Genomic DNA, 279,903 nt, shown 5'->3' on the forward strand with positions numbered 1-279,903 from the left:
GCTAACCACTACACCACCATGCCACCCCATATTGTTTCTGTTAAGTGGATTTATGTTAATTTTGTATATATTATATTTATTTACATACCACCTTTCTTAGCTGTCAGGTACTTGGCAGGTAAGGGTTTTGCACCTTAAATTTTTGCACCTTTGGGACCAGCACAAAAGAAATTTTGTTGTGCCTTAAAAATGACAATAAAGTACTTGAACTAGTGGTTAGAACTGTTGCCTCGCAGCAAGAAGGTTCTGGGTTCAAGCCCAGTGGCCAACGAGGGCCTTTCTGTGTGGAGTTTGCATGTTCTCCCCATGTATGTGTGGGTTTTCTCCGGGAGCTCCGGTTTCCCCGACAGTCCAAAGACATGCAGGTTAGGCTAATTGGTGGCTCTAAATTGACCGTAGGTGTGAATGTGAGTGTGAATGGTTGTTTGTTTCTATGTGTCAGCCCTGTGATGACCAGGGTGTACACTGCCTCTCGTTGGACTCTATAATTAGCTGGAATAGGCTCCAGTTTGCCTGTGACCCTGTAGAGAATAAGTGACTACAGATCATGGATGGAAAACTTCCAGGATAAACTAGTGTTAAAACAGGAAAAAAAAGTGCTGTGCAGGACTGACAAACAGTGCATCATTTACTTTTTTTTTCAATTAAAAGGCAGATTATTAATAATACAAGTAATTTTCTATGTGTACTGGAGAGGATCAGACCGTCCACTTGTATTGTAAATGATCGACTTCACAGCCCTGTGATGCAAACAACCAGACACGGCCCCTCAGAGCAAATAGACCAATGAGTAAATTGAGTTGTTTGGATTTTTGGAACTGTACACATTCTGCCCGTGTGTCTTCTGACCTGTTGTGTGCCTCACATAACATAATAAAACAGAATGAAAAAAAATACAGAAGGTAAAATATTGCCTTTCCTTCCTGCTAAGAATAAATCAGTTATATCAAATATTGTTTGTGTTTTAGGCTATTTTGTAGGGGGAATAAAAGACATGTCATGTTTCATGTGTTCAGGACTACTCAGAAAGGTTTGGCCAAAAATAACATTTACATAGTGTTTCCCGTTCTCCAGATGTAGTTGATCACTTAAATAACATTTGGCATCTGAATTTTGCTTGTTTAATTTTGCACTGGAGCTCCAGTAAGACAAAGTTTACAGCTGTCTAAATCATTATACACTCCTCAGCATTCATAAGGCATTGTTTTTTTAGTACCCTTATAAAAAATAAAATCACAAAAACTTCATATGTGAAGAACTGCCATCTAACAGTTGTAAAAAGCATGTCGTACTGTGTATGGTTGTGTGTGAGAAACCAGTAAAATTTGATTTTGAATACTGACACTTGACTTATTTTGCACATTTTTGACATGTGGTACATTTGTTTTTATATTATACTACTTTTTTCCCCAAATGATCTATTTGGTTTCACATGTTCATTTTTCCCATATAAAGCGTGTAGTTTTATTTTTCATTTCGCACGTACAGTACGATGACCTGTTATTTATATGATGTCACATGTTTGCTTGGTTTAACCAGGCCTCAATAACTTCAAAACAAATTGGCTGGTAAATATTACAGACTTGAACATGATACGATTTGTCAGTGAAGATTTCAGAGGGGAAAAGCTCTGTGGCTCTAATAAATTGCAAAAAAAAAAATTCTTGTATACATTTAAATAATGAACCTAACGGTTTAATTGATGCTCATACACAGAATAGTCTATTGATAGAGATGTTTGTTCGGCATGCTTGCAATTGGTTTTGTCCAATTTGCTTGCTACATGTTTTGGCTAGTTTCAGTTAAATCCTTGAAACTTATCTTCACTCGCACATCTGCTTTCTGTTTTCCTTAGACTATCCTGATCAGTGATGTAATTCATCATAACCCATCAAAACTACCCTGTAACACGCAGACAACTCGACTTCTTGAATCCCATCTTCCAATCATTTAGCGACAACACACTCTTAAATATGGCTATATACTCGTGCTTGTCTTTCAGTAATCTGAGAACCATCTCTGAACAGCTGTATCTGATATCCGTGAGGTAGAATCTCCTAGCTGACAGAGGACGACATTTCTAGATCATATTTTATCAGTTCACCTTTTTCAGCCTATTGGCAACACGGTGGTGTAGTGGTTAGCACTGCTGCCTCACAGTAAGAAGGTTCTGGGTTCAAGCCCGGTAGCCAACGGGGGATCTTTGTGTTTGCATGTTCTCCCCGTGTCTGCGTGGGTTTCCTCTGGGTGCTCTGGTTTCCCCCACAGTCCAAAGACAATGCAGGTTAGGTTAATTGGTGGTTCTAAATTGACCGTGAGTGTGAATGGTTGTTTGTCTCTATGTGTCAGCCCTGCAATGATCTACCAACTTGTCCAGGGTGTACCCTGCCTCTCACCCATAGTCAGCTGGGATAGACTCCAGCTCGCCTGCGACCCTGCACAGGATAAGTGGCTACGGATAATGGATGGATGGAAAAACTTTCTTCAGTACAGACAAATCTCATCTCATCTCATTATCTCTAGCCGCTTTATCCTGTTCTGCAGGGTCGCAGGCAAGCTGGAGCCTATCCCAGCTGACTACAGGCGAAAGGCGGGGTACACCCTGGACAAGTCGCCAGGTCATCACAGGGCTGACACATAGACACAGACAACTATTCACACTCACATTCACACCTACGGTCAATTTAGAGTCACCAGTTAACCTAACCTGCATGTCTTTGGACTGTGGGGGAAACCGGAGCACCCGGAGGAAACCCACGTGGACACGGGGAGAACGTGCAAACTCCGCACAGAAAAGCCCTCGCCGGCCACGGGGCTCGAACCCGGACCTTCTTGCTGTGAGGCGACAGCGCTAACCACTACACCACTGTGCCGCCCCTACAGACAAATCAGTCTATTAAAAATAATGAATAATTAATTAGGGTGTGACGATTGTCTGTACCCTTCCCCCCATTTTTACAGATAACAGTGTACCTAAACTCTACCTTTCCTTGTTACTTGTCTTTTGTTATATCTACATTAGGTGGAAACATGGATATAGCATACCTTTAAAAATATTTTAAGGGACATAAATGGACCTTTAAGCTTTAAATATCTTTATATGCACATTTCTATGTAAAAGATACATCTTAATTTACAAAAGGTGTATATATTTTATTGGGGGCAGCCATGGCCTGAAGGTTAGAGAAGCACCTAAAGGGTTGCTGGTTTGATTCCTGGAACCAGCAGGAATAACGTCAGGGAAGTTGAGTGAATAAACAGCACCTTCTCCTCCCTCTGTATCATGGCTGAAGTGCTCTTGAGCAAGGCACCTAACCCCCAACTGCTCCTCGGGTGCTGTAGCATAGCTGCCCACTGCTCTGGGTATGTGTGTGTGCTCATTGCTGACATGTGTTCACTGCTTCCGATGGGTTAAATGCAGAGGAGAAATTTTGCTGTGCTTGAGGGTATGTGTGACAAAAATAAAGGCTTCTTCTTCTTTATATTATAAAAGATATATTACACATCAACACTCCAGCAATACAGAAGACTATGGTTTAAATTTTTTTTTTCTGTGAGTGTAGGCTATACGAGTACAAATATGCTATACAAATATATTTGATGATAAATTTGACTAGTGATATTTAATAGTCATCCCTGACCAACATCCCTGAGACCAGATGTGGTGCTAACATCTGCATCTTCCAAGCAGGTCCTCTTACTGGAGCTGACAGTCCCTTGGGAGGATCGCATGGAAGAGGCCAATGAGCACAAGTGGCTCAAGTATCAGGAACTCATTGAGGAGTGCTGGAAGAGGGGCTGGAAAGCTTGCTGTGAGCCAGTCGAGGTGGGGTGCAGAGGCTTTGTTGCGCATTCCCTGTGCAAGATCTACACCCTGCTTGGCATTATAGGAGCAGCAAAGAGGAGAGCCATCAAGTCCACCTCAGAGGCTGCGGAAAGAGCCTCGAGGTGGATTTGGATTAAAAGGTTCAAGAAGTGGGCCAATAATGCTGGGATACAAGTCGGGGCCCGATCAACTCTGACTGGGTCACCTGAAGGAGGGTGTCTGATGTTGTGAGACCCGAAACACCTGAGGATCTCAGGAAACATCACTGACGACGTTTCCAGCACATCTACAGATGTATCTATACACAATAGTCAGTTGACACATGCGTCAGTTTCCTGAGATATCATGAGTGTTGATAATAACTTAATAATGAGACGGAAGCTGAAGTGAACTACGGAAATGTAAAAAAAAAAAAAAACAGTGTAAAAATCAGATGTCACGACCTTTGAATGTGTGTGGGTCTTCTTCTTTTGGCTGCTCCCGATTAGGGGTCGCCACAGCGGACCTTTCGTCTCCATTGCTACCTGTCTTCCGCATCCTTCTCTACCACACCCGTCACTTTCATGTCCTCTCAACATATCCATGTATCTCCTCTTTGGCCTTCCTCATTTTCGTATGCCTGGCAGCTCCATCCTCAACATTCTCCTTCCAAAATGCTCTCTATCTCTTCGCAGGATATGCCCATACCATCTCAGTCTCATCTCTCTTAGCTTAATTCCCAAGCTCTCCACATGTGCTGTCCCTCTGATGTGCTCGTTCATTATCCTGTCCAACTTTGTCACTCCCATCGCAAACCTTAACATCCTCAACTCCGCCACCTCCAACTTTGCCTCCTGTCTCTTCGTTAAGGGTACGGCCTCCAACCCATACATCACAGCTGGTCTCACTACTGTCTTATACATCTTACCTTTCACTTTTGCTGGGACTTTCCTATCACAAATGACTCCTGAAATCCTTCTCCAACTGCTCCACCCTGCCTGCACTCTCTTTCTCACCTCACTATCGCAGCCCCCATTTTCCTGCACAGTTGACCCCAGGTACTCGAATTCACCAACTTTCTTTACATCTAGTCCTTGCATCTTCACTACACTCTCATCCCCATTCTCATTGATGCACATGTATTCTGTTTTGCTACTGCTCACCTTCATTCCTCTTTGTTCCAATGCATACCTCCATCTCTCCAAACCCGGCTCAACCTCCTTTCTACTTTCACCACATATCACAATATCATCCTCAAACATCATGTTCCATGGTGACTCTAGCCTCACTTCGTCCATCAAGCTATCCATCGCTATGGCAAACAAGAAAGGACTCAAAGCAGATCCTTGATGGAGTCCCACTTTCACCTTGAACCATTCAGTCATTCCAACTGCACATCTCATTACTGTTTCACTGTTCTCATACATGTCTTGCATCACTCGAATATACTTCTCATTCACTCCACTCTTTCTCATCCAATACCATAACTCATCTCTCGGCACTCTATCGTATGCCTTCACCAGGTCTACAAACACACAATGTAGCTTTCTCTGGCCTTCCCTGTACTTCTCCATTAACATTCTTAAAGCAAAAATTGCATCCGACGTGCCCTTCCTTGGCATAAACCCGTACTGCTGTTCACAGATTGCTTCCGCTCTTCTCAACCTCGCCTCCAATACCCTTTCCCATAACTTCATGGTTTGGCTCATCAGTTTCATCCCTCTGTAATTACTGCAGCTCTGTACATCTCCCTTATTCTTGTATATTGGGACTAGCACACTCTTTCTCCATTCATCTGGCACCTTCTCATTCTCTAGGATCTTATTAAACAATCTCATTAGGAACTCCACAGCCGTCTCACCCAAACATCTCCAAGCCTCAATCGGGATACCATCTGGTCCGACTGCTTTCCCAGTCTTCATTCTTTTCATGGCTGCCCTCACCTCATCCTTACTAACCAACTCTGCTTCCTGATTTGCTGTCTCCAACAAATCTGACCTTTTCTCTCTTGGATTCTCTTCATTTAATAAATCCTCAAAGTACTCTTTCCACCTTCTTAATACACTCTCTTTGTTTGTCAGCACATTTCCATTTCCATCTTTCATCACTCTTACCTGCTGTACATCCCTTGCTTCCCTGTTTCTCTGCCTAGCTAGTCTGTACAGGTCTTTCTCTCCTTCTTTGGTCTCCAGTCTTTCGTACAACTCCTGGTATGCATCTGCTTTTGCCTTTGCTACCGCTCTTTTTGCCTTCTGTCTCGTCTCTCTGTATAACCGCCTGCTTTCCTCGTCTCTCTGATCATCCCAGTTCTTCTTTGCTAGCCTCTTCTTTTTTATAATTTCCTGCACTTCTTTGTTCCACCACCCTGTCTCCTTGTCTTCCTTCCTCCTTCCCGCTGACGATCCTAGCACCTTCCTTGCTGCCTGTCTACCTAGTATAGCAGTAGTATTCCAATCTTCTGGCAGACTTCCATTACCACTCAATGCTCGTCTCATTTCTTCCCTAAACTCCTTCTGATGTTCAACCTCTTTTTAGTTTCCTCCACTTAATCTTCAGCTCCACTATTTGACCTTCCTCTTTTTCACTTTCAGGCTCATCCTGCACATGACCACTCGATGTTATCTAGCTACACTCTCCCCTGCCATCACTTTATAGTCTCCAATCTCCTTCAGGTTACCCCTTCTGCAGAGTATGTAGGCCACCTGTGTAGATCTTCCTCCACTCTTAAATGTCACCCTGTGCTGCTCTTTCTTCTCGGAGTATGTATTGACTACTGCCAAATTCATCCTCTTTGAAAAATCAACCACCATTTGCCTTTCTCTCTCTTACACCATATCTGCCCATCATGTCCTCATCTCCTCTGTTTCCCTTGCCAACATGTCTGTTGAAATCTGCTCCTATCAGCACGTGCTCCTCCCTCAGTATACTTTCTACCCCTTCATCCATCTTTTACCAGAAAGACTCTTTCTCTTCATTCTCACATCCAACCTGTGGGGCGTACGCACACACATTACCACTCCTTGAATCTCCAACTTCATGCCTATCACTCTATCTGATACCCTCTTCACATCAATTACACTGTTGACCAACTCTCCCCTCAAAACAATACCAACACCATTTCTCTTTCCATCGACTCCATAATAAAACAACTTGCATCCACCGCCAATGTTCTTGGCCTTGCTTCCCTTCCGTCTCGTCTCCTGCACACACACAATGTCCAACTTCCTTCTTTCCATCATACCTGCTAACTCTCTCGCTCTGCCAGTCAATGTTTCCACATTCAGTGTTCCTACCCTCAATTCTAAGCTCCTTCCTTCCCTTCCATTTTTCACGCTCTCTCCTAACACGCCTCCCCCCTCTCTTTCTCCTTCTCCGTTTTGGCGCAACAGTAGCATACTTTCCACCAGCACCCTGTTGACCAACAGTACCAGAGGCGGTCGTTGTTAACCCGGGCCCCGACAGATCCGGTATGGTATTTCTCTTTTCAATCCGCATGTTAGATTTGGCACAGTTTTACACTGGATGCCCTTCCTGACGCAACCCTCTCCATTTATCCGGGCTTGGGACCGGCCCCAAGAGTACGCTTATGCACGCCCAGTGGCTATTTCTTGTGAAGTTAGATAGAACCTCCCCAACTTATCTGTGCCAATGTCCCTTAAGCCTGAGGTTTTCCTTGGGCTTATATTTTCAAGGGAGATTGGCACAGATATAGTCCGGGAGCCAAAGGCCCAAATTTGGTTGAACCTGGCTTCGTCGGTTAAAGTTTTTTTTTTTTGCTGTTTGTTGTTGTCCAAGGCAGTGGCGGTTCTAGACCAAAATTACTAGGGGGGCCGAGGTGGGGCCAGTGTTTTTTCAGGGGGGCACATATGAGCAAAACATGGCAATATTTAAGCGTTCAAAATGTTTTGTTTAGTTTATTTAAAACCAAAACAAAATACATTGAGCATAAATACAATGAGAAACATTCTGTCTCAATAGCCTAAACATAAATTGTGCTCAGTAAATCTTAAAACCATGTTTCTCTTTTTTGTAAAATAAGATTTCTATTTTTGCATACAATGAACCTTTTCTTCAGACGTGGCTCACTGGAGTGTTGTCCAAGCACTTGCTGATATCTGGAGAAAGATGAATACAGTAAACATGAGAGTGCGACTGAGAACAACATTTATTTATCATTATTCATTTATTAATTTATTATTATATCTATTATTTGTATTTTATATTTATTAATTATTATTCAGACTTCACACTTTCAGGGTAGGCTATATGAATTGTAGGTCGACACTGCTCACACACATACATTTGTTCAACATCACAAACCTGATGGTGCTGTACTTGATATGCATGGTGAATCTGGTTGTCCCAATGACTCGTTGGGTTGTCCCTCATTCTGTCCCTCAATCTGATCCTGAATGTCTTCATCCTCACTCTCAGATTGCCTTTCAGATGCCTCACTTTCCACCTCTCCAACCACCACCTCTGGCTCTCTCTCCACCTCTGTCTCTCTCTCCTCTTTCATAATCTTCATCTTCCTTACTCTCTCTATGTTGCTTTTTGCCAACAGGGGCAAAAAAGGACATAATGTCCTTCTTGCTCCTTTCCATGATGATAGCCTACAGTAGGTCTATACTAAAAAGTAAACGGAGAGGAATGTAGCCTCTACATATCAAAAGGCCATTAAAGTTTTACAAGTAGGTTAAACACTGTCGGTTATTTTACCCATTTCCCAAAAATATTAAGTTACGCTACTTATTGCTGTGCAACGCACTTTTAAGAAAGCGCAATAAAACGGATTTATTATTGTAGTGAACAACAACAGTAAAACACGGATATGTGCAAACACTGACGTTACGAAACTGAATAATTTTCCTTACCTTCGCCTCTTTGCAGTAGGTAGCCTAGTCCTTGCAGGGCTGCAGCTGTTATCTCTCACGTCCGAAGTTTACAATTCGCGCTGCTGCGGGTCTTTCTGCTGCAGGTAACAGTGTGCGTGTAGCGCTTTAAGGAGTCCGTGTAGAACACTCCGTCATGTCAGTTCCGATCTTCGAGCCAGCGCATGTCAAAATTAATAAATCTTGTTACCTGTTCAGCACAGGGGCCACAACAGGGGCCAGGAGCAATTTTACAGGGGCACTGGCCCCCCCTGGCCCCCGTTTAAAACCGCCTATGGTCCAAGGTCTACTCATTAAGATAAGAGAGGGTGCCCGGTGATATCCCTTGGGCAATTCCGGATATTGGCCCTTTATTGTTGGATGTGCTGCAGTCATAGCCTAAATTCTGACATTTTGACATTCTTCACTTTATGTTCACCAAAGTCTATATATCATACTTATTTTTGTGTTTGTTAACATAATAGGATGAGTTTAAGGCCTGGGGGTGGGGGGGTGTGGCCATGCAATTGGGGGCGGGGCTTATACCAAAAAGCCCTTTCTTACTCTATTACTTTGGTTGTTAATGCGAGCCTTAAATTATTAGGCATACACTCCATTGTCATCCTTGTGTTTACTTCTGCAGGGGCATATGAGGGACACAATTAGCTAATTCAAGCCAACTTGTGTAGCTATCTTGCTAACTCTGTCAATCACACTGCCCCCAAAAGATCACAGCACGCATAAGCTAAGCAGAGAAACTATTTGACTGTAATCATGAAAGAGCAGTGACATGTACTCACTGCTCACCAGTGAACTAGACCCATAGTTTCACAACACTGGCTAGCACACCCAACTCTCACCTAGTAAATGCTAGTCACTGATTTTTTTAAGCTAATACATTAAGCTAATAGATTGCTTATTTTAACGATATTGACTGTTGAAATAGTAATGTCCCTGGTTCCCTAGTAAAATTCAGGGCATTGTCCCCGATTATCATCTCAAAAGTCTGTTAACCTTACCCTCACCCCCACTCCAAACCACACTGCTTGTGGACTGAGAGTCATGTGCACTAGCCAGTCCACTGACTAGCACGACTTTTAAAACGTTGGGCAGTAAGGTTTCCTTAAGCTAATACATTAAGCTAATAGATTGCTTATTTTTACGATATTGACTGTTGAAATAGTAATGTTCCTGGTTCCCTAGTAAAATTCAGGGCATTGTCCCCGATTCACCCCCACTCCAAACCACACTGCTCTTCCACTGACTAGCACGACTTTTAAAACGTTGGGGAGTAAGGTTTACTTAACATTCTCCTCTGTACTAGCTGGCATCCAGTACATAAGCATATTTTTACAGACACTAAGCAATGGCAAAGGGTTTAGAGGGGTTTTTTTTTCATCTAAACTCTTAGTTCTTTCCTTAAATAGTTTTTGTGTTTTGTGTGTGTGTTTGCATACTGTATGTAATTATTTTACATAATTATTGCTCATTAGTGTGTGTGCATGTGTATGTGTGTGTGTGTGCATGCATGCATGCATGCACGTACATGCTTTATGTACTGTAGTTCTTGTATCAAAATTGTTAATTTTGCAAATTTATGAAAGGGTCAATTACACGTTTGACTAATTTGAATGACAGTAAAGCGTGAATACTGTACAGCCAATTTGGTTAATTGAAAATCAGTATCTTTTGCTATTCTTGTGTGTGTGTGCGCATGCTGTATATGCCATTTTGCATGCTTGATATATTGCATACTGTAGTTTTACATAGTGGATCACTGGTGTGAGTGTATATGCATGCTGTATATAGTTATATTGCATGCTGTATATAGTTCTTTTACATAGTGGATCACTGGTGTGAATGTATATGCATGCTGTATATATTTCTATTTCATACTGTATATACAGTAGTTCTTTTACATAGTGGATCACTGGTGTGAGTGTATGCATGCTGTATATAGTTCTATTGCATGCTGTAGTTCTTTTACATAGTGGATCATTGGTGTGAGTGTATACATGCTGTATATAGTTCGTTTACATAGTGGATCATTGGTGTGAGTGTATGCATGCTGTATATAGTTCTTTTACATAGTTATTGGTCATTAGTGTGTGTGTGTGTGTGCATGCTGTATATAGTTCTTTTGCATGCTGTATAGTTCTTACATAGATATTGATCATTATTTTGTATTAACTGTAGAGTTTATGTAATACTTGTATAAAAATCGCTAATTTGGAAAAGTTATGAAAGGGTTAATTAATCCACATTTGATGTATTTGAATGACAAATATAGAGAAAAATGTGAATACCTATCAGATACAGCCAACTTGGTGCATTTAATATCAGTATTTACACTGATATTATTTTTTTGTATTTTCTTCCATTATTTGGGCATATAGGGCATTAAAGGGTTAATATATTAAATTGCCCAAGGGATATCACCGGGCACCCTCTTAAATCTTGAAGAGCTACCTCAAATCTATAAGATAAAGCAAAAAAAAAAAACTTTAACCAAAAATTCCGGGTCCGACCCCCTGGCTCCCGGACTAATAGGTTGGGGAGGTGATCTCTAACTTCACAAGAATGGTAGATATGAACTCCTAACTTTCTTGTTCACAAGAAAATCGACACAGATTTGGCACAGTTATACACCGGATGCCCTTCCTGATGCAACCCTCTCCATTTATTCAGGCTTGGGACCGGCCCCAAGAGTACGCTTATGCATGCCCAGTGGCTATTTCTTGTGAAGTTAGATAGAACCTCCCCAACCTATCTGTGCCAATGTCCCTTAAACATACAAACCTGAGGTTTTCCTGGGGCTTGTATTTTCAAGGGAGATTGGCACAGATAGGTTGGGGAGGTGATCTCTAACTTCACAAGAATGTTAGATATGAACTCTTAACTTTCTTGTTCACAAGAAAATTGACACAGATTTAGCACAGTTATACACCGGATGCATGGCGGCACGGTGGTGTAGTGGTTAGCACTGTTGCCTCACAGCAAGAAGGTCCAGGTTTGAGCCCCGTGGCCGGCGAGGGCCTTTCTGTGCGGAGTTTGCATGTTCTCCCCGTGTCCGCGTGGGTTTCCTCCGTGTGCTCCGTTTTCCCCCACAGTCCAAAGACATGCAGGTTAGGTTAACTGGTGGCTCTAAATTGACCGTGAGTGTGAATGTGAGTGTGAATGGTTGTCTGTGTCTATGTGTCAGCCCTGTGATGACCTGGAGGCTTGTCCAGGGTGTACCCCGCCTTTCGCCCGTAGTCAGCTGGGATAGGCTCCAGCTTGCCTGCGACCCTGTAGAACAGGATAAAGCGGCTAGAGATAATGAGGTTGGGGAGGTTATATCTAACTTCACAAGAAACTGTGAACTTAGATATAACTTCACAATTTATAGGTGGGGTGGCATGGTGGTGTAGTGGTTAGCGCTGTTGCCTCACAGCAAGAAGGTCCGGGTTCGAGCCCCGTGGCCGGCGAGGGCCTTTCTGTGCGGAGTTTGCATGTTCTCCCTGTGTCCGCGTGGGTTTCCTCCGGGTGCTCCGGTTTCCCCCACAGTCCAAAGACATGCAGGTTAGGTTAACTGGTGGCTCTAAATTGACCGTGAGTGTGAATGTGAGTGTGAATGGTTGTCTGTGTCTATGTGTCAGCCCTGTGATGACCTGGAGGCTTGTCCAGGGTGTACCCCGCCTTTCGCCCGTAGTCAGCTGGGATAGGCTCCAGCTTGCCTGCGACCCTGTAGAACAGGATAAAGCGGCTAGAGATAATGAGGTTGGGGAGGTTATATCTAACTTCACAAGAAACTGTGAACTTAGATATAACTTCACAATTTATAGGTGGGGTGGCATGGTGGTGTAGTGGTTAGCGCTGTTGCCTCACAGCAAGAAGGTCCGGGTTCGAGCCCCGTGGCCGGCGAGGGCCTTTCTGTGCGGAGTTTGCATGTTCTCCCTGTGTCCGCGTGGGTTTCCTCCGGGTGCTCCGGTTTCCCCCACAGTCCAAAGACATGCAGGTTAGGTTAACTGGTGACTCTAAATTGAGCGTAGGTGTGAATGTGAGTGTGAATGGTTGTCTGTGTCTATGTGTCAGCCCTGTGATGACCTGGCGACTTGTCCAGGGTGTACCCCGCCTTTCGCCCGTAGTCAGCTGGGATAGGCTCCAGCTTGCCTGCGACCCTGTAGAACAGGATAAAGCGGCTAGAGATAATGAGATGGGATGAGAAACACCTATGCATATAACTGTTCCTTTGACACACTGCATGGTGAACTGTGGGACTTGATGGGACACTGTAGTGATGCCAAATGGCACGTGTTTATGGCCGGTGAGTTCATACGGTTAAACACCCCTTCCCTCCCACTACGCTCCCCCCTCTCCCCCTGTCTGTTTCTCGGACTTTCTCTCCCTAAGCAAAGAGAGCCCTTCAGTCCATTAACCGGAGAAGCACACCGCAGAGAGAGAGAGAGAGAGAGAGAGAGAGAGCAGAGATGTTGCCGCTCTCGCACGCGCCCGTCGCCGCTCTCACCGTTCTGCTCGCGCTTCAGCAGTCGGAAGGATTCTGGCTCTTTAACGTCATCTTTCCGCCGAACGCCGCAGCTCGCGAGGGGAGCAACAGCACGCCGCCTCTGGTCATCGGTAAGATCCCGACAGATAAACGGCAGCGCACGTGCGTCTAACCGCCAGCCGATTCGAATGTACTGATAAAGACTTCAAAGCATTTCGAGACTTCAAAGCATTTCAAGACATCAAAGTCTGTCTCTGTGTTAAAGCGGCTTAGACTCACAGCCCTGTAAATATTAATGCAAATCATTCCTCAGGTATTTATGGACAGAAACCCACAGTATAATTTATTTACATAGAGATAGTATTAAATTAAATTAAATTAAATTAAATGTTAATAAGTTTATTTCTTCGAATCCCTGTAGAATTAACGCCACTAGTGTTGAATTAATATCTGATGTACTGAATTAACACTCAATGTTTGTGTTTTTACTCTTACTAGTTAATAGTTCAAGTGCTGCTTGAACTTTGACAGTATTACACTACCGTTCAAAAGTTGGGGGTCACTTTGAAATGTCCTTATTTTTGAAAGAAAAGCACTGTTCTTTTCAACGAAGGTCACTTTAAACTAATCAGAAATCCACTCTATACATTGCTAATGTGGTAAATGACTATTCTAGCTGCAAATGTCTGGTTTTTGGTGCGATATCTCCATAGGTGTATAGAGGCCCATTTCCAGCAACTATAATTATATATAATTATAATCTTTTACAGTCTGCATGCTTCAAATTTTACTTAACTTTTATTCTATTTTATTCTGCTGGTTTTTTTCCCCCTATTTGAACTTCTACTTCATTTTATTATTTTATTTCTACTATTGTTTAATTCTTATTTTATTTCTTCCCATTTATTTTATGTAATTTTATTCTCTATTGTTTACTGTTTTGCTTTTACTTCTGTAAAGCACATTGAACTGCCACTGTGTATGAAATGTGCTATATAAATAAACTTGCCTTGCCTTGCTGTTGGAAAGCTCTCCATGTTAGCTGAGCACTTACCACCATTATGTGAATAATTAGGCAACAGTACTTTGACTAAAGCAGATTATTACCTTTGCCACCTTTGTTGGAGTAGGTTTTGTTTTCACCTCCATTTGTTTGTTTGTTTATTTGCCTTTTAACAACGTAACTCAAAAAGCAGTGAATAGATTTTGATAACATTTGGAGGAAAGGTGGGCCATGGGCCAAGGAATAATTGATTAGGTTTTGATGCAAATCCGGATATGTACACTACCTTTCAAAAGTTTGGGGTCACTTTGAAATGCCCTTATTTTTGAAAGAAAAGCACTGTTCTTTTCAACGAAGATCACTTTAAACTAATCAGAAATACACTCTATACATTGCTAATGTGGTAAATGACTATTCTAGCTGCAAATGTCTGTTTTTTGGTGCAATATCTCCATAGGTGTATAGAGGCCCATTTCCAGCAACTCTCACTCCAGTGTTCTAATGGTACAATGTGTTTGCTCATTGCCTCAGAAGGCTAATGGATGATTAGAAAACCCTTGTACAATCATGTTAGCACAGCTGAAAACAGTTGAGCTCTTTAGAGAAGCTATAAAACTGACCTTCCTTTGAGCAGATTGAGTTTCTGGAGCATCACATTTGTGGGGTCGATTAAATGCTCAAAATGGCCAGAAAAACGTCTTGACTATATTTTCTATTCATTTTACAACTTATGGTGGTAAATAAAAGTGTGACTTTTCGTGGAAAACACAAAATTGTCTCGGTGACCCCAAACTTTTGAACGGTAGTGTATATCAGCCGAACAAGAGCAGTGATTGATTAACCCTTACAATATTAAATGAAACTTTACCCAAAGTATTTAACCCCTACAGCACTGGATGACCTTTTGTAGTGTTAATTTAACACCATTAGTGACTCATTAACCCTTAAAATATTGAATTAAACCTTACCCAAAGTATTTAACCCCTCCAGTGGCGCATGTATTTTTATAGTGTTAAATTAAAACCATTAGTGACTAATTAACCCTTAAAATGTTGAATTAGTATCTGCAGTCTTAAATTAATCCTCACCCAAAGTATTTAACCTCTGCAGCACTGGATGAACTTTTATAGAGTTAATTTAGCACCATTAGTGTTAAATTAACACCATCAGTGACCAATTAACCCTTAAAATATTGATTTAGCATCTGCAGTATTAAATTAATCTTCACACAAAGTATTTAACCCCTACAGCACTGGATGACCTTTTGTAGTGTTAATTTAACACCATTAGTGACTCATTAACCCTTACAATGTTGAATTAAACCTTACAGTATTAAATTAAACCTTAACCAAAGTATTTAACCCCTGCACTGCTGCATGTACTTTTGTGTTAAATTAACCCCATCAGTGACTAATTAACCCTTAAAATCTGCAGTATTAAATTAATCCTCATGCAAAGTATTTAACCCCTAGTACATCACTGGATGAACTTTTATAGTGTTAATTTAACACCATGAGTGACTCATTAACCCTTACAATGTTGAATGAACATCTGCAGGATTGATTTAACCATCACCCAAAGTATTTAACCCCTACAGTGCTGTATGTATATTTATAGTGTAAAATTAATACAATTAGTGTTAATTAACTGGGTGAACTTTTATAGTATTAATTTAACATCATTAGTGACACATTAACCCTTAAAATACTGAATTAAACCTTGCAGTATTAAACCTTACCCTATGTATTTAACCCTTGCAGCACTGGACGACCCTTTGTAGTGTTAATTTAACACCATGAGTGACTTTACAGTGTTGAATGAACATCTGCAGTATTTATTTAACCATCACCCAAAGTATTTAACCCCTAGAGCACTGGATGACCTTTTATAGTGCTAATTTAACACCATGAGTGACTTTACAGTGTTGAGTGAACATCTGCGGTATTGATTTAACCATCACCCAAAGTATTTAACTCCTGCACTGCTGCATGTACTTTTATAGTGTTAAATTAACACCATCAGTGACTAATTCACCCTTAAAATATTGAATTAGTATCTGCAGTATTAAATTAATCCTCACCCAAAGTATTTAACCCCTACAGCACTGGATGAACTTTTATAGAGTTAATTTAGCACCATTAGTGTTAAATTAACACCATCAGTGACCAATTAACCCTTAAAATATTGATTTAGCATCTGCAGTATTAAATTAATCTTCACACAAAGTATTTAACCCCTACAGCACTGGATGAACTTTTGTAGTGTTAATTTAACAACATTAGTCACTCATTAACCCTTACAATGTTGAATTAAACCTTACAGTATTAAATTAAACCTTAACCAAAGTATTTAACCCCTGCACTGCTGCATGTACTTTTACTGTGTTAAATTAACCCCATCAGTGACTGACTAACCCTTAAAATATTGATTTAGCATCTGCAGTATTAAATTAACCCTCACCCAAAGTATTTAACCCCTACATCGCTGGATGAACTTTTATTGTGTTAATTTAACACCATTAGTGACTCATTAACCCTTACAATGTTGAGTGAATATCTGCAATATTGATTTAACCATTACCCAAAGTATTTAACCCTTACAATGCTGCATGTATTTTTATAGTGTAAAATTAACACCATTAGTGTTAATTTTGTGGATGACCTTTTGAAGTGTTAATTTAACACCTTGAGTGACTCATTAACCCTTAAAATATTGAATTAAACCTTGTAGTATTAAATTAAACCTTACCATAAGTATTTAACCCCTGCAGTGCTGCATGAACTTTTATCATGTTAATTATATAGTGGATGAACTTTTATAGTGTTCGCACCATTGGTGACTCATTAACCCTTACAATGTTGAATTAACCCTTGCGGTATTAAATTAAACCTTACCCAAAGTATTTAACTCCCACAGTGCCCCATGTACTTTTATAGTGTTAAATTAACATTATCATTAATTCATTAACCCTTAAAACATTGAATTTACATCTGCACTATTAAATTAAACCTCACCCAAAGTATTTAACTCCTTCAGCACTGGATGAACTTTTATAGAGTTAAATGAAAACCATTAGTGACTAATTAACCCCTACAATGTTGAATTAACACTCCATTTACTTAAGCCCTACAGTGCTAATTGTACTTTTACAGTGTTAAATTAACCCCTACAGTGTTGAGTGTTGAACACCCAGCATATTTAATTCTTATAGTGTTGCTTGTATGTTTACAGTGTTAAATGAACACCAGCAATAATATATTAGCATGCAGTATTGAATTAACCCTTACAATATTGAATTAACATCCCTACAATGCTGCATGAACCTTTACAGTGTTAAATTAGCACGAGATGTAATTAGTTAACTCCTAAACTGTTGAATTAACTCTCAGTGTTGAATTAACACCCACTATATTTAACTCTTACAGTGTTGAAAAAACTTTGTGTTAAATGAAGACCAACAATAATGAATTAAGTGCAGTAACATCTGCAGTAATGAAGTAACCCTTGCCATGTTGAATGAACATGCAGAATATTTAACTCCTAAAGAGTTGTGTGAACCTTTACAGTGGCAACACCTTTAATTAAGGGGGTATTTAATTAAATGTTAGAATACTGAATTACAATCTGCAGTATTGAACTAACCATCACAATGTTGAATTAACACCCAAAGTATTTAACCCCTACAGTGCTGCATAAACCCACCAATTGGTTCAATTTACACAACCAATAATGCATTAACCCTTACACTGCGTGTAACTCTTGTAATGTTATGTGAACATTATGTGAAGAGTTTAAAATAAGCAGTAAAAATTAACATCTGCAGTGTTGAATTAGCTCTTATATTGATGTATTGACACTCAAAGTATATTACATTACATTACAGGGATTTAGCAGATGCTCATATCCAGAGCGACGTACAATACGTGAGGTTCAGGAAGTGCTGACCTTCTAGAAGAGAAAGTTCTAGTGCCAAATGAACAAGTGCCAGAATAACACTTAGTGTGATATTCTGTTGAAGTAACAGCAAGCAGCAAACAGCCAAGGAAAACAATTCAACCATACAGATGAGCTGACAAAATACAACCGAATAGAGAAAAATATGTGAACCCTATGGAGCTGTATGACATATATTGATTTATTGATTGATTGATTGATTGATTGCTTTATTCTGAACAATAAAGATATAAAAATTTAAATAAAAAATACAATAATCAAAACATCATCATAAACAAACAGAATAGCGTAGCCACAAGGCAATAACATAACAATGTTCAGAAAGGATTAGGAAGAAGTAATAACTTATCCAATCCTAACCCTCTATACCACCGCTAATCAAATGTCACTTTCCACCATATAGGTTTAAATTAACACCAGCATCAATGAATTGACATCTGAATTAATAACTATTGATTTAACCCTTACCTCCCACAATATTTAACTCCAATAGTGTTGTGTACATTTTTGCAGCATTAACACAAGCAGTAATGAATTGAAGCTAGATGGCCTTTTGCCTGGATTGCCTGGATTGGCCAGACTTCAAATGTTTCCATCGCTGGCCACAATGCGCCTCCATTCTCATCCATGTTGTCCCGAGATTGTTGTTCAACTCGTCTTTCCATCGTTTTGGAGGTCGCCCGCGTGGTCTTTTCCAATTCCTTGGATACCACTCGACAATTGCGCGAGTCCATCGGTTGTCTTTGAGTCTGGCGACATGGCCTGCCCAGTTGAGCTTCTGTGTCTGGTATTCTGCGATCACATCGTTCACCCTGCTTCTCTCTCGTATCACCTCGTTTCTGATGTGCTCCCTCAGTGAGATTCCCAGCATCCACCTTTCCATGGCCCTTTGGGTTGTACTCAGTCTTTGCTCCTCTTTGCGTGTGGTGGCCCAAGTCTCGCTTCCGTATCGCATCACGGGTAAGACTGTACTATTAAACAGTTTTGCACGTGTGAGCTTGGAGATTCTTGCTGTCAGCACTTCTTTAATGGAGGCAAACGCCTTCCATCCTGCTCGGATCCTTTGGGAGATTTCTGTACCCTGATCGCGTTTCATGTTTACTGTTTGTCCGAAGTATGTATACTCTTCCACCTCTTCGATTTCAGCGCTTCCCACAATCACTGTTCCGCGTGCTACATTGTCAGACCGCATGTACTTGGTTTTGGTGCGGTTCATCTTGAGGCCAACGGTTGTACTATGTTTGTCCAGCTCGTTCAGCATATTCTGAAGTTGACCTGTATTGGATGCAATGAGAGCGATATCGTCTGCGAATCTGAGGTGTGTTAGTATCTCTCCGTTAATGTTTATACCTCCATCCCCATCGGCCTTTAGGATGATGGATTCAAGACACGCGATGAAGAATTTTGGAGAGATGGTGTCCCCTTGTTTGACACCTTTTCCAACTGGGACTGTCACGGGCGATGATAGTACTTTGATATCTGTTGTACATCCAGAGTTGGCTTCTTTCAGCACATTTATGTACTGAGGCTCAACTCCTTGCGTGTGTAGAGATTTCAGCACTGCATTTATCTCAACGCTATCAAAGGCTTTTTCGTAATCCACGAAAGCGATGCACAGGGGCAAGTTGTATTCCCTCGCACGTTCCAAAAGTTGGGTGAGGGTAAATATATGGTCAATCGTGCTGTATTTCCTACAAAAGCTGGCCTGCTGTCTCGGCTGTTGGGTTAAGATGGCCTTTTGATTTCATAAAATGGGCGAAATTTAGTTCCCTCTGAAATTTGGTCATTGTGATATGTTTATTTATGTAATATCTCAAAAAAAAAACCCCAGGCCATTCTGTGAATGGAAAGTTATTTAATTTGAGGGGATTCCTGAGTAAATAATGTGCATGAAATCGCTCGCTTCGCGCAGTCAAGCAGACAGGGGAAGTCCGTATGCACATGCGCAGATTTACCTTCTTCTTTTGGGTTTTACAGCAGCTGGCATCCACAGTGTTGCATTACTGCCATCTACAGGTTTACCTTTGACCGTGCACTGACAGTTCCATCATTCTGTCGCTAAATGAACAGCTGATCACACCGAGGTGCTCGCTGACCGCCGATATTTATTAGTTTGATCCTGCGTTTCCTTTCCTTTGTATATAACATACGGTCTTTTCTCCTCGCTTTCCGTTACTGTAGTCGGTCTTTCACGTTTCATTCGCACACTCACGTCCTCCATTTTCCTCTCCTGTTTAAAATTTGTACCCCACAATGCCTTGCATGAACGCAGAAAGCCAATCACGTGATGCATGATGTAGTATCTTGTATTGAGTCATGGTGAAGCAGGAAAAAATAGCAGAGAATTTAGGGCCACATGGCCCTAAATTCATTAATTGTTCTATTTAAAAAAAAAAAAACTAATAAAATTGGAAGTCTGTGATTCAAATTCAGTAGCTTTCGGTCCATTAAACAAAAATAATCAGGTGTCGGGGAAAATTCTTTTTATGACCTACACTTGAAAATCTGAAAGGCAGTCTACCTTTAACAGGGAAAGTGTTGAATTAACCTAAAAGGATTTATCTCCTACAGTGTTATATGAACTTTTACAGTTTTAAAATAACATGAGCAGTGATTAACTCTTACAGTGTTGAATTAACTTATCAATTCTTTAATAAAGCTTTACAATTCAGAACTAAAATCAGGATTGTTGAATTAACTATTACACAGTTGAATTAACTCTGCTCGACTTAAACTGATACCCATAGAGTTGAACTGTCTCTTACAATGTTTAACGGACTCTTACAGTGTAAATAAAATACCTAAAATGTTGAATTCATTCTTGATGTTGAATTAAAACATGTAGTATTTCATTATCTTATTATCTTAGTGTTATTTTGCATGTCTTTGAATAACCATGTACGGTATTTAATCAGCTCCATCAGTGTGAGATTCACTCTTTATGTACTGTTGACCACCAACAGTTAGTGTTTAAATACATCTAGCTGAGCATGAGTCATCTCTGTAAACAGTTCTTTCAATGCTACAGGAATGTTGCAAAATTCAACACTGAGATTTTACACTCACTCCTTTGACCTTTGTCACATTGCTGTGATTTTAGTGCCAGGGAATATCGGCAACCGCCTCGAAGCTAAAATAGACAAACCTACGCTAGTGCACTGGCTCTGCTACAAGAAGACGGAGGACTGGTTTCCTCTGTGGATCGACCTCAACATGTTCATGCCCATCGGCATCGACTGCTGGATTGACAATATAAGGTGAGGACACACTTTATAAAACGGAATAAAAGTGAATAAAGTCAGTCATTTCACAGTTGTTATACACAAATACAATGGGACAAAACATGAAGCCTCCAGGAATAAATTCAGTAATCAGTAATGGAGTGGTGTGCTGTGATGTAGCCTGATACAAAATGGAGTTACAGTTATCACTCTGACTTTGATTCATTTTCTATAATACCACATTCTTCTTCTTATTATTATTATTATTTTGGCTGCTCCCGATTAGGGGTCGCCACAGCGGCTCTTTCGTCTCCATTGCTCCCTGTCTTCCGCATCTTTCTCTACCACACCTGCCACTTTCATGTCCTCTCTCACCACATCCATGTATCTCCTCTTTGGCCTTCCTCGTTTTCGTGTGCCTGGCAGCTCCATCCTCAACATTCTCCTTCCAACATGCTCTGCATCTCTTCTCAGGATGTGCCCGTACCATCTCAGTCTCATCTCTCTTAGCTTAATTCCCAAGCTCTCCACATGTGCTGTCCCTCTGATGTGCTCGTTCCTTATCCTGTCCAACCTCCCATCGCAAACCTTAACATCCTCAACTCCGCCACCTCCAACTTTGCCTCCTGTCTCTTCGTTAAGGGTACGGTCTCCAATCCATACATCACAGCTGGTCTCACTACTGTCTTATACATCTTACCTTTCACTTTTGCTGGGACTTTCCTATCACAAATGACTCCCGAAATCCTTCTCCAACTGCTCCGCCCTGCCTGCACTCTCTTTCTCACCTCGCTATCGCAGCCCCCATTTTCCTGCACAGTTGACCCCAGGTACTTGAATTCACCCACTTTCTTTACGTCTACTCCTTGCATCTTCACTACACTCTCATCCCCATTCTCACTGATGCACATGTATTCTGTTTTGCTACTGCTCACCTTCATTCCTCTTCGTTCCAATGCATACCTCCTTCTCTCCAAACCCAACTCAACCTCCTTTCTACTTTCACCACATATCACAATATCATCCTCAAACATCATGTTCCATGGTGACTCTAGCCTCACTTCATCCGTCAAGCTATCCATCACTATGGCAAACAAGAAAGGACTCAAAGCAGATCCTTGATGAAGTCCCACCTTCACCTTGAACCATTCAACTGCACACCTTGCTGCTGTTTCACTGTTCTCATACATGTCTTGCACCACTCTAATATACTTCTCATTCACTCCACTCTTTCTCATACAATACCATAACTCATCTCTCGGCACTCTATCGTATGCCTTCTCCAGGTCTACATACACACAATGTAGCTTTCTCTGGCCTTCCCTGTACTTCTCCATTAACATTCTTAAAGCAAAAATTGCATCTGACGTGCTCTTCCTTGGCATAAACCCGTACTGCTGTTCACAGATTGCTTCCGCTCTTCTCAATCTCGCCTCCAATACCCTTTCCCATAACTTCATGGTGTGGCTCATCAGTTTTATTCCTCTGTAATTACTGCAGCTCTGTACATCTCCCTTATTCTTGTATATTGGGACTAGTACACTCTTTCTCCATTCATTTGGCATCTTCTCATTCTCTAGGATCTTATTAAACAATCTCATTAGGAACTCCACAGCCGTCTCACCCAAACATCTCCAAGCCTCAATCGGGATACCATCTGGTCCGACTGCTTTCCCAGTCTTCATTCTTTTCATGGCTGCCCTCACTTCATCCTTACTAACCAACTCTGCTTCCTGATTTGCTGTCTCCAATGAATCTGACCTTTTCGATTCTCCTCATTTAATAAATCCTCAAAGTACTCTTTCCACCTTCTTAATACACTCTCTTTGTCAGCACATTTCCAGCTTTCATCACTCTTACCTGCTGTACGTCCCTTGCTTTCCTGTTTCTCTGCCTAGCTAGTCTGTACAGGTCTTTCTCTCCTTCTTTGGTCTCCAGTCTTTTATACAACTCCTGGTATGCATCTGCTTTCTCCTTCACTACCACTCTTTTTGCCTTCTGTCTCGTGTCTCTGTATAACTGCCTGCTTTCCTCGTCTCTCTGATCATCCCAATTCTTCTTTGCTAGCCTCTTCTCTTTTATAATTTCCTGCACTTCTTTGTTCCACCACCCTGTCTCCTTGTCTTCCTTCCTCCTTCCCGCTGACGATCCTAGCACCTTCCTTGCTGCCTGTCTACCTAGTATAGCAGTAGTATTCCAATCTTCTGGCAGACTTCCATTACCACTCAATGCTCGTCTCATTTCTTCCCTAAACTCCTTCTGATGTTCAACCTCTTTTAGTTTCCACCACTTAATCTTCAGCTCCACTATTTGACCTTCCTCTTTTTCACTTTCAGGCTCATCCTGCACACGACCACTCGATGTTATCTAGCTACTGTACACTCTCCCCTGCCATCACTTTATAGTCTCCAATCTCCTTCAGGTTACCCCTTCTGCAGAGTATGTAGGCCACCTGTGTAGATCTTCCTCCACTCTTAAACGTCACCCTGTGCTGCTCTTTCTTCTCGGAGTATGTATTGACTATTACCAAATTCATCCTCTTTGAAAAATCAACCACCATTTGCCCTTCCACATTTCTCTCTCTTACACCATATCTGCCCATCACGTCCTCATCTCCTCTGTTTCCCTCGCCAACATGTCTGTTGAAATCTGCTCCTATCAGCACGCGCTCCTCCCTCAGTATACTTTCTACCCCTTCATCCATCTTTTCCCAGAAAGACTCTTTCTCTTCATTCTCACATCCAACCTGTGGGGCGTACGCACACACATTACCACTCCTTGAATCTCCAACTTCATGCCTATCACTCTATCTGATACCCTCTTCACATCAATTACACTGTTGACCAACTCTCCCCTCAAAACAATACCAACACCATTTCTCTTTCCATCGACTCCATAATAAAACAACTTGCATCCATCTCTAATGTTCTTGGCCTTGCTTCCTTTCCATCTTGTCTCCTGCACACACAAAATGTCCAACTTCCTTCTTTCCATCATACCTGCTAACTCTCACTCTGCCAGTCAGTGTTCCCACATTCAGTGTTCCTACCCTCAATTCTAAGCTCCTTCCTTCCCTTCCATTTTTCACGCTCTCTCCTAACACGCCTCCCCCCTCTCTTTCTCCTTCTCCGTTTTGGCGCAACAGTAGCACACTTTCCACTGGCACCCTGTTGACCAACAGTACCACAGGCGGTCGTTGTTAACCCGGGCCCCGACCGATCCGGTATGGTATTTCTCTTTTCAATCCGCATGTTAGATTTGGCACAGGTTTACGCCAGATGCCCTTCCTGACGCAACCCTCTCCAATTTATCCGGGCTTGGGACTGGCACCAAGAGTACGCTTATGTACCCCCAGTGGCTGGATTCTATAATACCACATTCTGAAGGGTTTTATTCCTCTTAGACTACAGCAAGTTATTAACAATTACAAATTTAATTAATTTAATGTCGAATGTCAGTGAAACAAGTTAGATTCTGTTATTACTTACATGATAGTAACTATAAATGGTTGTTTCCTAACATCCTCTCTTTTTCTTTTTGTCTCTTGATGTTAATAAGACATGCAGCTTGTCATGTTATAATGAAACTCCAAAGGGCGAAGTCCTGAAGACTTTCATGTGGTGGAAAACTGTTACAAAGCACTAACACTGGAGACACTTTCCATGAATGTGAAATAAATATGTACTTTATGGTGAAAAGCTATGGGGGAAGCCATGGCCTAAAGGTTAGCGAAGCAGCTTTAAGGTTGCTGGTTCAATTCCCTGGACCAGCAGGAATGGCTAAAGTGCCTTTGAGCAAGGCACCTGTTCCCCAGGCTGCTTTGGTTATGTTGTACATCACTCTGGATAAATACCATTAACATAATATATATCAATAATTATACAACTGTAATATTTTAGATCTGTTTTTATTAGGTTCAGATTAGAGTATATAGGGAATCCAATGTACAGATCCATGTTATAAAGCTGTTATGATAGGATCAGTAATGTATTAGAACGAGCATATAGACCCCTTCGCATGTTTGTAAACAAACCGACCGTTGCCAGGATGCGTGCGCAGCCTGGACCCAGAAACAATGGCGCTGCCCATAGACCGGCATTATGAGCTGTCAGATTATGCCAAACAATTGTCGTTACAAGATCGAGAATGCTACATAAATAAGTTAACTCTAACAAGTGGACATCGCCTACCGGATCCGCATTTAATTACAGAGTGGACGGACGATGTTAGTAAGTTCCCTGGTATACAATGGCCAGATATATACTCGTACCTTATTGACAAGACTTCAGTGTACACCCACGAAAAACTTTGTGCCTACAAGTCTTTAGACGCATATGATTGTTATATGCGGGCATGTACAACTTGATTAACAATGGGACATTCATATTCATTTTGTTTTAATCAAATTATGCCGGTGGTGTGATGGCAATGTGGCTTTAGCTACAACAGCAAATACCAACGCTAAACAGCAATTTGCAGGAGGTAATGGCATGAAAGGAATGATAGTGTAAAGAGTGCAGCTAAGAGAAATCAGAGCTGTGTAAAAAGCGAGAGGCAGAGAGCAGAAATGAAACTGAACGGGGCGGGAGCTAGGTTAGAGCAGTCAACGTAAGTTGGCATTTAGAGTGAGGGCACACAATTTTACCTTTCCATCCTTGCTTTAAAATTGTGATTTTCGGCATACACAAATAATGATGGCACAAAATCTGGACTGCTTGAGTCAAGCGAGACCTCTCCTACAAACAAAATTGCATGCTAAGCTAAGTTAACATGCTAACAATATTCATTACATTGTGTAACTATGACCCAGCTAATCAGGCAAACGTTACCAAAGTATTTTGCTACATCAATAAACGAAGACTAGAAAGAATAAAAAAGAAAGATTTAATAAATAGCCTGATCTTACCTGTGATGAAGTGGGCGCTGCAAACCCGCGCATTTTTGATGGTGCTTTCATCCCAGTCTACACGTTTGATGGCTTGTAGCCATAGACGTCGGCGATTTTTTTGGAATGGGTGAGATCCTGCTGGAATTCTGTACATTTTAACCCCATCACTGCTACGATTCTGACACCCGAAAACACAACAACTAGGCATTTCTGAGTCTTTTTTAGGTCCAGGCTGCGTGCGCAATTTCCACTTACGTATGAATGACGTTTACTGCGAAGGGGTCTATTAATACACGCAACTGCGATTTGAATTACAGCCAAAACTACTGTCAAAACTACTTGCTGTTGTAGAAAATGAATCAGCATCTTTTAACCAATCTGCATTGAGAAATTCAGCAGCATTGTAGTATACAGTGGGGCAAAAAAGTATTTAGTCAGCCACCAATTGTGCAAGTTCTCCCACTTAAAAAGATGAGAGAGGCCTGTAATTTTCATCATAGGTACACTTCAATTATGAGAGACAGAATGGGGGGAAAGAATCCAGGAAATCACATTGTAGGATTTTTAATGAATTAATTGGTAAATTCCTCGGTAAAATAAGTATTTGGTCACCTACAAACAAGCAAGATTTCTGGCTCTCACAGACTTGTAACTTCTTCTTTAAGAGGCTCCTCTGTCCTCCACTCGTTACCTGTATTAATGGCACCTCTTTGAACTCGTTATCAGTGTAAAAGACACCTGTCCACAACCTCAAACAGTCACGCTCCAAACTCCACTATGGCCAAAACCAAAGAGCTGTCAAAGGACACCAGAAACAAAATTGTAGACCTGTACCAGGCTGGGAAGACTGAATCTGCAATAGGTAAGCAGCTTGGTGTGAAGAAATCAACTGTGGGAGCAATTATTAGAAAATGGAAGACATACAAGACCACTGATAATCTCCCTCGATCTGGGGCTCCACGGAAGATTTCACCCCGTGGGGTCAAAATGATCGCAAGAACGGTGAGCAAAAATCCCAGAACCACACAGGGGGACCTAGTGAATGACCTGCAGAGAGCTGGGATCAAAGTAACAAAGGCTACCATCAGTAACACACTACGCCACCAGGGACTCAAATCCTGCAGTGCCAGACGTGTCCCCCTGCTTAAGCCAGTACATGTCCAGGCCCGTCTGAAGTTTGCTAGAGAGCATTTGGATGATCTAGAAGAGGATTGGGAGAATGTCATATGGTCAGATGAAACCAAAATAGAACTTTTTGGTAAAAACTCAACTTGTTGTGTTTGGAGGAGACATAATGCTGAGTTGCATCCAAAGAACACCATACCTACTGTGAAGCATGGGGGTGGAAACATCATGCTTTGGGGCTGTTTTTCTGAAAAGGGACCATGACGACTGATCCGTGTAAAGGAAATAATGAATGGGGCCATGTATCGTGAGATTTTGAGTGAAAACCTCCTTCCATCAGCAAGGGTATTGAAGATGAAACGTGGCTGGGTCTTTCAGCATGACAATGATCCCAAACACACCGCCCGGGCAACGAAGGAGTGGCTTCGTAAGAAGCATTTCAAGGTCCTGGAGTGGCCTAGCCAGTCTCCAGATCTCAACCCCATAGAAAATCTTTGGAGGGAGTTGAAAGTCCGTGTTGCCCAGCAACAGCCCCAAAACATCACTGCTCTAGAGGAGATCTGCATGGAGGAATGGGCCAAAATACCAGCAACAGTGTGTGAAAACCTTGTGAAGACTTACAGAAAACATTTGACCTCTGTCATTGCCAACAAAGGGTCTATAACAAAGTATTGAGATGAACTTTTGTTATTGACCAAATACTTATTTTCCACCATAATTTGCAAATAAATTCTTTAAAAATCAGACAATGTGATTTTCTGGATTTTTTTTTTCTCATTTTGTCTCTCATAGTTGAAGTGTACCTATGATGAAAATTACAGGCCTCTCTCATCTTTTTAAGTGGGAGAACTTGCACAATTGGTGACTGACTATATGCTTTTTTGCCCCACTGTAAATTACTATAAATATCTACTTATTATAAAATGAATTGATTTCTCCAAAAAGCACCTAGCCAAATGTTTATATTCAATAACATATCCTTCTTTTGAATTATATAAAACACACTATGTATGTTTACATGTGTTTGATCAATTTACCAACATCTGTTGTCAGAGATAAGGTTTTGTACGGTGACCAAGAAATAAACTCTGTAAATTTACCCTATTAGGTTCTTAAACTGGCGGCACGGTGGTGTAGTGGTTAGCGCTATCGACTCACAGCAAGAAGGTCCGGGTTCGAGCCCCGTGGCCGGCGAGGGCCTTTCTGTGTGGAGTTTGCATGTTCTCCCCGTGTCCGCGTGGGTTTCCTCCGGGTGCTCCGGTTTCCCCCACAGTCCAAAGACATGCAGGTTAGGTTAACTGGTGACTCTAAATTGACTGTAGGTGTGAATGTGAGTGTGAATGGTTGTCTGTGTCTATGTGTCAGCCCTGTGATGACCTGGCGACTTGTCCAGGGTGTACCCTGCCTTTCACCCGTAGTCAGCTGGGATAGGCTCCAGCTTGCCTGCGACCCTGTAGAAGGATAAAGCGGCTAGAGATAATGAGATGATATATATATATATATATATATATAATATTCGGATTTCCATCAAAATCTAATCAATTGTTCCTTCGCCCATGGCTCACCTTTCCTCCAAATTTCATCCAAATCCATTCACTACTTTTTGAGTTATGTTGGGAACAGGCAAACAAATCCTGGATCCACATACACTACCGTTCAAAAGTTTGGGGTCACCCAGACAATTTTGTGTTTTTCCATGAAAAGTCACACTTTTATTTACCACCATAAGTTGTAAAATGAATAGAAAATATAGTCAAGACATTTTTCTGGCCATTTTGAGCATTTAATCGACCCCACAAATGTGATGCTCCAGAAACTCAATCTGCTCAAAGGAAGGTCAGTTTTATAGCTTCTCTAAAGAGCTCAACTGTTTTCAGCTGTGCTAACATGATTGTACAAGGGTTTTCTAATCATCCATTAGCCTTCTGAGGCAATGAGCAAACACATTGTACCATTAGAACACTGGAGTGAGACTTGCTGGAAATGGGCCTCTATACACCTATGGAGATATTGCACCAAAAACCAGACATTTGCAGCTAGAATAGTCATTTACCACATTAGCAATGTATAGAGTGGATTTCTGATTAGTTTAAAGTGATCTTCATTAAAAAGAACAGTGCTTTTCTTTCAAAAATAAGGAAATTTCAAAGTGACCCCAAACTTTTGAACGGTAGTGTACATATCCGGATTTGCATCAAAACCTAATCAATTATTCCTTGGCCCATGGCCCACCTTTCCTCTAAATTTTATCAAAATCTATTCACTGCTTTTTGAGTTACGTTGTTAAAAGGCAAATAAACAAACAAACAAATGGAGGTGAAAACAAAACCTACTCCAACAAAGGTGGCAAAGGTAATGATCTGCTTTAGTCAAAGTACTGTTGCCTAATTATTCACATAATGGTGGTAAGTGCTCAGCTAACATGGAGAGCTTTCCAACAGCAAGACAAGGCAAGGCAAGTTTATTTATATAGCACATTTCATACACAGTGGCAGTTCAATGTGCTTTACAGAAGTAAAAGCAAAACAGTAAACAATAGAGAATAAAATTACATAAAATAAATGGGAAGAAATAAAATAAGAATTAAACAATAGTAGAAATAAAATAATAAAATGAAGTAGAAGTTCAAATAGGGGGAGAAAAAAAACCCAGCAGAATAAAATAGAATAAAAGTGTAGCGCGGATAATGTGTGGGTGGAGCACAGAGGACGGCAGGACAACGTTTAGATGCAGAGACGGCTTATTTATTTTCCCAAACTTTTCAGTCTCAACAGCGTACGCCAAAACACACACACATAAACACACTCTGCATCCGATCCCGGGTTGCGCTCCTTCTGCTCTCTCTCAGCCTCCTTAAATAGGGAGCGGTTACTGGGAAAACACACACACAAACAGGTTAATTATCCTCAGGTGTCGCGATTCTGCCACTCACCTTCCCCGGCTCCACCCTCCTGTCACAGACCGGCGCTTGACCACGCCCCCGCTGCCACATACCCCCACCGCCCGACTCAGGCCGGGCGCTTGTCCGGCCCGCAGCTGACTCCCCCCCCTTGACGGGAGAGGAAGTCTGCCACGACCATCTGCGCCCCCGGCCTGTGGACCACCTTGAAGTTGAAGGGTTGGAGTGCCAGATACCAACGGGTGATCCGCGCGTTGGCATCCTTCATGCGGTGGAGCCACTGGAGCGGCGCGTGGTCCGAACAGAGAGTGAAAGAGCGCCCCAGCAGGTAGTAATGGAGGGCGAGGACCGCCCACTTAATCGCCAGGCACTCTTTTTCAATTGTGCTGTAGCGCCCCTCACGCACTGACAGCTTCCGGCTGATGTACAGGACCGGGCGGTCCTCCCCCTCCACCTGCTGGGACAAAACGGCCCCCAGCCCTCTGTCCGACGCATCGGTCTGCAACACAAAAGGGAGAGAGAAGTCAGGGGAGTGTAAAAGTGGCCCCCCACACAGAGCAGCCTTTACCTCAGAGAAAGCCCGCTGGCACTGCTCCGTCCACTGGACCGGATCTGGCACCCCCTTTTTAGTGAGGTCAGTCAGCGGGCTGGTGACGTCCGAATAATTAGGTATAAACCTACGATAGTAGCCAGCCAGCCCCAGGAACTGCCTCACCCCCTTTTTGGTCTTGGGCCTCGGGCAGGCCGCAATCGCTGCTGTCTTATTAATTTGGGGACGCACCTGCCCGTTGCCCAAGTGGAAGCCCAGATACCGTACTTCCACCCGCCCAATTGCACACTTCTTCGGGTTGGCAGTGAGCCCCGCCCGCCTCAGCGACCTAAGGACGGCCCTCAGGTGTTGATTGGCAGCGGCACCTACATTACTATAAATGATGATATCATCTAGGTAAGCGGCCGCATAGGTGGCGTGGGCCTGGAGGACCCGGTCCATCAGCCGCTGAAGCGGGCGCCCCAAACAGCCCAAAAGGAAGTGTGACGAACTGGTGTAAGCCGAACGGTGTGGAAAAGGCCGTTTTTTCCCGGGATAATGGAGTCAAGGGGATCTGCCAATATCCCTTCGTCAAATCCAGTGTCGAGTAAAAGCGAGCCGTGCCTAGTCGATCGAGCAGCTCATCAATACGAGGCATTGGGTACGCATCAAATTTAGACACCGCGTTGACTTTCCTATAGTCCACACAGAACTGGACCGAGCCGTCGGCCTTGGGAACCAAGACCACCGGGCTGCTCCAGTCACTGTGGGACTCCTCGACGATGCCCATTTCGAGCATGGCCTGAATTCTTCCCAAACCACCTTTTTTTTGTGTTCGGGTAATCTATAAGGACGGCTCCGCACTACCACCCCCGGGGGCGTCTCTATGTGGTGTTCTATGAGGTTAGTGCGACCGGGCAGGGGCAAGAACACATCCGAAAACTCGGCCTGCAACTGGGCGACCTCCGTGAGTTGGGTCGGGGAGAGGTGGTCTCCACAGGGGACCGGAAAGGTACGTGATGCCAATGACCCTTTTTGGACCTCCGGCCCCAGCTCCGCCTTCTCTGGAACTACCGACACCAACGCCACGGGGACCTCCTCGTTCCAGAGTTTCAGCAGATTGAGGTGGTAGATCTGTAGCGCCCCCTCCCTGTCCGTTCGCCTAACCTCATAGTCGACGTCCCCGACTCGCCGTGTGACCTCAAAGGGTCCTTGCCACGTGGCGATTAATTTGGAGCTCGACGTGGGCAACAGGACGAGTACCTTATCTCCCGGAGTGAACTCTCTAAGGCGCGTGCCCTTGTTGTACAGGCGGGCTTGCCGTTCCTGGGCCTGCCGCAAATTCTCCTGAGTTAGGTGGGTGAGCGTGTGGAGTTTTGCGCGCAGATCCATAACGTTCTGAATTTCGTTTTTGCTCGGTGAAGGTCCCTCCTCCCAATTTTCCCGCAGTACATCTAAGATGCCGCGTGGCTTACGCCCATATAATAATTCAAACGGGGAGAACCCCGTGGAGGCTTGGGGGACCTCTCGCACTGCAAACAACAAGGGTTCGAGCCACTTATCCCAGTTACGTGCGTCCTCACTTACGAATTTTTTGATAATATTCTTGAGGGTGCGGTTGAACCGTTCAACTAAACCGTCCGTCTGTGGGTGATAAACGCTGGTGCGGATCGGCTTAATACCCAGTAGCCCATACAGTTCGCTCAGTGTTTGTGACATAAACGAGGTGCCTTGGTCAGTCAGAATCTCTTTCGGGATTCCAACCCGGGAGATGACGTGGAAGAGGGCCTCCGCAATACTGCGTGCTGAGATATTGCGAAGAGGCACCGCTTCTGGGTATCGCGTTGCATAGTCCACCAGAACCAATATAAAGCGGTACCCTCGTGTTGACCGATCTAATGGCCCGACGAGATCCATCCCAATTCTTTCGAACGGGGTCTCGATTAATGGTAGAGGGCGCAAGGGCGCTTTTGGAATGGCCGCTGGATTTACTAACTGGCATTCGCGGCACGCCGTACACCACTTACGGACTTCGCCGCGAATCCCCGGCCAATAGAATCGGGCCATTATCCGGGCGAGTGTCTTATCCTGCCCAAGGTGTCCAGCCATGGGATTAAAGTGAGCCGCCTGAAATACCAATTCCCGGCGGCTCTTTGGAATTAGCAATTGGGTGACTCGCTCTTTCGTCTGAGTGTCCTGCGTCACTCGGTATAACCTATCCTTCAAAATGGAAAAATAGGGGAAGGACGGGGTGGCGTCCGGCTGGAGCGTCTGACCATCGTTTACTCTCACTTGGTCAAACGCGTGTCGCAGAGTCTCGTCTCGCGATTGTTCCAGTGGGAAATCGGCGAGGGATTCCCCAATAGAAAGAGGAGGGGCCTGTGGCTCCTCACTCTGTCGCGGAGATGACGTAGACGGCTCTGCGACCGCAGCTCCAGCCAAAGCGACACCGGGACCCTCCCTTGTTAACCGGCAGGACCCACTCTTTATTAGGCGTGCCATTAAACCCCGAAATCCCGGCCAATCAGTCCCCAAGATCAAAGAGTGGGTAAGGCGAGGATTAACCGCCGCCTTCACTATCGATTTCTCCCCTCTGAAATGTATGTGGACCGACACCAACGGGTAGCTGTGAATATCCCCGTGCACACACAACACCTTCACCCCTTGTGCTCCCCCCAATGCCTCGTCTTGCACCAGGCTTTGACGAATCGAGGTCTGATTGCAACCTGAATCCACCAACGCCTGATACGTAGCCCCTTGTACACTTACCGGTATGCGATACGCTCCGGCCCGATCGAGGGCAGCCTCTGGTGCGTCGGGGATCCGCACCACCGCCCCCACTTCCATCGCTGCACACTGCTGCTGCAGGTGGCCCGGTTCCCCGCAGCGCCAGCAAACCGGCCCGGGCCTTCCCTCTGCAGCTGTGTTCTGGGGCTCACTCACCTGAGGGGGGGGAGAGATAGACACAGAAGGGAGAAACGGGAGGGCACCACGGGTGCGGCGGGCCGGCTGGGGTGGAGCCGGCCCCCGCCTCCGCGGTGGGGGAATGGGGCGAGGACGGGACACGGGAGGAGGGGGGGGAGAAAGAGAGAGAGAAGAGGAGAAAGAAGATGCTGTCGTCCGCTGTCCTGCTGCCGGAACAGCCACCAGATGATCCTCCGCCAGTCCCACGGCCTGATCCAGCGACGCCGGGTGGTGGCACTGGACCCACTCCGCGGTTCCAGCTGGTAAGCGGGCGATGAACTGTTCCAGCGCCACCTGGTCGATGATTCCCTCGGCGTCGCGATCTTCGGCCCTCAGCCACCGCCAGCAGGCGTCCCGGAGCTGCTGGCCGAACGCGAACGGGCTGCCGACTTCCTCCATCCGCAGCGCGCGGAAGCGCTGGTGCTGCTGCTCCGGCGTGCGCCCCACGCGCTGGAGGACAGCCCGGCGAAGGTCGGCGTAGGCCAGCCTGCGATCGGCGGGGAGCTGTAGTGCGGCCAGCTGCGCCTCTCCCGTCAGGAGGGGGAGGAGGCGCGCCGTGCGCTGCTCCATCGGCCACCCCGAGGCTTCGGCGACCTGCTCGAACAATGTGATGAAAGCCTCGGGGTCGTCCTGCGGGCCCATCTTGGTCACGGTGAGGGGAGACGGGCCCGCGGCCGGGGCGCTGGTGGACCCCGCCGACGCGAGGAGATGCCGGAACGCCTCTCGATCTTCCTGCTGGGCCAGCACCAGGGCTTCGAAGCGGCGCTCCTGCTCCTTTCGGAGCGTGACAAGTGCCTGCTGCTGGCTCTGCTGAGCCGTGGCGAGGGCGTGGACCAAGTCCGCGAACGGGGAGGATTCCATGGGGCTGCTGTGTTGGTGCTCCACCTTTTCCCGGGTTTCGGCACCACTGTAGCGCGGATAATGTGTGGGTGGAGCACAGAGGACGGCAGGACAACGTTTAGATGCAGAGACGGCTTATTTATTTTCCCAAACATTTCAGTCTCAACAGCGTACGCCAAAACACACACACACAAACACACTCTGCATCCGATCCCGGGTTGCGCTCCTTCTGCTCTCTCTCAGCCTCCTTAAATAGGGAGCGGTTACTGGGAAAACACACACACAAACAGGTTAATTATCCTCAGGTGTCGCGATTCTGCCACTCACCTTCCCCGGCTCCACCCTCCTGTCACAGACCGGCGCTTGACCATGCCCCCGCTGCCACAAAAAGTTAAGTAAAATTTGAAACATGCAGAGACTGTAAAAGTAAAGATTATAAAACATGTAAAAAAGACAATATTAATTATTTAACAGAAAGCATCTGAAAACAGCTTGGTCTTTAACCTAGATTTGAAGCTGCCAACAGCAGGAGCATTTTTAATGTCCTCTGGCAGTTGGTTCCATAGCTGCACTGCATAGTAGCTAAAAGCTGCTTCACCACACTTTGTTTTAACAACAGGTTTTAATAGTAAATTTTTCTGTTGCGATCTGGTAGATCTGATTGGGTTAGGCCACTGCAACATATCAGAGAGGTAATTGGGCCCTGTACCATTTAGAGATTTGTACACCAGCAGCAATGCTTTAAAGTCAATTCTGTAGCTTACTGGAAGCCAGTGAAGGGACCTTAGAATTGGAGTAATGTGCTCTGTTCTTTTTGTTCGTGTGAGAACCCTAGCCGCTGCATTTTGAACCAGCTGAAGTCGTTTGATGGTCTTTTTTGGCAGGCCTGTGAAAAGGCCATTGCAGTAATCAACCCTACTAGAGATGAAGGCATGTATCAGTTTTTCCAGATCATTTTTTGACATAAGTCCTCTTAGTTTGGAAATGTTTTTTAGGTGATAAAATGCCGTTTTAGTGATTGCTTTCATGTGACTGTCAAAGTTTAGCTGGCGGTCAATGAAAACACCAAGATTTTTAACCATTTCTTTAGTTTTAATCCCTTTTGTGTCAAGAATAGTGGTAATCCTAAGTCTTTCATCTTTTTTTCCAAATAGAATTACTTCTGTTTTATCTGTGTTCAGGTGAAGAAAATTTTGTGACATCCAGTTGTTGATTTGATTGATACACTGGTAGAGACATTCAAGGGGGGCATAATCATTAGGTGATAAAGCAAAATAAATTTGGGTGTCATCTGCATAGCAGTGATACAAAATTGAATTGTTATTGATAATTTGCCCAAGTGGGAGCATATAAAGGTTGAAAAGTAATGGTCCAAGAATCGACCCCTGGGGGACACCACAGGTCAAGGACATTGACGTTGAGGAACAATTTCCCATGGTAACAAAGAAGCTTCTATCTTTTAAGTATGAATTTAACCAATTGATAACTTTACCAGTCAACCCAACCCAGTGTTCAAGTCGATATAGCAGTATGTTGTGATCAACAGTATCAAAAGCTGCACTGAGGTCCAGTAATACCAGGACCGATGTTTTGCCTGCATCAGTATTAAGACGTATGTCATTTATAACTTTAATCAGCGCTGTTTCAGTGCTATGATTGGCACGAAATCCTGACTGAAAATTATCAAAATGGCTGTTTGATATCAAGAAGGCAGTTAATTGATTGAAGACAATTTTTTGAAGGATTTTCCCGATGAATGGTAAATTTGATATTGGCCTGTAGTTATTTAATACTGAAGGATCCAGATTATTTTTTTTAAGTAGGGGATTTACAACGGCTTTTTTCAGGGACACAGGAACAACGCCAGTCTCTAGGGATGTATTTATAATTTGAAGCACATCTGTAATTATAAGATGAAGAACAGACTTAAAAAAGTTGGTGGGCAGAATGTCCAATTCAGATGTTGAGGAACTGAGATTTTGTACAGTTTTTTCAAGAGTCTCATAATCAATTAAACAAAATTCTGACATTGTGTTGAAGTTATCTATCTGTGTCATTGGTGATTGCAGTTTTTCAATTTTTTGCAACTGAGATATATTATGAGCAATATTCTGCCGTATTTTATCAATTTTACCTTTGAAGAAGGATGCCAACTCATTGCATTTATTAACTGAGAGAAGTTCAGGTGCTAATTGTGGTGGGGGATTAGTTAGCTTCTCTACTGTTAAAAATAACACACGGGCATTGTTCATATTCCTGTTGATGATATTGGAGAAGAAAGACTGTCTTGCTTTACGAATTTCATAATTATAATTACCAAGCATCTCTTTATGGATTTGATAATGGATGTGAAGTTTAGATTTGCGCCATTTTCTTTCAGTCTTTCTACATTCTCTCTTTAGCAGTTTAACAGCCGGGTACTGCTTCCATGGTGCTTTCTGCTTATCATTGACTCTTTTGATTTTGAATGGAGCAATATCATCCATAATTTGGGTCATATTTAAATTTAAATAGTATGCAATCTTTGCATACTATTAGGGAAATCCATGTGGGTGGGAGACAGAGATGATGCAGTGAAGTCAGAAGAGCGAGAAATTGGTGAGTTCTTTGTATGGCAGTTTATCTCTGATTTTTGACAGTCTGTCTTTGAATCTTGGCAGTCTGGCAGGTCAGATGTCTGTGTGTCCTTGATGACGACTTGCAAAGATGATTGTTTTGGCTTTGCAGAGGTATTGTTTTTTGTAACTATGTCAGTCTGCGACATCTTATCAACTGTTTTCCTCAATGCTGGCTGAGAAAAGATTGCAAGTCTGTAATGGTCTACTAAGACTTTGGCCCCAATCCAGCTGAGTTCAGTGCTATTTGGCTTGAAGAATTCTCTGCGATTCCAGAAAAGGTTAAAATTGTCTATGAAGTTCATACCAAATGAAAAACAAGTTTTTCCAAGCCAGGTGTTAAGACTGAAGAGTCGAGAAAATGCAAAGCTTCCTCTCGCTGGGAGTGGGCCACTAATAAAAGATTGTATTCCAGTCTTATAGAGATCAGAAAAAAGTTTTCTGAAATCATCTTGGACAGCAACAGCAATTAACTTTTTGTTTTTGGCACGTTCTCCAGCGTCAAGAATGTCATCGAACGGATTCTAGTTGTCAACATTTCACACATCCTTTCTTGTGTTGTAGGATAGTGTACAATCGAACAACTCGCAGGACGTCCAACTCTCCTGGTGTGGAAATCCGAGTCCCTGGATTCGGTCAGACGTATACTATAGAGTTCTTGGATAACAACAATCTGGCAGGTGACTGCTCTGATACCAATATCACTCATTTACAATCATTGAACTGGAACTCATTAGATAAATTAATCAATTTGAAAATGTGGCTGTAGATCAATGACATGGTAAAAATTTTAATTCACACAATTTTCCAACTGCCAAAGATGTCGTCGAGCCTCCACAACGTGATTAGTGTATATCATTTGCTTCTTTAGTTTCGTACTACAACTACAAATCTAATATTGCTAACATGCACTAGAAGTCTATCTTAGCTAAAATATTTTCTCCAAACCAATGCCCAGGTCCAGGGGTGGAAAATATTTGAGTAATTGTACTTCATTACTATACATAATTATTGTTTTTGACATGTGTTATTAAAATCGAACACTGGTGCACTTACTTAATTACATTTCGAAGGAAAAAAATGTAAGTTTACTCCTTACATTTTATTTAGACCTTTAAAGTACTCAAGAAATCTCAAAGGCCATTTCTTGTCTCATTTAGCCAATAAGTGTTACGCTATCAAATGGGCTCAGTTTAGTATCCAGTCGTTTCAACATAGCATTGAATCATTGTTCATCAATCTAAAAAAACAAAACAAAACTCAAGAATCATAGCAGCTAGTCATTGTCCATAACCTTTTCACACTACACAATGTAGTTAGGGCTATAGATATCCATGTGCATTTGAAGATCGATAATCAACCAGACTACAGTGTGGACATTGAGGGTGAGCACCCTGACCCTATCAGTCCTTATCAGTAAAATGTTTCAGTTTTCTGGATGAAGCAAAGACTTGTATAGAATGAGGCGTCTACCAGTGTTGTAGTCGAGTCACTAAACCTCGAGTCCGAGTCCAGTCTCGAGTCCCCAGTGTTCAAGTCCAAATCATGAAAGAAAATTTCGAGTCGAGTCTGAGAACAAGACTCCAACCGCACCATTTAACGGTGGCTGTTGCTGCCTTTATGTGAAAGTGTCTCTGCTACTGTGTTAGACTAACGTTACTGCTGTACTGCCCCATTTTGGTTAATAGGCTACAGATAAAAAGCTTGTTCATCGCTCAGCAAGCCCCACCCACTATCAGCAAGGTAAAGAACATGAGAGAGGGTTAACACTAGCTAGTTCATCGGTCAGCAAGCCCCGCTTCAACAGAGCAACGAACACAGCGCGTCACTTCCTTCTCTGGGTGTGGTCTTACCAAATGACAATTGAAGTTCAAGGTTGTCCCCATCATCTCCTCGATAGTTCTTCTACATATGGAACACATAGCAGTGCATTTTTTCCCACTGCACAAGAAGTCTGTATAAGCAAAGTGGCCAATCCTAGGGGAGTTATCTCCAGGCATTTTAGCGCTGTGAATGTGCATCTCTTGCACGAAATTAGTATAAAAATGAATGTAGATATACAACCCCTATTCCAAAAAAGTTGGGACAAAGTACAAATTGTAAATAAAAATGGAATGCAATAATTTACAAATCTCAAAAACTGATATTGTATTCACAACAGAACATAGACAACATATCAAATGTCGAAAGTGAGACATTTTGAAATTTCATGCCAAATATTGGCTCATTTGAAATTTCATGACAGCAACACTTCTCAAAAAAGTTGGGACGGGGGCAATAAGAGGCTGGAAAAGTTAAAGGTACAAAAAAGGAACAGCTGGAGGACCAAATTGCAACTCATTAGGTCAATTAGCAATAGGTCATTAACATGACTGGGTATAAAAAGAGCATCTTGGAGTGGCAGTGGCTCTCAGAATTAAAGATGGGAAGAGACTCACCAATCCCCCTAATTCTGCGCCGACAAATAGTGGAGCAATATCAGAAAGGAGTTCGACAGTGTAAAATTGCAAAGAGTTTGAACATATCATCATCTACAGTGCATAATATCATCAAAAGATTCAGAGAACCTGGAAGAATCTCTGTGCGTAAGGGTCAAGGCCGGAAAACCATACTGGGTGCCCATGATCTTCGGGCCCTTAGACGGCACTGCATCACATACAGGCATGCTTCTGTATTGGAAATCACAAAATGGGCTCAGGAATATTTCCAGAGAACATTATCTGTGAACGCAATTCACCGTGCCATCTGCCGTTGCCAGCTAAAACTCTATAGTTCAAAGAAGAAGCCGTATCTAAACATGATCCAGAAGTGCAGACGTCTTCTCTGGGCCAAGGCTCATTTAAAATGGACTGTGGCAAAGTGGAAAACTGTTCTGTGGTCAGACGAATCAAAATTTGAAGTTCTTTATGGAAATCAGGGACGCCGTGTCATTCGGACTAAAGAGGAGAAGGACGACCCAAGTTGTTATCAGCGCTCAGTTCAGAAGCCTGCATCTCTGATGGTATGGGGTTGCATTAGTGCGTGTGGCATGGGCAGCTTACACATCTGGAAAGACACCATCCATGCTGAAAGGTATATCCAGGTTCTAGAGCAACATATGCTCCCATCCCGACGACTCTTTTTCAGGGAAGACCTTGCATTTTCCAACATGACAATGCCAAACCACATACTGCATCAATTACAGCATCATGGCTGCGTAGAAGAAGGGTCCGGGTACTGAACTGGCCAGCCTGCAGTCCAGATCTTTCACCCATAGAAAACATTTGGCGCATCATAAAACGGAAGATACGACAAAAAAGACCTAAGACAGTCGAGCAACTAGAATCCTACATTAGACAAGAATGGGCTAACATTCCTATCCCTAAACTTGAGCAACTTGTCTCCTCAGTCCCCAGACGTTTACAGACTGTTGTAAAGAGAAAAGGGGATGTCTCACAGTGGTAAACATGGCCTTGTCCCAACTTTTTTGAGATGTGTTGTTGTCATGAAGTTTAAAATCACCTAATTTTTCTCTTTAAATGATACATTTTCTCAGTTTAAACATTTGATATGTCATCTATGTTCTATTCTGAATAAAATATGGAATTTTGAAACTTCCACATCATTGCATTCCATTTTTATTTACAATTTGTAATTTGTCCCAACTTTTTTGGAATCGGGGTTTTAAATATTTTATGCCAAATTATTATGGCATGTTACAAAAAATAAAGAAAAAATCCAAGTCCTCGTCTCCAATTTACGAGTCTGAATGCAGATAATGTACGAGTCCGAGTCCAAGTCTGAGTCATCAGTGCTCAAGTCCAAGTCAAGTCACGAGTCCTTAAAATCAGGGCACAAGTCAGAGTCGCGTACTACAAGCCTGATGTCTACTTTGCCTAGAAAGCATGAGCTCCATCTGATTTGAAAAAGTGTGTTGAGGTAAGTTAACTAATGTGTGAACTGGCTATAATTATCTAAGTTAACCTGTTGTTTTTTTCCCCTAATGCCAGGTTAGACTATCATTGATTCCTGTAGTGAACCTAATTAGCTCGGCAGCAAGTCAAAGTTTAGCTAATGGTAAATACTGCAAACTTAAATGGGAAAGTGTGTCGTTGCTTTACAACTAAAATCATTTTAACAGCTTTAGATAAGTAATAAAAGATACTTTTCATATGAAAACATAATGTTAACTTAATTTCGTCAATTAAAAACATTTACTTTTTTTATGCTTGAGTACTTTTAAAGGTAACAACTCTTACTTTCACTTGAGTATATTTCTAGCTGGATACCTCCATTTTTAATCCAGTAAGATTTTGACATATTATTATACTTTCACTTCACTATAATTTCTCATTATTTTGTCCACTCCGGCCCAAATCTTGATAATTTGTTAGATACATAATGGCATTTCTAAATGTGTGTATGAGATTGGCAAAGAACTGCTTTCATGTAGACATGTCTGGTAAACATTTTTGGTGAGTTAGACTTCCATTGCACCAAACACAGTGAATACCAAACATGTCTAGGCTGACTGATTACCTTTAAGGTAAGAGAATATCTATGTAAAATAGATTTTTATCAAAACCAACTTTTTGAGGTTGGTGAACTGTGAAAGTTCATTCTGAATTACATTCATCATTGATGGCAGAATTTAAGTTAAACTGAACAAGTCCAGTCCTGTTTCATTTCCTGTTCAGCTTTGAAATTCTCCCCCTTTCTCGTCCTTCCCGTCTGACATACTTCTGTTTGCAGGTTATTTTTACACCATGGTTGAACATTTGGTCAGCATTGGATATGTGCGCAACAAGACTGTTCGAGCCGCAACGTATGACTGGAGGATTGCCCCGAGTGAGTTAAACGTCTTTCTCTCTCTGAAGTTCACATCATGGTGATGAGAAATTTCACAGTGCAATTATCCAAAAACACTCAGACTGTGTCCTAAATCGCTCCCTACTCACTATATAGGGCACTATATAGTGGGGACGGCAGTACGGTGGTGTAGTGGTTAGCACTATCGCCTCACAGCAAGAAGGTTCTGGGTTCAAATCCAGCAGCTGACGAGGGCCTTTCTTTGTGGAGTTTGCATGTTTCCCCCGGGTCTGCGTGGGTTTCCTCCCACAGTCCAAAGATATGCATGCATCCATCCATCCATCCATCCATCCATCCATCCATTATCTGTAGCCACTTATCCTGTCCTACAGGGTCGCAGGCATGCTGGAGCCTATCCCAGCTGATTATGGGCGAGAGGCGGGGTACACCTTGGACAAGTCGCCAGGTCATTGCAGGGCTGACACATAGACACAGACAACCATTCACACTCACATTCACACCTACGGTCAATTTAGAGCCACCAGTTAACCTAACCTGCATGTCTTTGGACTGTGGGGGAAACCGGAGCACCCGGAGGAATGGTTGTTTGTGTCTCTGTGTGTGTCAGCTCTGCGACTTGTCCAGGGTGTACCCTGCCTCTCGCCCATGGTCAGCTGGGATAGGATCCAGCTTGCCCTGCGACCACGCACGGGATAAGCAGTTACAGATAAAACAAACATATAATGGGGACGCCATTTTGTAGTGCTGTCCGAAACCTTAGTGACTATTGTATTATTTACACCTCATATAGTGCACTCAAAGTATCCCACGATGCATCACGAAAAGTAGTGTACTAACCAAAGCAATATATCCCATCATGCATTGCAGTCACGCTGAAAGAAATCAAATTAAAAGTCTCAAATTTGATTTAATAAAAGGTAGCGGCAAAAAAGAAAGTATTCAGCCTTGATTAAAAATAGCTGAAAGATGCAGGTACTTTGTATTGATTAATGTGGGAAATACACTCAGTATAATATGGATTTATCACAAAAATAATTTTGAAAACCCATCAGCCGACTGATCTGGCACGTTTTAATTGTACGACAATAACGACGTAATTACCAGCACGACGGACGAGTGTCCGAAAGTGTTTTTTCATTTTACCAATGAGCTCACTATATAGTCCTCTATATAATAATTCCCTATATAGGGAGTAGTGAATGAGTGAGCAATTTCGGACACAGGGTCACTCTAGTATTTTGTGTTTAATTATCTAGTGACCCTTTGAACTGCTAGGTCCAAATTTATAGTTCCTCATTTTCATAACTACATAGCTTTTCTATTCATTTTGCTGTACAACCCTGATTCCAAAAAAGTTGGGACAAAGTACAAATTGTAAATAAAAACGGAATGCAATGATGTGGAAGCTTCAAAATTCCATATTTTATTCAGAATAGAACATAGATGACATATCAAATGTTTAAACTGAGAAAATGTGTCACTTAAAGAGAAAAATTAGGTGATTTTAAATTTCATGACAACAACACATCTCAAAAAAGTTGGGACAAGGCCATGTTTACCACTGTGAGACATCCCCTTTTCTCTTTACAACAGTCTGTAAACGTCTGGGGACTGAGGAGACAAGTTGCTCAAGTTTAGGGATAGGAATGTTAACCCATTCTTGTCTAATGTAGGATTCTAGTTGCTCGACTGTCTTAGGTCTTTTTTGTCGTATCTTCCGTTTTATGATGCGCCAAATGTTTTCTATGGGTGAAAGATCTGGACTGCAGGCTGGCCAGTTCAGTACCCGGACCCTTCTTCTACGCAGCCATGATGCTGTAATTGATGCAGTATGTGGTTTGGCATTGTCATGTTGGAAAATGCAAGGTCTTCCCTGAAAGAGACGTCATCTGGATGGGAGCATATGTTGCTCTAGAACCTGGATATACCTTTCAGCATTGATGGTGTCTTTCCAGATGTGTAAGCTGCCCATGCCACACGCACTAATGCAACCCCATACCATCAGAGATGCAGGCTTCTGAACTGAGCGCTGATAACAACTCGGGTCGTCCTTCTCCTCTTTAGTCCGAATGACACGGCGTCCCTGATTTCCATAAAGAACTTCAAATTATGATTCGTCTGACCACAGAACAGTTTTCCACTTTGCCACAGTCCATTTTAAATGAGCCTTGGCCCAGAGAAGACGTCTGCACTTCTGGATCATGTTTAGATACGGCTTCTTCTTTGAACTATAGAGTTTTAGCTGGCAACGGCGGATGGCACGGTGAATTGTGTTCACAGATAATGTTCTCTGGAAATATTCCTGAGCCCAGTTTGTGATTTCCAATACAGAAGCATGCCTGTATGTGATGCAGTGCCGTCTAAGGGCCCGAAGATCACGGGCACCCAGTATGGTTTTCCGGCCTTGACCCTTACGCACAGAGATTCTTCCAGATTCTCTGAATCTTTTGATGATATTATGCACTGTAGATGATGATATGTTCAAACTCTTTGCAATTTTACACTGTCGAACTCCTTTCTGATATTGCTCCACTATTTGTCGGCGCAGAATTAGGGGGATTGGTGATCCTCTTCCCATCTTTACTTCTGAGAGCCGCTGCCACTCCAAGATGCTCTTTTTATACCCAGTCATGTTAATGACCTATTGCCAATTGACCTAATGAGTTGCAATTTGGTCCTCCAGCTGTTCCTTTTTTGTACCTTTAACTTTTCCAGCCTCTTATTGCCCCATCCCAACTTTTCTGAGATGTGTTGCTGTCATGAAATTTCAAATGAGCCAATATTTGGCATGAAATTTCAAAATGTCTCACTTTCGACATTTGATATGTTGTCTATGTTCTATTGTGAATACAATATCAGTTTTTGAGATTTGTAAATTATTGCATTCCGTTTTTATTTACAATTTGTACTTTGTCCCAACTTTTTTGGAATCGGGGTTGTAGTTCCTGAATAATCCATAGGAGTTACTGAACAATATGCTATAAGATGGTGGCATTCCCGCTTTATATACAGTACCAATCAAAAGTTTGGACACACCTTTTAATTCAATGGTTTTGCTTTATTTTTATGAATTAAAAGTCACTTCATGTCTTAAAGTAATGATGGATGTCATTTCTCTTTACTTAGTTGAGCAGTTCTTGACATAATATGGATTACTACAGTTGTGGAATAGGGCTCATCTCATCATCTCTAGCCGCTTTATCCTTCTACAGGGTCGCAGGCAAGCTGGAGCCTATCCCAGCTGACTACGGGCGAGAGGCGGGGTACACCCTGGACAAGTCGCCAGGTCATCACAGGGCTGACACATAGACACAGACAACCATTCACACTCACATTCACACCTACGGTCAATTTAGAGTCACCAGTTAACCTAACCTGCATGTCTTTGGACTGTGGGGGAAACCGGAGCACCCGGAGGAAACCCACGCGGACACGGGGAGAACATGCAAACTCCGCACAGAAAGGCCCTCGCCAGCCACGGGGATCGAACCCGGACCTTCTTGCTGTGAGGCGACAGCGCTAACCACTACACCACCGTGCCAGGAATAGGGCTATTTACTGTATTTTTATTATTTACTATTGACTGTTTGATCTCAAACGCATTAAGAAGGCAAGAAATTAATCCACTAATTAACTTTTGACAAGGCACCTGTTAATTAAAAAGCGTTCCAGGTGACTCCCTCATGAAGCTGGTTAAGATAATGCCAATAGTGTACAAAGCGTCATCAAGGTAAACGCTGGATACTTTGAAGAATCTAAAATATGAATCATATTTTGTGTTTTTTTAACACTTTTTTTGTTTACTGCATAATTCCATATATGTTCTGTATGTTATTTCATGGGCGGCACGGTGGTGTAGTGGTTAGCGCTGTCGCCTCACAGCAAGAAGGTCCTGGGTTCGAGCCCCGGGGCCGGCGAGGGCCTTTCTGTGTGGAGTTTGCATGTTGTCCGCGTGGGTTTCCTCCGGGTGCTCCGGTTTCCCCCACAGTCCAAAGACATGCAGGTTAGGTTAACTGGTGACTCTAAATTGACCATAGGTGTGAATGTGAGTGTGAATGGTTGTCTGTGTCTATGTGTCAGCCCTGTGATGACCTGGCGACTTGTCCAGGGTGTACCCCGCCTTTCGCCCGTAGTCAGCTGGGATAGGCTCCAGCTTGCCTGCGACCCTGTAGAAGGATAAAGCAGCTAGAGATAATGAGATGTTATTTCATAGTTGTGATGTCTTCAGTATTGTTCTACAATATAGAAAATAGACAAAATACAGAAAAACCTATGAATGAGTAGGGGTGTACAAACTTTTCACTGGTACTGTAGCTCCAGGATCTCTAGTTCATTCCATAGCTTAGGTTACCCAATGTCTGGATTATGAGACCACATGAGCATTTATAATCCTGGAATTCTGCAATCCACTGTAACCCTGACCAGGATAAAGCAATTACTGAAGACGAATGAATGAATGAATGAATATTATCCTGGTCGCAGCCATGGTGGATTTAGAGCATTATCCTGGGAACACTGGCCATAAGGCAGGATTAAATAATAATAAAATAATAAGAAGAAGATGAAGAAGAAGGAGAAGAAGGAGTTTAATTTATATAGTGTCTTTCACAAACACAAGGACGCTTTACAGAGTAGGGAGAAAAAATATAAACTCACCAAGTGAACTCAAATCAAACACTACATGATAACAGAGTGCGACAGACACAGAGTGATAACATTAAGAGAAAATGTGAGCTTTAATATGAGTCTTAAAGCTAGACGGCCTTTCAGTTTCATAAAATCGTTGAAATTTAGTTCCCTCTGAAATTTGGTCACTGTGATATATGTTTATTTCTGTAATATCTCACAAAATATCAGGCCATTCTGTGGCTGGGAAGTTATTTAATTTGAGGGGATTAAAGCAAATAATGTGCATGAAATCGCTCGCTTCGCTCAGTCAAGCAGACAGAAGAAGTCCATGTGCATATGCGCAGGTTTACCTTCTTCTTCTTTTGGGTTTTACAGCAGCTGGCATCCACAGTGTTGCATTACTGCCATCTACAGGTTTACCTTTGACCGTGCACTGACAGTTCCATCATTCTGTAGCTAAACGATCAACTGATCACACCGGGGTGCTCGCTGACCGCCGATATTTATTAATTTGGTCCTGCATTTCCTTTCCTTCACATATAACATACAGTCTTTTCTTCTCGCTTTCCATTACTGTAGTCGGTCTTTCACGTTTCATTCACACACTCACGTCCTCCATTTTTCTCTCCTGTTTCAAATTTGTACCCCACAATGCCTTGCGCGAACAGGGAAAGCCCACCATGTCATGCATGACGTAGTATCTTGAATTGGGTCATGGTGAAGCAGGAAAAAATAGCAGAGAATTTAGGGCCACATGATCCTAAATTCATTAATTGTTCTCTCATCTCATCTCATTATCTCTAGCCGCTTTATCCTTCTTCAGGGTCGCAGGCAAGCTGGAGCCTATCCCAGCTGACTACGGGCGAAAGGCGGGGTACACCCTGGACAAGTCGCCAGGTCATCACAGGGCTGACACATAGACACAGACAACCATTCACACTCACATTCACACCTACGGTCAATTTAGAGTCACCAGTTAACCTAACCTGCATGTCTTTGGACTGTGGGGGAAACTGGAGCACCCGGAGGAAACCCACATGGACACGGGAAGAACATGCAAACTCCGCACAGAAAGGCCCTCGCCGGCCCCGGGGCTCGAACCCGGACCTTCTTGCTGTGAGGCGACAGCGCTAACCACTACACCACCGTGCCGCCCATTAATTGTTCTATTTTTTTAAAAAACTAATACAGGAAGCCTGTGATTTGAATTCAGTAGTTTTCAGTTCACTAAACAAAAATAATTAGGTGTCGGGGAAAATTCTTTTTATGACCTACACTTGAAAAATCTGAAAGGCAGTCTACCTTTAAAAGTGCCCTTCCACCAAAAACGTTTAATACTGGCTCTTTTTGAAATACCATAGTTCACTCCGAGTTGCATATGCATGCTGCATGTGAAAATGTCATTCTACTCCCATTCCCTGTATTAGCTTATGAAAGAAAATAGTCGGAAAAACGAGCGGATCAGAAAAAGCCATACGAAGTGATGTCACTTCGAAAATTAGTATTCATGGCCTCGCCCACCTTGGCTTGCGACCGCCCATGGGAAGAAAGCGCGAGGAGAGAGACGTAATTCGCCCCGAGGCGCGGTGCGGTGGTCCGCATCAGTTTCATTTCTAATGGCGGCTCCAGCCCGACTTTGCACGCTCGTAACTCGGGCAGGGGAGGTCCCAGCCTCCCCAGACTTGGCAGCCAGCAGCCTCTGCCCTCTCCCGAACGAAAGAGTGCTCCCTGGGTGGGCTAGCTCCGCGCCTCGGGACGTAATTCAGCTAACCCTAACCCTAGGTCCCAGCCTCCCCAGACTTGGCAGCCAGCGACCCCTGCCCTCTCCCGAACGAACCAGCGCTGCCAGGGCCCGTCAGCTCCCAGCCAGGGGATGTTATTCCCCCCACACCCCCCGAGGCGAGCTCCGTTCCGTGCCTCGTGCCTTGATGAGAGCCGCTGCCGCAGGGAGTATTCAATTAAATAAATAAATAAATGAATGAATGAATCAATGAATGAACAAATAAATGACTCCCTCCCAGTCACGCGCGCACGTGCACACACACACAAGTGTTCTGGTTGGGGAGAGAGCTCCCTTCCTCTGCTCTCCCTCTCCTCTTATAGGGCGCGGCCACTGGGGAAGACACACAAACACACATTAATTCCCGTCAGGTGCAGTGATTCTGCCACTTACCTTCCCTGACTCCGCCCTCCATTCACAGACCGCCGCTCGGCCACGCCCCCGCTGCCACATCTACATTGTTATTGGTCAGAACATCAATGTCGAGACCATAATAGCCAATCGAAACAGTTTTTACAAACACACCCACATCCGCTTGTTTTGACCCACTGGAGGTAGCGTCACAGTGCTGTTAGCCAATCAGAGGTAACACGTTTACATGTCATGAATATTAATGAGAAAGAGCTGAAATCCTGTCGTTCTCCCGCCACCCACTCCTCCACCAAACTAGAACAGCCTGAAACAGGAGAACCACAGCATTTTTTTCACCAAAACTGGCTCACAGGGCATTCATTCATACTAGAGACCACCGCACAAGTAATGAAAAAAACGATGCAAGGGGACCTTTAAATACTGTGATGGAAGAAATTTCCATGAGGCTTTTGAGACGTGTGTTCCAGAGTTTTGGAAGAAAACCTAGATTTGGGAATCAGTAATAAACTAGAATCAGTTGGACTTAACCTGCAGGAAGTGGTACAAGGATGTAACAGGTCTTGTAGGTAGGTGGAAGAAAGGCCATGAAGGGCCTTAAAAGTATAAAGCAGGAGTTTGTACTCCCTGGAATACACCCTGGATGGGAAGCCAGTCCATCACTGAGCATCACACACATTTACATACAGTCACACCGTCATTTACACCTATGGACAAATTAGCATAGCCAGTCCAACTACACACATTTTTTTTTTAAAGATTTTTTTTGGGCTTTTTTTCATCGGATAGGACAGTGTAGAGACAGGAAATGAGCGGGAGAGAGAGAGACAGGGAGGGATCGGGAAATGACCTCGGGCCGGAATTGAACCCGGGTCCCTGGATTTATGGTATGGCGCCTTATCCACGATGCCCCCAAACTACACACATTTTTGGAAGGTGGGAGAAAAGAGGAGAACCCAGAGGAAGCCCAGACAGACACGAGGAGAATATGTGAAACTCAGCACAGTAGTCTGGGAGCCAGGGGGTCGGACCCGGAATTTTTGGTTAAAGTTTTTTTTTTTTGCTTTATCTTATAGATTTGAGGTAGCTCTTCAAGATTTAAGAGGGTGCCCGGTGATATCCCTTGGGCAATTTAATATATTAACCCTTTAATGCCCTATATGCCCAAATAATGGAAGAAAATACAAAAAAAATAATATCAGTGTAAATACTGATATTAAATGCACCAAGTTGGCTGTATCTGATAGGTATTCACATTTTTCTCTATATTTGTCATTCAAATACATCAAATGTGGATTAATTAACCCTTTCATAACTTTTCCAAATTAGCGATTTTTATACAAGTATTACATAAACTCTACAGTTAATACAAAATAATGATCAATATCTATGTAAGAACTATACAGCATGCAAAAGAACTATATACAGCATGCACACACACACACTAATGACCAATAACTATGTAAAAGAACTATATACAGCATGCATACACTCACACCAATGATCCACTATGTAAACGAACTATATACAGCATGTATACACTCACACCAGTGATCCACTATGTAAAAGAACTACAGCATGCAATAGAACTATATACAGCATGCATACACTCACACCAGTGATCCACTATGTAAAAGAACTACTGTATATACAGCATGAAATACAACCCCGCTTCCAAAAAAGTTGGGACAAAGTACAAATTGTAAATAAAAACGGAATGCAATAATTTACAAATCTCAAAAACTGATATTGTATTCACAATAGAACATAGACAACATATCAGATGTCGAAAGTGAGACATTTTGAAATTTCATGCCAAATATTGGCTCATTTGAAATTTCATGACAGCAACACATCTCAAAAAAGTTGGGACAGGGGCAATAAGAGGCTGGAAAAGTTAAAGGTACAAAAAAGGAACAGCTGGAGGACCAAATTGCAACTCATTAGGTCAATTGGCAATAGGTCATTAACATGACTGGGTATAAAAAGAGCATCTTGGAGTGGCAAGTAAAGATGGGAAGAGGATCACCAATCCCCCTAATTCTGCGCCGACAAATAGTGGAGCAATATCAGAAAGGAGTTCGACAGTGTAAAATTGCAAAGAGTTTGAACATATCATCATCTACAATGCATAATATCATCAAAAGATTCAGAGAATCTGGAGGCCGGAAAACCATACTGGGTGCCCGTGATCTTTGGGCCCTTAGACGGCACTGCATCACATACAGGCATGCTTCTGTATTGGAAATCACAAAATGGGCTCAGGAATATTTCCAGAGAACATTATCTGTGAACACAATTCACCGTGCCATCCGCCGTTGCCAGCTAAAACGCTATAGTTCAAAGAAGAAGCCGTATCTAAACATGATCCAGAAGCGCAGACGTCTTCTCTGGGCCAAGGCTCATTTAAAATGGACTGTGGCAAAGTGGAAAACTGTTCTGTGGTCAGACGAATCAAAATTTGAAGTTCTTTATGGAAATCAGGGACGCCGTGTCATTCGGACTAAAGAGGAGAAGGACGACCCGAGTTGTTATCAGCGCTCAGTTCAGAAGCCTGCATCTCTGATGGTATGGGGTTGCATTAGTGCGTGTGGCATGGGCAGCTTACACATCTGGAAAGACACCATCAATGCTGAAAGGTATATCCAGGTTCTAGAGCAACATATGCTCCCATCCAGACGACGTCTCTTTCAGGGAAGACCTTGCATTTTCCAACATGACAATGCCAAACCACATACTGCATCAATTACAGCATCATGGCTGCGTAGAAGAAGGGTCCGGGTACTGAACTGGCCAGCCTGCAGTCCAGATCTTTCACCCATAGAAAACATTTGGCGCATCATAAAACGGAAGATACAACAAAAAAGACCTAAGACAGTTGGGCAACTAGAATCCTACATTAGACAAGAATGGGTTAACATTCCTATCCCTAAACTTGAGCAACTTGTCTCCTCAGTCCCCAGACGTTTACAGACTGTTGTAAAGAGAAAAGGGGATGTCTCACAGTGGGAAACATGGCCTTGTCCCAACTTTTTTGAGATGTGTTGTTGTCATGAAATTTAAAATCACCTAATTTTTCTCTTTAAATGATACATTTTCTCAGTTTAAACATTTGATATGTCATCTATGTTCTATTCTGAATAAAATATGGAATTTTGAAACTTCCACATCATTGCATTCCATTTTTATTTACAATTTGTACTTTGTCCCAACTTTTTTGGAATCGGGGTTGTAGAAATATATACAGCATGCATATATATTCACACCAGTGATCCACTATGTAAAAGAACTATATACAGCATGCATATACACTCACACCAGTGATCCACTATGTAAAACTACAGTATGCAATATATCAAGCATGCAAAATGGCATATACAGCATGCGCACACACACACAAGAATAGCAAAAGATACTGATTTTCAATTAACCAAATTGGCTGTACAGTATTCACGCTTTACTGTCATTCAAATTAGTCAAACGTGTAATTGACCCTTTCATAAATTTGCAAAATTAACAATTTTGATACAAGAACTACAGTACATAAAGCATGTACGTGCATGCATGCATGCACACGCACACACATACACATGCACACACACTAATGAGCAATAATTATGTAAAATAATTACATACAGTATGCAAACACACACACAAAACACAAAAACTATTTAAGGAAAGAACTAAGAGTTTAGATGAAAAAAAAACCCTCTAAACCCTTTGCCATTGCTTAGTGTCTGTAAAAATATGCTTATGTACTGGATGCCAGCTAGTACAGAGGAGAATGTTAAGTAAACCTTACTCCCCAACGTTTTAAAAGTCGTGCTAGTCAGTGGAAGAGCAGTGTGGTTTGGAGTGGGGGTGAATCGGGGACAATGCCCTGAATTTTACTAGGGAACCAGGAACATTACTATTTCAACAGTCAATATCGTAAAAATAAGCAATCTATTAGCTTAATGTATTAGCTTAAGGAAACCTTACTGCCCAACGTTTTAAAAGTCGTGCTAGTCAGTGGACTGGCTAGTGCACATGACTCTCAGTCCACAAGCAGTGTGGTTTGGAGTGGGGGTGAGGGTAAGGTTAACAGACTTTTGAGATGATAATCGGGGACAATGCCCTGAATTTTACTAGGGAACCAGGGACATTACTATTTCAACAGTCAATATCGTTAAAATAAGCAATCTATTAGCTTAATGTATTAGCTTAAAAAAATCAGTGACTAGCATTTACTAGGTGAGAGTTGGGTGTGCTAGCCAGTGTTGTGAAACTATGGGTCTAGTTCACTGGTGAGCAGTGAGTACATGTCACTGCTCTTTCATGATTACAGTCAAATAGTTTCTCTGCTTAGCTTATGCGTGCTGTGATCTTTTGGGGCAGTGTGATTGACAGAGTTAGCAAGATAGCTACACAAGTTGGCTTGAATTAGCTAATTGTGTCCCTCATATGCCCCTGCAGAAGTAAACACAAGGATGACAATGGAGTGTATGCCTAATAATTTAAGGCTCGCATTAACAACCAAAGTAATAGAGTAATAAAGGGCTTTTTGGTATAAGCCCCGCCCCCCAATTGCATGGCCACACCCCCAACCATGGCTGGAACCCCACCCCCAGGCCTTAAACTCATCCTATTATGTTAACAAACACAAAAATAAGTATGATATATAGACTTTGGTGAACATAAAGTGAAGAATGTCAAAATGTCAGAATTTAGGCTATGACTGCAGCACATCCAACAATAAAGGGCCAATATCCGGAATTGCCCAAGGGATATCACCGGGCACCCTCTCTTATCTTAATGAGTAGACCTTGGACAACAACAAACAGCAAAAAAAAAAAACTTTAACCGACGAAGCCAGGTTCAGCCAAATTTGGGCCTTTGGCTCCCGGACTACAGACAGTAACTTGAGCAAAGGTTCAAACCAGAGACCGTGGAGCTTTGAGGCAGTAATGCAACCTACTGCACCAACATGCCATCAGCTGGGAGTTTACAGGGTCAATGGTCATGGAAACTGGACTTGTAGTTTGTTTGTCCAATCAATTAATCGGTTCAACAGATTAAGAGCACAGACATCAATAACAGTTATAAATAGACACTTGTTCTGGGGACTTCATTAGTCATGTTGATGATGAACTGATGAAGAACCTCAGATGAAACTAAAGATCTTCATCATCCAGTCAAGGCCCCCAAATGAGTGGCACTGACAGTCGCACTGACATTCTCAGTGATCTTGCTAACTAAACTCTTTGGTGTGTTCCAGATGAGCAGGAGGAGTATTTCGCACGCCTGAAGAGCCTTGTGGAGGAGATGCACGATGAGTACAAGCAACCCGTCCACCTCCTGGGCCACAGCATGGGTGGCCTGTACATCCTCTACTTCCTCAACCAGCAAAGCCAGGATTGGAAAGATCGCTACGTCAAGAGCTTCATCTCACTGGGAACACCGTGGGGTGGAGCTGTGAAGCCCCTCAGAGTTTTAGCATCAGGTAACCAAAACAGGCCATTATTGTTGTTGTTGTTGTTGTTGTTATTATTAACTGTAATTTAGATAATAGGTGGAGAGGTTTGTTCTGTTATTGCACCCAACACACCTGAGTGGTAAAGATGAGGAATGTGTTAGGAATTGCTATAATTGGCATCTACTGGATTAACGAGCTTATGCTAGTGTTTACCAGTAGTGAACCGTTAGTATTATAGCTGGGACTTCAGCTCAGCCAAAACGTAGCCAGACACCAAAAAAAGCAACAGGGTAAAGGATTTTGTAAGGGATTAGCAGCAGGTTGCCAGGTCGCTCCATTGTGTGTAGTTGTCGATGTTGATTTTAAAAGTAACTAAGTTAAGTCTGAGTGAAAAATATTGTAGCATGCGGCGTGGAAGAAGAGTCTGGAGACAGAAATCTTAGTTTCTCAGTCGTTAGCCTGTGCTACTTGCTCTCAGTAGCACCAGCTTGACTGCTTTATTAGCATTCGCTAACACTACTGATGAACGCTACACCGGCTGGAAGGTGACTTCACTGCTGCGCTGACTCGTGGTTAAGCTCACGTTGGCCTTCGAGAAGGCCGAGGGCGGTAACTTTTTGGTCCCTCCCGCTATAAATCAAAATCTGATTGGTTAATTCATCTGTCACTTCCTACATAAACATACACTGCCATGGCCTTCTGTCCCGGCAATGAGTGAGCCAGCTCTAGACTCTTCTCAGCCTAGAGACAATAAAGAAAAAAACTCTCATTGGATAACTCGATTTTAGTGTTTTCAGGACAGTAACCCTTTCATTTCTGGAGCAAATTTGATAGAAAATGAGGCCAAATTAAAATTAGAAGATAATAATTATTATGAAAAATGAAAGAAATGAAATATAACATTTGAAGTGCTGATATGTTTGGCTTCTCTGAAGGCTGAGAAGTCCCTGACGGTTCCCCTCTGGTGTTTACTAATTATATTTTGTCTGCTTTTGGGTGACAGTCCACAAGAACGCTGTGTTTGCTGTAACAAGGCCAATTTGAATTTTTCTGAATCTATCCATCATCCATCCATCTACAGTATTTATACATTTATATCCCTGCCTGCTGTCTGTCTGTCAGGCTGTCTGACTATTCATCTTTGTGTGTGTGTGTTTGTCAGTGGACAAATTGCCTAATAGTTGCCTAACCCTTATCATTTTCTTTTGCAATTAGCTTTTTTCTGTTTTTATCTTATCTTTTTGATGTCCTCTTTATGCCTGATTTCAGAAACTGTTAACTCTGTAAACATTGCCATTCGGCCATGTATCTAGCAAATTTATCCATATATCTAGTCATTTGTCTCACTTTCCATCTTTGATTCTGACAGGTGGACAGTGACAGGTTAAAAATATCATCAAATCGGTAGAAATAAGGGGATACTGGGGATGGTTGTAACAATGGGTTAAGACCAATTTATACTTCTGCATCAAATCTAGGCTATAGGGTACAGCGTAGAGCCCTGCACTCCCACGGGAGTCCTGCGGGACCTGACGCAAAGCAGTGCGGCGCGGGACAAATTTTGAAAGCTCATTGCGGGCGCGGGCGGGAGGGGGAGTGCACAATGCGGGAGCAGGCGGGAGAGGTGATAAGCTGCAGTCCCGCTAACTAAAAACGTGTTTAAAATAAAATTTATAAATTATTAATTTATGTCTATCATATATAATTTGTGCTGGATATTTTATTTGGCATTAATAAAAACATTTTAAGATGCCTAAATTTGCGGATGTGGTCTAATCTCGCGTACGTTTCCGATTCCTTTCTGCTCTTCCGTGTTTGAGATCTCCGATCATGGCAGAAGAGCAGAGCTCCTCTAGTGAAGCTCACAGTGCTTCAGAAGTAAGTGCTGCTTTAAAAAGAGGCACATTTACCATTAAAAAGTCAAGAGTCCTGAAATCAGACATTTGGGAAGTCGTTCTCACTCGTGGTTGGTTGTTTGGGAAACGCACCCCTGAACGTGAACTGTAGATATTTATGCTCAAATCCACTCAAAGTAGGGGGCGGGGCACCATCACGCTGTGTCTTTAAATTATATTAATTTCTTATAGGCCTACTTGTATTTCCTAGAATGTAAATGTGAGGAGTGACATATACAGTGGTGCTTGAAAGTTTGTGAACCCTTTAGAATTTTCTATATTTCTGCATAAATATGACCCAAAACATCATCAGATTTTCACACAAGTCCTAAAAGTAGATAAAGAGAACCCAGTTAAACAAATCAGACAAAAATATGATACTTGGTCTTTTATTTATTGAGGAAAATGATCCAATATTACATATCTGTGAGTGGCAAAAGTATGTGAACCTCTAGGATTAGCAGTTAATTTGAAGGTGAAATTAGAGTCCGGTGTTTTCAATCAATGGGATGACAAATCAGGTGTGAGTGGGCCCCCTGTTTTATTTAAAGAACAGGGATCTATCAAAGTCTGATCTTCACAACACATGTTTGTGGAAGTGTATCATGGCACGAACAAAGGAGATTTCTGAGGACCTCAGAAAAAGCGTTGTTGATGCTCATCAGGCTGGAAAAGGTTATAAAACCATCTCTAAAGAGTTTGGACTCCACCAATCAACAGTCAGACAGACTGTGTACAAATGGAGGAAATTCAAGACCATTGTTACCCTCCCAAGGAGTGGTCGACCAACAAAGATCACTCCAAGAGCAAGGCGTGTAATAGTTGGCGAGGTCACAAAGGACCCCAGGGTAACTTCTAAGCAACTGAAGGCCTCTCTCACATTGGCTAATGTTAATGTTCATGAGTCCACCATCAGGAGAACACTGAACGACAATGGTGTGCATGACAGGGTTGCAAAGAGAAAGCCACTGCTCTCCAAAAAACTTGCTGCTTGTCTGCAGTTTGCTAAAGATCACATGGACAAGCCAGAAGGCTATTGGAAAAATGTTTTGTGGACGGATGAGACCAAAATAGAACAATTTGGTTTAAATGAGAAGCGTTAAGTTTGGAGAAAGGAAAACACTGCATTCCAGCATAACAACCTTATCCCATCTGTGAAACATGGTGGTGGTAGTGTCATGTTTTGGGCCTGTTTTGCTGCATCTGGGCCAGAACGGCTTGCCATCATTGATGGAACAATGAATTCTGAATTATACCAGGGAATTCTAAAGGAAAATGTCAGGACATCTGTCCACGAACTGAATTTCAAGAGAAGGTGGGTCATGCAGCAAGACAACAACCCTAAGCACACAAGTCGTTCTACCAAAGAATGGTTAAAGAAGAATAAAGTTCATGTTTTGGAATGGCCAAGTCAAAGTCCTGACCTTAATCCAATCAAAATGTTGTGGAAGGACCTGAAGCGAGCAGTTCATGTGAGGAAACCCACCAACATCCCAGAGTTGAAGCTGTTCTGTATGGAGGAATGGGCTAAAATTCCTCCAAGCCGGTGTGCAGGACTGATCAACAGATACTGGAAACATTTAGTTGCAGTTATTGCTGCACAAGGGGGTCACACCAGATACTGAAAGCAAAGGTTCACATACTTTTGCCACTCACAGATATGTAATATTGGATCATTTTCCTCAATAAATAAATGACCAAGTATAATATTTTTGTCTCATTTGTTTAACTGGGTTCTCTTTATCTACTTTTAGGACTTGTGTGAAAATCTGATGATGTTTTGGGTCATATTTTTGCAGAAATATAGAAAATTCTAAAGGGTTCACAAACTTTTAAGCACCACTGTAAGCTATGTGCAATGTACAATATTCCTAATATCCACTGTAGATTTTGGTAGGTGTGTTGAGTATCTCTGTAAAGCCTCAGCTGCGCATGCCGCCTGGCAACGCGCACCCTCGCTACGTGTGCTAGGTGAAGGATCGGTCAGTGGAGAGCTCAGCTAAGCTCAGCATGTTTAATTCCCCAAGCCAATGACAAGAACTTTCATGAGAAATAACGCGAACGACATGAGAAATAACGCGAACGAGCACCCGGAGGAAACCCACGCGGACACGGGGAGAACATGCAAACTCCGCACAGAAAGGCCCTCTTTGGCCACGGGGCTCGAACCCGGACCTTCTTGCTGTGAGGCAACAGCGCTAACCACTACACCACTGTGCCACCCACAAAGTATCATTACATAGGTCATCTATTATGCAGGACTTTGGTAGCTTATCCTGGGACTTCTGGGATTTCTGGTTAAGCCAAGTAAAAAGGAACCAGAAATTCTGGAGCCGAGTTAAACCATAAGGTTTAGCCCACAGTAGATATCTACGGGTAAGAATAAGAATCAAGCCAGACTCTGAGACTGATTTTAATGTTTTTGATTTTTCCATCTCTCTTCAGGCGACAACGATGGCATCCCGCTGGTTTCTTCCATCAAGATCCGTGAGGAGCAGCGCATGACCACAACAAACTCATGGATGATCCCATCCGAGGAGGCATGGCCTGAGGATCATGTCTTTATCTCCACGCCATCCTTCAACTACACCCACCAGGACTACCGCCGCTTCTTCAGTGACATCAACTTTGAGGACGGTTGGTACATGTGGGAGGACACGAAGAACCTCACGGCGGGCCTCCCCACCCCCGGAGTCGAGGTCCACTGTTTCTATGGGGTTGGACTTCTCACACCTGTCACCTACATCTATGACGAGCAGTTCCCGAACAGTGATCCCGTGGACTTTCTGTACGAGGATGGGGATGACACAGTGGACAGCCGCAGCATGAGCAGGTGCAAGCGCTGGATAGGCGAACAGGAGCAACCAGTGTATGTGACCGAATTCAGCGGCATGGCTCACCTCGACATCGTCTTCAACCTAGACGTCCTCGATGCCATTCAGGAGATCCTGGAGGGGAGGGTTCAGAAGGACAAGACTATCCGTACTATTTTGGTCAAACAATCTCAGCAACGTAAACTTATCAACCAGAGCCCTTAAATGAAGCTCAGTTTGTAGCTTGAAAATGCATAGTGGTTAACTTTAAAGCTGCCTAAGAGAGTTGATGTTCATTAGGATGTACGTCTGAGGCAAAGGAGGTCCTTTACTATGTGTACTTTTGTGTATATATTCACAAACATAATCAGGAGATATGAAATGCCTTTTCAGTTTGTATAAAATATACAGATTCAAAAGATCACATGTATAATTTGAATGATGATATATTTAAATTATATAAATTATGATATGTGTAAATTCCAAATAATGATATATTAAAGGTAGACTGCCTTTCAGATTTTTCAAGGGTAGGTCATAAAAAGAATTTTCCCCGACACCTAATTATTTTTGTTTAGTGGACCGAAAGCTACTGAATTCGAATCACAGACTTCCAATTTTATTAGTTTTTTTTAAACAGAACAATTAATGAATTTAGAGCCATGTGGCCCTAAATTCTCTGCTATTTTTTCGTGCTTCACCATGACCCAATTCAAGATACTATGTCATGCATGACGTGGTGGGCTTTCCCTGTTCGCGCAAGGCATTGTGGGATACAAATTTGAAACAGGAGAGAAAAATGGAGGATGTGAGTGTGCGAATGAAACGTGAAAGACCGACTACAGTAACAGAAAGCGAGAAGAAAAGACATTATGTTGTGAAGGAAAGGAAACGCAGGACCAAATTAATAAATATCGGCGGTCAGCGAGCACCTCGGTGTGATCAGCTGTTCGTTTAGTGACAGAATGATGGAACTGTCAGGGCACGCTCAAAGGTAAACCTGTAGATGGCAGTAATGCAACACTGTGGATTGGATGCCAGCTGTTGTAAAACCCAAAAGAAGAAAGAGAAGGTAAACCTGCGCATGCGCACATGGACTTCCTCTGTCTGCTTGACTGCATGAAGCGAGCGATTTCATGCACATTATTTGTTAGTGAATCCCCTCAATTTAAATAGCTTCCCAGCCGCAGAATGGCCTGGTTTGTTGTTGTTGTTTTTTTAAGATATTACAGAAATAAACATATATCACAATGACCAAATTTCAGAGGGAACTAAATTTCACTGATTTTATGAAATCGAAAGGCCGTCTAGCTTTAAAAATATCATCGCTTGGAAGCACTCACATGTCCATCTGTCATCTCTTGTCTTTCTTTCAGCCTTGGTTTTCTCATCTCATTATCTCTAGCCGCTTTATCCTTCTACAGGGTCGCAGGCAAGCTGGAGCCTATCCCAGCTGACTACGGGCGAAAGGCGGGGTACACCCTGGACAAGTCGTCAGGTCATCACAGGGCTGACACATAGACACAGACAACCATTCACACTCACATTCACACCTACGGTCAATTTAGAGTCACCAGTTAACCTAACCTGCATGTCTTTGGACTGTGGGGGAAACCGGAGCACCCGGAGGAAACCCACGCGGACACGGGGAGAACATGCAAACTCCACACAGAAAGGCCCTCGCCGGCCCCGGGGCTCAAACCCAGGACCTTCTTGCTGTGAGGCGACAGCGCTAACCACTATACCACCGTGCCGCTCAGCCTTGGTTTTATTTTGCTAAATATAACTGACTGTCACCACCTGCCTGCCTGCTGGACAAAAACACTACTGGGCAATTTAAAGATCAATTTATAGTTTGTACAGTTCAATGCCTATTTTACAACATCTATTTTACAATCAGTACTTCGCTATTCCTAGTATTAGAATATACATGTTTTTATTTTTAGCAGCACTAATTACTAGTACACAACTCAACAATCTGTACATTTTTTGTACTGGAGACTTAAATTTATCCACTCACACAAATAGAAAGCACATTTATGACAAAGAATGAATTAACTGAGAATGCATGTTATTGTTTGATTCGGTTGTATTTATAAAGAAATTTTGAAAGCGAGCACATTTTCATGCGTCTCCTTCATGCAGCTCTTTCAAGTACAGTGGTGCATGAAAGTTTGTGAACCCTTTAGAATTTTCTATATTTCTGCATAAATATGACCTAAAACATCATCAGATTTTCACACAAGTCCTAAAAGTAGATAAAGAGAACCCAGTTAAACAAATGAGACAAAAATATTATACTTGGTCATTTATTTATTGAGGAAAATGATCCAATATTACATACCTGTGAGTGGCAAAAGTATGTGAACCTCGAGGATTAGCAGTTAATTTGAAGGTGAAATTAGAGTCAGGTGTTTTCAATCAATGGAATGACAATCAGGTGTGAGTGGGCCCCCTGTTTTATTTAAAGAACAGGGATCTATCAAAGTCTGATCTTCACAGCACATGTTTGTGGAAGTGTATCATGGCACGAACAAAGGAGATTTCTGAGGACCTCAGAAAAAGCGCTGTTGATGCTCATTAGGGTGGAAAAGGTTACAAAACCATCTCTAAAGAGTTTGGACTCCACCAATCCACAGTCAGACAGATTGTGTACAAATGGAGGGAATTCAAAACCATTATTACCCTCCCCAGGAGTGGTCGATCAACAAAGATCACTCCAAGAGCAAGGCGTGTAATAGTCGGCAAGGTCACAAAGGACCCCAGGGTAACTTCTAAGCAACTGAAGACCTCTCTCACATTGGCTAATGTTCATGAGTCCACCATCAGAAGAACACTGAACAATGATGGTGTGCATGGTAGGGTTGCAAGGAGAAAGCCACTGCTCTCCAAAAAGAACATTGCCGCTCATCCGCAGTTTGCTAAAGATCACATGGACAAGCCAGAAGGCTATTGGAAAAATGTTTTGTGGACGGATGAGACCAAAATAGAACTTTTTGTTTGAAATGAGAAGTGTTATGTTTGGAGAAAGGAAAACACTGAATTCCAGCATAAGAACCTTATCCCATCTGTGAAACATGGTGGTGGTAGTATCATGGTTTGGGCCTGTTTTGCTGCATCTGGGCCAGGACAGCTTGCCATCATTGATGGAACAATGAATTCTGAATTATACCAGCGAATTCTAAAGGAAAATGTCAGGACATCAGTCCATGAACTGAATCTCAAGAGAAGGTGGGTCATGCAGCAAGACAACGACCCTAAGCACACAAGTCATTCTACCAAAGAATGGTTAAAGAAGAATAAAGTGAATGTTTTGGAATGGCCAAGTCAAAGTCCTGACCTTAATCCAATTGAAATGTTGTGGAAGGACCTGAAGCGAGCAGTTCATGTGAGGAAACCCACCAACATCCCAGAGTTGAAGCTGTTCTGTACGGAGGAATGGGCTAAGATTCCTCCAAGCTGGTGTGCGGGACTGATCAACAGTTACCGGAAATGTTTATTTGCAGTTATTGCTGCACAAGGGGGTCACACCAGATACTGAAAGCAAAGGTTCACATACTTTTGCCACTCACAGATATGTAATATTAGATCATTTTCCTCAATAAATAAATGACCAAGTATAATATTTTTGTCTCATTTGTTTAACTGGGCTCTCTTTATCTACTTTTAGGACTTGTGTGAAAATCTGATGATGTTTTAGGTCATATTTATGCAGAAATATAGAAAATTCTAAAGGGTTCACAAACTTTCAAGCACCACTGTATCGTGGTCACATTTATACATTTGCTTCATCAACGCGGATGAGCAGAGACTGCAGCATAAATATCGAGTCTCACCAGTGCTGTTATCACTCCATGAACAGCTGATGTGTTGTTCTTGTAGTGTTCAAGCGACCCTTAACCTGATCTGAGGGATCAAAGTCTGGTGTACATCAGCAGAAAAGTCAACTTTCCAAGAACATTCTTGGTATTGGACACATTTGGAAAAGCAGATTGGATGATTGAAGGACGACTAAAAAAATAAACATATCATTTTATAATAATGACTAGTACAAAAGGTAAATACATGGGGCAAACTTGTATGAGTGTTCTAGGAGTTTTCCTGAATGCAATGAAAATAATCTCATCTCATCTCATTATCTCTAGCCGCTTTATCCTTCTACAGGGTCGCAGGCAAGCTGGAGCCTATCCCAGCTGACTACGGGCGAAAGGCGGGGTACACCCTGGACAAGTCGCCAGGTCATCACAGGGCTGACACATAGACACAGACAACCATTCACACTCACATTCATACCTACGGTCAATTTAGAGTCACCAGTTAACCTAACCTGCATGTCTTTGGACTGTGGGGGAAACCGGAGCACCCGGAGGAAACCCACGCGGACACGGGGAGAACATGCAAACTCCACACAGAAAGGCCCTCGCCGGCCCCGGGGCTCGAACCCAGGACCTTCTTGCTGTGAGGCGACAGCGCTAACCACTACACCACCGTGCCGCCCCGCAATGAAAATAATATATTTTTTAAAAATATAATTCATCATGGGGCAGCATGGTGGTGTAGCATTTAGTACTGTCGCCTCACAGCAAGAAGGTTCTGGGTTTGAGCCCAGTGGCTGACGGGGGACTTTCTATATGGGTTTTGTATGTTCTCCCCGTGTCTGCATGGGTCTCTTCCAGGTGTTCCGGTTTCCCCCACAGTCCAAAGACATGCAGGTGAGGCTAAAGCTCTAAATTGACCATAGTTGTGAGTGTGAATGGTTGTTTGTCAGCCCTGTGATGGTCTGGTAACTTGTCCAGGGTGTACCCTGCCTCTCGCCCATAGTCAGCTGGGATAGACTCCTGCGACCCTGCACAGGACAAGTGGTTATGGAATTATGGATAATTCATCATCAGATCCAAAGCACTTTTTCAGTTTAATATTCTTTCATCAACATGTTGGTCCACTTCAACTTTTCAATCCCAACAATGCCATTAGACTCCCTGCTAAGAGGCACACCAGCGAGAGTTAGCCCTTGCTTCATATCAGCCCAAAGACAGCGATGCAGCAGCACTTTAATCCTTCAGTCTGTCTATCTTTCTCACATCTAACATTCTTCATCTCAGCTCAAACAGATCAGCTTCCAAAGCTTCAACATTCATGGTATTACTACCATCAAGCTTGTTTCATAGGTTACTAATTAGCTGAGCTGAGTCTCTGCCATTATTCAGCACAACTGTGTCATATTCATTTCATCTCATCATCTCTAGCCACTTTATCCTGTTCTACAGGGTCGCAGGCAAGCTGGAGCCTATCCCAGCTGACTACGGGTGAAAGGCGGGGTACACCCTGGACAAGTCGTCAGGTCATCACAGGGCTGACACATAGACACAGACAACCATTCACACTCACATTCACACCTACGGTCAATTTAGAGTCACCAGTTAACCTAACCTGCATGTCTTTGGACTGAGGGGGAAACCGGAGCACCCGGAGGAAACCCATGCGGACACGGGGAGAACATGCAAACTCCGCACAGAAAGGCCCTTGCCGGCCACGGGGCTCGAACCCGGACCTTCTTGCTGTGAGGCGACAGCGCTAACCACTACACCACCGTGCCGCCCTGTGTCATATTCATGTTCCAGCGTATTCTAGAACATTTATTGTCTCCACTAAGTCTACATTTGTCACTAATTTAACACTAAACGTTGCTGGAAAATGGTGAGTGGAAGCTCTTTGCGTTTTTGCTTTTAGGATTGAGCAGAAAAACCTGACTAGTATCACTTTCTTTAAGATATGAAACTGGACAATTGAAAAAAAGAGAAGCTTCAACTGTCCAGTTTCATATCTTAAAGAAAGTGATACTAGTCAGGTTTTTCTGCTAGCTCCGAAATGCAAAGAGCTTCCACTCACCATTGTCCAGCAACATTTAATGAAAAATGGTGAGCAAATGCTTTTTTGCATTTTTGCTTTTAGGAGCTAGCAGAAAAACCTGACTATTGCTTCAGTTTCCTGTTATTGGCTGACAGGAGTGGAATCCATCATGGTCTTCAACTGTTATAGCCCATCCACCTCACGGTTTGACTTATTGTGCATTTTTGAGATACTTAGAAAAGTATATGCAGTATAGGTGTAAAGGGCAGCATGATAGTTAGCACTGTTGCCTCACAGCAAGAAGGTTCTGGGTTCGAGCCCAGTGGCCGGCAGGGGCCTTTCTGTGTGGTGTTTGCATGTTCTCCCCGTGTCCGCATGGGTTTCCTCTGGGTGTTCTGGTTTCCCCCACAGTCCAAAGACATGCAGGTTAGGTTAACTGGCTACAGGCTTGTAGTACTCAAGTCCAGGACTCGGACTCAACTCTGGCTCATAACTTGACTTAGACTTGAGTACTGATGATTCAGACTCATGCATTAACTGCATTCGGACTCGTAAATAGGGGATGAAGACTCAGATTTTTTGTTTATTTTTTGTAACATGCCATAATAATTTGGCATAAGATATTTATATCTACATTAATTTTTGTACTAATTCTGTGCAAGAGTGTCACCTCTGCGTGCCTTGGCATGTGCATCAGACAGACTCTTGGGCGCACTCTGGACAGCGCACACGTCAAGCTGACTCTCACGCACATACCGTAAAGGACTCACACCTGCACAGGATTAAGGCGCAATCAGTGTGAAAACACACTTACTTTGCGAAGTATTGAGTTGCGTTGCTGACACATTACTGAGCCTTATTTCCTTATTTGATTTCCTGTTTCTCATCTTTGATTCTGCCGAGTCTACGATAGCTTGCTTGTGCCTCACTCGATCTATTGCCTGTTTCACTGTTTAATGATTTTGCCTGCCATTCTGGATTGTTTACCTGTCTTCACTTGTATTAATAAACACACCTTCTGCACTTACATCTGTCTCCCAACCATCTCTGACAGACTCCCTGACAAAGAGAAGCACATTCACCTGTTCATACGTCACGTTTAGGAACAAACTAACGTTAATGGCGCTCAAACAGCCACCGTCAAATGGTGTGGTTGGAGTCTTGGACTTGACTCGGACTTGACTCAAAATTTTCTTTATTGACTTGGACTTGACTTGGACTTGAATACTGGGGACTCAAGACTGGACTCAGACTCAAGGTTTAGTGACTCGACTACAACACTGACTGGCTATTCTAAATTGCCCATAGGTGTGAATGTGTGAGTGTGCAGAAAGGAACTGGCCACCCTACTGCTGCAATTCTGGCCAAGTCAACCAAGCATGGTGCGCCTCAAGCCCAGATCGGGTTTGGCAACGATGACAATAGGTGTAAAGAGTGGTTATTGGAGTTGCTTTCCTGTCAGCACTGCCATTCTCCTCTGACCTCTCTCATCAATGAGGCCTTTCCGCCTGCTGAACGTTGGCTTGCTCACTGGATTTTTTTTAACCATCTTGCATGAACTCTAGAGACTGTCATGCATAAATCCCATGAGAGCAATAGTTTCTGAACTAATCAAACCAGCCTGTCTGGCCACAGTTAAAGTCACTAAGATCATCCAGAGATCACACAGAGAAAATCACTGCATCACTGAAAGCATTTTCATCGTATATGTTCCTTAATGGGTGGCACAGTGGTGAGCACTGCTGCCTCATAGCAAGGAGGTTCTGGGTCCAAACCTCATGGCCGACAGGGTGGAGTTTGCATGTTCTCCCCATGTCTGCATGGGTTTCCTCCGGGTGCTCCAGTTTCCCCCAAGTAAACTGACTACTCTAAATCGTGAATGGTTGAGAGGAGAAAACATCTATAATAATCCAGGAGAAGGCAATGGGAAACCACTACTGTAATTCTTCCCTAGAAACTTTGATGGCTGAAGCCATCAGAGCGGCCATGTCACTGCAGTGATATGCCAAAAAGTGAGATTCATTAATGATGGTGAATAAAGAAGATCTCATCTCATTCTCATCTCATTATCTCCAGCCACTTTATCCTGTTCTACAGGGTCGCAGGCAAGCTGGAGCCTATCCCAGCTGAATACAGGCGAAAGGCGGGGTACATGCTGGACAAGTCACCAGGTCATCACAGGGCTGACACATAGACACAGGCAACCATTCACACTCACATTCACACCTATGGTCAATTTAGAGTCACCAGTTAACCTAACCTGCATGTCTTTGGACTGTGGGGGAAAACGGAGCACCCGGAGGAAACCCACGCGGACACAGGGAGAACATACAAACTCCGCACAGACAGGCCCTCGGCAGCCACGGGGCTCAAACCTGGACCTTCTTGCTGTGAGGTGACAGCGCTAACCACTACACCACCGTGCCGCCCCATAAAGAAGATCTAATGATGCCTAATAAGTATTTGAAATACAATGATAACACGTCTCGTCTCATCTCGTCTTCTTCCGCTTATCCGGGGCCGGGTCGCAGAGGCAGTAGTCTGAGCATGGAAGCCCAAACTTCCCTTTCCCCAGACACCTTGGCCAGCTCCTTGGGAAGAACACCGAGGCGTTCCCAGGCCAGCCGAGAGACATAGTCCCTCCAGTGTGTCCTGGGTCTTCCCCGGGGCCTCCTCCCGGGGGGACATGCCTGGAACACCTCCCCAGGGAGGTGTCCAGGAGGCATCCGAAAGAGATGCCCGAGCCACCTCAGCTGATTCCTCTCGATGTGGAGGAGCAGCGGCTCTACTCCGAGCTCCTCCCGAGTGATTGTACTTCTCTCCCTATCTCTAAGGGAGCGCCCAGCCACCCTGCAAAGGAAACTCATTTCGGCTGCTTGTATCCACGATCTTGTTCTTTCGGTCATTACCCAAAGCTCATGACCATAGGTGAGAGTCGGAACGTAGATTGAACGGTAAATCGAGAGCTTCGCCTTTTGGCTCAGCTCCTTCATCACGACGGACCGGTAAAGTGACCGCATCACTGCGGAGGCTGCACCGATCCGCCTGTCAATCTCACGCTCTATCCTTCCCTCACTCGTGAACAAGATCCCGAGATACTTAAACTCCTCCACTTGAGGCAGGACTTCTCCACCAACCTGGAGAGGGCAAGCCACCCTTTTCCAGTCGAGAACCATGGCCTCTGACTTGGAGGTGCTGATTCTCATCCCAGCCGCTTCACACTCGACTGTAAACCGCCCCAGTGCATGCTGAAGGTCCTGGTTTGAAGAAGCCAACAGGACAACATCATCTGCGAAAAGCAGAGACAAAATCCTGTGATTCCCAAACAGGATTCCTTCTGGCCCCTGGCTGCGCCTAGAAATTCTGTCCATAAAGATTATGAACAGAACCGGTGACAAAGGGCAGCCCTGCCGGAGTCCAACATGCACTGGGAACAGGTCTGACTTACTGCCGGCAATGCGAACCAGACTCCTGTTCCGTTCGTACAGGGACCGGACAGCCCTTAGCAAAGAGCCCCGAACCCCATACTCCCGAAGCACCCCCCACAGAATACCATGAGGGACACGGTCGAATGCCTTCTCCAGATCCACAAAGCACATGTGGACTGGTTGGGCAAACTCACATGAACCCTTGAGCACCCTATGAAGGGTATAGAGCTGGTCCAGTGTTCCATGACCAGGACGAAAACCGCAGTGTTCCTCCTGGATCCGAGGTTCGACTAATAGCCGAATTCTCCTCTCCAGTACCCTGGAGTAAACCTTCCCTGGGAGGCTGAAAAATGTGATTCCCCTACAATTGGACCACACGCTCCGGTCCCCTTTCTTAAAAAGAGGGACCACCACCCCAGTCTACCACTCCAGAGGCACTGTCCCCGACTGCCACGCGATGTTGCAGAGGCGTGTCAGCCAAGACAGCCCCACAACATCCAGAGACTTGAGATACTAGGGGCGGATCTCATCCACCCCCGGTGCCTTGCCACCGAGGAGCTTGCTAACCACCTCAGTGACTTTGGCTTGGGTAATGGATGAGTCCACCTTTGAGTCATCAGCCTCCGCTTCCTCAATGGAAGACGTGACAGTGGGATTGAGGAGATCCTCGAAGTATTCCTTCCACCGCCCGACAATGTCCCCAGTCGAGGTCAACAGCTCCCCACCCGCACTGTAAACAGTGTTGGCAGAGTACTGCTTCCCCCTCCTGAGGCACCGGACGGTTTGCCAGAATTTCTTCGAGGCCAACCGATTGTCCTCCTCCATGGCCTCACCGAATGATAACACAATTATGCTAAATTCATTGGAATTATATATATTTTGTGTGCAAACTCAGCACGATGTACAACCCCGATTCCAAAAAAGTTGGGACAAAGTACAAATTGTAAATAAAAACGGAATGCAATGATGTGGAAGTTTCAAAATTCCATATTTTATTCAGAATAGAACATAGATGACATATCAAATGTTTAAACTGAGAAAATATATATAATTTAAAGAGAAAAATTAGGTGATTTTAAATTTCATGACAACAACACATCTCAAAGTTGGGACAAGGCCATGTTTATCACTGTGAGACATTCCCTTTTCTCTTTACAACAGTCTGTAAATGTCTGGGGACTGAGGAGACAAGTTGCTCAAGTTTAGGGATAGGAATGTTAACCCATTCTTGTCTAATGTAGGATTCTAGTTGCTCAACTGTCTTAGGTCTTTTTTGTCGTATCTTCCGTTTTATGATGCGCCAAATGTTTTCTATGGGTGAAAGATCTGGACTGCAGGCTGGCCAGTTCAGTACCCGGACCCTTCTTCTACGCAACCATGATGCTGTAATTGATGCAGTATGTGGTTTGGCATTGTCATGTTGGAAAATGCAAGGTCTTCCCTGAAAGAGACATCGTCTGGATGGGAGCATATGTTGCTCTAGAACCTGGATATACCTTTCAGCATTGATGGTGTCTTTCCAGATGTGTAAGCTGCCCATGCCACATGCACTAATGCAACCCCATACCATCAGAGATGCAGGCTTCTGAACTGAGCGCTGATAACAACTTGGGTCGTCCTTCTCCTCTTTAGTCCAAATGACACGGCTTCCCTGATTTCCATAAAGAACTTCAAATTTTGATTTGTCTGACCACAGAACAGTTTTCCACTTTGCCACAGTCCATTTTAAATGAGCCTTGGCCCAGAGAAGATGTCTGCGCTTCTGGATCATGTTTCGATACGGCTTCTTCTTTGAACTATAGAGTTTTAGCTGGCAACGGCGGATGGCACGGTGAATTGCCACAGTCCATTTTAAATGAGCCTTGGCCCAGAGAAGATGTCTGCGCTTCTGGATCATGTTTCGATACGGCTTCTTCTTTGAACTATAGAGTTTTAGCTGGCAACGGCGGATGGCACGGTGAATTGCGTTCACAGATAATGTTCTCTGGAAATATTCCTGAGCCCATTTTGTGATTTCCAATACAGAAGCATGCCTGTATGTGATGCAGTGTCGTCTAAGGGCCCGAAGATCACGGGCACCCAGTATGATTTTCCGGCCTTGACCCTTATGTACAGAGATTCTTCCAGATTCTCTGAATCTTTTGATGATATTATGCACAGTAGATGATGATATGTTCAAACTCTTTGCAATTTTACACTGTCGAACTCCTTTCTGATATTGCTCCACTATTTGTTGGCGCAGAATTAGGGGGATTGGCGATCCTCTTCCCATCTTTACTTCTGAGAGCCGCTGCCACTCCAAGATGCTCTTTTTATACCCAGTCATGTTAATGACCTATTGCCAATTGACCTGATGAGTTGCAATTTGGTCCTCCAGCTGTTCCTTTTTTGTACCTTTAACTTTTCCAGCCTCTTATTGCCCCTGTCCCAACTTTTTTGAGATGTGTTGCTGTCATGAAATTTCAAATGAGCCAATATTTGGCATGAAATTTCAAAATGTCTCACTTTCGACATTTGATATGTTGTCTATGTTCTATTGGGAATACAATATCAGTTTTTGAGATTTGTAATTTATTGCTTTCTGTTTTTATTTACAATTTGTACTTTGTCCCAACTTTTTTGGAATTGGGCCCTTACGAAAATCTACCATGGTTTACTATGGTTTTACCATGGTTTTGATGTAGTAACCATGATTCTACCATGGTATCTCATGGTGATTCTAAGTACTATGAACCAACCATAGTATTACTATGGTTTATCCATGGTAGTAACCATGGTTCTACTATGGTATTTCATGGTGATTCTAAGTACTATGAACCAACCATAGCATTACTGTGGTTTATCCATAGTACTGCAGTAGCTGTGGTAGCATCATAGTTGTATGTGTAATAGGTCATAGTAACTATGAAATTCGTTTAAAAAGGGATAGTATGGTTTTTAAAAGGATGCACTAACTGTAGTATTACCATGCTTTCGTCCAACAGTCAATGCTGTAAAACCATACTATCCCTTTTAAACTAATTTCGTAGTTACTATGACCTATTACACATACAACTATGATGCTACCACAGCTACTGCAGTACTATGGATAAACCACAGTAATGCTATGGTTGGTTCATAGTACTTAGAATCACCATGAAATACCATAGTAGATCCATGGTTACTACCATGGATGAACCATAGTAATACTATGGTTGGTTCATAGTACTTAGAATAACCATGAGATACCATGGTAGAATCATGGTTACTACATCAAAACCATGGTAAAACCATAGTAAACCATGGTAGATTTTCGTAAGGGGGATCTCGATTAACAGCCCAGATACATTAACATTTACCATAGTGAAACCATGGTTAAATCATGGTTAAACCATAGTCATGAACAATGGTTTTCATGGTTACCCAAAAAACCATGAAAACCATGAATAACTATAAACCATGGTAAAACCATGGTTAGTTTTCATAGTAAAACCATGGTTAATTTTCGTAAGGGGGGTTGTAATAGGCTCAGACCAATCCTCAAAAGCTTCTGTAGTAAACATTCTCCTGCATTTTTTTTTTTATAAAGCTTATCATACTGACTGTTCTCTGTTAGCAGGCTAATCACTGTGCCATTTCCATGAACATAATATTGAATATTATAGAGGTTTGTGTGATGCCAGGATCAGATTACATGATATTTTTGTCTTTCATGATGGTCACCATGTCAGATTAGGCAGATCAGAGTGCCATAAATTCCAAAGGTGGACAAAGGACCCAACTTCATTATTTAAGTCAAAGTACAGATCCCACTGGTCAAATGTTACTCGGATACAAGTGAAAGTTGTCCAGTCAAATTTTTACTTAAGTTAAAGTACTGAAGTATTTGGTTTTAAAAATACTTCAGTATTAAAAGTACATTTTCTGTCAACGCATCGTTGTATTATTGCCACAACGCTTACAAAACCTAACGCCGTTACCAAAGACAGAAATGTGAATTCACAAAATAAACGCATGCTGTGCCGCCATGGTGGTTTAACGTTAAGCTAGCTAGTCAGTGACGCCCCACCTGACATGCTAGCAAACTCTTTTCAAACTCGAAATCATATTGGGTAGCTAACGCTACTAGAAAAGAAACATTTCTACATTCTGGTTATTTGGCAAGATTATGCTGAAACATATTTCTGAAAGAACTTCAGATAAGTTAACATTATTAATGTTAGTGTAACTCTGTTTCTACATGCTAACTAACAGTGTCCAAGTTAACTAGCTATGTGTTAACGTTAGTCGTGGACAAGGCTACAGCAACTTGGCGGGCAAATCCATAGAAATTCATTTGACTGACCAGACTGCACAGCTATTTCAACGTTATCGCTAGCTCTTAAAGCACAGACAGCTTCACTGCAAGCTTTCTCTTGGAATAAAACATTTACATGCCTCAATATGCTCCCGCAGGTTGGACCGCGAGTTTTTGTACGTCGTAATGTGGTTCGTTTTCGGCAAACAAAGCAAACATTTAAAACAAAACGCATCTTTAATCCTTTCAGAAAACTGAAACATGGGTTCTAGGTATGGCCATGGGTGCGTGCGTTCCCCCAGAAGAACCGCCTGCTTCCATTCTGCCATCAACTGATCGAGTACAAATAATGCTGTTGAGAAATCACTGAGCTTGATTTTATACAGTCTATGGACGTGATGTGACCCTAGTGATTACTGATAGGCTGTCTCAGTGTCACCTGCGAAAAAACCATCACGTTTTAGAAAAGAAAAGAAAAAACATCCACTTTCAAAGCTGCTTCATAGTAACGAGTAACGAGGACCTTGATAGAAATGTAGTGGAGTGAAAAGTACGATATTTGTCTTTCAAATGTAGTGAAATTAAAGTCATAAGTTTCCAAAAAAACACTCAAGTAAAGTACAGATACTCAAAAAGTGTACTTAAGTACAGTATTCAAGTAAATGTACTTCGTTACTGTCCACCTCTGATAAATTCTTGCTCAGGAAACTGGAAACACTACAAGTTTTACCCCGACCAATCTTTGTTCACATCCTTGCATGTTGTTGGGGAAGAAGGTCAGGAAATGGTTACTCATGGCCAAAAAAAAAAGGAACATCAAGGAACATGTCATGGGAGTTGTCAAACTAGGTGAGAAAATATAAACAATTTCGACATGTTAGATTTTTCGTCGGGGTGTCATGGCGCGTCCCAGACAGCGCGTTGCTGTTCTTTGATTATGTCACAATAGCCCGGGCCTGTTTGTTGATCCCAACTTTCATATTTGGGCCCAACACTTTCGATTTGTCGGCTACAACAAAATTGTATCAAAATCAGGCTGAATTTGTGTAATCTGATCCCAACATTCAATGCAGTAGTCCATCCTGAAAGGTGATGTAATGGTGCATAATGTCGTTCTTTCAACGACAGCAGAGACACCAGGAACCTGTGGCGGGGGATTCAGACCATCACAGACTACAAGCCCTCGCCACAGACCTGTGACAACTCCACGTCTCTGCTGAATCAGTTGAACGACTTCTTCGCTCGCTTTGAGGCAGACAACAGCACCATGGCACAGAAGACCCCACCATCTCCCGGCGACCAGGTGTTGACACTGTCCCCAGACAGCATGAGGAGAGCTCTCAGGACGACAAATGCACAGAAAGCCCCGGGTCCTGATCACATTCCTGGTCATGTCCTGAGAGACTGTGCCGAGGAGCTCACAGATGTCTTTACAGACATCTTCAACATCTCGTTGAGCCAGGCTGTTGTCCCCACGTGCCTCAAAACCACCACCATCATCCCGGTCCCAAAGAAGCTGTCTCCCTCCTGCTTCAATGACTACCGCCCTGTCGCACTCACTCCCATCCTCATGAAGTGCTTCGAGCGGCTAGTCATGAGGCATATCAAGTCTGCCCTCCCCCCTACCCTGGATCCTTTCCAGTTTGCATATCAGTCCAACCGTTCGACCGATGACGCCATCTCCACTGCCCTCCACTCAGCCCTCACCCACCTGGAGACAAAAGACTCATATGTCAGAATGCTGTTCATAGACTTTAGCTCAGCATTCAACACAATCATTCCTCAGCAGCTCATTGACAAACTGGACCAGCTGGGACTCAACACCTCCCTGTGCAACTGGCTGCTGGACTTCCTGACGGGGAGACCACAGACTGTACGGGTCGGCAGCAACTCCTCCAGCACCATCACACTGAACACGGGGGCCCCCCAAGGATGTGTGCTAAGCCCCCTCCTCTTCACTCTGCTGACCCACGACTGCACACCAACATCCAGCTCAAATCTCTTCATTAAGTTTGCGGATGACATGACTGTGGTGGGTCTCATCAACAATGGCGATGAGACAATCTACAGGAGTGAGGTGAGCCGCTTGGCCATGTGGTGCAAGGACAACAATCTCCGTCTGAACGTCGAGAAGACGAAGGAGATTGTTGTGGACTTCAGGAGAGAGCACACCCAGCATGCTCCACTATCTATCGACGGTGCTGCAGTGGAGAGGGTGAGCAGCACCAAGTTTCTGGGTGTGCACATCTCTGAAGACCTGTCCTGGAGCAACAACACCACATCACTGGCCAAAAAAGCCCAACAGTGTCTGTACTTCCTCCGCAAACTGAGGAGAGCAAGAGCCCCGGCCCCCATCATGCACACTTTCTACAGAGGCACCATCGAGAACATCCTGACCAGCTGCATCACCGTGTGGTACGGCGCCTGCACCGTGTCCTGCTGCAAGTCTCTGCAGCGCATCGTGAGAGCAGCTGAGAGGATCATTGGTGTCTCTCTCCCTTCTCTTATGGATATTTATAACTCCCACCTCACCTGCAAAGCCATCAGGATTGCAGGTGACCCCACCCACCCATCTCACAGCCTCTTCAGCCTGCTGCCGTCGGGGAGGAGACTGCGGAGTCTCCAGGCCAAAACCAGCAGGCTCAAGAACAGTTTCTTTCACCAGGCGGTCAGGAGGCTCAACTCCCTCCCTGTTCTGCCCCTCCTCCCCCCCTGCCCCCTGCCACAGATTCTGCTCACACACACCCCTTCAGCATCTGACATGTCATCCTCACAGTTTCCCCCCCCAAAACACACACACACACACACACACACACACACACACACACACACACACACACACACACACACACATATGCATCACATCGTTCATTAACACACTGAACTCAGGGACTGCACATTTCACTTTACCTCACTCATTTGCACTATTCCGCACTACCTCATCTTAACAGCTGCTAGTTTGTTTATACTGCTTATTTCATGTTTCATGTTTACCTGCTGTACCTCAAGTGCCCTTGACTGTTTGGTTATTTGAACCAATTTATGTGTGTGTGTGTGTGTGTGTGTGTGTGTGTGTGTATATGAATGTTTAGTCTACGTCTAGTTCATATCTAGAGTGTTTATACTGTTTATACTGTCTGAGTGTTTAGTCTATGTCTTGTTCTTATCTAGTGCTTATACTGTTTATTTATACTGTTTATATTGTTTGAGTGTTTAGTCTATGTCTAGTTCCTATCTAGAGTGTTTATACTGTTTATATTGTTGTTTGTGGCGGCACGGTGGTGTAGTGGTTAGCGCTGTCGCCTCACAGCAAGAAGGTCCGGGTTCGAGCCACGTGGCTGGCGAGGGCCTTTCTGTGTGGAGTTTGCATGTTCTCCCCGTGTCCGTGTGGGTTTCCTCCGGGTGCTCCGGTTTCCCCCACAGTCCAAAGACATGCAGGTTAGGTTAACTGGTGACTCTAAATTGACCGTAGGTGTGAATGGTTGTCTGTGTCAGCCCTGTGATGACCTGGCGACTTGTCCAGGGTGTACCCCGCCTTTCGCCCGTAGTCAGCTGGGATAGGCTCCAGCTTGCCTGCAACCCTGTAGAACAGGATAAAGCGGCTAGAGATAATGAGATGAGATGAGATATTGTTGTTTGTTTGTTTTTTCAATTATCCTCCTAAGGCCCAAGCTGTTTTTTTAACATGCATTTTTTATTTCTCTTTGCTATTTGGGCTTATTAGAACCTGATTAGAATAAAAATTAAGCATCATCTTTTGATAAGATGTACTTTTAGAGAAAAAGTATGTCCACATATGTGGATTCTTGTTCCGAATTTCTAAAAAGTGCTGTCCACGCATGTGACTGCTAAGCCCTAGGAGGTTATTCTATTTTTATTCTATTTTTATTTATTGCATTGCCTGTTTGCACCATGGGTCAGAGAGGACTGATATTTCATCTGTGCTGTATGTCGAGAATGTATAGCATATTTGACAATAAAGTTGACTTGACTTGACTTCTTCTTTCATAAAGTAGTGTAGTCTAAACCAGTGACATAATGCTTCATCACCCATTTCTGTTGCCCTGTCATGCATAGATAGCTTCGCCAATCACATCATCATCATCCAATCATATAGCTACAACACACTCTTGAAGATGAATATATACTCATGTTTGTCCTACAATAAACTGAGAAACATTTCTGAACAGCTGTATCTGTGTCAGGTGACTGTTTGTTCCCGGATATCTGTAAGGCAGAATCTATTAGGCGGCAGAGGTCTACACTCCTAGATCATACTTTATCAATTCAACCTCCTTCAGTACAGACAGATCAAAACCTATCAATACCGTCTACTGATTTTAGTTCTAAAAAAACGCATTACAAAATAATCAGCGAACATTGTTGGATTTGCTCTTCTGACCTCACTTCAGCTATTTTCAGTACAGGGGATACAAATACAGTACATCGAGTCAAATCGTCATATTAAGTGAAGCCATATGAATGGTACAATAACGTGAGCTTGAATTTAAATTGTATTGCTCTATTGCACCGTTGCGTTGGTTCTCCAGCCAGTCAGAAGTGAGGTTACATATTACAACAAATTGCACCAGTATTTGTAAAAACCAAACACGTGAACAATGAAAACTGAAGAAAAAGCGACTTGCTCTGATAACAAGTTCAAGGTCACTTGGTCATCGGATCGTTCGGCATCAAAGCAGAAGCTTTTATTTATCACATGTACACTCAAGGCGGCACGGTGGTGTAGTGGTTAGCGCTGTCGCCTCACAGCAAGAAGGTCCTGGGTTCGAGCCCCGGGGCTGGCGAGGGCCTTTCTGTGCGGAGTTTGCATGTTCTCCCCGTGTCCGCGTGGGTTTCCTCCGGGTGCTCCGGTTTCCCCCACAGTCCAAAGACATGCAGGTTAGGTTAACTGGTGACTCTAAATTGACCGTAGGTGTGAATGTGAGTGTGAATGGTTGTCTGTGTCTATGTGTCAGCCCTGTGATGACCTGGCAACTTGTCCAGGGTGTACCCCGCCTTTCGCCCGTAGTCAGCTGGGATAGGCTCCAGCTTGCCTGCGACCCTGTAGAAGGATAAAGCGGCTAGAGATAATGAGATGAGATGAGATGTACACTCAAGCACAGTGAAATTCCTCCTGCATTTAACCCATCTGAAGCAGTGAACCAATGCATGCACACACAAATGAGCAATGAGCACACACACACATACACAGAGCAGTGGGCAGCTATGCTACAGTGCCTGGGGAGCAGTTGGGGGTTAGTGCTCAAGGGCAATACAGAGGACGGGGAAAGTGCTGTGCATTCACTCAATTCCCCTCACATTCTTCCTGCTCATCCTGGGAATCAAACCGGCAAACCTTTGGGCCCAAGGCTGCTTCTCTAACGGTCAGGCCCAAGCATTGAGGCAAGGTGAGAACAAGAACAACAGCTTTATTCGTCACATGTACACTTGTGCATTTAACCCATCTGAGGAAGTGAACACACACATGCACACACACATACCCAGAGGAGTGGGCAGCCATGGTAACAGCGCCCGGGGAGCAGTTGGGGGGCACCTCAGCCTAAGGCCGCCCAAGACATGTTAACCTAACCTGCATGTCTTTGGACTGTCGGGGAAACCGGAGCACCCGGAGGAAACCCACGCGGACACGGGGACAACATGCAAACTCCGCACAGAAAGGTCCTCGTCGGCTGCTGGGCTCGAACCCAGAACCTTCTTGCTGTGAGGCGACAGTGCTAACCACTACATCACCCATGAGAAGCATGCATTTTGTGAAGTATGTCAGTCTGATTTCTCAATCAATTTTTTTCAAACTCAGAATGCAGCAGAATGCACTATTTTTTCTTTCTTTTTTTTTGTTTTTTAAATTTCCAGGACACCCTTCCCCCTGGAAAGGCATGACTGCATTGTGCAATCTGATCTACCACTTGTTCATTCTCAGGGGGTGTTCAAGGTTCAGGTATGTCTCTGCTTCACCTTTAAAGCACTTTACAGAAAATAATCTGCTGCTAAGTGAATAAATGTCGGCTAAATATGAATCCATCCATCCATGATCTGTAGCCGCTTACAGGGTCGCAGGCAAGCTGGAGCCTATCCCAGCTGACTACGGGCGAAAGGCGGGGTACACCCTGGACAAGTCGCCAGGTCATCACAGGGCTGACACATAGACTACGTTCAGACTGCACCCTGAAACGACCCATATCCGATTTTTTTGCCCATATGCGACCTGTATCCGATTTGTTATTGACAATCTGAACGACACAGATCCGATTTTTTTCACATGCGACCCAGGCCGCTTGGATATGTGGTCCTAATTCCGATGCATATCCATTATTTTCACATGCGACTGCAGTCTGACCGGACAGGTCGCATTCATGCGACCTACACGTCATCAACAAGAGACAAACGTCACTATTCTGCGTTGGCTAATCCCGCCTCTTTGGTGGAAACTTGAAGAGTGCGCTTTTTTTTGTTTACGTATTACGTAGATGTGCTTATTACGTGTCAATTTGCGCATGCGGGACACTTTTGGGTCGTTTTCCGTTCATATTGGAGATCGCATACAAGTCTCATATAACTGGTAATGTGAACGGCCTAACAAAAAAATCGAATTTCACAACAAATCGGATATGGGTCGTTTCAGGTTGCAGTCTGAACGTAGTGATAGACACAGACAACCATTCACACTCACATTCACACCTACGGTCAATTTAGAGTCACCAGTTAACCTAACCTGCATGTCTTTAGACTGTGGGGGAAACCGGAGCACCCGGAGGAAACTCATGCGGACACGTGGAGAACATGCAAACTCCATACAGAAAGGCCCTTGTCGGCCACGGGGCTTGAACCCAGAACCTTCTTGCTGTGAGGCAACAGTGCTAACCACTACATCACTCATGAGAAGCATGCATTTTGTGAAGTATGTCAATCTGATTTCTCGATCAATTTTTTTCAAACTCAAAATGCAGCAGAATGCACTATTTTTTTTCTCTTTCTTTTTTGTTTTTTAAATTTCCAGGACACCCTTCCCCCTGGAAAGGCATGACTGCATTGCGCAATCTGATCTACCACTTGTTCATTCTCAGGGGGTGTTCAAGGTTCAGGTATGTCTCTCATCTCATCTCATCTCATCTCATCTCATCTCATTATCTCTATCCGCTTTATCCTGTTCTACAGGGTCGCAGGCAAGCTGGAGCCTATCCCAGCTGACTACGGGTGAAAGGCGGGGTACACCCTGGACAAGCCGCCAGGTCATCACAGGGCTGACACATAGACACAGACAACTATTCACGCTCACATTCACACCTACGGTCAATTTAGCGTCACCAGTTAACCTAACCTGCATGCACCGGCGCGGGAACCGGGGGTGCGGGGGGTGCGGCAGCACCCCCTGGTGGTGGACCCTCAAAACTGACATGAACATAAAACAAAACTTGCGTGAAAATATATTTATTTATTTGTTTTCATTTGGCTCTGCTGATTTTATATGTCATGTTTTAGATGTAGGATGATGAGGGCTACATTTTAGTTATTTAAAAAAGGATTTAATTAAAACTTATAACTTAATATGTAGCCTAGTGGACCATCAGAATTTTTTTTGTCGTGACGTTGACGTTCAGCTTTTCAGCGCGCGAAATTACAACAGGAAGCGAGTACGAGTCGACCGTCTGTAGAGAAGAGTAAGAGTTAGTTAGTTAGTTAGTTAGTTAGTTAGTTAGTTAGTTAGTTAGTTAGTTAGTTAGTTAGTTAGTTGATACTTAATAGTTACTATGTCTCAGAAGAGAACCGTGTGGATTTAAGTGGAATAATTGCGAGAAGTCATATGATCAAGACAGCGTTTTAAGGTAAGGCCATTTTGCCCGCTGTGTCGTGTTCACTTGAGCCTATTTGGTATGCCTTGAACAAGTGCAGGTGTTGCTAGCATCGTGCTTTGAAGTTGACTCAGATGTAACTACAGTCTTAAAAAATGTTCGTTTAAAACGGTGTGTCCATGCTCATCATGTTTTACTTTTACTTTTCTTAATGGAGAGTGTGAAATACCGCTGCATCACTTTTATGAGTGATTTTTGCAATAGAACACTAAGTTAGTGTCACTAACCCATAGTAGTAGGATGAGTGGGTTCATGGATTTCGGTCTGTTGATTGAGAGAACCATGGTGTTTGTGTTGTTCCAGCGAGAGTGTTGTTCTGTTTCATGTGTGTGTGTGTGTGTGTGCGTGCGACTAACTACTGTATTTGAAATGCACACTCGCTTGACTGGATCTGGGTATGTAAGGCTGTAATCGGGTGGAATCCGCGTCTCCTTCAGTTTATCTAGAGCAGATGTAAAACCTGCGACTGTTAAACCACAGCTGTGCGCTTCTGCTTCTAAAATAACCTCATCTCATCTCATTATCTCTAGCCACTTTATCCTTCTACAGGGTCGCAGGCAAGCTGGAGCCTATCCCAGCTGACTACGGGCGAAAGGCGGGGTACACCCTGGACAAGTCGCCAGGTCATCACAGGACTGACACATAGACACAGACAACCATTCACACTCACATTCACACCTACGGTCAATTTAGAGTCACCAGTTAACCTAACCTGCATGTCTTTGGACTGTGGGGGAAACCGGAGCACCCGGAGGAAACCCACGCAGACACGGGGAGAACATGCAAACTCCGCACAGAAAGGCCCTCGCCGGCCCCGGGGCTCGAACCCGGACCTTCTTGCTGTGAGGCGACAGCGCTAACCACTACACCACCGTGCCGCCCTCTAAAATAACCTGTCCTTCGTAATCGTGTTAACTGAGAATTGTCATTGACAGACAGGCTTCAGATTCTTCCGTCATCACTCAAAAAAAAAAACGTTGTTTTTACGGATTAGGCCTATAAGTAGTAGACAGTTTAACGAAATATTGCAATTGCAAGCTTAAAAGGATTTCGGACGCCTGATTGGTTAAAATGCAGGAAATTGCATCTAAGAAATACAAAATTTTCTGGAGGAGGACCCCCAGACCCCCCTTCAAAAAAATGTCCCAGGTCACGTCACAGCACCCCCTGCCGACAATGTCTTCCCGCGCCGCTGCCTGCATGTCTTTGGACTGTGGGGGAAACCGGAGCTCATCTCATTATCTCTAGCCGCTTTATCCTTCTACAGGGTCGCAGGCAAGCTGGAGCCTATCCCAGCTGACTACGGGCGAGAGGCGGGGTACACCCTGGACAAGTCGCCAGGTCATCACAGGGCTGACACATAGACACAGACAACCATTCACACTCACATTCACACCTACGGTCAATTTAGAGTCACCAGTTAACCTAACCGGCGGCACGGTGGTGTAGTGGTTAGCGCTGTCGCCTCACAGCAAGAAGGTCCTGGGTTCGAGCCCCGGGGCCGGCGAGGGCCTTTCTGTGCAGAGTTTGCATGTTCTCCCCGTGTCCGCGTGGGTTTCCTCCGGGTGCTCCGGTTTCCCCCACAGTCCAAAGACATGCAGGTTAGGTTAACTGGTGACTCTAAATTGACCGTAGGTGTGAATGTGAGTGTGAATGGTTGTCTGTGTCTATGTGTCAGCCCTGTGATGACCTGGTGACTTGTCCAGGGTGTACCCCGCCTTTCGCCCGTAGTCAGCTGGGATAGGCTCCAGCTTGCCTGCGACCCTGTAGAAGGATAAAGCGGCTAGAGATAATGAGATGAGATGAGATGAGATGGAGTTAACCTAACCTGCATGTCTTTGGACTGTGGGGGAAACCGGAGCACCCGGAGGAAACCCACGCGGACATGGGGAGAACATGCAAACTCCGCACAGAAAGGCCCTCATCGGCTGCTGGGCTCGAACCCAGGATTTTCTTGCTGTGAGGCGACAGTGCTAACCACTACATCACCTAAATATGAATCGATTCTGCGATCTCATAGCTCCGCCCACTGTTATCGATGTCATCGGTGAGCGACAGCACAGCCTGGCTGACTGAGCTCGCCTTTAAAAGGCTCACAGCGCGCAGTCACAGTGTCGGTGTTTGATAATTTTGCACTTGTTTCTCACTTTGCTGGCGGTTTTAGCTTTTGTCATGGCTTTATTCGGTTTCAGAATGATTTAGTTTCTTTTGCAGAGGCGTCGTTTTTCCGTGTAGCCCTTCAATGATTCGTTGGAAGATGACTTGTTGTCGCCAGCTCGGCTTGTTTATCCGCTTGTTGTTTTTAGCTTCATTCGTCCAGAGCAGAAGTTTAAAGTGTTCCGATGGGAAGCTGTGCTCGGACCGGCCTCCTGTGGTTCTGAGTAAGTTTAATGCATTTACAAAACGGGTATTTTTCCATCACACTTAAAACTTAATGGTCCTTTTTGGTCTTGTTTACTGATGATGACTTGTTGACGTGTTTACTGTAGTAGCGCGTGACTGGACAGGTGGTGACCAGAACCAGAATCATGTTTGTTGACACACACAAGAAACTCGGTTCTGGCAGTTGGTGTCTCTCTAGTGATCCAGATATATACAATGCAATCTCTACATGTCCTTCATTTAAGTCTAAACACTTCTGCAAGCGATTATTTCCATAAGAGAATTCCTTCTTTGCATTCCATCTACAACCCCGATTCCAAAAAAGTTGGGACAAAGTACAAATTGTAAATAAAAACGGAATGCAATGATGTGGAAGTTTCAAAATTCCATATTTTATTCAGAATAGAACATAGATGACATATCAAATGTTTAAACTGAGAAAATATATATAATTTAAAGAGAAAAATTAGGTGACTTTAAATTTCATAACACCTCAGTTAGGACAAGGCCACGTTTCCCACTGTGAGACATCCCCTTTTCTCTTTACAACAGTCTGTAAACGTCTGGGGACTGAGGAGACAAGTTGCTCAAGTTTAGGGATAGGAATGTTAACCCATTCTTGCCTAATGTAGGATTCTAGTTGCTCAACTGTCTTAGGTCTTTTTTTTTTTTTTTTGTCGTATCTTCCGTTTTATGATGCGCCAAATGTTTTCTATGGGTGAAAGATCTGGACTGCAGGCTGGCCAGTTCAGTACCCGGACCCTTCTTCTACGCAGCCATGATGCTGTAATTGATGCAGTATGTGGTTTGGCATTGCCATGTTGGAAAATGCAAGGTCTTCCCTGAAAGAGACGTCGTCCGGATGGGAGCATATGTTGCTCTAGAACCTGGATATACCTTTCAGCATTGATGGTGTCTTTCCAGATGTGTAAGCTGCCCATGCCACACGCACTAATGCAACCCCATACCATCAGAGATGCAGGCTTCTGAACTGAGCGCTGATAACAACTTGGGTCGTCCTTCTCCTCTTTAGTCCGAATGACACGGCGTCCCTGATTTCCATAAAGAACTTCAAATTTTGATTCGTCTGACCACAGAACAGTTTTCCACTTTGCCACAGTCCATTTTAAATGAGCCTTGGCCCACAGAAGACGTCTGCGCTTCTGGATCATGTTTCGATACGGCTTCTTTGAACTATAGAGTTTTAGCTGGCAATGGCGGATGGCACGGTGAATTGTGTTCACAGATGATGTTCTCTGGAAATATTCCTGAGCCCATTGTGATTTCCGATACAGAAGCATGCCTGTATGTGATGCAGTGCCGTCTAAGGGCCCGAAGATCACGGGCACCCAGTATGGTTTTCCGGCCTTGACCCTTACGCACAGAGATTCTTCCAGATTCTCTGAATCTTTTGATGATATTATGCACTGTAGATGATGATATGTTCAAACTCTGCAATTTTACACTGTCGAACTCCTTTCTGATATTGCTCCACTATTTGTCTGCGCAGAATTAGGGGGATTGGCGATCCTCTTCCCATCTTTACTTCTGAGAGCCGCTGCCACTCCAAGATGCTCTTTTTATACCCAGTCATGTTAATGACCTATTGCCAATTGACCTAATGAGTTGCAATTTGGTCCTCCAGCTGTTCCTTTTTTGTACCTTTAACTTTTCCAGCCTCTTATTGCCCCTGTCCCAACTTTTTTGAGATGTGTTGCTGTCATGAAATTTCAAATGAGCCAATATTTGGCATGAAATTTCAAAATGTCTCACTTTCGACATTTGATATGTTGTCCATGTTCTGTTGTGAATACAATATCAGTTTTTGAGATTTGTAAATTATTGCATTCCATTTTTATTTGCAATTTGTACTTTGTCCCAACTTTTTTGGAATCGGGGTTATCTGTTGCCGCTTATCCTGTTCTACAGGGGTCACAAGCGAGCTGGAGCCTATCCCAGTGGACTATGGGCGAGAGGCGGGGTACACCCTGGCTCGACAATTTGCCAGGTCATCGCAGGGCTGACACCGAGACAAACAACCATTCACATTCACACCTATGGTCAATTTGGAGCCACCAATTCAATGGGGGCTGCGATAGTGAGGTGAGAGAGTGCAGGCAGGGTGGAGAAGGATTTCGGGAGTCATTTATGTTAGGAAAGTCCCAGCAAAAGTGAAGGGTAAGATGTATAAGACAGTAGTGAGACCAGCTGTGATGTATGGATTGGAAACCGTACCCTTAACGAAGAGACAGGAGGCAAAGTTGGAGGTGGTGGAGTTGGGGATGTTAAGGTTTGCGATGGGAGGTTGGACAGGATAAGGAACGAGCACATCAGAGGGACAGCACATGTGGAGAGCTTGGGAATTAAGCTAAGAGAGATGAAACTGAGATGGTATGGGCACATCCTGAGAAGAGGTGCGGAGCATGTTGGAAGGAGAATGTTGAGGATGGAGCTGCCAGGCAAATAAAAATGAGGAGATGCATGGATGTGGTGAGCGAGGACATGAAAGTGGTAGAGAAGGATGTGGAAGACAGGGAGCAATGGAGATGAAAGATCTGCTGTGGTGACCCCTAATTGGGAGCAGCCAAAAGAAGAATTAGCCTAACCTGCATGTCTTTGGACTGTCGGGAAAACCGGAGCACACCCACGCAGACATGGGAAGAACATGCAAACTCCACACAAAGGCCCTCGTCGGCCGCTGAGCTCGAACACAGGACCACCTTGCTGTGAGGTGACTGTGCTAACCATCGCACCACAGTGCTACCCCTCTTTGTATTTCTTTTTTTTTTTAACTTCTTTTGAAATTATAACATCTGTTGTAGAACTTCTTGACTTTCCCTCATGTGTGTTACACACTGTCTAAAAATCTGTATTATGCAATATCTATATGCATAAAAATATCTAATATACAATATATCTAACAATTATTCCACGAAATCGAGTTGTACATGAGCCGATAGCTGAAGAGGTGCATAGCGCTGAGTCGGCTATAAGCCATGTATGATGAGATTGAGTGAGTGGAATAACTGTTGTCTTCTATCCACATTCACTGGATTTTGAGAAACGGAGCTTTTTTTTTTTTTTTTTTTTTTTTTTGCAGATTTGATAAAACCGGCGGCACGGTGGTGTAGTGGTTAGCGCTGTCGCCTCACAGCAAGAAGGTCCTGGGTTCGAGCCCCATGGCCGGCGAGGGCCTTTCTGTGCGGAGTTTGCATGTTCTCCCCGTGTCCGCGTGGGTTTCCTCCGGGTGCTCCAGTTTCCCCCACAGTCCAAAGACATGCAGGTTAGGTTAACTGGTGACTCTAAATTGACCGTAGGTGTGAATGTGAGTGTGAATGGTTGTCTGTGTCAGCCCTGTGATGACCTGGCGACTTGTCCAGGGTGTACCCCGCCTTTCGCCCGTAGTCAGCTGGGATAGGCTCCAGCTTGCCTGCGACCCTGTAGAAGGATAAAGCGGCTAGAGATAATGAGAATGAGATTTGATAAAACCTTTTTTTATACAAAACATCCGAGAATCATTTCCGCTTAGAATGTAAACAAGGTGGCGAAATGATGGTAGCAAGTTGTGAAATGTTATTAGTTTCATTCCATATTTTGTTGTCGAGTTTTGCTTTCAAGTAGAGTTTTTATTTTGTCCTGGGTCCAGCAACGCGTGCCGCCATTTTGTTTTTCTCTACTCGCAGTATATGAGCGGATAGCCTGGTAGTAGAGTAGCCAATCAGTGTGTGGTTGCTCATGTCCAGTGAATGTGGATAGAATTGTATACAATATGTATATTATGCATGTCTATCGATAACATGCCTCCTATAGATGGAGCGCATTATAAATATGTATGGTATAAACAGCCATGGCCTGAAGGTTAGCGAAGCAGCCTTGGGCCCAAAGGGTCACCACTCTTCTGTCCCTCTGTATCATAGCTGAAGTTGTGAAGGCACCTAAGCCCCAACTGTGCCCTGGGTGCTGTAGCGTAGCTGCTCACTGCTCTGGGTATGTGCGCGCGCTCATTGCTCACGTATGCGTGCATACGTTTATTCACTGCATCAGGTGGGTTAAATGCAGAGGAGGAATTTCACTGTGCTTGTGTACATGTGACCAAGATTACTTCTAAACAGTACACCATGTACAGATGCTATGCAGGATATTTAGAGTAGTATAATGGCGAGGCTGGATCAGGTCAAATATTTATGACGTTGATGGAACGGGGAAAGAAGCTGCTCTTATGTCTGGTGGTTGTGGTTCGCAGTGCTCTTTAGTGCCTGTAGGAAGGGAGGAGTTGGAAAAGGTTGTGATTAGGATGCGAGGAGTCCTTAATGATTTTCTCTGCTTGCGTCGTCGTTTGAAATGTACAAATCCTCGAGGCTGGATAGGGGAGCACCGAAAATCCTTTCTGCTGACCTTCCTGTTCGCTGCAGTCTGTTCCTGTCCTGTCTGTGGCTGCACTGAACCAGACTGTGATGGATGTGCAAATCAACCATGTAGTGTGGAATTAAGTTAATCTAAAGATTTTGTCAAATGTATTTGTCTATTGAGATTGGAGTGCTTGTGAGACCTTGTCAAAAGTTCAGTCATGAAATAGTGTAAATTATTAGTAATATTTGCAGCTAAAACAGCTGTTCTAGTCTGGTTTGTGTTGGCGTGTGAATTGATGTAACCTACAAACTAGGACAATTTCACTGGTTTAAATGTGGACTGTGTGACACAAACATCCTGAAATTGGGGGAATAGGATGTCCTATCGACTGTAGAAGCCTGACGGAGTTAATTATTTTCCTCCAGTTGCCTTGTGCCCGTGTGGAGATTCATATGACCTCCAGTCACATGAAGGTGGCAGGAAAACACACACACACACACACACACACGTACGTGCTCTTTCTCTACTGTTGCACATTAGTGTTACTTTACGTCCTTTCTGTAATGGGTTCAGAATTGGACAAACAAATAATACATATAAGGATAGAGCTTAAAAGTTTGCAAAAATTAAAGAAAAGCAAGGAGTCATAAAGAAATATTAAAAGATGTTGGTACAGGAATTGCTGAACAACGGCATAAATAAAACAAGCTGCAACTCAATAGATTTATCATGATCACAAATATTAGGTTTATTTCAAAGGGATAAACTTGTATGAATAAACACTTTAAATTTTATCTATAATTACACTTTTTTTTTTTTTTTTTTAAAAAACACGTCTGACAATTGCTCAAATAATTAACTTGTTTTCGTTAAATTGGCTTCCTCAATTTGTTCACCTGCCAGCCATCCCTGATGTGACAATACAGGGGAGCGAAAGATCTACTTCCTCTAATACCCCTTTTCCGCCAAATCAGTTCCGGGGCTGGTTCAGGGCTGGTGCTGGTTCACAACTTGTTCAACTTGCAAGCCAGCTGAGAACCAGTTTGCTTTTCCATAGCTCACGGTGCTAAGGGAAGCCACGTCAGTTACGTCACTACGTTTGCATAAACCTTGGCACGAATATCGAAGCAAAAACAACACGGAAGAAGCAGCAGCAACAATAATAATAATGGAGGACTTCACGTTTGTACAGCTGCTGCTTCTCGTCGCTTAAAAATGGCGATCTTTCGTGGTCTTGTTGTTGGCCTTAACAACTCCGTCCCCCCCGCTGACGTAAGCGGTTCTTTCCTCTGGCCCAGCAGAGAGTTGGTGCTAGCCTGGGACTGGTTTTTCTGGCCCCAGAGCCAGTTCTTTGTCAGTGGAAACAGAAAACTTGGTTCCAAACTAAGCACTGGCCCCGAACCAGCCCTGGAACTGCTTTGGTGGAAAAGGGGCATAACACATGTGAACCCAACTTCTGCTACCATTGCAGAGTCACTAAGCAGTGGAAACAACAGGGACAGGGAAGTGCTATCCACCCCATACCTGTCAACTTTGAGGTTTGAAAAAAAGGGATATTTCCCAGATTTTTAACTCAAAATAAGGGAAAATTTCGGAAAGTCATACCCTTCACCAAAAATGGGTGTGTAGTTGAATGGGGGGCAATTTTCTGTCTAGTATTTGTGATTTCCTGTACTCTGGTGCATGTTGGTGATAGCCAAGACCCAAACTCAATATGCTTATGGTTTATAGAGTGCATTTGTGAATAAATTACACATTTTATTTATTTGCTTTCAGTGGTACCAGTTATTTCCCAAATTAAGGGCTAAAATGCGTATCTTATGTTAAAATAAGAGGTTATTATATAACCAGTCAATAAATTAAATTCCATTGCAATTTATTATGGTTTTACCATAGTCATGGCCTCGGAACACTAGATGGATAGATAGATGACCAAGAGTGATTTAAAATGGGTAAGTTTCAGATAGAAAATAAAATAGACAATGAGTGGATAAAACAGTTAATACACCAATTAGTTTACACTAGGCTATTTATGAGGTCTTAGCCAGGACATACTTAATGTAAACCTGTGTAGCTTACCTTTGATTATTTGGGAGGCTTTCGTTTTCCCCATGGAAAATTTCTTTGCGATGGAAGAGTCTGGGAACATTCCAGCCACACACTTGTTGAAATCATCAAAGAAAGAGAGGCTAATGTTTTTCTTAGCTGTTAGCATCGCCATCTTCACCTCAGACCTAATCAGTGTTGCCAGATACTGCTGACGTTTTCCAGCCCAAAATATGTTCAAAACCTGCCAAAATGCACTTGAAACCGCCCAATCTGGCAACACTGGACCTAATCACTTGTTCAGCCTCGCCTCTGGACGTAGTTATGTAATTACTGATGCCTGAGAGGGCGGGGACGTGAATTCATGGCCCGACTTCCTGCTGTAAATTCCTGTCAGAGGCGCGTCATGAATTCTGGACCTACCGACGTTTATATAATGTGAAAATACAGGATATTTTTGGGAAAATAAAAAAACGGGAAGACAGCGGGAAATAAGGGATTTCCCGGGAAAAATGGGAGGGTTGACAGGTATGATCCACCCTCTTCTGTATACATTTGCTCACAGATGCCCACTAGGCATGCAACAATTCATGATTCAATTCAGTTCATGATATTGGGTTTGCGACCAAGTTTTCCCATATTTTTGAAAATTTAACTGATTTTATTACCGAAAAAAGCAACATTTATCTTTACTAACTTCAATATTCCTTGTGTTAAAATAAAACGACCCCTTTTTTTCCATTTTCTTAACAATTTGTTACCCACATTTGTAAATGTTGCAGTAGAATATAATGGCCTATTAACGAAGTATTGCTTTAATTTATTGTCCTTTTCTTAATTATTTAAGTTTTATGACATTTGTACTTAAAAAAAAAAAAGCTTTTAGTGGTCTCTAAAGAGCTCTGATTTCTTGCTAAATCTGTTAATTGTGCAGCAGTGCTCTTTCTCATCAACTAGATCCTCTTTTGTGCACGTTTGTGGCATTAGAGCTATGTTTCGTCTGTCTACGGTGAAGTCACACGCATTCCTATTGTACATTATTGCGCGCTCTGCTGTGAAACAATTACATCTAGGAAGAACTAGGATTGTTCAGCCATATAGTGGTGGGTATGTGGGGTGTCTTTTGTGCGTCTCACTTGTCTCAAAACAGAAGCGCGTGTTCTGCATTATTCACAAGTTAAAATATAGCTTAACCAAATGGCTGTGAAGCAGGTTTGCGGTTTTTGAAAAGGAAAGGGCAGCAATGATGAGGCTTACAAATTAAACTGTAATAGGTTGTTTTAACCAAAAGTCAATGGCGATATCTTGAACGCTTTATCTAATGTTCAGCAAGAACACAAGTCACTGTTTGAATATGTGCTGATATCAGGGTGAGTCAGAGAGTTTATCCTAAAGCTTCGTTTCACATCTGTTGCCTCAGCACACAGAGAACCAATAACCTGACCTTCAGAAACAAGCCGAAGAAATTTAAGTGGTAATATTCCCTTTTACAGTGTCTTGCAAAAGTATTCATCCCCCTTGGTGTTTGTCCCGTTTTGTCGCATTACAAGCTGGAATTAAAATGGCTTTTTGGAGGGTTAGCACCATTTGATTTACACAACATGCCTACAACTTTAAAGGTGCAAACTGTTTTATTGTGATCCAACCAATTCATGTCATAAGTCACATAATTGGTTAACTAAGATCCACCTGTGTGTAAACAAAGTGTCACATGGCCTGTCACCAAATCAACCTGTTCTGGAAGGACCCTGACTCTGTTACACTACTAAGCAAGCAACATGAAAACCAAGGAGCCTCCAAACAGGTCAGAGACAAAGTTGTGAAGTATAGATCAGGGTTGGGTTATAAACAAATATCCCATGGAGCACCATTAAATCCATTATAGCAAAATGGAAAGAATATGGCACCGTTAAACCTGACGAGAAGGCCACCCACCAAAACTCCCAGACCGGGCAAGGAGGGCATTAATCAGAGATTCAACAAAGACACCAAAGATAACACTGAAGGAGCTGCAAAGATCCACAGCGGAGATGGGAATATCTGTCCATAGGACCACTTTAAGCCGTACACTCCACAGAGTGGGGCTTTATGGAAGAGTGGCCAGAAAGTCATTGCTTAAAACATATTTGGAGTTTGCCCAACAGGATGTGGCAGACTCCCCAAACACATGGAGGAAGAGTCTCTGGTCAAATAAGACTAAAATTGAACTTTTTGGCCATCATGGGAAATGCCATGTGTGGTACAAACCAAACACCCTGAGAGTTCTATTCCTACAGTGAAGCATGGTGGTGGTGGCATCATGATGTGGGGATATTTGTCATCTGCAGGGACAGGAAAGCTGGTCAGGACTGAAGGAAAGATGGATGGCACTAAATACAGGGCAATTCTGGAGGAAAACCTGTTTGAGTCGGCCAGAGGTTTGAGACTGGGACGAAGGTTCACGTTCTAGCAGGACAATGACCATAAACATACTGGTAAAGCTACACTGGAGTGATTTTAAAGGGAAACATTTTTTTTAAAGTGTTTTAGAATGGCCTAATCAAAGCCCAGAACTCAATCCGATTGAGAATCTGTGGCATAACTTGAAGATTGCTGTACAACAACACAATCCATCTAACTTGAAGGAGTTGGAGCAGTTTTGCCTTGAGGAATGGGCAAAAATCCCAGTGGCTAGATGTGCTAAGCTAATAGAGACATACCCCAAGAGACTTGCAGCTGTAATTGCAGCAAAAGGTGGCTCTATAAAGTATTGACTATGGGAGGGGATACTTGTACACACTCCAGATTTCTGTGTGGGTTTTTTTTTTTTTTTTTTAATTTTTATTTTTGTAATTATTATAAATCCCTCACTGGCCGACAGGGATTGTCGTGGCGATGTCCAGCCGCCTGTCCCAGGAAGGATTCTCACCTTCTGAAATAAACCGTTTTTTTTTTTTTTTGGGGAGGAGTTTCACAGAACTTGGCAGGATTCTTTGTTACATGTCGGTAATGCGCATGTTACAATTTCGTAAAGTTGGGCCGCATCTTAGCAGAATTACAGCCCTGGATTAACAAGGTTATAATTTGACAATTTCATAAATTTTTTTTTTTTTTTTTTTCTTCCTTCTGAAATCAACTCCTCTCTCAATTTGTGGAGGAATTTCTCCAAACTTGGCAAAAGGCTTTCTCAGTTATACACACATTGAAATTTCGTTTAATTTGGGCATATTTTACAAGTTATGCCCTTGATTATTAACAAACTTGTACTTTGGCAATTTCATCAAGGTGTGCTTGCTTTCTGAAATCAACTTCCTTCCCAATTTTTATTATCCCCTGTTGGCCGAAAAGCCCGAAGGGCGATTGTCATGGCTCTGTCTATCAACTCTCAATTTTTGGAGTAATTTTGTTCAATTCAGCTGCATTTTACCAGAGTTATGGCACAGTTGCCAGAGGGGGATATTGTGCTCTTAGAGCACTCTTTGTTTAATTTGCACAGCGTCCCAACATTTTTGGAGTAAGTTGTAAAACCTGCAGTTTTCATTTAACGAACAGCCCTGCTGGATTCCTCTCTGAATGGCTTTAACTGGCTTTTTTTTTTTTCTTCCCCTTCCCCGTACAGTTCCAGGTGATCTCGGGAACCAGCTGGAGGCTAAGCTGGATAAACCCAGCGTCGTTCACTACATCTGTTACAAGAAGACGGACGAGTACTTCACGCTGTGGCTGAACCTGGAGCTGTTGGTGCCTGTGGCCATCGACTGCTGGATCGATAATATGAGGTGAGAAGCAGGGATGGGAATTGTTTACTGATGCCCTTATTGGTTCTGCTTATCCTTACAATTTTGTATTGATTTCCTGGTCAATTTTCTGTGCGTTTTTGAAAAAAAGTAGGCCGATACAGGTTTTCCACGTCAGTGTAGCTGTTATTCTCTGAGTCTGAACACATTTGGACTGCTTCTTCCTCTCCACCATGACTTCCTTTTGCAAGTCTTGACGCAATGAGTTTTTGCAATCCACAACTGTCTTTAGAAAAACAAGCCAGCACTGATGAAAGGAATTGATGATCGTAGAGGCATACAATTCTGATGGATCAGACAGCTTGGAAGCTGTTCTCATCTGAAACTGGTTCTTGAGTTGCATCCCATGTGAGACGCATCATGTGCATCAGTCTCATGATGTTTTGTAGCAAAGCTGCAGCGTACAGATCTTGTTTTGAGCGTGTGACGTCGTCAGGCGTCCACTACGCCCTCAGCTTTTCATCACACCCTGTTAAACATCCCATTCCAGATTAGTCCCCTCTTTAGTGTCCTTTCTGGGAAGGCTTTCCACTAGATGTTCGAGTGTGGCTGTAGGGATCTTTCAGCCACAGTGGTATTATTGAGATCGGGCACGTTCATCCCAAAGGTGTTCTGTCGGGGTGGGGTTGAGGTCAGGGCTCTGTGTATGATGCTAAAGTTGTTACACACCATCCTTGGCTAATCATATCTTTATCATGGTCATGCTGTGGGCTATGTTTGGGCCTCTTGGTTCCATTCAAGGGGAATTGCAGTGCTACAGCATACAAAAGATGATCTATACAATTGTGCGCTTCCATTTTTGCGACAATAGTTTGGGGAAGAACCTCATAGATGTGATCAGGTGTCCACAAACTTGGTGTATGTGCTTAGTTTATACGTCTAAGTAAATTTATGTTGCGTTCCATTAAGAACTCTGAATTTTTGATCTAACAAAGATGATGCCCCTTCAATGTAGAATGCCTGCTCATAATCATGTCTCCTAAACCCTGAGTTTAGCAAGTGATGTCCAATCAGCATGGCTGCCTGCCTTTAAGTTTCGGGAAGTCGGAGACACTAACTGACTGTCTCTGCTAGCAGGTTCTTGCGTGACTCAACTTCTCTGCTGAAGTTGTGACTCATGCCCACATTAGTAACTTCACACGCTTCTCACATTTTCTTTGGTTTGTCATCTGATGCATCTAGAAATGTAGAAGGAAGCATGGAGTTTTTTTGCACTTCACTGACTAGGTCATGCACTTTCTGTTGCAAGGCAACATGATTTCTGTACTCAGATTTTGGTTTCTCGCAAGGCAAGTTTATTTATATAGCACATTTCATACACAGTGGCAGTTCAATGTGCTTTACAGAAGTAAAAGCAAAACGGTAAACAATGGAGAATAAAATTACATAAAATAAATGGGAAGAAATATAATAAACAATAGTAGAAATAAAATAATAAAATGAAGTAGAAGTTCAAATAGGGGGGAAAAAAACCCAGCAGAATAAAATAGAATAAAAGTTAAGTAAAATTTGAAACATGCAGAGACTGTAAAAGTAAAGATTTTAAAACATGTAAAGAAGACAATATTAATTATTTAACAGAAAGCATCTGAAAACAGCTTGGTCTTTAACCTAGATTTGAAGCTGCCAACAGCAGGAGCATTTTTAATGTCCTCTGGGAGTTGGTTCCATAGCTGCACTGCATAGTAGCTAAAAGCTGCTTCACCATACTTTGTTTTAACAACAGGTTTTAATAGTAAATTTTTCTGTTGCGATCTGGTAGATCTGATTGGGTTAGGCCGCTGCAACATATCAGAGAGGTAATTGGGCCCTGTACCATTTTAGAGATTTGTACACCAGCAGCAATGCTTTAAAGTCAATTCTGTAGCTTACTGGAAACCAGTGAAGGGACCTTAGAATTGGAGTAATGTGCTCTGTTCTTTTTGTTCGTGTGAGAACCCTCGCCGCTGCATTTTGAATCACCTGAAGTCGTTTGATGGTCTTTTTTGGCAGGCCTGTGAAAAGGCCATTGCAGTAATCAACCCTACTAGAGATGAAGGCATGTATCAGTTTTTCCAGATCATGTTTTGACATAAGTCCTCTTAGTTTGGAAATGTGTTTTAGGTGATAAAATGCCGTTTTAGTGATTGCTTTCATGTGACTGTCAAAGTTTAGCTCGCTGTCAATGAAAACACCAAGATTTTTAACCATTTCTTTAGTTTTAATCCCTTTTGTGTCAAGAATAGTGGTAATCCTGAGTCTTTCATCTTTTTTTCCCAAATAGAATTACTTCTGTTTTATCTGTGTTCAGCTGAAGAAAATTGTGACATCCAGTTGTTGATTTGATCGATACACTGGTAGACATTCAAGGGGGGCATAATCATTAGGTGATAAAGCAAAATAAATTTGGGTGTCATCTGCATAGCAGTGATACAAAATTGAATTGTTATTGATAATTTGCCCAAGTGGGAGCATATAAAGGTTGAAAAGTAATGGTCCAAGAATCGACCCCTGGGGGACACCACAGGTCAAGGACATTGACGTTGAGGAACAATTTCCCATGGTAACAAAAGCTTCTATCTTTTAAGTATGAATTTAACCAATTGATAACTTTACCAGTCAACCCAACCCAGTGTTCAAGTCGATATAGCAGTATGTTGTGATCAACAGTATCAAAAGCTGCACTGAGGTCCAGTAATACCAGGACCGATGTTTTGCCTGCATCAGTATTAAGACGCATGTCATTTATAACTTTAATCAGCGCTGTTTCAGTGCTATGATTGGCACGAAATCCTGACTGAAAATTATCAATACGGCTGTTTGATATCAAGAAGGCAGTTAATTGATTGAAGACAATTTTTTGAAGGATTTTCCCGATGAATGGTAAATTTGATATTGGCCTGTAGTTATTTAATACTGAAGGATCCAGATTATTTTTAAGTAGGGGCTTTACAACGGCTTTTTTCAGGGACACAGGAACAACGCCAGTCTCTAGGGATGTATTTATAATTTGAAGCACATCTGTAATTATAAGATGAAGAACAGACTTAAAAAAGTTGGTGGGCAGAATGTCCAATTCAGATGTTGAGGAACTGAGATTTTGTACAGTTTTTTCAAGAGTCTCATAATCAATTAAACAAAATTCTGACATTGTGTTGAAGTTATCTATCTGTGTCATTGGTGATTGCAGTTTTTCAATTTTTTGCAACTGAGATATATTATGAGCAATATTCTGCCGTATTTTATCAATTTTACCTTTGAAGAAGGATGCAAACTCATTGCATTTATTAACTGAGAGAAGTTCAGGTGCTAATTGTGGTGGGGGATTTGTTAGCTTCTCTACTGTTGAAAATAGCACACGGGCATTGTTCATATTCCTGTTGATGTTGGAGAAGAAAGACTGCCTTGCTTTACGAATTTCATAATTATATTTACAAAGCATCTCTTTATGGATTTGATAATGGATGTGAAGTTTAGATTTGCGCCATTTTCTTTCAGTCTTTCTACATTCTCTCTTTAGCAGTTTAACAGCCGGGTACTGCTTCCATGGTGCTTTCTGCTTATCATTGACTCTTTTGATTTTGAATGGAGCAATATCATCCATTATTTGGGTCATATTTAAATTAAACATTTCCAGTAAATCATCTACAGAGTCTGACATTTTGGTTGAGTTCTGAGAGAGAGCTTGCTCAAAGAGAGCACATGTGTTGTCTTTTATGACTCTCCTACCCATAGTCGTTGAGCTGTTCTGAATGTGAGGAGACATAGAAACATCAGAGAAAACACAAAAATGATCAGATAAGGCCAGGTCAACAACAGTAGTAGAAACAGTAAGACCCTTTGTGATGACGAGGTCAAGGGTATGACCACGAGAGTGGGTTGGCCACTGTACATGTTGTACTAGGTTGAAGTTGTCAAGAAGTGCAAGGAGTTCTCTGGCATAAGTGTTTTCAGTATTATCTACATGCAAGTTAAAATCCCCAGATATAATAAGACAATCAAACTCTAAGCAAATGACTGACAACAGTTCACCAAACTCTTCCAGAAAAACTTTGGCTGAATGTCTCAGGCCTGTAAATAGTTAATATGTTAGGAGAGGTGGTAACAAGTGCACATAAGTGTTCAAAGGATGTAAAATCACCAAGTGAGGATTGCTTACATTGAAAAGAGACTTTGAATATATTTGCGATCCCTCCACCTTTCCCTTGTCGGGTAACATTCAAAAAATTAAAATTTGGGGGAGCTGCTTCAATAAGGGTGGTAGCACTATTTGCTTGATCCAGCCAAGTTTCAGTTAGAAGCAAAAAATCAAGTTTGTGTTTGCAGATAAGATCATTAATTAAAAATAACTTGTTTGAAAGTGATCTAACGTTCAGAAGAGCTAGCTTTACAGAAAGTCTAGAAGTAATATCTGCTTGTGCACTCTGTTGTTTTAAAACAGGAAGGAGATTAGATTGGTTTACCCCCTGGGTTAAATGTGCTCTGTTTTTCTATTTCTTATCAACACAGGAATAGAGAATGGCATAGGCATATTGGAACTGAGTAACTAGCAATGGCTAAAAATGTGAGGTTTAGTAGCCGTGGGGTGGGTTTTATTTAATAAACTTTTCCTCCTTTCACTGCTGAATAATTGGGATGTAAAGCTATGAGGAAGCTATTGCCTAATGGTTCGAGAAGCAGCTTTAGGACCAAAAGGTCATCAGTTTGATTCCCTGGATCAGGAGGAATGGCTGAAGTGCTCTTGAGCAAGGCACCTAACCCCTAACTACTGCTGCTCCCCAGGCTGCTCTGGGTATGTTGTATGTCACTCTGGATAAGAGTGTCTGCTAAATGGCATTAACGTAACGTAGAGTCACTGATTTGACAGAACTGGATTACTTGAACGCCTTAAAATTGGGATATCAGGACTACTAATACTTCCCCTTTGTAAGCTGTAGCACAATCTTGAATCCATTGTGCTTGTGCACGTTTTATTTTACACCTTTTGGGTGAATATTTCTTGTTTAGTACTGTGAACTAACTGTTTGTACATATAGTAGGGGAGTCCTCTCTATATTTCTCACTTTGTGCATCAGGCTGATCTACAATCGCACTACTCAAACTACTGAAGCACCTCCAGGCGTGGACATCCGAGTGCCCGGCTTTGGCCAGACGTTTGGCTTGGAGTACCTTGACCCGAGCAAACGCAGCGTGGGTGAGTAACGGCTTTGCTTTCAGCAGTGGCACAGGCAAGCAGGAGCCATTTGTGGACAGCTTCAGCATGCTTTTTTTAAATTTAATCTCATGAAAGTGAAATGTTGAGAGGATCTGAAAGCTACTGCTGCCTTTTCAGTTCACTGCAAGAAGCACCGTGAAAACTAACACATGCACCCTGATGTGCTGAGAACTTCTGCACTCCTCCTCATGCTTGTATGTGTGTTTTTGAAATCCATTACAGGAATCTACTTCTTTACTATAGTGCAAGCCCTGGTGGATTGGGGTTACACCAGAGACGAAGATGTCCGAGGGGCACCTTACGACTGGAGAAAGGCTCCCAGTATGTAATTATATCATCTCTCTTCTTCCCCCCCCCCCCCCCCCCCCTTTTCTTTTGGTTATGTTTCATGATGTCTTGTATCTTAGATCTGCAGAGCATCATGGGTGGAATTATAGTCCCTAGCAAATTAGAAATCTGATTTGGTGCCTAATTACCAGCAAGTCTAATAAATTTTGGCCAAAACCAAGAACTAGTAATGGATACAAGCCATTAACATTTATGATAAAATTATAATGTTGCCTCCAAGCTGGGAGATGTATATTTATTTTTCTTTTGTTGAATATTTTGCTATCAAAATAATATCCAGTGCTGTACAAAAGTCTTGGGCACATGTAAGGAAATGCTGTAGACCAGTAAGCTATAATAAATTAAATGAAGTCAGTATTTGGTGTGAGACGACCCTTTGCTTAAAAAAAAAAAAAATAGTCTCAGGTACAGTGAATGCAGTTTTCATAAGGAAATGAGCTTAGGGTGCATCAGTTGCCCTCACTTTCATAAAATCTGATGCATTGTTGTTCGGGTGTTCCTTTTCACCAATAAAGACATCCTGTAAAATTTTTTGACCATATTCAAAAGTCTAATGGTGGCACCATGAGGTTCATTTTTTTTTTTTTTGCCAAAAAACGCTTATTTTATGTTTTCGCGTAAGGTTTGAATCACAATGTTGGACTCCATTTATTGATTTCTTGTGACCCAGAGATCATGTTAAGAACCTTTGCAAGGGATTGAGAAGCATTAATGTGATTCATAATACATTTGTATTGTTTAAAAGTAGTTGAACAATGATTCAGTGAACAGCTAAAACTCAAACTGTGCTTGATAATAGATTTAGAATATGTACTAAAAATGTGTATCTAAGATATTTGGTATACTCTATAAGGTGCCATAATGTTTCATGAAAAGTGATCGAAATTTTGTCATAAAATAGCAGCTTTTTCCATAACTTTGAGCTCCTGGTGCCACCATTAAACTTTTTTTTTTTTTTTTTTTTTTTAATTTTGTCAATATTTCACCCAGTGTGTTTTCTTACCAAAAGGAACATAAAAACAAAAATGCATCATGATCGGAGGAACTTTTCATTTTTAGGGGGAAACTGATGCACACTACTGTAGGTTTTACTGAGCATCTTGCAGAACCAGCTACAGTTCTTCTGGACACTCTGACGGTCCCTTTTTTTAAAATTATTTTAATCTGAAAAGTGGTCTCTCATGCTGCTCGGAGACAAACTATTTTTTCCTCTAACGTTTAATTTTGCGCTGGAAAACGAATGTTTTGGACTGTAAATTTGTTTTTGTACTGACTTGATAATGTAGAGGTCATAAAATAGAAATCTATAACCAAGTTTGTATGGGGGGACGGGGTACCTAAGCCTTTTGCGCAGTACTGTAGATGTAGACATTCCTTTGGGGAGATACAGTGGCGCAGCAGGTAGCATTGCGTCACAGCTTCAGGGACTCTGGTTCGATCCTGAGCTCAAATTGCTATGCAGAGTTTCCAACGTGTCCGTTGTTCTTGGGATGGGCCCTGGATGCACAGCAACACTAAGATAGTGAGGACTGAAGATGAGAAAATGAATGTATTACATTCAGATGTCTTTACTCTACTCAACTTTATTTATATAGCACTTTAAAACAACTGTAGTTGAAAACGAGGTGCTGTACATAAGACATAAAGCAATTAAAAGCAATTAGAAACAATAAATAAAAGCAAACCATAAAAACACTAAAACGAGCAGAGTCTCATGTGGAGTTAAAAGCCAAGGAGTAAAAATGGGTTTTAAAAATGGACAGTGAGGAAGCTTGCCTAATGTGCAATGGTAGCTCATTCCATAATTTTGGAGCAGCAATGGAGAAAGCTCTGTCCCCTCTGAGCTTCCGTTTGGACCTCGGTACCTCCAGGAGCAGCAAGTCAGCTGACCTGAGGCACCGAGCAGGAGCGTAGGGTTGAAGGAGCTCAGAGAGGTAAGGGGGGGGGGCAAGACCATTTAAAGACTTAAAAACAAATAAAAGAATCTTAAAATGGACTCTAAAGTGCACAGGCAGCCAGTGGAGGGAGGCCAGGATGGGAGTTATGCGCTCCCTTTTACGTGCTCCAGTTAGGAGGTGAGCGGCTGCATTTTGCACCAGCTGGAGACGTGCAAGGGAGGACTGGCTAACTCCAAAATAAAGTGCATTACAGTAATCCAGCCAAGATGTTATGAAGGCGTGGATTACTGTCTCGGTGTGTTTGTGCAAGGAAAGGCTTCACCTTTTGCCAGCTGCCTAATTTGAAAGAAGCTACAGTAGACTTCACTATGGAACTAATTTGCCGATCCAATTTAAAATCACTGTCCATCTTAAAACCCAAGTTTGTGACTGTTGGCTTTACATAGTCTGCCAAAGGGCCCAAATCAACGGGCAAGGGTTCACAAGAGCCGCTGGGGCCAAACACCATCACTTCTGTTTTTTTTCATTAAAATTTTAAAAGTTCAAGGCCATCCAGGCCTTGATGTCTTCGAGACGTGACAGAAGTGGTGTGAGGGAGAAAGCTTTTTTTTTTTTTTTTTTTTTTTTCCTTTATGGCACAAATGTACATCTAGAATTTAAAAAAAAAAAAATCTGGGTAATGGAGAAAAAAAAAAAGCAAGAACTGTGTACTGCTATTGTTTGTTTGCTCTGACTATAGCTGTAAAATTAGATGTCTTAAAGGATATGGGACATGAAACAAGCATGCTATATCAGTTTCTTTCCATTAAAAATATGAATTAATTGCATCAACAAATACAAAATTATCTATTAAATTCAGCAAAATCGTTATATTCGTGATTATGTGGCATTTCTGCTCGACTTCCGATATGCATTTTTTGCAACCGGAAGAGCCGCTGTCACGTGATCATACGTCACAAAAACTTTCGGGCACAGCACAAGCGGGTAGATGAATGGAGAAGTGGATGACAAGAAAATTGTTTTTATAGTCTTTAAAGTACATTGGACATCATGGTGTATTGTGCTGCTTATGGTTGCAATAATTCCAATGGGAAATGCCCTGGAGTAAGTCTTTTTGCATTCCCCAAGGACCCGAAGCTGAGGAAAGTGTGGGCTCACCTGCGCATGCGCAGTAGGCTTCGCGCATGCGCAGTAGGCTTGGTAGGACAAATCCAAGAGGTAGGATAACTTTACAGAACACCTGTTGAGAAAACTTTGCACCTACTGTTTCCCACAAACTGTGTTCGGACCATTTCACTGAGGATTCTTTCAACATTAATACTCAGGTACTGAGCGATATTAATTAATGAAACAGGAAGTATAAGGATGAGAAAAAAACAGTTTAAATCGGGAAGCTGCGCACATTTGTGCCAGGCTGCACAAATGTGCGCAGCTTCCCGATTTAAACTTTTTTTTTTTTTTTTTCTCATCCTTATACTTCATGTTTCATGAATTAATATCGTTTTTTTTTTTTTTAAATCGGATCTGTGCGATTCAGCCGTGAAAAAGGCAGCATCTGCCGAAAGGCGCGCTGTTTGCATCCCTGCACGGAGGCCAGGGGACAGGGCAGGAATATTTTTGTTGATGAGTGATCCGGTGCGATTTCGCGACACCCCCACCCCCCCCACCCCACCCCCACCCCGTTGAAGACCTCTGCGCTAAGCGACTGAAAGCCGAGGTAAGGATTAGTATTATAATTTTGGGTGTATCAATTATTGATTATCATAATTCTGACTCGTTTCGCCATTTTGAATGTTCATCTCGGACTCTGGAAGCATTGTATCTCAGTCAATCTCGAAAAATATCAGCAAAAAAGAAACTAGCTTGCAACGGACTTTAGCTAGATCTATGATGAACTTTCAATGTATGATACAAAAATAATACTTTCAACAGATCATTAGCCTTTGAGCAGAATTGTTTTTAACTTACCAGGAAGTGTTATCGAGCCGACCGCTTTCAGTTTCATGGGGATTGAATGAACTCTCACTCTCAGAATCATCTGACCCGTCAGAGTAAAGACAAGATCCATGTTCATGTGAATTTCCAGCTATCGGTTCGAATTGATAGGGTCTAACTTCACATCTCTGTGAAACATCGGGAATATCACTGTCGATGGTGTCCATTTCGGTAACCTGTTTACATTAGATTCCCAAGCGCTGGCTCCTTGGAAAGTTTTTGTTACGTCATGGGTCATGTGACCACCTAGCTCATTAACGAATCCTTGTTTTACGCTGATGTATAAAAAAAAAAAAACTTGAATAATGTGATGTTTTTCACATTTTTGACACCCTGCAGTGATTTAGATGGCATTTCTTATGTCCTTTATACATAATTATGCCCAGAAAAAAATCCATGTCCCATATCCTTTTAATATAGGTGCTTTTGCATATTACATCAAAGGGTTAAACAATTTTTTAAATTTTTTTTATTTATTTATTTTTTTAAAAGATGCTTTAGCACCCCAAGCAAAAATACAGCTGTATTCTCAGGCGTTTACTCATGTTTTATTGTTATTTAATAAATCTGTAATTGGGCTCTTCATTATTCCAGATGAGAACAAGGAGTACTTCCTGAAGCTGCAGCTGATGATTGAAGAGATGGCGCAGAAGTACGGTGGTCCGGTGGTCCTCATCGCTCACAGCATGGGCAACATGTACACACTCTACTTCCTCAACCAGCAGCCACAGGCCTGGAAGGATAAATACATCAAAGCGTTTGTGTGCCTGGGCCCTCCATGGGCTGGCGTAGCCAAGACACTGCGCGTTATGGCCAGTGGTAAAAAAAAATAATCACTTTCTGTATATTAGAGCTGTCCAGTGTTCTGCAGTTTAGTTTCAAACTTTGTACCAAGTTCTGTAAAAGGGTCTCCAGAAACCTGTTTTTCCTCCAAAAGCACCATTAAAAAATGCTTCATGGCTTGTCAGTTGAAAATCCCAGTCCGTGACATTTGCAACAAGATGAGGTGATAAGGGTTTGAATACCTTTTTCGTAATAAAACACCTTTTGCTGTATGAATACTGTAAACAAGAGCAGTGATATTGCACCCAACAATGAGGAAAGTGAGTACTTGAAGGAGAACTGAAGTCATCTTTAAACTTGCTTTATTTCTTTCTTTCTTTCTTTCTTTCTTTCTTAATGTGTTGTTCAATTACATTTTAGTAACCCTTATATCGTAACTCGTATTGGCAACTAATTGCAATTAAATATGATACTTATCGGCCTATTCGGTTTTTAGCCGTGTTGAATTTAGTTTGTTTGGTCCACGGCAGGCGTCGCTTATCCACACGATCTTCACGAGGCTTGTGCGAGACTTCGAAACGTGAAGTGTCCGTGCCGCCATTTTTGAAAACTGTTTTCCAAACGAAGTATTGCACAAAAACAAGTTTAAATGATTATGTATTTCTCTCTTCCCCCCCCAAACTTTCCTGATTTGCTATTTAAAAACTACTTCCGGCTTGATTACATCAGCATTCGAAAGAGGGCGCGCGTGTTTTTTTGACAACGTTGGCAGATGTTGGTCGCTTTGATTTCCGCTGTACGTTTTACTTCCGTCCTACGAGGTCTCGCACAGGTCTCAACCAATCTCATTTACGGCCATTGCTTTGACATATGGACTGATGAGTCAACTTGCTATAGCAGTGACAAAATGGCTATCAAAATTGCGTTCCTATATTTAATAAAATGAGAAATAGAATTTTGATGAGGGCGGCACAGTGGTGTAGTGGTTAGTGCTGTCGCCCCACAGCGAGAAGGTCCGGGTTCGAGCCCCGTGGCCGGCGAGGGCCTTTCTGTGCGGAGTTTGCATGTTCTCCCCGTGTCCGCGTAGGTTTCCTCCGGGTGCTCCGGTTTCCCCCACAGTCCAAAGACATGCAGGTTAGGTTAACTGGTGACTCTAAATTGACCGTAGGTGTGAGTGTGAATGGTTGTCTGTGTCAGCCCTGTGATGACCTGGCGACTTGTCCAGGGTGTACCCTGCCTTTCGCCCGTAGTCAGCTGGGATAGGCTCCAGCTTGCCTGCGACCCTGCAGAACAGGATAAAGCGGCTACAGATGAGAATTTTGATGATAAATTTGCCTTCAGTTCTCCTTTTAAAGAAAGTTAGTTAGATTTTGAAAGTATCCAATCGAAAAATCCCACCCACTGCTTCCAAAACACGCGAACGCTCCTTGCTGCTGGAGGAGTCGTCCATGACTGAGGGTGTTATCATATCCAGCTCCCTCATGTCTTGGTCATGTGTAACGAAATGCCTAACTTATTTTTTTTAAAGAGATTTTTTTGGGGGCTTTTTTCACCTTTATTGGATAGGACAGTGTAGAGACAGGAAATGAGCAGGGGAGAGAAAGACTGGGAGGGATTGGGAAATGACCTCGGGTTGGAATCGAACCCAGGTCCCCGGATATATGGTATGGCGCCTTATCCACCTGAGCCAGAAATATAACCAAAAATACTTTGAAAATAAATCCCCTATGCTAGCTTTAACTGTTAAGTTATGCTACATATTTAATTCAACACCTTTTTACTCAGTTTAATATTTATTCTTAGTAACTGAATATAATCTGAACTAGACAGTATATTTTACAAATAACATGGTATAATAGAAATGACCAATATTTGTTGTTCCACAAAATTGAGTCGTACGTGAGCTGATAGCCGACGAGATGCGTAGCACCAAGTCGGCTATAAGCCATGTACGATGAGATTGAGTGGAATAACTGTTTTAAGCTGGGCATACACTGCGCGATTATTTTTTATTTATTTTTTTCTTCAATCGCAGTATTCAGCTGCTGCTCACACTGTACGAGTGAATCGCAGAGGTAAACAGCGCGCAGCTTACGATTCCTGTTCTCACACTATACAATCCGATGCTCGGATTTCAAGCAGGTTTGATTTTCATCCGATTGATCGGGAGGAGGTCGTGAGGTGTTAATCGCTTGTCGTTACCCCATGTATACTACATGATCCGAGACGCACGATTGAGCCAAAACTCGGCCCGATCTCCAAAATAATCGCACGAGTGAAAATCGGGCCAAAAATCGCAGTGTATGCCCAGCATTATTCTATCCACATTCACTGGATTTTGAGAAACTGAGCCTTTTTATTTTTTGCAAACTTTGATAACTTTTTATACATAACATCCGACAGTTTCCGCTTGGAATGTGAACTGGCAAAACGGCAATAGCAATTTATGAAAAATGCTATAGTTTTTGAAAAATAAAAATGTTCTTGCCTTTTTTTTGGGGGGGTTGTTTTTCAAGTAGTTTTAACTTCATCCTCTGGCAGAGCGTGTTGCTGAACCATTTTGTTTTTCCTCTACTCTCTACTCGCGGTATATGAGCTGATAGCCTAGTAGTAGAGTAGCCAATCGAAACACACAATTGCGTAAATCCAGTGAATGTAGCTAGAATAAAAATTGATGTACAGTTTTAATATGAATGAGACTTTGTTAATTTTTTTTATTTTTTATTTTTTTGCTTTAATTGTCCTGCTCTTGTTCAGGTGACAATAACCGTATCCCAGTGATCAGCCCTCTGAAGATCCGCACCCAACAGCGAACGGCCGTGTCCACGGCATGGCTCTTGCCTTACGCGCACACGTGGCCGAATGACACGCCGATCGTCTCTACACCCAGCGCCAACTACACCGTGAACGATTATGAGCATTTCTTCAAAGACCTTGGTTTTGAGGATGGCTGGGCCATGCGCCAGGATACGGAGTCGTTGGTTCAGGCTCTACAGGCCCCTGGGGTTCCTGTGCACTGTCTGTACGGTACAGGCATCGCCACTGCGCAGGCGTATCGCTACAGCACGTTCCCAGACGCCGAGCCCGAGGTGGTGAATGGCGAGGGAGACGGTACAGTGAACATGCTGAGCGCCGTACAATGTAAACGCTGGATCGCTGAGCAGAAGCAGCCTGTGCATCTGGTGGAGCTGCCAGGGAACGAGCACGTGGCCATGCTGCTAAACTTCACCACCGTTATGTACATTAAAACCGTACTGTCCTCACCCTGATGCGCACAACACTTTCACCTCCACGTTTTTAATTTGCAGAAATGACCTATCGCACCTGACTGAAGGACTGCAGTTCTGCTTTTATAATGTCATCCCCCCCCCCCCCCCCCCCCGAGGTTAACTACTACTACTACTGTTTTTAAAATCTATGGTTTTCCTTAGAAAAGCCCTTGGCTTTACTGACTGCCACTTTAAGAGAAATGAGTGGGGTCATGTTCCTAACTGAAAATGCCACACTTCTGCTTTTTATAACACATCCTTGCCCTTTGGCGCCGAACCATTTCTTGATTTTCTGATTTTGAAGGTGTCCGGTGGTTGTGGTTACCTGTATCTTGTAGAGTAGTTAGATGGAGACGTTCATCTGTTTTGGGAGAGTCCTCTCTAATGAGGATCTGTATGTTCGTTCTTGGGCATAATCGGAAAAGTGCAATTTTGGATTGTTAAAAATCCTGTATTTTTAATTTGTATGTAAATGTATTGATTATTTAATGTTCTAGACCAAATGTTCTGTGCCACTTTAAACTACCTTTCTTCTGCTGATACTACTGCGGCTGTGTTTTTTTTTTTTATTTTTTTTTTTTATTTTTTATTTTTTTTTTTATTAAAGAACCATTAAGACTGTTGGACTGAACCACTTCATGTTTATTCGAGTTGAATGTATTGCCGCTTTTCCACTACCAACGCGGCTGAGTAGGGCTGAGCTGAGTGGGGCTGTTGGAGTTGCATTTCGACTACAACCGCGCTGAACCGTGCTGGCTGGAAGTGGGTGGACACATTGGGTGGAGTTAGCGAAAGTGGGTGGACATCACGTGATGTCGTTAGGGCATGTGTGGGCATGTGAGGACACTCCTCACCAATCAGTGCACAGGGGAGTGTCTCCTCACACCCCTAGCCCCACTCGGCTCGGTTTGGCTCGCTTCAGCCTCACTCCAAAACCATGCGAGTTTTGGGTGCTGAGTAGGGCTGAAGCGAGCCGAGTCGTGCTGCTCGGAGGTAGTCGAAACGCAAGCCGTGTTGGGCTGAAGTGAGCTGAAAAAGGGTAGTGGAAAAGGGCCATATGACTCAAGTCGAAGACAGATGGCCAATAATGTGGGGGGAGGGGTGGGAGTCTCGTCTCATCTCATCTCACTATCTCTAGCCGCTTTATCCTGTTCTACAGGATCGCAGGCAAGCTGGAGCCTATCCCAGCTGACTACGGGCGAAAGGCGGGGTACACCCTGGACAAGTCGCCAGGTCATCACAGGGCTGACACATAGACACAGACAACCATTCACACTCACATTCACACCTACGGTCAATTTAGAGTCACCAGTTAACCTAATCTGCATGTCTTTTGGACTGTGGGGGGGAAAACCACGGGGAGAACACGCAAATTCCGCACAGAAAGGCCCTTGCCGGCCACAGGGCTTGAACCCGGACCTTCTTGCTGTGAGGCGACAGCGCTAACCACTACAGGGGTGGGAGTCATTTTAGTTAAAGTTTTATGGATAAATTGAGTCTAAAATGTACATCAAGCATTATTGTTGGTGCCAGTTTGTCATAATTTTCATTATTGCTCAACTGATTCAACAAGTTTCTTTTGTGGAAAAATAACAAGGTTTATCTCCGATGCGAAATGTACCCTGAATTTTAGAATGACCCAAATAAGAAAATATGTGGCTTAAAAATGCCATACTTCTCCTAGGTATAAACTTTTCAGTGGGCGCGTGCACCATTATATATGTAAATAGCCTTTATATATCTGAAGAGATTCATAAGCCTTTGTGTTCAATTTGGGTGGGTTTTACTCCTTTTGCTGTACTACTGTAAAACCTGTTTATTTCAAATGTGTCCTTACTGCATTTGTTGCAAGTCATGTGTGTTTTTATCCAAGTACTTGCTTAATTGTTGGTATAAGAATCAAACAAAAGGATTTTTTTTTTTTTTTAAATTTCTGTAGCCATTGGTCATATTTCTGCTCTTATTCTGATAAAGGGGTGGGTTCTGGAGGTCAAACAAAACAAGAACTCATGTTAGATATGCACTTTTTTTTTTTTTTTTAAATTTTTGCATGCTTTGTAACGTTTTATTTTTGGTGGGTTAAAGGGATGTGGGAACTCTGAGTGAGCAGCTTCAGTCAGGTGCTGCTCTAGAAAGCCATTTCCTCGGTTCTGTGACTGACTGATTACTGTAAGCCCTTACAAAACAGTATTCATTTTAGTTATAAAGAGAAAATGCTCTTGTGCCTTTTTAAACTTATCACGAGTGTTCGTTCAACCAGTGTAGAATACAATATGGGTTTTACAGCTAACCTGTCTTGTCTCATTGACTCCTTTTTCTCAGGTGTTGTACATACAAACAAGGCCTTGGTGGCTCAGCAGTTAAAGCTGTACAGAAGCTCTACGAAAGCTTCCATCGTTAAGGCCCTCAGTCAGGTTCCTTCAACTTTAAGCTGGAAAGGTCAATTAGAAGTTGCTTTGGATGAAAGGGTCTTCCAAATCAGTAAATATAACCAATACAGTTGGAGTTGACTAATAGGGTTCAGTGACATTTAAACAAGGTGTAGAATAGCTAATGGGATGGTAGGCGTGACCTTGGCCTCGACTGGCTGTCGCTATGAGGAACATCTAAACCCAATAGACAGGCTATAATTTTTGGAGGCAGTACCAGAAATCTCTGGTGTTTGAGTCAACCTCTGCAGCTGAGGTTAATATGGTGGTTAGAAACCCACGATCATGGTGAAGCTGCAGGAGTGGATGAGATTTAGCCAAAGATGTTTAAGGTACTGAAAAGGTTTGGGGTGGTCATGTGATTAACACCCATCTTCTATGATGCAGCAGTGCCTTCAGACTGGGAAAACTGGGATGGTGGGCCTGCTCCCCCAACCGAAGAGTGTATGCTGACCAATTCAAAATTCAACTTTTTTTTTGGTCCGTAAGTGTCCATATAAAATAAATAACGGCATGAAGATCTTTTCATGTTGAAGAAAATTTTCACTGGTTTGCTTGGCTTGTGAATGTGTTCACCACTTGCAGATGAACTTCATGTCTTTTGCATAACTATGTAGTATCTATGTATAATCTCACCTCTGGAAGGTGAAAATAAAAAATTGAAGTATAGTGAACTCTTGAGCTCATCCTTTTGAGTGGATTTTGTGGTGTTTTAGTTTAGTTTGTTCACGTTAAACAGTTAAATTGAACCTGTAATTTGTAAGAAGGAACAAATCCTCACCTCAGTGTCAGATGTTGTGAAAAGTGAGGTTTTCACTGTTCGTAGTACAGGAAATGGCCATTTCCTCTACATTTAGTTTGAAACCAATATAATCTGTTTCACAAACTACAACCCCTGGCAAAAAGTATGGCATCACCAGTCTTGGATGAGCACTCATTCACACGTTTTATTCTGTAGAACAAACTGATCACAAACATGATACAATAATAAAGTCATTCCAAAGTGCACCTTCTTGGCCTTCAGAAACTAAAAGAAATGAAGAAAAAGCATTGTGGAAGTCAGTAATTGTTACTTTTATAGACCAAGCACAGGGAAAAAAATATGGAATCATGAAAGACAGACAAAAGAACATTCAAAACACCTCACTAGTACTTAGTTGCACCACCTCTGGCTTTTATAACGGCTTGCAGTCTCTTAGGCATGGACTTGATGAGTGACAAACAGTATTCTTCATCAATCTGGTGCCAACTCTCTTTGATTGCAGTTGCCAGATCAGCTTTGCAGGCCGGAGCCTTGTCGTGGACCATTTTTTTCAATTTCCACCACAAGTTTTCTATTGGGTTGAGATCTGGACTATTTGCAGGCCATGACATTGACTGGATGTGTCTTTCACCAAGGAATGCTTTCACAGTTTTTGCTCTATGGCACGATGCATTGTCATCTTGGAAAATTATTTCATCATCCCCAAACATCTTTTCAATTGAAGGGATAAGAAAACTGTCCAAAATGTCAATGTAAACCTGTGCATTTATTGAAGAAGTAACCACAGCCATCTCCCCAGTGCCTGACATGCAGCCCCATATCATCAAGGATTGTGGAAATTTGGATGTTTTCTTCAGGCAGTCCTCTTCATAAATCTCACTGGAACGGCACCAAACAAAAGTTCCAGCATCATCACCTTGTCCAATGCAGATTCGTGATTCATCACTGAAGATAACTTTCATCCAGTCATCCACAGTCCATGATTGCTTCTCCTTAGCCCATTGTAGTCTTGTTCTTTTCTGTTTAGGTGTCAATGATGGTTTTCTTTTAGCGTTCCTATATGAAAATCCCATTTCCTTTAGGCGATTTCTCACGGTTCGGTCACATACTTGTACATTGACTCCAGTTTCCTCCCATTTATGCTTCGTTTTGTTGTACTTTTTCGGTTTTCAAGACATATGGCCTTAAGTTTTTTGTCTTGACGCTTTGATGTCTTCCTTGGTCTACCAGTATGCTTGGCTTTAAAAACCTTCCCATGCTGTTTGTACTTGGTCCATATCTTAGATACAGCTGACTGTGAACAGCCCACGTCTTTGGCAACCATGCGTGAAGAGTTACCTTCTTTAAGAAGTTTGACAATCCTCTCTCTTGTTTCAAGAGACATCTCTCTTGTTGGAGCCATGATTCTTGCCAATCCACTTGGTCCAGCAGCACTCCAAGGTGTGATAACTGCGCTGTTTCTAACTGCAGACTAACGAGCAGATCTAATCTCCTGTGAAGGACGGCCCCATGAGGACAGTTGAGGGTTATACCTGTTAAAACTGTTAATATTATAGTCAGGCTGTCTGTTGTTGCCCAAATGAGGATGGGTTCCCTTTTGAGTCTGGTTCCTCTCGAGGTTTCTTCCTCATGTCGTCTGAGGGAGTTTTTCCTTGCCACCGTCGCCACAGGCTTGCTCATTGGGGATAGGTTAGGGATAAAATTAGCTCATGTTTTAAGTCGTTCAAATTCTGTAAAGCTGCTTTGCGACAATGTTTATTGTTAAAAGCGCTATACTAATAAACTTGATTTGATTTTGATTTAATCTGAGGCAGGTGTCAATTTAGGGAAAGGAAATTGACTGGGTGAGTCCTTATTTTCTACCTGAAAATTGAGTGATTCCATATTTTTTTCCTCAGAATTGAGTGATTCCATATTTTTTTCCCTGTGCTTGGTCTATAAAAGTAACATTTGCTGACTATCACAATGTATTTTCTTCGTTTATTTTAGTGTTTCTGAAGGCCAAGAAGTTGCACTTTGGAATGACTTTATTATTGTATCATGTTTGTGATCTCAGTTCGTTCTACAGAATAAAACGTCTGAATGAGTGCTCATCCAAGACTGGTGATTCCATACTTTTTGCCAGGGGTTGTATGGTGAACGAACTCATGTACGATTGATGCGATAAATATGATTTTAAGCTGATGTAATGTCCATGCCTCTATCCCTGAGACTGAATTAGAGGGAAAAAAAGCCTCGTTCTCTCAGACTGATGCACAGCTGGAGAAAGGAGAAACACTTTGAGGAATGTGATCTAATGAACTTCATTTCTCAATCATAGTACACGTAATAAAGCAGCATGAGACCCTACTGACGTTGGAATCTGTGTAATAGACATGATCAATCACAAAGGAGCTTTACAGAAATCAATCCAGAGATAGGAAGATAAATGAAGAGGAACCAGACTCCGCCTCTTCTTTGTGACATCAGATCGTGGGATTATGAATCCTTACTGTATACTGTACAGATGTAGAATGGACAAAGTCAAATGCTCAGTGTGTTGAAGGGATGTTCAGGAGGAGGAGACTGGGTGTAGGAGTCCTGGGATGAGTATGAGAGTCTTTATGATGACCGCAGCAGTTATTGGGTACAAACTGACACTGGAGTAGTTTTTAGGGTGTCTATGTGGGATCCACAGTATAGGAAATATCAAGGACCAGTTGAACCATTCAGCTTTTTCACCCAGCGACACTGAATGCTACTACTTTACAAAATACACTTCCCGGCCCCTTTATTAGGCACAGCCATACATGCAGTTTTATAATCAGCCAGTCCTTTCACGGCAACACAATGCATCAAATTATGCAGCTACAAATCAAGAGCTTCAGTTAATGTTCACTTCAAACATCAGAATGGGAAAAACCGTGATCTCAAAGTGCGACTTTCACTGTGGCGGGGTGTTGGTTTGAGGCAGATGGACTGGTTTGAGTATTTCAGAAACTGCTGATCACTTGGGGTTTTTACAGAATGGTGGAAAAAACAAAACGCTGAGCGGGCGGAAATAAACACCTTGTAGGTCAGAGGAAAACAGCCAGATTGGTTCGAGCTTCTTTTGCCAGGAAGGATATAGTAACTCGTAGCAACTCTTTACAACCGTGGTGAGCAGAAAAGCACATTGGGTTCCACTCCTGCAGCCAAGAACCGGAATCTTAGAATCAAGAACAAGTTCCTATTAAAGTACAGTATATTGAAACCAGGTGCTTTAAAAAAAAAAAAAAAAAATATATATATATATATATATATATATATATATATATATATATATATATATATATATATACACTGCTCACAAAAATTAAAGGAACACTCTTTTTATTGGGCCTGGCATGAAATCAGTTAAACCTGTCTGATAATTTTCTGGTTGGTTAAGCAGCTGAGGGCATCGTTAATCACTTTCAGCTGTATTGGTGTTCATGGAATTAACAACAGGTGCACCACAGTGGCAACAATCAGAAAACCCTCAAAACAGGACTGGTTTTACATGTGGAGGTCATTTCAAGTTTCTCCCTCTTGATCTTTTTTGGCTGATTTTTCACTCGTGCTGGTTTTGGCTTGAGTAATTATCTCTACTGGCAGTATGAGACGATTCCTTAACCCTACAGAAGTTGCACAGGTTGTCCAACTTCTCCAGGATGGCACATCCACACGTGCTGCAGCAAGAAGGTTTAATGTGTCTCCCAGCACAATCTCCAGAACATGGAGGAGATTTCAGGAGACTGGTGGTTATTCTCGGAGAGCTGGACAGGGCCGTAGAAGGTCCTCAAGCCATCAGCAAGACCGATACCTGCTCCTTTGTGCAAGACGGAACAGGCTGAGCACTGCTCGTGCCCTACAGAATGACCTCCAGAGGGCCACTGGTGTGAATGTCTCTACCCAAACAATCAGGAACAGACTTCATGAAGGTGGCCTGAGGGCCCGACGTCCTGTAGTGGGCCCTGTGCTCACTGCCCAGCACCGTGGAGCTCGACTGGCATTTGCTGAAGAACACCAGAATTGGCAAGTCCGCCACTGGCGCCCTGTACTTTTCACAGACGAGAGCAGGTTCACCCTGGGCACCTGTGATAGACGTGAAAGAGTCTGGAGAAGACAAGGAGAACGTTATGCTGCCTGCAACGTCGTTCAACATGACAGGTTTGGTGGTGGGTCAGTGATAGTCTGGGGGGGCATATCCATGGAGGGACGCACAGACCTCTACTGCCTAGGAAATGGTTCTCTGACTGCCATAAGGTATCGAGATGAAATCCTTCAACCCATTGTCAGACCCTACGCTGGTGCAGTAGGTCCTGGTTTCCTCCTAATGCACGACAATGCACGGCCTCATGTGGCAAGAGTATGCAGGCAGTACCTGGAGGATGAAGGAATTGAAACAATTGAATGGCCTTCATGATCCCCTGACTTAAACCCAATAGAACATGTGTGGGACATTATGTTTCGGTCCATTAGGCGCCGCCAAGTTGCTCCTCAGACTGTAGAACAGCTCAGGGATGCCCTCACACAGATCTGGGAGGAAATGCCACAAGACACCATCCGTCGTCTCATTAGGAGCATGCCGCGACGTTGTCAAGCATGCATACAAGCTCGTGGGGGCCACACAAGATACTGAAAAGCATTTTGAGTTGCAGAAATTAAGTTTTTGAAAAAATGGACTAGCCTGCCACATCTTCATTTCACTCTGATTTTAGGGTGTCTACACAATTGAGCCCTCTGTAGGCTGAAAACTTTTATTTCCATTAAAAGACTTTGCATCCTTTTGTTCCTAAGACATTGCCCTGTCGATATTTGTATAGATATCCAACTTCATATTGAGATCTGATGTATCTAATGTGTTTCTTTAAAGTGCTCCTTTAATTTTTGTGAGCAGTGTATATATATATATATATAGGGCGGCACGGTGGTGTAGTAGTTAGCGCTGTCGCCTCACAGCAAGAAGGTCCGGGTTCGAGCCCCGTGGCTGGCGAGGGCCTTTCTTTGCGGAGTTTGCATGTTCTCCCCGTGTCCGCGTGGGTTTCCTCCGGGTGCTCCGGTTTCCCCCACAGTCCAAAGACATGCAGGTTAGGTTAACTGGTGACTCTAAATTGACCGTAGGTGTGAATGTGAGTGTGAATGGTTGTCTGTGTCTATGTGTCAGCCCTGTGATGACCTGGCGACTTGTCCAGGGTGTACCCCGCCTTTCGCCCGTAGTCAGCTGGGATAGGCTCCAGCTTGCCTGCGACCCTGTAGAAGGATAAAGCGGCTACAGATGAGATGAGATGAATTTCTCTGATTTAATTCAGTATCCTAGTAAGGAGAATTTTTTTATTTTTTAAATAAAACACTTTCACACCATCAGGAAGGCTAATCTGACTTCTGATTGTCTGGAGTGTCTGAAGGCCTCAATAAAAATCCTCCTAACTATCGTCTGTCATTGCAGCGGGACCAGAAATAACTTGTTCCCCGTTTTGCAGCGGAGCTCGTTGCAGTTCAGCCGTAACTGGAAAGGTCCATCTTCGTGGCTGTCTAAGAGACTCTGTAGAGAGAAAAAAATAAACAGGTCGAGGTTATAACAGTTTAATAACCTGGGTGAAAGCCAGCTAGTGGAATTACTCAAGTAACTACACTATATGAAAAACCCGACACAGTCAAGGTCCATATGTTTAATAAGCGACAGATGCTTGTTTAGCTGCTCACGTTCTTCCCCCTCCTCTCTCTCCCCCCTTCCTCTCTTCCCCATATCTTAGTCTTTTTATATGTAAATACTTTATTTTAATTTATCTAGAAGTTTCTCTATTTCTTTTCTCTGTTTATCTGTAATGATGCTGCTGGAATCTTAATTTCCCTGAGGGAACCCTCCCAAAGGGATCAATAAAGTTTAATCTAACATTAGAAAGGGTGCTCAAGTGGTTAAAGTTTAAACGGTTCATATGTAAACTAGGGGCGGCACGGTGGTGTAGTGGTTAGCGCTGTCACCTCACAGCAAGAAGGTCCTGGGTTTGAGCCCCGGGGCCGGCGAGGGCCTTTCTGTGCGGAGTTTGCATGTTCTCCCCGTGTCCGCGTGGGTTTCCTCCGGGTGCTCCGGTTTCCCCCACAGTCCAAAGACATGCAGGTTAGGTTAACTGGTGACTCTAAATTGACCGTAGGTGTGAATGTGAGTGTGAATGGTTGTCTGTGTCTATGTGTCAGCCCTGTGATGACCTGGCGACTTGTCCAGGGTGTACCCCGCCTTTCGCCCGTAGTCAGCTGGGATAGGCTCCAGCTTGCCTGCGACCCTGTAGAAGGATAAAGCGGCTAGAGAGAATGAGATGAGAATGAGATATGTAAACTATATCATGTGAAGAGCATCTGGTAATTATCAGATAAAACAAAAACACTGAGTCATTCTTAAAAGTGGCAATAAGAGATAACAAGCATGTTTATCTTGTGTAAGGCCACATGCAGCTTTAATTACAACCTGTTAACCCTAGACACTTCCGCTTCATCATTGTAAAACACTGCTGCACCTTTGTGAGGTTTTAGTTTTTAATCCCTCGCTGGCCAAAAGGCCCGAAGGCAGATTATGTCGTGGCGATGTCCGTCCGTCCCGGGAAGGGCGCTCACCTTCTGAAATCAACTCCTCTCACAATTTTTGGAGGAATTTCACGAAACTTGGCAGGATTCTTTGTTATATGTCGGTATTACGCATATTGCAATTTCGTTCAATTCAGTCACATTTTAAAATCAAACAGTAAAATTGATTTCCATATAAAATAACTACATCATGAAGAATTAAAGCCCCTCCTTCACAGATGAGTGAAAATATTGAATACATCTCTTTTTGATAACTTGGCATTTTTAACCCAAGCAATGATGACTGAATTGATTATTCACTTAAATATGAATAATATGATACAGTTTGGGTATTTGATACGGCGAAATAGGACACAATGGAAAAATCAAAAACACACCGGAAAGATGAGAATAACGGCGCTGGTAAAAGAACAGCGACTGTACCGGCTGAAGGTTGCGCTGGTCTCTGCTGCGGTGCGCGAGCAACAGGACATCACTACCGCACCGGACGGAGAGCGAGACGGGGGCGGGGCAAAATGACTGGCCATAGATTCGATCAAAAGTTCGATCTAAATTGACCATGGTTGCAAAATATTGGCCAAAAATATGCAAACACTACGAAATATGAAAGTAAGATGAAAAAGAAACATTCTATTGCCTTATACTGCAAGACTAAAACAAAATAAAACTGTCAAAACTCACCTTTTCAGTGATAACGTCCGAACAGATCACTCGCGTAACAGAAAGACCGCAAATGGAAGCACGATCAACTTCTAATGGCCCTTTTCCACTACCCTTTTTCAGCTCACTTCAGCCCGACACGGCTCGCGTTTCGACTACCTTAGAGCAGCACGACTCAGCTCGCTTCAGCCCTACTCAGCACCCAAAACTCGCATGCTTTTGGGGTAGGGCTGAAGCGAGCCAAACCGAGCCGAGTGGGGCTAGGGGCGTGAGGAGACACTCCCCTGTGCACTGATTGGTGAGGAGGAGTGTCCTCACATGCCCACACACGCCCCGCGAGCACGCTGGGATCTGTAAACACCGTAAACCCGGAAGAAGAAGAATAATTACGAATTACGAGAATTTCTGAAGCCTTATGCGCCTCGCCTCATCTATACGCTCTTGCCAGTATCTGTTGGTGTTGTCGGTAACAACAAGCCACAGCACCAAGACCAGCAACACTAACGACTCCATGTCCTCCATGTTTATTGTTTACTATCCGGGTTGTGAGACTACCGCTTAAAAGCTCACTGATGTCACTGTTTGCGCCGCCTAACGACATCACGTGACGTCCACCCACTTTCGCTAACTCCACCCAATGTGTCCACCCACTTCCAGCCAGCACGGTTCAGCGCGGTTGTAGTCGAAATGCAACTCCAACAGCCCCGCTCAGCTCGACTCAGCACCGCACGGCTCAGCCCAACTCAGCCGCGTTGGTAGTGGAAAAGCGGCATAACTGTTGGAGTGGAAAATTCCATTCTACACATGCAAATTGTTAATGTGTGTCCTTCCCCGCACACAAATAACACGCTACGGTAAAAAATAGACCACAACTCATTTTATAGCTCAGAAATTCATACAAGACCAGCTACCATCGTAACGTATTCTAGACCTAACTTTCAGCTTTCGTTTTAAAAAACAAAATCGCAGATTTATAACTAAATGTTTATATGGCGTAGTGATTTTAAGTTACTACTTTTGGTGAGGTCATGACCTTGACCCTGAGGCTTTCCGTTTAGATCAAAACACACGATCGTATTGGTTTTGGGTTTGCGGAAAATGGAGTTACAACGGTGATCAAATATTTTGCATGATGTTTTATTACGGTTATGATTATTCTGTGAGTGCACCAATCCTTAGGTGTATAAAGTTACAACTTAAAATACAATTAGTGATAACTGTAGACTTTTCAGTGGACTACAACCTTTTTAAGGGAATGCGATGTAGTCAACCGTTTATCATGTCTCAGATCAAGCCGCCATTTTTCCACAAATTTGCAGAATTTTTGCCAAATTCTGAATAGAGTATTCACATCAAAGATTTAGTTTTATCTGTATTATTTCTTTCATCATTTTATTTCAAATTAAAACCAACATCACCATTCAAAACCGTATAGTTTATGACTGAGTATATTTAGTGGGGGACCCCCACAGTACCCAGTTTCTGAGACAGACCCATATACACTCAGCACTGCACTGTACCTGCAACTCTGATAAACAAGCACACTGCACTTTTTCACTGAGGTCACCAACACACCAAGCCAGACTCAAGTGAAACGATGGCTCCTAGACGACAAATAATAATAAGTAAGCAAGTGAAAGCAGACATTGACGTCAAAAAACACGCTGTTTTGTGAATGACTGACTGTGCAGACCTCATAAAAAGTGCTAAGGTTGAACTCTTCCATGACCTCGTCCACTCTTTTCACAACCTCAAGAAGCTGCGTGTGACCTGTAGAGATTTCCATGCCAAGAAAAGTCCTGTAGAGGATGAGATGTCACAATAATTGAAATGTATTTTTCATCAGGGTCTGAAATCTGACTCACCAGTTTCAAGTATAAAGGTGGTACAAAGTTTATGTAGCTGCAGGGAAAGTTATTCTGGTTGCGCAAGATACAAACCCACATGTTTAGAGTGACATCACTGTAGAACTGGATACGATTTCAAACGGATACTTCAGAAAAGTCTTTAAGACAAACCTCTATTAATTGGTTAACTGTATGACCCCGCCCCCAAAGCCAACTGATTAACTATACACTTGAGTCGAGGTCTGGCTTACTTTGGATAAAACTCCATGTATGAAATAAATACATTTCGAGCATAATGCAAATGCTACTATTGTTATCTGTATCTATGCTGTGCTCAAATTTTCAATATCTTTATCTGTATTCGGATTTAAACATGAAGTGGGTGTGGCCGAATCCAGAAAGAGTTTCTTCCTATCACTATTCCCCTGGGGAAAATTTATTTATATAGGGTGCATCAGTTGCCCTCACTTTCATAAAATCTGATGCATTTTTGTTTGGGTGTTCCTTTTCACCAATAAAGACATCCTGTAAAATGTTTTGACCATATTCAAAAGTCTAATGGTGGCACCATGGGGTTCATTTTTTTTGCCAAAAAACGCTTATTTTATGTTTTCGCGTAAGGTTTGAATCACAATGTTGGACTCCATTTATTGATTTCTTGTGAGCCAGAGATCATGTTAAGAACCTTTGCAAGGGATTGAGAAGCATTAATGTGATTCATAATACATTTGTATTGTTTAAAAGTAGTTGAACAATGATTCAATGAACAGCTAAAACTCAAACTGTGCTTGATAATAGATTTAGAATATGTACTAAAAATGTGTATCTAAGATATTTGGTATACTCTATAAGGTGCCATAATGTTTCATGAAAAGTGATCGAAATTGTCATAAAATAGCAGCTTTTTCCATAACTTTGAGCTCCTGGTGCCACCATTAAACTTTTGAATTTTGTCAAAATATTTCACCCAGTGTGTTTTCTTACCAAAAGGAACATAAAAAAAAAAAAAAAATGCATCATGATCGGAGGAACTTTTCATTTTTAGGGGGCAACTATATATATATATATATATATATATATATATATATATATATATATATATATATATATAATATACATATATAATATACATATACACACATATATATACACACACACACACACACACACAAATGCCAGCACGATGTATGAATCCTGGCTCTGAGAGTTCCTCAACCTCAGCTACCTCACTAGTTCATGCAGTGAATATTTCTGCCCATGATATTTTCTAACGAATAATTCTATTTCCCAAAATATCAACAAACCAGTAGCCAAATTTAAACCCGAGACCCTGCACTGCATGCTAATTATTAAAAGGAAGGTGTGTGTGTGTGTGCCTGTGATTCACATCTGCATAAAACATTATTCTATCCACATTCCCTGGATATGAGCAAATCGCACACTCTGATTGGTTACTCTACTACAAGGCTATCAGCTCATATACCAAGAGTAGAGAAAAACAAAATGGCGGAGTGTGTTGCTGAACCAACCGAGAACGAAATAAAAACTCTACTCAGAAACAAAACCCCCCCAAAATACAAAAGCAACAAAATATGGAATGAAAGTATTTGATGGTAAGAAAATAACTCTTGGAAAAAAAAAAAGAATTATCGCATTTTTCAAAAATCGATACTGTCATTTTGCCGGTTTGTTTACATTCTGAGTTGAAATTATTCTGTCAGACGTTTTATGTGAAAAGTATTTATTTATCAAATTTGTAAACAATAAAAATGCTCCGTTTTTCAAAATCCAGTGAATGTGGATAGAATAAAACAGTTATTCCACTCAAATCTCGTCGTACATGGTTTATAGCCGACTCGGTGCTACGCGCCTCGTCGACTATTCGCTCATGTAAGACTCGATTTCGTGGAATAACTGTTAATCATCTGTTCATTCCAAATAATACATTCGTTGTCCGTTACATTCCACAAATACATGCAAATATAACACAGCCTCAAAAAAGGCAATCAAGCCACAAATGAGAACGTACCTTGTTTTTTCTTGATTGGAGTACACCTTCAGTTTATCTGCTAGGCAAACAAAGCTGCAAAAATCAATGCTTACAGTTAATATACGGTAGGCCATGAAGCAATTGTCAGGTGAAATAGGTTATTTCTGAGAAAACAGATACAGACCCGCCACATTTTGCTAGTGCAGAACGCAGCGACTGAACAAACGGCTGAATCCAGTGGTGTCGCAGGACCACCGTCTTTGAGAGGCTGATGTGAAACTCTTCAGCTTGGGTCAAGGTGATGCCATGAGCTGCGGCACAAACCCGTAGCTCACCCAGTAACTCCAGGAACACGTCTTCAGGCTCATCTGAAATAGAAACTGCAGATTCAAGCCAACATTCATGGGCTGGAGTGTGAAAACTGAACCAGGTGACCCTCATACAATCCATGATCCATAACCACTTATCCTGTGCAGGGTCACGGGCAAGCTGGAGCCTATCCCAGCTGACTATGGGCGAGAGGCGGGGTACAGCCTGGATACATAGAGACACACAACCATTCACACACACACACACGGTCAATTTAGAGTCACCAGTTAGCCTAACCTGCATGTCTTTGGACTGTGGGGGAAACCGGAGCACCCGGAGGAAACCCACGCGGACATGGGGAGAACATGCAAACTCCGCACAGAAAGGCCCCCGCCGACCTCAAACCCAGGACCTTCTTGCTGTGAGGCGACAGTGCTAACCACTACACCACCATGCCACCCAAAAAAGATATCCAAACATTTGTAATTGCCAATCAGCAGACTGAGACATTGGCTTAGATCACACAACCTTACACCAGTTCTCATCTGTATGCTTTGAGTCTTGAAGTATTCCCAATCCTATCTGCGAGTATTCACCGCTTAGTTTACCGACGAAAACGTCGCCACCAAATTTCAACGCACACATTGAAATTTTTCACAACATTTTTGGCCACTCATGAGATGGAGTCACACCAAAAAAAAAAAAAAACTTGCGGAGCTTGGAGAACATTCGCCATGCATCACACGATTGGTGGTGATGCAGTCTTGTAGTTGAGTCACTAAACCTCGAGTCCAGTCTCGAGTCCCCAGTGTTCAAGTCCAAGTCATTAAAGAAACTTTCGAGCCGTGTCGAGGCCGAGAACAAGACTCCAACCGCACCATTTGACGATGGCTGTTGCTGCTTTTCTGTGAAACCGTTTACGGGGCAAGCACGAAAGAGTCCGCTTGGTGCACCCGAGAGTCTATCTGATGCATGCACCAAGGCGTGCAGGTTAGGGTGCATCAGTTGCCCCCTAAAAATGAAAAGTTCCTCCGATCATGATGCATTTTTGTTTTTATGTTCCTTTTGGTAAGAAAACACACTGGGTGAAATATTTTGGCAAAATTCAAAAAAGTGTAATGGTGGCACCAGGAGCTCAAAATTATGGAAAAAGCTGCTATTTTATGACTTTTATGACAAAATTTCGATCACTTTTCATGAAACATTATGGCACCTTATAGAGTATACCAAATATCTTAGATACACATTTTAGTACATATTCTAAATCTATTATCAAGCACAGTTTGAGTTTCAGCTGTTCATTGAATCATTGTGCAACTACTTTTAAACAACACAAATGTATTATGGATCACATTAATGCTTCTCAATCCCTTGCAAAGGTTCTTAACATGATCTCTGGCTCACAAGAAATCAATAAATGGAGCTCAACATTGTGATTCAAACCTTACGCGAAAACATAAGCATTTTTTGGCAAAAAATGAACCTCATGGTGCCACCATTAGACTTTTGAATATGGTCAAAACATTTACAGTATGTCTTTATTGTTGAAAAGGAACACCCAAACAAAAACGCATCACATTTTATGAAAGTGAGGGCAACTGATGCACCCTAGTGCAGGTGTGACACTCTTGCACAAAATTTGCACAAAAATCTCATTCATCTCATTATCTCTAGCCGCTTTATCCTGTTCTACAGGGTCGCAGGCAAGCTGGAGCCTATCCCAGCTGACTACGGGCGAAAGGCGGGGTACACCCTGGACAAGTCGCCAGGTCATCACAGGGCTGACACATAGACACAGACAACCATTCACACTCACATTCACACCTACGGTCAATTTAGAGTCACCAGTTAACCTAACCTGCATGTCTTTGGACTGTGGGGGAAACCGGAGCACCCGGAGGAAACCCACGCGGACACGGGGAGAACATGCAAACTCCGCACAGAAGGGCCCTCGCCGGCCACGGGGCTCGAACCCAGGACCTTCTTGCTGTGAGGCGACAGCGCTAACCACTACACCACCGTGCCGCCCTGTACAAAAATGAATGTCGATATAAATATCTTATGCCAGATTATTATGGCATGTTCCAAAAAAAAAAATCAAGTCGTCTTTAATTTACGAGTCCGAAGGCAGTTAATGTACGAGTCTGAGTCATCAGTGCTCGAGTCCAAGTCAAGTCACGAGTCGGACTGAGTACGGCAAGCCTGTGGTGATGCTACCAGTTTTTCATCGCCAAGTATTCGCAAACCCATCGCATGCTGTCGTGTGACCAGGATCTTACATGGCATGTAGACATAAGTAGCCCAGTTTCCTCTCTCGTGTTGGAAAGACCGGAGTCGTCCTCCATGTTGGGAGCTGTCGTCTGTGTGCTGCTCTTCTGAATCTCTGAACATCTCCATCACAGAGGCAGGCAGAGGAAGGCGAGCCACAGAGTCCTGACATGAACCTTTAATCTTCTCTGGACCTGAAATCCTGCATAAAAGCAAATTGTTTACTTTCATTCTGGAAAAACAAACAAACAAACAAACAACGTTATCTATTTATGATTTATTATGCTTTGACGCACCAAACCTGATTTCCTGGCACATTTTTCCTTTCACCTGGACTCACATCTTTGGCACTATTATTTCTTCTCCGGCGCTTTCTGTCAGCAACAATGACTTCATTTTCATCTTCCGAGCTGCCACTACTGCTGTAATTAACCAGCATATTAAACCACAAACACACAATTTCAAAACGAAAGTTACCAATTCCTTCACTAACAAATAAAGGAAACCGGAAAGAGAAAAAAAAATTGCTAGTTTTAAAGTATACACTAATATATATATATATATATATATATATATATATATATATGATTTAAAAAGTACTATATAGAGCGTTTACATTATCAGAAGTACATACAGCGTTATCTATAAAGGAAAGGTGTTGCACTATTAGAGTCCTACCTGCAACAATACCGGCTGAAGTAGTTCCGGATTTGTGCTACAAGGAATATTCAATAAATCAGACCTTTATTTTATTTATTTGTTATTTGTAAACAGCGTATAATTGCCAAGTCTTGTTTATTATAAGTATCTCAAAGATAATGCTTGAATGTTGAGTAGAAGAATATTTCCTGGGACATTTTTCCTTTCTGTCAACAGCAATGACTTCATTTTCATCTTCCGAGCTGCCACTACTGCTGTAATTAACCAGCATATTAAACCACAAACACACAATTTCAAAACGAAAGTTACCAGTTACTTCACTAACAAATAAAGAAAACCGGAAAGAGAAAAAAACAGAAATTGCTAGTTTTAAAAGTATAAGTACATACAGCGTTGCACTATTAGAGTCCTACCTGCAACAATACCGGCTGAAATAGTTCCGGATTTGTGCTACAAGGAATATTCAATAAATCAGACCTTTATTTTATTTATTTGTTATTTGTAAACAGCGTTTACAAATAACAAACAGTTATTTGTTGCACTATTAGAGTCCTACCTGCAACAATTCCGGCTGAAATAGTTCCGGATTTGTGCTACAAGAAGGAATATTCAAGAAATCAGATCTTTATTTTATTTATTTGTTATTTGTAAACAGCGTATAATTACCAAGTCTTGTTTATTATAAGTATCTCAAAGATAACGCTTGAATGTTGAGTAGAAGAATATTTCCTGGGACATTTTTCCTTTCACCTGGACTCACATCTCTGGCACTATTATTTCTTCTCCGGCGCTTTCTGTCAGCAACAATGACTTCATTTTCATCTTCCGAGCTGCCACTACTGCTGTAATTAACCAGCATATTAAACCACAAACACACAATTTCAAAACGAAAGTTACCAGTTACACGCGTAAATATAGCTTCACTAACAAATAAAGAAAACCGGAAAGACAGAAAAAAATCAGAAATTGCTAGTTTTAAAGTATACACTCGTATATATGATTTAAAAAGCACTATATAGAGCGCTTATATTATAAGAAGCACATATCCATTATCCATAAAGGAAAGGTGTTGCACTATTAGAGTCCTACCTGCAACAATACCGGCTGAAATAGTTCCGGATTTGTGCTACAAGAAGGAACATTCAAGAAATCAGACCTTTATTTTATTTATTTGTTATTTGTAAACAGCGTATAATTGCCAAGTCTTGTTTATTATAAGTATCTCAAAGTTAACGCTTGAATGTTGAGTAGAAGACTATTTTCGAGATGTAATCCCGTCTCTGAACCGTTTGAAGGGGGAAATAAAGATATCTAGCCAGATTTTTGTGCACATTTGAAATAAGAACAAATAATAAGAACGTATAGGAAATATAATAAATGTATTTAAATACATTAGCTTTGTGTGTGTTTGGTTTGTGAAGAATATTTTACTTTATGTTTTTAAAATAAAAACTTAACCAGGTTTCCGGTATGTTCTCCGTATGATGCTAATTATTTATTATTCAGGTTCCTGTTGGGGGGGTTTGGTGGTCAAACGGATCCTTGTGCTGTTGCTGTGAACCCGAAATTAAGTTAAAAGCGGGCGTATAGATGACTTTTCCACACTGGGAGTTTATTCTTTAGACACTCTGGAAACTCAAGACACGATTTCAAGTTGTTTATAGAGAGACTGCTCCGAGTTTCGCTGTGCTTTTCACAGGCATGTCAGGGTGAGCGGCCTGCGGCGCCACCGAGCAGGAAAATCCCCGGATCGGTTCTTGGCCTTTAGTCGGTTTCGAGATTGGAGCGTCTTTTAACATCTTTTAAAGGAGGAGAATTGAGCTAATTCTATCTCGAACGTGTGTTCGAGGGATCAGAAAGGTATGTAAAACTCTAATAAAGTGTTTAAACACTCACTTAAACGAAATAAACTGACATTCTGAAGGCTATGCTAATAAGTTTAGCATGCTTGGACCGCCGGTATCAATGAGCAGGTTTAGCATTTTGTCGACACGTGAGGATGCAAGATGTTTTACTTCGTATTTATTTTGAATTTAGGATTAGTCTGTGCACTTTTTGTTCCCTTTTCTTAATTTAATGCAGTTTAGGAATATTATCTGGTGCAGAAAATAAGCCGAATTGAATAGCTGCTCATGCTAATGTAGGTAAACAAGTGGCGTAAATGTTTTCACTCCAAGGAAAAGGTGCAGGATGTTATTTAGCCTCTTGAAAGTGTGCAGTTTCTCTTGCAGTATTTTTAGATTTAATCTCGTGTCTGTTAAAAGCCTGAGATGTTTCATTTCCAGCCAGAACAATGGCAGAGCTGAATGAACTCCAGAGCTTCCCAACTTTCCTCTTGATTCTCCCAGGGATTAATTCCTGTAAACACTAATCACTTCTATTACTGATCATGATGGGTTTTACTGATGAAGAATCCTTTCATAGCTCACACTGCAAAACAACAAAAAAAGAGTATGATCAAATACCAAGTCAGGACAAAAAAATTGAAATGGTCAGAGAGTTAGTGACATGAAATATATTGAGAAAAGAACTGTTTGGAAATGAACTTCCTATTAATATGCTGAATTAAACATGGTACGGTATTAATGGTAGGTTCGACATGCCGTTTCATTCAACAAGCCGGCACTTGGTCCGAAAATCCAAAGTGGAGCCGAGTCAGCCAGGCGTTCAGAGATGTGTATGAAGTTCTGCATTTAACCCATCTGAAGCAGTGAACACACACACATACCCAGAGCAGTGGGCAGCCATGCTAACAGCGCCCGGGGAGCAGTCAGGAGTTAGGTGCCTCGCTCAAGGGCACCTCAGCCCAAGACCGTCCCATATTAACCTAACTGCATGTCTTTGGACTGTGGGGGAACCCGGAGCACCCCGCAGACACGGGGAGAACATGCAAACTCCACACAGAAAGGCCTTCGCCAGCTGCTGGGTTCAAACCCAGAACCTTCTTGCTGTGAGGCGACCGTGCTAACCAGTTACACCACCGTGCCGCCGTTGTTGGGGCATTATGTACAGTAGTTGACGTGCTAACTTTAGGACTGCAGTCGTCATGAACAGTTTTGCACTCAAGTTTCCATTAACCCTCATCCTACCATGCTATTTTACACCTTAATCTTACCATGTGGGGTCCGTTTGGACCCCAATACTTTTCTTTAAAATTAAAGCTTATAAAGACAAAATCACCAGATAAGTTTTGTTCAGAACATCTTGTATTAATAACAGCAATACACTAAAGGGCCCAAGGCATAAAGAACACACTTAACCTTCATCCTACCAGCCAATTTTACATACACAAACTACCAGGCGGGGTCCGTATGGACCCCAGGAGGGAATACCTTGAAATCAATGCAGTAAGAACCAATTCAATGCAGCAAACAGACATAACTTTATTGAAGAACAAAATCCACTATGGCTGAATATCAATGATGTATTATAAATGCAATAACATTGCAATAATATTGCAATAACTAGCATACATGTAGCAAATTATAGCGCCACAAAAAAAAAAATTGGCATTATATACATGATGTTTGCAGCTCATGCAGCTGTAAAACATTCTGGATTACAACTTAGGTCTTTTCTTACAGAATTTAAAACAAAAAAGTAATTGTAAAATAATTTCGGGCTTTTGTTTTGCAGCCTGTGCTTATTGCAGCAGTGGGGTCCACACGGACACCAAGAAGGAATGCCTTGGTAGTTTCATTATGGAACATAAAAGAAATAAAAGAAGTTAACTTTCAGTGTGCTATTCAATTATAAAATGAAAGACAGATAAACTTTACTCTGGGGTCCGGTTGGACCCCAGTAACAAATTAATTATACCTTCACAATGCAAAAAGCTGATCTTCCGGTGCTTTAGTGTTTTAATTAAGACATAAATTCCGACAAATTCATAAAACGGTGAGGCAGTATGTCACATATTTTTTAAAATGGCAAACAAACATATAGGTGCGGGGTCCAGATGGACCCCACTTGGTAGGATGAAGGTTAAAGGAGTACGCCACCCCCAGGTGAAATTGAGTCAGTCCCTGCAGTCCCTAGAGTTGGATGAGTGAGCCAAAGCATTTTGTAGCCGACCCAGCCATTGCCCTGATCTAGAAACGCCCCGGTTAGCTTAGCTTAGCATAGTCGCTGTAATCCGGCGTGTCCAGCTAGCATTGTCGTTGCAAAAGTGAATCAGATAACTCAAGATTTTTTATAATTATTTCTCATGACCTGTACATTCACATCGAGTACACATCAATGCAAATTAACACGAAGGGATTTACTAGACCAATTTATATCTGGAACTATTTTCGGCCACAGCACAGGCAAAGCACCGCTGCAGGCGCAAAGACACCACGCAGCACCTGTCAGTGTCAGCCTAGTAGCCAGTGTTGCCAGATTGGGCGGTTTCAAGTGCATTTTGGTGGGTTTTGAACGTATTTTGGGCTGGAAAACGTCAGCAGTATCTGGCAACACTGCTAGTAGCAGAGAACTTAGTAGTCACGCTGGTGTATTGACGGAAGTTGAGGGTTTTCAGGTGCTGCGTGGTGTCTTTGCGCCTGCAGCGGTGCTTTGCCTGTGCTGTGGCCGAAAATAGTTCCAGATATAAATTGGTCTAGTAAATCCCTTCGTGTTAATTTGCATTGATATGTGTACTCGATGTGAATGTACAGGTCATGAGAAATAATTATAAAAAATCTTGAGTTATCTGATTCACTTTTGCAACGACATGCTAGCTGGACATGCCAGATTACAGCGACTACGCTAAGCTAACCGGGGCGTTTCTAGATCAGGGCAATGGCTGGGTCGGCTACAAAACGCTTTGGCTCACTCATCCAACTCTAGGGACTGACTCAATTTCACCTGGGGGTGGCGTACTCCTTTAATGAAGAGTTATAACATCAACGAAACTGACTTCATGTTAAAACCGTTAATGTTATAATCATGTCTGTTGTTCTCGTCCAGGTAAGGATGGGTTCCGTTTTGAGTCTGGTTCCTCTTGAGGTTTCTTCCTTGTGTCGTCTGAGGGAGTTTTTCCTTGCCACCGTCGCCACGGGCTTGCTCATTGGGGATAGATCAGGGATAAAATTGGCTCATGTCTTGGGTCATTCAGATTCTGTAAAGCTGCTTTGGGACAATGTCTGTCAATGTTTCGTTCTTGGAACATACAACAAGCCGGCACTTGATCCGAAAATCCAAAGTGGAGCCGAGTCAGCCAGGCGTTCAGAGGTGTGTATGAAGGTACCAATCAGTTCTGGGCTTGAGACGTTGTTGGGGGAATTATATAGTTGACTACAGTTGACGTGCTAACTTTAGGACTGCAGTCGACATGAACAGTTTTGCACTCAAGTTTCCATTAATGAAGTGTTGTAACATCAATGAAACTGACTTAATGTCTCATCTCATCATCTCTAGCCGCTTTATCCTGTTCTACAGGGTCGCAGACAAGCTGGAGCCTATCCCAGCTGACTACGGGCGAAAGAAGGGGGTACACCCTGGACAAGTCGCCAGGTCATCACAGGGCTGACACATAGGCTACATCCACATGACGATGGCAACGAGATTTTTTTTTTTTTTTAAATATCACGTCCACATGGGCAACGGATCAGTAAAATTTCAGGTACATATGGCAACGCAATGCTTGCTGAAAACGATGCAATACACATGCCACACCTCTACGTGCGCTGTAAGACGGTCCCATCGGAGACACCAGAACAATAGAAGAAGTAGACGCATGCGCATAAACCCCTTCTTCTGTAGCATTAGCCACATAAAGTTTTGATTATTAATCAATAGCGTAAAACAGAAGACGCAGAAAGAGGAATGAATGGGGGTAGATGGAAGCCGGTACGCCAACATTCTGATCTCCTCCAGAATTCTTTAATGGTCCGGAATAAATTGAATGCTACACGTTGATGGATTACTTTGTTCTTCTACGCCCTTTTTGAGGAATGTATTGTCGGACTTAAACCAACATCTGAAGAGGTGAGATTGCTCCTTTTTTTTTTTTTCCTATTTTTGCTGGCGGGATTGTTTTTGTTTTTGGAAAGCGCACGGGCGGTGCGCGGTTTGGTACTGCTTCCGCAGTGTTTGGACTAAAGACTTTGCCCTAAGGGCTATTCTCTCACACACTCTCTCACTTTGCACCATTACACAATAAATATTCACAGTGAAAATATTTTGTAAGCGCGTTTCATGAACCAAGTTATAGGATTTGTTGACAACTCGCATCGAGTTCGTTACACTTCTACCCGGCGTGAAGCACTGGCAGTCGTGGTTGTGACGTCATCGTAAACAAATCCGTTCTACTCATCCAGACGACTTCGCAACGGCGCCGTTGCCAGATTTTTCCACTCTGGGACCCGTTCTCAAAAGATTTCATTTTGGGGCACCCAAAACGCCGGTGCCGTGTGGACGCCAGCCCTAAACGATAAACAATTTTATCAGATTCACCTGAATCTGTTGCCGTGTGGACAGCGCCTTAGACACAGACAACCATTCACATTCACACCTACGGTCAATTTAGAGTCACCAGTTAACCTAACCTGCATGTCTTTGGACTGTGGGGGAAACCGGAGCACCTGGAGGAAACCCACGTGGACACAGGGAGAACATGCAAACTCCGCACAGAAAGGCCCTCGCCGACCACGGGGCTCAAACACAGACCTTCTTGCTGTGAGGCGACAGCGCTAACCACTACACCACCATGCCGCCTGACTTAATGTTAAAACTGTTAATGTTATCATGTTGTCTGTTGTCGTCCAGGTGAAGACGGGTTCCGTTTTGAGTCTGGTTCCTCTCGAGGTTTCTTCCTCGTGTCATCTGAGGGAGTTTTTCCTTGCCACCGTCGCCACAGGCTTGCTCATTGGGGATAGATTAGGGATAAAATTAGCTCATGTTTTAAGTCATTAAAATTCTGTAAAGCTGCTTTGGGACAATGTCTATTGTTAAAAGCGCTATACTAATAAACTTGACTGTAGTTTGAAATCTTCACTGTATGATCACCTAGTCTAGAAAATATCAGTTTCGCATCAAGAAAGGAAGAAACCTTTATTTGTCATACGCACACTTCTTCAAGCACAGTGAGATTCAGCCTCTGCATTTAACCCATCTGAAGCAGTGAGCACACGTACACACCCAGAGCAGTGGGCAGCCATAGGGAAGGAAGGTGAAACACAGCGATCCTAGTGGTAGCGTTCTTAAGCCGAGAGCCATACTATTGAAAATCCCATAGACTCGATTTTTTAAAAAAATCCCACGAAGTTATGACGTGGAACTTGTACACCCCCAAAAAATATGTTGTATATGTTGGGATTATCTACTAACTGTGAAAGCATCAGGTGAAATTTCGCTGTCTTTTTAAAAGATCGAAATAGCGCCTAACCTGTCAGAAACGGACTCCAACCAAACTGTCTCGTCAGAGTCGCTCGTGTTACGTCAGCAGTAGGCTTGATAAGTTTTGTTCTTCATACTTGCCCTTACGAGTGCCGACAGCTCTCCCTGTGAATAGCGGCAGTTGACTACATGCCCTGATCTGTAATGGTTATCCCCACGAGGGATGCATTTCTTATTGGTACAGAAATACTCCGCCAACCACGCTATACAAATCGGCATGTTGATGTAGGCTACTCGCCGGCCGCTACCTGCTACAGATTTGGAAAGGCGCTAGAATTGCGGTGACATCACATACGCGACGTCGGGTCCGTGTAGTCTTTGATCAGCTTATTCAAAAACATTCAAATCGGTGGAAAAAATAAAGTCTGATCACCAGGATCGATAGAGCTGCCCGACATGCACAACATATGGAAGCCATTGTCTTAACTTTGAAGTGTAACCCGAAATGTAATTTTTTGAAAAGATATTCCCATTCGTTTTGCCATAGAGGTTGGAACGCATCCAGTAGGGGGCGATGAGATTACTTTCCCTCCCTGTAGAGGATGTGCAGTCACGTGACCCGTCCGTGTTTACTCCGCCATATTGGACGGCTTCAGGATTGTTTACTTTGCGTGAGCGTAATGGATCCAGGCAGTAATCCCCAAGAAAATTCGGAAAATACCCCATCTACATCGCGCGATTACTTGTCTAAGTTTGTTCAGCATCTTGAAGGTGACGTGAGGCAGCGTTACGTGGAAAAGTGTTCCAGGTTGGGGATTGCAGATCCGTACAACTTGCCGCAATCCTTGTTCAGGGAAATTCGGAGCTGCGGTGCCGGCGATTTGCCCGATCTGGCCTACCACGACATTTACAATTTTCTTGTTAATCGTGAATCGTGTTACACTGGCAAAGCCCTCAAAGCTTACAAGAGCCTGGAAGCTTATAAATATTTTGTTGCGGGATGGGTATCCCAACTATACCTCTGGAAGGTTCCGAAGAAGAATGTCTACTTGATAACCTCACGGGTAAGTGGCATTAAGACGTTTATCATAAAGAGACTATGCAGGACGTTTTATCGTAAGAATGTTCGAAATCTAAACTCAGTTCCAGATAACGGCAGGGTTGTAAATATGTATGTTTTTGTCTGGAAAAAAAAAAATCACAAATCACCGCTATCTTTATCTGTGCAGAATTATTATTCAATATCAGATATAAATGTATTAGAAGATTACACCTACCTGATATGAAGTGTTCACTACAAATTCGGCTGGTAGGACTGGGGTACCAGTTTTCTCTTCGCACAGCGGACACCCATTTTGCGCGTCTCTCCGCGTCTGCGGGGAATCTATAAAATGACAGGCCCTCCTTTTGGCCCTGTCTATTGGTACAACCAAATGCTGAACAAGATATAACCATTCTCGAAAGATCTACTCCCACACACTTGATAATTAGAACGGGTTCGTCTAAGTTCTATGTGCGGCCATGCCGTCCAAGATGGCAGATAAACAAATATCACGTGACGTCACGTGCACGCTCTCTATAGATAGTTTTCACTGACGTCACGGCATTCCGGGGAACGCCCCCCAGCTGCTATCTTGGAGGGCAAACAAAACGGACCATCGCCACTACCGGCTACGTTATCTCGGACGAATTTATGAAGTTGTATAGTCAGTTTTCTAAAATAAAGATCAATGTTGGCAAAATCAAGCAAACAGAAGTATATAGATACATTAGACGACATCTCACCACAACGGTATGCAGCCAAACTGGCCTTGATTGGGGGAATTGACCCCTACGAAGCGGACAAAGATGCGTTTTCAAGTGACTATCCAGGGCTGCCAAAGCCTGAAACTGCCAAAGCCTGCTCCAAAGCCTGAAACTGACTTCATCAAACTTTAAAGGCTGTCTGATGTATACAACTTTATATATTCACAGCGCGCCTTTTGGCAGATGCCGCCTGAATCGCGCAGATCCGTTTTTTTTTTTTTAGGGGGGACGTTGGGAGTGTCTGATTGTAATTTCAAAGTAAATTCTGTATCAAAATTACTAAATAAGCAAATCCGTTACAGTCCATGAAACAGGAAGTATAAGGATAAGAAAAAACAGTTTAAATCGGGAAGCTGCGCACATTTGCGCAGTCCTGCACACCGCTCAGGCTGCACAAGTGTGCGCAGCTTCCCGATTTAAACTGTTTTTTTCTCATCCCTATACTTCCTGTTTCATGGACTGTAACGGATTTGCTTATTTAGTAATTTTAATACAGAATTTACTTTGAAATTATAATCAAACACTCCAACCCCCCCCCCCCCCCCCCCCCCCAAAAAAAAAAAACCCGGATCTGCGCGATTCAGGCGGCATCCGCCAAAAGGCGCGCTGTTTGCATCCCAAACACAAATCAAATCATACAGAATAGACCTAAAATGTTTTTCAAAAATGACCCTTGCGTGAGTGAAGTGACGAGTGTCAAATAGAAACGTGACAAACGAGCGATATTAAGTGTACATTACAATATAAACGTACACTCAGCGGTTCCAGTTAGGCATTCTCCAGAGATTGTTTACATGATGTTTTGGTTTCCAAAAACAAACTTACACAATTGATTGTTTATTTAAACAACTTACCACTTATAAAATGATCGGAGCAGACTTTGCTGTGTTTGGAAGGCTGATAATCCTTGCGGTTGATTCTCGCAAGCCATAGATTTCTCCTTTGTATGCTGAGTTTGTTTGCTCGGCTTCGTGCTCCCGTACAGTGGGAATTCCATAAAAGCTCCGCTTGACGTCATCATCTGACCTATTACGACAGCCGTGAATACAACAGGTGTGCACCATTGCTAGCTTTAAATAGTAGTAATGTAACTATAAATGTAAATAATATATAAATGAATGTAACTCGCGCGCTACAGTGAATGCTCAGTGACCCGTACGGTAAGCTAGCCCTCCAAGATGGCCGCCACCAGGGAATCCCCGACTCTGTGACGTCATGTGAAAACTATCTATAGACCCTTTTCAGTCACGTGACCTTCGTAAACGCGACCACCATTTTGGACATGTAGCGGACTTCGGCTCGAATTGGTTTGAATGCGAGGAAGGCGACAAACGGAGAACATACAAGAAAAAGGAGCGAGATGCAGAAAACACCTTCGCTATCCAGCGACGTAGGGCATTTACAGGGCGAGCAGAGGGAGAAATAACAACAGTAACGACACATTAGCAACGCCGTACAGAAATAACGGTTTATGACACAGACCCTTTCGGTTCTCGCTCATCTAGCTGCTACAATGACTGCTTAGACTGCAACAATAATACCTAACACACATTTAAGTATCCGTCGTAAAGACGTGAAACTCGTCGAGTGACGAGTGTGTTCATTGATAAGCTAACACAATCTAAAAGTAGACATACCATCACACTGCCCTGGCGCTGTGTACAGTTTACCTTCTATGGTTTGTGCACTCACTATTTGCCATTACTTTCTCCAACCATTGTTACAGATTACAGGGAACGGCCTGGATTTAAGAGACAAATACATGTTCCTCTTGTTTTGAACACTTATTTGTAGGCAGTGCTTAATTTGTAAAGTGGGAGGTCCCGGAGCGCAGAGGATGAGCGGCTCCGATGCGGAAAAAAGGGGGCGGGGCGCTGCGCTGCGCTTCTGGGCATGTTTTGTAATAACACTGCAAATTAAGCTCATCTGCAGATATTTTGTGGGTGTCGTTTCATGAGAGAAATCACCAACAAGACAGATATCAAAATCAGACATTAACACTAAATAAACTTGCATTTTTTTTTATTTAATTATTTGTTTTTTTTTTTTTTTGTTACATAGTCAAAAGAGGTGTTGGATCACCGGATCCAGTGTAAATAGCTGCCGGAGCCAACGCCCGAGGTTCCGGAGTGCGCTCCGGCTTGCTCCCCCTCAAATTAAGCGCTGTTTGTAGGACACTGCCTCTGATCTGTCCTACAGTCTACCAACAGCAAAGGAACACAACGCTAGCTAATGTCGTTAGCTAATAGCTACTACAGAAGAACAAAGAGGTTACAATGGGTTATTTTAGCCTATTTGGTTACACACTCGCCGCCACAGAATGTTAACAGCAATGTAATGCCTTTTCTGGCTAATTTTATTCGTCTTACCTCCAACAAAGTGGTCACTACACAAGCGCTGGTATGCCGAGGGCTGCCAATCTGTTAATGGCCGCTATCCACCTTCTCTGTCGGGATCCGATAAAATGATAACCCTTGCCTTGTTTGTTGATGGTTACTACATCCAGGTGCACAACAATATAGTGGCATGATGGAAGTCTTGCTGAAAATAAACACTTTCTTTGCTGCCGTTCCTCAATGTTGGCTGTGGTAAACTACTGGTAGTACATGTCCAAAATGGCGGCCGCGTTTGTCGTGACGTCACGTGAAAAGGGTCTATACTACAGCGCCTGGAGAGCAGTCAGGAGTTAAGTACCTTGCTCAAGGGCACTTCAGCCCAAGGCCGCCCCACATTAACCTAACTGCATGTCTTTGAACTGTAGAGGAAGCCCATGCTGACACAGGGAGAACATGCAAACCACACAGAAAGGCCCCTGCTGGGCTCGAACCTAGAACCTTCTTGCTGTGAGGTGACAGTGCTAACCACTACACCACCGTGACGCATCATTGGTCAAGCTATTTACAAGCAAGCAATGAAATCTTTGTACAAAATAGTATGTTTAGATATACGCACTCCCTGAAAATCAAATAATGATTAAATCCCTGAGTTGTTGTTCTTTCTTAGTAATATATTCTCGAGAACGCATTTTATGTAAAATATCTTGCATTTGGTCTCATTTTCATCCCCCGCTCGCTGAAAGGCCCGAAGGGGGATTATGTCGTGGCGAAGTCAGTCCATCCGTCTGTCCGTCCGTCAGTCCCAGAAAGGTCTTTCGCCTTCTGAAATCAACTCCTCTTACAATTTTTGGAGCCATTTCACGAAACTTGGGAAAAGGCTTTGTTATAGGACAGTAATACGCATATTGCAATTTCGTTTGCAATATATTGTAGCAGGGGATATTGTGCTCTCGGAGCACTCTTGTTCAACTTGTATGTGAGCAGGTTTATTCGAAAGTCATTAATAGACAGTAGGATTTACATAAGAAATTTGATCGTCATGAAAATCTGTAATTGTCAAGTTTATTTGTATAGCGCTTTTAACAAAAAACATCGTCGCAAAGCAGCTTTACAGAATTTGAACGACTTAAAATATGAGCTAACTTTATCCCTACTCTATCCCTAATGAGCGCGACGGTGGCAAGGAAAAACTCCCTCAGACAACACGAGGAAGAAACCTCGAGAGGAACCAGACTCAAAAGGGAACCCATCCTCATTTGGGCAACAACAGGCAACATGACTATAACATTAACAGTTTTAACATGAAGTCAGTTTCGCTGATGCTATAAATCCCCCACCGACGGAAACCTGAGCGCAAAACCGTTCACGACAACCGCAGTCCCCAGCCACAAAAGCACCACTGCAAGAGTCCAGAGCGTCCTCCAGGCGCGACCCCCAACCGTCCACATGGGGCCGTCCTCCACAGGAGCGATGCGATGAGACTCCAACCAGACACAGGGCACCAGGATGGATCAGGCAGGTCCGAGGAGCAGAAGAGGTCAGCATCTCGATCCCAGGACCAACATGTAACTCAGAGGGACAGATTTGGGGTGGGGGAGAAAAAAAGGATCCTGTTCGTGGTGTGTGTAAATGTATGCAAGCGAAGATTAACTAATATAAACTTTGATTTTAAATTGTATAACTCACAATGGGGGTGGCACGGTGGTGTAGTGGTTAGCGCTGTCGCCTCACAGCAAGAAGGTCCGGGTTCAAGCCCCATGGCTGGCGAGGGCCTTTCTGTGTGGAGTTTGCATGTTCTCCCCGTGTCCGCGTGGGTTTCCTCCGGGTGCTCCGGTTTCCCCCACAATCCAAAGACATGCAGGTTAGGTTAACTGGTGACTCTAAATTGACCGTAGGTGTGAATGTGAGTGTGAATGGTTGTCTGTGTCTGTGTGTCGACCCTGTGATGACCTGGTGACTTGTCCAGGGTGTACCCCGCCTTTCGCCCGTAGTCAGCTGGGATAGGCTCCAGCTTGCCTGCGACCCTGTAGAACAGGATAAAGCGGCTACAGATGAGATGAGTTACTGCAATTTTATATACGGTTTACATTAAGTTTAAACAGAGTGAGTACTTTTGTTTGCAGCAGAGTTTTCTTTTAATGCTGTGAAACACTTTGTTAGAACCAGCCCTCAGTGACTGATCTGAGGGTGGGTTTCCTAAAAGCATCGCAGCACAAAAATCATCGTTAAATGGTAGAGCGAGCAGTACGATGAACACACTCTCTCCTAGTTAAAGGAGATGCGCAGAACGTTTATTTTTAAATACATTTCTGAGTGGATAGTATCTCCACCCTTGACTCTTGTATGCTGCATAAATGGGAATTAAAAAATAAATTTTTGAGAGTTAAAATCGACTGCAAAGTTGGCATTCGAGCTGCACCGCTGAGCCAGCCAACCCTGAGCGCGTGATGTCACAGCGGTAGCCGGTTTTAAGGCCGAGGCCTTTTACAGCTAGAGACCAAAGTCATATAAATAAAAATTTACGGTGAAAGTAAGAAATACCGTTACTGACTTGCTCAACTAAGACTGATTTGACTTCATTGATTGTGGGTTGACTCTTATTAAAACAGGATAGGGTGTTATAACTTATGCAACATGCATGTACATGCATGCATTTTCACTGATAAAACGTAAAAGCAGGGCTTTGAACCAGAATTTTTTTCCTGTTGGTTCGTTCCGAACAGAAACGGAATTTTAACGTTTCCGGTTTTGGGTTCCACCATTAAATAGATGTTCCTGAACCGGTTAGAACAAAAAAATTCCGTTCCTGGAACGGTTAATTACTGTACGTTCCCTGTCAGCTGTTTAACAAATGGCTATAAAATTATGTCTCTGTCTCATCCAGCTTAAGCCAAATGTAGGCTAATTCTATTACAACCTTCATTAAATAAGACAAGAAATAATTCAAAACAATTATTATTTCAAATGTTGGCAATTTGGATTCTCAGTATGTCTTCCCATCTACACAAACAGAAAAAGTGCCAAAAATGAAAGAGAATTCGTTTAGTGTGTTACCAAAGGCTAGTCAGGCCCTATGCATTGATAGGCTAACAGAGGTTAACGTCATTTAATGTTCGCGAGCCTCTCATTAACGTGGACAAATATATTGATATCGTGTTTGAAATTGACATTTTTGAATAACGATAGACTGCAATATTTACCTCTTATTTAAGATGTGGAGACGTGATAGTAGTCCACCCTCCCGCTCTCTCCATTCAGTCAGCGAACGTCACACAGGAAGTGAACCCCAGCGGGTTATAGAAACTTGCGCAGGAGAAGAATGACTTTATTTGTAGGCTACGGAAACTTTGAGGAACGAAATAAAAACCGGTATTAACCGGTTACCATTATTTTTAATAAGCGTTTCTGTTCCGGAACATAAAAAATAATAAAGTTTCTGGTTTCGTTTCTGTTCCATGTGAAATAGAAAAAGTTCCCGGTTTTCATTTTTGTTCCTTGAACTGGTTCAAAGCCCTGCGCAAAAGGCTAATTAAATAATCACATTCTGAAGCAAATTAAATAATCTTATACCGGTAACTTAAACACACAATACAAGTTACATGTATTAATCTAAATGCAGGTAAACAACTAGTGGTGTTGTCTGTTGTTTTGTATCCAAATGAGAGTCACTTCTTGAAGGCCAGCCTTGTGCAGGGCTCGACATTAAGGACTGCCCGATTACCCGGGGCAAGTGAAACATGCATTCGGGCAAGTGGGATATGGGTCAGTCCATGAAATGGGGTTACCAAAATGTGACATAGAGGGAGTCACTTAAAACAATTTACAACTGAAAACAACTTTTATTTCCATGAAGCATTGACCATATAAGAAAATATAACATAGTTGTTAAGATAACTCCTGCTCTACAATGCATGATAAAATCCATAAATATTTACCCGGTTGCTAATGTAACAAGGACACGAACAAGCTTTTACAAATAAAGGAAAAATATTGATAAAATCAATTTTTTGCTTTTATTTGCTTACTTTAAACACTAACACTGAATAAGAATTCATTAGAAATATTAGTTCAACATCATAAACACTGAAAATATGAAATACCAGTATTTCACAAACTTCATAAAATCTCTTTAAGATTTGAACAATAACAACAGTCATTAACAGGAAACAGTTTCATCCTATATGGGGTAAATGAGATTATTGAATTCATTACTTTACTAATGCCGCTTTTCCACTACAAACGCGGCTGAGTCGGGCTGAGCCGTGCCGAGCTGAGTTGGGCTGAGTCGAGCTGAGCGGGGCTGTTGGAGTTGCATTTCGACTACAACCGCGCTGAACCGTGCTGGCTGGAAGTGGGTGGACACATTGGGTGGAGTTAGCGAAAGTGGGTGGACGTTACGTGATGTCGTTAAGCAGCGCAAACAGTGACATCAGTGAGCTTTTAAGCGGTAGTCTCACGACCTGAATAGTAAACAATAAACATGGAGGACATGGAGTCGTTAGTGTTGCTGGTCTTGGTGCTGTGGCTTGTTGTCGCCGACAACGCCAACAGATACTGGCAAGAGCGTATAGATGAGGCGAGGCGCATAAGGCTTCAGAAATTCTCGTAATTCGTAATTATTCTTCTTCCGGGTTTACGGTGTTTACAGATCCCAGCGTGCTCGCGGGGCGTGTGTGGGCATGTGAGGACACGCCTCCTCACCAATCAGTGCACAGGGGAGTGTCTCCTCACGCCCCTAGCCCCACTCGGCTCGCTTTGGCTCGCTTCAGCCCTACTCCAAAACCGTGCGAGTTTTGGGTGCTGAGTAGGGCTGAAGCGAGCGGAGTCATGCTGGTTTTTGGTAGTCGAAACGCGAGCCGTGTCGGGCTGAAGCGAGCTGAAAAAGGGTAGTGGAAAAGGGCCATTAGTCACACACATCTGCACTTCTCTAGAGCACGTGTTGTGGTGTGTGAGATCCCGCGAGAAGTTCTCTCGCGTCAGTTCAGCTGACCTAGATTGAGTAAATAGGTCTCGCAGGTTGTGAACGAACCAGGAAGTGAGTGGACGCTAAGTTAGGATGTGAGAAAAAACATCGATAATTTCTTTCATTGCCGTTTGTTTAAATTTCTTTCTACCTACATCGTTTTATAGTATATTCTTCTTTATATTAAAAACATCAATCATGATTTCAACTCGTTTTATCATTTTTTATAAGCCTGGTTTCTAACGTAACACGGTAGGACATCACAATGTTACGTTCACAACCTATTTTTAGTGGATGAATTCGAAGCTAAATGGTTTATAGAACCTTCTTAACTTTATTATGTGAGTGTAAAACTAAATTGCAAGTACCATGAAACTAATTTTATTGAAATTCTCAGAAAGTAATGAAGGTTTATTTAAGCTCAAAGTCAGCAAATATTCCATGTCACAAAAAACGGGTCATCCGTGTCCAGTCACAGGGGAAGAAAATGTTTCACATTTCTTTATTTCAAAAGAAAACTTCATTTTTTTTATTTATTTTATTTCTTCAAACAATATTTATGGATAATCTGCTAAATATTTCTTTAAATCATGGAAATTAAAGATGAAATGATTATGTAAACCCGGACCAATGAAAAGTAACATCATTTCATGGACTGACCCATATGTCCCCGACATGCCTGACCGGGCAAGTTGGAATGAGCGCATATTACAAACTAGCACCACAAAAATTAGGCTTTTTGATCTTTTATTTCAGTTCCTAAAAGCGTCCCTCACTGCGTATCCGCCATTATGTCTTGGCTGTTTTCTTAGTCTCGGTTTCATCTACTGCTTTGCAGGTTATTTTATATTCCCCCGGTGTTGTAGTATGGTACGCGTACTGTTTATTGAGGTATTTCACCTGACGTCACAGGGTCACGTGACGCCCCAGTTAGAGCCCTGCACTCCCGCGGGAGTCCTGCGGGACTCGCGGGACCCGCCGCAAAGCAGTGCGGCGCGGGAAAAATTTTGAAAGCTCATTGCGGGCGCGGGCGGGACCGGAAGTGCACATATGCGCGCGCGGGCGGGAGCGGGAGTGCACATGTGCGGCGCGGGCGGGAGCTGTGATAAGCTGCAGTCCCGCTAACTAAAAACGTGTTTGAAATAAAATTTATAAATTATTAATTTATGTCTATCATATATAATTTGTGCTGGATATTTTATTTGCCATTAATAAAAACATTTTAAGATGCCTAAATTTGCTGAGAGAGTCAGATTGCCAGATTGAGTGAGGAATGGCATCTTAAATTTGCCATTGATCACTTGCCTTGCCTAACAGGAAATCCTTTGATCACTCTAATGACTCGCAGTTCACACCCAGCCTCCAATGACCCACACTAAGGCTACATCCACACAACGGCAACGAGATGTTATTTAAAAATATATCTCGTCCAAATGGGCAACGATCAGTAAAATATCAGGTCCATATGGCAACGCAACGCTTGCTGAAAACGATGCAATACACATGCCACACCTCTAGGGGCGCCATAAGACGGTCCCTTCGGAGACACCAGAACAATAGAAGAAGTAACGACGCATGCGCATAAACTATTATGCGCAAGACTTCATATTAGCCACAAAGTCAGAAAAATCTGTTTGTAAAATTACATTATAATGACCAAATACAATGAAAAGTATTTTTCCAGTCTCACCTGTGAAAGGTAATCCCATGTGATCTCGTTTGGACAGAAAACCTGTTGGTACAGTTAAATGCAGCTAATCTTTATTCTCCGCTTTGACCTTTCCAAAATGGCGGCGAGGATGACGTATGATTCTACGCGGAAGGCGGCGTCTTCAATGGTCCGGAATAAATTGAATGATACACGTTGATGGATTAATTTGTTGTTTCTCACCTGTGAAAGGTAATCCCATGTGATCTCGTTTGGACGGTAAACCTGTTGGTACAGTTAAACGCAGCTAATCTTTATTCTCCGCTTTGACCTCTCCAATATGGCGGCGAGGATGACGTATGATTCTATGCGGAAGGCGGTGTCTTTAATGGTCCGGAATAAATTGGATTAAGTTGCTCCTCTATGCCCTTTTTGAGGAATGTATTATCGGACTTAAATCAACATCTGAAGAGGTGAGATCGCTCCTTTTTTCCCCTATTTTTGCTGGCGGGATCGCACCATTACACAATAAATATTCACAGTGAAAATATTTTGTAAGCGCGTTTCATGAACCAAGTTATAGGATTTGTTGACAACTCGCATCGCATCGCAATGAGATCATTGGCACTACTGGTGTTAAGAATCAGACCATTTCATAAATGAATATTTTGCTGTAGAGCTGCAGTGTTTGTACAATTGCATGTTTTTGCTTCACTATTACTGTCACTATTCTGCTTCTTGCATTACTACTGTGAACTAACACTGAACATAATAATAATAATAATAATATCCAAGCTCGTGTTTCACTCTCACTAGTGCTCTGTAAGGCTTTTTCCTGGTGATATTCGTTACACTTCTACCCGGCGTGAAGCACTCAGTCATGTGGTTGTGACGTCATCGTAAACAAATCCGTTCTACTCATCCAGACGACTTCACAACGGCAACGTTGCCAGGTCTTTCCACTCTGGAACCCGTTCTCAAAAAGATTGCGTTTTGGGCACCCAAAACGCCGGTGCCGTGTGGACGCCAGGCCTAAACGATAAGCAATTGTATCGGAGTCACCTGAATCCGTTGCCGTGTGGACAGGGCCTAACATGATGCCTCAATGACACCTTAGATGAGCTGGTCATCAGAATTATGATTCTGATTCTGATCCAGGAGAGGATAAATATCTCTCGTTCGTTTCTCGATTCTTTTCCTCTTCCGTGTTTGAGATCTCCGATCATGGCAGAAGAGCAGAGCTCCTTTACTGAATCTCACAGTGCTTCAAAAGTTATTATTATTATTATTATTATTAGTGCTGTAAAAAAATGTCGCGTTATTATCGCGTTAACTTGACTCAATTTTAACGGCGATAATTTTTTTTTTTATCGCGAGATTAACGCTCTGTGACATGATGTAGGTTTTTCATAAGCTTTTGAAACTAGTAGATGGGATTTATGGCTCTTTGATGGGATCCGCATCTTTGTGATCCGTTCTTTGAAAAGAGCCGTTCAAAAGACTGGCTCATTTGGCTCTTTTTAAATATTTATTCAGTTTTAAGAAGACAGAGTCTGTAAACTCAATGCTATCCCAGAAATCCTTCCTGTAATATGCAAATTTGGCCGCCTCTGATTGGACAGCGCGACGCATCAACAGGCAGAAAGTGTAAAAGTACAAAATGTGTTAAGTGAGCTGAAACAGTAAAGATCAGATTCAATGCAATATTTATCAACGAACAACTTAAAGTTAATATAATAGTGTAGTTTATATTATAATCAAGCATGTCAAGCCTACCGTCACTGTGTAACCTACAGTGTCTCTCTGATAGAGCTGTAGACTAACTCAAGCAGTAAATCACTTCACTGAATGAAGTGGAAGAAGAGTGAAGTTCACTCCTCTTGCTAGCTCTGCTTTGTGATAAAAAAAAACAAAAACTACACCCTTGGTACAAAGCAAGCCCATTCACTTTTTTATGCTGATCAGAGAATTACAATGGTTTCTCATGTGATAAAAATGTGCGATTCGCGATTTAAATATTTTAATCACTTGACAGCACTAATTATTATTATTAGAGACACTACATGCTGAATTCAGAAACAAGGTAAATAATAATAAACGTGAACGTGAGCTGTAGATATTTATGCTCAAATCCACTCGAAGTAGGGGGCGGGGCACCATCACGCTGTGTCAAGACAAGAACTTTCCTGAGAAATAACGCGAACGTCTGCATCATGCGGGATTTGCGGGCGGGAGCGGGACAAAATATGGCAGGCGCGGGCGGGAGCGGGACTGAAAATCATAATTCTTTGCGGGCGCTGGTGGGAGCGTGACTGCACAATGCGGGCGGGAGCGGGACTGAAAAATCCGACCCGCGCAGACCTCTAGCCCCAGTGTCCGCCATTTTGAAGGTCAAGCTAGCTAATGTCAACAACATAGTAGCTAGTATGTTACTGTAGCAATGTTTACGTTCAGTCATTTGGATGACTGTTAAAACCTTTCAGTCTCAAGTTTTTCCTTTACTGCATTTACTAGTTTACTGTAATTATGATCCGGCAGCTATTTACACCGGATCCAGTGTAAATAGCTGCCGGAGTGCACTCCGGTTTGCTCCCCCTCAAATTAAACAGCGCACTTTGGCTTGCTCCCGGAGTGCTCCGGCTGAGGTTCCGGAGCGTGCTCCGGCTTGCTCCCCCTCAAATTAAGCAGCACGCTCCAGCTTGCTCCCGGAGTGCTCCGGCCAAGGTTCCGGAGCGCGCTCCGGCTTGCTCCCGGAGTGCTCCGGGAGCAAGCCGGAGCACGCTGCTTAATTTGAGGGGGAGCAAGCCGGAGCACGCTCCGGCAGCTATTTACACTGGATCCGGTGTAAATAGCTGCCGGATCATAATTACAGTAAACTAGTAAATCCAGTAAAGGAAAAACTTGAGACTGAAAGGTTTTAACAGTCATCCAAATGACTGAATGTAAACATTGCTACAGTAACATACTAGCTACTGTTGTTGACATTAGCTAGTGCTAACAGCTAGCTGCTAGTACACTGCTACAACACAGACACCGACCCTAATAATACAGTTCTTGGTCATTGCCTGGTAACAGCAAATTTATAACGGGCCATGTCTCAACAGACTAAGAAGTTATTTCAATGACATTTAATAACATTTTGTTTATCCTGAGGACCGAAAGTAAATGAAAATGTGAACAAACCTTAGCTGTAATAAGATGGCGACCACCGGCTCCAGGGACGACCCGCTGATGTAGGCATGTTACCCAGCCTGACACAAAATATTTGTAGGCATCCAAACTCGTATACGCTTTCAGATCAATACCTGTGTATGGCGATGGGTTTTTAACGACATAGGTATACAGATCATGTGGGCCGAAGTCAGGTAAAGACGAGGGCTTCGTGTACTTCCGTACGTCAGTGAACAATCCTGGTGGAAGCAGGTAAACGTCGTTCTCTAAGCCTGCTAACCTCAATTTTTGCAAATCCCTCTCCCTCTGCTCGCCCTGTAAATGCCCTACGTCGCTGGATAGTGAAGGTGTTTTCTGCATCTCGCTCCTTTTTCTTTTATGTTTTTCGTTTGTCGCCTTCCTCGCATTCAAACCGATTCGAGCCGTGACGTCCAAAATGGCAGCCTAACGATGCATCACATGACTTGGTCACGTGGGTGAAAAACCTCAATAGACCCCTTGTTCATGACATCACGCATCACGTGATAATTACAGCTGGGGTCAGACAGACACCGTCTTTCATGCAAGCAAGGCTCCATCTGTCTTCAGTATGGTTAATTTTTGCGCTGTTTTTGCTTGTTCAAACCGAGAAATAGATAAAAGGCATTACCGTCTGCCCGCTATCAAGAAAAATGTTAACAAATAGAAGCAAAGGCTTCAAGAACAACGAGGAAACGAGTGCTTAAAGAATACGATGAGAGGAGCTCAGCCTGAAAACTCCAGAGAAATTCACGATTGTATTTAAAATGTATTTTACAAAAACACAGTCGGAAGTGAGGAGGGAAGTTTAAGAATCTAGTTTAATTTCTTTCCTGCTCGTATTCGAGTCAGCTCTTCCATGAAAGTGTTTGATTTTCTTACAGGTAAAGCTGCTTCCTTATTTCATCTCGTCTCATTATCTCTAGCCGCTTTATCCTTCTACAGGGTCGCAGGCAAGCTGGAGCCTATCCCAGCTGACTACGGGCGAAAGGCGGGGTACACCCTGGACAAGTCGCCAGGTCATCACAGGGCTGACACATAGACACAGACAACCATTCACACTCACATTCACACCTACGGTCAATTTAGAGTCACCAGTTAACCTAACCTGCATGTCTTTGGACTGTGGGGGAAACCGGAGCACCCGGAGGAAACCCACGCGGACACGGGGAGAACATGCAAACTCCGCACAGAAAGGCCCTCGCCAGCCACCGGGCTCGAACCCGGACCTTCTTGCTGTGAGGCGACAGCGCTAACCACTACACCACCGTGCCGCCCAGGGAAAAACTATTTTGGATAAAATTGTTATTGTCTGTTACAAGTAAAAAGTAACCAATAACCAAACTTCAACTCAGTGTGTGATCATTTTATGTTGAAATTCGCAACTATTCTAACGTTTTCCTAAAAAAAAAAAAAAAAGTAGTACTCGCAAAATAGGGGACAAGTGGAAATTAAACCCCACTTGCCCCCTTTTAAAAGTTAATGTCAAGCCCTGCTTGTGGCTGATTTGTTTTGAAACAATCTGACTTTCAGTTCTTCGTTCATTCGTTTCTTCCATGTAAGGGTGAGATATTGCTGCTGAGGTAAGCATGTCCAGCGGAGAAATCAGACAGCTGGTCCACGCATTCTCCACTTTCTCCCGGAGTGTGAGCTGAGGGTTGTTGCTAAAACCCGGGACGGGATGGGACATCACCGGTTTTAGCAACAACTGCGGGGAGGTCACTGCCCAAGCGATAATGTGTCCCGTTCTGGGTTTTAGCAACAACCCTCGGCTCACACTCCAGGAGAACTGGTGCAACTGAACTTGCTTTCCTTTTCTTGTAGTTTTCTTTTCCTTTACTTGTTGGTACTGCACCCTCTTTCAATACGGGCTTATAGCCAACGCTCCTCAACAGGCGCCCAATGTGCCCGTGAATTTCTCGCAAAACGCATCCAAATCTTTGCAGTTTGAACATTTTTGGGCCATGAATGCAACATAAATCCACCTTCTGTCATGTTGCTGCACCGACCAGCAACACATCTACGTGGCATGGCGATAAATTAGCTCAAAATGGAGGATCGGAGTTGCAGTCAGCTCTGTGTTTTAGTATAGCGGAAATGGCGATGACACCGATAGACTTCCTGTTGTGACGTTACAGACGTCAAGGTCATTCACTCAGACCGCTACCTATTTGAATCACTTTAATCGTAAAAATAACTATATTAGATTTATTGTTAACGCTTAAAACTATTCCTGTGCCATTCTTGAGGTCTTGAGGCATTTATAAACAAAAAGTGAGGCCACAGCTCTGCGTATCTCCTTTAAGACGCTTTTGGGAAACCCACCGCTGGTGTGCCTCAATCTGCAGTGTGTTCCCCTAGTGTCCTATAGATCACTGGCTTCCAGCACATTCTGATTTTCTAACGTGACATCATAGAGGGTGCGAGGGATTTCTAGCCCAGAATTGCGAAGACATTTCACTTTGAATTAAAAAAAAAACCGCACACATTAAATGATGGTTAAACTCTGTGCGTGGTGCTCATGATCACCTTGCTATATTAGATTCCCCCCCCGGCTTCCATTTTCAAGTCATTTTCTTTGTCATTTTAATTTGCATCTAATTTACCTTTTCCGTTAAGTTGTCTCCAGATTTTGGCCATTCAGGTTCTGTTACACTGGTAGATAAGGGCAATTCTTCAGCAGAGAGGCCAAAATTATTAAAGCTGTGTTCACATGTACAGTGGGGCAAAAAAGTATTTAGTCAGTCACCAATTGTGCAAGTTCTCCCACTTAAAAAGATGAGAGGCCTGTAATTTTCATCATAGGTATACCTCAACTATGAGAGACAGAATGAGAAAAAAAAAATCCAGAAAATCACATTGTCTGATTTTTAAAGAATTTATTTGCAAATTATGGTGGAAAATAAGTATTTGGTCAATCACAAAAGTTCATCTCAATACTTTGGTATATACCCTTTTTAGCAATGACAGAGGTCAAACGTTTTCTGTAAGTCTTCACAAGGTTTTCACACACTGTTGCTGGTATTTTGGCCCATTCCTCCATGCAGATCTCCTCTAGAGCAGTGATGTTTTGGGGCTGTCGCTGGGCAACACGGACTTTCAACTCCCTCCAAAGATTTTCTATGGGGTTGAGATCTGGAGACTGGCTAGGCCACTCCAGGACCTTGAAATGCTTCTTACGAAGCCACTCCTTCGTTGCCCGGGCGGTGTGTTTGGGATCATTGTCATGCTGAAAGACCCAGCCACGTTTCATCTTCAATGCCCTTGCTGATGGAAGGAGGTTTTCACTCAAAATCTCACGATACATGGCCCCATTCATTCTTTCCTTTACACGGATCAGTCGTCCTGGTCCCTTTGCAGAAAAACTGCCCCAAAGCATGATGCTTCCACCCCCATGCTTCACAGTAGGTATGGTGTTCTTTGGATGCAACTCAGCATTCTTTCTCCTCCAAACACGACAAGTTGAGTTTTTACCAAAAAGTTCTATTTTGGTTTCATCTGACCATATGACATTCTCCCAATCCTCTTCTGGATCATCCACATGCTCTCTAGCAAACTTCAGACAGGCCTGGACATGTACTGGCTTAAGCAGGGGGACACGTCTGGCACTGCAGGATTTGAGTCCCTGGCGGTGTAGTGTGTTACTGATGGTAGCCTTTGTTACTTTGGTCCCAGCTCTCTGCAGGTCATTCACTAGGTCCCCCCGTGTGGTTCTGGGATTTTTGTTCACCGTTCTTGTGATCATTTTGACCCCACGGGGTGAGATCTTGCGTGGAGCCCCAGATCGAGGGAGATTATCAGTGGTCTTGTGTGTCTTCCATTTTTTAATAATTGCTCCCACAGTTGGTTTCTTCACACCAAGCTGCTTACCTATTGCAGATTCAGTCTTCCCATCCTGGTGCAGGTCTACAATTTTGTTTCTGGTGTCCTTTGACAGCTCTTTGGTCTTGGCCATAGTGGAGTTTGGAGTGTGACTGTTTGAGGTTGTGGACAGGTGTCTTTTATACTGATAATGAGTTCAAACAGGTGCCATTAATACAGGCAACGAGTGGAGGACAGAGGAGCCTCTTAAAGAAGTTGTTACAGGTCTGTGAGAGCCAGAAATCTTGCTTGTTTGTAGGTGACCAAATACTTATTTTACCGAGGAATTTACTAATTAATTCATTAAAAATCCTACAATGTGATTTCCTGGATTCTTTCCCCCCATTCTGTCTCTCATAGTTGAAGTGTACCTATGATGAAAATTACAGGCCTCTCTCATCTTAAGTGGGAGAACTTGCACAATTGGTGGCTGACTAAATACTTTTTTGCCCCACTGTATACTGGTACGAAAGTGGTATAACTGTATCGATACAAAGTATACCGGTACAGTTTAGTGCATCTGTCCACACTAGCGAGAAATGTTTGCGGTTTTCTTTCACGGTAGTTGAAATGCGCGTGCGCGTAATGTTTCTGTGGTTACCGAGTAACTTCCTTCCGAGAATATGGCGGATGAAACAACGTGTGTGTGCTTTTTGTTGTCAATGTACAGTCTGTATTTCTGTTGGTCGTTTATTCAGTCGAATCGTATAAAACGTGCGAGGCAGTTGAGAGACTCGTACGTGTACCCCTCAACTGTTCCTGGCATCGCTCGTCTTTCCAAAGCTCCAACAAACACACAACTTCGTCTTTGCTCTATGTAGCTCCACGGTCGTTTTGAGCCATTTTGACGTTTTATTTACAGCTGGAAAGCACGTGCGTATTGTATTGTATGAATAACCCGGAAGACGTAGGAATGGTTCATTGCGCATGCGCATTATATTTGTATCGATACAGAACCGCTTCATCTGTCCACACTACAGCGAAGCGCTACAGTACCGATACTGTACCGGTACGAAACCCATACATTTGTGGGTTTCGTACCGATACAGTTATACCGCTACAGTACTGGTATAGTTGCTAGTGTGGACAGGTGTTGCGGTACAAAAGTAGTATCGTATCGGTACAAAATCCCTGTTGTGGACAGGGTATAAGACTGCCTCAGCTCGGCGATATTGCTGAAGGCTGGAATCCAAGGCAAGATGTACAGTGAACCCTCGCTATAACGCGGTTCATCTTTCGCGGCTTCGCTGTTTCGCGGGTTTTTTTTTTTTTACAGTGCATTGTGTTCAGAGCACTGAACTTCAGCGAGTGGCACAAGAATGGGACCCGTTGATGTGTTGCTCGTTACAGTTTTCAAATATAATCGAAGGTGGCATGTCTGTTTACAAGAATCTTCTTGCCCAGAAGAAAAAAGAGTGCCAACAACTACCCATAACTATGTTCTTCTCTCGGAAAAAGACACCTGCACCACAGCCTTCAGCAGAAAATGACGCTACAGCGGAGCGGAGTCAGGACAAAGAGGCACAGTCAGAGGGACTGTGAAATACGCGAGTCGCAATGTGTCTAACCTCGTATTCATTATTAAAAATATTATTTTACAGTATTATTACAGTATTATTATTTTAAAAGTATTAAAAACTGTCATAGTTATTTGCAAGAACGTTTTTTTTTATTTCTTAAACAAATGCTTTACATTTGTATTGTATAATAGTTGTAAAAAAATTAAGTTGACTATTTCACGGATTTCGCCTATCGCGGGTCCTTTTTGGAACGTAACCCCCGCGATAAACGAGGGTTCACTGTACTGAAACCCGTATTTAAAACTCTTCACCCCAGTTATAGCAATGTCGCTTCAGAGGAATCTTGGTTTGAATTTTAAGAAATGAAAGTTCGTTTTTTTCTGACGTAATTTCGTTACTGACTTTTCTTTCCTTGTAAAAGAGAGCCAATTTTTCTGTGCCTTTTTTTTTTAGGGTCAAAAGATACCCCATGCAGTGTGAAATTATTTATTTATTTTTTTAATACCATTATCTTGAGTACTGCAACTAAAAAAAAAAAGTTACCAAGTTTTGTGATTTTAATGTAATTCTGTTACCAAAGAACTACCCATAATGTGGGGTTTTTATCCCCCGCTGGCCGAAAGGCCCGAAGGAGGATTATGTTGTGGCGATGTCTGTCTGTCCGTCCGTCCCGGGAAGGGCACTCGCCTTCTGAAATCAACTCCTCTCACAATTTTTAGAGGAATTTCACGAAACTTGACAGGATTCTTTGTTATATGTCGGTAATACACATATTGCAATTTTGTTCAATTCAGTTATGGCCCTTGATTACCAAACTTGTACTTTGACGATTTCATGAGGGTGTATTAAAGTGCATATTCTGGACCAATTTTATTATATGAAAGTATGTCCCTTTACGCACTCATCCAGAAGGGTAATTTTGCACAAGGCCATCTGTCTACAGCAGAAAAAAATAAAATAACAAAACGCGTCTGGAAAAATCCCAAGGGAGTCTGGAGCCAGATTCGTGACGTTACCTGCGGAAGCGCCAGCAGGCTGCGCGAGCTTTGCACGGTTTCAGTGCACAGCCTGTGTAGACCAAGCGCTCCCATTTCTCTCTCATTGTCCGGTCTTTTGGGAAACGATGAGTACTAATCCCATCAAGATTGGTGTTGCTACACCCTCCTACGATACATCTGTTAACCATTTTAATAATTACGTGATAACGTTGAAGAAATTTGCAGAAAACCACCAGGTCGTTTTCTCATAAACAAACCAGCGCTGACGTAGGATTCAGGAGGAGGCGTCCCGCACGCGACGTCACGAAAATCAGTGTTTCCCGGGAAATCCAAATGCCACGTTTTTTCAAAGGCGGACCAATTCACCTCAAATGGCTCGATTTCAACTGAATTTTTCTGGTATTGCGCAAGGTAAAAAAACTGCAGAGAATGCAGAATGTTAGATATTTGACCAAAGTTTAATATAAAATAGGAGAATTACATTGATCTCGCTCCTGAATTTACCCGTGATATGCACTTTAAGCACTTCTAGCATAGATATAGTTACCAGCAGGGGATATTATGCTCTCGGAGCACTCGGGGGGGTTGTTTTGGGCATAGATGTAAGTCTAAATAACGTCTACCTCCTGAGTGTGTCTATTTTTGACTTTTGCTCATCGTTTCAGCTATGTGAGCTTTGCCTTTTATGGAGTTTTGTGGTCCTCACCAAAAGCAAATCGGCTGCTCCGGGTACATGCCTGCTAATTTACAGGTGATTGTCATTCATCAATATACAGACGCAATTTTTTAAGAAAATCAGCCTTTCTTAACAAAAAAAAGTCCTAAATCTAGCTGAACTTTTCAGTCTGGCTTACACAAACATTGACACAACTTTACTGAAAGACTAATGTAAATAAATGAGGCCCTGTGTTAGTATAGCTCACAGTGGTGTTATAAGCTGACTGTCAGGAAATGTGGCGTGCTGAGCCAAAAAAAAAAATTATTTAGCTCTGATCATCTGTGTGTGGCGGCACGGTGGTGTAGTGGTTAGCGCTGTCGCCTCACAGCAAGAAGGTCCGGGTTCGAGCCCCGTGGCCGGCGAAGGCCTTTCTGTGTGGAGTTTGCATGTTCTCCCCGTGTCCGCGTGGGTTTCCTCCGGGTGCTCCGGTTTCCCCCACAGTCCAAAGACATGCAGGTTAGGTTAACTGGTGACTCTAAGGCCAAGTTTACATTAGACCGTATCTGTGTCGTTTTCTTCGCGGATGCACTGTCCGTTTACATTAAAACGCCGGGAAACGGGAATCCGCCAGGGTCCACATATTCAACCCAGATCGTGTCTGGTCCGGTGCTGTGTAAACATTGAGAATACGCGGATATGCTGTGCTGAGCTCTAGCTGGCGGCGTCATTGGACAACGTCACTGTGACATCCACCTTCCTGATTTGCTGGCGTTGGTCATGTGACACGACTGCTGAAAAACGGCGCGGACTTCCGCCTTGTATCACCTTTCATTAAAGAGTATAAAAGTATGAAAATACTGCAAATACTGATGCAAATACTGCCCATTGTGTAGTTATGATGGTCTTTAGGCTTGCCATCCTTCCACTTGCAAGTGGTGACTTGCGCGCAGCGGCTCAGTCCCGAATCACTGCTCGTGCACTTCACTCACGCGCTCTGTGCTCCAGAGGGCACTCGCTGTTCAGGGCAGAGTGATTTGGAGCGCAGCCGCTGAGGAGGAAGCGATGAGCCGCACTGACACATTTCAACTTGCGTGCCGAATTAGTCATGTGATTAGCGTATCCGTGTATTGGCGTTGCTTTGTGCACGCGAATCGTGTATTGGTGTTGCTGTGTGCACGCTAATCGTTTTTAAAAACGTTAATCTGATGATCCGCTGATACGGTCTAATTTAAACCCCACCTGAGTTTCTGGAGCATCACATTTGTGGGGTCGATTAAATGCTCAAAATGGCCAGAAAAACGTCTTGACTATATTTTCTATTCATTTTACAACTTGTGGTAAATAAAAGTGTGACTTTTCATGGAAAACACAAAATTGTCTGGGTGACCCCAAACTTTTGAACGGTAGTGTATGTTTTCACATATGGTCTTATTAATGTAAAACTGGCCAGTATACATTAAAGTGGCACTGAAGGCAAAATTTTTAATCAAAATTCTATTTCTCATTTTATTAAATATAGGAATGCATTTTTGATCGCTACTTTGTCACTGCTATAACAAGTTATGAGTGTTTGAAATATGCTCTGTAATATATCAGTCCATATGTCAAAGCAGTGGCCGTAAACGAGATTCGCTGAGACCTGTGCGAGACATCGTAGGACGGAAGTAAAACGTACAGCGGAAATCAAAGTGACCGACATCTGCCAACGTTCCCTGTGTCCAAAATCGCTCACTCGTTCACTACTCCCTATATAGGGAATTACTATATAGAGGACTATATAGTGAGCTCATTGGTAAAATGGAGGGATGCTTTTGACACTAATACGTCGCGCTGGTGTTTACGTCATTACTGTTGCACAATTAAAACGTGCCAGGTCAGTCAGCTGGTGGGTTTTCAAAATAATAAATGCATGCATGTGTTTTTGTGATAAATCCATATTATACTGAGCGCATTTCCCACATTAATCAATACAAAGTACCTGCAGCTTTCAGTTCTTTTAAATCAAGGCTGAATACTTTCTTCTTTGCCGCTGCCTTTTATTAAATCAAATTTGAGACTTTTAATTTGATTTCTTTCAGCGCCACCACAAAAAAAGACGCGCGCCCTCTTTCGAATGCTGATGTAATCAAGCTGGAAGTTTTGTTTTGATAGCGATCAGGAAAGTTTGAAAAAAGTAGGCAGTAATCACCATTTAAACTCGTTTTTGTGCAATATTTCGTTTGGAAAACGGTTTTCAAAATGGCGGCGCTGACACCTGGCTGACACTTCACGTTTTGAAGTCTCGCACAAGTCTCGTGAAGATCGCGCGGATAAGCGACGCCTGCCGTGGACCAAACGAACTCAATTCAACACGGCTAAAAACCGAATCAGCCGATAAGTATAATATTTAACTGCAATTAGTTGCCAATACGAGTCACAATATAAGGTTACTGAAACCGAAGATGTAACTGAATAACACGATAATTAAGAAATGAAGCAAGTTTAAAAATGACTTCAGTTCTGTGGGTGGTAAAAGAGAGCAACTGGACTTGCTTGAAGATTCTTGAAGACGTTTCACCTCTCATCCGAAAGGCTTCTTCAGTTCTGTCGGACTGGTAGGGAGTATCAGGTATTTATCCTCTCATGGATGAAAAGCTCATCTAAGGTGTCATTGAGTCATCCTGTTGGTGTGGGTCACTGGGGGCTGGTTGTGAACGGCCTCGAGAGTCGTTAGGATGATCAATGGATTGCCCATTAGGGTGATCAATGGAATGCTCACAGTCAGACAGAACTGAAGAAGCCTTTCGGATGAGAGGTGAAACGTCTTCAAGAATCTTCAAGCAAGTCCAGTTGCTCTCTTTTACCACCCACAGTTTACTATGACCTGGATGACTTAGGCTACATCCACACGACAACGGCAACGAGATGTTATTTAAAAATATATCGCGTCCAAATGGGCAACAATCAGTAAAATATCAGGTCCATATGGCAACGCAACGCTTGCTGAAAATGATGCAATACACATGCCACACCTCTAGGGGCGCTGTAAGACGGTCCCTTCGGAGACACCAGAACAATAGAAGAAGTAAGGACGCATGCGCATAAACTATTATGCGCGAGACTTCATATTAGCCACAAAGTCAGAAAAATCTGTTCGTAAAATTACATTATAATGACCAAATACAATGAAAAGTATTTTTCCAGTCTCACCTGTGAAAGGTAATCCCATGTGATCTCGTTTGGACAGAAAACCTGTTGGTACAGTTAAACGCAGCTAATCTTTATTCTCCGCTTTGACCTATCCAAAATGGCGGCGAGGATGACGTATGATTCTACGCGGAAGGCGGCGTCTTCAATGGTCCGGAATAAATTGAATGATACACGTTGATGGATTAATTTGTTGTTTCTCACCTGTGAAAGGTAATCCCATGTGATCTCGTTTGGACGGTAAACCTGTTGGTACAGTTAAACGCAGCACATGAATCTTTATTCTCCGCTTTGACCTCTCCAATATGGCGGCGAGGATGACGTATGATTCTACGCGGAAGGCGGCGTCTTTAATGGTCTGGAATAAATTGGATTAATTTGCTCCTCTACTCCCTTTTTGAGGAATGTATTGTTGGACTTAAATCAACATCTGAAGAGGTGAGAGCGCTCCTTTTTTCCCCTATTTTTGCTGGCGGGATTGCACCATTACACAATAAGTATTCACAGTGAAAATATTTTGTAAGCGCGTTTCATGAACCAAGTTATAGGATTTGTTGACAACTCGCATCGCATCGCAATGAGAAGATCATTGGCACTACTGGTGTTAAGAATCAGACCATTTCATAAATGAATATTTTGCTGTAGAGCTGCAGTGTTTGTACAATTGCATGTTTTTGCTTCACTATTACTGTCACTATTCTGCTTCTTGCATTACTACTGTGAACTAACACTGAACATAATAATAATAATAATAATAATAATAATATCCAAGCTCGTGTTTCACTCTCACTAGTGCTCTGTAAGGCTTTTTCCTGGTGATATTCGTTACACTTCTACCCGGCGTGAAGCACTCACAGTCATGTGGTTGTGACGTCATCGTAAACAAATCCGTTCTACTCATCCAGACGACTTCACAACGGCAACGTTGCCAGATCTTTCCACTCTGGAACCCGTTCTCAAAAAGATTGCGTTTTGGGCACCCAAAACGCCGGTGCCGTGTGGACGCCAGGCCTAAACGATAAGCAATTGTATCGGAGTCACCTGAATCCGTTGCCGTGTGGACAGGCTTAGGCTACATCCACACGACAACGGCAACGAGATTTTATTTAAAAAAATATCGCGTCCACATGGGCAACGGATCAGTAAAATATCAGGTACATATGGCAACGCAACGCTTGCTGAAAACGATGCAATACACATGCCACACCTCTACGTGCGCTGTAAGACGGTCCCATCGGAGACACCAGAACAATAGAAGAAGTAGGACGCATGCGCATAAACCCCTTCTTCTACCCGGCGTGAAGCACTCACAGGAACAAGCCCACAACAACAAGAAGATGGCTGCGACTACGCGAGGAAATTGTGCCTTCTGTGTGTACAAATTAGTTTTATTAGTGTGCATAGTTTTATAGAACTTAATTTTCTTATTGTGTGTGAACATTTTGAAAAGCATTTTTATATAATTTATATAACTTTTTTTATATTGTGTGTGTGTGTGTGTGAACATTTTGAAAAGCAGTCTTATCCAATAAAAAAAAGAAATTCAAGAAATGGTTCAGTTACTTGTTTATTTAAAAGAAAAGCTGTATACAAAAGTGAATGCAATGCAGTGGTTCATACAAAACAGCGAGAGTGCTGCTTGTTCTAGTCATGTGGTTGTGACGTCATCGTAAACAAATCCGTTCTACTCATCCAGACGACTTCGCAACGGCGCCGTTGCCAGATTTTTCCACTCTGGAACCCGTTCTCAAAAAATATCGTTTTGGGCACCCAAAACTCCGGTGCCGTGTGGACGCCAGGCCGAAACGCTAAACAATTTTATCAGATTCACCTGAATCCGTTGCCGTGTGGACAGGGCCTGAGAATCTTCACAGACATGACTTCAGTTCTCCTTTAAAGTGCAAGAGACTGTTTGTGAAAACATAGATAATTTCTTTCTTCTATTTCTGATGAGCAGATTGGTAGATATGCGTGCGCTGTAGTGCATACACAGGAAAAATGACTGGGCAGTTTTTTCCAGAGTTAGAGAGTAAAATTTGGAGTTGGAGTAAAATTAGAGAGTAATTGTGTAACAGAGTTGGTTGTGGCTCTGAACTGAGTAAAATAGTACAAGAGTTAATTTCAAGACGCACTGAATAGTCAAATACCAGATAAATGAAGATGTTGTAAAAATCAGTTTTAGAACTGTGTTGGAATGTGTGAAAAACATGACCTTGATGGGATTAAGAGACGGCAGTGAGAGGGGTTTTCACTCTTCTCATTGAATCTCATCTCATTATCTGTAGCCGCTTTATCCTGTTCTACAGGGTCGCAGGCAAGCTGGAGCCTATCCCAGCTGACTACGGGCGAAAGGCGGGGTACACCCTGGACAAGTCACCAGGTCGTCACAGGGCTGACACATAGCCCATGTTTACATTAGACCGTATCAGCGGATCATCAGATTAACGTTTTTAAAACGATTAGTGTGCACACAGCAACACCAATACACGATTTGCGTGCGCACAGCAACGCCAATACACGGATACGCTCGGCTCCGCAGGCATCCTGCGCTCCAAATCACTCCGCCCTGAACAGCGAGTGCCCTCTGGAGGGTGCGCACTCCGGCCCTGCGCAGCTCACAGAGCGCACGAGTGAAATGAACAAGCAGTGATTCGGGACTGAGCCGCTGTGTGTGTGATCTCAGCGCATATCACTTACCACTTGCAAGTGGAAGGATGTCAAGCCTAAAGACAATCATAACTACACAATGGGCAGTATTTGCATCAGTATTTGCAGTATTTTCATACTTTTATACTCTTTAATGAAAGGTGATACAAGGCGGAAGTCCGCGCCGTTTTTCAGCAGTCGCGTCACATGACCAACGCCAGCGAATCAGGAAGGTGGATGTCACAGTGACGTTGTCCAATGAGACGCCAGCTAGAGCTCAGCACAGCGTATCCGCGTATTCTCAATGTTTACACAGCACCGGACAAGACACGATCTGGATTGAATACGTGGACGCTGGCGGATTCCCGTTTCCCGGCGTTTTAATGTAAACGGACAGTGCATCCGCGAAGAAAACGAGACAGATACGGTCTAATGTAAACGTAGCCTTAGACACAGACAACCATTCACACTCACATTCACACCTACGGTCAATTTAGGTGGTGTTCACATTAGACCGTATCAGCGGATCATCAGATTAACGTTTTTAAAACTATTCGCGTGCACACAGCAACGCCAATACACGGATACGCTAATCACATGACTAATTAGACGGCACATAAGTTGAAATGTGTCAGTACGGCTCAGCACTTCCTCCTCAGCGGCTGCGCTCCAAATCACTCCGCCCTGAACAGCGAGTGCCCTCTGGAGGGTGCGCACTCCGGCCCTGCGCAGCTCACAGAGCGCGCGAGTGAAGCGCACGAGCAGTGATTCGGGACTGAGCCGCTGTGTGTGTGTGATCCCAGTGCATATCGGGCATGCGCAAGTCACTCACCCCTTGCAAGTGGAAGGATGGCAAGCCTAAAGACAATCATAACTACACAATGGGCAGTATTTGTATCTTACTATGAACAACATTAAGAATAGCAAAGCATTATATTCATACTTTTATACTCTTTTTAATGAAAAACAAAAAGGTGATACAAGGCGGAAACAATAGCAGGAAGTGAAGTCCGCGCCGTTTTTCAGCAGTCGCATCACATGACCAACGTGGCATGAACAACGCCAGCGAATCAGGAAGGTGGATGTCACAGTGACGTTGTCCAATGACGACGTCAGCTAGAGCTCAGCACTGCGTTTCCTCGTATCTCAATGTTTACACAGCACCGGATCAGATACGAACTGGGTTGAATACGTGGGCCCTGGCGGATTCCAACTGTTCCGCCTGTGGAGTCGTTTCCCGGCGTTTTTAATGTGAACAGACAGTGCATCCGTGACGAAAACGAGACGGATACGGTCTAATGTAAACACCACCTTAGAGTCACCAGTTAGCCTAACCTGCATGTCTTTGGACTGTGGGGGAAACCGGAGCACCCGGAGGAAACCCACGCGGACACGGGAAGAACATGCAAACTCCACACAGAAAGGCCCTCGCCGGCCACGGGGCTCGAACCCGGACCTTCTTGCTGTTAGGCGACAGCGCTAACCACTACACCACCGTGTCACCCTTCTCATTGAATGTGAATGGAAATTTTTACTCTTCTCATTGAATACTCCTCCCACTGCCAACCCTTTATCCCAAAACAATAGGACATGACGTTTTTTTGATGGCCAGTTAATCCTAATCTCTGGAGCAGATTTAAGTTTTTGTGCTTGATCCGTTCCTCAGACTGAACAGAAGCACCTCAAGTGACCAAAACGGTTCGACACAATGGGTAAGGTAATGTTTTTTCACACATTCCAATACAGTTCTAAAACTGTATTTTAGAACATCTAAATTTGTTATTTTTTTAAAAAGTACAATCATGACATGCATACTAGGGTTATGACTGTGAAAGTGTTTTCAAAATTTCTACTTTCCTGATGTTGCATTTGGTGAACTTTTACTCATGTATTACTTTTTTGAAGTTATTTTTATTGGGTTATGCAAAAACCTCCTGCACCCAGCATCACCTCACTTTTGATAAATGCATGTATATTAAATAAATAAATCATGATTATAAAATAGGGGGCGGCACGGTGGTGTAGTGGTTAACGCTGTCGCCTCACAGCAAGAAGGTCCGGGTTCGAGCCCCGTGGCCAGCGAGGGCCTTTCTGTGTGGAGTTTGCATGTTCTCCCCGTGTCCGCGTGGGTTTCCTCCGGGTGCTCCGGTTTCCCCCACAGTCCAAAGACATGCAGGTTAGGTTAACTGGTGACTCTAAATTGACCGTAGGTGTGAGTGTGAATGGTTGTCTATTGCCGCTTTTCCACTACAAACGCGGCTGAGCCGTGCCGTGCCGAGTCGAGCTGAGCGGGGCTGTTGGAGTTGCATTTCGACTACAACCGCGCTGAACCGTGCTGGCTGGAAGTGGGTGGACACATTGGGTGGAGTTAGCGAAAGTGGGTGGACGTCATGTGATGTCGTTAAGCAGCGCAAACAGTGACATCAGTGACAGTGGCGGAACAAGTCAGAGCCGGGCCGGGGGCGGGGCAAATGACCGGGCCCTTTATTAAAGCTTATCATAACATCATTTTAGGCTACAAAATGTCCGCAACTGCGGTGTTTACCAATTTCAACACTACCGGGTGCAACTATGTTATTTAGTACATCAAGTCCTTCAAACGAACATGTAACTCAGAAACAAAAAACATTAGGATACTGTACATGGCTCATAATAAAACATCAATAGCCTATACTGCGCACATTATTTGAAGGGCATACGAATGAGCGCTCAGAGGTTGCAACGGTGACAGGAAGAGTCAGAAGTAAAAGGAGGGCGGTGCAAACCTCACTGAATGCACTGTGTTTACCAATTTCAACACTCCGGGGTGCAACTATGTTATTTTGTACATTAAGTCCTTCAAACGAACATGTAACTCAGAAACAAAAAAAACATTCGGCGACATACTGTACATGGCTCATAATAAAACATCAATAGCCTACTGCGCGCATTATTTGAAGGGCATACGACGAGCCTTGCGCTCCGCGAACTCGTCCACGATGCTCTGTATGTCACTGATTCAGTGATCTTTTAAGCGGTAGTCTCACGACCCGGATAGTAAACAATAAACATGGAGGACATGGAGTCGTTAGTGTTGCTGGTCTTGGTGCTGTGGCTTGTTGTCACCGACAACGCCAACAGATACTGGCAAGAGCGTATAGATGAGGCGAGGCGCATAAGGCTTCAGAAATTCTCGTAATTCGTAATTCTCCTTCTTCCGGGTTTGCGGTGTTTACAGATCCCAGCGCGCTCGCGGGGCGTGTGTGGGCATGTGAGGACACTCCTCCTCACCAATCAGTGCACAGGGGAGTGTCTGCTCACGCCCCCAACCTCAGTCGGCACGGTTTGGCCCGCTTCAGCCCCACTCCAAAACGGTGCGAGTTTTAGGGGCTAAGCAGGGCTGAAACGAGCTGAGTCGTGCTGGTTTTTGGTAGTCGAAACGCGAGCCGTGTCGGGCTGAAGTGAGCTGAAGCGAGCTGAAAAAGGGTAGTGGAAAAGGGCCATATGTGTCAACCCTGTGATGACCTGGCGACTTGTCCAGGTTGTACCCCGCCTTTCGCCCGTAGTCAGCTGGGATAGGCTCCAGCTTGCCTGCAACCCTGTAGAAGGATAAAGCAGCTAGAGATAATGAGATGATTATAAAATAAATTCATTGTAAGATGTGTAAAGTACTTTTATATAACAATAAATTGCCTAACAATTGTTGTAATAATAATTGATGATGGGTGTGGGAGGCTTTTGCATGACCCAATAAAAATAACTTCAAAAAAGTAATATATGAGTAAAAGTTCACCAAATGCAACATCAGGAAAGTAGAAATTTTGAAAACACTTTCACAGTCATAACCCTAATGCCGCTTTTCCACTACAAACGCAGCTGAGTCGGGCTGAGCCGTGCGGTGCTGAGTTGGGTTGAGTCGAGCTGAGCGGGGCTGTTGGAGTTGCATTTCGACTACAACCGCGCCGAACCGTGCTGGCTGGAAGTTGGTGGACACACTGGGTGGAGTTAGCGAAAGTGGGTGGACGTCACGTGATGTCGTTAGGCGGCGCAAACAGTGACATCAGTGACCTTTTAAGCAGTAGTCTAACGACCCGGATAGTAAACAATAAACATGGAGTCGTTAGTGTTGCTGGTCTTGGTGCTGTGGCTTGTTGTCACCGACAACGCCAACAGATACTGGCAAGAGCGTATAGATGAGGCGAGGCGCATAAGGCTTCAGAAATTCTCGTAATTCGTAATTCTTCTTCTTCCACGTTTACGGTGTTTACAGATCCCAGCGTGCTCGCGGGGCGTGTGTGGGCATGTGAGGACACTCCTCCTCACCAATCAGTGCACAGGGGAGTGTCTCCTCACGCCCCTAGCCTCAGGGGCGTGAGGAGACTAAGCAGGGCTGAAGCGAGCTGAGTCGTGCTACTCTGAGGTAGTCGAAACGCGAGCCGTGTCGGGCTGAAGTGAGCTGAAAAAGGGTAGTGGAAAAGGGCCATAATGCATACTACATGGATATTTTTGTAGCTGAACTTGTGCTGAATACAAAAAGTCATATGACTTTGAAAATACTGCTGAGATTTGTTGAAACTGACGACAAAATCAGAGCATACCAAAATCAATAGAGTGCCAGAAAATACCCTCAGACCCCAGGGGGTTAAAGTGCATATCACGGGTAAATTCAGGAGCAAGATCAATGTAATTCTTCTATTTTATATTAAACTTTGGTCAAATATCTGTCACATTTTGCATTTTGTGCAATTTTTTTACTTTGCGCAATACCAGAAAAATTCAGTTGAAATCGAGCCATTTGAGGCGAATTGGTCCGCCTCTGAAAAAACTTGGCATTTGGATTTCCCAGGAAACATTGATTTTCGTGACATCGCGTGCGGGACGCCTCCTCCTGAATCCTACGTCAGCGCTGGTTTGTTTATGAGAAAACGACCTGGTGGTTTTCTGCAAATTTCTTCAACGTTATCGCGTAATTATTAAAATGGTTAACAGATGTATCGTAGGAGGGTGTAGCAACACCAATCATGATGGGATTAGAACTCATCGTTTCCCAAAAGACCGGACAATGAGGGAGAAATGGGAGCGCTTGGTCTACACAGGCTGTGCACTGAAACCGTGCAAAGCTCGCGCAGCCTGCTGGCGCTTCCGCAGGTGACGTCACGAATCTGGCTCCAGACTCCCTTGGGATTTTTCCAGACGCATTTTGCTATTTTATTTTTTTCTGCTGTAGACAGATGGCCTTGTGCAAAATTACCCTTCTGGATGAGTGTGTAAAGGGACGTACTTTCATATAATAAAAAAAATTTGTCCAGGATATGCACTTGGAGGTAAATGGACCAAAGATGTTCAGTATACACAAGGTACCAATGCTCTTCACTTATATTTTTACCATCATGTAATTTTGTTGTACTTTATATGATTACCATTACTGGTACCTACAATTACAGCATGTTTCCTGAGTAAAATTATGATTACATACAAAAAAAAAAAAAACCACGATTACCTCATGTCTACTATGCATGTTTACTGCATATCCTCTTCTTGTCGTCTTTCCTTTTTTTTCCCTTTATCTTATTTGCTTGTTGGAAGCACATGGCTATTAATATACGCCACATCACAGACTTCCCTCTTTTTTTAAACTGAGAGTCAGGCTGATTTATTTCAGTAGGATGTGTTTAATAAAGCTGAAAGAACCAACAGCGTTTTTTCTTCTTCCACTTGCACGCAAATATCCCAAAGAGTAGATCAGGCTTTCTGAAGTGACTAGTCTGAGTAAGGAACATGATTGGTTAAAAAAAGGATAAAGAATGGATAGATTGCAAAAGACGGAAATACTTTGAAAAAGCAACCGTCCAATTACTACAATATAACACCAAGTACCGTATTTTCTGGACTATAGAGCGCACCTGTATATAAGCCGCATCCGCTCTATTTAAAAAAAAGATATACAAGCCGCACCGGGCTATAAGCCGCAGATATCCATGTTGATATTTACTGCATGTACAGAACGATTTTGTACTGTAAATGTACATGTATGTACCTGAACAGATTCTTTCCGAACAGTGCCTTTTAACACGGCAGCAACTTTGCTGATTAAAACGGAACAGAACCAAGAGAAAATAACCGGTATTTATTTACCTTCATTTCTCCTGTGTTTGAAACCACAAGTCACTTTAATCATCTTCGCTGGATTTGAAAATAATTACCAGTTAGTAATTTGTCGTGCGTGTTCTATCTGCTAAAGATCTGCTAATTCTTCTTTGCATTGATTTCCGTCTATCTTATTTTTGATTCTACTTCCGGTTAGAGCGCCCCCTAGCGGTGGAAGAAAAATCCACAGAATAGCCGCACCTTTGTATAAGCCGCATGGTTCAAAACCTAGGAAAAAAGTAGCGGCTTATAGTCCAGAAAATACGGTAATATCCTGGTGAGTCTCACCATCCCTAGCAGTGCAATAGTGCATAAAACTATCTTTTTTTTTTTTTTTTTCTGGGTTATTAATGAGCATCATAGACATAGGTCGCGTTAACCGACAATTGTCCGTCATTGACGGATTTTTTTTTTGAGCTATGACGGAAAAATCTGAAGGCCGTCGGTCATTTTGACGGATGTTTACCGTTACCATTACCAATAACAATAATAGCCTAATAATAATAAAACATAATGAAACACACAATTGAAATGATTGGCAAGTTGTGGCAGAGTTTTCTTACATACAGTATACATAGCCTTCACTGCCGTCGCTTTCAATCTGAGCCGACGTTGCGGCGAGTCTTGATCGGTGCACAGGCTACCCATGTATACACTGTAGCCACTGCGCAAGGCTGTTCCCCCCCCCCATCGCGCTCCTGACCGCGCTCTGACTTTTCTAACCACTAGCACAGTGAGATGGATTAATGTTTCCCTTCTCTGCAGAAGACGCGTCATTTTTGCTATTAAAAAAAAGAGATGCATTGGGTTGTTTGTGTCGTTTCCCTGCCTGTACGTCTTAATGCAATAGCGCTCATTTAGGCTAGTTGTTTTCTTGTTTTTAAAATGAAACAAATGCCGATTTATTGTATTCTTCCCCAGCAAGCTTAGGAAGCTTGGGAACATCACTGCTCGAATATCTGCTAAACTATCATTTTAATGAGAGCACGGGTAGACAAACTAACATTTAAACATAACTTCGTTTTATTTAAGACCTTCCGTGTCAGCCCACTACGGGTCACCGCGGGGTGCAGCTGCACCACTGGTGCAGAAAGACCGCACGCTGCAGGATTCCCTCCCTATGAAGAGAGTACTAGCAGGGTCGGGAAATCCAACTTTCAGAGGCTCTTGTCGGCTTCTGATCACTTCCCTGGGAGAAATGTTTCCCGACTTCAGAACTTTGGCTGAAGTGGCGCTGGTTATTCCAGTCTCCAGTGTCGCAGCAGAGCGCGGGTTCAGCCTTCAGAATAAAATTAAAACGTCAACGAGAAGTCGTCTGTCCGAGGCAAAGACGCAGTATTTAATGACAATTGCCTCGGCAGCAGTCTCCATTGACGACTTTGATTATGCACAAGCGAGCTCCCAATTTAAATCCATGCGGGCCAGAAGGAAGGTTTGAGCTCACGCCAACAGGTCAAATTAGATTGCCACTTAAATCGCTGTAGTGAACTGTTCATATTTTAACTGCAATTGTCTTGCTACGTTGTAAAATAACATTGTCCATATGCCCATTACAGGGTTTTTTCTAGAAAAATTTAGTATGAGGGTGCTCACCATGGCGAGGGAGCGAAGCGGGGGGGAGATGGTGCCGGTTGTCCCCCCCCGCCGTGCAAAGCCTTTGAAAAATGCTCCAATGGGACATTGTGAGGCTGTCTGAGAGGGAAATTGTAACGAATTGTCTGTCAACATTGAAAAAGAAAGAAGTAATCTTCTTCTGCCCCGGACAGTCTTTGGCTTTCTTCCGCTTCGTGCCGCGGGATGACATCTTTAAATGCCCAAGTGTCGTCAAAGACAACTCGCGAACTACTTCTGTCAAAAGCTCCCGCGCCGCTGGGTGGAAGGTCATTCAGTCTCGAGAAATCTCGCTCTACAAGTCAGCTGACCTTGTATGTAACCCATGTCAAATCTCGCGAGAGCAGCCGCGACAAGTAAACAACTAAACAACATGGCGCCTCAGTCTGGAAAACGCCAATTCGGATTGTTTTTGCACCGTCTGGCGGTGTATCTACTATGATTGGAATATTTTTGGAGCAATTATAACGTATTTGATGATCAGACACATTGTCACGTAGTGTTGCTGGGATGTTTTCACGGAGTCGGTAAGGGGGCGCACGCCGAGAGTAAGAGGGCGCAGCGCCCCTGTTCCCCCGTTTAGACGAAAGCCTGCCGTTAAGGCACAACAGCCGCAATGTTTTTAGCGGAGGGAAAATGGGTTCACAAGTGACTGAACGTCAGAATCTCTGTTCATCTTTTTGCATCATAAATACATAAATGATTAAATAATACAAGCTTGTTCTGTGAATTAATTTTTAAATGAAAATGAGTCCATGAAAACACAAGTTATTAAATATATAGCATTTATAGCCTATATACATTGTCATTTAAAAGTTAAAATAAAATGACGGATAATAATGGACAATGACGGAATTTTTACGACCCTGTCCGTCAAAATGACGGACAATGAAAAAGTCTAACGTAACCACTGATCATAGAGTACACTCCTCTATAAAGGTGGAGGTTGTACAATCATGGCATCGATTTCTGTAATTTCAGCAAATTTCTACGCAGTTTACGTTTCACTCTCGCATGCGAGTGGGACAAAAGAGCTGCAGAACTGCATCCGATGTGAATTGGCCAGAAGATCCATGCAGCTCAAAGTGATCAAAAACACACTCCTTTCTGAAAGTCTTCATACTCTGGCTGTTTGTCTGTTTGAGGGGGAAAAAGGTGTTGGAAAGAGGCCTCAACCACATAAAACATTTAAGTATGGGATATTAAAATGACCCTGCACCAATCTACAGCATCTGCGAGTATAAACGTGATACAAAAGCGACACCGTCTACAAATGGAGCAGGAAAACGCTGCCTTCCGTTGATCTGAAAGATGAATTTTGTTTCCTCAGAGTAAGAGTTTTGTCCTCCTTATCCTTCATGCTCGTGTGTTCCCATTACCGTTACATCCTCAGGTCCTTCTTGATTTGTGTCAAACTTTGGCTCCACACACTTCATAAATTAACTCGCCCTTGTCCAGATTGCCAAGAACGCCAGCAATGTGGAATTTTATTCTGAAGAAACAGAACGGGTCTGAGTTTCCCAAAAACATCGCAGCACAAAGATCATTAAATGGTAGAGCGAGCAGCACAATGAATGCTCTTGCGCTCTCTCTCCTAGTTAAGATGCTCTTAGCATTAAAGAACTGAAGTCATTTTTAAACTTGCTTTATTTCTTAATTAATGTGTTTTTCGGCTTTAGTAACCTTATATCGCGACTCGTATTGGCATATTATGTTACGCTTATCGGCCTTTTCGGTTTTTAGCCATGTTGAATGTAGTTCGTATGGTCCACGGCAGGCGTCGCTTATCCGCGCGATCTTCACGAGACTTGTGCGGGACTTCAAACGTGAAGTGTCAGCGCCGCCATTTTGAAAACTGTTTACACAGCGGTCAGATCGCTATATCATTCCAATTTAGATTAATTTCGAGATTTGCCAGCTTCATCAGCGATGGCGTGTCAGTCCTGCACGCTGTGGCGCGTCCACCTGAAGGCGCGCTTCGGGCTGCACGTGTGCCGTGAACAGGGCGCACCTGAGCTCAATTAAGGAACTACGTGTTTGCCTAATTAAGGACTGTGCTGATGCATTTGCGTCACGAAGTATTACAATACGCATGTACACATTACCGAGCCTTTCTACCCGTGTTCTTGATTTCCTGTTTCTCGTTCTTGTCCTCGCTTAGCCTTTGATGTCCTGTTTGCGCCTCCTGTATTCTCGCTTTAGATCTAGCCTGCCGTTTTGGATTGTTTGCCTGTGTATATATTGTCTCGCTGTGTGTATGTGTGTGTGTATGTGTGTGTGTATATATATATAAAAAATATAGTGGTGCTTGAAAGTTAGTGAACCCTTTAGAATTTTCTATATTTCTGCATAAATATGACCTAAAACATCATCAGATTTTCACACAAGTCCTAAAAGTAGATAAAGAGAACCCAGTTAAACAAATGAGACAAAAATATTCTACTTGGTCATTTATTTATTAAGGAAAATGATCCAATATTACATATCTGTGAGTGGCAAAAGTATGTGAACCTTTGCTTTCAGTATCTGGTGTGACCCCATTGTGCAGCAATAACTGCAACTAAACGTTTGCGGTAACTGTTGATCAGTCCTGCACACCGGCTTGGAGGAATTTTAGCCCATTCCTCCGTACAGAACAGCTTCAACTCTGGGATGTTGGTGGGTTTCCTCACATGAACTGCTCGCTTCAGGTCCTTCCACAACATTTCCATTGGATTAAGGTCAGGACTTTGACTCGGCCATTCCAAAACATTAACTGTATTCTTCTTTAACCATTCATTGGTAGAACAACTTGTGTGCTTAGGGTTGCTGTCTTGCTGCATGAGCCACCTTCTCTTGAGATTCAGTTCATGGACAGATGTCCTGACATTTTCCTTTAGAATTAGCTGGTATAATTCAGAATTCATTGTTCCATCAATGATGGCAAGCCGTCCTGGCCCAGATGCAGCAAAACAGGCCCAAACCATGATACTCCCACCACCATGTTTCACAGATGGGATAAGGTTCTTATGCTGGAATGCAGTGTTTTCCTTTCTCCAAACATACTTCTCATTTAAACCAAAATGTTCTATTTTGGTCTCATCCATCCACAAAACCCTTTTCCAGTAGCCTTCTGGCTTGTCCACGTGATCTTTAGCAAACTGCAAATGAGCAGCAATGTTCTTTTTGGAGAGCAGTGGCTTTCTCCTTGCAACCCTGCCATGCACACCATTGTTGTTCAGTGTTCTCCTGATGGTGAACTCATGAACATTAACATTAGCCAATGTGAGAGAGGCCTTCAGTTGCTTAGAAGTTACCCTGGGGTCCTTTGTGACCTCGCCGACTATTACACGCCTTGCTCTTGGAGTGATCTTTGTTGGTTGACCACTCCTGGGGAGGGTAACAATGGTCTTGAATTTCCTCCATTTGTACACAATCTGTCTGACTGTGGATTGGTGGAGTCCAAACTCTTTAGAGATGGTTTTGTAACCTTTTCCAGCATGATGAGCATCAACAATGCTTTTTCCGAGGTCCTCAGAAACCTCCTTTGTTCATGCCATGATACACTTCCACAAACATGTGTTGTGAAGATCAGACTTTGATAGATCCCTGTTCTTTAAATAAAACAGGGTGCCCACTCACACCTGATTGTCATCCCATTGATTGAAAACACCTGACTCTAATTTCACCTTCAAATTAACTGCTAATCCTAGAGGTTCACATACTTTTGCCCCTCACAGATATGTAATATTGGATCATTTTCCTCAATAAATAAATGACCAAGTATAATATTTTTGTCTCATTTGTTTAACTGGGTTCTCTTTATCTACTTTTAGGACTTGTGTGAAAATCTGATGATGTTTTAGGTCATATTTATGCAGAAATCTAGAAAATTCTAAAGGGTTCACAAACTTTCAAGCACCACTGTATGTATATATATATGTGTGTGTGTGTGTGTGTGTGTGTATATATATATAATCTGCACTTTATTAAGCCGTATACTTCTGCACATACATCCGCCTCCCTCGCGTACGTGACATGAAGATTATTCCATACGACTTTGAACCAACTGAGAAGAGTTGGAGAGATTACGGGATAAGGACGAGTCCGTCGCGCTGGTATTTACGTCATTACTGTCGCACAATTAAAACGTGCCAGATCAGGCGGCTGGTGGGTTTTCAAAATAATAAATACATGCATGTGTTTTTGTGATAAATACATATTATACTGAGCGCATTTCCCACATAATCCTCACTAAGGTTTCAGACAGCACTACAAAATGGTGTCCCCACTATATAGTGCCCTATGGAGCACTTGCATGTGATGTCACATCCGATCCAGATTGTAAACAGACGCCACCTTGTCGGTCAAACGCCATATTTCCGCCTTCTACTTCTGGTTCTACTTCTACCTTTTCTTCTGGAAAACCCTACTATATACAATTCTACTACAACGTCAACTCCACTGAAAATCAATAAAACATAAGACGAGTGGAATCCTGTGTCCGAGTCCTTCCCTTTCAAGTGTGGGAAACCCATGATGCTCACATACACTTGACAGTAGGCTGCCACGGGACCCTGACAGGTGTGCAAAATGGATTGCTGCTATCAGGTATACCGTATATACAGTAATAGTGATAGACTACAAGCTCTCCCTACCTGTGCACGTTTTTTGTTTTTTTTGTGCGTATTTTTGCGTGTTGTTCGTCTGTACCGGACTTCAATATCCACTACAACCGTATGGACTTACTGGACATTGGTTTCCAGCAGAAAATGACGGTTTGTAGCGATTTCCATCGCATGCACAACATTCCGGACGAGATAGCGAGACCAGCGGGGTCTCAATACTTAAGTGACTTACTCGTCCAATGAGGATTGTTATTTTCTTGTTTACAAGATGCCACATCTGAGTCACTGACAAATCCTGAATTTCTGTAAAGATAACTGTCCAGAGATTTATAAGCACGCAGTGCTTCACCACTGAACAGCGAGGGAAAGTTAATGAGGTAATTATACACGTCCGGGTATTCCGCTGGCAGTTCAAAATCCACTGACACGGTCGTGAAAACTACGTCCGGTAATCGATAAGGGTCACTAATCTGTAGGTCGTTTATTTTAGACATATATCTAGTTATCTGTTCATTAGAAAAATGAGCCGTGTAGTAGGGACGGCGAAAACTAAAAAAAAAATCTTGACCGACCACTGAGCCTCATTAGCCGGTTAAAGTCGGTTAACCTATGAGTTTATTACAGGGATGCAAACGGCACGCCTTTTTCACGGCTCGTGCAGATCCGATTTTTTTTTTTTTTAGGGGGGGCGTTGGAGTGTCTGAATAATTTCATCAGAGTAAATTCTGTATTAAAATTACTACATAAGCAAATGCCGCTACAGTCCATGAAAAAGCCGTGAAAAATTCGGCATCTGCGCCTTTAGTTTGTGTGGAAAGATATGATCTGCAATAACATGCATTGTTGGCTACAGACCGAAACATACTTTCAGAATGCACTGGCCAAGGCAGGACTAAACTCCATGCGCCTTCTAATAATAATTAAAAAAAAAAAACAGAATAGTAATTTGTAAGCTAAAAAGCCTGTGTCTACACTTTTCTCTCACCGAGTGGCAGCTGTTTTCAACTGGGGCGGGAGGGCGGGACATGACTGAATGGGTGTTTCTGATTTGTCAGCTGTCTTTAACTGGGGCGGGACATGACTGAATGGGTGTTTCTGATTTGTCAGCTGTCTTTAACTGGGACGGGAGGGCGGGACATGACTGACTGGGTGTTTCTGATTTGTCAGCTGTCTTTAACTGGGGCGGGAGGGCGGGACATGACTGAATGGGTGTTTCTGATTTGTCAGCTGTCTTTAACTGGGGCGGGACATGACTGACTGGGTGTTTCTGATTTGTCAGCTGTCTTTAACTGGGGCGGGAGGGCGGGACATGACTGAATGGGTGTTTCTGATTTGTCAGCTGTCTTTAACTGGGGCGGGACATGACTGAATGGGTGTTTCTGATTTGTCAGCTGTCTTTAACTGGGGCGGGAGGGCGGGACATGACTGAATGGGTGTTTCTGATTTGTCAGCTGTCTTTAACTGGGGCGGGAGGGCGGGACATGACTGAATGGGTGTTTCTGATTTGTCAGCTGTCTTTAACTGGGGCGGGACATGACTGAATGGGTGTTTCTGATTTGTCAGCTGTCTTTAACTGGGGCGGGACATGACTGAATGGGTGTTTCTGATTTGTCAGCTGTCTTTAACTGTGGCGGGACATGACTGAATGGGTGTTTCTGATTTGTCAGCTGTCGTCCTTAGACCGCATGGCATGGCCCAAGCATTTACAAACACAGAATTCCAGGTTCTCCGCTCCAAAATCGGCAGCTTCAAAACGGTTGAATTTTTTTTTTCACCGACAACCAAAAAAAATTAACCGGTTGACGTTGATTCGGTCAACCACCGGTCAAACGGTCATCGGTTAACATCCCTACCGTGTAGTCCGTCGGTTGAAATTGATCCATTTTGTACACGAGTGCAGCAGTATTCAGCGGTGTTTTTTACCGACAAGATGGCGGCTGTTTACATTCCGGTCACGTGACCTGCAAGAGGTCTGTATAGTGAGTAGGGAGCGATTTCGGACACAGGGAAAACTTCCGACTTGATTCCATCAGCATTCGAAAGAGGGCGCGCGCGTCTTTTGACAGCGTTGGCAGACGCCGGTCACTTTGATTTCCGCCGTACGTTTTACTTCCGTCCTACGATGTCTCGCACAGGTCTCAGCGAATCTCGTTTACGGCCGTTGCTTTGACATATGGACTGATTTATTACAGAGCATATTTCAAACACTCAATTTACTATAGCAGTGACAAAATAGCGATCAAAAATGCATTCCTATATCTAATAAAATGAGAAATAGAATTTTGATGATAAAAAAATTTTGCCTTCAGTTCTCCTTTAAGAGGCTTTTGGGAAAGCCACCACAGATATTTAAGTATTGATCAGGATAAAGTTGAAATAAGGATTGCCCTAGGAAATATTAGACACGTGCTCATATTAAACCTGGCAAGGGTTGACGAGAGAAAAATAGTTTAAAAAAAAAAAAAGTTGTTTTATGAAATGTTATCTATTGCATGTGTTATTGTTTACCACAAATGATTAATTAACTGACTTCCTCTTTGCAGGAGTGAGCGGATCTGAAGGAATCCGGTGGAACCGGTGTGCCCCTTCCTTCATCTTCCATATCTAGTTTTTCACCTTGGAAGGATGCCTCCACACGCGGTGCTCTGAGCACGTTTCGGAGCCAGCGAGTGCTCCGGGAGGTTTGAGGCGTAATACAGCTCCCATTTCTCACCTGTGTTGGTCCTGCTGAGCCGTCAAAATAAGTTCCTCACTGCCCCCCCACTTGTCGCATCGCGGCCAGTCCAGCAACCCCTTCCCCCTGGATTCGCACGCCAAGCGGTCCCACTATGGCACCAAGTTGAATCCGTATACGCGGGCGCGGATGACCGAGGCATGGCAGCAGCATCCTGTCGCCCCGCCTCCTGTCGTCCACACCATCCCGCCGGGGTCGGAGAACGCGCTCGGATGCGCCGTGTACGGCATCGTGCTGCAGCCAGACGCTCTGCAGCAACAGCAACAGCAGCATCACAGCCAGCAGCACAGCCAGCAGCAGCAACACCCGGCTCAGGCGCAGCAGCCGTCGCTACAGGTCGGGAGCGAAGGAGGCCACAAATGTGGCGCGTGTGGTCATGACATCTCACATCTGGCCAATCCACACGAGCACCAGTGCATGGTAAGCCAGGACCGCTCGTTCCAGTGCACACAGTGCCTGAAGATCTTTCACCAAGCCACAGATCTCTTGGAGCACCAGTGCGTGCAGGTGGAGCAGAAGCCGTTTGTGTGCGGAGTGTGTAAGATGGGCTTCTCGCTGCTCACGTCGCTGGCACAGCACCACAACGCGCACAACAGCGGAAACCCCATGAAGTGCTCCATCTGCGAGAAGACCTACCGGCCCGGATCTTCAGGAAACGCCACGCCGACCTCCTCAGGCAGCACCAATCCAGCTCAGCCTTCCAGCGACGGCGCGTCAGCGAGCAGCAGTGCGGCGGTCGGTACTTCTGGACAGCCCACGTTCGAGTCCTCGGCTCCTTACAGGCCCTACAAGTGCTCCGTGTGCTCAAAGGGGTTCCGGCATCTGTCAGAACTGACACGACACGAGCGCGTGCACACGGGCGAGAAGCCGTTCAAGTGCGAGACGTGCGACAAAAGCTTCAGCCAACAGTCACACCTGCAGCACCACCAGCGCACGCACAGTTCGGAGCGACCGTTTAAGTGCGCCGTGTGCGAAAAGAGCTTCAAGCACCGCTCGCACCTTGTGCGGCACATGTACGCGCACTCGGGCGAGCACCTGTTCAAGTGTAACGTGTGCGAGCTGCACTTTAAGGAGTCCTCCGAGCTGCTGCACCACCAGTGTCAGCCGCAGGGCGCGCGGCCGTTCCGCTGCGCCACGTGCGGCAAGGGCTTCAAGCGGCCGTCTGACCTGCGCCAGCACGAGCGCACGCACTCCGAGGAGCGGCCGTATCACTGCGACGACTGCCAGATGAGCTTCAAGCAGCAGTACGCGCTCGTCCGTCACCGCCGCACGCACACGGCCTCCGGAGACCGACCTTTCAAGTGCAACCTGTGCGACAAGGGCTTCCTGCAACCGTCACACCTGCTTTACCACCAGCACGTGCACGGCATGGACAACCTGTTTAAGTGCGCCTCGTGCGGCAAGGGTTTCAGCCAGTCAGGCGAGCTGCTACGGCACAAGTGCGGCGAGAGTTCGAACACGCCCACCAACCCGGACAAACCGTACAAGTGCGACGTCTGCGGCAAGGCCTACAAGAAGGCCGCGACGCTGCAGCGCCACCAAACCACGCACTGCAACGAGAAGCCTCTGAAGTGCTCGCTGTGCGACCGCCGCTTCCTCTCGTCGTCAGAGTTCGTGCAGCACCGCTGCGACCCGTCGCGAGAGAAGCCGCTCAAATGCCCAGACTGCGAGAAGCGCTTCAAATACGCGTCCGAGATGAACCGCCACCGACGCGTCCACACCGGCGAGAAGCCGTACAAATGCGCCAGCTGCGACAAGGGCTTCAAGCAGCGGGAGCATCTTGCCAAACATCAAAGCGTACACTCTAGGGACGCGCAGTTCAAGTGTGTGTGGTGCGGCGAACGCTTCGCTGATCTCGGCTTGCTCCAGGAGCACACGGTCCAACACACTGCCGAAGGAGGCGGATACCCAGTCTCTTCTCTTATTCAGTAAACCATGTGTTTTGTTTGTTTTTTTAATATTATTTTTATTTTATCTTTAGATAGCTCCAAATACTAAGCAAGTGGTATAATCTCGTCGTCTTCGTTACCTACGTATACATAATTCCTTCGTTATTCCGTTGTTGTATACCATTTCATCTTGGACAAGCAATAGGTGCTGAATGTTCGAAGCATCGTTCTCTTTCTAGCCTTGATTTAAAGCTCATTTTGTTACAATTCAAGGGGAAATAATGAAGGACAAACTTTCCAAGGTGAGCAAACGGAGGGGGAGGAAGGAAGGAAGGGAGGGAGGGAGAGGCTGTCTCATAGCTGCCAGAGATGAAGAAACGAGAAACGGCTCCCTTCTGGAGTCTTTACACCAGTCTTTCAGTTTGGTATCCAGTTCGATTATGCTTTTATGTCAGAACTCTGGACTTTTTATATTAAAAAAGAAAAAAAAATACCCCATAGTTGAGAGTAGCTAGTGAAATTTTAGACGTAATTAGTGTGCTTCGTTTGAGTTTCGTTTGCAGCTACAGATTCTTTTCTACCAATCAAGAACGACTCGAGGGGAAATTAGTCACTCGCCCGCTAACCATGTCCTGAAAAGAAGAATTGTGTGTGTGTGTGTGTGTGTGTGTGTATATCTCTCCTCACATCACGGTTTCAAAGTGTATTGCCTGCTTTCCGACACCTCAGCTAGACCTAGCTGACCAGACAGGGGTTAGCCGATATTGTGCTGTTATGATATTATGAACTATTCATGCCGTCTGTAAGCGTGTCGTCGTATATATGTGCCCTTCGATGTGGCAGAAATTGTATGTACCAAAAACAAAACGAAGTACTGTATGACACCCCAGAAGGGCACGTTGTTAGCCAGGTAGTCCATCACCGTCTCTGCATTTCACTGCAATATACGTAAATAAATAAATACACTATATAGAAATATATACGTCACTCATGTATACATACGGTTCATATTTCCATAAGTCTGTCTATCTGTCCTGAAGCAGCTTTGTGTTACATAGGTTTTTATTTTTTCTCGTCCGGTCTTTTAGTCTTTTCTTAACCTTTTTTATAGGGTTTTTTATTTATTTATTTTTTTTTTAATGTGGAACTCACTCTGTCTTTTTTTCTTTGCTTTGATGGCATTTTGATGATGGTGGTGATCATGATGGTGTCATACTATGGAATCAATTTTGTGCCAAAATGTTCAAACCAAACCAAAACGACAAAATACAAAAAAAGAAAAAAAAGTCAATTTTTTTTAGACTGGCAAACAAATTATTCGTGTAATCGTGCAAAATATTCAGAAACCTTTTATTTTTGTTCCGCGTCTTTCTCAGTTTTGCTTGACGTAATTTATTTTGGTTGCGATTCCAGCTTTCTCGTTTGCGCTCCCAGACTTTTGGCACAAACTTGACGTGTGGGCGGGCTGTCCAGGAATGCATTCCCATTGGCTAACTTGTGTTTGACTGACAGCTACGCTCAGCCATTCCCTACTCGGATTCTGGCGGACTGTTTGACGAGTGACCGATGATCCACTGACGGTAAACAAGGATGGAGTGGACTTCAGTGGCGACTATGATATTGAATTTACACTTTGTTGAATTAATTCAGTATCAGTCGCCACTGAAGTCCACTCCATCCTTGTTTACCGTCAATGGATCATCGGTCACTCGTCAAACAGTCCGCCAGAATCCGAGTAGGGAATGGCTGAGCGTAGCTGTCAGTCAAACACAAGTTAGCCAATGGGAATGCGTTCCTGGACAGCCCACCCACACGTCAAGTTTGTGCCAAAACTGCAAGCGAAAAGTCAGGGAGCGCAAACGAGAAAGCTGGAATCGCAACCAAAATAAATTACGTCAAACAAAACTGAGAAAGACGCAGAACAAATATAAAAGGTTTCTGAAGAGTAACAGACTGATATTTTGCACGATTACACGAATAATTTGTTTGCCAGTCTAAAAAAATCGACTTATCTCACATGCTTTGTCTTCTTTTTTTTTTTTTCTTCTTCTTCCATTTTGATATTTGATGTCATTATAGCATAAGGTAAATATTATGCTTTGACTATTGTTAGTTAACTCCTTTCTTTTATTTCATTTATGACTTATTGGGTCATGTGATGTGTATGTAAGGTTGTGGGTGGGTGTTGATCACTGACTTTTTAATGTTACTGTCTCCCATCTTGGGATCTTGTTCTTAAATAAAAAACAGTGAATCTTAAAAAAAAAAATAAAATTGACTTTTCTTTTTTTGTATTTTGATTCGTCGTTTTGGTTTGATATTTCAAAAGTATTGTATGAACATTTTGGCACAAAACTGATTCCATATCATACGAGGAGTTTTGTGCACCTTGTCGATTTGTGTTCGCTTCCTCATGTAAATGAGTCGTCTCTTTTTTTTTTTTTTTTTTTTCCTCCCTTCTTCAGAGCCAGCTTTGAGACGTGGTCGAATTCCCAACCTCCCTTAGTGTCAGCCAAACTTGAAGTCTGATTTGTACAGTAGCATGTGAGATTTCTACAGCCTGTATAGATTTATTATAGTTCCTGTTTACTTGCCTGCGTTTATACTGTAAAACGACGCCCCTTGTCGCCTTTTGGTTCTGGCGTAGGAATATTTTTTTAAATTTATTTTTTATTTTTCCCCCCACCCCATGATGTAGGAAGGGAAAATGTGCTTAGAGCCTATAAAGGTTGACTGCTGTTTTTCTCTTTCCTCCTTTACGTCCCATGAACAAGTCGTTCTTTCGCACCCTTCGCCTTTGCTTGAGTGGACGTGAGTGCAAAATAAACGCACGCCAACCTCTGGCCCTAATTTTGAACTCCTCCCAAGGTGACGGTTGTGGTTTTGCACAAGCGAGGTTGCGTAGTGCTCCTGGTTTCCCTCCGTCGTCTGGGATTTGGTGTGCAGTATTATAATTAACGCGTGCTAGGTGGAGGTCGGAGCTCGAGACTTCAGGGTGTATCCATAGCCTCGGTTTTATATTGTGATTTTTTTTTTTTTCCTCCCCTTTTTAAAACACACATGTTCTTAAACGTTTGTTTCCAGACGTGTCCCCGTCCCCACCCCGGCATTAAAAGTTTGACTCAAAGAAGGGCAGTCGGGATTTGAGGGGAAAAGGAAAAAAAAAATCTATGCCTTTCCTTGTTTTTCACATGTTGCATTTGTATATTCATTTTTTTTAATTAATATTGTTTAAAATTTCTATATAAAAAAAAAAAAATATATATATATATATATACTTGGTGGGAGGGTCAGGGCCACCGAGGAAGGGATGCTGGGTAACGATGGGGATGGGATGTTCTGGGTGGGGGTGATTGGGGTTTTTGAGCACGCTCGCCTTCCTCTGCGGTCCTGCACTCTGCCTCGTGCATGCCTGCTGTGTTAGTTCCTGTAATCTGTTTTAAAAATGTTTGTGTGCCACAGCACACTTTAACTCCTCTTTAGCTTTTTCAAATTGTAGATTGTGGATGAGTTAGTAAGAATTTTCTTGTGGAGATGGATGTGACATTCATGCTAAATATCTGTATGTAGCATTTAATATACACAGCACTAACTAATAAACTTTCTCATTAATATCGCGTGCCGTTTGGATTTTTAACACGTTTTTATTTGAGCCGCGTTTTACGGAGGTTTGGGGTACATGCTGCGAGTCCATTTATTATTTAAAAAGAATAACAATGAAGCTATGAGTTACAGTAAAAGAGGGCTTGCAGGGGATTTATAGTCATCATGGATTAGTAGTCAGTGCTCTTAATGCAGCCTGATGGATCTCCTGGATTGTTTTTCTTAGTCTTCGACATCATCTGCAGATTGTACAAAGACAAAAGTTGTAATTTTTTTTTTTTTCTGTATTGAAGTTAATCAGACAAAACAATGTAGCTCGTCATGTCATGAAGAAACTGGAAAGCACAAGTACTCCATCCTTAAAGGAACGGTCCACCGTACTTCCATAATGAAATACGCTCTTATCTGAATTGAGACGAGCTGCTCCGTACCTCTCCGAGCTTTGTGCGACCTCCCAGTCAGACGCGCTGTCACTCCTGTTAGCAATGTAGCTAGGCTCAGTATGGCCAATGGTATTTTTTGGGGCTGTAGTTAGATGCGACCAAACTCTTCCGCGTTTTTCCTGTTTACATAGGTTTATATGACCAGTGATATGAAACAAGTTCAGTTACACAAATTGAAACGTAGCGATTTTCTATGCTATGGAAAGTCGGCACTATAATGACAGGCGTACTAACACCTTCTGCGCGCTTTGGCAGCGCATTGATATCTGAGCTCCGTATCAACGCGCTGCCGAAGCGCGCAGAAGGTGTTAGTACGCCTGTCATTATAGTGCGGACTTTCCATAGCATAGAAAATCGCCACGTTTCAATTTGTGTAACTGAACTTGTTTCATATCACTGCTCATATAAACCTCTGTAAACAGGAAAAACGCGGAAGAGTTTGGTCGCATCTAACTACAGCCCCAAAAAATACCGTTGGCCATGCTGAGCCTAGCTACATTGCTAACAGGAGTGACAGCGCATCTGACTGCGTCCGACTGACTGGGAGGTCGCGCAAAGCTCGGAGAGGTACGGAGCAGCTCGTCTCAATTCAGATAAGAGCATATTTCATTATGGAAGTACGGTGGACCGTTCCTTTAAGACTTTCCAGTGTAGGCATAAATTGTTTTTCTGGGCTCACCTTAGCAACCCTCGCCTGGCGCTCCAAAGACTTGACGGTCTTCCTGAGCTGATCGTTTGTGGCCTTTGCCTCGACGTACCTCATGACATCAGGGACGCGGAAATCAGCCATCTGGGCTTTCAGCTTTTGGTTCAGAGCCTCAGCCTGAGCTCGCTTCTGCATACAAGACGCGCATACAAAGAGAGACGTATATTCAGGAACGTGTACGCTGTTTTTAGAAAGAGGAACACTGTTATTTGAAAGGGGGGGGAAGTCTGATAATACATCCAGCCCTCATTTCCAGAAGTGAAAGTAGAAGCTTTTGGTAACTAAGAAATATTGTACAGTAGGGTGCATCAGTTGCCCTCACTTTCATAAAATCTGATGCATTTTTGTTCGGGTGTTCCTTTTCACCAATAAAGACATCCTGTAAAATTTTTTGACCATATTCAAAAGTCTAATGGTGGCACCATGAGGTTCTTTTTTTTTTGCCAAAAAACGCTTATTTTATGTTTTCGCGTAAGGTTTGAATCACAATGTTGGACTCCATTTATTGATTTCTTGTGAGCCAGAGATCATGTTAAGAACCTTTGCAAGGGATTGAGAAGCATTAATGTCATTCATAATACATTTGTATTGTTTAAAAGTAGTTGAACAATGATTCGATGAACAGCTAAAACCTCAAACTGTGCTTGATAATAGATTTAGAATATGTACTAAAAATGTGTATCAAATGGCCCTTTTCCACTACCCTTTTTCAGCTCACTTCAGCCCGACACGGCTCGCGTTTCGACTACCTCAGAGCAGCACGACTCGGCTCGCTTCAGCCCTACTCAGCTCCCAAAACTCGCACGCTTTTGGAGTGGGGCTGAAGCGAGCCAAACCGAGCTGAGTGGGGCTGGGGGTGTGAGGAGACACTCCCCTGTGCACTGATTGGTGAGGAGGAGTGTCCTCACATGCCGAGTGGGGCTGGGATCTGTAAACACCGTAAACCCGGAAGAAGAAGAATTACGAATTACGAGAATTTCTGAAGCCTTATGCGCCTTGCCTCATCTATACGCTCTTGCCAGTATCTGTTGGCGTTGTCGGTGACAACAAGCCACAGCACCAAGACCAGCAACACTAACGACTCCATGTCCTCCATGTTTATTGTTTACTATTCGGGTTGTGAGACTACCGCTTAAAAGGTCACTGATGTCACCGTTTGCGCCGCCTAACGACATCACGTGACGTCCACCCACTTTCGCTAACTCCACCCAATGTGTCCACCCACTCCCAGCCAGCACAGTTCAGCGCGGTTGTAGTCGAAATGCAACTCCAACAGCCCCGCTCAGCCCAACTCAGCACGGCACGGCTCAGCCCAACTCAGCCGCGTTGGTAGTGGAAAAGTGGCATAAGATATTTGGTATACTCTATAAGGTGCCATAATGTTTCATGAAAAGTGATTGAAATTTTGTCATAAAAGTCATAAAATAGCAGCTTTTTCCATAACTTTGAGCTCCTGGTGCCACCATTAAACTTTTGAATTTTGTCAAAATATTTCACCCAGTGTGTTTTCTTACCAAAAGGAACATAAAAACAAAAATGCATCATGATCGGAGGAACTTTTCATTTTTAGGGGGCAACTGATGCACCCTATTGTACAGTACAAGTCACATTTTTTACACATCGTTTTGTTTATTCAGTGGGGGGTGTGTGTGTGTGTGTGTGTGTGTGTGTGTGTGTGTGTACAGTAACTGGTGTTTTCCAGTTTGCTCCTGAACTCGGCTGACTGTCCGGTACTCCTTTTCCACCAACGGGGAATGGGTTCTGTTCTTATTCACAAATCAAATTTTTTGAACCGTTTGGAGTATTTTAACCAAAAATCCATTAGTTTGGAATCTGAAAAGTTGGTTCCCATCTAGAACCAACATATAGGTGTGGTGGGTTGGGTTTTTTTTTTTTTTTTTGGTCCACCCCCAGTGCGAACCATGATATCACTGGGTGTGCCAGTTTGGAGAGGAAGCGGCATGCAAAAATGGAGAACACAATGGAAAAGGACGCTTCTTTAGGAAAAAATTTGAATGAAAACAAACGTCTGCAATAACAGAACAAAAGCTCGCAGGTAATCAACATGTTCAGAATATACTGTAGATATGGATATTTTTGAGCACTTAACAGTTGCAGACAGATAGTGGCACTGTATTACACGATAGATAGATAGATAGATAGATAGATAGATAGATAGATAGATAGATAGATAGATAGAAGGGAAGGAAGGATACAGTGCCTTCTATGATTATTGCCCCCCCCCCTTGTAAAGGGTTAGAATTAAATCCGAGATGAAGTCGCTTCATCTCGCACTGAAAAAATGAGGAAAAATCCAACCTTTTTAATTCAAACAAATTTATTCAGAGGGAAAAAACTTCCTAATCAAGAAAATTATTTTCAACAAAAACACACGTGCCTCTTATTGGCACGCCTAGAAATTATACGGAACACAATGTACACTACCGTTCAAAAGTTTGGGGTCACTTTGAAATGACCTTATTTTTGAAAGAAAAGCACTGTTCTTTCCAATGAAGATCACTTTAAACTAATCAGAAATCCACTCTATACATTGCTAATGTGGTAAATGACTATTCTAGCTGCAAATGTCTGGTTTTTGGTGCAATATCTCCATAGGTGTATAGAGGCCCATTTCCAGCAACTCTCACTCCAGTGTTCTAATGGTACAATGTGTTTGCTCATTGCCTCAGAAGGCTAATGGATGATTAGAAAACCCTTGTACAATCATGTTAGCACAGCTGAAAACAGTTGAGCTCTTTAGAGAAGCTATAAAACTGACCTTCCTTTGAGCAGATTGAGTTTCTGGAGCATCACATTTGTGGGCTCGATTAAATGCTCAAAATGGTCAGAAAAATGTCTTGACTATATTTTCTATTCATTTTACAACTTATGGTGGTAAATAAAAGTGTGACTTTTCATGGAAAACACAAAATTGTCTGGGTGACCCCAAACTTTTGAACGGTAGTGTAACTGAAACGTGTTTCCTGTTCAAATTGTACAGTATTTTTGAGTTGATTGGAGTGTGTAGGAACTTTCACGCTGTAATCCATGACTTCCTGATTAACTGGGAGACAAATATGAGGTGACAGAGGCCAAATTCCCTCAACATCAACAGGGGAACGATACGAGAGAGACAAACCAAATGAAGTGTGTTGACCTTCATAAGTCAGGGAATGGTTATTTAAAAAAAAAAAATGGAACTGGTATAAACTTGCATGGAAGAGGACCCAAGTTTATTTTGTCCCCATGTACAGTGAGAAGGGAGGGTAAGAGGCAAAAAAAAAAAAATCTCCCCAAGGATCAGTGTGGGTGAATTACAAGAAAAAGTAAAATCTTGAGGTTTCTGATAGAGCCCTGCACTCCCGCGGGACCCGCCGCAAAGCAGTGCGGCGCGGGACAAATTTTGAAAGCTCATTGCGGGTGCAGGTGGGACCGGAAGTGCACATATGCGCGCGGGAGCGGGAGTGCACATATGCGGCGCGGGTGGGAGCGGTGATAAGCTGCAGTCCCGCTAACTAAAAACGTGCTTGAAATAAAATGTATAAATTATTAATTTATGTCTATCATATATAATTTGTGCTGAATGTTTTATTTGGCATTAATAAACATTTTAAGATGCCTAAATTTGCAGAGAAAGTCAGATTGCCAGATTGAGTGAGAAATGGCATCATAAACTTGCCATTGATCACCCTAAGGGGAAATTCTCTGATCACTCTAATGACTCGCAGTTCACACCCAGCTAGCAAGAGAACCATGAGTGAATTGATTTACTTGTTGCGTTAGTCTACAACTTGAATCAGAGAGACAGGTTACACAGTGACGGTAGGCTTGACTCAATGCTATCCCAGAAATCCTTCCTATAATATGCAAATTTGGCTGTCCAATCAGAGGCGGCCAAATTTGCATATTACAGGAAGGATTTCTGGGATAGCAGGGTCAAGCCTACCGTCACTGTGTAACATGTCTCTCTGATTAAAGCTGTAGACTAACGCAAGCAGTAAATCAATTCACTTCTTTTACTAGCTCTGCTTTGCAATAAAAAAAAAAAAACATTGGTACAAAGCAAGCCCATTCACTTTTTTATGCTGATCAGAGAATTACAATGGTTTCTCATGTGATAAAAATGTGCGATTTGCGATTAAATATTTTAATCGTTTGACAGCACTAATTATTATTATTATTATTATTAGAGATACTACATGCTGAATTCAGAAACAAGGTAAACAATAACAAACGTGAGCTGTAGATATTTATGCTCAAATCCACTCAAAGTAGGGGGCGGGGCACCATCACGCTGTGTCAAGACAAGAACTTTCCTGAGAAATAACGCGAACGTCTGCATCATGCGGGATTTGCGGGCGGGAGCGGGACAAAATATGGCAGGCGCGGGCGGGAGCGGGACTGAAAATCATAATTCTTTGCGGGCGCGGGCGGGAGTGGGCCTGCGCAATGCGGGCGCGGGCGGGAGCGGGACTGAAAAATCCGACCCGCGCAGACCTCTAGTTTCCGAGTCTCCAAAAGCACCATCAGACTCCACCTCCATGCCAACAGAGTATTTTGAAGGTACGCCAGAGAAAAGCCTTCTCGGTCAGTTAACCACAAAAGTAAGCGCCTAAGTTTGTGAAACACTACTACAACTTTGACTGGAACCGTGTTCTCTGGTCTGCTGGAACAAAAATGGAGCTTTTTGGAAATAAACACTCAAGGTGGGCTTGGTGTAAAAAGAAGGATGGCTATAATGAGAAGAACCCGATCCCATTTGTAAAATATGATGGAAGTTTTGTAATGTTTTGGGGCTGTTTTTCCTCCAAAGGCTCTGAAACCTCATTATGGTGTTATGGACTCCATGAAATACCAGGACATTTTAAATCAGAATCTGGCTCCTCTGCCAGGAAACTAAAACTGGGTCGTCGTTGGATCTTCCAGCAGGACAATGATCTGAAGCGCATGTCCAAATCAACACAAAAATGGTTCACTGACACCAACAGAATCAAGCTTCTGCCGTGGCCATCTCCGTCGCCTGACCTGAAAACCTGTGGGGTGAGCTGAAGAGGAGAGGGCCTTGGACCCTGGATGATCTGGAGAGATTGTGTAAAGAGGAACGGTTTCGGATTCCCTGCTCTGTTTCTCTAACCTTATAAAATGTTATAGAAGAAAACTCAGTGTTGTTTTACTGACAAAGAGAGGTTGGGCAAAGTACTAGTGCATCTCAAAAAATTAGAATATTGTGAAAAAGTTCAATATTTTCCATCAGTTTTTTAAGAAAGTGAAAATGTTATATATTATAGACTCATTACACATATAAACTAAAATGTTTCAAGCATTTTTCTATTTTAATTTTAATCAGTATGGCATACAGTACAAAAACAAAAAAAAATCTCAAAATATTAGAATATTTCATTTCGAGTTTGAGTAAAACAGTATGAACACAGTGTATCTCTCGGTCTAGTTCAGTAGACACAACCACAATCATGGGGAAGACTGCTGACTTGACTGTTGTCCAGAAGATGATCACTGATGCCCTCCACAAGGAGGGTAAGCCACAAAAGGTCATTGCTGAAAAGGGTGGCTGGAAAAGGTGCACAAGCAACAGGGATGGCCGCAGTCTTGAGAGGATTGTCAAGAAAAGTTGATTCAAGAACTTGGGAGAGCTTCACAAGGAGTGGACTGAGGCTGGTGTCAGTGTATCAAGACCCATCACGAACAGACGTCTTCAAGAAAAGGGATGCAACTTTTGCATTCCTAATATCAAGCTACTCCTGAGCCAGAGACAATGTCAGAAGTGTCTTATCTGGGCTAAGGAGAGAAAGAAATGGACTGTTGCTCAGTGGTCCAAAGTCCTCTTTTCAGATGAAAGTACATTTTGCATTTAATTTGGAAATCACAGTTCTAGAGTCTGGAGGAAGAGTGGAGAGGCACAGAATCCAAGGTGTTTGAAGCCCAGTGTGAAGTTTCCACAGTCTGTGATGATTTGGGGTGCCATGTCATCTGCTGGTGTTGGTCCACTGTATTTTATCAAGTCCAAAGTCAACACAGCCATCTACCAGGAGATTTTAGAGCACTTCATGCTTCCATCTGCTGACGAGCTTTTTGGAGATGCTGATTTCCTTTTCCAGCAGGACTTAGTACCTACCCACAGTGCCAAAACTACTACCAAATGGTTTGCTGACCATGATATTACTGTGTTTGATTGGCCAGCCAACTTGCCTGACCTGAACCCCATAGAGAATCTATGGGGTATTGTCAAGAGGAAGATGAGAAACACCCAACCCAAAAATACAGATACGCTGAAGGCCACTATCAAAGCAACCTGGGCTTCAATAACACCTCAGCAGTGCCACAGGCTGATCACCTCCATGCCACACCGCATTGATACAGTAATTCATGGTAAAGGAGCCCCAACCAAGTATTGAGTGTATAAACGAATATACTTTTCAGAAGTTGGACATTTCTGTATTGTAAATCCTTTTTCTGATTGATCTTAGGGAATATTCTAATAATTTGAGATACTGGATTTCTGATTTTCATGAGCTATAAGCCATAATCATCAAAGTTAAAACAAAAAAGGCTTTAAATATTTCACTTTACATGTAATGAATATAGAATATATGAAAGTTTACCTTTTTGAATTCAATTATGAAAAAAAGGAACTTTTTCATGGTATTCTAATTTTTTGAGATGCAGTAGTATTAAAGTGCTGATGACATGTTTTTCACATCTTTGGCGATGTTTTATAACATAAAAAGTAACTCCCGATGATCCATATATTAATTCACGAAGGCGCCTATTTTACAAGTTATGATGATAAACGCGGCTATTTGGGCAAATTTGACGGGGCTGCAGCACCCAGGAGACGAAAGAGGAGGAGGAGCTGTATGACGTCAGCGAAAGAACCTTCCTCCTAACTTACCAGTTTGTTGTTGATGCAAGAGGTGTTCAGTTTGTCATTATTAGTATTATTATTATACATTATTATATATATAGTTATTATGCCTTCGCGTTGTGTTGCCGGCTTTTGCTCCAAAACCCACAAGGATGGGGTAAGTTTATTCAAGTTTCCCAGAGATCCCGAGCTGCATGCGAAGTGGGTGAAGCAAGTCAGGCGCACTCGTGACAAGTGGGAGCCCTCACCAACATCCATCCTGTGCTCTGAACACTTCGATTTGGATTGTTTTGACACCTTTCCCAGCTTAAAAGAATCTCTTGGGTGTTCAGTTCAGCACAAACGTGTATTACTACCATCAGCAGTGCCTACACAGTGTTGCCAGATTGGGATTTTTCCCGCCCAGTGGGGCGGTTTCAAGTGCATTTTGGTGGGTTTTGAACATATTTTGGGCTGGAAAACGTCAGCAGTATCTGTTGGCAGATAGTGCTGAAGTTTTACAGCCCAAAATATGTTCAAAACCCACCAAAATGCACTTGAAACCGCCCAACTGGGCGGGAAAAATCCCAATCTGGCAACACTGCCAGTATTCCGGAGGGGGTCTACTAGTAGCTATGCCGGATCCAAAGACAGTCCTCCTGTCAGAACATGTGTTGTGAAATGACATAAGATAAAGGTACGTAGAGCTATAGATTCTACATGATAATCATAAATGTAATCATAAAGTCGGCGTGATATCAGTCATGTATTTGCTTGTGAAAGTTTGCGGCTTTCATGTAACTGCCGCCTAGCAACGAGAGGCAAAGGGTAAAGAGGGTAGGCTATCATAGATTCTATTCGGAAGAGATCAACACAATTCTAGACTCCCAGAAGAGGAAGAGCTAGCACTAGAGAATTCATTTTCATGCGCCATTTCCATTGAGTAGAACCAGAGTAGAACAGCCAGTGAACCGCAGCGTGTTCTCCCGCTGACGTCACAACATGGCCGCGATCCACGGACCCAGTTTTCTTGCGCTGTGCAATTAAAAGTTGGATATTCGCGTAACAACAGCTTCTTTTCACGTAATTATAACAGAAATCTAACGTTTGCCATGTTGTATAGTTTTTATTTAAGAAATTGCATAGAGTCATGTTCGTGTCATCAGCCCTTTAAATGCAGCGGTGCGAGTAATAGTAGCGCGTTTTTTTGTTGTTGTTAAAAATATATATTTCTTGATGACTGCTTTGTTTTTCTCTGAATAAATGTATTTCAATTAAAGGTTGGATTTTTCTCATTTTTTCAGTGTGAGATGAAGCGACTTCACCAAAACATGGATATTTAAAAAAAAATTTTGTAACCCCTTTTTACGAATCTTTACAATGGGTGCCAATAATTGTTGAGGGCCCTGTAGGTATGATGGTAAGGTGTCCATATATTCTTAGCCATATCATAACTGTGGAAAAATGTGCATAAAGAACACCATGGGATTATTATGAAATAACAACAGGAGTGATGCGCACACGCAACTAATCAGTTTTCCTGCTTTAAAGTTATTTCAGGGCTGCACTTAAGTGCAAGGTTTAGTGGTGAATAAGTGAGTTGAAAGCATCCTGACCGTCTCAACCTTCTGCTGTTGCTCTCTGATCTTCGACAGCTTTTCCTCATGTGAAGCCAGATTTCTGCTCAGCGACTTGGACTCCTCCGTCTCCTTCTTGAGCCGCTCCTGCAACCGAAAAACACCGTGATGCAGCAGCACAGGCCTCTCCGCATTCCCAGCGTGGTGTTTTTATACAACGGTGGTTCAGGATGAATACTGGTGGACGCAATTTTGCATCATTGTGGCACCAGTGCAAAAGATCAGGAGGGTTGGGTTTTGTTTTTAAAGGAACAGTCCACCGTACTTCCATAATGAAATATGCTCTTATCTGAATTGAGACCAGCTGCTCCGTACCTCTCCGAGCTTTGCGCGACCTCCCAGTCAGACGCGCTGTCACTCCTGTTAGCAATGTAGCTAGGCTCAGCATGGCCAATGGTATTTTTTGGGGCTGTAGTTAGATGCGACCAAACTCTTCCGCGTTTTTCCTGTTTACAGAGGTTTATATGAGCAGTGATATGAAACAAGTTCAGTTACACAAATTGAAACGTAGCGATTTTCTATGCTATGGAAAGTCCGCACTATAATGACAGGCGTACTAACACCTTCTGCGCGCTTCGGCAGCGCATTGATACGGAGCTCAGATATCAATGCGCTGCCGAAGCGCGCAGAAGGTGTTAGTACGCCTGTCATTATAGTGCGGACTTTCCATAGCATAGAAAATCGCTACGTTTCAATTTGTGTAACTGAACTTGTTTCATATCACTGGTCATATAAACCTATGTAAACAGGAAAAACGCGGAAGAGTTTGGTCGCATCTAACTACAGCCCCAAAAAATACCATTGGCCATACTGAGCCTAGCTACATTGCTAACAGGAGTGACAGCGCGTCTGACTGCGTCTGACTGACTGGGAGGTCGCACAAAGCTCGGAGAGGTACGGAGCAGCTCGTCTCAATTCAGATAAGAGCATATTTCATTATGGAAGTACGGTGGACTGTTCCTTTAAGTGACGTGTTGAGAGAATTTTCCTCAGATTTTCATTGGTGCATTCGCTCTTTACTACTCGTACAATACTTTAAGTAATGTTGCAGTTACGTCATTGTCTCCGACAGTTTATATCACAGCTCAACTGAAGGTTAGAAGGTGTTGATTAATTTCCTGTAACAGCAGCTCTGACAGTTGTACCCAGCTGTAAAATCAAATCACACGTTAATATTAATGCACTCATTATAATATGTTATCGTTTCTATAGTAACAGCTCAATCACAACAACTCTAGCAAGGACTCGGAGATGTTTATGGAAGGAGTCTCCAGTAACAGCACTTTGTAACGTCAGTCTTCAAGACGGGACTTTGTGCTCGACCGTCTTTTGTTTTGAAGTTTCATTACCTTCAAAATGGAGAAAAATGAGCAGCCGGTGAGGGAAACTGTTTAAAGTTGCGAACTCTAAGTGATAACAGGAACTAATCTCACGGATCTTTGCGACATTTAAGTTATTCCACGAAATCGAGTCGTACATGAGCTGATGTATGTAGCGCCGAGTTGGCTATCAGCTCATGTATGATGAGATTGAGTGGAATAAGTGTTTTATTCTATCCACATTGACTGACTGGATTTTGAGAAACGGAACGTTTTTTAATTTTTGCAAGTTTGATATAAAAAAAACTTCGTACAAAACGTCCGACAGAATCATTTCCACTTAGTCGGACTTCCTGAAAACCTATCGATGGCTGCGCGAATTGACTTTAGTGTTGTTTTTTTTGTAGAAAGTGCCGTCTTGCTGTCGTGCCGAGGTATAGAATGGCTTTAGATATTTATTTAATTCTTCCTTGGACATTTCATTTGTGTAATTTTCAAACAACTTTTGAGCTTTTGAACCAGTCCTCAACAAATTTTAGTGCTGAAAGGTGAAGAATGTAAACAAACCAGCAAAATGATGGGAGCAATTTGTGAAAAATGCAGCAATAATAATAATTCTTGAAAAATAAAAAAGAGAATTTTTATTTCATGTTTTGTTGCTTTTTTTTTTTTTTGTATTTCTTAGGGTTCTGTTTTCAAGTTTTTATTTCATCCTCGGTTGGTTCAGCAACACGCTCTGCCATTTTGTTTTTCTCTCCTCATGGTATATGAGCTGATAGCCTAGTGGTAGAGTAGCCAATCACAGCGCACGATTGCTCATATCCAGTGAATGTGGATGAAAACCATGATGTCATTCATTAATAAAAGAAAACACTCCATTTCCCAACCCTGGTCCTGGAGAACCCCGTGTCCTGCACGTTATCGTTTTCCCTGCTGCTTCACCTCATGAAGGGCCGATTCGCTGCATTAGATGTGCAAGAAACTAAGAAATCAGTTAAATGTGTAGGACATCGGGTTCTCCAGGATCAGGCTTGGATCCATGTCCTGAACATATCTTTCGAACCAAAGGAGGTAAATAGAGGAGGGATCCTCCAGGGAAATAGTCCACTGTATAATACGAGATCTTGGATGGATGGAGCTTGTGTTCTGGATCTGTACCTTGTGAACGTTCAGGTCTCGCTGGCTCTTTCGAACCAGCATTCTGTCACACCTCAGTTGCTTTTGGATGTTTTGCAGAAGCTCCTGAGACTGGATGTTCTTTTGCTTCAGGTACTCCAAGTCGATCTTGCATAGCGTCTCTTGCATCTGTTCCTTCTGATGCACCATGCGCTGCCGCTTCCGGCTCTGCATCCGCAAAAACGCAATTCTCCTACGCGTTCTCTCTGTCAGAGCGTTCTGCAGGAGCAAACAGTGAGAGATTTGGGCACAGGCCAGGTGAATGATAGGATATGGACTAGGAACGACTCACTCAAACAAGTATCTTCGTTAAACTGTGATGATATTTTGAAAAGAGCTATCATCTCATCTCAGTATCTCTAGCTGCTTTATCCTGTTCTACAGGGTCGCAGGCAAGCTGGAGCCTATCCCAGCTGACTACGGGCGAAAGGCGGGGTACACCCTGGACAAGTCGCCAGGTCATCACAGGGCTGACACATAGACACAGACAACCATTCACACTCGCATTCACACCTACGGTCAATTTAGAGTCACCAGTTAACCTAACCTGCATGTCTTTGGACTGTGGGGGAAACCGGAGCACCCGGAGGAAACCCACACGGGGAGAACATGCAAACTCCGCACAGAAAGGCCCTCGCCGGCCACGGGGCTCGAACCCGGACCTTCTTGCTGTGAGGCGACACCGCTAACCACTATGCCACCCGGAGCTATTATTATTATTATTATTATTATTTCTTCATTTCTGGTAAAGATCTTATTTCAGGAGCTCCTTCGGAGGTCATACCTCAGTCCTAGAACGACCCTTACCATAATGGGGGGAGGGAAGTTATCACGTTTAACATGGCTGCCTCATAATATTACAGCGTTCACCTACTTACTGAGGTTTGGTTTGTTTTTACATCTTACAATAAGTCACAATGTGTCCTGACATAACTGAATAACTGACTGTGGTTCCAGGCAACAGAAGACTTACTTTTGGAAGTCAAAGTCCCTCCCATGCCAGGACCTGGTCTTTCCAGGCAGTCTCCCGTCCCAGTACTAACTAAGCCCTTAAGGCATATTGGGCAGCACCAATCTCCACTTCTATACCCGTCAGCCTCTCGCCTACTATACTTCTCACCTCCTAGTCAGGGTTACAGTGAGGGGCTAGTCCTCTGGTAACCGCGAAAGTTTGACTCCCCACTTGCACCTGTATTGCAGTGTGCCTTGCCAGATGACAGTAGGTACCATTTTTGTGGCTACTGCCTCATAGAGGTGAAGCGAGGCAGTAGCCACTATGTCATCGTGTTGTAAGAATGAGTGTAACAATAGCGTACTGCACATGTGCATACACCTAAGCATTACTATCACCAGAACAGTGAATCGTGATCTTGCAATACGAACAGTCGATCTCGCGTTATCAAAGGTACACAAGAACGAGTGGCGAAGCCACTACGTACTGTATGTCCATCGTGTTGTAAGAACGAGTGTAACAATAGCGCAACTTCGTAACCAATCAGCACTTATCCCGATCAAGTTCGATTCCCCGTTCCACTTCTTGATAGACTTCGGAACCAAGCAGAACCAGAAACGAAATGAGAAACCTCGTTATAACTTCATAGTATCGGAAGATAATCGGCAGATAAAAAGAGAAACGAAATTCACCTCGTGGTTCGCCGAGGCTACTCATTCGAGATCAAGTAAGTGGCGTTTATTTTAAGAAAATTTACCTTTTGATGATCCCAGCTTTTGTTTGGTCCTTCTGAAAGGTCAAATGAAAGGTTTTGTAAAGGTTTTTTGGCAGGTACAGTATTTACGCCAAGAATTCCAGCCATTCAACAAAAAACTCAAGAGGGCGGTGAAGACAAGGTTGGAATCTTTTGAGCGATCCGCTGGGTTTGCAAATACGAGAGTCCCATGTGGGAATAAATCAGCTACTTTGTGAAAACTAAGAGTAAAAGTATAATTGGTCAAACTTCTGCTATTTCATCTCATTATCTCTAGCCGCTTTATCCTTCTACAGGGTCGCAGGCAAGCTGGAGCCTATCCCAGCTGACTACGGGCGAAAGGCAGGGTACACCCTGGACAAGTCGCCAGGTCATCACAGGGCTGACACATAGACACAGACAACCATTCACACTCACATTCACACCTACGGTCAATTTAGAGTCACCAGTTAACCTAACCTGCATGTCTTTGGACTGTGGGGGAAACCGGAGCACCCGGAGGAAACCCACGCGGACACGGGGAGAACATGCAAACTCCACACAGAAAGGCCCTCGCCGGCCACGGGGCTCGAACCCAGGACCTTCTTGCTGTGAGGCGACAGCGCTAACCACTACACCACCGCGCCGCCCACTTCTGCTATTTGTTTTAATTAAATTTTTTTTTTTTTAGTCTTTACATTAGACTTGTGAAACAAAATGTGCTCATTAGTACTAAATAATGCTTCTAAGACGATTCATGAATAAGTGCTTTCTTACTATTTTGAAAATGGATATAGTTCATAGCACTGTATTTTGAACAAAACACAGTAAACAAAACTGGTGACCAAAATACTCCAAGCCCTGATGCTGCTCACAGCTTGGTGATGCTTGCAAGAGATGAGGCGAGTAGAATTGATAACGTGTGTGTATATATGCTATATTTACTGTATGGACATGGGATCAGGAAACAATTTTATTTATAAGCAGGAGCTACACTACCGTTCAAAAGTTTGGGGTCACCCAGACAATTTTGTGTTTTCCATGAAAAGTCACACTTTTATTTCCCACCATAAGTTGTAAAATGAATAGAAAATATAGTCAAGACATTTTTCTGGCCATTTTGAGCATTTAATCGACCCCACAAATGTGATGCTCCAGAAACTCAATCTGCTCAAAGGAAGGTCAGTTTTATAGCTTCTCTAAAGAGCTCAACTGTTTTCAGCTGTGCTAACATGATTGTACAAGGGTTTTCTAATCATCCATTAGCCTTCTGAGGCAATGAGCAAACACATTGTACCATTAGAACACTGGAGTGAGAGTTGCTGGAAATGGGCCTCTATACACCTACTGCACCAAAAACCAGACATTTGCAGCTAGAATAGTCATTTACCACATTAGCAATGTATAGAGTGGATTTCTGATTAGTTTAAAGTGAGCTTCATTGAAAAGAACAGTGCTTTTCTTTCAAAAATAAGGACATTTCAAAGTGACCCCAAACTTTTGAACGGTAGTGTACATGTACCCATAGCGTACCTATTTTTTATGATGGTCTTTTGATCTCCCGATCGAGAAGTGGACAGGCCAAACACTAGGCCAACTCGTGGTTGCTTTTGGAAGTAATGGAAGTTCTTTTTAATCCAACATATTAACGCACAGATTACACAAAATATAGGGCTGCCGACTGCAGTAACCTGGCGACTTGTCCAGGGTGTACCCCGCCTCTCACCCATAGTCAGCTGGGATAGGCTGCAGCTTGCCTGCGACCCTGTAGAACAGGATAAAGTGGCTAGAGATAATGAGATGGATGGATGGACGGATGGATAGGGCAGAATTGACTTTAAAGTATTGCTGCTGGTGTATAAATCTCTAAATGGTACAGGGCCCAATTACCTCTCTGATATGTTGCAGCAGCCTAACCCAATCAGATCTACCAGATCAAAACAGAAAAATTTACTATTAAAACCAGTTGTTAAAACAAAGTGTGGTGAAGCAGCTTTTAGCTACTATGCAGTGCAGCTATGGAACCAACTGCCAGAGGACATTAAAAATGCTCCTGCTGTTGGCAGCTTCAAATCTAGGTTAAAGACCAAGCTGTTTTCAGATGCTTTCTGTTAAATAATTAATATTGTCTTCACATTTTTTATAATCTTTACTTTCTCTGCATGTTTTAAATTTACTTTAACTTTATTCTATTTTATTCTTTATTCTATTCTGCTGTTTTTTTTCTTCTCATCCTATTTGAACTACTACTTCATTTTATTTTATTTTTACTATTGTTTAATTCTTATTATTTTCTTTTAATTCTTTTAATTAATTGTTTTAGAATAAAAATAAAATTATTTATGTAATTTTATTTCTCTATTGTTTACTGTTTTTGTTTTTACTTCTGTAAAGCACATTGAACTGCCATTGTGTATGAAATGTGCTATATAAATAAACTTGCCTTGCCTTGCCGATACAGATATTCTTTTATTTGTTGTGTCTTGAATGTTGGCAGGTTGAGACATATGAGCGGATCTAAGGTTTCGAGGTACAAATAGGATTTCATCGTTGCCAATAGCTTGGAGAGTCTGAAGAAAAGTCTGGTTGCAGCTTCCAATAAACTAACGATACATTAAACCAGCAAGGAGCATGTTAAAGCAGTCAAGTCTTAAGTGTCAAGTCTCGAATTTAAAATTGTTTACTGATTCCTTACAAAGGCACCGTAAGCGATACACCATCGTCTTAGTCTGGAAGATCCAGAACAACCTTGTACCCAATTATATCAATATTGAGTTCAATGAACAACATAGATCAGACCTCTTGGCAACTCATGGTACAGCAGTGTCAACACAATGATATTCAACTCTTTTTCGTCGGTCGCACCAGTTCTCCACAATGTGGTGCCAGTAAACATCAAGTCAATCCCTACCCTGATGAGGTTCAAGACAGAACTTGAGAAGTGGCTCACATCAATCCTTGGGTACCTTGGAGTGAATAGGAGTTCGTTGTTGGGCACGGGTTGGTAGCGAGCGTTAATAGCTGCTACCCTGGGAATTGGCGGCGGAGATATGTGAGATGCTTGGCCTGAGTGATCAAGCTTGAAGCTGATCCAAGGTATCCGAGGTAGGATTCAATGTTAATGTTGTTTTTCAAAAGTGTTTTTCCATATCAATTATAAAATGTCCAGAACGGCGAACTGGCTCCATCCAGTGGTGGCTCATTGTAGATTCAGGTGTGGCAAATTCCCACCATACACGGTCAGAATTGGGGGTACAGTAGGAGTCCATTTCTGTCCCCCAAAGTACAATCTATACTAATGTACCGCCTAGAACTCAGTATTGGACCTGAAGGTAACTGTGTGTTCCGTTTTAGGGCCAAAAAGGTACATATATCTTCTCAATCAGTCTATAAAGGGTACTGCCCCAGTGACAAGCCATTGTACCCTTAAAGATACAATCTCATCTCATTATCTCTAGCCGCTTTATCCTGTTCTACAGGGTCGCAGGCAAGCTGGAGCCTATCCCAGCTGATTACGGGCGAAAGGCGGGGTACACCCTGGACAAGTCGCCAGGTCCTCACAGGGCTGACACATAGACACAGACAACCATTCACATTCACACCTACGGTCAATTTAGAGTCACCAGTTAACCTAACCTGCATGTCTTTGGACTGTGGGGGAAACCGGAGCACCCGGAGGAAACCCACGTGGACACTGGGAGAACATGCAAACTCCGCACAGAAAGGCCCTCGCCGGCCACGGGGCTCGAACCCGGACCTTCTTGCTGTGAGACGACAGCGCTAACCACTACACCACTGTGCTGCCCCTAAAGCTACAATAATACACTATATTTTCTGAGAGTGTATATTAGTTCAATATGTCTCACTGCAGCCTGTGAGACTGGATGTGTGCAGAGAGAGATGTCACGCACTGACCATATATACGGTAGGGGATATGACATACAGTTGTTATGGCTAGAGTTAGGGTTCGGGTTAATCCTGTAGTTGTCCTTACATGGTTTGATGTGGGCCGGGTTGGACATCCAATCCCACTAGCTTCAGCCAGACAGGCTTGTATAGTGGTGCTTGAAAGTTTGTGAACCCTTTAGAATTTTCTATATTTCTGCATAAATATGACCTAAAACAACATCAGATTTTCTCACAAGTCCTAAAAGTAGATAAAGAGACCCCAGTTAAACAAATGAGACAAAAATATTATACTTGGTCATTTATTTATTGAGGAAAATGATCCAATATTACATATCTGCGAGTGGCAAAAGTATGTGAACCTTTGCTTTCAGTATCTGGTGTGACCCCCTTGTGCAGCAATAACTGCAACTAAACGTTTCCGGTAACTGTTGATCAGTCCTGCACACCGGCTTGGAGGAATTTTAGCCCGTTCCTCCGGACAGCACAGCTTCAATTCTGGGATGTTGGTGGGTTTCCTCACATGAACTGCTCGCTTCAGGTCCTTCCACAACATTTCGATTGGATTAAGGTCAGGACTTTGACTTGGCCATTCCAAAACATTAACTTTATTCTTCTTTAACCATTCTTTGGTAGAACGACTTGTGTGCTTAGGGTCGTTGTCTTGCTGCATGATCCACCTTCTCTTGAGATTCAGTTCATGGACAGATGTCCTGACATTTCCCTTTAGAATTCGCTGGTATACTTCAGAATTCATTGTTCCATCAATGATGGTAAGTCATCCTGGCCCAGATGCAGCAAAACAGGCCCAAACCGTCATACTGCCACCACCATGTTTCACAGATGGGATAAGGTTCTTATGCTGGAATGCAGTGTTTTCCTTTCTCCAAACATAACGCTTCTCATTTAAACCAAAAAGTTCTATTTTGGTCTCATCCGTCCACAAAACATTTTTCCAATAGCCTTCTGGGTTGTCCACGTGATCTTTAGCAAACTGCAGACGTTTGCTAAACTGCAATGTTCTTTTTGGAGAGCAGTGGCTTTCTCCGTGCAACCTTGCCATGCACACCATTGTTGTTCAGTGTTCTCCTGATGGTGGACTCATGAACATTAACATTAGCCAATGTGAGAGAGGCCTTCAGTTGCTTAGAAGTTACCCTGGGGTCCTTTGTGACCTCGCCGACTATTACACGCCTTGCTCTTGGAGTGATCTTTGTTGGTCGACCACTCCTGGGGAGTGTAACAATGGTCTTGAATTTCCTCCATTTGTACACAATCTGTCTGACTGTGGATTGGTGGAGTCCAAACTCTTTAGAGATGGTTTTGGAACCTTTTCCAGCCTCAACAACGCTTTTTCTGAGGTCCTCAGAAATCTCCTTTGTTCGTGCCATGATACACTTCCACAAACGTGTTGTGAAGATCAGACTTTGATAGATCCCTGTTCTTTAAATAAAACAGGGTGCCCACTCACACCTGATTGTCATCCCATTGACTGAAAACACCTGACTCTAATTTCACCTTCAAATTAACTGCTAATCCTAGAGGTTCACATACTTTTGCCACTCACAGATATGTAATATTGGATCATTTTCCTCAATAAATAAATGACCAAGTATAATATTTTTGTCTCATTTGTTTAACTGAGTTCTCTTTATCTACTTTTACGACTTGAGTGAAAATCTGATGATGTTTTAGGTCATATTTATGCAGAAATATAGAAAATTCTAAAGGGTTCACAAACTTTCAAGCACCACTGTAGTACTCGAGTCCAGGACTCGTGCCCTAATTTTAAGGACTTGTGACTTGACTTGGACTTGAACACTGCTGACTCGGACTCGTGCATTAACTGCATTCGGACTCGTAAATTGGAGATGAGGACTCGGATTTTTTCTTTATTTTTTGTAACATGCCATAATAATTTGGCATAAGTTATTTATATCTACATTAATTTTGTACTAATTTCTTGGAAGATTGTCACACCTGTGCGCCTTGGCGCGTGCATCAGATAGACTCTCGGGTGCGCTCTGGACAGCGCGCGCACCAAGCGGACTCTCACGCGTGCCGTAAGCAACTTGCACAGGATTAAGGCGCAATCGGCGCGCCTGTATAAAAACTGTGAAAACACGCTTACTTTGCGAAGTATTGAGTTGTGTTGCTGACATGTTACTGAGCCTTATTTCCTTGCTTGATTTCCTGATCCCGATTTCCTGTTTCTCATCTTTGATTCTGCCGAGTCTACGATAGCCTGTATGTGCCTCGCTCGACCTATTGCCTGTTTCACTGTTTTACGATTTTGCCTGCCGTTCTGGATTGTTTACCGTCTTCACTTATATTAATAAACACACCTTCTGGACTTGCATCCGTCTCCCAACCATCTCTGACAGAATACTTCACACTCCCTGACAAAGAGAAGCACATTCACCTGTTCATACGTCATGTTCAGGAACAAACTAACGTTAATGGCGCTCAAACAGCCACCGTCAAATGGTGCAGTCTTGGACTCGACTCAGTTTTTTTTAATGACTTGGACATTGGGGATTCGCAAACCCTACACAGAAAGACCCCCGTCGGCCATGAGGTTCGAACCTGGAAACTTTTTGCTGTGAGGCGACTACACCACCGTGCTGCCCTTTAGCATGCCACGTAATCTAAAGCTAATAATAAACTGATTTATTAACATGTGTTGATATTTAACAAAGAAGCACACATAATTGTTAATGTAGGTAAGTTGTTTGTTAAGAGATGAATATTTAACATGTATGTGTACGCAACAGTCAGTATGTTATCTGCCACGGGAAAGTGTTCAGGACAAAACAATTTGCACTTTCAATGAGACTAATCCAATTCATGGTGGTAACAATAATTCCACTTCGGATTATTTTCCTATAAAAGGTACAACTTATTACCAGCACGTGTCTACCCAGGCCGAACACAACCTTCAGCTTACCTTTGCTTTTATTTTCCACTCGATGTACCTGATGACCTTCTGCGCCCTCTGTGCCAGAACCGGGGTATTCTGATGAGTTTTAGCAACGAACTCATCAAAGTCGTGCCTCTCCCTCTTAATTTCTATCAGCCGTATGTCAGAATCCTTTATAGCAGCCTGAGGGGAGGAGAAGCCATTCGGGCAGTAGTTATTACTTCTGGGTTTTGGGGATAAACTATTTTGTACTATAATGATTAATGAATGAAATAATTCCTGAAATAATTACTGAAGTGTATGAGGGAAATGAATACATAAAACTGTGCCAAGACACACAGGACCTCCCATATAGAGTTACAGTTCGGTCCATATATATTTGGACACTGACACAAATTTTGGTTTTTTTTTTTTTACCTGTTTACTGAAACATATTCAAGTTATAGTTATATAATGGACATGGACACAAAGTCCAGACTTTCAGCTTTCATTTGAGGGTATCCACATTAAAATTGGATGAAGGGTTTAGGAGTTTCAGCTCCTTAACATGTGCCACCCTGTTTTTAAAGGGACCAAAAGTAATTGGACAATTGACTCCAAGGCTATTACATGGGCAGGTGTGGGAAATTCCTTCATTATGTCATTCTCAATTAAGCAGATTAAAGGCCTGGAGTTGATTTGAGGTGTGGTGCTTGCATTTGGAAGATTTTGCTGTGAAGAAAACATGCGGTCAAAGGAGCTCTCCATGCAGGTGAAACAAGCCATCCTTAAAGGAACAGTCCACCGTACTTCCGTAATGAAATATGTTCTTCTCTGAATTGAGACGAGCTGATCCGTACCTCTCCGAGCTTTGTGCGACCTCCCAGTCAGTCAGACGCGCTGTTACTCCTGTTAGCAATGTAGCTAGGCTCAGCATGGCCAATGGTATTTTTTGGGGCTGTAGTTAGATGCGACCAAACTCTTCCACGTTTTTCCTGTTTACATAGGTTTATATGACCAGTGACATGAAACAAAGTTCAGTTACACAAATTGAAATGTGGCGATTTTCTATGCTATGGAAAGTCCGCACTATAATGACAGGCGTACTAACACCTTCTGCGCGCTTCGACAGCGCATTGATACCTTCACTCCTGTTTTCCCCCTCTCCCCCGCCCCCTTGACTAGACTGTGTTCCAAGGAGTGCAGGCTACTTGTCTTGGTGGTCACGTTGGTTGTATTGACGGAAGTTGGGGGGGGGGAGAGAAAAAAAAAACAGGAGTGAAGGTATCAATGCGCTGTCGAAGCGCGCAGAAGGTGTTAGTACGCCTGTCATTATAGTGCGGACTTTCCATAGCATAGAAAATCGCCACGTTTCAATTTGTGTAACTGAACTTTGTTTCATGTCACTGGTCATATAAACCTATGTAAACATGGAAGAGTTTGGTCGCATCTAACTACAGCCCCAAAAAATACCATTGGCCATGCTGAGCCTAGCTACATTGCTAACAGGAGTAACAGCGCGTCTGACTGACTGGGAGGTCGCACAAAGCTCGGAGAGGTACGGATCAGCTCGTCTCAATTCAGAGAAGAACATATTTCATTATGGAAGTACGGTGGACTGTTCCTTTAAGCTGCGAAAACAGAAAAAAAAACCATCCGAGAAATTGCTACAATATTAGGAGTGGCAAAATCTACAGTTTGGTACATCCTGAGAAAGAAAGAAAGCACTGGTGAACTCATCAATGCAAAAAGACCTGGACGCCCACAGAAGACAACAGTAGTGGATGATCGCAGAATAATTTCCATGGTGAAGAGAAACCCCTTCACAACAGCCAACCAAGTGAACAACACTCTCCAGGAAGTAGGCGTATCAATATCCAAATCTACCATAAAGAGAAGACTGCATGAAAGTAAATACAGAGGGTTCACTGCATGGTGCAAGCCACTCATAAGCCTCAAGAATAAAAAGGCTAGATTGGACTTTGCTAAAAAGCATCTAAAAAAGCCAGCACAGTTCTGGAAGAACATTCTTTGGACAGATGAAACCAAGATCAACCTCTACCAGAATGATGGAAAGAAAAAAGTATGGCGAAGGCATGGTACAGCTCATGATCCAAAGCATACCACATCATCTGTAAAACATGGCGGAGGCAGTGTGATGGCTTGGGCATGCATGGCTGCCAGTGGCACTGGGTCACTAGTGTTTATTGATGATGTGACAGGACAGAAGCAGCCGGATGAATTCTGCGGTATTCAGAGACATACTGTGTGCTCAAATGCAGCCAAACTGATTGGTCGGCGTTTCATAATACAGATGGACAATGACCCAAAACATAAAGCCAAAGCAACCCAGGAGTTTATTAAAGCAAAGAAGTGGAATATTCTTGAATGGCCAAGTCATTCACCTGATCTCAACCCAATTGAGCATGCATTTCACTTGTTAAAGACAACTTCAGACAGAAAGGCCCACAAACAAACAGCAGCTGAAAATCGGTGCAGTAAAGGCCTGGCAGAGCATTAAAAAGGAGGAAACACAGCATCTGGTGATGTCCATGAGTTCAAGACTTCAGGCAGTCATTGCCAACAAAGGGTTTTCAACCAAGTATTAGAAATGAACATCTCATTATCTGTAGCCGCTTTATCCTGTTCTACAGGGTCGCAGGCAAGCTGGAGCCTATCCCAGCTGACTATGGGCGAAAGGCGGGGTACACCCTGGACAAGTCGCCAGGTTATCACAGGGCTGACACATAGACACAGACAACCATTCACACTCACATTCACACCTACGCTCAATTTAGAGTCACCAGTTAACCTAACCTGCATGTCTTTGGACTGTGGGGGAAACCGGAGCACCCGGAGGAAACCCACGTGGACACGGGGAGAACATGCAAACTCCACACAGAAAGGCCCTCGCCGGCCCCGGGGCTCGAACCCAGACCTTCTTGCTGTGAAGCGACAGCACTAACCACTACACCACCGTGCCGCCCTTGAAATGAACATTTTATTTACAATTATTTAATTTGTCCAATTACTTTTGAGCCCCTGAAATGAAGGGATTGTGTTTAAAAAATGCTTTAGTTCCTCACATTTTTATGCAATCATTTTGTTCAACCCACTGAATTAAAGCTGAAAGTCTGAACTTCAACTGCATCAAAATATAAAGGGAATGAGTCATCTTTAACTTTGTGCCTTTTGGAGATCATTTCATCTTCAGCTTGCTTAACTGTTCACAGTAACAGCGATTTTGACCAGGGGTGCCCAAACTTTTGCATACCACTTTTGACCTGAGTAAAAAGGTTGTGTGCCACAAATAACACCTATTATGGATGATAATAATTGCATATTAATGATGTAATACTCTTTTATACCAATTTCCTATATGTGGTTTCAGGGCTCTTTTTATGCGCAAAGTTCCCCTGCATAATTAACTATGAAACAGCAGCCTACAACCATTACAACAAGTCCAGATTTATGAATTTATATCTCAACTTGTATATTATTACCAAAAACAAGACTTGGCACATTTTGCAAAGTAGCCTCCAAATATAAACAAATACCGCCTGACTATTTGATGAGTTGAAGGACTGTTCACATGAAGACTTTTATCGCTTATGACGGGGTTTGACGTATTCAGGATTGAATCTGTAGCTGCACCATTTGTACCAGGTCAAGTACAGAATATATTTTAATATTTAATATAAAAAAAAATTTATAAAAATAATATTTTTATATATTTGTAATTCTTTATTTAAAAAAATAAATATGCATATATTTCATATCAACGTCCCCCCCCCGGGAGGATTTTTTTTTTTTTTAAATAATAAGACATCAAATGCTGTAACACTGTACGAGGACCAGATGGAGAATCGGTGACTTGAAAATGTCTACAACATGCCATAATAATCATATTCATGGAATTACAGTGAGACAGAACGGCTGAATTTAACGGATAAACTGTGAGGTGTTCATGTTCCAGTCAACACAGTTTAAAAAAATTTCCCACCCCTACATGAATCTAGTCTCCTTTTTCTGATATTCACTCCACTGATTAAATTATCACCTCATCGGGCGCGAGCAACAGCTGATGTATGTGAAGAACTAGGCTATTTGGATGTGTGGCGAGCGTTAAATCCAAACAACAAAGAATTCACATTCTTCTCTGGGGTGCATAAAAGTACAACCCCTGGCAAAAAGTATGGAATCACCAGTCTTGGATGAGCACTCATTCACACATTTTATTCTGTAGAACAAACTCAGATCACAAACATGATACAATAATAAAGTAATTCCAAAGTGCACCTTCTTGGCCTTCAGAAACACTAAAAGAAATGAAGAAAAAGCATTGTGGACGTCAGTAAATGTTACTTTTATAGACCAAGCACAGGGAAAAAAATATGGAATCACTCAATTCTGAGGAAAAAAATATGGAATCATGAAAAACAGACAAACAAAAGAACATTCAAAACACATCACTAGTACTTAGTTGCACCACCTCTGGCTTTTATAATGGCTTGCAGTCTCTTAGGCATGGACTTGATGAGTGACAAACAGTATTCTTCATCAATCTGGTGCCAACTCTCTTTGATTGCAGTTGCCAGATCAGCTTTGCAGGCCGGAGCCTTGTCGTGGACCATTTTTTTCAATTTCCACCACAAGTTTTCTATTGGGTTGAGATCTGGACTATTTGCAGGCCATGACATTGACTGACTGGATGTGTCTTTCACCAAGGAATGCTTTCACAGTTTTTGCTCTATGGCACGATGCATTGTCATCTTTGAAAATTATTTCATCATCCCCAAACATCTTTTCAATTGAAGGGATAAGAAAACTGTCCAAAATGTCAATGTAAACCTGTGCATTTATTGAAGAAGTAACCACAGCCATCTCCCCAGTGCCTTTGCCTGACATGCAGCCCCATATCATCAAGGATTGTGGAAATTTGGATGTTTTCTTCAGGCAGTCCTCTTCATAAATCTCACTGGAACGGCACCAAACAAAAGTTCCAGCATCATCACCTTGTCCAATGCAGATTCGTGATTCATCACTGAAGATAACTTTCATCCAGTCATCCACAGTCCATGATTGCTTCTCCTTAGCCCATTGTAGTCTTGTTCTTTTCTGTTTAGGTGTCAATGACGGTTTTCTTTTAGCTTTCCTATATGAAAATCCCATTTCCTTTAGGCGATTTCTCACGGTTCGGTCACATACTTGTACATCGACTCCAGCTTCCTCCCATTTATGCTTCATTTGTTTTGTTGTACTTTTTCGGTTTTCAAGACATATGGCCTTAAGTTTTTTGTCTTGACGCTTTGATGTCTTCCTTGGTCTACCAGTACGCTTGGCTTTAAAAACCTTCCCATGCTGTTTGTACTTGGTCCATATCTTAGATACAGCTGACTGTGAACAGCCCACATCTTTGGCAACCATGCGTGAAGAGTTACCTTCTTTAAGAAGTTTGACAATCCTCTCTTTTGTTTCAAGAGACATCTCTCTTGTTGGAGCCATGATTCTTGCCAATCCACTTGGTCCAGCAGCCCTCCAAGGTGTGATAACTGCGCGGTTTCTAACTGCAGACTAACGAGCAGATCTGGCAGGTGTCAATTTAGGGAAAGGAAATTGACTGGGTGAGTCCTTATTTTCTACCTGAAAATTGAGTGATTCCATATTTTTTTCCTCAGAATTGAGTGATTCCATATTTTTTTCCCTGTGCTTGGTCTATGAAAGTAACATTTGCTGACTATCACAATGTATTTTCTTCATTTATTTTAGTGTTTCTGAAGGCCAAGAAGTTGCACTTTGGAATGACTTTATTATTGTATCATGTTTGTGATCTCAGTTTGTTCTACAGAATAAAACATCTGAATGAGCGCTCATCCAAGACTGGTGATTCCATACTTTTTGCCAGGGGTTGTAGCTCTAGAATACACTACTTGTTTGTCCCTAAAACAATGTTGTATTCTGTTTCATCTTGTGATATTGGGAACATTACGAGATCGGACCATGCCCCGGTTTACTTAAAGTTCTCACAAGGAGAGGCTCAGCAACGATCGAGTAAATGGCGGTTTAATAACCATCTGTTGAATGACCCGAATTTCATATCTTTCTTTCAGACTGAGTTTCAGATAATTATTATTTTCGTGTAATAACACACCTGATGTATCTCCTTCTATTTTATGGGAGACGTGTAAAGCTTATTCACGTGGTTTGATTATGTCTTATGAAAAAAGCACAAAACGAAAGCATCAAGAAGAGCAACGGAAACTAGAGCTACAGTAGGGTGCATCAGTTGCCCTCACTTTCATAAAATCTGATGCATTTTTGTTTGGGTGTTCCTTTTCACCAATAAAGACATCCTGTAAAATGTTTTGACCATATTCAAAAGTCTAATGGTGGCACCACGAGGTTCATTTTTTGCCAAAAAACGCTTATTTTATGTTTTCGCGTAAGGTTTGAATCACAATGTTGGACTCCATTTATTGATTTCTTGTGAGCCAGAGATCATGTTAAGAACCTTTGCAAGGGATTGAGAAGCATTAATGTGATTCATAATACATTTGTATTGTTTAAAAGTAGCTGAACAATGATTCAATGAACAGCTAAAACTCAAACTGTGCTTGATAATAGATTTAGAATATGTACTAAAAATGTGTATCTAAGATATTTGGTATACTCTATAAGGTGCCATAATGTTTCATGAAAAGTGATTGAAATTTTGTCATAAAAGTCATAAAATAGCAGCTTTTTCCATAACTTTGAGCTCCTGGTGCCACCATTAAACTTTTGAATTTTGTCAAAATATTTCACCCAGTGTGTTTTCTTACCAAAAGGAACATAAAAACAAAAATGCATCATGATCGGAGGAACTTTTCATTTTTAGGGGGCAACTGATGCACCCTAAGCTACAGCTATCTGAGTGTGAGAGGGCATATAACCAGAACCCTACCGATACTAATCTTAAAGCAACTCTGACCACAAGAGCAACGCTTAACTCACTGCTCGCTCAGAAGGCAGAGCAGAGTACAAGATTCGCAAGGCAGAAATGATATGAATTTGGTAACAAACCCAGCAAGTATTTAGCCAGCCTGGTTAAGAATAGACCTGACTCTCAGAACATATCTTCAGTTCAAGATGTCTCCGGGCAGGTGAAACTGGATAGCAATGGCATAAATAAGGTTTTTGCAGAATTTTATGGAAAGTTACACTACCGTTCAAAAGTTTGGGGTCACTTTGAAATGTCCTTATTTTTGAAAGAAAAGCACTGTTCTTTTCAATGAAGGTCACTTTAAACTAATCAGAAATCCACTCTATACATTGCTAATGTGGTAAATGACTATTCTAGCTGCAAATGTCTGGTTTTTGGTGCAATATCTCCATAGGTGTATAGAGATCTTGCAGTCACGTGACCGGAAAGTACACAGCCGCCATCTTGTCGGTCAACAGCACAGCTGAATATTGCTGCACTCGTGTACAGAATGGATCAATTTCAACCGACGGACTACACAGCTCATTTTTCTAATGCACAGATAACTAGATATATGTCTAAAATAAACGATCTACAGATTAGTGACCCTTATGGCTTTCCGGACGGAGTTTTCACGACCGTGTCAGTGGATATGGAACTGCCGGAGGTGGAATACCCGGACGTGTATAATTACCTCATCAACTTTCCCTCGCTGTTCAGTGGTGAAGCACTGCGTGCTTATAAATCTCTGGACAGTTATCTTTACAGAAATTCAGGATTTGTCAGCGACTCAGATGTGGCATCTTGTAAACAAGAAAATGATCCTCACTGGATGGGTAAGTCACTTAAGTATTGAGTATAGCACTGACCAGCCGATTGTAGAATAGAATAAGGTAATTCCAGCTGTAATTCCAAATCGTCCGTCTTGTTTACCTGGCGTTGGAGAGGTAGAGGCTTAGCAGTGGAGATTTGAGTGGCTGTTTTCTGAGCTTAGTCAACAGGCCGGCTCTGCAGCCTGGCTTTTGCTTCCTCTCCCGGCGCCACCTCCTTAGCTTTGCTTCCAATAACAATCCACGGAGACCCCGCTGGTCTCGGTATCTCGTCCAGAATGTTTTTTCTTTAATTTTTTTCTCGTCCGGAATGTTGTGCATGCGATGGAAATCGCTACAAACCGTCATTTTCTGCTGGAAACCAATGTCCAGTAAGTCCATACGGTTGTACTGGATATTGAAGTCCGGTACAGACGAACAACACGCAAAAATACACACAAAAAACATAAAAAACGTGCACAGGTAGGGAGAGCTTGTAGCCGCAGCCGTTGTAGTAGAATTGTATATAGTAGGGTTTTCCAGAAGAAAAGGTAGAAGTAGAAGGCGGAAATATGGCGTTTGACCGACAAGATGGCGTCTGTCACAATCTGGATCGGCTGTGACGTCACATGCAAGTGCTCCATAGAGGCCCATTTCCAGCAACTCTCACTCCAGTGTTCTAATGGTACAATGTGTTTGCTCATTGCCTCAGAAGGCTAATGGATGATTAGAAAACCCTTGTACAATCATGTTAGCACAGCTGAAAACAGTTGAGCTCTTTAGAGAAGCTATAAAACTGACCTTCCTTTGAGCAGATTGAGTTTCTGGAGCATCACATTTGTGGGGTCGATTAAATGCTCAAAATGGCCAGAAAAATGTCTCGACTATATTTTCTATTCATTTTACAACTTATGGTGGTAAATAAAAGTGTGACTTTTCATGGAAAACACAAAATTGTCTGGGTGACCCCAAACTTTTGAACGGTAGTGTATATACGAGTGAGCAGCCAAGCAGGGGTCTCTAGACTTATGGAGGGCTTTTTCTCCAATCTGAATCTGCCCAAGCCTAATAGACAGTATTGAATAAACCTATAACACTGGAAGAAGTAGCTGAAGCAGTTGGTGTTTTACGATCAGGAAAGGCTCCGGGTCCTGACGGCTTTAGCTCAGATTTTTATAAACGTTTTAAGCCGTTGTTGGTGAAGCCTTTACTTGCCATGTTTAATCACTCCTTTGAGAAGACAGCTCTTCCCAAAACACTTACAGAAGCGAACATTAGCCTGATTCTTAAGAAGGATAAACCAGCGGATGTGTGTTCATCCTACCGACCTATCAGTCTACTAAATTTAGATTTCAAGATTTTATCTAAAATGCTCGCCTTAAGACTAGAGAAAATCCTTCCATTTATCATTCATAATAACCAGACGGGGTTTATTACTGGAAGGAACTCGTGTAATAATGTTAGAAGGTTACTCAACGTTATTCAGCTGTGTCAGCAAAATAATCTTAAGCGTATGGTAGTGTCATTGGATGCAGAAAAAGCATTCGACCGTATAGAATGGGATTTTTTTGTTTTTCACTCTCAAGGAATTTGATTTAGGTAAAGATTTTATTGAATGGGTCAAGTTGCTTTATCCTAATCCACTAGGGGCTGTCATCACAAATGGTAAATGCTCTCCCGACTTTGCTCTGGGGAGGGGCACGCGCCAAGGGTGCCCCTTATCACCTCTGCTGTTTGTGATCGCAATCGAGCCACTGGCAGAAGCCGTTAGAACCCGCTCTACTGTTCATGGTATATCGATTAATCACAGACAACATAAGATTTCCTTGTATGCTATTGTTTATCACTCAACCAGAAATATCTATTAGGTCAGTCCTTACTGGTATTAACGAGTTTAGTAAGTTTTCTGGTTCCAAAATAAATTTCAGTAAGTAGGAGGCCATGCCATTGGGTCAGGTGCTCCACTCCCTTCCCCCTGGCTTGTCACCCTTCAGATGGGCAACAGAAGGTTTTCTTTATCTAGGTATATTTAGTACTCCTCTGCTGCAAAGGATGTTTAAAGCAAATTTTCAGCCTCTGCTTAAACGCATCCACGATGGCCTTGAGAGATGGTCTTCTTTACCACTTTCGATGCTGGGAAGAATCTCTTTGATTAAGATGAATATTTTACCACGGCTGCTCTACAAATTTCAAATGATTCCAGTCCTACTAAATAATAATACTATCAAGACGGTGAATGGTTGGTTTAGATCATTTATATGGAACTGCAAAAGATCACGACTTAGCAAAATTGCAGTTGCCATCAGGTCAGGGAGGATTGGCAATTCCCAACATTAGACTGTGTATCAAGTGGCTTCCCAATTTCGATATCTAGTAGATTGCGTAAGGCAGGGTTTCCCAACCACTGTGCCGCGGCACATTAGTGTGCCATGAGAGATCATCACGTGTACTGTGGGACATTATCCAATTTCACTTAATTGTTCCGAAAATTATTTATTTACTGCAAATAACTTGTCTTTGTTCGTCTATGCCAGCGACGTATAGTGACCGGCAGTACAATTAAATACTCTTCCAATAGATGGCAGCAGGTAGCTAATTAACCTGTGTATCTACCTGTTGCCATTCAAACAATAGAATTAGTAATGCTTCGGGTGTGACAGCGGTGATAGCGATAGCAGGGTTGAGAGTTTTCCGCTTTTCGGCGGATTTCCGCTTTTTCTGAGTAAAAATCGACCTTTTTATATTATGCCAAATCCGTAGAGATTTTTTTTTCATTTATTGAGGGGGGTTGGGGTATGTTCCTTCGTGATACTCAAGCGTAATTCATTCCTACGACGATGTTACATTTTTACATTTTCGCCATCTTTAGTCTCGCTAAGTCTCGTGGTAGAATACGTGTGATCTACAATGTAATTGGCCAAAACGTCGATGGTGAGAGCATGATAGCCAATCATAACCGTTCTTACAAAAGAGAGGACTGACAAGCGTTTGTCTTTGGCCAAAAAGCTGAAGAAGTCGAAATGATCAAATGAAAATGAGAAGTGACTGTGAACTATAAATAAAGGGCCCCATACACGTTCAAAAAAGTCGTCAAAATTTTGTATCAAAATTTTGATGTAAAATGTCCACACACTATTCAATGTTTTTTCTATCAAAAATTCAGTATTGTCAAAAACTTTGACATGGACGCAGCAGTGGCCGTAGCACTTGTGTTCGCTTTGGACAATGAACCGCCTCGGCATCGACGGAAATGGTCGAAAGACTGGTTTTTGAAACGGCGAACGTACGGTCACGTCAACCTCCTCAGAGAACTTCGTCTCAAAGAACCAGAGGACTTCCATAATTTCCTTAGGATGGATGCCCCATCCTTCGATGAATTATTGGACCTTGTCAAGCCATTGATATTGAAAGAAGACACTGTGATGCGTTCATCTATACCACCAAGTGAATGCTTGTCCATCACACTGAGGTACCTGGCATCTGGAAATTCTTTTGAAGACTTGAAATTCCTGACTGCAACGTCTCCGCAAGCAATTGGAAAGATAGTTAAGCCCCCCACACACGCATCAATAATTTGACGACTCTTCAAAAAATATCAAAGTGATTTGATATGTCAAAATTTGGGTTCAAAATTTTGACATCAAATTTTTGACATCAAAACACCCTACACACGATCAAACTTTGTATCAAAATTTTGATATCAAAATTTTGACGACTTTTTTGAACGTGTATGGGGCCCTTAACTGTATAAAGTGTACATAGACATTATCCCATAAACTTAGCATTCGTTTGATTTAATACATTGAACATGTATATGATAGTCAGTAAATCTGAATTAATGCTGACAGTTTTGAAAACTTAAATATTTCAAAAGACTTCTTGAAGAAATCATATGCAACTAATGAGGGCATAGGGAGAAAAGGTCAGTCATCCTAAGAAATTTTATTTAATATATGAACATTTTGATAATTAATAGAACTTAAGTTTAATGTGAATTTAGTTTGTCATTTCTGTTGATCATAAATTATAACCATACCCTTGAATGTAGAATGTTTTTATTTTGAATTCAAACAATACTCCTATTGATTTGAAACATATTTTCATGTAAATATATAAAAAAGACAACAGATTTTTTTTTTATCTACTACAGCTCAGATTGCAGGAAAAGTGGTTTGTAAGGCCTTATTTTTCAAAATTTTCTGGGGGGGGGGGAGGGGGGTATATGTGTATATATACACCTACCATTCAAAAGTTTGGGGTCACCCAGACAATTTTGTATTTTCCATGAAAAGTCACACTTTTATTTCCCACCATAAGTTGTAAAATGAATAGAAAATATAGTCAAGACATTTTTCTGGCCATTCTGAGCATTTAATCGACCCCACAAATGTGATGCTCCAGAAACTCAATCTGCTCAAAGGAAGGTCAGTTTTATAGCTTCTCTAAAGAGCTCAACTGTTTTCAGCTGTGCTAACATGATTGTACAAGGGTTTTCTAATCATCCATTAGCCTTCTGAGGCAATGAGCAAACACATTGTACCATTAGAACACTGGAGTGAGAGTTGCTGGAAATGGGCCTCTATACACCTATGGAGATATTGCACCAAAAACCACACATTTGCAGCTAGAATAGTCATTTACCACATTAGCAATGTATAGAGTGGATTTCTGATTAGTTTAAAGTGATCTTCATTGAAAAGAACAGTGCTTTTCTTTCAAAAATAAGGACATTTCAAAGTGACCCCAAACTTTTGAACGGTAGTGTGTGTGTATATATATACATACATGCACACACATTTTGTGACCTTTTGGTTTGGTGGTGTGCCATGGGATTTTTCAAGTGTAAAATATGTGCCGTGGCTCAAGAAAGGTTGGGAAACACTGGGGTAAGGAATGACTCGGACTCTGTTTGGCTCGATGTTGAAGCATATAATTTAGGTAAACCGTTAGCGAGTCTCCCATTTATCCTGAATCGGAATAAACTAGAGGTTGCAGATGGTAATTTCATTGTTAAATCCACACTAAAAGCTTGGGACATGCTTAAGAAATGGGAAAAAAAAGAACTGATGTTTTATCTCCAATTACTCCAATACAAAGAAATACAGATTTTCTCCCAGGCATGACAGATAATGGGTTTGCTCTGTGGGAAAGTGCTGGTATTACAACTTTGAAAGACGTATTTGAAGGGGACAGAATGATGTCATTTGACCAATTAAGATTGAAATACAATTTATCACACACACATTTTCTTAGGTTCCTACAAGTCAAAAACTTTATACAGAATCCAATTCGGCATAAATTTACTCTGGAAATGTCACCAACTGAGCAACTACTATACAAAATACATAGCAATAAGGCTATAGTAAGGCCAGGGTTTCCCATACATAGACCATTGTGTGGCACAGCGCCACACAATGGATTCCTATCACCACACAATCAGACTCGCGATTTTGAAAAAAAAAAAATTCTGTTGCGTATCGTTCCGTTCATTCATAGTGCTCTTTCTTCTCGTTTATGCGTGTGCGCGCACACAGAGACAGACAGAGAGGCGTGCTAATTAAAAATAACCAGGGATGAGAATTTTCCACCGATCGGCAGATTTCCGACTTTTTCAGACCAAAATGATTGTAAATCCATTGAGAAATTCCTGGGGGGGGGTATGGTTAACGATCTGTGGTCACCTTATAACGCAGACATCCCAAGTCTCCCGGAAGTTCCGGGAGTCTCCTGCATATTGATAGCGGCTCCCTGATGCCCGCACATTGGAGAATATCTCCCAGAATCTAGAGCAAGCGCATGCACGCGAAACATTAATGTCTGCATCGCGCATATGACAGAGTGTGCGAGAGAGCGCATGCTAGACAAAGAGCATCCTGATTGGGTTACTCAGCAAAATAAGCCAGTCAGCCTTCAGTGTGGGCGGGCTTCTCTTTTCTCGAGGACCGAAGCTTTCAGTTGAGTCAGTGCAGCCTACAGGATTGGCATGTAGAGAGAGAGAGCGTGCCCCAAAAAACGAAAATACAAACAAAACCCACTTCACCTCAGATTACACAAAAGAATCTCCCTGTCTGATAAGGGTCAACAATAATGACAGTTTCGCGCGATGTACTGTTTGCAGCAGTGATTTCAGCATTGCCCATGGTGGCTTAAATGATTGTAAAGGACATGTTGAGGTGAGGAGTGTCATTTCATGTGCATTATATTTAGGTCAACGACAGGCTGTCATGTAAAGACCAAACTTATTGGAGATTTCCGGAAAGTAACAATGTATGAATATACATCATATATATCAAATACACGTCATATATAAAAGTGTGTATCTTTTATAAATGAGGTTAGCTCATCTAATGTAGCATGTTGGGGAGAATCATAGTATCATATCTATATTTCTGATAAAATTTTAAGTATGATACCGTGTATAACTCAACTACTTATTGCTCATTTCATTGGGGGGGGATTGCTGGCATGAGCCGCGCAGGAGCGTCTGCCCAAATTTTTTAGGCCGAGATGAACTTATAGTTTTTGATTTAAAAAAAATTTCCAGTATGTAATGCCCATTGTACATGCCTGTTCTTTAATTCAAAATCACCAGCTCGATCTTCAGATTGACCATATGGTATCTGTATTACATTACACAACATCCTGTCCAGATAAAACCGAGTTAGTACACACAACAGTTGAAAGGGAAGTGATAAGTGATGTTGAATGTTGCCTGCTTAATATGCAAGACCTCCTGCTACCATGATAACATCAGAAGAAAGCTTAAGAGAATTATTTGATAGAACTTTTTTCTGGTTTGCACTTCATTTTAAAGGATTAGAGTATTCAAAGATAGCAAAAATGCAGAAATATAATACTGTAGAGCTCGTTTATATTAAAAGGTGCGTTGATTTTTTGAAATCATCAAATGTGAATTGATTAAAAACAAGTCTCTTGTACCATATTAATCATTTTCACCTGGTAGTCCACCAAGAAGGGGAATTTATTTCCAAATACATTGCAACATTTTGCTGATAAAATTAATAGTTTTGGGGTAAAAAAAAAAAATAGCCAAAAATCATTAGCTCCCTGCCCCTGGGCCCTACTGGGTGCCTGCAGCCCCCAAACCCCTGGCTTTTTTCAGACTTTAATATTTTTCATTCTCATCCCTGAATAACGCAGCCTTCCCGATTCGCCTTCCGACCCCTTATTTTAAAAGGTAGCCTACGTCATGCTCGTGATGAGCTTTATCATAGCCTTCTTGGCTTACAGGAAATGGACATCCCTGAGTCAGGCTATAAACCAATTTTGATACATACAGTAGCAGCTTGACGCGAGGAACCGGCCTTATTGCATTATCCCGTTTATCCCGCTTCAGCATTCATGCAAGTTTATTAATAATGGCTTGACATTCACAATAAATAAGGATTTCCCACTAGCCTAAATAAAATGTTATACTCACGGGGATGCCTAGTTGATGCTATCTGAAGCATAAAATCTGAATATTTTAAGAAACATCTTTATTAGCTTTATTGGCGAAGTAGATAAACCATCACTGCACTGGATTTCTCAGCTATGAATAGGGTAAGCACATAGAAATTCAGTATTCCTTTGTATATTTTTTTTTGATGTAATGGAAATTTTTAGTGCTTTGATGAAGAAAATGTACTTTTTTAACCATAGATTAAAACAGACCTCAGGAATAGGCTCCAAGGGGAACGCCTGGCAGCCTGCTTACGAATCTCCATAAATGGTCCCGAACCCAATGACTTCCCTTACGATAGGGCACTTGAGTTTTTTTTTTTTCAGGAAGCCACGCAGAATTAAATGTTCTGATAGGGCATGCAGGCTTTGCACCAATTAGGGTAATGCTTTTTCATTATTGTTAGTTGCCTTGGTGTTACCTTAAGTGGTTTCTTACATCTAATTATGATATTTTATTTTATTATTATTTTGTTGTTACATTATACTATTTATTTCATTTTAGTATTGGTTGAGGTAAGTGTTGAGTTCAATGTTTAAAATAAAAACCTCCAGCTTGTTTTTTGCAATTTATTCCTTGAATGTCAACTAAAGAATGATTGAAAGATTGCCACCAAAAAGGCAAAAAACTAAGGTAAAAACTAAACTTTAACTTCAATTTTGGTGAGTAATTTTCATAAATTTAAAAAGACAGGTTTTCCACCAACATCAAGCCCAGCAAACTAATGGCCTGCCCTGTAATGTAAAGTTGGGTCGAGGAATAAAACCAGGCAGGGTTCTGGTAAAAATAGTTTTAGCTGTCTTCTCTTAAAGAACTTAAAAGAATTTAGATTGAACTGAATAATCTCAAATGCTTCTTGTAGCTTTAAAATAGTCCCAGCAGGTGACTCTGAAGAAAAATACTGTGTGTTTGAACACTGCCCGCTGTAAACACTTTGCATACACCCCAATGACCGACTCCACCGACCGCCACGACACCACCGCGCACGATTCCCTCATCGTCACAGTGGGGCACCACAAATTGCTACCTGGTCTGTGGGAAACACTGAAGGCGATGCTATGAGGCTTTTTATAAGTCCAATAAGGCTAACAATACAATTATACAAACATGGGCCCAGGACCTTGGGGTGGTAATAGACGAAGCTATGGAGGCGGACATATGGGAGCATGCTAACAACATGTCCATTAGGGCTGTGCGATGTCCCCTTAATTGGCATCGACGATGTTTACAGTGCAAACATCGTGATGGACGATCATATCGTGGGCGGGGGGATTTTAATACCACATTATTAAATATATTATTATTCATCTCATCTCATTCTCATTATCTCTAGCCGCTTTATCCTTCTACAGGGTTGCAGGCAAGCTGGAGCCTATCCCAACTGACTACGGGCGAAAGGCGGGGTACACCCTGGACAAGTCGCCAGGTCATCACAGGGCTGACACATAGACACAGACAACCATTCACACTCACAATCACACCTACGGTCAATTTAGAGTCACCAGTTAACCTAACCTGCATGTCTTTGGACTGTGGGGGAAACCGGAGCACCCGGAGGAAACCCACGCGGACACGGGGAGAACATGCAAACTCCGCACAGAAAGGCCCTCGCCGGCCCTGGGGCTCGAACCCAGGACCTTCTTGCTGTGAGGCGACAGCGCTAACCACTACACCACCGTGCCGCTCATATAATATTATTATTATTATTATTATTATTAAAAGTATTAGATACTCATCCGAGGCTTTGGCACGTAAAGAAAAAAAAGCACTAGGTGATGTGGAATATTTGGCCTTGATAACGGATATGTGGTCCAGCTGCAACATGATGCCCTATATGTCAGCTACCGTACATTATGTGGACCGAGAGTGGGCAATGCAGTCCAAATGCCTGCAGACGAGTTTCATGCCAGAGACACATTCAGCGGACAATTTAGAAGACGCATTGCGCAAGACACTTGCCGAATGGAAAATAGAGGAGAAAAAGATCGCCTGTATAACAACGGACAACGGGGCGAATATTGTCGCAGCCATCAGGCAATTGAAATGGCCGTGGTTAAGTTGTTTTGGGCACAATTTGAACCTGGCCATAACCAACTCGCTTGCGCAACAGAGGGCCAGTACAGACCGAGCGTTTGGAGTTTGTCGAGCAGTCAACACTGCGTTTGCGCACAGCTGGCTTCGGAGAAATGAGCTGCGCAAAGCGCAGGTGGAAATGAACCTCCCCGAGCACTCACTGATCACGGCAAGATATTAATCTGCTCTAACAATGAAAGACTAGTATTCAAACTATGAGAAGAAACTACACTTAAGCTATTACTCATTGTTTATTTACACCATATCAATTGAAGATGCGTTTTGGCCTTTAGTGCGCACTTGAACACGCTAATTTTTCCAATTTATTAGTGTTTGAATTATTGCACCAGCTTTTAAAATCATGATTTAATATTGGTTTTTTTTTTACTGTCTTTACATTTGTCAGAATCACCTTCATTCTTCCATTTGGTTTGACATTATGGCTTAGAGTGGACCATTTTGTGTCTGAAAGTAGGCCTATTTACCAGATTAAAGTTATTTGACTTCTGCCGAAGTCTGCGCTTCACTGCCGTTTGATAAGGTGCAATATTTCCCGACTGAAGTCGTTAATAGTGGCTATTTGTTTGAACAACATGACAAATTTTACATTAAAAGTATAGTGTAGGCTAAAAAATGAAGTCAAAATGTATTATTAGTAGCATACTGTATTTGTGTAACCACATGTTATGTTCACTAGCACGTCCCTGCACCATAGCCTACGTGAACAAGCGGTAATAGGATATTACTTTATAATGATTTATATAATTATGTATTTATATATAATTATATGTTATATAATATATTTATATATTAAACAAAACTAACTAACTAAACTAACAAAAAACTAACTTTTTAGGTTAAATAGGCCCAGATGATACCATATGCATGTTTATGACAGGAGGGGGTGTGGTATCACGATGGTGGCTCTCCATCATGATGGATGACCACCATCGTCGATGGACGATGGCATCGTCTATCGGCACAGCCCTAATATCCATGTGTAATAGAGCAAAGGAATCACAATTTAAGTTACTGCATCGCCTTCAGAAATCACCTGAACTCAGACATAAGATGGACCCAAAGAAATCAGCTCTGTGTATGAAATGTAATATGGAAGTTGGTAGCTTTACTGTATACATACTGTATGGACCTGTGTGCATGTCCAGGATTTCTGGGTAGAAGTGGCTTTGAAATTAGGTTTGGTTTTTAATAAGGAGTTGGACCTGGACCCAGTGTGTCTGTTGTTGGGATTACCACACCCACAAATGAAAGGATCTCATTGTCAAAAATTGTGGAATGTTTTAACATATGCTGCACGTAAAGCTATATTGCTGAAATGGATTTCAAATAAGCCACCTACAGTTTTAGATTGGCATAAGGTAATATTTGACCTTTTACCCATGGAATATCTGACATATTTTGGAAGGTGCTTCCCAGACCAAGGAATAACAGTTAAATGTTAAAGGAGATGTTTTGCTGTCTGTAATACTATTTTTGTTTTTTATTTTTTCTATCTTCTCTCTTAATTATTGTAATGTATACTTATTTTTCCATTTTATATTATTAACTATTGTCATTACTATTGCCATATGATAATCTACCATGATTGTGACTGACTATGCTGTGCTGAATGTTCAACTTTGGAGGGGCGGGGTTCTCTTGAAGGGGGGGATAAATGTAAAAAATGCTGTATATGTGAATAAGATGTGATGCATAATTAATAAGAAAGATATACATAAAAAAATTATCACCTCATAATACTTGTGATTTCTTGATAAACTGCTGCTTAATTGCTCCAGATCTTTCTGCGTCTCTTTCAGCTCGCACACTGCTATGTAATACTTCTGTTCCAGTTTCAGGAGGGTCGGTGGTTCCTGAGATGTTTCTCTGCCTTCAGATTTCCCGCCGTGCCCCTTACAAACACCAGAAGAAAAAAAAAATGTTTTGTTTGGAATTAGCCACTTTTTTGTGTGATTCATCTGCAAAATAACTGTGATATATACAGTATAATAGCACAGAATCTGTGTAATATCTGTGTAATAGCTTTTGTATCTTCACAGAAATTAAATATTTATGTTTAACCATTAATATTACGAGGGATCATAATACTGGGGAACAATTAGAAGAAAATTTTCTGTTGAGTTAGATTTTTATGCTGATTAAAACTAAAATTGGCATGCTGATTCCAAAATTGCAGTCAGTTTTTTTTTTCTAGCACGTCAAGTTTTTTCTCCACAGCTTACCCTCCGGATAAGCAAAATTCCACTGATTAGCTGTAGTAAGACTATTTGAAGGTTATGGAAGAACGGTATCAGGGTAGATGGGATGTACATATGATGGCTGACTACTGTTGGAGCATCAAACGCGATAGTCCTCAAGTTGAACACTCCAGAAAGAGCTATAAACGTAAATTTTTACCTTAACTACTTGCACACAATTATAATTACAGTAGTCATATCCTTTGTAAAAACATAAGTGTTAAATAAACCTTGCAGTCATGCCTGTTTCTTTCATATTTCATTGTATGTCAATATTTGTAAATTTTTATAAAACAAGCACATATCTGTTAAGTAGGGCGGCATGGTGGTGTAGTGGTTAGCGCTGTCGCCTCACAGCAAGAAGGTCCGGGTTCGAGCCCCGTGGCCGGCGAGGGCCTTTCTGTGTGGAGTTTGCATGTTCTCCCCGTGTCCGCGTGGGTTTCCTCCGGGTGCTCCGGTTTCCCCCACAGTCCAAAGATATGCAGGTTAGGTTAACTGGTGACTCTAAATTGACCGTAGGTGTGAATGTGAGTGTGAATGGTTGTCTGTGTCTATGTGTCAGCCCTGTGATGACCTGGCGACTTGTCCAGGGTGTACCCCGCCTTTCGCCCGTAGTCAGCTGGGATAGGCTCCAGCTTGCCTGCGACCCTGTAGAACAGGATAAAGCGGCTAGAGATAATGAGATGAGATCTGTTAAGTACAGTATTTTTCATATTTTTTAAGAAAACGGGGATCCTATAGTTCAAAAACTTGACGTGATAGAGAAAAACTGAGATCAGTTTTGGATTCCGCACCCAAAAATTAGTTAAAAACAGCTGTCAGATCTAACTCAACAAAAATTGTGTTCCCCAGTGTAAATATATTCACCGCTCCCTTCTCCATCTGGGGCACAAGCTCCGAGGCCAGGCTGAGAGAATCCAGGCGACTGAGGCAACTTTCAAACATTTTGTTCTCCGTCTGAAGAACTTCATTTGAGTATCTGGTAGATAGATCACAGAGATTCAGAGACAGGAATAACGACAAAGAGGTGGCAGAAAATGGAAAGGTGGTGATAAGATATTGGAAGACTCTGTGTGTCCTGCAGCTTCTGTCCCTTTTTGGCAAATTTTCCAAACGATTCAAGAGCAATGTGGGACGTTCTTTAAGAAGAACATCTACCATGATAGACTTGCTATCTGACTGTTATACAGGGTTGACACCTGAGACCACTTCTTAACCTGTCAAATATACATCTCATTATACAACTCCGATTCCAAAAAAGTTGGGACAAAGTACAAATTGTAAATAACAACGGAATGCAATAATTTACAAATCTCAAAACTGATATTGTATTCACAATAGAACATAGACAACATATCAAATGTCGAAAGTGAGGCATTTTGAAATTTCATGCCAAATATTGGCTCATTTGAAATTTCATGACAGCAACACATCTCAAAAAAGTTGGGACAGGGGCAATAAGAGGCTGGAAAAGTTAAAGGTACAAAAAAGGAACAGCTGGAGGACCAAATTGCAACTCATTAGGTCAATTGGCAATAGTTCATATTTTTTTTATACCCAGTTTTTCTTTTTATACTGGGTATAAAAAGAGCATCTTGGAGTGGCAGCGGCTCTCAGAAGTAAAGATGGGAAGAGGATCACCAATCCCCCTAATTCTACGCCGACAAATAGTGGAGCAATATCAGAAAGGAGTTCAACAGTGTAAAATTGCAAAGAGTTTGAACATATCATCATCTACAGTGCATAATATCATCAAAAGATTCAGAGAATCTGGAAGAATCTCTGTGCGTAAGGGTCAAGGCCGGAAAACCATACTGGCTGCCCGTGATCTTTGGGCCCTTAGACGGCACTGCATCACATACAGGCATGCTTCTGTATTGCAAATCACAAAATGGGCTCAGGAATATTTCCAGAGAACATTATCTGTGAACACAATTCACCGTGCCATCCGCCGTTGCCAGCTAAAACTCTATAGTTCAAAGAAGAAGCCGTATCTAAACATGATCTTCTAAAAGACGTCTTCTCTGGGCCAAGGCTCATTTAAAATAGACTGTGGCAAAGTGGAAAACTGTTCTGTGGTCAGACGAATCAAAATTTGAAGTTCTTTATGGAAATCAGGGACGCCGTGTCATTCGGACTAAAGAGGAGAAGGACGACCCAAGTTGTTATCAGCACTCAGTTCAGAAGCCTGCATCTCTGATGGTATGGGGTTGCATTAGTGCGTGTGGCATGGGCAGCTTACACATCTGGAAAGACACCATCAATGCTGAAAGGTATATCCAGGTTTTAGAGCAACATGTGCTCCCATCCAGACGACGTCTCTTTCAGGGAAGACCTTGCATTTTCCAACATGACAATGCCAAACCACATACTGCATCAATTACAGCATCATGGCTGCGCAGAAGAAGGGTCCGGGTACTGAACTGGCCAGCCTGCAGTCCAGATCTTTCACCCATAGAAAACATTTGGCGCATCATAAAACGGAAGATACGACAAAAAAGACCTAAGACAGTTGAGCAACTAGAATCCTACATTAGACAAGAATGGGTTAACATTCCTATCCCTAAACTTGAGCAACTTGTCTCCTCAGTCTCCAGACGTTTACAGACTGTTGTAAAGAGAAAAGGGGATGTCTCACAGCGGTAAACATGGCCTTGTCCCAACTTTTTTGAGATGTGTTGTTGTCATGAAATTTAAAATCACCTAATTTTTCTCTTTAAATGATACATTTTCTCAGTTTAAACATTTGATATGCCATCTATGTTCTATTCTGAATAAAATATGGAATTTTGAAACTTCCACATCATTGCATTCCGTTTTTATTTACAATTTGTACTTTGTCCCAACTTTTTTGGAATCGGGGTTGTAGAAAAATATTAATGTTTATACATTTTCCTTTGTTATGTGTTCTTTGTCTGTTTAGTATTAGATTATGAGGAGATTCTGCAGTACAATATCACGTGAATTAGTGTTTAATAATGTATTAAAAAGGTGTGCATTCATATGAATCTGGAATTGTTGTTACAGAAAATTAGGGACGCTTCAGCAACAGTACGCCGCCATATTTGTTGGCGAGATCTCGCGAGAAAAAAGGAGAGCGCGTGAGAAAACCACAAAATCGCATTAAAAGACTTCAAATCGCCAAAACAACAACAACAATAGCAAAAGTTTATTTACGATTTTCTTATGTTAATACCTAACCCTAATCCACACACGCATGCGCAAAGTAGTTTCCAGTGTTACTGTCGCTAAAGTGCAAAATTAAATCAACACCTTCTGACCAATCAGATTCGAGAATAATTCAACAATGCGTGTGGACGTTTTTAAAAATAATAAGAATTTGTAGGATTATTTTCGGAGCGTCTTCATAGAAAAAAAAGATTGTTGTTTGTTTCTTTCAAATTTCTTACCTTAATTCTTCCACCTGTTGCTTTAGAGTTGCTTCTTTGCTCTCAGTTTCTGTACTCTCCGCCATGGTTGCTAATGTAAACGCTGCGGTCGCTATGGACTGCCTGGGAAAACAAACCCGGAAGTTGTTGCGGTTGCGACTGAGGATGTGCGATACGTCAACGCGTCCGACATATTGCTAAGGGACAGATTCAGCTGTAAGACAATGCAAGTCAGAATCAGAATCAGAATCAGAATCAGAAGGAATTTGCTTTGGTGATTGGTGCTTGAACAGTTAAGATAAAAAAAAAGACAAAAGTAGTCATATAAATAGCATTAAGCGCTGTCGCCTCACAGCAAGAAGGTCCTGGGTTCGAGCCCCGGGGCCGGCGAGGGCCTTTCTGTGTGGAGTTTGCATGTTCTCCCCGTGTCCGCGTGGGTTTCCTCCGGGTGCTCCGGTTTCCCCCACAGTCCAAAGACATGCAGATTAGGTTAACTGGTGACTCTAAATTGACCGTAGGTGTGAATGTGAGTGTGAATGGTTGTCTGTGTCTATGTGTCAGCCCTGTGATGACCTGGCGACTTGTCCAGGGTGTACCCCGCCTTTCGCCCATAGTCAGCTGGGATAGGCTCCAGCTTGCCTGCGACCCTGTAGAAGGATAAAGCGGCTAGAGATAATGAGATGAGATGAGATAAATAGCATTAAAAAAATAAGAAGAATCTAAAATCTTCTTCTTTTGGCTGCTCCCGATTAGGGGTCGCTACAGCGGATCCTCCGTCTCCGTTGCTCCCTGTCTCCACCACACCCGCCACTTTCATGTCCTCTGTCACCACATCCGCGTATCTCCTCATTGGCCTTCATCGTTTTTGTGTGCCTGGCAGCTCCATCTTCAACATTCTCCTTCCAACATGCTCTGCATCTCGGCATTGCAGGAGCAGCAAAGAGGAGAGACATCGAGTCCACCTCAGAGGCTGTGGAAAGAGCCTCGAGGTGGATTTGGATCAAAAGGTCCAAGAAGTGGGCCATGCTGGGACACAAGTCGGGGCCCGATCAACCCCGGCTGGGTCGCCTGAAGACCCGAAACACCTGAAGATCTCAGGAAACATCACTGACGATGTGTCCCAGCGCATCTACAGATGTATCTATACACAATAGTCAATTGACACATGTGTCAGTTTCCTGAGACATCATGGGTGTTGATAATACCTTAATGAGACAGAAGCTGACGTGAACTACGGAAATGTAAAAAGAGCAGTGTAAAAATCAGATGTCATGACCTTTGAATGTGTGTGGGTCTTCTTCTTCTTCTTTTGGCTGCTCCCGATTAGGGGTCACCACAGCGGATCTTTCGTCTCCATTGCTCCCTGTCCTCCGCATCCTTCTCTACCACACCTGCCACTTCCATGTATCTCCTCTTTGGCCTTCCTCGTTTTCGTGTGCCTGGCAGCTCCATCCTCAACATTCTCCTTCCAACATGCTCTGCATCTCTTCTCAGGACGTGCCCATACCATCTCAGTCTCATCTCTCTTAGCTTAATTCCCAAGCTCTCCACATGTGCTGTCCCTCTGATGTGCTCGTTCCTTATCCTGTCCAACCTCCCATCGCAAACCTTAACATCCTCAACTCCGCCACCTCCAACTTTGCCTCCTGTCTCTTCGTTAAGGGTACGGTCTCCAATCCATACATCACAACTGGTCTCACTACTGTCTTATACATCTTACCTTTCACTTTTGCTGGGACTTTCCTATCACAAATGACTCCCGAAATCCTTCTCCAACTGCTCCACCCTGCCTGCGCTCTCTTTCTCACCTCACTATCGCAGCCCCTGTTTTCCTGCACAGTTGACCCCAGGTACTTGAATTCACCAACTTTCTTTACGTCTACTCCTTGCATCTTCACTACACTCTCATCCCCATTCTCACTGATGCACATGTATTCTGTTTTGCTCCTGCTCACCTTCATTCCTCTTCGTTCCAATGAAGATGAAGATGAGTCATGACATGAATGTGTGAGAAGAAGAGAATATGTGCAATGGGTTAAATAAATAGCCAAGCTGTACACTGAGTGCCATAATGTGCAATAAAAGTTCACAGAATGAAGATGTATAACATGACCATGAAATATACAAAATCGCAGGTTAGAGACAAAGTGCATTAATGTCACCAATTGAAAGTGTAAGGTTAGAGTCAGTGGGGGTCACGGTCACTGACCTATTGATGAGGCCAGTGGGGAAAAAGCTGGCCTTATGGCATGAGGTTTTGGTTCTTATGGACCGCATCCTCCTACCAGAGGGGAGTGAGTCGAAATGTTTGCACCGTTTACAAAATATGGACAAGTCATGGAATACGGATTCACGCAAAATTAAAAATATAATACAAAGTATGGATCTTTTATTCACAGATATGTGATTTTCTGTGAAATATCAATAGTAAATTAATAAAGTAAACATATAAACGCAGGTAAGATATTTTAATTATGAACTTTGGCAGTCCAGGGCGGCACGGTGGCGTAGTGGTTAGCGCTGTCGCCTCACAGCAAGAAGGTCCGGGTTCGAGCCCCGGGGCTGGCGAGGGCCTTTCTGTGCTGAGTTTGCATGTTCTCCCCGTGTCCGCGTGGGTTTCCTCCGGGTGCTCCGGTTTCCCCCACAGTCCAAAGACATGCAGGTTAGGTTAACTGGTGACTCTAAATTGAGCGTAGGTGTGAATGTGAGTGTGAATGGTTGTCTGTGTCTATGTGTCAGCCCTGTGATGACCTGGCGACTTGTCCAGGGTGTACCCCGCCTTTCGCCCGTAGTCAGCTGGGATAGGCTCCAGCTTGCCTGCGACCCTGTAGAACAGGATAAAGCGGCTAGAGATAATGAGATGAATGAATGAGACTTTGGCAGTCCAAACATTTAATTGTTTTAGACTTCTTAATTTGTTTTATCTGTGGTACATCAGCCATATGAAATCCATAATATACTGAAACATCCGTGACCAATCCGTAAATTATTAGCATCCGTATTAAAATCCGTAACCACTCTGTATTTTGTATCCTTTTTTATTATATTTCTGTAATCCGTAGTTCGTGACATTATCCATATTTTGTCAACCACCAAAAGTTTGTGTCCGGGGTGAGAGGGGTCAGCCACAATCCTTTCTGCTCTCCTCAGGGTTCTGGACTCGTACAGGTCCTGAAGAGACAGAAGGTTGCAGCTAATTGTTCTCTCAACAGAGCGAATGATGCGCTGCAGTCTGCCCTTGGCCCTGGCAGTGGCAGCAGCATACCAGACAGTGATGGACCAGGTGAGGATGGACTCGATGGTGGTGGTCTAAAAGTGCACCATCATTGTCTTTGGCAGATTGAACTTGCTACAAGAAACACATCCTCTGCTGTGCTTTCTTGGTGAGAGAGCAGGTATTCGTCTCCCACTTGACGTCCTGGGTGATTGTAGTGCCCAGGAAGTGGAAATACTCCGCAGAGGTTACTGGGGAGTCAAACAGGGTGATGGGGGAAGGTGTGGCAGGGCTCCTCCTGAAGTCTACAATCATCTCCACTGTCTTTAGAGCATTAAGTGTGAAGTTGTTCTGCTTGCACCAGGGCACCAGATGGTCAATATCCCACCTGTAGGCAGACTCATCCTCATCAGAGATGAGTCCAATGAGGGTGGTGTCATCTGCGAACTTCAGGAGCTTGACAGACTGATGACTGGAGGTGCAGCTGTTGGTATACAGGGAGAAGAGTAGAGGAGAAAGGACCCAACCTTGGGGGGATCCGGTGCCGATGGTTCGGGAGTCAGAGACATGTTTCCCCAGCTTCATGTGCTGCTTCCTGTCAGACAGGAAGTCTGTGATCCACCTACAGGTGGAGTCAGGCGTGCTCATCTGGGAGAGCTTGTTCTGCAAAAGAGCCGGGATGATTGTGTTGAAGGCAGAACTGAAATCCGCAAACAGGATCCCAGCATAGGTTCCTGGGGAGTCCAGGTGCTGGAGAATGAAATGAAGAGCCATGTTGACAGCATTGTCCGCAGATCTGTTGGGTCTGTAGGCAAACTGTCCAGGAGCGGGTCATTGATGGCTTTGAGGTGGTAAAGCGCAAGGCGCTTGAAGAATTTCATAACCACAGAAGTCAGGGCGATGGGTCTGTAGTCATTTAATCCTGTGATCCTTGGCTTTTTGTGGATGGAGATAATGGTGGAGGCCTTGAAGCAGGCTGGCACATGACATGTCTCTAGTGAGGTGTTGAAGATGTCTGTGAACACCGGAGACAGCTGATCAGCACAGTGCTTCAGGGTAAATGGTGAGACAGATTTGGGACTTGCTGCTTTGTGGGGGTTCAGCTTCTTAAAGAGCTTGTTGACGTCCCTCTCCAGAATGGAGAGAGTTGAGGCTGTGGTGGTGGGTGGATGGGCCTCCAGGGTGAGAGGTTGTAGAGAGGCCACGGCAGCAGTAGAGGTGGGGGTGGTGGGCTGGAGCTGGAGTGTGGAGTCACGGGGGATGATATCAGGACAGTCCCATTGTCTTTCAAAGTGACAGTAGAACTCATTCAGTTGGTTGGTCAGGCGCGAGTCATTAACAGAGTGGGGGGCTGAAGGTTTGTAGTTAGTGATCTGTCTGAACCCTTTCCCGACAGACATTGGTTAGAGTCATTGGTTGAGAACTGGTGTTGGAGTTTCTCAGAGTACAGTCGTTTAGCTTCTCTCACCGCCTTGCTAAACCTGTTCTCAGCCCATGTTTACATTAGACCGTATCAGCGGATCATCAGATTAACGTTTTTAAAACGATTAGTGTGCACACAGCAACACCAATACACGATTCGCCTGCACACAGCAACGCCAATACACGGATACGCTCGGCTCCGCAGGCATCCTGCGCTCCAAATCACTCCACCCTGAACAGCGAGTGCCCTCTGGAGGGTGCGCACTCCGGCCTTGCGCAGCTCACACAGCGCGCGAGTGAAGTGCACGAGCAGTGATTCGGGACTGAGCCGCTGTGTGTGTGATCCTAGCGCATATCACTTACCACTTGCAAGTGGAAGGATGGCAAGCCTAAAGACAATCATAACTACACAATGGGCAGTATTTGCATCAGTATTTGCAGTATTTTCATACTTTTATACTCTTTAATGAAAGGTGATACAAGGCGGAAGTCCGCGCCGTTTTTCAGCAGTCGCGTCACATGACCAACGCCAGCGAATCAGGAAGGTGGATGTCACAGTGACGTTGTCCAATGAGACGCCAGCTAGAGCTCAGCACAGCGTATCCGCGTATTCTGAATGTTTACACAGCACCGGAGCTGACACGATCTGGATTGAATACATGGACGCTGGCGGATTCCCGTTTCCCGGTGTTTCCAGGTGGTTTAATGTAAACGGACAGTGCATCCGCGAAGAAAACGAGACAGATACGGTCTAATGTAAACGTAGCCTTAGATTCTTTAAACCTGTTCCTGTCTCCACTTCTGAACGCTTCTTCCCTTTGCAACCCTAGCTGTCTGAGCTAAGATCAGACCAGACGGACTAACCTTCACTCCCCACACCGATCAGTGAACCTTGGGCGCCCTTGACCCTGTCACCAGTTCACTGAATGAAAACACATAAGTAATAAATGTGCATGTTTATAGGCCTAATTAAAGTCATTCTGACCTGGTTGATTATTTTTGTACTATTCACAATATTTTAATACATTTCTATTTGAATGAAGACATTTGTCTTTTTTTTAAAGGGGTAACAGCTGATAATATCGGCTATTGGAAATCACAGATCTTTTTTATCGTTTTGGTATCAGTGCCAAACATCCCTTATTGTTTGGGTCCTAGTATTAACCACTGCATACCAAGAACACCCTACAAGACCTGCTGTTCTGGAGATGCTCAGACCCAGTCATCTAGCTATCACAATTTGGCCCTTGTCAGAGTAACTCGGATCCTTACACTTGCCCATTTTTCCTGCTTCCAACACATCAACTTCGAGAACTAACTGTTCTTTTGCCGTCTAATATATCCCACCCCTTGACAGGTGCCACTGTAATGAGATAATCATTGTTATTCACATCACCTCTCAGTGGATTTAATGTTATGGTTTGTTGTTTTATCTGTAACCGCTTATCCCATGCAGGGTCACGGGGGGGGCAAGCTGGAGCCTATCGCAGCTGACCATGGGTGAGAAGCAGGGTACACCCTGAAAAAGTCGCCAGCTCATCGCAGGGCTGACACACACATAGATACACAAACAACCATTCACACTCACGATCAATTTAGAGTCACCAATTTTTGGACTGTTGGAGGAAACCCACACAGACACAGGGAGAACATGCAAAATCCAGACAGAAAGGCCCTCATTGGCTGCTGGGTTTGAACCCAGAACCTTCTTGCTGTGAGGCGACAGCGCTAACCACTACACCAGGAAATCGAACAAGGCTCAGTGATGTGTCAGTAACACAACACTTTGCAAACTCCACACAGAAAGGCCCTCATCAGCCACTGGGTTTGAACCCAGAACCTTCTTGCTGTGAGGCGACAGTGCTAACCACTACACCAGGAAATCGAACAAGGCTCAGTAATGTGTCAGCAACACAACTCAATACCTTGCAAACTCCACACAGAAAGGCCCTCATCAGCCGCTGGGTTTGAACCCAGAACCTTCTTGCTGTGAGGCGACAGTGCTGACCACTACACCAGGAAATCGAACAAGGCTCAGTAATGTGTCAGCAACACAACTCAATACTTTGCAAACTCCACACAGAAAGGCCCTCATCAGCCACTGGGTTTGAACCCAGAAACTTCTTGCTGTGAGGCGACAGTGCTGACCACTACACCAGGAAATCGAACAAGGCTCAGTAATGTGTCACAACTCAATACCTTGCAAACTCCACACAGAAAGGCCCTCATGAGCCGCTGAGTTTGAACCCAGAACCTTCTTACTGTGAGGCGACAGTGCTGACCACTACACCACCCCAACAGGAAATCGAACAAGGCTCAGTGATGTGTCAGTAACACAACACTCTGCAAACTCCACACAGAAAGGCCCTCATCAGCCGCTGGGTTTGAACCCAGAACCTTCTTGCTGTGAGGCGACAGTGCTGACCACTACACCACCATGCCACCCAATGTTATGGTTAATCGGTGTAAATAGATAGACAAAACTGAGTCAGGTGAAATATTCAAATGTGTACAAAAGACACACGCTTATTATTTCATAAAGTTCCACATATCACAAAATAAAACTACAACTATTAAAAATATTCTATGCATCTATATGTTGATCTGGGTTTTTATTTATTTATTTATTTATTTGGCCATTCATCAACCATCAACTCAAACCGCAAACTGAAGACAAACTGGTTGTTGTTGGTTTTTATTTTTCATTTTTTTTCTCTGTTACATTACGTTATAAAATATGTTCATTTTATACACACATCTTAAAGTGCCATTCCACCATTGGATGTATTCTTTGGCATAAAATACAATATATTTTATGACAACATGACTAGACAGAGAAATCTTTTAGCTTCAAAATGATATATCAAACATAATTTTTTGACAACGACAAGTATATTAATTTTGCAACCAAAGTCACCTACCCTTTTAATTTCCGCGTGGTAGTGAAACGTGATGTTATCGGCAGGTTCTCCTTCTTGTATACCACGTCACGTGTGACGTGGCACAGATTATCAGCAATGGCGGATAGAACGCGATTTCCACTTGTCGATTGCTGTGCCGATATTCACCATCGACCGTCTCCTTTGGGCATCACTTGCTATTTTCCTTCGCTTCTTTTCTGAAGCTGACAATCGCGTTCTATCCGCCATTGCTGATAATCTGTGCCACGTCACATGTGACGTGGTACACAAGAAGGGGAACCTGCCGATGACATCACGTTTCACTACCGCGCGGAAATTAAAAGGGTAGGTGACTTTGGTCGCAAAATTAATATACTTGTCGTTGTCAAAAAATTATGTTTGATATATCATTTTGAAGCTAAAAGATTTCTCTGTCTAGTCATGTTGTCATAAACATACATGTCAACCTATACGGAATGTCCGTATTTTATACGGATTTGATTCAATAAACGTAGTATACAGGCGTATAAATAAAGTTATACGGATTCTTTAAAAAAACTTCAATATTTATTTAGAGCTATAATCAATTCCCACGACAGCCAGTAAAGAGTCTTATGAAATCGCGTGTTATCTTGTGGTAGCGAGACTTCGTTCCACTTTTGATCATGCGCACACCGCATTGCGAGAATCCCACCAACCCGGAAGTCATAGACATATAAACATAGACGCCGCCTTCTGCGTAGAATCATACGTCATCCTCACCGCCAAATTGGATGTGGCAAAGTGGCGATTCTGAGAATAAAGATGCCTCATTCATGTGCTGCGTTTAACTGTACCAACAGGTTTACCGTCCAAACGAGATCTCATCTCATCTCGTTATCTCTAGCCGCTTTATCCTTCTACAGGGTCGCAGGCAAGCTGGAGCCTATCCCAGCTGACTACGGGCGAAAGGCGGGGTACACCCTGGACAAGTCGCCAGGTCATCACAGGGCTGACACATAGACACAGACAACCATTCACACTCACATTCACACCTACGCTCAATTTAGAGTCACCAGTTAACCTAACCTGCATGTCTTTGGACTGTGGGGGAAACCAGAGCACCTGGAGGAAACCCACGCGGACACGGGGAGAACATGCAAACTCCCCAAACAAGATCACATGGGATTACGTTTCACAGGTGAGACTGGAAAAATACTTTTCATTGTATTTGGTCATTATAACGTAATTTTACAAACAGATTTTTCTGACTTTGTGGCTAATATGAAGTCTCGCGCATAACAGCCGCTCGGCGAAACCTGTCTCCAAACAATGAAGTATTTCCTTCGTAACTACGCTGATAACACTTTGTGTTTTTGTCAAACATTAGAGCTTCGTATTCATTCTGAAGGTTTATTGTTATTAATATTGAATAAAAAGTAACTTGGATATATCATTGTTAATTATCATTCAAATTTTAGCTAGGGGCGGCACGGTGGTGTAGTGGTTAGCGCTGTCGCCTCACAGCAAGAAGGTCCGGGTTCGAGCCCCGTGGCTGGTGAGGGCCTTTCTGTGCGGAGTTTGCATGTTGTCCGCGTGGGTTTCCTCCGGGTGCTCCGGTTTCCCCCACAGTCCAAAGACATGCAGGTTAGGTTAACTGGTGACTCTAAATTGAGCGTAGGTGTGAATGTGAGTGTGAATGGTTGTCTGTGTCTATGTGTCAGCCCTGTGATGACCTGGCGACTTGTCCAGGGTGTACCCCGCCTTTCGCCCGTAGTCAGCTGGGATAGGCTCCAGCTTGCATGCGACCCTGTAGAACAGGATAAAGCGGCTACAGATAATGAGATGAGATGAGATCTTATACGGATTTTGGAGGTTGGTTATACAGGTTTGATTGACCAAAGGTTGACATGTATGCATAAAATATATTGTATTTTATGCCAAAAAAATACATCCAATGGTGGAATGGCACTTTAATGTAAAAAAAAAAAAAGAAAGAAAGAAATAATTGGTCACCATGGTAACCTCTTTCGACCACTTCCGGGTACTTAACCCCAAATGCTACACTCTTCTTCCGGGTCGCTATATTGCAACGCTTTCCCCTTATTTTACCGTATATACTGTAGTTATATGGTACAGGCCGGTTTGGGGGGGCGTTTTCAAGAAATCCCTCCAAAATCTTTACACAGGGTTGAGTTCAGGGCGGGATTTCAGAAGTTTGGTACAATTACACACCTAAGACTTTTTTGGAAAGTGATTATACTTGGTATAACCTAAATCAGTGGGTTATTTAACGCGATCGGTTTCTCATGCGCCCCTCTTTTTCCTTCAGCCGATGGATCGGTTCAGTTATTCCGAAGAAAGGGACTTGTTTTGCGCGAGCCAACTTCGTTACTTTGGCTGAGTTCCGGTTGTCGTGCTTCGCAGTTAGCTTGATAGCGGTTAGCTAAACAAGCTGCAAGACATGTAAACATTACGCATAGAAGGTTCCGGTTTGTTTTTCTCCACCTTAAACAAAATGACGATGTGATTCAGCTGAATAAACTGCCAGAGAAATTGGAAATCGCAACTTTGCATTCCTATAATAATAATAACAATAATCGAGCGGTTTCTTCTTCGTTGGTGCGGGCGGTTTTCTTCTTCGGTGGTGTGAGTAACGCGTAATGAAATTACTCGGGCAAAAAGTCATCCCAGATGATTTCCTCCATATCTGAACGCTTATATGGATGGATTATCCTGCGATTATTTATTTAGGGAACTCGAGATCTTGCCTGCTTTTTCTGTCGTGCCTTTTTTTTTTATTTTAAAAGAAATCTGACTTGAATTTGGAGAGCCAGACACTATCTGTACATCATCATCATCGCCTCCCTACTCCTTTTTTTCTCCTTTCTTTCCTGCAGCTGGATTTCAGTCTGGGATCCCTGGTAAAGTGTGTCTGAGGGAAGTCTGAAACTGTGATTACATTTTGTACAGTCTTTAGTTAAAGCATTAGATAACGCTGATCACACTCAGGAAAATCAGACCAAAAAAAAAAAAAAAAAGCTATGAAAACCCTGAGCTGAGTTCTTCAGAGCCTTGTGGATATCTGTTCGAACAGATAATCGCCTCTTTGGGCCACCATGCCTGGCCCTGTGGCTGGCAGCACAGCTCGCGTCTACACTGATGTGAACACTTTGAAGAGCAGGGAATACTGGGATTATGAAGCTCATGTGCCAAACTGGAGGTTAGTATGAAAACAGTTTCTCTCTCTTGCTCTCCATCGTTTACTGAAATGTTCATTAACAGGGTATGTCATCTGATTCCTGGATCAGACTGTACTAATTACAGGTGTTTAGCAGACTCTTATCCAGAGCGATGTACAACAGGACCCTGACACACCCACAGCAATGGGGAGCCTGGAGAGCAGTTAGGGTTTAGGTGCCTCAACCATTCCTGCTGGTCTAGAGAATTGAACCAGCAACCTTTTGGTACCAAGGCTGCTTGTCTAACCTAACCTTGGGCCCAAATAATTTGAAGTGTTTGCTTCAAATAACGCCAACACTGTTTCCAATGTTAAATTTTTTTTTTTTTTTGGTGATCCGTCACTTAATTACATTACATTACATTACATTACATTACAGGCATTTAGTAGACGCTCTTATCCAGAGCGATGTGCAACATAGACAGAACAGTCTGGAGAGCAGTTAGGGTTTAGGTGCTTCAACCATTCCTACTGGTCTAGAGAATTGAACCAGCAACCTTTTGGTACCAAGGCTGCTTCTCTAACCTGACCTTGGGCCCAAATAATTTGAAGTGTTGGCTTCAAATAACGCCAGCACTGTTTCCAATGTTAAATTTTTTTTTTTTGGGTGATCTGTCACTTAATTACATTACATTACAGGCATTTAGTAGATGCTCTTATCCAGAGCGATGTACGATATAGACAGAACAATCTGGAGAGCAGTTAGGGTTTAGGTGCCTCAACCATTCCTGCTGGTCTAGAGAATTGAACCAGCAACCTTTTGGTACCAAGGCTGCTTGTCTAACCTAACCTTGGGCCCCAAATAATTTGAAGTGTTGGCTTTAAATAACGCCAACACTGTTTCCAGTGTTAAATTTTTTTTTTTGGTGATCTGTCACTTAATTACATTACATTACATTACATTACATTACATTACAGGCATTTAGTAGACGCTCTTATCCAGAGCGATGTGCAACATAGACAGAACAGTCTGGAGAGCAGTTAGGGTTTAGGTGCCTCAACCATTCCTACTGGTCTAGAGAATTGAACCAGCAACCTTTTGGTACCAAGGCTGCTTGTCTAACCTAACCTTGGGCCCAAATAATTTGAAGTGTTGGCTTCAAATAACGCCAACACTGTTTCCAATGTTAAATTTTTTTTTTTTTGGTGATCTGTCACTTAATTACATTACATTACCTTACAGGCATTTAGTAGACGCTCTTATCCAGAGCGATGTGCAACATAGACAGAACAGTCTGGAGAGCAGTTAGGGTTTAGGTGCCTCAACCATTCCTACTGGTCTAGAGAATTGAACCAGCAACCTTTTGGTACCAAGGCTGCTTGTCTAACCTAACCTTGGGTCTAAATAATTTGAAGTGTTTGCTTCAAATAACGCCAACACTGTTTCCAATGTTAAACTTTTTTTTTTTTTTTTGGTGATCTGTCACTTAATTACATTACATTACAGGCATTTAGTAGACGCTCTTATCCAGAGCGATGTGCAACATAGACAGAACAGTCTGGAGAGCAGTTAGGGTTTAGGTGCCTCAACCATTCCTACTGGTCTAGAGAATTGAACCAGCAACCTTTTGGTACCAAGGCTGCTTGTCTAACCTAACCTTGGGCCCAAATAATTTGAAGTGTTGGCTTCAAATAACGCCAACACTGTTTCCAATGTTAAATTTTTTTTTTTTTGGTGATCTGTCACTTAATTACATTACATTACCTTACAGGCATTTAGTAGACGCTCTTATCCAGAGCGATGTGCAACATAGACAGAACAGTCTGGAGAGCAGTTAGGGTTTAGGTGCCTCAACCATTCCTACTGGTCTAGAGAATTGAACCAGCAACCTTTTGGTACCAAGGCTGCTTGTCTAACCTAACCTTGGGTCTAAATAATTTGAAGTGTTTGCTTCAAATAACGCCAACACTGTTTCCAATGTTAAACTTTTTTTTTTTTTTTTGGTGATCTGTCACTTAATTACATTACATTACAGGCATTTAGTAGACGCTCTTATCCAGAGCGATGTGCAACATAGACAGAACAGTCTGGAGAGCAGTTAGGGTTTAGGTGCCTCAACCATTCCTGCTGGTCTAGAGAATTGAACCAGCAACCTTTTGGTACCAAGGCTGCTTGTCTAACCTAACCTTGGGCCCAAATAATTTGAAGTGTTGGCTTCAAATAACGCCAACACTGTTTCCAATGTTAAACTTTTTTTTTTTTTTTTTTGGTGATCTGTCACTTAATTACATTACATTACATTACAGGCATTTAGTAGACGCTCTTATCCAGAGCGATGTGCAACATAGACAGAACGGTCTGGGGAGCAGTTAGGGTTTAGGTGCCTCAACCATTCCTGCTGGTCTAGAGAATTGAACCAGCAACCTTTTGGTACCAAGGCTGCTTGTCTAACCTAACCTTGGGCCCAAATAATTTGAAGTGTTGGCTTCAAATAACGCCAACACTGTTTCCAATGTTAAACTTTTTTTTTTTGGTGATCTGTCACTTAATTACCTTACATTACATTACAGGCATTTAGTAGACGCTCTTATCCAGAGCGATGTACGATATAGACAGAACGGTCTGGGGAGCAGTTTGGGGGTTAGATGCCTTGCTCAAGAGCACTTCAGCTGTTCCTGCTGGTCTAGGGAATCGAACTGTCGACCATTTGTGCCGCTTTTCCACTACAAACGCGGCTGAGCCGTGCCGAGTCGAGCTGAGTCGGGCTGAGCGGGGCTGTTGGAGTTGCATTTCGACTACAACCGCGCTGAACCGTGCTGGCTGGAAGTGGGTGGACACATTGGGTGGAGTTAGCGAAAGTGGGTGGACGTCACGTGATGTCGTTAAGCAGCGCAAACAGTGACATCAGTGACAGTGGCGGAACAAGTCAGAGCCGGGCCGGGGGCGGGGCAAATGACCAGGCCCTTTATTAAAGCTTATCATAACATCATTTTAGGCTACAAAATGTCCGCAACTGCGGTGTTTACCAATTTCAACACTACCGGGTGCAACTATGTTATTTAGTACATCAAGTCCTTCAAATGAACATGTAACTCAGAAACAAAAAACATTAGGATACTGTACATGGCTCATAATAAAACATCAATAGCCTATACTGCGCACATTATTTGAAGGGCATACGAATGAGCGCTCAGAGTGGTGACAGGAAGAGTCAGAAATAAAAGGAGGGCGGTGCAAACCTCACTGAATGCACTGTGTTTACCAATTTCAACACTCCGGGGTGCAACTATGTTATTTTGTACATTAAGTCCTTCAAACGAACATGTAACTCAGAAACAAAAAAACATTAGGTGACATACTGTACATGGCTTATAATAAAACATCAATAGCCTACTGCGCGCATTATTTGAAGGGCATACGACGAGCCTTGCGCTCCGCGAACTCGTCCACGATGCTCTGTATGTCACTGATTCAGTGATCTTTTAAGCGGTAGTCTCACGACCCGGATAGTAAACAATAAACATGGAGGACATGGAGTCGTTAGTGTTGCTGGTCTTGGTGCTGTGGCCAACAGATACTGGCAAGAGCGTATAGATGAGGCGAGGAGGCGCATAGGGCTTCAGAAATTCTCGTAATTCGTAATTATTCTTCTTCCGGGTTTGCGGTGTTTACAGATCCCAGCGCGCTCGCGGGGCGTGTGTGGGCATGTGAGGACACGCCTCCTCACCAATCAGTGCACAGGGGAGTGTCTGCTCACGCCCCCAACCTCAGTCGGCACGGTTTGGCTCGCTTCAGCCCCACTCCAAAACCGTGCGAGTTTTAGGGGCTAAGCAGGGCTGAAACGAGCTGAGTCGTGCTGGTTTTTGGTAGTCGAAACGCGAGCCGTGTCGGGCTGAAGTGAGCTGAAGCGAGCTGAAGTGAGCTGAAAAAGGGTAGTGGAAAAGGGCCATTGGTCTCAAAGCTGCTTATCTAACCTTTAAGCCATGGCTTACCCTAATTTAGCCCAATTTTGACACAATTTTATTATAGCCGACAAATATTTAGATTTGAGTCCGAATGTGAACGTCAGGAATGATGAAAGGGCCTTCGCAATGTGACCTCATCGAAGAACAGCGACGTGGCGTCTGGACAGGGGCTTAGCCAGGATCAGGAAGGTTGGGAGTGTTTTTCTGAAAGTAGGGAGTGTAACTTGGTCGTGACCGGAGGGCAAATTTTGAAAATTTTTTTTTTTTTTTGGTGCAATCTGGTGACTGCAATCTGGAGCTGCAATTGAGCCTTAAAAAGAAATCAAAGAAAGCATTAATTTTAAGTGTGAATTATATTTTATTAGGCATTTAACACATTATTTACTAACTTAAACTTTGTTAACATTTTCTTAAATTTTGTTTCTTATTCATTAACCAGAACTTTACAAATCACTGTAATTACTAATAAAATCTTCTACAAATTCCTGCAATAAAATCAAAAACTTTAAATTATAATTTCTAGTGCGTTTAAGACAAAAAACAAAATACAAATTGCTGCAACCAAGTCCTATTACACAGAATACATCTTTCCTAAATACAACAAAGATAACAAATGAGATTCCGCCGACTCTGAAGATTATTATGAAATATATACAACTGAAAATAACGGATACCTTTAACAAGTTTCGATTTTATGAAATATACGTAATGCAAATGTTACGTCGCAAAATGTTAGGAATCATTTTGATTCTGTTAAGTGTAATAAACAGGAGTTAAAAATAAGTGAAATTAAGTTACAAATGAAAGGAAATTTTCATGTAGTTACTTGAAATGTAAATCCTGTAAACAGTGCAAAAAAATTCAATAATAATGGTAGTTTATGAAAGTACGATTTAGGATGATGTAAATCTTGGCGAAAGAGAAACCAATTGAAACTGAAAGAGTGAAAGTGATTGTCGTGCCATTACCATGGGAACAGTCTTTTATGAATGCAGAAGTGGGCTCACATACCCCTTTTCCACCAAATCAGTTCCGGGGCTGGTGCTGGTTCACAACTTGTTCAACTTGCGAGCCAATGTTGGGCACGTTACTTTCAAAAAGTAATTAGTTATAGTTACTAGTTACTTTTCCCAAAAAGTAACTGAGTTAGTAACAGAGTTACTTTGTCATGAAAGTAACTAATTACCAGGGAAAGTAATTATTCCGTTACATTTTGTTCCCCCTCAAAAAAAATCAAATTAAATTAGTGTAATCATAATAAAAGTGAATGTTAAATGTGTTTAATGACTGAAATGGACACTTAACAGAACCAATTAGTAATGTTATCTACACTATATTAATATTTTTGTGGGACAATGTGAGATAAGACATCTATCAAATGTAATATATTTTTGTAGTTATTAAAATTATGTTACTAATTACTGGCCACTGACGAGGACAAACGCTTTGTTCCTCGACATAATGTGCATTGCATGTAAACACTCTTGCCTTTTATTTCAAGTAATGAAAAGTAATGGCTGTATTTCCAGTGTGAAAGTGCAGTGTTGGGCTGACCGCTCGCCATCGCTGGGTCTTCCGATTGAAAGTGCGCAGTAGTGCAGTAGGCGTGGCCTACCTACGTATGTTGCCCAAATCTACTCTGATTGGCTTACTGTGCCGTTGTCTCGTGTCTCCCCGCCCCACACGAAAGCAGAGGAAAGAAAGGCTGAACGAGCAGCGTGCCAGATTAAAACAGCTTTAATAAAGTAACGCATAGTATTTTATTGTAAGTAACGGGAACGGCGTTAACGATGTAAAAAGTAATTAGTTAGATTACTCGTTACTAAAAAAAGTAACACCGTTAGTAACGCCGTTATTCCCATCACTGGTTACGTCGTTGTATACGTCATTACGTCGATGTATACGTCAGTTACGTCGCTGCGTTTGCATAAACCTTGGCGCAAATATCGAAGCAAAAACAACACGGAAGAAGCAGCAGCAACAACAGTAATAATAATAATAATGGATGACTTCGCGTTTGTACAGCTGCTGCTTCTCGTCGCTTAAAAATGGCGATCTTTCGCGGTCTTATTGTTGTTGGTCTTAACAACTCCGCCCCCCCCGCTGACGTAAGCGGTTCTTTCCTCTGGCCCAGCAGAGGGTTGGTGCTAGCCTGGAACCGGTTTTTCTGGCCCCAGAGCCAGTTCTTTGTCAGTGGAAACAGAAAACCCGGTTCCAAACTAAGCACTGGCCTCGAACCAGCCCTGGAACTGCTTTGGTGGAAAAGGGGCATCAGTGCGCCAAGTCCAGTGTGACTGAAGAAGGGGATAAGTTTTATGTTTCATCTAATTTAGGTCACTTAAAAACGATATTATTTGGCAGTGGGCACATAGGAAAGTGTAAAGTTTCTGTCAGTATGTTTATCAGGCTTGTATGATAAAAAACTCTCAAAGATATTTATCCAAATACATGACCTACTCGTTCTAAACCTGCCAAGCTTCGCCGGTGAAGCTCTCAAAGCTCGTAGTATTTTGCTTTCATTCAAGCCTCATTTCGAAGTCTGACCAATAAGAGTGCTACATTTTTGGCGGTAAATTTGATTTTCTCGATTTAACTTCCATATATGGAAAGCATGCGCGCCAGGAAACGGCTCACCGTCCACAGAAATGCACAAAATTACTTCACAAAACAACTAAATTTCACAAAATTTTACTTGGCACGGGTTCGTGAAAATTTATAGGCCGTGTTTGGGGATTTATGGCCTTGTTTTTTGAGAACTGGCCGTGTAAAACACGGCTGCACGGCTCGCTAGCTAAGACTGTGTGTCTGGGACGCCCAACAATACCCTGATGAAAAGTCTAGCGTGTCAGAATGTTTTGTATTTTTCTCGCCTAGTTTGACAATTCCCACTACATGTTCGTTGACGTTCTGTCTGTAGCCTTGATTAACACTTTCTTGACCCTCTTCCATGATGATTGTTTGACCCTGAACTTGTAGTGTTTCCTGTCTCCTGACCAAAACATGGCAAGAGTTTGATTGCCTAATCTGACCTGGTATTGTAGCACCGTTTTTGTGTATACGCCAAAACTACGGATAATGAGATCTAGGGTTAATTATCGCTCATGGGATCACAATGGAAGTCTTTCAAAAGATCACAAATGATGTATTTTAGTACGATCATGGATCATCAGTATTGTATTTCGAGTGTTATTTTGTTGATCAAATGCAGCACGCACACCAGACATTTCCAAATCGAATTTACAGATTCGATACTGGAAGTGCATGTTGAGAATTTTGTTAACTGGATTTGTAAATCTGATATACAGTGCCTTGCAAAAGTATTCATTCCCCTTTGTGTTTGTCCTGTTATGTCGCATTACAAGCTGGAATTAAAATGGATTTTTAGAGGGTTAGCACCATTTGATTTACACAACATGCCTACCACTTTAAAGGTGCACATTGTTTTATTGTGACACAAACAATAATCACGATGAAAAAACCAGAAATCTGGAGTGTTAATAGGTATTCACCCCCTTTCGTATGAAACCCCTAAATAAGAGCTGCTCCAACCAATTCACTTCATAAGTCCCATAATTAGTTCATTGATTGCTCACAGGTGGATCTTAAAGTGTCACATGATCGGTCACATGATGTCTGTATAAATCAACCTGTTCTGGAAGGACCCTGACTCTGCAACACTACTAAACAAGCAACATGAAAACCAAGGAGCCTCCAAACAGGTCAGAGACAAAGTTGTGGAGAAGTATAGATCAGGGTTGGGTTATAAACAAATATCCCAGGGAGCACCATTAAATCCATTATAGCAAAATGGAAAGAATATGGCACCACTACAAACCTGACGAGAAGGACCCGCCCACCAAAACTCACAGACCGGGCAAGGAGGGCATTAATCAGAGATGCAACAAAGACACCAAAGATAACACTGAAGGAGCTGCAAAGATCCACAGCGGAGATGGGAGTATCTGTTCATAGGACCACTTTAAGCCGTACACTCCACAGAGTGGGGCTTTATGGAAGAGTGGCCAGAAAAAGTCATTGCTTAAGAAAACACATTTGGAGTTTGCCCAACAGGATGTGGCAGACTCCCCAAACACATGGAAGATGATCCTCTGGTCAAATGAGACTAAAATTGAACTTTTTGGTCATCATGGGAAATGCCATGTGTGGCGGAAACCCAACACCCTGAGAACACCATTCCTACAGTGAAGCATGGTGGTGGCAGCATCATGCTGTGGGGATATTTTTCATCTGCAGGGACAGGAAAGCTGGTCAGGACTGAAGGAAAGATGGATGGCACTAAATACAGGGCAATTCTGGAGGAAAACCTGTCTGAGTCGGCCAGAGGTTTAAGACTGGGATGAAGGTTCATGTTCCAGCAGGACAATGACCCTAAACATACTGGTAAAACTAAACTGGAGTGGTTTAAAGGGAAACATTTAAATGTCTTGGAATGGCCTAATCAAAGCCCCGACCTCAATCCGATTAAGAATCTGTGGCATAACTTGAAGATTGCTGTCCACCAACACAACCCATCTAACTTGAAGGAGTTGGAGCAGTTTTGCCTTGAAGAATGGACAGAAATCCTAATGGCTAGATGTGCTAAGCTAATTACAGTAGCGACATACCCCCAAGAGACTTGCAGCTGTAATTGCAGCAAAAGGTGGCTCTATAAAAGTATTGACTTTGGGGGTGGGTGGGGTGAATACCTATGGACACTCCATATTTCTGTTTTTTCATTTTAATTATTGTTTGTGTCGCAATAAAACAATGTGCACCTTTAAAGTGGTAGGCATGTTGTGTAAATCAAATGGTGCTAACCCTCTAAAAATCCATTTTAATTCCAGCTTGTAATGCGACAAAACAGGACAAACACCAAGGGGGATGAATACTTTTGCAAAACGCTGTATACACAAAAACGGTGCAACAACGACCGTCATGAACGACACAAAATATCATGTAAGCTGATCCCCATGTAACTTGGATCAAGCAGGCTTGTTTAACAGAAGCGATCAATGAGAATCTGGTGATCGAGTGCATTCGCTGTGCTGTTGTATGTTCACGAAGACTAAAATGTCAATATGAGGCCACCAGGGAGGAAGGAGAATTTGGGCTATTAATTCGTCTGAATCAAATGTTACAAGTAAGATGAGAATCTGTAAGGATTGGGATGAATTAAGACCATTGGAAGAATGACTTCGACACCATAGAATAGCTTTAATATCTGAGCTATTCCTGTATTACACCTGGAACATTTGATCCAAAACTTTAACTAACTATTGTTATTTGAAATCTACAGAAGAACTGTGGCTGGTTCTGTAAGATGCTCAGTAAAACTTATGCCGCTTTTCCACTACAAACGTGGCTGAGTCGGGCTGAGCCGTGCCGTGCTGAGTCGGGCTGAGTGGGGCTGAGTCGAGCTGAGTGGGGCTGTTGGAGTTGCATTTCGACTACAACCGCGCTGAACCGTGCTGGCTGGAAGTGGGTGGACACATTGGGTGGAGTTAGCGAAAGTGGGTGGACGTCAGGTGATGTCGTTAAGCAGCGCAAACAGTGACATCAGTGATCTTTTAAGCGGTAGTCTCACGACCCGGATAGTAAACAATAAACATGGAGGACATGGAGTCGTTAGTGTTGCTGGTCTTGGTGCTGTGGCTTGTTGTCACCGACAACGCCAACAGATACTGGCAAGAGCGTATAGATGAGGCGAGGCACATAAGGCTTCAGAAATTCTCGTAATTCGTAATTCTTCTCCTTCCGGGTTTGCGGTGTTTACAGATCCCAGCGTGCTCGCGGGGCGTGTGTGGGCATGTGAGGACACTCCTCCTCACCAATCAGTGCACAGGGGAGTGTCTGCTCACGCCCCCAGCCTCACTCGGCTCGGTTTGGCTCGCTTCAGCCCCACTCCAAAACGGTGCGAGTTTTAGGGGCTAAGCAGGGCTGAAGCGAGCTGAGTCGTGCTGGTTTTTGGTAGTCGAAACGCGAGCCGTGTCGGGCTGAAGTGAGCTGAAGCGAGCTGAAGTGAGCTGAAAAAGGGTAGTGGAAAAGGGCCATAAGAGCTCTCTTTTTTTTTTTTTTTTTTTTTTTAAAAGCAAAGTGTCATCACAAACCAAATATTGTTTCATTTATTACTGTTCACTGCTCTTGACAGTATTTTTTAAAATCTAGAAGCATTGAATTTCATTAAAACAATAACGGTCTCAGGCACAATTTGCATTTAAAGAAGAACTGAAGTCATTTTTAAACTTGCTTTATTTCTTAATTAACGTGTTATTCAATTACGTTTTCGGTTTTAGTAACCTTATATCGTGACTCGTATTGGCAACTAATTGCAATTAAATATTATACTTATAGGCTGATTCGGTTTTTAGCCGTGTTGAATTTAGTTCGTTTGGTCCACGGCAGGCGTCGCTTATCCGCACGATCTTCACAAGACTTGAGCAAGACTTCGAAACGTGAAGTGTCAGCCAGGTGTCAGTGCCGCCATTTTGAAAACTGTTTTCCAAACGAAATGTTGCACAAAAACGAGTTTAAATGACGATTACTGCCTACTTTTTTCAAACTTTCCTGATTGCTATCAAAACAAGCAAAACTTCCGGCTTGATTACATCAGCATTCGAAAGAGTGCGCGCATCTTTTTTTTTTTTTTTAAGATATTTTTTGGGGCTTTTTTCACCTTTATTATTGGATAGGACAGTGTAGAGACAGGAAATGAGCGGGAGAGAGAGACGGGGAGGGATCGGGAAATGATCTCGGGCCGGAATCGAACCCGGGTCCCCGGATTTATGGTAAGGCGCCTTATCCACCTGAGCCACGACGCCCCTGCGCGCGCACGTGTCTTTTGATAACGTTGGCAGATGTCGGTCACTTTGATTTCCGCTGTACGTTTTACTTCCATCCTACGATGTCTCGCACAGGTCTCAACGAATCTCGTTCACGGCCGTTGCTTTGACATACGGACTGATATATTACAGAGCATATTTCAAACACTCATAACTTGCTATAGCAGTGACAAAATAGCGATCAAAAATGCATTTAATAACATGAGAGAAATAGAATTTTGATGATAAACTTTGCTTTCAGTTCTCCTTGAATTTTGTGCTGGAAAACTGTTTGGAACTCAAATGTTTTTGTGCTGACTCAATGTAGAAATCAGAAAATTAAAATAAGGAGCTTTTAAACTTTTGCGCAGTCCTGTTTGTGTGGTCATGTGGTCTTCATAATGAACAATTATTCGCAGAAGACGAAGGATGGCTTTTCGATGGAATAAAAACACGTGTTCTGTTCCATTCATTTGGTTTGATATGTTAATATTGCTAGCATATCGCTTATCCTACGCGTATTATGTCACTCGACCCAATGGAGAATGAGCGTTGAATATCACTCACTCGCTCAGCTCTGCATGCTCCCGAAGGGAGCGTGGCGCCTCTGCATATAGTGCAGCGGTTAAGGAGAATATTTGGAAGAATTGTTCAAATTGTGATAAAAGTACCAAATTTTGCAGATGCATAGCCAAGACCCGGCACGGTGGTGTAGTGGTTAGCGCTGTCGCCTCACAGCAAGAAGGTCCGGGTTCGAGCCCCGGGGCCGGCGAGGGCCTTTCTGTGTGGAGTTTGCATGTTCTCCCCGTGTCCGCGTGGGTTTCCTCCGGGTGCTCCGGTTTCCCCCACAGTCCAAAGACATGCAGGTTAGGTTAACTGGTGACTCTAAATTGACCGTAGGTGTGAATGTGAGTGTGAATGGTTGTCTGTGTCTATGTGTCAGCCCTGTGATGACCTGGCGACTTGTCCAGGGTGTACCCCGCCTTTCGCCTGTAGTCAGCTGGGATAGGCTCCAGTTTGCCTGCGACCCTGTAGAAGGATAAAGCGGCTAGAGATAATGAGATGAGATGAGATAGCCAAGACCATTGGTAAGCAGAAAAAGGAGAGCTTCAGCAAAAATTAAAAGATTAAGGGGGTGGATTCAATGTTTTATTTAGGATACTCGGTTTTTAGCAAGAAATATGCATTGTGTGTATTTATTTTGTAACTGTCTCTTTGACAACAACAAAAACAGGGCTAAATGTACTTTGTAAATACTTAAAAAGTGTTGACGATGTAGAAATGGCCAATAAAAAATATATTTTAAACTTTCAGAAAAAAAGTAACTAAGCACACCAATTTAATTGCCATTCAAAAGTTTTATTCAAGGAATTAACAAAGGACATCTTATACACTCGTTGAAGCTTTTGTTTGTTACATCTGTCATAACAGACTTTATGGTACACAGCTTTATGAGCCTCGAGTGTCTCTACTATGCCCTGACCATCATTCAACCTATTCAGATTTATATTCATAGGCACACGATTGATTTTGTCAAATTCTGAAAGATTATTTGCAGTGTAATCATAACCAGATGTTTCTTCTGTTCTCCTTGCTGGACATTTCAGTTCACCTAATCCTGCATCATCTGTTTGGCACAAGAAGCATAACGACCAGTCTTGCTGGTCAAGCTAGCCTGAAGCAACTAGCTTGAATGTTTTCTGCATTTTTACCAGATTACTTCCACCAACTAAAATGTCTAATTACAATCCTCCACCATGAATTTACATTGCAGGTATTAGTCAGTAAGCTGTTATATGCACATGAAAATGCTACAGTTCAGTACCATCAGGAACATGCACATGCATCTGAAAGACAAAATAGTGTTAGGAAAATTAGTGCCGTTTTCATAGTAGTGAATTGCAAAAGAATTGGTGTCTATAAATATGTACAAGCATCCTCCACATACTGTAGATAGACATTTTAAAATATAAAATTCAAAATGATTAGCTCATATTACATGTACATGTATTAATTTACATCATCAGTTTTATGATAATCACCTCCACTATTCTACTCAAGCTGAATCCACCACCAATTACAAGAGTTCAAAATGAATGGCAGCCAGGATGTCGGCGGTCCTCAGTTCAGGTCTCTGATTTTGTGATTATGAACATGCACATGCATCTGTAAGACAGAATGTGTAATCATGTAGCCAGAGGATATAATCAGATCAAATAATCAAACCAATGTCACCCGCTCAGGTCAATATCAACTTTTTGTTCTTTTTTTTTTTTTTTTTTTTGCTCATGCAGGAGAGTCTTGTAAAAACCACAACAAAGTTTTCTGAAAATGATAACCGATGCAGACAGACAGGATAGGTGCAAATCAGACCCATTTTTAACATTTCAACTCACCATTGAACCATTTTCTATAATTATGCTAAGTCTGTACAGAAAATGGTTCAACCAGCCCTTAAGAATAACATCATATTTGAGATCAAGAAGTATAACAATAAACTGAAACCCTTTAAATCAAAATTTAATGTTTAAGGACAATACTCTAAAGAGTGAAATACATGAAAAAGACATAGGATTGTTACTTTTAATGCCGCTTTTCCACTACAAACGCGGCTGAGTCGGGCTGAGCCGTGCCGTGCTGAGTCGAGCTGAGCAGGGCTGTTGGAGTTGCATTTCGACTACAACCGCGCTGAACCGTGCTGGCTGGAAGTGGGTGGACACATTGGGTGGAGTTAGCGAAAGTGGGTGGACGTCACGTGATGTCGTTAGGCGGCGCAAACAGTGACATCAGTGATCTTTTAAGCGGTAGTCTCACGACCCGGATAGTAAACAATAAACATGGAGGACATGGAGTCATTAGTGTTGCTGGTCTTGGTGCTGTGGCTTGTTGTCACCGACAACGCGGACAGATACTGGCAAGAGCGTATAGATGAGGCGAGGCGCATAAGGCTTCAGAAATTCTCGTAATTCGTAATTCTTCTCCTTCCGGGTTTGCGGTGTTTACAGATCCCAGCGCGCTCGCGGGGCGTGTGTGGGCATGTGAGGACACTCCTCCTCACCAATCAGTGCACAGGGGAGTGTCTGCTCACGCCCCCAGCCCCACTCGGCTCGCTTTGGCTCGCTTCAGCCCCACTCCAAAACGGTGCGAGTTTTAGGGGCTAAACAGGGCTGAAGCGAGCTGAGTCGTGCTGGTTTTTGGTAGTCGAAACGCAAGCCGTGTCGGGCTGAAGCGAGCTGAAAAAGGGTAGTGGAAAAGGGCCATAAGTTACACAGCTATAAATTGTGCAACAATTGGATGAACAGCCATGTATAATGTAGGCCAAATGTTACTGATATGGTATAATTCTTAACTGTTAAGTATTCTGTATATTCAAAGTTTAAATTGTGTACATTTTGAAGTATTTATGCTGCAGAACCACTATTATTTTAGCTAAACATGCTTAAAATCCCTCTAATCAATAGCTGTCTTCCACTTGAAGGGAAAATAGGCCACCAATTTGGCTATATACACAGTGTTAAATGATTTTTATAATATTTAACATATTAACCGATACCCAATATTTAATACTTAATCTACCCCTGAAATAATGCACATTTCTGGTGAAGCTCTCCCTTATGTGGAAGACAAGGGTTCAGGCTGTACTTGGTCCAAGTTTGGTACTTTTATCATAATTTGAACAATTATTCTCTTAACCGCTGCACTAATATGGCTCTCCAGGCGGATCTGTTTCTGGCAGCCTCCCAGGCGGTGGCGATGTTGAGGCCAGCAGCCTGCAGGTCATCGCTCAGCTGGTCGGACCATGTGCGTCTGGGACGGGACCAGGTGGTGGGGGTCGGTTCCCTCAGTAGGGCGGTTGGTTCCAGGGGTGGCTCTGCCCTGGTGATGTAGCTGAAGAGGCGGAGGCGGGCCAAGCGCATCTTGTTGGACAGTGGAGGCTGGTTGGTGATCTGATGCAGGGTGGCATCGTATTACGTTGAATATGGTTTACGATATTGCACGGTTGTCAAGACAACATGACCTCACACGTCGGAGATGTAAAACTTTGGCGCTAGCGAGAGACCAAGACAATTTGTAAACTAACGAAGCAAACCTGGCGGCCATGTTTAATACGGAAGATTTTGAGAGAATTTTGAAAGAGAAAGATGCGTTAAACACCTGAAAGGAATGTGTATGTATTATAATAATAATAATAATAATAATATGGCTTTTTTTCATGGTATATCAGATATATTCCATTCAGCTACTCGTCTTTGACTTGTTGAATATCATGCTAGCTGAATGGAATATATCTGATAGACCACAAAAAAAAAAAGCCAATATTATTTAAATAATACCCAAGATGAAGTCGAGGTTATTATTCACTGAGCCTGAGGCGGATAATTGCTTTAGTATCCTCCTAGGGCTTAGCGGTCACATGCGTGGACAGCACTTTATGGAAATTCGGAACAAGAATCCTCGGACGTGCTTGATCCATCCTGGTGCCCTGTGTCTGGTCGGAGTTTTATCGCATCGCTCCTGTGAAGGACGGCCCCATGAGGACAGTTGAGGGTTACACCTGGAGGACGCTCTGGACTCTTGCAGTAATGCTTTTATGGCTGAGGACTACAGTTGACTTGCTAACTTTAGGACTGCAGTTGTCATGAACAGTTTTGCACTCAAGTTTCCATCAATGAAGAGTTTATAACATCAACGAAACTGACTTCATGTTAAAACTGTTAATATTATAGTCAGGCTGTCTGTTGTTGCCCAGATGAGGATGGGTTCCCTTTTGAGTCTGGTTCCTCTCGAGCTTTCTTCCTCATGTCGTTCGAGGGAGTTTTTCCTTGCCACCGTCGCCACAGGCTTGCTCATCGGGGATAGATTAGGGATAAAATTAGCTCATGTTTTAAGTCGTTCAAATTCTGTAAAGCTGCTTTGCGACAATGTTTATTGTTAAAAGCGCTATACTAATAGACTTGACTTGACATATGTGGACATACTTTTTCTCTAAAAGTACATCTTATCAAAAGATGATGCTTAGTTTTTATTCTCATCAGGTTCTAATAAGCCCAAATAGCAAAGAGAAATAAAACATGCATGTAAAAAAAACAGCTTGGGCCTTAGGAGGGTATGAATACACAGGTGATTTTCATTAAAAAAAAATAGTGCCGTCGAGCGATTAAAATATTTAATCGCGATTAATGTCGCGACTGTCATAGTTAACTCGCGATTAATCGCAATTTAATCGCACATTTTTGTCACATGAAAAACCATTGTAATTCTCTTATCAGCATAAAGTGAATGGGCTTGCTTTGTACCAATTTTATTTTTATTTTTTTATTTTTTTTTAAATTGCAGAGCATAACACGTCTTGTCACAGCCACTGACATCCATAACTTCCATATTAGATGAGAAAACCAAGGGATGAAAAATAAAGTGCACATCACTGTGAAAATAGTTTTATTTTACTCTTCATTAGTTTCTTTTGAAGAGAAGTATCTGCCATAAAAGAAGAAAAAAAAACAGATGATAAAAATAAAAAAATATGTAGGCACGAAAGCAGCCCCTTAAAAAGGCTGATAAAAAATGAAAAGTGTCCTTTGAGTGGAGCAGTACACGATAGATAGCTCAGGTAAGCTAATCAGTCAGCATACCGTAGCAAGCTACCAAAACCTGAGGCCACAATAACCAACCTACAAGACTGAATATGATAAATGATGGAAATAGTGGAAAAACTGGAAATAGTGAATGAAAATAAAAATTTACTGTTTTATTTATTGAGTCACCACACAGACCTACTCTCGTTGAATAAAGTGAGCTGAAGGAGCGCCAAAGTGAGTTCGGCCAGGTTCTAACGTCATACCAAAACAAAATACATCACTGATTCCTTCACATTCAGAAAGGTTAAAAACATTCATCATACGTTCAAAAACGTTCATCTGAGGTGGGGTTTACATTAGACCGTATCAGCGGATCATCAGTTTAACGTTTTTAAAACTATTAGCGTGCACACAGCAACGCCAATACACGATTCGCATGCACACAGCAACGCCAATACACGGATACGCTCGGCTCCGCAGGCATCCTGCGCTCCAAATCACTCCGCCCTGAACAGCGAGTGCCCTCTGGAGGGTGCGCACTCCGGCCCTGCGCAGCTCACAGAGCGCACGAGTGGAGCGCACGAGCAGTGATTTGGGACTGAGCCGCTGTGTGTGTGATCTCAGTGCATGTCGGGCATGCGCGTCACTTACCACTTGCAAGTGGAAGGATGGCAAGCCTAAAGACAATCATAACTACACAATGGGCAGTATTTGCAGTATTTTCATACTTTTATACTCTTTAATGAAAGGTGATACAAGGCGGAAGTCCGCGCCGTTTTTCAGCAGTCGCGTCACATGACCAACGCCAGCGAATCAGGAAGGTGGATGTCACAGTGACGTTGTCCAATGACGACACCAGCTAGAGCTCAGCACAGCGTATCCGCGTATTCTCAATGTTTACACAGCACCGGACCAGACACGATCTGGATTGAATACGTGGACCCTGGCGGATTCCCGTTTCCCGGCGTTTCCAGGCGGTTTAATATAAACGGACAGTGCATCCGCGAAGAAAACGAGACAGATACGGTCTAATGTAAACTTGGCCATAGTGTGGCACTGTATTATCTAATTCTCACTGCTTATAACTCTACACCTACCCGGTGGAGATGAGCTGGGAAACTGAAGACTGAAGGAACTGTATTGAAAAGTATTTTTCCAGCCTCACCTGTGAAAGGTAATCCCATGTGATCTCGTTTGGACGGTAAACCTGTTGGTACAGTTAAACGCAGCACATGAATGAGGCATCTTTATTCTCGGCTACTTTCTAGACGCTATACCAGAGACGGTTGAAGAATCTCCACTTTGCCCCATCCAATATGGCGGCGAGGATGACGTATGATTCTACGCAGAAGGCAGCGTCTATATTTATGTCTATGCCTTTTTCCATCACTCACACGTACTCTTATTGAAGCAGTGCGCGACAAGCCTCAACAGGAACTACGGGTGACTCGCAGGGCCAAATTAGAATTTGCGTTAACGGCACTATTTTTTTTAATTGCGATAAATTGAAATTGCGTTATTACCGCATTAACTTTGACAGCCCTAAAAAAAAAAGAATTTATTTCAAACTTCAGTAGCAGCATGCAAATGTAATAAAGCAACACTAACGACTCCATGTCCTCCATGTTTATTGTTTACTATCCGGGTCGTGAGACTACCGCTTAAAAGGTCACTGATGTCATCGTTTGCGCCGCCTAACGACATCACATGACGTCCACCCACTTTCGCTAACTCCACCCAATGTGTCCACCCACTTCCAGCCAGCACGGTTCAGCGCGGTTGTAGTCGAAATGCAACTCCAACAGCCCCACTCAGCTCGACTCAGCACGGCACGGCTCAGCCCGACTCAGCCACGTTTGTAGTGGAAAAGCGGCATTAGTCTCTCAGGTTAGTCTTAGGGGTTGGTTTTGTTTCCGGAGCAGAACTTGCAAACTATGAGTGGTGTGGTCTTGAAAGTTGATACATGTGTTGATTTAAGTAATGTACAGTGGTGCTTGAAAGTTTGTGAACCCTTTAGAATTTTCTATATTTCTGCATAAATATGACCTAAAACATCATCAGATTTTCACACAAGTCCTAAAAGTAGATAAAGAGAACCCAGTTAAACAAATGAGACAAGAATATTATACTTGGTCATTTATTTATTGAGGAAAATGATCCAATATTACATATCTGTGAGTGGCAAAAGTATGTGAACCTCTAGGATTAGCAGTTAATTTGAAGGTGAAATTAGAGTCAGGTGTTTTCAATCGATGGGATGACAATCAGGTGTGAGTGGGCACCCTGTTTTATTTAAAGAACAGGGATCTATCAAAGTCTGATCTTCACAACACATGTTTGTAGAAGTGTATGGTATCATGGCACGAACAAAGGAGATTTCTGAGGACCTCGGAAAAAGTGTTGTTGATGCTCATCAGACTGGAAAAGGTTACAAAACCATCTCTAAAGAGTTTGGACTCCACCAATCCACAGTCAGACAGATTGTGTACAAATGGAGGAAATTCAAGACCATTGTTACCCTCCCCAGGAGTGGTTGACCAACAAAGATCACTCCAAGAGCAAGGCGTGTAATAGTCGGCGAGGTCACAAAGGACCCCAGGGTAACTTATAAGCAACTGAAGGCCTCTCTCACATTGGCTAATGTTCATGTTCATGAGTCCACCATCAGGAGAACACTGAACAACAATGGTGTGCATGACAGGGTTGCAAGGAAAAAGCCACTGCTCTCCAAAAAGAACATTGCTGCTCATCTAGAATTTGCTAAAGATCATGTGGACAAGCCAGAAGGCTATTGGAAAAATGTTTTGTGGACGGATGAGACCAAAATAGAATTTTTTTGGTTTAAATGAGAAGCGTTATGTTTGGAGAAAGTAAAACACTGCATTCCAGCATAAGAACTTTATCCCATCTGTGAAACATGGTGGTGGTTGTATGACGGTTTGGGCCTGTTTTGCTGCATCTGGGCCAGGACGGCTTGCCATCATTGATGGAACAATGAATTCTGAATTATACCAGCAAATTCTAAAGGAAAATGTCAGGATGTCTGTCCATGAACTGAATCTGACCTTAATCCAATGGAAATGTTGTGGAAGGACCTGAAGTGAGCAGCTCATGTGAGGAAACCCACCAACATCCCAGAGCTGAAGCTGTTCTGTATGGAGGAATGGGCTAAAATTCCTCCAAGCCGGTGTGCAGGACTGATCAACAGTTACCGCAAACGTTTAGTTGCAGTTATTGCTGCACAAGAGGGTCACACCAGATACTGAAAGCAAAGGTTCACATACTTTTGCCACTCACAGATATGTAATATTGGATCATTTTCCTCAATAAATAAATGACCAAGTATAATATTTTTGTCTTATTTGTTTAACTGGGTTCTCTTTATCTACTTTTAGGACTTGTGTGAAAATAGGCTGATGATGTTTTAGGTCACATTTATGCAGAAATATAGAAAATTCTAAAGGGTTCACAAACTTTCAAGCACCACTGTACATGTGCCTTTCGATACTAAGAAATGTGAGAAGTTTTAATTTTTAGCTCACGGGCAATTCCAGTGTTATGGACGTGACACTTGAACTCAAAATGGCAACAAATGATCCAGTGCATGTTTTATTGTCTCCCAGTATTTAAACAGGTGTTGCATATTTTAAGGCTGTACCATACTGGAGAAGTGATAGAACAAGAACAATTCCCATAGTACATCTAGGGCATGCCAGAAAACGCCAATAAAAGATGCGTTATGGATGTGACAGAAAAAGTATCACTTTTCTTGGGTGACTGTACATTTTTATCAAACTCTGTGAAATCGTAAACCTAATGTCGAAATGGAGAGATCCATTTGATAGAGGGGTCCAAGGTGAATATTAAAAAAATCTTTGTTTAAAATATTTTGTATTTCATGCAGAGTTTCGGAAGGAAAAGTCAGCGTTATGGATGTGACGAAATTCCGTTATGGATGTGACGCGTCTGAAATAGACATGGCATATGTTTAGAAAATCAGCAATTTAACCACCATAACCCTTTGAAAAACTCCCTAAATATCAGCTAAAACTATCAAAGTTCTTAAATAATATTTAGGATGGCTATTGTTTTGCTGTTTTGTGGATTTTAGCATACATTTCTGTGGCTTGTGGCAATAATATAGAATTGTACATGATCAAAGTTGATTTTAGCTTGGGGTTTACATTATAAGAAAGAAAGACTGACAGTGACATTAGGTTGGTTACAAATTGGTTCAACTTATTCACATCTGTAAAATACAGGCCTAGGTGAGATCTCTGGGAGTGGTTTTGATGTATTACATGTTGCTTTATTTTTGCATGGTGAGGTTGACATTTACATGGAATTGCCCTCACCTGGACCAAAGGTCCAGTGGGTTTATGCCATGGGCTGCTGAGGTCAGTGTAAAGAGGTAGGGTTGGTTTCCTGCAGCAGAACTTGAAAAATGCGACAAATAATATCTTGAAACTTGGTATATAGGGTGGGGGATATAGATGACTCTGTCGTCTTGCTGCTGTTGTGTAACCGTCTCAATTCTCTCACTCGCAGTAATCAGGAGGACTATCAGCTGGTGCGGAAGTTGGGCCGGGGGAAGTACAGCGAGGTGTTCGAGGCCGTTAATGTCAGTAACAGCGAGAAAGTGGTGGTGAAGATCCTGAAGGTGATTTCACACTCAGACTTGGAATACGTCAACAAAATATTGTCTTTTTTTTTTTTTTTTAATGAAGGTTGTAGCTTTAAGCGTGGAACAGACTGACCGTGTCAAACTCCACCAGACAGAGTGCAGTTTTCTGAAAGCTTCATGGTCTTGCAGAAACAATTCACCCAAAAATCACCTTCATACAGGTTTCTTTCTGACTACATCTTATATATTTAGGGTAATAATTGTTTAGTGCATGAGTTTTTGGACTCGGACCCCGTCCACACGTAGCCGGGTATCTGCTAAATCGAAGATATTTTTCTACGTTTTGGCCTGTCATCCACATGAAAACACATCAAAAACGAATATTTTAAAAAACTCCAGGCAAAGTGAAGATTTTTGAAAACTCCGTGTATGCCTTTTCGTGTAGACAGAGATAACCGGAGTTTTGCGTTTTAGAACGTCGCAATCTGCGCCAAAAAAATGACAACAAATCTGTCCTGACGTCAAACGTGCGACCTTTGTTTACTGCAGAAGCCAGATTAAGCATGGACAAAGAGTAATGGATCGGAGTAGTGCCTTGAAAGCGTTAATTATTGTGCAGGTGCTATTTACATGTTTAATTTTAGAAGCCCAACTACTGACAAGATTCCTAATCAACGTTTTCTTGCGTCTTTTGAAGTTTATACTCCAAAATTGCGTTTAGAAGCAGTTCTGTCTCCGAGTCTGTCCAGACGAACAAGCTTGGCACCATGTTTTATGTTTAGGCGGAAGTGACGCCAACAGAGGGCTATTCTGATGTGATTAGGGGGTAGGATTTGGGGAAATAATGCCATCTACAGGTTTGGAATGCTTATGAATGTGATTGAAAACGCAGATGTTCGATTATGTGTGGAAGGGATTTTTTTCGAAGACGGGGTGGTGTGGATAAAACATTTTTATAAACGGAGGGGGGGAAAATGCTCGGTTTTAAAATTACCCGGCTACGTGTGTACATGGCCTTAGTTTTGCCATGGAGCCAGGAAGCTGGCACTTCAAACATTACCAGTTTACAGTTGTGGTTTCCAGTGTTGTAGTTGAGTCACTAAACCTCAAGTCCAGTCTCAGTCTTGCTAGATGATGATTGAAGTTCGAGGTCGTCCCCGTCGTCTCCTCGATAGTTCTCCTACATATGGAACACACAGCAGTGCGTTTTTTTTTTTTTTTTTTCTCCACTGCGCGAGAAGTCCATGTAAGCAAAGCGGACAATCCTAGGGGCTTCTCTCCCGGCATTTTAGCGCCGTTAACGTTAGTTTGTTCCTGAACATGACGTATGAACAGGTGAATGTGCATTCTCTTGCACGAAATGAGTATAAACTTAATGTAGATATTAATTTTGCACAAGATATAGATATACTAGTGCATCTCAAATTAGAATACCATGAAAAAGTTCCTTTTATTTCATAATTTAATTCAAAAAGGTAAACTTTCATATATTCTATATTCATTACATGTAAAGTGAAATATTTAAAGCCTTTTTTGTTTTAATTTTGATGATTTATGGTTTATAGCTCATGAAAATCAGAAATCCAGTATCTCAAATTATTAGAATATTCCCTAAGATCAATCAAAAAAAGGATTTACAATACAGAAATGTCCAACTTCTGAAAAGTATATTCATTTATACACTCAATACTTGGTTGGGGCTCCTTTACCATGAATTACTGTATCAGTGCGGTGTGGCATGGAGGTGATCAGTCTGTGGCACTGCTGAGGTGTTATTGAAGCCCAGGTTGCTTTGATAGTGGCCTTCAGCGTATCTGTATTTTTGGGTCGGGTGTTTCTCGTCTTCCTCTTGACAATACCCCATAGATTCTCTATGGGGTTCAGGTCAGGCAAGTTGGCTGGCCAATCAAACACAGTAATATCATGGTCAGCAAACCATTTGGTAGTAGTTTTGGCACTGTGGGTAGGTGCTAAGTCCTGCTGGAAAAGGAAATCAGCATCTCCAAAAAGCTCGTCAGCAGATGGAAGCATGAAGTGCTCTAAAATCTCCTGGTAGATGGCTGTGTTGACTTTGGACTTGATAAAATACAGTGGACCAACACCAGCAGATGACATGGCACCCCAAATCATCACAGACTGGAAACTTCACACTGGGCTTCAAACACCTTGGATTCTGTGCCTCTCCACTCTTCCTCCAGACTCTAGAACCGTGATTTCCAAATTAAATGCAAAATGTACTTTCATCTGAAAAGAGGACTTTGGACCACTGAGCAACGGTCCATTTCTTTCTCTCCTTAGCCCAGATAAGACACTTCTGACATTGTCTCTGGCTCAGGAGTAGCTTGATATTAGGAATGCAAAAGTTGTATCCCCTTTCTTGAAGATGTCTGTTCGTGATGGGTCTTGATGCACTGACACCAGCCTCAGTCCACTCCTTGTGAAGCTCTCCCAAGTTCTTGAATCAACTTTTCTTGACAATCCTCTCAAGACTGCGGCCATCCCTGTTGCTTGTGCACCTTTTCCAGCCACCCTTTTCAGCAATGACCTTTTGTGGCTTACCCTCCTTGTGGAGGGCATCAGTGATCATCTTCTGGACAACAGTCAAGTCAGCAGTCTTCCCCATGATTGTGGTTGTGTGTACTGAACTAGACCGAGAGATACACTGTGTTCATACTGTTTTATTCAAACTCGAAATGAAATATTCTAATATTTTGAGATGGTTTTTTTTATGTTTTTGTACTGTATGCCATACTGATTAAAATTAAAATAGAAAAATGCTTGAAACATTTTAGTTTGTGTAATGAGTCTATAATATATAACATTTTCACTTTCTTAAATAACTGATGGAAAATATTGAACTTTTTCACAGTATTCTAATTTTTTGAGATGCGTGTGTGTGTGTATGGCATGTTACAAAAAATATAGAAAAGATCTGAGTCCTCGGCTCCAATTTGCGAGTCCGAATACAGTTAATGCACGAGTCCGAGTCATCAGTGCTCAAGTCCAAGTCGAGTCACGAGTCCTTAAAATTAGGGCACGAGTCAGATTTGAGTCAGAGTCCTGGACTCGAGCACTACAACCCTGGTGGTTTCTGAGAGTATTTTATAAAAATGAACGAAACGGATCAAAGATTGTTGTAGCGTTAAATTAAAGAAATCTAATCGTAATCTTCAAACTGGAATCACTTGGATCCACAGCACGCAGTTTATTCTTATAAGACTCATCAAGGAGGTTTAAAGTTTAATACTCGCTCATGTGTATGTTAATACGTTTTCAGTCTCTTGATATTTTGATTGCAGCCTGTCAAGAAGAAAAAGATCAAACGAGAAATCAAAATCCTAGAAAACCTGAGAGGAGGAACCAACATCATCCGGCTCGTGGATACAGTAAAGGACCCTGTGGTACGTCACAGCGAGTGCTGCTCGTTTCTACGGTGACTGCAGCTTTATCAAAGATTCGTATTAGCGTAAAATCAGAATCTACAGAAACATCAACACCCTGCAGAAATGATCCCTCTGCTGTCAGGTTTTTATGATTGTTGTTCTGCTCTGGCACCTGAGCTTCTGTTTTATAACGTGTAGCTGTATTTGTAATTCTAGTTTTAAAAAATTATATATATTTCTGTTGATAATTTCTGACCGTTTTTTCCTTCTCCTATTCCTCTCTGTCTCTCTGGCTGTAGTCCCGAACTCCTGCTCTTGTCTTCGAGTGCATCAATAACACTGATTTCAAGGTAGACGCAAATGTGTGTTTGGTGTTGTACAGTGTTGTATGGGTTCAGGGTTAGAGGTTCGAGTTAGACTTGTAGGAAGAGTCTGATCAGGTTCTGGTCCAGCTCCACCTTCTGGACTTCTTGTTCTGGAGTGAGAGTTTATTTTCCAGAGTGGAGAAACTTGATTATGGTGTGGATGGAGATGATTTGGCGGATGGATAGCAATCAAGTATGTTGATTTGAGTATTAGGCCACACTCAATCTCTTCTCTCTCAGGCTACATCCACACGACAACGGCAACGAGATGTTATTTAAAAAAATATCGCGTCCACATGGGCAACGGATCAGTAAAATATCAGGTCCATATGGCAACGCAACGCTTGCTGAAAACGATGCAATACACATGCCACACCTCTAGGGGCGCTGTAAGACGGTCCCATCGGAGACACCAGGACAATAGAAGAAGTAAGGACGCATGCGCATAAACTGTTATGCGCGAGACTTCATATTAGTCACAAAGTCAGGAAAATCTGTTCATAAAGTTGCGTTATAATGACCAAATACAATGAAAAGTATTTTTCCAGTCTCACCTGTGAAAGGTAATCCCATGTCATCTCGTTTGGACGGTAAACCTGTTGGTACAGTTAAACGCAGCACGTGAATGAGGCATCTTTATTCTCTGCTTTGCCCCATCCAATATGGCGGCGAGGATGACGTATGATTCTACGCGGAAGGCGGCGTCTTTTAATGGTCCGGAATAAATTGAATGCTGCACGTTGATGGATTAATTTGTTCTTCTATGCCCTTTTTGAGGAATGTATTGTAGGACTTAAACCAACATCTGAAGAGGTGAGATCGCTCCTTTTTTTTTTTCCCTATTTTTGCTGGCGGGATTGACTCTGCCATAAGGGCTATTCTCTCTCTTTCTCTCTCTCACTTTGCACCATTACACAATAAATATTCACAGTGAAAATATTTTGTAAGCGCGTTTCATGAACCAAGTTATAGGATTTGTTGACAACTCGCATCGAGTTCGTTACACTGCTACCCGGCGTGAAGCACATGTGGTTGTGACGTCATCGTAAACAAATCCATTCTACTCATCCAGACGACTTCGCAACGGTGCCGTTGCCAGATCTTTCCACTCTGGAACCCGTTCTCAAAAGATTTTGTTTTGGGGCACCCAAAACGCCGGTGCCGTGTGGACGCCAGGCCGAAATGATAAACAATTTTATCAGATTCACCTGAATCCGTTGCCGTGTGGACAGGGCCTCAGTTGCAGCTGTTTGAGCACTAGTTATCATTTTTTTTCCCTATCAGACTTTGCTCAATGTTTACTACAACACCCAAATCTTTAAAAAAAAAAAATACACACTTTTTAAAGTGTCTTGCAAAAGTATTCATCCCCCTTGGTGTTTGTCCTGTTATGTCGCATTACAAGCTGGAATTAAAATGGATTTTTAGAGGGTTAGCACCATTTGATTTACACAACATGCCGACCACTTTAAAGGTGCACATTGTTTTATTGCGAAACAAACAATAATTAAAATGAAAAAACAGAAATCTGGAGTGTCCATAGGTATCCCCCCCCCCCCCCCCCCCCCCCCCAAAAGTCAATACTTTTATAGAGCCACCTTTTGCTGCAATTACAGCTGCAAGTCTCTTGGGGGTATGTCTCTACTGTAATTAGCTTAGCACATCTAGCCATTAGGATTTTTGTCCATTCTTCAAGGCAAAACTGCTCCAACTCCTTCAAGTTAGATGGGTTGTGTTGGTGTACAGCAATCTTCAAGTTATGCCACAGATTCTCAATCAGATTGAGGTCGGGGCTTTGATTAGGCCATTCCAAGACATTTAAATGTTTCCCTTTAAACCACTCCAGTTTAACTTTAGCAGTATGTTTAGGGTCATTGTCCTGCTGGAACATGAACCTTCATCCCAGTCTTAAACCTCTGGCCGACTTAAACAGGTTTTCCTCCAGAATTGCCCTGTATTTAGTGCCATCCATCTTTCCTTCAGTCCTGACCAGCTTTCCTGTCCCTGCAGATGAAAAATATCCCCACAGCATGATGCCGCCACCACCATGCTTCACTGTAGGAATGGTGTTCTCAGGGTGTTGGGTTTGTGCCACACATGGCATTTCCCATGATGACCAAAAAGTTCAATTTTAGTCTCATCTGACCAGAGGATCTTCTTCCATGTGTTTGGGGAGTCTGCCACATCCTGTTGGGTAAACTCCAAATGTGTTTTCTTAAGCAATGACTTTTTTGGCCACTCTTCCATAAAGCCCCACTCTGTGGAGTGTACGGCTTAAAGTGGTCCTATGAACAGATACTCCCATCTCCGCTGTGGATCTTTGCAGCTCCTTCAGCATTATTGGTGGTGTCTTTGTTGCATCTCTGATTAATGCCCTCCTTGCCCGGTCTGTGAGTTTTGGTGGTCGGCCTTCTCTTGTCAGGTTTGTAGTGGTGCCATGTTCTTTCCATTTTGCTATAATGGATTTAATGGCGCTCCCTGGGATATTCAAAGTTTGGGATATTTGTTTATAACCCAACCCTGATCTATACTTCTCCACAACTTTGTCTCTGACCTGTTTGGAGGCTCCTTGGTTTTCATGTTGTTTGTTTAGTAGTGTTGCAGAGTCAGGGTCCTTCCAGAACAGGTTGATTTATACAGACATCATGTGACACTTTGATTGCACACAGGTGGATCTTAATCAACTCGTTATGTGACTTATGAAGTGAATTGGTTGGAGCAGCTCTTATTTAGGGGTTTCATACTTATGCACACTCCAGGTTTCTGTTTTTTCATCTCTATTATTTTTTTGTTTCACAATAAAACAACAATTTTCACCTTTTAGAGTGGTCGGCATGTTGTGTAAATCAAATGGTGCTAACCCTCTAAAAATCCATTTTAATTCCAGCTTGTAATGTGACAAAACAGGACAAACACCAAGGGGGGGGATACTTTTGCAAGACACTGTAAGTGTCTTACTGTCTTTAAGTCCTGACAGATGCATCATTCAGTGTCATCCCTCTTCCTCTCCTGGTCGTGTGTGTGTGTGTGAGATTAATAAATAAACATGTATGTTGTGCCACGGGATTTTTGTACCAGATGCTCTGTTTACAGAATGTGTAGAAACAGCGTTGTAAAGCATGCAATATTTTGCACCATTTTCGCTGGCTGATCCAGTAACTATCAGTGAATAACCACCCCAATAGCCCCCCTACGGGACGCATTTACCTTTTTTAACATCCTCCACGTCGCCCGCAGTCCAAAGGCATGCAGGTTAGGTTAACTGGTGACTCTAAATTGACTGTAGGTGTGGATGTGAGTGTGAATGGTTGTCTGTGTCTATGTGTCAGCCCTGTGATGACCTGGCGACTTGTCCAGGGTGTACCCCGCCTTTCGCCCGTAGTCAGCTGGGATAGGCTCCAGCTTGCCTGCGACCCTGTAGAACAGGATAAAGCGGCTACGGATAATGAGATGAGATGAGATATGAACATCCTCTACGACTGTGTTGAACTGTGGTTGGTTCTAGAGGACTTGAGACAGGGACTTGTTTTAAATGACTACCGTGTAGTTACTGTCCAGAACCGGAAATGAGTCAACAGCGTCCATAACCCCTTGACCGGCACCACTGTAATGAGATAATCAATGTTATTCGCTTCAGCTGTCAGTGGCTTTAACATGAAGGCTGATGGGTGTATATAATCTATATCTCTGCCTGTTTCCTGGTTAATCCAAATTCAGTATATTATTGATTTAAAAGCATTCCTGATTGACGGGTGTATTTGAAATGAATTTGTACCTGAAAGGTGCAGGATTATTGTATTTTTAGATCCAAGATAAAGCTGAACTGTAGTAAATTCAGGTGCACTTGTGTGTTGCCATATTAATTGTAAAAAAAATATATATTTTATGTCTAGAATAAACATAATGAGAAGATTGTACAGTTGATGTATCAACATGTTTGTGGTTCAAAAACATTCACTCGATGTGTGTGATTGTAGATTTTATTTGATATTTGAAGAATACCCATAGTCTTCTACTTGCAATAAGCCCTTTGTCCATGTTTAGGAGCTGTACCAGAAGTTAACAGATTTTGATATCCGTTATTACATGTACGAACTACTAAAGGTAAGAAACATTAGTCGTTATGGCTTTTTTTTTTTTTTATCCTGGTTTCCACCATGATGTATTTATGCGTGTGTGTGTGTGTGTAGGCCCTGAACTACTGCCACAGTATGGGCATCATGCACCGTGACGTCAAACCCCACAACGTCATGATCGATCATCAGTTGAGGAAGGTTCGTCCTACACTTTTCTCACACTTGGTCTGATGAGTTGCATAGAAGTGTGTGTGTCTGTGTGTGTATGGGTTGGAAGCAGCATGTTTTGTCCAGCTGACAAGTGACGTGATTAGATATATCAGAGGCTCGTTGGCCGTGCTGTGAAAATTATGCATGCAGACGCTCATCAAAGTTTCCAAATCTGTCACTGCTTAAAGCATGTACTAGAGCCCTGCACTCCCGCGGGGGTCCCGCGGGACCCGACGCAAAACAGTGCAGCGCGGGACAAATTTTGAAAGCTCATTGCGGGCGGGAGGGGGAGTGCACAATGCGGGAGCGGGCGGGAGAGGTGATAAGCTGCAGTCCCGCTAACTAAAAACGTGTTTAAAATAAAATTTAGAAATTATTAATTTATGTCTATCATATATAATTTGTGCTGGATATTTTATTTGGCATTAATAAAAACATTTTAAGATGCCTAAATTTGCGGACGTGGTCTAATCTCGCGTACGTTTCCAGTTCCTTTCTGCTCTTCCGTGTTTGAGATCTCCGATCATGGCAGAAGAGTAGAGCTCCTCTGGTGAAGCTCACAATGGGTATCTCTGTAAAGCCTCAGCTGTGCATGCCGCCTGACAACGCACACCCTTGCTATGTGCGCTAGGTGAAGGATCGGTCAGTGGAGAGCTCAGCTAAGCTCAGCATGTTTAATTCCCCAAGCCAATGACAAGAACTTTCGTGAGAAATAATGCGAACGTCTGCATCATGCGGGATTTGCGGGCAGGAGCGGGACAAAATATGGCAGGCGGGAGCGGGACTGAAAATCATAATTCTTGGCGGGAGTGGGACTGCACAATGCGGGAGCGGGACTGAAAATTCTGTCCCGCGCAGACCTCTAGCATGTACGCAGAGCCATGGCCTCACTTTTGTTTATAAATGCCTTGAGACCTCAAGAATGGCACAGGAATAGTTTTAAGCGTTAACAATAAATCTAATATGATGATTTTTACAATTAAAGTGATTCAAATAGGTAGCGGTCTGAGTGAATGACCTTGACATCTGTGACGTCACAGCAGGAAGTCTATTGGTCTCATCGCCATTTCCGCTATACTAAAACACAGAGCTGACTGCAACTCCGATCCTCCGTTTTGAGCTAATTTATCGCCATGCCACGTAGATGTGCCAGCAACACGACAGAAGGTGGATTTAAGTTGCATTCATGGCCCAAGAATGTTCAAACTGCAAAGATTTGGACGCGTTTTGCAAGAAGTTCACGGGCACATTGGGCGCCTACGAAGTGGTCTCTACTCTGCTCTGCATGTTTTACTGAAGACTCGTACGAGACCCCTGATCTGTTGAGGAGTGTTGGCTATAAGCTCGTATTAAAAGAGGGCACAGTACCAACAATTAAATAAAACTGCAAGAAAAGGAAAGCATTTATTTTATTTTATTTTTTTAAAAAAGTGAGTTCAGTTGCACCAGTTCTCCCGGAGTGTGAGCCGAGGGTTGTTGGTAAAACCCAGGACAGAACAGGACGGGACATATCTCTCGGGCAGTGACCTCCCCGCTTTTGTTGCTAAAACCAGTGACGTTCTGTTCCGTCCCGGGTTTTAGTAAGTGCCTGAGCCGAGCAGTAATGGCGGAGTACTCAGTAATGGAGAAAATGGAGAATGAGTGGAGCATCTGTCTGATTTCTAAACTGGATATTGCTGCCATCTCGCCCTTAAATGGAAGAAGCGAATGAACGGAGAACTGAACGAACAACTGAAAGTCAGATTGTTTCAAAACAGTCGGCCTTCAAGAAGCGACGGGTAAGCTCCGACTCTCATTTGGATATAAAACAACATGTTTACCTGCATTTAGATTAATTCATGTAACTTGTATTGTGTGTTTAAGTTACCGGTCTAAGATTATTTAATTTGCTTCAGAATCTGATTATTTAATTAGCCTTTTACGTTTTATCAGTGAAAATGCATGCATGTACATGTATGTTGCATAAGTTATAACACCCTATCCTGTTTTAATGGGAGTCAACCCACAATCAATGAGGTCAAGTCGGTAACGATATTTCTTACTTTCACCATAAATTTTTTGGTCTATAGCTGTGAAAAGCCTCGGCCTTAAAACCAGTTACTGCTGTGACGTCACACGCTCAGGGTTGGCTGGCTCAGCGGGGCAGCTCGAATGCCAACTTTGCGGTCGATTTTAACTCTCAAAGATATATTTTTTATTCCCATTTATGCAGCATACAAGAGTCAAGGGTGGTGGAGATACTATCCACTCAGAAATGTATTTAAAAATAAAGGTTCTGCATATCACTTTTAACTCTTGAATATTTTCTATCCTGAATACTATCATTTAAAAAGCTTATTTTTGCTTTCCAAATAAATGTATCTGGTTAAGATCTGTTCAGTACTTTGGGAGTAATAGCAGGTTGAAGTCAGTACAACAGAGTACCATGATTTAATCCATCAATAAACAATTTCCCAGCTTGGGGTCAATAAGGTCCGTCCGTCCATCCATCCATGTGAATTATATCGAATCGTGAATTGGGCGAGTTGTTACATGTGTAATATTCCGTATACTGTATGTACATGTTTGCAACTCTCAATCCACCGCCCAAAATCCAAACCTCTTCCCTTTTCAATTCAGTATTAGTAACAGTTTTAAGCTGTTTTATGTGAAAATTGAAACTTTGAGTCAAGCTTTGAGCTTTCTCTTCCATCTCTATATAGTTTATTCTGTATCTACAGGATATATAAACACACTACTATGCCTTCTTCAGGCTTCTGCTTCACATCGTTTTTGTTTATAGCGATGTCTTGTATGGGCTGTTTGTGTTCATGTAAACTAAGTGTAAGGCAGGGAGGGCCATCTCTTTTTCCACTTGATTTTTCTTGACAGATGAAGCCATTGAACAGAGAGACCGTTTGGAACGACTTGGCGTTATTATTGACAGTACCTTGTCTACGAGTCTTCATATTAAGAACACAGTTAATGGAGTATACGCTAAACTTTCAGCCATCAAATGAATCAAAAGTGTGCTCTCAGTCAACCTCGCTGTGAAGTTATACAAGAATTTCGAATACTGTTGTCCGTTACTACTGGGTATTACTAATGATTTCCGTGATAAATTTGAGAAAGCCAGTTGTTTTGGCCTTAGATCCATCTTCAAACTGCCTTACGTATGACCGTTCATGTAAAGATGTTTTAGTCATGGCCACAGGCATCTACAGACGGTCATGCCATTCCTCATCCTTGGTTTATCAAGCCTTAGTCTTTACCTGTGGTCTGAACGACATAAAGGAACTCTTTTCAAATACAACAAACCCATTATAATTTAAGAGGGGGGTAACCTCAGACTAAAGAAAGAAAGTACAACTTTATTCATCACACATTTGTGAAATTTCTCAAAAAATACACACGAGCAATGAGTGCACACCCATACCTAGAGCAGTGGGCTCTGCTAATATGCTAACAGTGCCTGGGGAGCACTTGGTGCCTCACTCAAGGGTATCTCAGCCCAAGGCCATCCCATATTAAACTAACCGCATTTCTTTGAGCTGTGGGGGAAACCGGAGCACCCGGAAGAACCCACGCAGACACGGGGAGAACATGCAAACTCCACACAGAAAGGCCCCCACCAGCTGCTGGGCTCGAACCCAGAACCTTCTCGCTGTGAGGCGACCGTGCTAACCACTTACACCACCGTGCCGCCCCATCGAACAAGAAGTGGACTCCCGGATCATTTATCCATCTGGTGACTCGTACGTGGAACGATCTTCCTACAGAATTGAGACATCTTGATTCTTTAATCAAGTTTGAAAGCGCCATAAAGAAAACGAATCTTCCTAGTGACACGTAGTGCGAATGTAATATTTGTGATCAATAGAGTTAAATTGCATTTAGTTATATTTTTGATTTAATGACATAGTATTAAATTTAAAATATGTCTTGTATAAAACGTCCTTGATGTAATTAAATAATATTGGCTGGCTTTTTTTTGGTGGTATATCAGATATATTCCATTCAGCTGGCATGATATTGAACGAGTTGAAGACGGGTAGCTGAATGGAATATCTGATATACCATGAAAAAAGCCAGCCAACATTATTATTATTATTATTATTATTATTATACATGCACATTTGATGGAACAATTATAGATTTTACAAAAAGTTAAGAACAGGGCGGTAACTTACCAATGCTGATTCTGCTCAAATGTAATTCAGTGTTCTGTCAATCCAATGTACTGTCCAAAGTCAAAGTTCTAACAATAAAAAGGGTACGAGTCCAAAAAGCCTGAACAACAACCCAACTCGTATACAAGCTACAGTTAGGTCCATATGTATTTGGACACTGACACAAATTTTTTTTTTTTTTTTTTACCTGTTTACTGAAACATATTAAAGTTATAATTATATAATGGACATAAAGTCCAGACTTTCAGCTTTCATTTGAGGGTATCCACATTAAAATTGGATGAAGGGTTTAGGAGTTTCAGCTCCTTAACATGTGCCACCCTGTTTTTAAAGGGACCAAAAGTAATTGGACAATTGACTCAAAGGCTATTTCATGGGCAGGTGTGGGAAATTCCTTCGTTATGTCATTCTCAATTAAGCGGATAAAAGGCCTGGAGTTGATTTGAGGTGTGGTGCTTGCATTTGGAAGATTTTGCTGTGAAGAAAACATGCGGTCAAAGGAGCTGTCCATGCAGGTGAAACAAGCCATCCTTAAGCTGCGAAAAGAGAAAAAACCCATCCGAGAAATTGCTACAATATTAGGAGTGGCAAAATCTACAGTTTGGTACATCCTGAGAAAGAAAGAAAGAAAGAAAGAAAGAAAGAAAGAAAGAAAGAACTGGTGAACTCAATGCAAAAAGACCTGGACGCCCACAGAAGACAACAGTGGTGGATGATCGCAGAATGAAGAGAAACCCCTTCACAACAGCCAACCAAGTAAACAACACTCTCCAGGAGGTAGGCGTATCAATATCCAAATCTACCATAAAGAGAAGACTGCATGAAAGTAAATACAGAGGGTTCACTGCACGGTGCAAGCCACTCATAAGCCTCAAGAATAAAAAGACTAGATTGGACTTTGCTAAAAAACATCTAAAAAAGCCAGCACAGTTCTGGAAGAACATTCTTTGGACAGATGAAACCAAGATCAACCTCTACCAGAATGATGGAAAGAAAAAAGTATGGCAAAGGCGTGGTACAGCTCATGATCCAAAGCATACCACATCATCTGTAAAACACGGTGGAGGCAGTGTGATGGCTTGGGCATGCATGGCTGCCAGTGGCACTGGGTCACTAGTGCTTATTGATGATGTGACACAGGACAGAAGCAGCCGGATGAATTCTGAGGTGTTCAGAGACATACAGCGTGCTCAGATCCAGCCAAATGCAGCCAAACTGATTGGTCGGCGTTTCATAATACAGATGGACAATTGATAAATTGAGCATGCATTTCACTTGTTAAAGACTAAACTTCAAACAGAAAGGCCCACAAACAAACAGCAACTGAAAACCGCTGCAGTAAAGGCCTGGCAGAGCATTAAAAAGGAGGAAACGCAACGTCTGGTGATGTCCATGAGTTCGACTTCAGGCAGTCATTGCCAACAAAGGGTTTTCAAACAAGTATTAGAAATGAACATTTTATTTACAATTATTTAATTTGTCCAATTACTTTTGAGCCCCTGAAATGAAGGGATTGTGTTTAAAAAATGCTTTAGTTCCTCACATTTTTATGCAATCATTTTGTTCAACCCACTGAATTAAAGCTGAAAGTCTGAACTTCAACTGCATCTGAATTGTTTTGTTCAAAAATCATTGTGGTAATGTACAGAACCAAAATTAGAAAAATTTTGTCTCTGTCCAAATATTTATGGACCTAACTGTATATCCAGGCTGACCATTCAAGTTCAGTTACTTTTGGTCGGAGTTAATTGTTCCATTGCAGTTGTTCAAAACAAAAGGGCTTTGCTGAGTGAACTCCATGAGTGAATTCCTCTCGTAAAAGTCTGCGTCACTTTTCCTCACCTCCAAGTAGAACTTTATATTTCCGCTATTTTCAATGTCCATTGGTCTGTTTTTCTCTTGTAAATATGCGTAAAGAATATCCAGTGAAGTTTTGTAGCCTTTCTGGTGTTCAGCACATCTGTCTTTTTTAAATCTTCCGCTTTGAATGAAGCAAACCTCGCGGGTCATGTTTATGTACAAACTGTCTGAGTCTCTCGCTAGGAAGTTTTACATCTCTGACGTGTCTCTTTTCCAGTTTTTCGATGTCTGTTGGCCTGTTTTTCTCTTTGTAAATATGCGTGAAGAATATCTAATGAAGTTTTGGTAGCCTTTCGGGTGTTCAGCGTATATTTTAGTTTCAGTTTATTAATTTAGTGCTTAAACCGAGCACTGGATTAACCTTGTCTTCTCTCTGTCCCGGCTGACAAAGAAATTGTGTGCATGTGCAGCAGCAAAGTTGTCATTGGATCTTCGCGTGAGCTCCATTGTGTTGTCTTGACAACGTGCAATATTGTAACAATATTGCACGCTCCTTCTCCATTGGGAGAGTGGTGTAATACATGGAGGATAAGTGATATGATAACACTATTGCATGCCGTTTAATGAACCCACTAGAAGGGAACAGAATACATGTTATTTACCAGCTGGGAGGTCCGTATCGTGAAATACCGTGACCGAGGTCTTGAAAGTACTGACTGAGGCTGTCTGGGCCGAGGTCAGTATTCAAGGCCGAGGTCACAGTATTTCACCATACGGACCGACCTTAAGCTGGTAAGTAATATATTTGTTGTTTTTTTTTTACCAAATTCTAGCAGAAAACGAGAACGCCCGAAAGGGAAAACCGAGCCGAAGCGAGCCGCCATTTTGAATCCTCATTCACGGCTGTAATGCAAATTGCTTCCTCCTCGGTATACAAGTGCACTTCCATGGCAGGAAAAAAAACTACATTTTGCCGCCTATATAGTCCCCTATTTATACAAAATTGAGTCATTCAGGATTCAGCCATGTTTTTGCTTGGCGTTAGCAAGTTAGAGGTTTTTAGCTTTCTCCTGAAATGTTTTCTTTTATTTCTTCTTCCTCAGGGTCGTAAAACTCACTTTGGCTGTGAACACTGTCGTTATCGCTATCCATGCTGTAAAATTAATGCTGTTCTCCTGAGAAATGCTGGCGAAAATTTATAAGATTTTTGATAATCTTATAAATATCTTTTATAAAAAAAAAAAAAGATAAACATTGACAAAAAAATGCTACCATGTTTGTTGTTGTGAACGAGCGAGTCGCCAGAGGTCCGTAACTGGGGTCCGTACCATAGGATACGGACCCGCTCGCCAGCCAATCGACCACGAAAAAAATAATTTTTTTTTTATTCCATGGAAAAAGTGACCCGACCCGTATGTATAATAGTGTGTGTGTGTGTGTGTGTGTGTGTATGATATTTACCTATTAGTAGTTTGATGCTCGTTTATATTTTTAATTTAGCTCTTTTATTAGTTTGAATGTATTTGAGTCTTTGACTCCTTGTACATTTCGACGATGAATAAAGCCGTGATTGATTGATCATGTTGAAATGTTTAGTCACTCGTTCCAGAGCATCTAGCTGCAGGAATATATTAATTTCCCATCAAATATCAGCTTATTTATCTAATGTCTTGGCATATATCAGCCACCTGGTGGCAGTATGGGTGACTGATGTGTTTTTGTGTGTGTGTGTGTGTGTGTGTGTGTGTGTGTAGCTGAGGCTGATAGATTGGGGTCTGGCTGAGTTCTATCACCCTGCACAGGAGTACAATGTCCGAGTGGCATCTCGCTACTTCAAGGGTCCTGAGCTGCTCGTGGATTACCAAGTAAGACATTTAACTCGCACTTGACGCTTTAATGAACGATTTAAGTTTGCCTTGTGAGTGGTCAGAATGTTTAACAAGAGTTCACTAGTAATAAGACACGCATGTGCATGCGTGTGTGGTAGTAGTTAATCAGTTGCCGTAGCAGAGTAAAGGTTTCCTGATGTGCAGTAAATATTAAGACCAGAACAGCACTTCAGACTGGTCTAATCTTTACAGCACTGATCTTCATTTCTGGATTATTATTATTATTATTATTATTTTTTTTTTTTAAATCTTTTATGCAGATGTATGACTACAGTCTGGACATGTGGAGTCTGGGCTGCATGCTGGCCAGTATGATTTTCAGGAAGGAGCCGTTCTTCCACGGTCAGGACAACTACGACCAGGTGAGGGAGGGGGAGGGAATCGGCGAGCTGCCAGGAATGAACATCTGGATATTTCTCTGAATCAAAGTCAGAGAGTAGTTTGAATTTTATCAGTTGACATAATAAAGGACACATTTATACTCCGTTAATCCTTTTATTAGAGAATTCAAATCCTGAAGAGTCTGTTTACAGAGGTCCATAACCGGGGTCCGTATCGTAGGATACGGACGCGCTCGCCAGCCAATCAGAGCGCAGGGTTTGATGGAAACCGGACCGTGAAAAAAATAATTACACATTATGAAAGAAAATGCTGTTCCTAAAAACACTAAAGATGCTGCGAAATTTGGTCTAAAACTATTCAAAGGTAAGGTGGGGTTGTGATTGATTTCAAAACAAGGTGTTTTAATGTGACTCAGTGTAGATAAATGGCGCAAGACTGTGCCATGCATTTATTACATTTGCATGCTGCTTTTGAAGTTTTAATATATATATATATATATATATATATAATATTTTTTTTTTTTTTTTTTAAATACAGTTTTTATGGCTACTGCCTCAGAGGCGAAGCGAGGCAGTAGCCACTATGTCATCGTGTTGTAAGAATAAGTGTAACAATAGCGCACTACACGTGTGCATACACACAAGCATTACTATCAGCAGAACAGTGAATTGTGATCTTGCGATACGAACAATCGATCTTGCGTTATCAAAGGTACACAAGAACGAGTGGCGAAGCCATTACGTATGTCATTGTGATTTAAAAATGTAAGAATGAGTGTAACAGTAGTGAAACTTCATAACCAATCAGCACTTATCCTGATCAAGTTCGATTCCCCGTTCTACTTCTTGATAAACTTCAGAACCAGAAACGAAATAAGAGAAACCTCGTTATAACTTCGTAGTATCGGAAGATAATCAGCAGATAAAAAGAGAAACGAAATTTCACCCCGTGGTTCTCCGAGGCTACTGATCCGATATCAAGTAAGTGGTTTTTATTTTCAGAAAATTTACCTTTTGATTATCACAGCTTTTGTTTGGTCCTTCTGAAAGGTCAAACGAAAGATTTTGTAAGTTTTTCAGCTTTGTGGCAGATATGCTGAGAAGCCAATATCACACTTTTGCAATTTGCTTTAATTTTTTCTCATCATTCTCATTATCTCTAGCCGCTTTATCCTTCTACAGGGTCGCAGGCAAGCTGGAGCCTATCCCAGCTGACTACGGGCGAAAGGCGGGGTACACCCTGGACAAGTCGCCAGGTCATCACAGGGCTGACACATAGACACAGACAACCATTCACACTCACATTCACACCTACGGTCAATTTAGAGTCACCAGTTAACCTAACCTGCATGTCTTTGGACTGTGGGGGAAACCGGAGCACCCGGAGGAAACCCACGCGGACACGGGGAGAACATGCAAACTCCGCACAGAAAGGCCCTCGCCGGCCCCGGGGCTCGAACCCGGAACTTCTTGCTGTGAGGCGACAGCGCTAACCACTACACCACCATGCCACCGCTTTAATTTTTTAATTTTGTTTTTTATTTTAGTGTCTTTACACTACACTTGTGAAACAAAATGTGCTCATTAGTACTAAATAATGTTTCTCAGACGATTCATGAACAAGTGCTTTTTTACTATTTTGAAAATGGATCGAGTTCATAGCGCTGTATTTCGAACAAAACACAGTAAACAAAATTGGTAACCAAAATACTCCGAGCCCTGATGCTGCTCACAGCTTGGTGATGCTTGCAAGAGATGAGGTGAGTAGAATTGATGACATTGTATATATGCGATATTTACTGTATGGACATGGGATCAGGAAACAATTTTATTTATAAGCAGGAGCCACATGGACCCATAGTGTACCTAATTATTTATTTATTTTTTAAAAAAAAAATCGCCTGTGCATTTACACTAAAACGATTATCCTCCTTAAGCTCCGTTAATAATGATCTCGACTTCGTGTCAGTTATTATTCACTGATATTCACTTCACCTTCAGTAAATGATTGTTAATTAACAGTAACAACTGTGTTAGTTTCTTTAAAGATTTTTAGAGAGAATTTTCTCTGCCTGCAGTTGGTGCGGATTGCTAAAGTCCTCGGAACCGACGAGCTCTTCGGCTACCTGCGAAAATATCACATTGAACTGGACCCGCGCTTTAAGGACCTGCTTGGCCAGTGAGTACCAACAGGAGGCGCTTGTGCTACACCGCCTGGTTTATGGCTGTGTATTACAACCCCGATTCCAAAAAAGTTGGGACAAAGTACAAATTGTAAATAAAAACGGAATGCAATAATTTACAAATCTCAAAAACTGATATTGTATTCACAATAGAACATAGACAACATATCAAATGTCGAAAGTGAGACATTTTGAAATTTCATGCCAAATATTGGCTCATTTGAAATTTCATGACAGCAACACATCTCAAAAAAGTTGGGACAGGGGCAATAAGAGGCTGGAAAAGTTAAAGGGACAAAAAAGGAACAGCTGGAGGACCAAACTGCAACTCATTAGGTCAATTGGCAATAGGTCATTAACATGACTGGGTATAAAAAGAGCATCTTGGAGTGGCAGCGGCTCTCAGAAGTAAAGATGGGAAGAGGATCACCAATCCCCCTAATTCTGCGCCGACAAATAGTGGAGCAATATCAGAAAGGAGTTCGACAGTGTAAAATTGCAAAGAGTTTGAACATATCATCATCTACAGTGCATAATATCATCAAAAGATTCAGAGAATCTGGAAGAATCTCTGTGCGTAAGGGTCAAGGCCAGAAAACCATACTGGGTGCCCGTGATCTTCGGGCCCTTAGACGGCACTGTATCACATACAGGCATGCTTCTGTATTGGAAATCACAAAATGGGCTCAGGAATATTTCCAGAGAACATTATCTGTGAACACAATTCACCGTGCCAGCCGCCGTTGCCAGCTAAAACTCTATAGTTCAAAGAAGAAGCCGTATCTAAACATGATCCAGAAGCGCAGACGTCTTCTCTGGGCCAAGGCTCATTTAAAATGGACTGTGGCAAAGTGGAAAACTGTTCTGTGGTCAGACGAATCAAAATGTGAAGTTCTTTATGGAAATCAGGGACGCCGTGTCATTCGGACTAAAGAGGAGAAGGACGACCCAAGTTGTTATCAGCGCTCAGTTCAGAAGCCTGCATCTCTGATGGTATGGGGTTGCATTAGTGTGTGTGGCATGGGCAGCTTACACATCTGGAAAGACACCATCAATGCTGAAAGGTATATCCAGGTTCTAGAGCAACATATGCTCCCATCCAGACGACGTCTCTTTCAGGGAAGACCTTGCATTTTCCAACATGACAATGCCAAACCACATACTGCATCAATTACAGCATCATGGCTGCGTAGAAGAAGGGTCCGGGTACTGAACTGGCCAGCCTGCAGTCCAGATCTTTCACCCATAGAAAACATTTGGCGCATCATAAAACGGAAGATACGACAAAAAAGACCTAAGACAGTTGAGCAACTAGAATCCTACATTAGACAAGAATGGGTTAACATTCCTATCCCTAAACTTGAGCAACTTGTCTCCTCAGTCCCCAGACGTTTACAGACTGTTGTAAAGAGAAAAGGGGATGTCTCACAGTGGTAAACATGGCCTTGTCCCAACTTTTTTGAGATGTGTTGTTGTCATGAAATTTAAAATCACCTAATTTTTCTCTTTAAATGATACATTTTCTCAGTTTAAACATTTGATATGTCATCTATGTTCTATTCTGAATAAAATATGGAATTTTGAAACTTCCACATCATTGCATTCCGTTTTTATTTACAATTTGTACTTTGTCCCAACTTTTTTGGAATCGGGGTTGTATTAGCTGAGGGTCAGATGGTGTAGAGCTGAGTGAATGAATGAAAGGAAGACACCGATTCATGCAGTATGTGAGATTATGGGCAACTGTGTAAACGAAATCAGGTTTCACTTTGACTGTTTAATGGAGCCAGAATGAAAAGTATAACCATTAGTTTGGTAGCGCACTCGTGATTTAGATCGTAACTGCATTTTTATTGTGCACTATTCTGTACTGTTTCTACTACATTATTTGAAAAGTTGATCCCAGTCGCATTTCAAGGATTTTGAGGGAAATCCTGTGAGGTCAACACGCTGCAAATTCAGACAACAGAATAACAAACACGTTGCAGTTCCAAGAAACGGCAATGGAAGTGTTTCCAAAGGACACTTAAACGTGAATTAAATTTATTTTTTTTGGGTGATTCATGATGGTTGTTATTGTTAGTTCTGCTAGCCATCCATTGTTTTTTTTTTTTTTAAATATATAATGTAAGTGATTTTCGAATTTCTCAACCAATCTAGATGAAGAGCAACCCACAGCACGAAGGCATGCTACTACTCCATCACAAATAAGCAGTGATGGCTAATAAATGAGCTACAGTGCAAATGTTTTTGGATTATTTTAACATTTGTGATTGCATGATTTTGAATGTTATTGTAGAGATCAGCTGTTCATCTAGCATCGGCTTTTTGCGGCTACTGCCTCATAGAGGCGGAGCGAGGTAGCGCATACACATGCAGGTGTTCCGATTAAAATGGCCGGTGAGCGTATACAATTCGGTTCACCGTTCGAAATAAATGGACTAGACTAAAGAACTGGCTTTCAGACATGTTTATGCTTATTACCGAGGGAAAGTGCGTTCCTATTTTAAAATATACTCCATGTGTGATGGAGACGTGATACACTTCCGAGTTGTTACAGGAAGCTGTCGAAAAGAGTACTGAGACCACTGAGCTCTAGCGTCCGGCCTTTTCCGGGAAATGAGTTTGGGTCATGGCGACAGCGTGTGTATGTCAGCCTCGGTTCAGAGGTTTCAGTTTCGAAAACTGTAAGAGGGAAGAGTAGAATAATATAAAGTCCAGACACTTGGTGTATTTTACTTCTGTGATTTGTTCATTTTTGGATTACGTGTCATTTTTGTGGCTACGGACTCATAGAGTAAATATATAAGCTGTATTTACTGTATGGACATGGGATCAGAAAAGAATTTTATTTATAAGCAGGAGCCACGTGGACCCATAGGGTACAAAAATATAATTGGTCAAACTTTTGCTATTCACGTTAATTTTTTTATTTTATTTTTAATTTTGGTCTTTACACTACACTTGTGAAACAAAATGTGCTCATTAGTACTAAAGAATGCTTCGAAGACAATTCATGAACAGGTGCTTTCTTACTCATCTCATCTCATCATCTCTAGCCGCTTTATCCTTCTACAGAGTCGCAGGCAAGCTGGAGCCTATCCCAGCTGACTACGGGGGAAAGGCGGGGTACACCCTGGACAAGTCGCCAGGTCATCACAGGGCTGACACATAGACACAGACAACCATTCACACTCACATTCACACCTACGGTCAATTTAGAGTCACCAGTTAACCTAACCTGCATGTCTTTGGACTGTGGGGGAAACCGGAGCACCCGGAGGAAACCCACGCGGACACGGGGAGAACATGCAAACTCCGCACAGAAAGGCCCTCGCCGGCCACGGGGCTCGAACCCGGACCTTCTTGCTGTGAGGCGACAGCGCTAACCACTACACCACCGTGCCGCCCGCTGCTTTCTTACTATTTTTTAAAATAGATTTAGTTCACAGTAAACAAAATACTCCGAGCCCTGATGCTGCTCACAGCTTGGTGATGCTTGCAAGAGATGAGGCGAATAGACTTGATAACTTGTGTGTGTATATATGCTATATTTACTGTAAGGACATGGGATCAGAAAACAATTTTATTTATAAGCAAGAGCCACATGTACCCATAGCATACCTAATTTTATTATTGTGTTCATCGCTTTTAAGTGTCCTCTGGAAACACTGTTTTTGGTTAGTGCAGCACATTTCTGTTCGTGTGTTATCTGAAGTTGCAGCACATTGACCTTTCGGCCACCGTCAGGGCTGTGGTGTTGTGCGTTTTATTTATTTATTTTTAAATTTAAATTGTTCAGTATATTGTTTGTTTATTTAGCTTAAAGCTAGCTGCTTCTTCTTCCGGCTGCTCCTGTTTGGGGTCGCCACAGCGGATCTGTCCTGCATATTTGATTTGGCATAGGTTTTTACCCCGGATGCTCTTCCTGACGCAACCCTCCCCAATCTATCCAGGCTTGGGTCCAGCACTAAGTATACACTGGCTTGTGCAACCCCAGTGGCTGGGTATTTTACCTAAACTGCATGTCTTTGAACAGTCGGAGGAAACTGGAGCACCCGGAGAAAACCCACACAGACATGGGAAGAACATGCAAACTCCACACAGGAAGACCACCGTCTGCCACTGGGCTCAAACCCAGAGCCTTCTTCCTGTGAGGCAATGGCGCCAACCACTACACCACTGTGCCGCCTGGTGCTGTACGCTTTTTTTTTTTTTTTTAAATATAAAGAACATTCTGACCAATGCTGGTATGATGTAAAATCTATTGGCGATGTTTGCGTACCAATTGTTATGTTTGCTCCATTACTCATTAGTGGACAAGGCTACTGGTGTCCAGGACAAGGGCGAAGATGGGACGGGGGATTTATAGTGACCCCCAGATTTATAGTGACCCCCATCTGTCCCCCCCACCCACCGTCCCTACGTAAGGCGCCACACATAGGTAGAAAAAGTGAGGATTAATGTTCCGTTAGTTAGACTAACTTACACTGCAGCACAAAGTTGAAATGGCAGCAGCAGCAGCCTTGTCAGTGATCAATCCACATTTTCCCTTTCTTGAATCGGTGTAGGCTGGAGCAGATCCTTGCAGAGTTGGGAAAGCAAGGTGTTCATTTTCCACGTAATTCTCGGTTAATAACACTGCACAGCTCATCCATTTGATAGCAGCGGTGTTTCTGCTGCGACTAATGGTGCGTTCAGTTGTACTTTGAAGTTTGAAGTCGGAAAAGCATTGAAATCCAGCATCTACCAGCATAAACGTTGGGGTTTTTGTTTCATTTCATTAACTGGCCATTTTTTTTTCGAATTCCATGTTCCATGATGTCCCAGTTTTTAAACTGGGAAGCGCTCAGTTCTGAGGTTATGTTGCTCGGAGCTCCAAGTGCCGACTTCCAATGTAAATGTAACGCACCATCTCGACCCCGGGGTCCTAAGGGGAGCTGAGGACTTTGCCTGTCGCGGTAACCATAGTGATCATAAACAACTGTCTAATGACCGAGCTGGTGATCTTTCTGCCACATTAAGCCAGAGAAGAGGGGGGAAAAAAATCACAGCGTTTGTTTCAAGAACCAAAAGATGTAAATATCCTATGCCTGTTGCCTGTTGCCTTTCCCAGATGTGACAAATACTTGTTTTGTAATGTTGAGTAGCTAGTCTGATAATAATAAGAAGGAATTTGGACTTACCTGAAGTAGGCTAAATGTAAACTAGCAGCATTCTAGGCTGTAGGTGAATATCTTTTAATGTTATTTTTATGTATAATGTTATTTTAGTAAGCAGCAACTGTTAACTGAAATTATGAGATTCAAGATGTTCACATTGTCCTCCTGGCCTGCAGGCAATCCCTGGTGGGGTCAACAATGAAAAAACAAAAAACAATTAGCTACAGCATTTTTTCAAAAACCAAGCAATGTTGACCAGGTAGGCCTTTGTCTACCAATGTTCATTCAATTAGAAAACTCACAATTCGAATGCATATTGAAGCTTCAGTACACACACACTTTATATATGCATTTACACAAAATGGAATCACTTGCTGACAGCTCAGTCCCCCCCAGTTCAAAAATCCTATCTGCGCCCCTGGTCCAGGATTAGTTTAAAATATGAAGGGGAAGCCAGTAATGGTGTGTGTGTTGGAACATGGCCTAAGATGGAGACTGTCCTGTAGAGTGTAGACAGCCAGGTGGTGGTGTTGTGTGGTGATCAGTTTTTCTGTCTGTGTCTGTACTGTAGGCAGACGAGGAAGCGCTGGGAGCAGTTTGTGCAGGCAGAGAATCAGCACCTGGTGAGTCCTGAGGCTCTGGACCTGCTGGATAAACTACTGCGCTACGACCACCAGCAGAGACTCACCGCCACCGAAGCCATGGAGCACCCCTACTTCTGTGAGCTCATGTCTTAAATTTGTGGGCTAGCACCTTCTAATTTTTCTAACAGAAATTTGTTGTGTGTGTACACTGATCAGCCATAACATTTAAAACCACCTGCCTAATATTGTGTCGGCCCCCCTTGTGCCACCAAAACAATTCTGACCTGCTGAGGCATGGACTCTACATGACTTAGTATCCAAGACATTAGCAGCAGATCCTTTAATAATATGTTTAATTTATATAGCGCCTTTCTCAAAACCCAAGGTCGCTTTACAATAATAGGCAGAAAAAAGAAAAGAAAAAAGTCCACCAAATAGAGGTCAGGATATCATTCCGGTGGTGTAGCAGCCACAGTCCCACCAAAAGGCGCACAAAAACAAGTCCCACATCTCCAGCACAGCCACCGTGACGCTGCCAGCAACATCGCTCGAACGCCACGCCATGGATCCGCAAAGCGAGCACAGAAGCACCGCCATGCAGAGTGCTGGTACGTCCCAAACCGCCTAGCCTGGGCCCGCCCATCCTAAGCGTGACGCAACACGAGGGCCTGTTCCGAGCTTAGTCTGGCCAGGCAGGCTATCTACAGCATTTCCAAGCTCCCGAAAAATCGGGAACCAATCAACTTTGAGCATCTCCAACGGCCCTGGGTAGAGGCGTGTTCAAGGCAGTGACGTAGTAGAACTGCGACCGGAAGCCATAGATTGTTTACAGAATCTATGCCGGAAGTGCTTCATTCACTAGAAACATTACGAACATGGAGCAGCGGCAAGCCTTTAACACAGCGGTAGATGCTGTATTGAAAGCATTCAGCGGGAAGTTCTCATTGAAAACAGAGCAAAGAGCAGCCCTGGAGGTATTTACTGAAAGGAAGGACGTTTTCGCCTTGCTCCCGACCGGCTTCGGTAAGAGTTTAATCTACCAGTTAGCCCCGTCGCGTCACATACGTCAGAGGAAAGAGTGATGTGATTGGTTTAAGCTTCGTCACAGCCTTTTCTGGCTTTGACCAGTAGCAAACTGAGGCATTTCAGGGAGGCGGGTCAACCACGGGCTCTGGGAAACGGTTTGGCTTAATAGCTTGGCCAGACCAAATGCTCGGAGAGCTTTGAAGTCGCGTTAGCCAGGCTACAAACCGCCTGCACAGCTGCCACGACGCCACTGAGCAACATCGCTTGTAACATCACACCAAGCATTAAAGCACAGAGCGCTGGACAACCACGATGTTAAAATGAGCAACGAGCTCACTGCAGTCCATAGCTGGGAGCACAGGCATCACCCACAGCGAACCAAGGCCTGGAGGGAACCGACACCCAAAACTGGGTCCGGAGCTACACCGCAACTGGCGGACAAAAACACTCAAACATCAAACACAGAAAAAAATTTAAATAAAAAAAAAAAGAGAGAAAATAAAATAAAAAAGCTCCGGTGAGAAGCAGCAGCCAGAATGCACACGACGTACTCTCAACCGGAAAGCAGAAACGGGGGAAAAAAAAAAAAGTCCTATAAGGTCTTGATCTGTAGCACATCCTGCAGATCAAGCATCTGTAGGATGTGCTGGATAAGCAAGCCCTTTAAGTCCTATAAGGGCTTGTTTATCCAGCACATCCTACAGATGCTTGATCAGATTGAGATCTGGAGAATCTGAAGGCCAAATCAACAACGTGAACTCTTGATCATGTTCCTCAAACCATTCCTGAACAGTAGTGTACATCAGTTGCCCCCTAAAAATGAAAAGT

At 42.7% G+C, this 279,903-nt stretch overlaps 6 protein-coding genes across 10 annotated transcripts in view; 4 read left to right on the top strand and 2 right to left on the bottom strand.

Annotated features, from left to right (window-relative positions):
- The first annotated feature begins 13,092 nt into the window (after nt 1-13,092).
- lcat (lecithin-cholesterol acyltransferase) lies at nt 13,093-59,537 on the top strand. 2 transcript variants are annotated; one of them, XM_060928233.1, is made up of 6 exons: nt 13,093-13,293; nt 21,220-21,376; nt 37,765-37,886; nt 41,932-42,027; nt 54,045-54,269; nt 58,583-59,537. In XM_060928233.1, the coding sequence occupies exons 1-6, from the start codon at nt 13,146-13,148 to the stop codon at nt 59,173-59,175; spliced, it is 1,341 nt and encodes a 446-aa protein (XP_060784216.1). In that variant the 5' UTR covers nt 13,093-13,145; the 3' UTR covers nt 59,176-59,537. The 2 variants fall into 2 exon arrangements, with proteins under 2 accessions (XP_060784216.1, XP_060784217.1); XM_060928234.1 differs by having other exon boundaries at nt 37,765-37,880.
- A 22,913-nt stretch (nt 59,538-82,450) lies between these two features.
- Nucleotides 82,451-109,480, top strand: pla2g15 (phospholipase A2, group XV). The gene is made up of 6 exons (XM_060928235.1): nt 82,451-82,756; nt 92,752-92,908; nt 97,981-98,099; nt 98,343-98,441; nt 102,956-103,180; nt 105,902-109,480. The coding sequence occupies exons 1-6, from the start codon at nt 82,618-82,620 to the stop codon at nt 106,411-106,413; spliced, it is 1,251 nt and encodes a 416-aa protein (XP_060784218.1). The 5' UTR covers nt 82,451-82,617; the 3' UTR covers nt 106,414-109,480.
- A 5,320-nt stretch (nt 109,481-114,800) lies between these two features.
- Nucleotides 114,801-124,947, bottom strand: usb1 (U6 snRNA biogenesis 1). Of its 3 annotated transcripts, XM_060928237.1 has the most exons (10): nt 124,682-124,926; nt 124,478-124,514; nt 123,940-123,976; nt 123,558-123,680; nt 123,273-123,463; nt 120,869-121,052; nt 120,724-120,777; nt 118,541-118,646; nt 118,368-118,451; nt 114,801-115,150 (listed from the first exon to the last, which is right to left on the bottom strand). In XM_060928237.1, the coding sequence occupies exons 1-10, from the start codon at nt 124,778-124,780 to the stop codon at nt 115,046-115,048; spliced, it is 1,020 nt and encodes a 339-aa protein (XP_060784220.1). In that variant the 5' UTR covers nt 124,781-124,926; the 3' UTR covers nt 114,801-115,045. The 3 variants fall into 3 exon arrangements, with proteins under 3 accessions (XP_060784220.1, XP_060784221.1, XP_060784219.1); XM_060928238.1 differs by lacking the exons at nt 123,940-123,976; nt 124,478-124,514 and having other exon boundaries at nt 123,563-123,591; nt 124,658-124,947; XM_060928236.1 differs by lacking the exons at nt 124,478-124,514; nt 124,682-124,926 and having other exon boundaries at nt 123,558-123,683.
- Nucleotides 124,948-125,443: 496 nt separating this feature from the next.
- znf319b (zinc finger protein 319b) lies at nt 125,444-176,450 on the top strand. The gene is made up of 2 exons (XM_060928240.1): nt 125,444-125,781; nt 172,937-176,450. The coding sequence occupies exon 2, from the start codon at nt 173,257-173,259 to the stop codon at nt 175,057-175,059; it is 1,803 nt and encodes a 600-aa protein (XP_060784223.1). The 5' UTR covers nt 125,444-125,781; nt 172,937-173,256; the 3' UTR covers nt 175,060-176,450.
- Nucleotides 176,451-178,664: 2,214 nt separating this feature from the next.
- On the bottom strand, nt 178,665-222,295 carry ccdc113 (coiled-coil domain containing 113). Its single transcript, XM_060928241.1, has 8 exons — nt 222,226-222,295; nt 219,683-219,794; nt 218,309-218,470; nt 199,301-199,456; nt 190,745-190,981; nt 188,247-188,354; nt 179,742-179,897; nt 178,665-178,858 (listed from the first exon to the last, which is right to left on the bottom strand). The coding sequence occupies exons 1-8, from the start codon at nt 222,288-222,290 to the stop codon at nt 178,790-178,792; spliced, it is 1,065 nt and encodes a 354-aa protein (XP_060784224.1). The 5' UTR covers nt 222,291-222,295; the 3' UTR covers nt 178,665-178,789.
- Nucleotides 222,296-231,806: 9,511 nt separating this feature from the next.
- The window catches only part of csnk2a2b (casein kinase 2, alpha prime polypeptide b), a 73,496-nt gene continuing 25,399 nt past the window's right edge, over nt 231,807-279,903 (top strand). The window contains exons 1-10 of one of the 2 annotated variants that reach the window (XR_009655246.1): nt 231,807-232,942; nt 253,812-253,923; nt 257,187-257,288; nt 257,570-257,620; nt 261,680-261,739; nt 261,826-261,909; nt 269,645-269,755; nt 270,040-270,141; nt 272,199-272,299; nt 278,037-278,185. Coding sequence is in view for 1 of the 2 variants with exons in the window: in XM_060928242.1 (XP_060784225.1) it covers nt 232,839-232,942; nt 253,812-253,923; nt 257,187-257,288; nt 257,570-257,620; nt 261,680-261,739; nt 261,826-261,909; nt 269,645-269,755; nt 270,040-270,141; nt 272,199-272,299; nt 278,037-278,185 (976 nt within the window). In the remaining variant the exon portion in view is untranslated. The remainder of the gene's footprint in view (nt 232,943-253,811; nt 253,924-257,186; nt 257,289-257,569; nt 257,621-261,679; nt 261,740-261,825; nt 261,910-269,644; nt 269,756-270,039; nt 270,142-272,198; nt 272,300-278,036; nt 278,186-279,903) is intronic. The other variant, XM_060928242.1, reaches the window with a different exon arrangement.

The sequence above is a fragment of the Neoarius graeffei genome, chromosome 8, assembly GCF_027579695.1.
Source record: "Neoarius graeffei isolate fNeoGra1 chromosome 8, fNeoGra1.pri, whole genome shotgun sequence".
NCBI lineage: Eukaryota > Metazoa > Chordata > Actinopteri > Siluriformes > Ariidae > Neoarius > Neoarius graeffei.

What these genes read in the sequence shown, in the direction of transcription:
- usb1 (XM_060928237.1), bottom strand. Translation starts at nt 124,780, where the DNA reads ATGCTGGTTAATTACAGCAGTAGTGGCAGCTCGGAAGATGAAAATGAA. An exon ending in TTCAGCCGGAATTGTTGCAG is followed by an intron (nt 123,977 to 124,477) that starts GTAGGACTCTAA and finishes TATTCCTTGTAG; the next exon opens with CACAAATCCGGAACTACTTC. An exon ending in TACTTATGTCTACATGCCAT is followed by an intron (nt 121,053 to 123,272) that starts GTAAGATCCTGG and finishes TTTCTATTTCAG; the next exon opens with ATGAGCCTGAAGACGTGTTC.
- pla2g15 (XM_060928235.1), top strand. Translation starts at nt 82,618, where the DNA reads ATGATTCGTTGGAAGATGACTTGTTGTCGCCAGCTCGGCTTGTTTATC. An exon ending in TGCTGGATCGATAATATGAG is followed by an intron (nt 92,909 to 97,980) that starts GTGAGAAGCAGG and finishes TTTGTGCATCAG; the next exon opens with GCTGATCTACAATCGCACTA. An exon ending in CGACTGGAGAAAGGCTCCCA is followed by an intron (nt 98,442 to 102,955) that starts GTATGTAATTAT and finishes TCATTATTCCAG; the next exon opens with ATGAGAACAAGGAGTACTTC.
- znf319b (XM_060928240.1), top strand. Translation starts at nt 173,257, where the DNA reads ATGACCGAGGCATGGCAGCAGCATCCTGTCGCCCCGCCTCCTGTCGTC.
- ccdc113 (XM_060928241.1), bottom strand. Translation starts at nt 222,290, where the DNA reads ATGGCGGAGAGTACAGAAACTGAGAGCAAAGAAGCAACTCTAAAGCAA. An exon ending in CAACAGGTGGAAGAATTAAG is followed by an intron (nt 219,795 to 222,225) that starts GTAAGAAATTTG and finishes TCTATCTACCAG; the next exon opens with ATACTCAAATGAAGTTCTTC. An exon ending in GAAATCACAAGTATTATGAG is followed by an intron (nt 199,457 to 218,308) that starts GTGATAATTTTT and finishes TCCTCCCCTCAG; the next exon opens with GCTGCTATAAAGGATTCTGA.
- lcat (XM_060928233.1), top strand. Translation starts at nt 13,146, where the DNA reads ATGTTGCCGCTCTCGCACGCGCCCGTCGCCGCTCTCACCGTTCTGCTC. An exon ending in CACGCCGCCTCTGGTCATCG is followed by an intron (nt 13,294 to 21,219) that starts GTAAGATCCCGA and finishes CTGTGATTTTAG; the next exon opens with TGCCAGGGAATATCGGCAAC. An exon ending in CCTCAGAGTTTTAGCATCAG is followed by an intron (nt 54,270 to 58,582) that starts GTAACCAAAACA and finishes ATCTCTCTTCAG; the next exon opens with GCGACAACGATGGCATCCCG.